The sequence below is a fragment of the Rhamphochromis sp. 'chilingali' genome, assembly GCF_963969265.1.
Source record: "Rhamphochromis sp. 'chilingali' genome assembly, chromosome: 22".
Classification (NCBI taxonomy): domain Eukaryota; kingdom Metazoa; phylum Chordata; class Actinopteri; order Cichliformes; family Cichlidae; genus Rhamphochromis; species Rhamphochromis sp. 'chilingali'.
In genome coordinates this window covers 21103442-21325240 of record NC_137950.1, presented here as the reverse complement: position 1 = coordinate 21325240, position 221799 = coordinate 21103442, and the positions used below count along the sequence as shown (strand labels likewise).

Genomic DNA, 221799 nt, shown 5'->3' with positions numbered 1-221799 from the left:
TGTGTCAGGCCTTAAAGCCCACCAGTGTCTTACTAACTGTGCCAGGAGTGTTAATCTCACGCTCTAGTGACTGAACTGGAACAAATCCACAACCATATAGTGTCAGCACATTAGACTGAGATGTTCAACAATAATTTATGGCTGCCATATCTTAGATAAGAATCTGAGCATTATTATTATTTTTATTTTATTTTATTTTCAGTTTCTGATTTTAATTGATTTTAGTTATTGTTCCCACAGTGGAATTTATTGTTTCAATTGTCTTTTTAAGTGTTTTAAAACACTTTGTTTTTGCTGTCTTTTCATTAGCTTCAGTTTTAGTTTTAGTCTTTTTATTTGTCATAATGAGGGTATTTGTCAGGGTCAAGATTTAAGAACCTTACAAAAGGTATTCCAAACAAACACAGTTGAATCACACTCATCTTGAAATCCTGGGTCTAGGTAAAGAGATGCACCCACACCTCAATGGGCAGGTTGTTGTCAAATGCAACAAGCTGAAAAAGAAATACATTTCCTTTCCAGTTTTATGAGCACAATGTTTTGTTTTAGTGGATTTTAGTATTTCTTTCTTAGTTTTTGCATATTTGTCTGACTTGCATGTTTCAGATCATCAGACAATTTTTAATATTAGACAAAGATAACCCTAGCAAACACAAAATGCAGTTTTAAAAAGATTATTGAATTTATTAAGAGAATAAAGCTCTCCAGACCTACTTGGCCCTATATGTGACAGATTAACTGCCTCCCGGTTTTAAATTATTAATTAACTTTATTGTTAATTATCCAATTTTTGGGGGAAAGTTGAGTTCACTTTCACTAGCCTCACCGAGGCCTGATTGCCGCCAGATCCGTTGACTCAAGAAATTGCTTAAATAGAAACTGTCTGACGAAGTGAAGATCTCAAAAGCAACACATCATGCCACGATCTAAAGGAACAAGAACAGATGAGATACAAAGTCATTTATCAATCTGGAAAGGGTTGCAAAGCCACTTTTAGCTTTGGGACCCCAGTAAACCACTGTAAGAACCATTATCTACAAATGGAGTAAATTTGGAACAGCGGTGAACTTTCCCCGAAGCGGCCAGGCTATTAAAATATCTCAAAGAGCACATCAACGACCCATCCAGGAGAGTTCCAAGTAGAAAACCACTGGTGACCAAAGGGAACACAAAGGCTTGTCTCACATTTGCCAAATAACATCTTGATGATCCCTGGGAATTTTGGGAAAAATATTCTGTGGCCTGACGAGACAAAGGCATAATGTTTTCAGGGAAGTTTTGAGTCCTGCTACATCTAGCATAAAATTAACACAGCATTTCATAAGAAGAACATCATGCCAACAGTCAAACATGGTGGTGGTTGTGTGATGGTCTGGGGTTACTTTACTACTTCAGCACCTGTAGAATTTGTTGTAATTGATGGAAACATAGATTCTGCTCTATATAAGAAAGAGAATGTCCAGCCTGAAGCTCAAGTTCACTTAGTTTATGTGGCAGGACAATGGTCCAAAACACACCAGCAAGTCCACCTCTGAATGTTAAACAAGTGAAAATGAACAAAAAGAGGTTTTGGAGTGGCCTATTTAAACTTCTGACTTAAATCAGGTTGAAATGCTTTGGCATTATCTTAAACAGGTTGTTCATGCTAGACAAAAAAAAAACTTCATTTAAAAGCTGCACCATGTATTTCCTCAGGTCTAATATTAAAATTAGTTTGATGCTCTGAAACAAGGGTGACAAACATGCAAAAAATGAATAAATCAGGAGGAGAGCAAATACGTTTTTACAGCATTGTCACGGTCCTGGGTCGGTTCGACCCAGCATTTTGAGTTTCTTATGTTTTAGTTTATTTTTGCATTATGGATCATTTCTTATTCTCTGGTGATACTGTTTTGATTATAATTATGTTCTGTTCCTTTAGCTATCCGATGATGATGATGATTATTTCTGGTTTAGGTCTTGCTATCTTGCCCTCATTTTTAGTTTAGGTTGCCTGTGCTTAGTCTTCTCTGCCCGTATGTCCCTCTGTCTGTCCAGGGTGTCTTGTCTGGTCCTCTGTGTCTGTTAGTTTCCTGTTTTATTCTGAAGGTCCTTGTCTTATGTGAGTGTTTTCAGGTTACGTTTCCCCTGCCTCGTCAGTTGTGATTTTCCCCAGGTGTGTTCCCCAGGTGTGTAATCGCTTGATTACTGCCTCAGTGTATTTAAACCCAGTGTGTCTTTGTGTCAGTGTCGCGTCGTTAACGTCTGTTCATCCTCTTACCCCGCCCCCCCGTGTGTTCTGTTTGCCGTCCTGCTAGTTTATTTGCATTCCAGTCTAGCGAGTTCTTTGTTCAGTCTGCTTTTCCTCAATAAAGCTGAGGGTTTTGAGTTCACCTATGTCTCCGTGAGTCCTGCTCTTGGGTCCACCTTTTTGCCTGCCTTCACACAGCCGAAACATGACAAGCACTCTGTGTAACTTTTTTTTCCACAACTAATTTTAGTTTCAACTTTTGTTTCAGTTAGCAACCTCGGTGTGCATATATTTCAGAACAGTGTTTGAAATCCCCCTGACTCATGATTTGTGTGTGTTATGCAGTGGGTCTCAAATGGTATGCCCATGCACGCCAGTGTGCCGTGAGGTAAGTTCAGGTGCGCCAACCATACATTATTAAAGCACTAAAGTTATGATGGAATTGGTAATTTACTGTGCCAGGACTTTGTATGCATTCATTTCTTATACAGAGGAAAATTCCTACAAATGACTTTTGCTAAAATCCATTCGCACCATTGTCAGATTGTGGGGAATATTGCAGCCAGACACAGAGAAGCATGCGGTGTTAAGTCCCTGATCTGTTGGGAAAAGTTGGACAATGCTAATACAATTTCAAGTATTCATAGATAGTATAAAAGATGGATTGGGTTCCTGCTCTGAAGAATGAAGTTTGAACCTGCATTCTTTCTAACAGCCATAATGGAGGTCTTCTTAGGTTGCAAAAAGGCTACAAGGTTTTAAAACAAAGGCGATGGGAAAGATTCCTCAGCACCCTTTCTCTATGACCTGGGTAAAGGAGGAAGATCCAGGGGATGTGGCATGCACTGTCCTTGTTTTTTTTTAGTCAGAACCATTTCTCTGATGTCATGTCAGGTTTAAAAAAACACCAATATGTAGATGATCAAAAAGCTCAGCACAAGGCTTTCTAACAGGACTTCTCTAAACATTGTGTGAGCTCACAGGGGCTATGTCCATACATTTCATGCAAGGAAGGTAAAATGGGTCTAATCCAGTGTCAGCAAGGCTGTTCACTGGTCTGAGTAAAAGCACTGAATCACAGAAACCTTAGACGAAAGTGGCAAAACTCACAAAAGTTGCACTTCCAGATGCCAAAACAGGCAACAAAAAGTGCTTTTGCTTTACATTTCCACCAAAAAATGGAAATATTTTTATGTTTGTAAGATAACTGAGGCTTAAAAAAACCCTGAAATATAAAAATGAGTGTAATTTGTAGTTTTAATTCATCACTATGTATAACTGTGTAATGCACAGACATGCACTAGCATCCACTTTTGAAATTCGCAAAAGTTGAGGCTTCCACATACTTGGGGCATGTGGTGTAAACTAGATGTACAGATTGGGATCCCATCCAAGCTCCTCAGCAAACACACATGCAGAGCAAACACTTTTTTCCAGCCCATCCCCGGGAGGGAGGGGATTCCAGCTGTGTTGAGCCCAGCTCAAAGGTGCTCTCTCTGGGCTCCCTGGGCCAGCTGCTGCTGCTGCTCTTCTTCTCTCTCTTCTACTGGATCTATATACAAGCCCAGCTCAAGAACAAAATGACTAAAATGAAAACATCTGAAATTGACTTCCATACACCTATAGGTAATTATTGTCATTCACAATGTGCAAATAGTTCAAACTTCATGTATGTCAAGAACAAATGCATGTCTTTGTGTGAAGTGTTAGTGTTTATTGTAAGCAAATATCCAAAGCCAAAGATGATTTTCTTTGTTCTAATCAGGCATGATGGTGATGTGAATGCTGTTTGTTTTTGAGGTTCATATCTCATATCTATGTTATGACTCTATTTGAAAACCACACTCATATTAACATGGAACAAATAATCCTCAATAGAAATTTATGGTACAGTTCTGGATGGCGGTTGTCCTCGCTCTGCCCCCAAGGAGCCAATCAACAGCTGAACTGGAAAACATATGAGCCAATCATCTAGTTGTGCACTATTAAGGGATTAGAGCCCTTTCAACTGTGCAGTAGCATGCACATCTTCTTGTTATATACTAAACATGAAGTCCAGTGTATTTTTAAAAAAATCTTGGCCTACTGTATCTGCCTGCTGTTAATATGGGTATAGTATAATTTTGATAGAAGCCTCAAAATAAAGGGAGTTAATAAGATGACTGCTGTGTCACTAAATGTCCTCTAGAAGGACTTTGGTTACATATAACTTGACATAGGCATTATTAAATTTCAACTGAGAGTACAAGCCATACTTTGGCCATACTACTACTTTGTCATACCGACACCTTCATCAGGTGCTGGAAGGAGAATGAGTTATAGAACTAGGAAACTGGCAGCTGAAGGTTGGCGCCTCCTGTAAAAAGAACAGCCCTGACCTTACTGGAGGAGCTGATTCAAGATGCACTTTAAAGAAACACTGAATGGAGTCCTTACACTGATGTTCAGCTGTTAAATGCACTCCATCTTTAATCCTGTCTTTGTACGCTAGCTACCATCTTTAGCTGTGTTTGTTTGGAGAAGATTGCACAATCTGACTGCTGTTTGAGATATTTGCTTATGTACACATTTGCTCCACCAAGGCAGACGACTGTTAAGAAGGCAGCTTTATGGTAAATAAATATGACCACACAAAGGCTCAAATTGATTTGAGCAACAGATATCAAAGCAAAACCGCAGAAAGCCCACGATGAGGTAAAGATGGGAGGTCTGAGCGAGCAGTTGTGCACTTGTTTCAGTGGGTGTTCTTATGTGTGACGGGAGTGTTGGCGAGAGAAGAGGAGCGAACCAGACAGGGAGGAGGAGGAGTTACTATGGAAACTATCCCAACATCAGCACCTGGTTTCCCATTGGACTGACCACCAACACCACTCCACCATAACTGCCTCATACTACTCGTTTTTCCTCCTCCTTCTTCTCGCTCTCTCCTCCCATCCTCGTGACCTTTTGGACCAAATGGCATTATCAAATAATAACGTTCCTCCCTGTGTTCCCCTGTGAAATAAAGAAACACCACAGAAGATGTGGTAAGCATTTCTAGTGCAGAGTGTGACATGCATAAACAAATTCATTCACATGCAGTCACTGAATGAAGTATTGATGAAGCAGTTTCTGTTTACAGTGTGTTCCTGACTGCTTTTTTTCTCACTAGAATTAATAAAAATTGTTCCTGATTCTAGAAGATGCTTGAAATTAGAAACACTTTCAGACTTTTTTTTGGATGGATATATGGATATTTTTTCCAGCAAAGATTTCGGATTCAAAGTTTAATGATGGGTACCCTCATATAATTACATGCAATAATTCTAAAAGGCTGGGCAGCAAACTTCACGCGACTTCTGTTTTATTTAATGGATGAACCCGGGATGAAACTCCTTCTCAGCTGATTAAGATAGAAATGAGCAAAATGGAAAGGCACAGAGGAGGCTCAATTCAGCATGCTGCAGAGCAGGTTATCTGTTTCTACAAGAGCCATCAAGACGCGATGTGATGCATCATCAGTCTGTAAGAGGCACAGGGAAATGCATTATACCATGAGCATTTTAAATTGCTGCGACTCTATCAGCCGGCATTAAGCGTGACAGATATGGGCCGCCTCTGATTGCATTAGTCTTTATTGAATGATGAGGTTCTGTACATATCTCCATCCACATCCCTTCTTCCTCTCTTTCCTCCTTCTAACTTCCCCTCTCTCTTCCTCCCTCTGACAGGCTGACAGCAGGCAGTGACCCCTGACTCTTTGCCTACTCAGCAAAGAGAAGGTCACTGTATATGTGTGTGGGTGTGTATACATATTTCCTTTATGTATGTGTGCGTGTGTGCGGCAGCACTTGTGCGCGGGTAATATGTGTCTGGGCTGCCAGCAGAGAAAATATACAGCCAAAAATAAAAACTCATCTGTCAGCATCCAGCGTAAGTGCGTGTGTTTGTGTGCCCATATTTTTGTGCTTGCATTTATGTCAGTTTGCGCCGCTGTGTTTGGAGCTCTGAGCTTCAGATGACGAGGTTTACCTAGCTGATGCCATGAATGGTGACAAACAGCGTGTTGAAATCGCAGGTTTTTAGCGGTGATGCGATATAAAAGTGGGATTATACGCATGCAGGGGAGTTTTCCCCGTCATTTAAAACACTTAATTCCACAGTGGTGTGAGAATATGATTATTATGGTAAGATTTTCTGAGTCAGGCCCACTGCTGTCATGGAGAGAGGGTGATCTTTGTGTATGTGAAAGTGTGTATCTGTGCGTGCGCATAAGTGAGTTAGTGTGTGTATGTGTGAGTGTGTTTGACAGGCAACCACCCTTTTCTAAATGAGATTAAATGGGAGGTTTGTCTCTAATCGTGTTGTAATGAGTTTCTGTGTAGCTCATACATTTACTAATTCCACTTGCCAATAGTGCAAACAGCCACGTGTGTGCATGGGCGTATATGTGTGTGTATGGGTGTGTCTCTGCGTGGGAGGTAGCAGAGGTCACCTCCCTGCAATCTTACTCTCATTTATAACAATAGCGCTGACCTGTCCTCATCAAAGGATTGCAATTTCGAAACACAAATAACATTAGCTCGTGTGCACAAACATGCACACATGGATGCCCCTGGTGGACACGCACACAAACACACACGCACTCACACACATCAAGCACAAGTCCATCTGTGTATGGATCTGTGTGTCATTAGAACTCTCAGCAGGCATTAGCATTGATCATCTGACCAGCAGATGGAGAGTGACCGACAAGTACCAAACAAAGCCTGTCTGATTGTGTGTCTGTGTGTCTGTGTGTGTGCTTGCAGAGAAGTGGGTGAAGAGGTTGAAAGACAGGAGAGAGTGAGTGTCTGTGAGGCTATGTATTGCATGGCCAAAAAAAAAAGGAGAAAAGAAGAAAAATCAAGATCCACTGTAAATTTGGTTTGCATCACCGATTTCACATTTGTAAATGTGGATATGCGCAGAGCTTTTTGTGTGTCTGCAAAAATCAAAATGACCATAACTCTTGACCTCAGAGCAGCGACTGGTTGTCATGCAGCTCAGCACAGCCTGCGGCACTCCATGGCCTACAGTTAGAGGTCAAGGCTCAGAGCAGTTCTGAGCAGTGGACTGGATTTTCAGAGTTAATAATAAAAGAGAAAACCAGTAACGAGGAACACACCGCCACCTTGTACATCTGAACTTTTACCTTTTGCTCTGTGGCCTCTGAAATACCACGCACTGAGAACACTGCAGCACCCAAGTACCTGAACATGCATGCACTTTACATGTAAATTACACCTTCAGCACACACACACACACTCACACACATACACACACACACACCACAATGGGATCTCATACACTGTATAAGCAGTTGCCGAGCTTTTTCATCTTACACACCACCACAACCCAGTCAACTCAAGAACCTCTTCATCAGCAACACCGCTCATGTTCAAATATGTTAATTTGAACCCATTTCAAACTGAATGTGGAATAATTTCAGTTTAGCATCTACAGTTAATGACTGCATCAGCTTAATCACCGTTTAGGCAGCTTTCATAATGTTTAGCAGCCAGTTTTAACTGTTTATCCATTAAGTTTATCTTATTGTTTCTCCAGTCTTACCGTTATTTGTTAGCATTTCTTTCAGATTGTTTAAGCTAATATTTCCATGGACCCCTAGTTATCATGAGATACAGGAATCATTGCACAAAATGACAAATAAACTATACAGACACCCCCAAACTATTTCTCTCATTTAAAAAGACCAGTAGGACTAGGGCACATTTTAAAAATAATAACTGCCTTAGTTTGTGGATTCAGGTTTCTTTCTTTCTTTCTTTCTTTCTTTCTTTCTTTCTTTCTTTCTTTCTTTCTTTCTTTCTTTCTTTCTTTCTTTCTTTCTTTCTTTCTTTCTTTCTTTCTTTCTTTCTTTCTTTCTTTTTTACTGTCACACTTTCTTGAGTTAGGTAGGCTACTGGGACACTTAATGAGGAAGAAGCATCATTAATAGGTCCAGAAAAAGCTGTGTAGCATGGGTAATTCCTGAGGATTTTATAACAGCCAAAGCCAAATGTACCTTGATTTAGGTTATAGTGGCAGGCACGTTTGGCTTTGTACAAAAAAAGTACAAAAATCTAGAGTCTTTCTTCCAAAGAGCCAGATGTTCTTGTAAACCTTTGAGCAATATTGCTTTAGCCTTAGGTCTTTCAAACTTTTTCTTCGGACACTTTTTCTTTAGAGTCCTTGTACTTGACAATTTTCAGAAAAATATTTTATTCTTGTTAGTTTGTTAGTTTGTTGAACTACTTAGCACTCACCTATGAATCAATCAAGCATACGATGGCCCTCAACTCAAAAGAGGACCAGTGTTGTGTCTGCACATAATAGTAACTCAGCAAGTTCAAATTGTTTCTTTAGATACTTCGTAACTGTTGCATAAACATAAAATTTGTTCCCATTTATTTAGTTCTACAATGTCAACGATGCCACAGTTTGACATGTTTTGTGTTTTAAGTGCTCAATAAACTTTACAACGAGAATCCTAAAGAGCCCTTAGTCAAAAAATTTTCATATCTTGTGTCTTTAAAATATTTGAAGAAACTGGACAAATGGAGGAAAAAAGAAAAAGTGGCAGACCTAAAAAACTATCTACAGCAAAGGAACAGTGGCAGAGAATAATATTTGTTAAGAAATGGGGGGCAAAATCCAGCAACAATCTGACAGAGGACCTGAGAGATGGATCTGGTCCTTCAGCTGGTCCAGCTACTGTTCACTGAAGCGTCATCAGAAATTGTCTCAGAGGAAAGGTGGCTGTCAAGAAGCCTTTATTAAGAAAGGGAAACAGGGAGAAAAGGCTAATATATGACAAATTATACAAGAACTGGTCTGCTGGAGTGATGAATCCAAATTTGAAATGTCTGCTTTAAATCATCATCAATATGTACAGGGGAGAAGCAGAATAATTAATGTCTACCGGCATCTGTACAGCACGGTGGAGTGGTCATGGTTTGTGGTTGCATTTAAGCCAGTGCTGTTGGAAGTCTCACCAAAATGATGAAATTATGAACTCATAAAAATACAGTCAGATTTTCATCTATCATGCAATTCTGTATTGAAGGATCTGACTAGACCCAGCTTCATTTTCCAGCAAGACAGTGATCCCCAAATCCCAGCCAATGCAGTAAAAACAGATAGATAGAAAAACACAGAATTGAACATTCTCAGTCATGCACTGGCATCCCCAGAGCCCAGAACTCAGGAGTATTGAAGCAGTGTGAGATCGTCTTGACATAGAATGAAACAAAAGGCAGCCAACATCCAAGGAAGAGCTTTGAATGTCCTCCAAGAATCCTGGAGAACTGGTCCTGAAGTCTATTTAAAGAAATGGCATGAAAACTTGCCTAAGAGAAATTGGGCTGTGCTGAAGAATAAAGGTGGGCTTAGCAGATATTGACTTTTAAGTTAGTTAGAATTGAAGAAACTCTGTTTTTGCCTTATATACTGTATTCACATATGTGTTTTTTGCACATTTCAATAAAATGCTGTGCCTGTTTCCCCCTTTTTCTTGCAAATATAAACGTGAATGGTGGCTCAAGACTTTTGAATAGTACTGTAAGAAGAATTTGCGCACGATTTTAAGAACTGGTTGATGGGATTTGCCCTGATTCAGCCAAAGGAGGGGAATCAGGGTCGAGTATGGATGTTGGTTGACGTGGTCTGACTCACTGTTTGTTGTCTCATCATTCAAGATCATCGTGTGGTGTAGCATTAACATTTCCTGTAATGAAAAACCACCCCAGACCAGAAGCACACAAAATGTAGTTTGTATTGATTACACACATGAAGTGCCCCATTTATGTGCTCTGTATGTGTGTGTGTGTGTGTGTGTGTGTGTGTGTGTGTGTGTGTGTGTGTGTGTGTGTGTGTGTGTGTGTGTGTGTGTGCAAGCATGCAGGTGCAAGTGTGAACACTCAGGCCATGTTAGAGAGGGGCATGAATTAGGAAGTGTGAGCAGAGAGAGGAGGGTTACTATGACAACAGGGGAGAAGTTCCAGGTGACACGGAGATCGTTGAGATGCTAATTGTCCATTTTCAATCCTCCATAAACTTTAACAGCCACTCTGCCTCCACATGTTATTCTAACTCATTCACAGAGTATACCTCTGGGATGTACAGCTATTCCACTCTCCCTCTCTCTTTTCATTTATAATGACACCCCCATCCTCCCTTCACACTCTTTCATCTCCTTCCTGCTTTCTTCTGCCATCACAGGCAGAGAGAGGGAGACTATGTAAATATCACAGAGGATCTGGAGCATATGTGTGCATCTCTCATGAGGCCAACCAACACCTGATCATCAGACTCTCGTTTCATTCGCCTCGTCCTTGCTCTCTTCCCCCCTCTCCTCAATTTCCTCCTGTCCAAATTCATCTCCTTCCAAGTTCCCCACTCCATTTTTTCTCCCTCCTCCCTCTCACCGCTCCTGCTGTTTATCTCCACCACCGCTCCCTCCCCATGCACTGCGTTTAACCACTTTGTTCCCCTTTAAGATAAAGATAATTAAATCAGCAACTAAATGAGAGAGACTGCGCTGCTGGCGTCACCACTTTGATGTTCTATTTCAGCACTATATTATCAACATCAACTCATCAGTCCCAAACTACTGTTGCTCACGCACAGTCACACACATATGCACAATTCTTGCATCCACACAACACATTCCACTAACTCCATCCCACCTCCTCCTCCTTCTATTCTTACTGTACACACAAAGAAGGATTTGACACGCTAAGCGCTACTGTCTTAGGTTTTAATTCTTGTCATCCAACCACAGTGTTCTTTACTGTTGATCTCACCCACTTCTCTTCCTTCTTTCTCTCCAGACTGCTCCATCTCCCTCATTTCTAATCTTATGCTGCTCTCACTTTTCTCTCTCTCCCTCTCTCGCTCCCCTCCGCCTCCTTCCTCCCGATCAGCAGGTTGCTAGGCAACTGTGCTCCATTGATCTAGGGGAGCGCGATGACAAGCTCCCATAACTGCCATGAAAACACACACTCAGGCACACACATAAATGCACACATAGTTATTAGAGATGGCTAGTAGCACCTTTAGCAAGAAGGCGTCCGCTTATCTGATAAGGACAAGGATCGGGATAAAAAAGGAGGAGGGACACGCTGATACAAATGACAGAAGAAGAGGAAGAGGAGGAGGGAATGGCTCTTTATCTTGCTTACCTACTCATACCCTCCCTTTACTGTTCCCATTCTCATTCCACATTTCCTCCTTTTCCTTTTCCCATTTAACCCTTGCCATCCATGGAAAACAATTACCTTCCCTGGCGGCCAGGCCAAATTTCCAATCTGACCCATAACACAGTCATAGGCACCTCATCATCGCGAGGTAGAAACTGGCTCTGTTCCATTTGTGCCTCCACTTATTACTTGCGCTCACACAATGAAATGAAACAAAGGAGAAGATGGTGGTCTGAGGGATAGAGGCATCAAATATTATAAATACCAAAAGGTCTGAGATTGTGGCGTAATGTGGAAGTGAATTTTTATTAACACATACAAATGCCATCATGTAGCTGAATACTTTTGATGTTACCATATCAAATATTTGTCTAAAAAGACTGCTTGAAACTTCTAGTTGGAATATTTTGAGCGTGATCATAATAAGATAAGCAAAAAGGATTTCCTGGCATTTGCATGATTACACTGATTTTTCTGTTATTCATTAAAAACAAACAACAAACAAGGAATATGATCAAACATCTGGATGTGTGTTTTCTTCATGAGCAATGCTATTCCTGTGAAGCAATTTACATTTTTTTATGCTTTCATATTTGTAGAGATTAAACAAACAAGATCTTATATAGTAATTTCTGAGCTGTAGAGGTGGTACAGCCGACTTTCTGGCAAACATACAGACTGTGGAAGAGAATCAACCTCTTAAAGGGTCCAAATCTGGTTGAAAGGAAAAGTGAAAATTACAGCAAGTCTGCTTGAGATTCAAGTATGTACTGCTTTTAATACCTGTGTTTCTCCTTTAATTTTTATATAATTCTATAAATTCCATCCATCCATCCATCCCTCCATCCGTCCGTCCGTCCATTTTCTGCTTTCTGCAAACCTCACCTAGTAGGTGTGCAGGAGGGAGGTATCCCGGTCAGGTGTTCATATGGACTCAGCTGGTTCCTTTTGATGTAGAGGAAGCAGATGAAGCAGCTCTACTCTGAGATCTTCTTGAATGACTGACTTCCTCTCCATTGCTACCTTGTCATTGTGGAGGGGCTTTGTGTCCCAGTAATCCAAGGAACTATGTTAATGTTCTGGTCCTGGTAGGGTCATCCAAGGAAAACTGATCTTTCATGAGGGGCCAGAGTAAGTGTGATTCAAGAGAGCCTTGTAAAGATGACAACTAGTATCCCGGAAACGCCTTGGGGAGGGGTTCATTTGAGTTCCTGATGGCCAGGCCTTTCCATGGAGACTGAGTGGTCAAAGCCCAAGTGAGTTACATAGGTTCGTCCTCCTTAAGGCCCACCAACTGTCCAGGAAGCTGTAGGGACCTGTTGCTTTGGGGAGTGGTCCTTTAAATTTCACATTCTTTTTATTCTTGTGTCTTTTATTTAATTGTGCACAGACAGGGCGAAGTGTTTTGCCAGTAGTACACATTTGCACTTCAGTTTTTATTCAGATTTTGCAAATGATATAATGACAATCAATAGCATTGCATAAGTATTTTTTATGGGAAATAAATCAAAATTTCATTTTGGGCAGCAGTGCCCCCACAAAAACCTTTGGCCACAACTTACTTTCCTTTAATTCTAGTATTATCTGCTGTGTCCTGGGTTTTTCTTGTGATTTTGTCTTCTGCTCTTTGAAAAAGGACTTCATAAATAAATGCTGCTTTTTTACTTAAGATTATATCCCACCTTGAAAGCTGTAAATGTCATCTGAGCCCGAGGTGTGAATCATCATTAGCTTTAAAGCCTTTTCTGCTGGCAAAGTCATTAACCATGACCCACCATACCACACTGAAGGACGGTGGTTAAGCCAAGGAACTGCACACGTCTAACATTTCGATTTATTTGCAAAAGACTGATGACATAGAGAAGATTAGTGAAATTACACTCATTTTTCTTGAAACATAGTGTTCATTAATTGATGAAAGATCAATAAAATACCAAACATTTGATACACAGAATCTTTTAAGAAGAAACTTTTAAATTTACCTGGGTGCAGAATTTGAATCTTCACATGTAAACAGTGGTCTGACTTGTAAGGCATCACAACATGTAACAACAGAGGGCAGGAAAATCACCCAATCTATGCCCTGCTAGGACTAACATCATTGCCAAATTAATGTCATGTACTGTAATGCTGGCACACATATATTTTAAATGGCCTGTGCTTGCTTCTTTCTGGCACCCTTGAAGCATGGCCACAGTACAAAATATATCAAACATAGCATTAGTTCACGAAGACCATTAGGTCAAGCTCAGCCTCCAGTCCTGGCACAACAGGAGCCCACATCAGCTGATGGTTTAGCCTTCCTTGCTCCCAATTTGAAATCTTTCAAAAGCCACACACCTGCAAGCTGCTTTGTAATCCGCCTCTGCCCCAGCTTCTCCTCTCATGTCAAATCTAAGTAAGTATCATATTTACTGTCATTGCAACATGAGACGCCATCACAACATGTAATGACAGCAAATATGAGACAGAACAGAAGCTTGTTCTGACCTGTGCTGAGGACTGCTGTTGTTGCTCTTTCAACCTTAAGCTTTCCTCATAATGCGTGTGAAAGGAATAAGAGGTCCCAGAACAAAGCCAAACTGCCACATATTAAAAAGACAATAATCTTCTTTTGATTATATTGGTGCTGACTGAAATGGAGGAACAAGCAGAACTGTTTTTAATTTGCTTTGCTTGGCTCTTAAGACCCCGGCAAAACCTGTATGTTGCCATGGCTATGCATCAGTGTTGAGTTGAAATGACATTAGATTCCGGTGGATAAGATTGTTAGGGAAAAAATGAACCATGCTCTCCATGGAAAGTGGTTGAAGATGAAAATGAAGTTTCAAGTGGGCATTTCTGTCTGGTCTCAGGCTAATTTTAAGTAGCTAATGGAAAGCATTTATATAGCATACACAGTCACGTTCGCCCATTCGCATTCACATCCCTGTTGTATACTAGAAATTGCTTTTCGTATCATACACTGATTACCATTTCTGCATTTTTCCCAAGGACACTTTGATGGGGGAATAAAGGAGCGATGATCAAATTACTGATTTTCTATTTTGTGGGCCCCGTCTACCTTCTGAGCAAGAGTCAGCACTGCAGCTCAGAAGGCACTGAAGTACAGGTTTCATTTTAATGACAACTATGAATTACAAATATTACATTATAGTAAAGCACTGCTACCAAAGGAAGTTGTCATAATGCATTTTCAGAAGGTCTTGTAACTGTATGATACCTATACAGAGCACACTGTACCGAGCTCTTTCATGCTTTGCACTGATCAGTCAGTCCTACAGAGTGAACACTGAAAGAAACAGTCTTGAATGCAGCTGCTTGGAATGAGGCAGGGAGAAAAGAATGGTTTATTGAGATAGAGACCTTGAGATGCATCAGTAAAAATTCTAAAAGCAGATTCTGAGATGAAAATGACTTCATTGCTATGAAATAAAATAAAGTAAGAAATAAATATGTTTAAAAGACTATCAGTAAAGCGCTTTAGACATTCACCTCAGCAAGGCCACCAAGGTGAAAAATGAAGATGGTGTAAGATGTGAATGGAAATTGTATAGTTTGATGCACATGGCTTGAAAAGAAGTAGTTGTGGATCACTGAAGTCATTAGGATTTATCCTCTGGAGACTTGCAATGTCTGTACAAAACTCCAATCTTTTCGACAGACTATAGGGCAGCGCGGTGATTTATTCCTTAGCAGTTTTGCCTCAGCAATAATTTTCTGGGAATTTTCTAACCGTTTGTTGGCCAACTGAGGCCTTTCTGTATGGTGTTTGAATGTTGTCCCCGTGCCTGCAGATGATCTGGTTTCCTCTCACAGTGTAAAAGCCTGCCTGTTAGCTTAATTGGTGATTCTAAATTGGCAGTAGGTGTGGATCAGTTGTTATCTGTCTCTGTGTGTTAGCCCTGTGATGGACTGATGAACTGTCCAGAGTGTATCCCGCCTTTCACCCAGTGTCAGCTGAGATAGGCTCCAGTTCTGTGTAATTAAAGAGTGAGTTAAACAGGACACAAACCATATGCCTCCAGGTTTATAATCCTGATTTATATCACCGCCACACCTCTTGCCAACTTGGGTATTCCAACCATCCTCTGCTGCTTATCCAGGTCCAGGTCGCAGGGGGAGCAGTCCGTGCAGAGATACCCAGACATCCCTCTCCTGAGCCACCTCAGTTCCTCTGGGAGTACACTGAGACATTCCCAAGCCAGATGAGTAAATAATCCTTCCCGTGTATCCTGGATTTGCCCTGGGTTCTCCTCCCAGTTGGATATGCCCAGTAAAGGGGGAGACGTCCAGGAGGCTGATACCACTTCAGCTTGCACCTTATGAGCGCTTTAAAACAAACTTTAACGAAATCAATTTCCGACTTTCAGTTATTTAACTTTAATAATTATCATTTTATGGTTTGTTAAAGGGAACTAACTATTGGTTTAATTAATTATCAACCAACAAACTGTTTTATCTACATATCATTTCTTTGCTGCGATTCTTTTTTTAATTTAGAGAAGGCAGCATAGACTATCTTGCCAACAGAGAAGTTCAAAAAAAGGCCTGTTATGATTTCGTGCTTTGAAATGGTTGCTTCATTTATGGTCAGCGTAACAACTGTAGATGACAATATTTATAGCAAACGTTCTTTTCTGTGGCCACCAGCCGTCGGTCTGTCAAGCGTCCAGAGCAAAATGTTCCGAGTCCAGCCAGAGTGACAGTCTCTCTTTCATCATATCAAGTTAGTCCTCTTTATCTGCCAAGCTCAAGGAATTCATTGACAGAGAGATTTTTCTGCATCAGCTTCACACTGTCGTGTGCTTCTAAAATAAACACAGTTAACGATCGGAAAGGAATAAAATAGTGAGGGAAAAAAGCCTTTATGAATCCCCAGTCTCTAACACCTCTTCATCTCGCTTCTCCTCCCCCTCTCCAGCTCTTTCTCTGACTTCACTACAGACTCCAGTAGCTTTATGCTGGCTCGTCTCCAGCAATTATCTGGTTGGTTCCACTCTGACGCAATTCAGACTCCACTCATCCTCTGCTTCGTCATCAACTCCTGCTTCCTCAGTAAAAGCGAGACTCCCTCACTGACATAAACTCCCACTCATCACCAGAGTGGGCATCAGCTCTATCTCTGCTCAAATTTTTCTTTGGCATTGACTAAATCTCATCTCCATCTCCTCTGTGGATCCTCAACCAGATTGACAGCACTGTGCTGCGGCTGTGCTCAAATATGGCCATAACTCCACTTTGGCCCTGACTCCATGCCAGCTGTCCACCAGCTTTGGCTTTGACTCATCTCTGCTCTTAAACCTCAAGCACAAGCGTTTCCGCTTTCCAATCAAAAAGTTGACAGTACAGTATTAAGGCTCTCTTCTCCCACCCAAAGTTCTGCCTGAATAATTAACAATGGGATGGGTGAAAATCTTGGATTGTTATTTGTCCAGTCCACCACTTTAATACAGACTCAAATAACAAAATTAACAGTAGGACACCCATGAACTATTTTATAATCAGGAACTTTCATATAATGAATCCTACCACGAAAAGGCCAAAGTTTTACAAATAAGCTAATGTCTGGGGCCTGGATCTCCTCCATGCCTGCTTCATGCCCTGGGGGACGGGGCTATGGCTCTCTACATCCTCTTGCAGACCATTACATGTGGAAACCATTTGAATACAAGCACGCTGATCCACACAGGTGTGCACACGCGTGTTCACTGTTCGTAGACTTAAACTACACCTTTCTTGGCTGCTACTTCAAAGCACATTGTGCGCTGTCTGTCCTGCGTTCTGCACAACAACATTGAATATTTAGTATTTACTGCTGTTTACACTTAGCTAGATTAATGCGATGGTGTTGTGTTTAGTATGTTGCTTTGTTTTTTTTTTTGCTTGTTTTCTATTCTTTCTCCCTCAACAGGTGATCCAGGAGATTTAATTTAATTTAATTTACTTTTTTCCCCTTTCTTACTTTCCCTCTCCCCTTCTGTTTTTCTTTTCCTTCCTCTTTCTTTCTCCCTTTCCTATCCCTCACTCATGTCTGTCCCGTCTGTAACAACTGAAAATAAAATAAAATAAAAAATAAAAACCAAGGTCAAATGGACCAATACGGCAATGCCACGATGATCCATTTGACAGAATAAATCCATTGGGTATCCTTGTTGGTCTTCAGACAACAATTCTGACGGCTAAAGAACCAAATGGGACAGGCAAAGAAAAAACCAAAAAAAACCCAAAAAACAAATAAGCTAAGAAAGAAAATATTTAATGTTGAAGCTACAAGTTGAAAGTAGTACTGTAAAGTCACTCGTTGATTAAAAACTTTGATTTCTGGCCATTAAAACCCTTTTTGTTTTTTATTTGGAGCAAGAAGTGGCCATATTTACCTAGAGGACGGTATGCTAATTTACCATCTGTGAGATGTATCGAATTGTATGGATGCCTTGCACAGGCACGGATACATGCTAATTAATGCTAAATGACAAATATTTTTTTTATAATTTATTATTGTTATTTGTTAGATTAATTAATAGTTCCAAAACCCGAAAGGCATCAAAGACACAAAAACAAATCAAGAGGTTGAGTTCAGTGGTTAAATTAGAGGAGGACAAACCTAAGCATGAAGCTAGTTGCTACAATTAGCATTTACCTTTAATGTCTGTGCGTCAACAAATTTTCGTAACTGTGGAGATGTGTCTGCATCTACAAAAAAGTATACTTAACTTGGACATTATACTCTTTTGTAAGCACAGACACAGCTGGACACGCCACGGCAGAATAGTCATTCCTGTTAGACCTTGATTTTTCTCTATTGTGAAAAATGGACACAACAAGAAATGCTGCAATATTGATAATAACAATAGTAATATTAATAATAACTTTATATCATAAGGTGAAATAAACAAGATTGGATGAGCTTTGAGATGTTAAAATCAAAATTCCATTGTTGATGAAAATGTTACCAAGGTTTTAGCAGATGATTTGATGGAACTATAGAATAACAATAAAGATGTTAATATCAAATATTCCCCTTTCAAGATAGTTAGAATTGTACAAATTCCATTTTACATAATACTCTGTTTCCATTTATGTTTGAACATTTTCTATTTCCCAGAAAATTATAAAGAAAGAAAGGGTGACTCAACACTTTTGCACAGTAATGTACACACAAGGGCACAGAGCTCCTGGAATGGAGGTATTTGTTCTACTCAGAGTTCAGTGTGAATAGTCAACAGCAAGGCTGACCCTTGGGTCAAATTTTATCTGCATTTATCCAGCGCTTTACTACAATAGCACTAATTCTGTGTGAGAGAATGCTTTTCATTTCTGCTTGAGGATCACTCCAAAAACACGAACCTGAGTGTCAGTGGTTTGGAAACAAGGGCCTTGGTGCTTACTCTTATTTTCAGAGTAGGGAAAAAAGAAAACAAAATGTTGAATGGTGTCTCTAACTCCATCACGATGAGGTCACAAAAACATTTTTTAACAGCTTGTAAAGCTATCATATCCCTCTATCTTTTAATATTCTCATTCAATCAAGTGGCTCTTCATCTATTTTAAAATGTTGGCAATGTATAGTGAGTGCTTTTTAAATTTTGGATTACTTTAAAAACGTGCTCTGAATGGTTGCATTTTTTTTTTCAATTTAAATCACGACATCGGAGTAATTCACACCATTTTAGATTCTGTATGTGTTACTTTTTTAGACAAAGCCATATTTTTTGTAGTTTCACCTCTTTGCACCTCCACAGTGGCTCTTAAAACAGTCATTATGTGATCAAAGCGCAGACTTTTAGCTTTAATTCAAGAGGTTTAATAAAAGAAAAAGTTAGGAAATGCTGAGAATTATAACCATTTACATACACAGTCATCTGCTTTTATAGGCTCAAAACTTATTGGACAAAACAATATAATATTAAATATAATGGCAGTTTTTAATACTTGTATAAAAGGCTGATGTCTACAACCCAGGGTCATCAAATGCTCTCTTTCCTCGGCTCCTGCTTATTTGTGGGTCTCTCTGCATTCAGTTTTCTATTTAATAACTGGAAAGCATGCTCTGTTCGGTTGAGATCAGGTGACTGACTTTGCCACTGAAGAACATCCCATTTCTTTACCTTGAGAAACTCTTGGGTCGTTTTCCATTTGGACTATAAAAAGCCATCATGCTTTTTCTATCAGCAGTCACATCGGCAGTAAATACCAGTGGCCACAGGTTCCCCTGGCTGCCATACATCCCCTTGCCATTACATATGAAGATCACTCTTGTATACCTTGTCAATGATACACCAACCTCATTGAGAGTGTTCTCGACTTGGCTGTCAGTGCGCCCCAGGGTGGCTGTGGCTACAATGTAGCTTGCCATCACCAGTGTGTGAATGGGTGGATGTATAAAGCGCTTTGGGGTCCTTAGGGACTAGTAAAGCGCTATACAAATACAGGCCATAGTGTTAATGTAGCCACACCTAAAGCTTTTGTTACCTCCTTGATATGTTTAATTTTCAGTCTAATGATGGATTCCCTCACTTGCCCCTCTCTATTGGCCTCATATTATAATGTACAGTGAAACGCTACGAAAAGCAAATTCAACACTTTGAAACAACTTCAGATCTTATGTCTGCTTCATTTATTAAATAACAAGTGAACAGGCCTCAGCTGGCCATGAAACCACTTGTCAGACAGTTCTCCAATTAACTGTGAGCCTCTGACAAAAGGGGACTGTGAAATCAACTGTATAATAAATAAATAATTTTATCCAGCCCCAAAAAACAAAGGTTTTCCGCACTGTGGCACGGCACAGGTCTCACTCGAACTTAGAGATTAAGCTATAGCTTTGAGTGCAACTCAAGGTACTTTAAGAATATCACTAGACTGACTGGACTGAATCTCCAAAAGTTGATTCTGTTCATCTGGACGTAGCGTTTTATGGGAGAAACGTTTCGTCACTCATCCAAGTGACTCCTTCGGTCTTCAGTCACTTGGATGAGTGACGAAACGTTTCTCCCACAAAACGCTACGTCCAGATGAACAGAATCAACTTTTGGAGATTTACTTTCCTGGATGATTGAGAATGCATCAAGATGACTGGACTGAAGTTTTATTTACATCATCTTTGGCAGAAAACATCTTGGATCTGTTCAGCAACGTCATTTACATGTATCGGATATGCTTCTTTGTAGTGTGAAGGAAATTCCTTGTTAATAAAAAGAGAAACGAATCAGCTCAAAATAGCTTAGTTCATCCATATCTTACTCCTTCACATAATTTGCTTTAGAACACTTTGCTCCCTTTCCCATCATCCTAGCCCAGACATGTAAATAGATTTCCGAGCCAGCTGTTTCTGACTGGAACATCCTGTTTTCCACGAAACCACTGGCCATGCAACATTAACAGATTGTGTAATATCACGTCACCTGCCAAGAGATCTAATGCCTGCCAAGACTTTGCAACATCGGCGCAGAACATTTCTTACAGATGTCCCCTATCAAAAAATATCTTTAGACAATAAACACAATCTAATAAAAAGTCAACACAAGCATGATGAACACTAAGATGTTGTTAAAACAAACAATTTGTGTATGACAGTAGTCCATCATCATATGCAGGGAGTATAAAAACACAAATGGGATGAGTGCAGAGCTGTTTTTTGTTGCTACTTGCTACAAATGTGCACAGTTTAAAATGTAAATGAAGAAAATGTTTAACTGTGCTGCTGTATTATGTGTTACCATCAGTCAAGGAGAAAAAGTAGGCTGTGTATTATAATTTTAAAATGCTCTTAGAATCAGTGTTAACCCTTAACCCAGAAGGGTTTTCAGTGTCATGGTAAATGCTCGGAAGTTATAGCAAAATCCGTAATATTTTTTTTGCACTAAATCAAAAGTAGACTCAATGGCCACTTCTTTAGGTACATCTATTGTGAGATCATTATATTATCTTATGCCATGTTAGCCCTTAATTAAAGATTGTGAAATCATTATGTAGTTTTAGTTTGCATTATTCTCCTGAATTAGAAGAAGGTGATAACTATTACATTTGTTAAATTGATTTGTATTGAATTAGACTGCTGATTTATTGTGAATGAATGATATTGTTTTATGATGAATTATACTGCTGAGGTATAAGAAATACTGTTTTCAGAGAGTCATCACCTTACTTGTCTGATTAGAAAAGAACAGAACATACTGCACAGGAAGCCAAGGTCACAACTTAGGCGCCGTAAGAGAGAAAGAATGTGAATGTTTAGGTTTTTACGACTAGGTGGGGGCCAACAGAGGCTATAAGAGGTTGAGTAACCCGCCACCATTTTTGAGATTTGCTGTGACCCTCTTCATGCATGTCTCCCCATCTGGATGGTTTATGCTCATAAAGTGTTGAATTGTATGGAATAAAAGATTGTTGATTGAGCATTTATACACCGAGTATTGTCCTTCCTTCAGCCCAAAGATTAAAAGAATTGGGAGGATTTAACACTATTCAACCACTTGTTAAGGCAAATATTTAATCAGCCAAACTGCAACATGGCACCAACTGGTAAGATGTTCCAGAATGGAGAAGAACTTTGATTTGAATGACTGAAGGTGACATGGTTGTCAGTGCCAGATGGGCTGGTCTATTTCATAAACTGAAGACTTGCTGGGAATTTCCCCACACAAAAAGGGTAAAATATCCATTGAGGAACCTTTCTCTGGAAGAAAATGTCAGAAGCCAGAGATGAGAGGACAAACTGCTTGGAGCAGATAGTGTCATGGCACTAGGCCCGTGAACATGTGAACAAGTGTTTTGTATTTTTGTCCTGAGGTATTGGGTTTCATGTTTCAGGTTTTCATGTTCCATGGATCTAGTGTTTAGTTTTTCCTAGTTTAGTAATGTTAATTTAATCTTAGTCTCCCTTTGCCTTTTGTTTGCACTCTTCACTTCCCATCGTCTGCTACCACAGACCTGACATACAGAAAGGCAACAGTAACTCAAATAATCTTTATTCACAACCAAAGTATGTAGAAGAGCATCTCTCAACACACACGACACTGATTCTTACAGCAGTCCACTCCTGTCAGTTATGAAGAGCAAACTGAAGCTACAGTTCACATGATTTCACCAAAATTAGACAATACAAGACTGAAGAAAAGTCGCCTGGTCTGGTGAGTCTCGAATTCTGCCGTGATATTTGGACGGTAGGGTCAGAATCTGGTGTAAAAAACATGAAAGTATGGCTCCATCCTGGTTGCGGTATTGTTGCGGACCATGTCCATCCATCCTAGTAATTTTTTTTAACATAATGACACAACCTTTGCTGACACTGATATAGAGGTAAGGTGATATCACCTCTGCTTCTCTCTTTTCATGATCAGCATTTAGGTTTTTTTTTCTCTTAATAGAACTACTCGGAGTTGGAAAGAACTTTACATTAATTTTTTGAGAACATGTGTTAACAGGCGCCTCTATCATCACATGGACCCCAAATACTTGCCTTTTGTTACTGATAAGACAAAGGAGAAAACAGCGCTCATCACCCATAAAACTTTTTCTTTATAGGCCTATAATCGTTTCTATTATTACATCTACAACGTTTGAAGACAGAGGGAGAATATCAGTAATGCCAATGCGAACATGATTCTCTCATTCTGTTGCTTTAATTAATCAGTGCTTGTGCTGGTCCAACACTTTCATAAATTAGGTCTTTGCAGTCTCAGTGCAAAAAGTGAGTCAAAATAGATAATATTGACTCGGTAATAATGACTTCCTTATCTAACAGTCCTTCATATCATCATTATTAGCTGTTATACCCAGAATAGATTCACATTCTCGGGCAAGAACAACAGCTGTGATAGATGTGGCTGCATTCATTTCAGCATGAGCGTGTGAGAGAACTCTGACGAGTCATATGAGCAGTTCAGGATCAAACTGTCTCGAGATCTCGGAGCCCAAAACGGCCCATTCAACTCTGCTCTCTACATATAGTGGACTTTTCATGGCTCAGCAAGCCAATTCTTCACTTTGGCTGCTGAGATGGAGTCAGGGGTTCAAGAGCTTTTTTTGTGTGTGGAAAACCACTGATGCCAGAGTGAGTCAATATGGAGGAGACCTTTTGGATGCGTTTTGTAGACCTCAATCGCTGCAGGAGAGCAACTAAATATTGCAGGTTAGTTAGATGATCCTGCAGGTGGATGGTAGGAAGAAAAGGTTCAACTATCTGAAGAAATCTCTTTTCAAATCTCAACAAGCGAGAAAACGACACTTTAAAAAAAGCAACAGTGGTAGTGCATGTCTGCTCATTATGAGCAATAAAAGAAATAGTCTCTGTAGATAGGAAATTCAGAAGGGATCTTTTCTGGCTGATTGTTTGAGTTGGAAACAGCAATTTAAGTTGAGCTGCTCAATTATTCTGTCTTCTCCAGGATTTGAGGGAAAAATGGGTCTAAAACAGTGAAACAGCTAGCAGACACATTGCTTTTATCATATACCTGTGTATAACATGGATGTTTGCACTAAATACTCGCATGACAAAATTATACTTTAGTGTCCAGAGGTTGTCATCAATATTGTCCTCGTAAGTTCATTTAAATGTCAAGCTATGTGTGCTTGGAATATATCCAAAGGGTTTTATATAAATGTGGAAACTTAAGACTGGGCAAATATTTTTTTTTTTTTTGGACTGGGGGAAAGAAGGGGAGAAAGAAAGAGGGAAAGAGAAACAGCTGAGAAGAGGGACGGGGGAGAAGGGCAAAAAACAAAAACCAACAGAACGGGCAGAAAAAAAAAGACAAAGAAATACATATATCAATCACCTGGATCACCTGCTGAGAAAGAAAAAAGAAAACAAGCAGAAGAGAACAAGAGTAATAGAGTAAACAACATCACAATGATATATGGGAATATGACAGTAAATACTAAATATTAAACATTATTGTGCAGCACATAAGATCAACAGAACACAGTGTGCTTTGAGGTAGGAGCCAAAAAGGGTGTAGTTTGTGGGTGTGATCACCCGTGTGTACACCTGTGAGCATGGACGCGCTTGTTTTTTTTTTTGTTTTGTTTTTTTAAAAGGTTCCTTCATGTAATGATCTGCTAGAGGGTGTGGGGGGGCCACAGCCCCGTCCTCCAGGGCATGAAGCAGGTATGGAGGAGATCAAACCTCCAGACATCCAGAGGCCCCCAGAACACAGCCTGATGGTAATTTGGATTCCGTGTATCGTGCCCACCCCCAAGATCCTATATGTATGTGTAATGAGAGTGTGAGTAATGTGAATGTCTAAGTTGTGGGATAAAATTGAGGCAGAGGCAGCCAGAAGGGGACGGGGGGGGTAGCCTCCTCTGCACCCTGGTGACATACCCCTACTCCAAGGTCCTGCATGTGTGGGTGGTTGCGGTGGAGCGGGAAGGGGGAGGCAGCTGGAGATGGGGAGGGAAGGAAGGGAGGGGCAAGTGACCCCTCCCTGGGGCCAGCTCCCCCGCTGACCCCAGTAGGCACCCCCATACTCCGCGACCCGCCAGGGAAAGGGGGCCCAGGCCCATCCAGACCGGGGCCCAGTGCAGCAGCGCCTCCCGGCCCCACAGAGCCCGGGACAGTCCACCCAACCCCACCACAGAGAAAACTGCACCCACCCCACCATCCAAATATTGTTAAGAGCTAACAGAAAGACTCTTTTTAGATCTGGGAATGATATTTGACTAGCATGAAAGATGTAAATTTTGGCTTTCCTTGAAAGAAGCTTGTAAACACAGTAAGGATATAACTTACTTGATTTGCCTTCTATCTGACAGCCAATGAAGGCAGTAGAACATTTTTGTAGTACAGTTTCTCTTTGCTTTCATTTTATTCCTTTTCTTTGTCAGGGCCCATTCACAGAAACATTGATCTCCTCAGAGAAAATAAGCCTTTTTTTTTTTAAACCAGATTTACCCGCTAGCTAATTTCCATCTGCAGTCAGCAGACAGGTACACAGCTCCATACAGCTACACATGCAGTATAACACGTTTTATCAGCCACTCCTTAAAGCTGTAATTTTCTTAGAGGTTTTATCAATAAGTGAAAAAAAGAGTAGCTTTAGTAGTTCTGTTCATTTTTTCTTACTTACCTTACACTTCACCTTGCTATTAACTAGATTTGTCCCCTCGTGTCTTAAGAAGTGTCTTAATTCCACCTTTGGCATAGATTCAACAAGGTGCTAGGAGAGTGTTGGTGACTGTGAAGGCAATTTGAATCCAGTGAACTCATTGTTATGTTCAAAAAAACTAGTGTGAGATGACTTGATCTTTGTGACATGGCGCATTATCCTTCTGGAAGTAGCCATTGGAAGATGGGTTCAGTGTGGTCACAAAGAGATTAAGATGGTCAGCAGGAGTTTCTACTAAGAGGTCCAAAGTGCAAAGCCCAAAGTTATAACAATTGTTTGAATTACTTTTGCCTTTCTATAAGGTTGAAGTAGTCGTGCCATTCTCGCTTTCATCCAGAGAACAACATATTTTCTCTTTTTCGGACTATTCTTTGTGAACCTTAGAGATGGTTGTGTGGGGAAATCCCAGTAGATCAGACCATCAACTATGCCCCATTCAAAGTCACTCAAATAACCTTTCTTCCCAATTCTAATACTCGGTTTGAACTTCAGGAGGTCGTCTTGATCATGTCTACATACCTAAATGCATGGTGTTACTGTCACGAGAGTCAGGAGCTGAACTAGTGTATCTAATAAAGTGGGTAGTAAAATCACATTACCTCTACATTTAAGAAAATGATAAGAACAAATGACCAATGAAATTCACATGTTGGATTTCTTCAATTTGACACCAAAGAATGATTAAAAATATTTTTTTTTCTAGAAGAAAGACTAGACAGTTGTCAGGCATCTTAAAAACGCTTCTCGGCACTTATTTGGGCAGTAGTTTTGAAGGATTTATTTCATTTCAGAGCACCTATAGAAAAAACAGACAAATGTGAGCGAATGCCACATAAAAACTTTGCCCTGAAGTAAAGTTTAAAGAGCTTTGTATCCCATGGAAGATACAGTCCTACCACAACGTGCTGTTTTGGAATTTGCTCTTAAATTCCAGTTCAGAAATCTTCATCTCTCTCTTACAACATTGTTTATGTAAGTAATTCTCTCTCCCTAGTTAGAAAAAAACTGTTGGTAACTGGATGGTATATTTATTGTAAAAAAAAATAAAAACTCTTGAGTGCAAATTAATAAAGCTGGCCAGAATCTCTCACACAGTATTAAAATCTCTTTGCTAGAACACACAAAATCAAAAGAAGTCCTGAATGCTGAGAGCTCCATTTAACAAAGAACAGCAGTGAAAGAGGCCTCTTAAATAGAAAGAGGCCTTGGCACAAAATACAAAGGACTAAGATGGCAACAGACACATTTTCCTGGATTTTTCGTCTGAACAAGAAAACCCACTCAGAGCTGGAAAGACAGTACGAGTAAATAGACCATGGGGAGCGTAACTCGTCTTAAAGGAGCACTCCTGTAATTTGGTGATGTGCCCCCCTAAAGCTGAGACACTCACAAGTCACAGATTTTTTTAAAAGTAAGTAAAACAGAGCCTCATATACAATATTCTAAATTTCAGTCCCCAATTCACCATGAGAAATGAATACAAATGCCCCAAAATTTCAACTGCCATGCTTTTATGATTTCTAACGCAAGCTTTCTAGTCAACAAGTCCTTCGAATTAAATGTCAAACTACATCATCAGTTCATAACCTACAGCAAAGAAAAGCTCTTTGTTCTGATATTTCCAAGGAAAGGATAACATCAGTAAATTAGGATTCACAGTGTATTGAACCTCTTTTACACGACTACAACATCAAATGTGAGGTCAGGGAAAAACTGGTGGTTATGAGGTTAAAGGAAACCAGTGCTCTCTGTCAGTTGTCAAGCATGATACAGTCTGATCCATCCACATAGATTCAACCTGATGTGGCATTATCTGATTTACCCCTTGGTGTGTTTGCTACATGTTTTTCAGTAGGGTTCATCATGTCAAGGAAACTGACCCAGGCAGGTTGAATTTTTGTGAGCGAGCACAATTTTGAGAGCAAAAAACCGATCAAATAACACAATTCTGATTCAAATGCAGTCTTCCAACGTGAAAGTGGGCTTGCAAAAATGAACAAAATTCAGAGGGAAATGATCGAGCAAAGAACTATCTTGGCCACCTCCCTGTCGAATAAACAGAATACTCTGCAGGAGGAGAACAGGAAGGTTTAGGAGCAGCTCTGCATTTGGAGAGGGAACACAAAGAGAGGAGGAGCATGGGGAGAAGGAGACTGAGAGGAAATGCTTGTCAGAGAAGAAGAAAGCCTAAGAGAATCAAATTGATGTAACGTGTATGGAGAAACTGGGAGAAGAAATAACACAGAGTGAAGCTGTGCATGCATAGCCACCTACATACCAGCACAGAATGATTGTTCTGCAATGATGACATATTTGCTTTGATTATCTTGTTGACATAATGAGTCTTTTGATTAAATCTGGAATAAAGGGTGGATTACTGTAGATTTAATTTATAAGATATGTAATGTTTATGCTCTGTACTAGAATGTGTTAAAGGGGAAAATGGGTTTCAGATTGGTACTGATTAGATAGAGGAACAGAACGTTTACACTAAACGCTATTTCCAGTCATTTCTCATGCGTTATCTTCACATTCGCTACAACATCTTTGTTTACCATCTACCAAACAGGACACAACAAATTCACCTAGAGAGGAAATGCATGTGTTTTCTTTAGTCGAGTAAATAAAACATGTTCTTCATTATGAAAAAAGAATTAGCTTCTTTTCTTAGAACACAAACACGATGCAGAACAAACTGTTTAGACTTGCCTAAATGTCTATGTTGTTTGTCACTGGAATACAAAGGTAACAAACAACGAGAACTAACACAAGTAAATATTTTCTACGGCACGTAGCTTTGCAGGTAATTGAATGTTTATTTATAATTTTTCCAGTGACTTCGGTTGGGCATCTTTACAGCTGTCTATCTCCAGTGCAGCACACGCAGCTCTCCCGTCAGGTCCTGGCATCTAACTCTAATAGGGAAGGCGTGATTATACGATGGAAATCAGCTGTGTTGGTCTTCCGCTGACACCAAACCCCGAACCCACTGCTCCACCCCTCCCCTGCTGCTGTGCCACAAACCACACCTCGCCACACTAATAAAAGTGTCAAAGATAGATACAGCATAGAGATACAGTTTGCAAGTTATTTGTGGCATTGATTCACAGTCGCCTTGTTGATGTCAAATATTAGAGGAGATTAGCTAGACTACTTTGAACTAAGAACTAAGAAGAATCTTAAATATCTTAAATATCTTAAATAGCCACTTGTTTTAACTGAGGAAAGCAGAAGAGCACCTCTGAACCTCGAAGCAAGTGGACTACATCAACAGCAGAAAACCACATGGGTGCTCACCAAAACTGGATAAAAGAACACTGAAAATATGGTAAATGGCCTGTATTTGTATAGCGCTTTACTAGTCCCTAAGGACCCCAAAGCACTTTTTGCAACCAGTCATCCACCCATTCACACACTGGTGATGGCAAGCTACATTGTAGCCACAGCCACCCTGGGGCACACTGACAGAGGCGAGGCTGCTGGACACTGGCGCCACCGGGCCCTCTGACCACCACCAGTAGGAAACGGGTGAAGTGTCTTGCCCAAGGACATAAGACTGTCCAAGCCGGGGCTCGAACCGGCAACCTTCCGATTACAAGGCGAACTCCCAACTCTTGAGCCACAATCGCCCCAAATATATGTTTGCTGTTGTGATGAATCTCCATTTCTCTGCAACATTTGGATAGTAGGGTCTGAACTTTCTGTAAGTAACATGAAAGCATAGATCAATCCGGTGGTGTAACGGTGTGGAGGATATTTTCTTGACAAAATTTGGACCCCTTAGTACCAATCAAGCATTGTTTAAACCCCACAGCCTGCCTAAGTATTGTAGCTAACTATACCCATCTCTTTATAATCACAATGTACCCATCGTCCGATAGCCGCTTCCATCTTGATAACACACCATGTGACAATCCAGTCCAGTCATCTCAAACTGATTTCTTGACCATGTCAGGGATATGAGCTAACAAATCTGCAGCAGCTGTGTGAAGCTATCATGTCATTATGGACTCACTGAGAGATATTTCCAGCACCTTGCTGAATCTGTGCCACAAAGAATTAGAGGCATTTTTGAAGTCAAAGAGGAGTCCATTCAATACTTCCAAGGAGTGCTTAAATCGCAGATGAGTGTAAATACCTCAATTCACATGGTGCATTTACAAAACAACATACTTTAATTATAAAAGTAAAAGATAACATGCGGGGGGCTAAAAAGCAAAAAGAATATGTTTTTGAGTAGATGGCAACAGGTTTTATGACCAACACAGTTACTGTTTCCATTTTTTTTTTCCAGTTTAGAGCTGACTTCTGATCTTCTGTCACTCAGCGATCAGCTCAGCTACCCCAAGTTTGGCTTTGGTTTCTTGAATAAGGGTATCTAAATGGTGGATATTTCCTCAGCTACCACAGCTGGGGATTTCAGCTATTGAGCTGCATCTCCAAACTGGAGTCTCAGATAAAAGATTTGCTGACTAGCTGTTCTCAGAGGCAGGGGAATGAGCATGACATTAGAGACCATATTGCTGCTGTCCACTTAATTTGGTTCTGAATCAGTGCTCTCACGGCATACATGAAAGAAGCGTGCCATGACACACTGTGGGAAATAGAAACTCAGCACCCCCTGGTGTCAGGATGAAAGCCCTGTGTTATCTGTCCCAGCTCATGTTTGAAAAAAGGCCACACAAAAGAAGAAATGAGCTGAAAAGAAATCATGAGAGCCATAGCCTAAAATAAAATAATCTTGTAGGGGTTTAGGGTACATCGGGTAATAGGTGAACCCAACATTCGAGAAAAGACGAGATTTAAAAAAATAAAAATAAAGAAGGAAACAAAAGTTTTGTATGTTATTAAGAGTTAATTGTGACTTTTTTTTGACAAGAAAAGGTCACATTAACACATCCATTAATCGTTAACGTCCACGATTAATATCATACAATAGTAGACTAATCTAATAATATTTCTGTCTTGTTTGTTTTATTTTTTAGTTAAAAAAATAAAGTTTGTTGAAATAAATTGATGTGAACCTAAACTAAATTTATCCCACTGTACTGAACGGTAACAAGGAAGTCATGGACATATTCAAACTACTTATTACAAAATTATAATCTCTTGCTATTTAGACATACATCACGATGACAGCGTTTCTTGCTTATCTGTACCGTTTGGCCTAACTAAAACCAGCACAGAAATAGCTACAAACATCCGGAATTGTGGCTTCACCTTCAAATTAAAAGCAGGTGGCCCGAAAGCATTTGCAAGAAAGTGATACGGCATATGCTGTAAGCACAACACGGTGCGAAAAGAATGGGTATCATTTGATTCAACAACCGAAAAGTCATAATTTAGCTTTCTTGGCCAAAAATGTGCAGATTCTCCAGAATTGTCATTTAAACTGAAAGGTATTTAGTGGAAGTGAAGGAACTTACGTAATCCGTATTACTTGACAGTTTGTCCGCTGAACACGGAACCGGTGCTTCAAGCACGTTTTCCTGTTTTTAGATATCACCTTTACTCATACAGGTGAACACGTCAGCTTTTATAATGCTGTAGCTCTTGTTATAAGTCGTAGGCGTCGCGATTACAGGTGACTATTTCGTCCAGCTCACCCGTCCTTTTCTGTTAGCCTAACCTCTCATCATGTGGGTGTTCGGTTACGGCTCACTGATATGGAAAGTAGATTTTCCTTACGAGGAAAAGAGAATTGGGTACATAAAAGGCTTCAGTCGCCGGTTTTGGCAAGGCAGTACCGACCATCGAGGTGTACCGGGTAAGGTGAGTATACCTTGCTGGCTTTGGGAACTGATTCATAGCGGCCAGAATGAAAAAAGTACTACCTGATGCAATGATACAGTGTGTTTTAGTGCACGGCAGACATTACTGAAGACACTTCACTTCGGCTTATATTATTACAAAGTTAACGCCTTTATGTCCTAACCTTTATTCCTTATAAATGGGCTAGATGTTGCCCTTTAATATTTAAATCCATGTTAGCAATATTCCCCCTAATATGGCGATTTATAGACTCCTGTAATCTTATATCGGATTAAAACCACAACTTTTCTTTGTTTGCCCAGCTTTAGAAAACGTATTCATTTTCTAATGTAATTCTAATTTTATCCACTCTTTTTCTCCTGGTCTGCCAAGCGCTGCCAATCAATACGTGTCCACCTCACAGTCTGGCAACCACTGCATTATAAAGTGTACAGGTGATATTATACAGTGGAGGAAATAATTGTTTGTTTTTCTGCTGAATTTGTAATTTTGATCACACACAACGGAATAAACAGTCTCGAACTGTTTACGGTGAGATGCAGAATATCAACCAGAAATTCAGAAGTAAAAGCTATAAATTCATTTGCATGTCATTGATTGAAAGAAGTATTTCATCGCCAAGCAAAACATGCCTTAGTACTTGGCAACTTGAAACTTCAGTTCCCCCCACAGATTTTCTATAGGGTGATTGATAATCTTTTTATTTCCTTCATTTCCAAATAATGTCACCAAAAGTTGTCACCTTCTCACCAAACCTACTGTTGATTGACTTGCAGTCCATTACAGCTTTGTGGAGGTTTACATTCTTATCCAGCTCTTAGGTCTTGCCTATGGAGGTAGAGAGGTTGGGATGGAAAAACCCGATTTTATGGACAAGCATGCTTTACAAATATAACTTGAAATCAAGCGCATCTGTAATCGATTGATTGTAATCTGTGTACCACATGAACACAGAATTCTGGCTAGATTATAGGAGATCAAATACTTATTTAACTCAGTGACATGCAAATCAATTTATAGTGTTTATGTAATATGCTTTTTTCCTGGACTTTTGGTTGATATTCTGTCTCTCTCCATTAAAATGAAACTACCATAAAAACCAATTAATGAAAATTTAACCAATTTCTCTGTAAGTGAGCAACATTACAAATTCAACAGGGGATCAAATAATTATTTCCCCCACCGTGCCTGTAACCTTTCAGAAAGATCCCATTTCCTGCAATATGTGTGCTAACCAACTTGCAATTTAATGACAAAGCCATTTATTATGTGTGTTTGTGTGTTCTTTGCAGCCTGGCCGGGTTGTGACACTCGTGGAGAATCCTGAGGTGAGTTATACCCCCTTTCTTAACATCAGGGTGCAATAACAATTTCTTTGTAGTGTGCCCATGACGTATTCCTTTATTAATCAGTCAGTATTAAAAAGTCTTTATGATGTCAGAAAGAAATAATTTGTGATTCCAACCACAAATTCAATTAATAGCTTGACAGATGAGCAGAACCATTCATTATCAAAAATTAATGGAAACGAAAGAAACGATAATAGAAAAGAAGAAATTATATTGGTCATATTCTTGATGTTTTTCCATAAATACGGACTACATACTCAAAATAGCCCCCATTTGTTTGTTCTTTCCTTCATTGACTGGTAACTTCATTACATAATAGGTACAAGACGTATGCCTTTATTGTCATCACTTTGATGTTTGCATTGCAGGAAGCAAACAAAATTACATGTTATTTACACAGTAATGAGAGATTATTACTACCTGAAGGTCATAATCCACCTACCTTGTTATGTATTCTTGTTTTATTGGCTATAATTAAGACAAGAGTTGGAGTGTGAAGGCGATCAGTGTACAAAGCTGCACAAATTGGATTCCACTTCAGAGAGAACTTTTTGTGTTCACTTACATACATAGAAAGTGCTATACTTTAATTATAAACAGTTTTGCAGAGTTTCGTGCTTTTACAAGGCAGACAGGAGTGAAAACGGCGCAGGAAAGAAGACTGTCTATAAACCTCTTATAGACAGTACTGTACAAAAGTCTTGAGTGACCCCTCATTTTTTTATGTTGCTAGGAAAATGGGAAAGATACTTCTGGAATAGTTCTCCAGATGTCTAAAGATGTTTCAGAAGTCTTTTTTTTGGATGTTGGCTGCCTTTTGTTCTGTTCTCTGTCAAGGTGATCCCACTCTGCTTTAATAATCTTGAGGTCTAGGCTCTGGGGAGGCCAATCCATGTCTAATAGTGTTCCAGTGGCAGTCTGTTGCCAAATGCTTCCCAGATAGTGTTTTTATGTTGGATCAAAGTCTGACTGTACTTTTCAATGCTTATTATTACATAATTTTGATAAGATACCCAGTACCACTGGCTGAAATGCAGCCCCAAACCACAACTAAGCCGTGTTTCACAGATGCCAACAGATACTCAATGTTGTACCTCTCTCCTGACCATGTCTGTACTTACTAAAGGCAATTTGAACAATCCAGTTTCGGTGCGACAACCAAACAAATAAAATAAAACAACAATCTCTGAAAATGATCAACGACTGGAATGAAAATGAGTGAAAAAGCAGCCAATGTCTAGAAGGAAAAAGTTTGAAAGACTTCAGAAAGCCTGAAGAACTGTTGCTCAAGATGTCTTTAAAAAAGAACTTGAAAGTCTGACTTCTTAAAAGCAAAATGTCTAAAAATGAGGAGTGGCTTGAGGATTTTGCACAGTACTGTAGTATGAGTTGTGATGTAGTAAAGCATGGCAGGAATCCGTTTTTAGAATTGACTGATAAGTGTGATAAGTTTGAAATAAATGCTGAAAACTATCAATTATAGTTTCTTGAAGTCCAAGGTAAAGTCCTTGGATGTTTGCAAACATAAAATACAATAAGAAATACTCACAGCGTAGAAGCAAGAGAGTAATTGATTATAATAATTTTCTGGGTGTGAGTATGGTTAGTGTTTTTGAACATAACATTGGTTATGTCAGTTATTTTTATTTTGACTTTTATTGTGACTTTAGACAAGGTGATTATATATCATCATTTATCAAATGTAAATACTAATACATTTACCGGACACTTTATTAAGGACATGGGCATTGGTAGTGGTTGGAACCCTTTTTGCACTGCCTTAATTCTTCAAGGCATACATTCAAAAGGGCTCTGGAAACATTCCTCCAACATTTTGGTCCACACTGACATATTTTCTCTGTTTTGAACTATTGTCTATAAACCCTAGAGGTCGTTGTGTGAGAAAATCCCAGTAGATCAGCAGTTTCTGAAATACTCAGACCAGTAAGTTTGAAATTCAGTAGGTATTCTTGTCTACCATGTCTACATTCTTAAATGCACTGAGATGCTGCCACCAATTAGATTTGTGTGAAGAAGCAGTTGAACAGGTGTACCTAAGAAAATGTCATCAGGTTATGGACCTCTAAGCCATTTTGCTTTCCTCAGGGGTGTGTTTGGGGTGTTGCCTACAAACTGCCGACTGGCCGGGAGGAAGAAGTGAAGCGCTACCTCGACTACCGAGAAAAAGGTGGTTATCAGGTCGTCACGGTGACCTTTCACCCCCGTCCATCACTCACTTGCTCGCCAAGCCAGACGCTGATCTACATCGGCTCCAAGGACAATCCCAACTACCTCGGCCCCGCACCCCTGGAGGAGATCGCCATTCAGATCATCAACTCTACCGGTCCAAGCGGGAAAAATACAGAGTACCTGTTTCAGCTGGCTGACGCCGTGAGGACTTTTCTGCCTGAGGACTCAGACACACATCTGTTTTCTCTTGAAACTTTAGTAAGAGAGAGGCTAGAAAACGGACAGAAAAATTCAGTAACAGCAGTTGATTTTTAAAAAATGTCTATATTGGGCTGGGTTCGTCACATGATCTCAGGGTTTAAGGTAAACTTGTCCAATAAAGATGTTTGTTACATGTAGGATGGGGCATGTTGACCTCATTAGTTGACTAAATAATGTTATTTTGTTCAGGATTTCAGTGCAAATAAATATCCACTGAAAGCTGCTTCAAAGTAATAACACATAAACTGGTATAGAAAACATAAATTACCAAAAATGTACAGATCGCAAGTTAAGTTTCAATATAAATCCCTACAGAACAGTTTCAATATATATGGTTTAAATATAGGTATTTAATATCTGGCGTTGACTAGCCAAGATGAGAAAGAATTGCTAATGTTATTGCATATTAGTTATTAAACATTTAACACTCAAACCTGAGCTGCTTCATGTCTGGTTTAACGTTTATTAAATATAGAGCTAAAAGTCTTGAGCCAACCCTCATTTCTTTATATTTTGTTAAGAAAATGGGGAAATGGGTACAGCGATTTATTGAAATATGGAAATATACTATGGGATGTAAAAGCAGAGTATAATTCTATAAAGCTTGAAAGTCAATATTCAACATGACTGAACTCTTAGGCAAGCTCGTCATTTCTTTAAGCATTCTTCAGGAATAGTTCTCTGAGCTTGTTGAAGGACATTTAAAGCTCTTCTCTGGATGTTGGCTGCCTTTTGTTTTATTCTGTGTCAAGCTGATCTCACACTGCTAGAGGCCAGTCTAGCAGTGTGAGATCATTAAAATGAAGCTATTACCGCATGATGGATATGAGAATATATCAGATTTTTTTCCTATATCTTAAGACATGACTTTCAGATACTGTTTATCTGCTGTAGATATTTTGTCTTTTCTCCTCAAGTTGTCCAGTTTCCCTCAAACGATAGGACACACTGCACATTCATGACAAGCTATGCCAAGTTTTCAGCTAATAGCGCTTTGGAAATCACCTTGCTGGTGCTCTTTTATTCCTCTAAAAATGGTCAGGTACAAGGACTGGACTTAAAGTGAGTGAAAGAGCAGCCCATGTCCAAAGAACAAGGCTTTTAGAGAACTACTGCTCAAGCTCACTTTAAAGAATTTGAAGAAAATCTGGCTCCTTGGAAGTAAAATGTAAAGAAATTAGGGTTGGCACATGTTTTTTGCACACTCTAGCTCTAAGTTGGTTTCATAATCAGACACAAAAACAATGACAGATGCAGCTGCAAATTAAGTGCTAATTAACCTTTGTTAGCATGGTAAACACTGTAAACATTTCACTTTAGAACTTTAGAAACATCAGCACCGTTAGTACTGTCACCGTGAGCATGTTAATGTTAGTGTTCAGCTCAATGCACTGCTGTGACAAATGACAGCCTTTCATTGTCAGTGTAGGCTTTTCTTTTCTGTCTTGCTATGGTTAGTCTAATATGTTCCTGAAGTATTCTACTGAACCGTTTATTAAAAAATAAAACCTTATTGCAATTAAAATATAATGACGCCCCAGTTATTTTTCCTTGTTTTTTTTTAGTAACTTTAATAAAATAAATCTAAAACTTGACAAATCGGTTGAAACGCTGTAATAAATACAGCTAAAAAAATTGTCCAATCTGGTAATGCAGCTTTTCTAAATACAGCCTATCTCTCTTCCTGCTATGATGAAGTAGTTGTCATGAAAATCACTTTAAGCAAACACACATTGTTTAATCTAACCTTTACTTACTCTGTGTCAAGATTAGTAGTTCTAGCACAGGGGAGCCGGCATCGGCTGCTTCTCATTCTGCCTGCCTCCGTCTCAGCACAGTAAACACATCAAATTCAACACGACTGCATCAGAAAAACATCAACAAGCAGAATAAAAGAGTGACAGCTCGAACTGTGATTCCATCTTTAACACACACACACACACACTCAGTGGGACACAAGTGGCTATTTCTTCTGCTACATCAACCTACCTTTGCTTACTTTACAGTCATAATGTTACAGTCTTTAGCGTACTGTGGACATAAAAAAATGAGTATCATCAGAAGCAATACTGAGGTAGGCTGCAGGTTTCAAACAATGCTCAGTTGGCACTAAGGGGCCCAAAGTGTGCCATGAAAATATCCCTCAAACCATTGCACCACCACCTGAACCCCTGATATAAGGCAGAATAGATCCAAGCTTTCATGTAGTTTACATTAGACCCTACTATCCAAAAAAGCAGAAAAAGACTCATCAGATCAGGCAATATTTCCAAACTTCTGCTGTCCAATTTTGGAGAGCCCATGCAAATTGTGGCCTCAATTTCCTCTTCTTAGATGACAGGAGTGGCACCTGGTGTGGTCTTCTGGTCCTGTAACCTATGGACTTCAAGGTCCGACGTGTTGTGTGTTCAGAGATGCTCTCCTCCTTACTGTGGTTGTACTGAGTTGTTATTTGAGTTACTATGTCTTCCTACCAGCTCAAAGCTGTCTCCTCTGACCTCTAGCATCAACAAAGCATTTTCACTGAGAGATCTGCTGCTCACTGGATATTTTGTTTTTGTACCTGTCTCTGTAAACCCTACAGATGGCTGTGTAGGGATTCCCAGTAGATCAGCAGTTTCTGAAATACTAAGACATACAACTATGTTCAGAGTCACTAAAATAACCATTTTCCCCCCATGCTGGTTCTCAGTTTGAAATTCAGCAGTCCTTCTTGACCATGTCTGCATGCTAAACTCAGTTGCTGCCATGTGACTGGCTGATTAGATATTTATGTTAATAAGCTATTGAACAAGCGAACCTAATGAAGTAGCCAGTGAGTAAATATATCCTGATGGACTGGTGATCTGTCCACTGTTTACCCTCCTTCTCACCCAATTTAAAGCTAGAATAGGCTCTAGTCCCTCACAACCCTGACATAGATGAGGGGTTAAGAAAACAGATGGATAATTATTAATATATAATCTATGAAAATAAGTCAAAACACAAAGTTTAGACACTTAAGTTTTTCGAGCATTCAACTGTAGAATATATTTCAAGTTTTAGCACTAAAAGCTTTTTGACATTGTGCATTCAAAAAAACAAAAAAACAAAAACCCTGCTCTTTTCATGTCTTAATCTAAATCTAAATGACTCCTGTGCGACATACAGGAACTTGTTAAAACTCAGACCTGAGATTTTACTAGGCTGCAGCAGTAAAAGGGGTCTAGCTACGCTGGTGCTAATGTGCACAGGCTCTAGTAACAGGGCGCAGTGGCACAAAACTATCCTCGCAAGAAGAAGCTTTTATGTTTGAGCTCTGCACAGAATGAAGTGTACTGCTATGTGACATGGCTGTACAGAGATAAACAGCTGGTGCTTTATACAGTCAGCCAACCCTGCAAACATGCAACACTCAAAAAGAAGCACCACACTTTACAAATAATGCATTTATTTCACAGGACACGGTAAATTCTCAGTGCAGAACTAATGCAGAACATGACAAAATGTGGCCTATAGAAATATGACACCATTGTTACTGCAGGTCACAGATTTTTATGATCTAATATGATATATACAATTTTTATTTCTTCTTTTTATTTATATAAATGATATAATTAATGTCAATATGAGGTATTATATATCATGAGTGCTTTAAGATAGCTTTATAAGTGTTGGATACAATATAGCTGTAGAAATACAACAACGATAATTTTTAGATTACAATTTCACAAATATTTTCTGAATATATTGCATACATCCATCCATTCGCTTATCCTTTTCAGGGTCGCGGGGGGCGCTGGAGCCTATCCCAGCTGTCATAGGGCAAGAGGCAGGGTACACCCTGGACAGGTCGCCAGTCTGTCGCAGGGCTAACACACAAGGACAGACAACCATTCACACTCACATTCACACCTAGTGGCAATTTGGATTATCCAATTAACCTATCCCCACAAGCTGCATGTCTTTGGACGGTGGGAGGAAGCCGGAGTACCCGGAGAGAACCCACGCAAACACGGGGAGAACATGCAAACTCCACACAGAAAGACCCCGGCCTGATGGTGGAATTGAACTCAGGACCTTCTTGCTGTGCGGCAACAGTGCTAACCACTGTGCCACCGTGCTGCCTATATTGCATACATTTATATATATTTATAATTTCACACATGAACATTATCATGAAGGAATGTCTTCCTTGTATTTAATAACATGCACAAGTTAGAACTCTTTTAAAAGTACATACCGGAACAATGATGATTAGCAATAAAAAGACTTTCTCAATATAAACCAAACCTTTCCCTCTAAAGTGGCCACCTTTGACTAAAAATACCATGCTAGTTAAAAATTTGAAACCATTTTGCCCAGGATTGCTTACTTGCTGGGTTTAGTGAAGGCCAACGGTGGCAAGTGAGGTTCCAGCGGGAGAGCGCCCTGCTAGCATTATCAGATATTATTTTACAGGCTGCACAAGACTGGAGTTCCCAGCCGTTGTGTAATTAATTTCTCTGGTAGTGGTCCTACATGGCTTACGAAGACCTGGGAAGGCAGGAAATTTCTGTCTAGGCGTAATAACAGGGTGACACCAGCAGGTCTGTGAGCACGAGCAGCTGATCGTCAGTGAAGCACTGTCGATGCTCCTGCCAGTTGTCGTGGTGAGTACGCCGAAATTCTGACAAGGTCTTCTTCACCGTCATCTTTGGGTAAGAAAATCAAAATCATCATACATAAACATAATCTAGGTGAATGCAGTGTGCACATTTAGAAACAACACCACAAAACACAAGTGAGTTTATCAGCTTTACTGTATTTACTTTATTGGGTTTTTTCCTGCTGTCTTTCATCGAAAACATGGTGGATGCTCATATTAAACCTGTATGAAGACTGAAATCTCTATGATGCAATATTTTTTTCCAATCTTAGCTCTGTATGATATCCTACAGAGCTCTAGTGGCTGGCGCTTTGGCTGTGAACACATGAGACCTGTTCAAACTGCTGTTTTCATGTGAAGGGCAGCCAATCAGAACAAAAATGGCTTAAAGGAGGGAGGAAGGGACCTAAAAGAGTTTGTTTTACACAGAATATGAACTGAGATGCGGCAACAAGGCCACATATATGGTAAATATTTGGTAAATAAGTAATGATCTGAACTATGAATTATGCAAAGCTACTTTTTTAGCATCCGAGAATAAAAATAAACATACATCTTAAGTATCATTTTTAGAGCATGATTCATCACTGCACATTTGGTCCTCTACACGCTAACAAAGCTCAACATCCCATTCATGAAAAAATACAATTATCTGCCTCATTGCTAAAGCCCTGGTGATACATCAGCTGGCTGATATCGACCAATCACAGATAAACTGGTATCTGCTTTTTGTTGACCAATGAAGGTATCATGAAATTAGGGACACGATCACTTATTAGTCTTTTTAAAAGGACACAGCTCAGTCTTCATAATTAAAAAAAGACCAACGAGGGCAGTCTGATGGTACTTATTATTTTCAGAATTTCTATAAAACAAAAAAATTGACTAAAGTAGAAAAACGACGCAGATCAATCCATCATGAATAATAATCATTAGCTGCAGTCCACTAGTTAGGCGTTTGTATCATATTTAATTTAACAGCATTTTCAGCAGAGTGCTTTTACAGGTTTGGTATGACTAAAATGACTTAAAGGGAGCCAATGTTTCCTCCACTGCTGTGTGCATGTGGGAGAAAGAGAAATACCTGGTGTTCTCATGCCTTCATCTGAGTTCAGTTGAAGTGTTTACATATGCGCAAAAAATGCTGACTAATAGCTCTGAGTTGTTAAGAGGGCTGAAAGGGACCAAGTGTGAAAGCATCCTAGATTTTTATAGAACACAATGCAGAAAAACATGCCTGGGATCATATAGAAATGGTGCCTTCACACAACACATGCAACAGAGCATACATCCAAGTGTATTAACAAACAGTTACTTTATGAGTAGTTAATAATCTTCCCCTTTTCAATGCAAACAAGTATTTTTTATTAAAAAATATGCAGTATATAGCTCTATGTGGTATATGCAGTCTATATAACTGTTAACTGCTCTGTACCAGAGGCCTGAGAGTTTGTCCGCGTTTGTCTTTTTCCATACACTGGTATGTATAATAAAAAGGTAACAGAATAATTTTTAATCTGGCAACCACGGCAGGGAAAATAGGATTGTTATTTCTCAAGTGTGAATGTAAAGATATTTGGCTTCTAGATAAACAAGATGTAATGCATGATTCAAGGCCAAACTTTTATGTAAACTAATATACATGAGCCCAAAGTGATGTGCTGTTTCTCGGTAGTGGAACAATTCCATTATAGTCTGTAGTAAAGTCCTGCAATAAAACGAATGTTGATAGCAACTGTTTTTCTTGCTTCATTTGTTTTGAACAGTGAACGCTCATACCCACCCTTGATTACAGCCACTATCTATTACAATGAAGCCTACACTTAAGTTTAAGTACATGAACTGCAAATTCAAAAGTTCCTCTATCTAGAGACACATAATGTAAAATGCAGATTAGCAGCTGAAAATATTTGCAGCAACGATCTAAACTGTTTACAATAATTAAAAACTAATTTGGAAAAATAATTTATTCATTGCACACTGTTAGAAACTGTTGTTTCTAGTTAGCTAAGAATGAAGTATAAAGTTATTTGGCCAAAGAAGGAAAGTCAGTAATTAATCTGATGATGATGAGATGATAAGAACACCTTCCTGACTTTTTTTTTTTTTTACGTGTATTTTACTTGTATCTGTGATTACCTATGTATATGGATGTGGTTCACAGTAGTTTAGTGATTCTGCAGCAATCGTGCTAATTGGCAGCATGACTGTGAGGATGACACTGTGCGGAAAGTTGGTAGCCAAGTTTGCTAGTATAGACTGATAAGTTAGCACTCCGTTGACTTGCCAAACACTGACATCTCTGACTCCAAATAACCCCAAATGTGGGGCCACGATCCTACTTTGACACGTGAAAATATGAACACCAGGAGCTCATGGATACGGATATCATCATTATGGATATCTCCACCTTTTAAATACAGCCTATGATTTACAGTAACCAACATATGTGTCCTTTACTATAATGGGCAAAATATAATATTTCTACCAGATTCTATTTTTTTCCGACTAACCTTTCCAGTAACAGACATGTTAATCAATATTTTTACAAATACAATATTTTAACTGTATTTTATTGGATTTTCTTTCTCATCTTTTTCACTTTCCTATGGGAGAGGCACTAAACCATCGTCATCATTGGCTCCACACCACTATAATGTATTATTCAAACTCTGCTCTACGGATTACATTGTATGTATTCTTCATGCCTGAAGTAAGACCAAAGACACAATTTTCTCCTCAATTGGACAATGAAATTGTATTCTTTCAGCTCACACTGTTTTGAGCTAGATGTTTATATATGAGTGTGTGTGGTGGGGCTAATGCGTGCGCGCACCTCTATAGGCTGTGGGTCATTGAGATGGCTGCTCAGGTCCATCAATATCTGAGGCATCCAGTCTGGGACATCATAGGGGCTCGACAGGATGCACGCACTGAGGCCGAGCACTCCAGCATGGCGCCGCACTAAATCTACACACACACACACACACACACACACACACACACACACACACACACACACACACACACACACACACACACACACACACAAAGGGAGAGTTGAAATAGCTCTTCGAATCTCAAGGTTCACATTTCCCCTGGGATAAGAAAGGGTAATAGGGCAAGTATTATTGTGATTGCCTCACTGTGCAATTGTGACGTGCACGGAAATGTGTGTGTGTGTACCTGTAGAGGCCAGCTCCCCTCGGGCCTTGGGGAGGGAAGTCTGACTCAGCGTCTGGAGCTGTGTCTGCAGACTGGAGTCCAGAGGGAAGAACTGGCACTGCAGTAAACCACTGAGGGTGGTGCATGCCATGTCCCTCACCTACAATGAGAAGGAGAAAGGCGGGACAGGAAGGAGAGAAAGAGGGAGGAAAAAACAGGTCCTTGAAGATCAGAACTGACAAATAAAGAGTGCTGTGGAGAACACGAGGCATTTTTAGAGGCAAGGAATGCATGTGCAATTTATTAAGGGAGGCGAGCCCAAGGAGATCGGTGAACAGCAAGGGGAGGAGGAGGAGGAGGGATAGATGCTGAGCTGAGCTGATGTAAAATTCAGTTGCAGAACATCACTGCCTTCCTGCATCACTTTGCATAAATTATGAATAAGCTCTGAGTGATGGTTGAGGCACTGTAACAGACAGTGATACGAGGACAAAGCATTAATCAACTCTACACTCACACAGTTAACAAAATATTAAGAGAAGGACCTGTGTTGGTAATTTAGACAATTCAATTGGAGTGCAGGGGTTATTGATTTTCACCTGTGCTGTACATCCAGATCAATAAACGTAGACAGTTTAAAGGGTTTAAAAGCAAGACAAGTGGGACATTGATTGCTCAAAAGCTGACATTACTCAATATTTCAAGAGACTTCTGTTCTCCGAGAACCAGTTGTAAAGCTTTTTTTTATTCGATTCAATAAATAAACATTAGTAAGTAATTTAGAGGATTTAAAGTCAAGACAAATAAACAATTATTTTGGGTTTAGCTTGAATGTTATTTTTAGATCGTCCAAGCTGCCACAGACAAAGAGATTTCAGGCAGCCACAGTACTCAATCAACATCCCTGTAACTACAGTGAGCACTGAGACAGACTGTTATTTTTAAGCAATAACTGTGAATGGAAAAGATGGATTAAGGTTTAGGTTAGAAAAGCAGCCCTTTATTATCTCCTGACAGAGATCCCAGGGGCTGTGTTAAACCAGCGCTTGTGAATACGTTACCTCAAGCTGCTCATCTAGCAGCAGCTGCATCACCAGTTTTCGAATGCGGAGAACCTCAGCGGGCACACTGAGCAGAGTAAACAAATTGTAGAAAACCATGATCTGGAGGTAGGTCAGCACTGAGAAGCGTGCATGCCATGACCTGCTGCCTGCCATCTAAGGAGAGAGGAGAGAAAGAAGGGATGAGATAATGAGAGACAAGTTGGAGTTTGTACTGATGCCCGAAAGGCCCTGAAGGTGATATATTGCTCATAAAAGATATATAAACTCGAGTACACAACATCTATATGTAATACTTTCTCTTTTCATGCAATTAAAATCTTTCAAGAAGCATCTGGATGACTCTGTGAGGCTGTGCCTGCGCAATATAAGTATGCCAACATATTCATAATCGCACATCTATTTCACTAAGTATAAATATACACAGAATGTGTATAAATAAGGGTATACCGTATACACCTACCATATTCTATACCACATTCTACACCACTTTGGTGCATTTGGTTACACTGTCTACATTTTAATGCAAAATAAAAACACAGATTGCAACAGAAGAAAGACATTTTGGAATCTGGTGCTGGCCATACCAGCAAAGACCTAATAAACAAACAAACGGGCTAATATATATCATATTTATGTTGTTTCCTGATGCTTCTCAGCTGGGGTTTACAAGATTTCACAAATATCTACTCGTTATCATCCAAATCAATGGTTATCATAATAAATATGTAAACAGGCATTCTTATCATGACTCTTGACCATCTGTATCCATAAACTAAAATATAACTTAATGAGGAAAAATTTTCATCCATCTGTCCATCCATCTGGGTTCAGGTTACCTGAGACAGCCACACCTCCCTCCCCGTAGCCACCTGATCCAGCTCTTCTGGGGGATACCAATTAATTCCTAGTAACCAGTAAAGTGACATAATGTCCTCAAGGCATCCTTGTTCTGCCTCCTGTCGGTGAGGCATATCCAGAACACTGACTCCTTTCGATGTGGAGGAGTTGTGGCTCTACTCCAAGTACCTTCTAAATGACCAAGGCCATCATCCTATCACTAAGGCTAAGGCTAGCCTCCCCTTTAAGGAAGCTCATTTCAGCTGCTTTTATCAGTGATGGATGTGCAGCCAAACATGAAGCAGCTAAGAAAAAAGGTTTAAAGCCTCATCTCAGGGCTAGTTTACCATGCTGAGCTTTTTGTTTTACAAATCAGATTTGTGAGTTGTCAGCATGTACAAATAAATACTCCAGAGGGGTAGCCAAGATGGTAAGACATGCTTCAGTAAACTATGTAGTGAATGGCATTAATATCGAATAAATTATTTCATTTATTAAAGGTAAATAAACCTTTTTCATGGCACTGTAGGCAGAACAGTACTTTTCTCAGTGTAGTGTATGTGCTTATAAACCTTAATAAATTAAAGCTCAGACCTGATGATGACTGCATGAAAAGTCAGTATTAGGGTTAGGTTACAAAACCTGCTACAATCGATTCTGAAAGTCTGTATCAAATTTCTGCTGCCTACAAATTACCATAAACAGTTGTTGATCTGCAACTTTTCATTGTTTGACACTGTTGATTACTGTATTTTAAAACTTAGACTCTTCCAGTCAGGACTCTCTGGGAGAGCAGTGGCATGGTTCTCAAACTACCTCAGTAACAGGACTCAGTGCATTAAATCTGACGGTCTATGTTCTGACTTTGTTACAGTGCACAACGGAGTGCCACAGTATTAGGTCCCCTTCTATTTATCATTTACGTAAACAATCTTAGTCTACATGTGCCAGATGCAAACTTGCACTTCTATGCTGATGATACAGTTATTTACAGCTGTGGTTCAACTCTTGTCCAAGCCATTGACTCCTTGCAGAAAGCCTTTTCTGCTGTCCAGCATTCATTACTTCAGCTTAAACTTTTTCTCAACGCAGACAAAACAAAGCTCATGTTGTTTTCTAAATCAAGGAGACGAGCCCAAACAATCCCATCAGTAACCACTCTTGAAGGTAATAAAATAGAGTTGGTTCACACCTATAAATATCTGGGAATCTTAATTGATGACTCGCTTACCTTCAAACCACATGTAGAGAATCTTGTGAAAAACCTGAAGTTAAAACTGAGATTTTATTTTCAAAATAAGTTGTGTTTCTCTTTTAATACAAAGAAGCGGCTTGTTGCTGCAACATTTTTGCCTGTGCTGGATTATGGTGATATTCTACAGTGGGGCAAAAAAGTATTTAGTCAGCCACCGATTGTGCAAGTTCCCCCACTTAAAATGATGACAGAGGTCAGTAATTTGCACCAGAGGTACACTTCAACTGTGAGAGACAGAATGTGAAAAAAAAATCCATGAATCCACATGGTAGGATTTGTAAAGAATTTATTCGTAAATCAGGGTGGAAAATAAGTATTTGGTCAATAACAAAAATACAACTCAATACTTTGTAACATAAACTTTGTTGGCAATAACAGAGGTCAAACGTTTACTATAGGTCTTTACCAGGTTTGCACACACAGTAGCTGGTATTTTGGCCCATTCCTCCATGCAGATCATCTCGAGAGCAGTGATGTTTTGGGGCTGTCGCCGAGCAACAGGGACTTTCAACTCCCGCCACAGATTTTCTATGGGGTTGAGGTCTGGAGACTGGCTAGGCCACTCCAGGACTTTCAAATGCTTCTTACAGAGCCACTCCTTTGTTGCCCGGGCGGTGTGTTTTGGATCATTGTCATGTTGGAAGACCCAGCCTCGTTTCATCTTCAAAGTTCTCACTGATGGAAGGAGGTTTTGGCTCAAAATCTCACGATACATGGCCCCATTCATTCTGTCCTTAACACGGATCAGTCGTCCTGTCCCCTTGGCAGAAAAACAGCCCCATAGCATGATGTTTACACCCCCATGCTTCACAGTAGGTATGGTGTTCTTGGGATGCAACTCAGTATTCTTCTTCCTCCAAACACGACGAGTTGAGTTTATACCAAAAAGTTCTACTTTGGTTTCATCTGACCACATGACATTCTCCCAATCCTCTGCTGTATCATCCATGTGCTCTCTGGCAAACTTCAGACGGGCCTGGACATGCACTGGCTTCAGCAGCGGAACACGTCTGGCACTGCGGGATTTGATTCCCTGCCGTTGTAGTGTGTTACTGATGGTGACCTTTGTTACTTTGGTCCCAGCTCTCTGCAGGTCATTCACCAGGTCCCCCCGTGTGGTTCTGGGATCTTTGCTCACCGTTCTCATGATCATTTTGACCCCACGGGATGAGATCTTGCGTGGAGCCCCAGATCGAGGGAGATTATCAGTGGTCTTGTATGTCTTCCATTTTCTGATGATTGCTCCCACAGTTGATTTTTTCACACCAAGCTGCTTGCCTATTGTAGATTCACTCTTCCCAGTCTGGTGCAGGTCTACAATACTTTTCCTGGTGTCCTTCGAAAGCTCTTTGGCCTTGGCCATGGCGGAGTTTGGAGTCTGACTGTTTGAGGCTGTGGACAGGTGTCTTTTATACAGATGATGAGTTCAAACAGGTGCCATTCATACAGGTAACGAGTGGGGGACAGAAAAGCTTCTTACAGAAGACGTTACAGGTCTGTGAGAGCCAGAGATTTTCCTTGTTTGAGGTGACCAAATACTTATTTTCCACCCTGATTTACGAATAAATTCTTTACAAATCCTACCATGTGAATTCATGGATTTTTCTTTCACATTCTGTCTCTCACAGTTGAAGTGTACCTCTGGTGCAAATTACTGACCTCTGTCATCATTTTAAGTGGGGGAACTTGCACAATCGGTGGCTGACTAAATACTTTTTTGCCCCACTGTATATATGAATGCTTCTGCTCAATGTCTTCGAATGGTTGATTCTGTGTATCATGCTTCTCTGAGGTTCATCACTAACTGTAAATTTCAGACTCACCACTGTGAGTTATACTCTCAGGTAGGATGGCCTGCTTTGGTAAGTCGGAGGAACTCTCATTTATACAGTTTTATATTTAAGGCGATACTTGGGTTGCTGCCTTCTTATATATGTTCCCTGCTTGTAATGAAACATGCTGGTCGGTATTCTCTTCGTCTGCATGGTTACTTGTTGCTTTCTGTTCCATTTGCCCGAACTGAACTTGGTAAAAGAGCTTTTGTCCATTTAGCACCCTTGGCCTGGAACAAACTGCAGAAGGAATGGAAAATGACTGAATTCATTTCATTAAGTGCTTTTAAATCTAAACTACGAATCCTTGAGGCCAAGTCCATAACATGTAACTGTTTCAATTAGATTGATTGTCATTTTAACTGACTTTTTTAGTTTTATTTGAATTTTATTGAATTTTATTTTTTATTTTATTCGTATTCTTTCACTTATTGTTGCATGTGTGTTGTTGCTGCCTGTGTTTGAGTAATTTCTGTAACTGTGAGACATCTGCTGCTGCCTATCTTGGCCAGGTCTCCCTCGAAAAAGAGGTTTTCAATCTCAATGGGATCTTCCTGGTTAAATAAAGGTTAATAAATAAATAAAATTGTGCACAGCACCAGATCCACATGATAACCTTTTGGTGTTCGATCAAAAATAAAACAAAGCAATAAAGTAAGGTGAAACTAAAAAAATGTTGCAATGCTTCCTGATCCCTTTGATGTGAAGGTAGTTTTAGAACCGCTATTTCACAACAGGGGTACCACTCACATAAAAACTCACCGCAGAAAATCTGCGAGCTAATTAAAATAGCATAGGTTGTTTTTAGTCTAACACAATACCTTGGGAGATTAGGCTTGGAACATTGACAGCAGGCAGGTGAGGCAGTTGTGAGTGTGTGCTTTTGCGAGTATTTCTGGATTTGTGTGTACATATTACCTCTTCCAGTGCAGCCAAAACCAGAGGGATGTGCTCAGGATACAGCAGGCCCTGAGACATGAGAGAGAGACACGTGCGTGCATCCTGCTTCATCTCATCATAGCTCTCATCAATCTCCACCGGGGCAATCTGCAGGGGGAGAGAGAAAACAGAGAGAGAGAGAGGGAGAGAGGTAGAAAGACAAGGAGCAACGCACCATTTTGAGTAAATGAAGAGAGAAATTGAGTTTAATGGGCAAGTAAGATTGAGTGGGTAATAATGCTGTGCTAGAACCTGTGTGTGTGTGCGTGTTTGTTCTTACCTTGAAGAGTAGAGGCAGGAGCTGTAGCTGCTGTTGAACAGGAGTGGTAAAGGTTCGCCCTGCACTCGTCATCAGCCATTTTAAGACTGCAAATAGCACATATATACACACATAAACACACAAGGAGAGTTTGAATTGCTGGCAAATGATAAAAAAAACCCCACAGAACTGGAGCTGCGTGGCTCTGGTAATAAAACACAATCTATCATTATTTAGTATCTAATGACTTGTATAATTCCACAGCCAGATATTTGTCTGTATAATGGAGATTACAGTAATAACAGAAACCGAAAGAGCAGCAATGCACAAATACTGAGGCAAAAAAATGAGATCTAAATTCAGTCTGTGGCAAGCTACAAAAAAAAAAAAACGAAGCAGGCGTGACTACTGTAATACAATAAAATCTGCAAAAATAGTTACAAAATCTTTAAGTTCAAATAACATTCTATCCTCAATCGCTAGGTAATTTTTATATGTAGAGGTTTGCATATGTGTCTCTCTATCTTTCACTGGAAAAACATTCTGCATAGGTATTAGTTTAAAGTATTTAACATTATAAAACTTTGCCAGTGGTGCCTATCCTCTTTCATCTAATGTAATCTATATAATGGTCTCAAGAATCATTTAATCACAAAAACCTCTCATGTTCAAAAGCATGTATTTTACCTCATTATAACTGAATGTGAATTACTATTTAGGGTTAGACAGTTGAGCTGACTATGACTGTTAACTTTTTTCTATTTAAATGATTAATCTGCTACTTGAAGGTATTACTCCCTTAACATGTGATTTTCAGTAAATTAGAAAATTCATACACAATAATATAAATAATTGACCTTTGACCTCTGTGTTCATGTCGTCTGCCCACCTGCCTGCTCATTTTTATCTTTATGTTGAAATACCACTTTCATTTTTTAATCAGTAATTCTATTAGCGGTTTTAACTATTTTGATTATTAATTCACAACAATTAAACTGCTACTTTTAAGGTTTTCATACTTTCCTTAGATCGTTTCACGTATTTCTATTTCAGCTAGCTATTTACATTTTTATTAGTAACACCTTATATATGTTTTTAATCAATGCTGGTAACAATTGCAACTCTTTATCTGTTTTGTCTGGATAATACATTACTCAGCCATACAATTAACTAATAAATTCAATTGCTCACCTACATCACTTCAAATTTTGAATTTTTATTCTTTTCATTTCAGCAAGCTACTATCTTTGTAATCAAATTGTAGTTCATATTTATGTAGGTTGTGCCAACACAACACAGCTAGACTCAAAAATGGCAAATTCATACTTCTGACTCTTTGCTGCATTGTCTTTCCACTATAAATGTTATGCAGGAACACTCCTTCATCGAAAAGACAATTTGCTTCTGAATGCTTGAAATTTCATTTTGCCTGAATACAATTGGTTAAATTAGACTAGCCTCTATGACGAAAGCAAAATCAATATGAAATGTAGTTTAAATGACTTCCTCATGTGACCTGGACAAATTACATATTATACTAAAGAGACCTATCCAAATATTGAGTTGGACTCCTTTCCATAATTCCTTTTTGACATGCTTGAACACACACGGGCGAAATTTCCTATCGATCTACACCTCACTACCGTTTAAAATAAATTTGAAAGGTGAGATCAATGAAGAATCACAGCTTTTAATTTGGTCCATCTAGTTTTAGTATGACTGTCTATTTCACCAAGAGAACAAGCTTATATAGCAAGAGAGAGAGAGAGAGAGAGAGACATGCAGCCACTGTCTGTCCCTGGCCTTCCTGCCTAAAAGACACACAGTTTACTTCTTTTCATCCACATTCTGACCCGTCTTGAGTAGTTTGACAGCCTGGGTGCGCTCATCTGTCTCCTGGGTGTTCTCCTCGTGTACGTGGTTGTGGATCTCCGGCTCCGCTGTGAGGGGCTTGAGTCGCTCTAGGACCCGTGTGATGAATTCTGCCACATGGGGGGAGGTAGTGGGCCGGGTGTGGGGCAGAGCCACGTCTATCATGAAGATATAGGTCAGGACACTGGAGAGAAAAGAGCACAAAAAGGGTAAGGGAGCAGAAAGGGGAGAGATGAGAGGGAAATACAGTACGGGAGCAGATGAGACAGAGTTAGAGATAAATAACGAGCCTCTAATTTGAACAACCCAAACAGTACACACAAGCTAATGAGATTAACTCATTTAGACACAATTATGTAATGCAGAATAAGTTCTTCACCTGCCAATGCGCTCCCTGACATTTTTATACACCTGGGTGAGTTTGGGCTCCAGGTAGGCTAGCAGCCTGTGCAGCAGTTCAGAAACTCTCCACTGCTGCTGAGCCAGACCTCCCTGAAGCACATACAGCAAACTGACAGAGACAAAGAGAGGGGGCAGATGGAAGAATGGGGGGTCGTTGTGTTATTGCGGGCATGTCTGCTCAGCATATGTCAGCTCAGGTTACTACTGCAGCCTGAAATCAGAAACCTCTTAAATACTGCAAATACTTTGTATGCAGTTATCATGCACACACATACATTACCTGGCATCTCTGAATGAGCTGCCCTCTCCGCTGAGGGGGCTCTCCATCAGCAACTCAAACAGCCAGTGGAGTTTCCTGGGTTCTCTTCCCTCCTGTTGGACAGCATTCAATACGAACAAAAATAATTTTCATTGGCTTTTTATTGTTTTGTTTTTGCATAGTCATAATAAAAAAACTGGATAGCTCAGGTATAGCCTTATGCCCTCATTGTTCCAAACAGCACGTTTTATGCTCCAATAAGAAAAGGCAAGAACAGGTTATGGTAAGCAAAGCCGTTCTGTTTAATTCAAAGGAATGTGTAATGAATAACACAGTCAATAATGCAGCTAAATGGACTGTCATTTATACAAATACCTAATCAGCCAATCCAGTGCATTTAGGCATGTAGACATGATCAAGGTGACCTAGAGATCAATTTGATCAGAATGGGGGAGAAAGCTGATTCAACCATCTCTAGGGTTTACAGAGAATGGTCTGAAAAAGAGAAAATATCCAGTGAGCAGCAGCTTCTGGGAAAAAATGCTTTGTTGATGTCACAGGAGAACGGGCAGACTGCATTTCTTTCTACACTCTGGGCCCCTTAGTACCAGCTAAGCATCGCTTAAATACCGCAGCCTATCTGAGTACAGTCCTCTGCCTGGTGAGTATAAATGCTTAATAAACACAGATTTAGCAGACCTAATATCTAATATCTCAACTTGGTTTTACTTGTTAGGGTAGCATACTCGCATTAACACTAAACATAGTCAATCAGTTGTTTTCACATACAATGCATACAATAGTACAAATGTGAGCCAGCACTGCACTACCATAAAGGAACAATAATAGAATAGCAAGGAAGAGTTTGTGCTTTAAAGGGTGTCGTCAAGGCAAATCTGACAATTTTCACATGCTCTGTAGATTTTTAAAATATCAGCTTCTGAACATCTTATTTAGCAATTAAACAAAAAAATGTTGTTTTTTTTGGTTTAACAGGGCTTGTTATACTTTTTATAACAAGCCCTGAGTTATCTTCACTATAGTGGATTTGTATGCATGTGAGCAACTCACACAAGCAGTAGCGATGCAGGTTCCCCAGTCTGTGTAGGTTTCCACTGTGATGTTGGTTAATGCCGTCTTGATCAAAGGGCACAAAAGCTGCCATAACTTTTCCACCTGAGGCACACGCACACACATACACAATAATGGAAGTTTTTATTAATATTGACTCTTCTTATCAAAAAGTGGTGCAGTGTGTACGTTTCTCACTGTGTGTGTGTGTGTGTGTGTGTGTGTGTGTGTGTGTGTGTGTGTGTGTGTGTGTGTGTGTGTGTGTGTGTCCAGTACCTTGCCGAAGCTCCAGTGTTTACTGCCTCTGATTAACCCTGCAGTAATCTCACACACACAGCGCTGGGAGCTCTCATGGGGGTCACTGGCAAGCTGCTCCAGGTGAGGCCGTAGTAATGGCAGGAATGCGTCACCATAGTTACGAAAGAGCCCCTGCCAATCAAGCATGAACATGTGAGTTTGTGTGTGTGTATTTTTACCAGGAAAAAAGGGAGAAAAAAGGAAAGCAGGGTTTTGTTTGACGCAAGTAAACCGCTGCATGATGGAGAAAAATGAATCACAAAAGTTGATGATAGAAAATGCAGCACTGTGGAGTTCGATTCAGCCTTGGCTAGTGTCATTATGCTGCGTCACTACTTTGTATAAGGTCTGTCAGATCGATTGAGGATGACAACTGTACCTTGAAGAGGAGAAAACGTCGAGGGTTGAAGCTGTCCTTTCCTTTCCGATCCTCCAGAGAGAGAAACTCGATCAGCTGATCAATAAATTCTGGGTCCGAGAAGTATTCAAAGATGATCTTTTCACCCTGTGTGACACACAAACACAGCCAAAATGTAATAATAGGTATAGAGAGGCTTCGCTGAATGATTCTGTGTGTGGCCCTGTATGAGCACGCACCTCACTCATCTCCTCGTATGGCAGGTCATCTTTTGGCTTTTCCGAAGATGCATAGATCATCATTTCTCTGAAAGGAGCAGGAGACAAAGAAGAGGCTGCGATGATTTATAGATAACAACACAAAGGAAAAATCTGGATAGACACATACTGTCTTCAAACAAGCAGCAAGGATAAATGAATGATTATAAAGTCAGTAGTCAGCAAAGCGTCTGAATACCAAGACAGAAGACAGGCACCCAGCGCTATACTTATACATCAATTCTTCTATCTAGGCCAGACAGTAAGTCGTTCCGTCAGCCTTATCTGGGACAGGCCGTGACAGAAGGCGAGTTCAACACCCTGCTAGTTATCCATCCACTCAGAGCCGCGTCATCCGGCACTTAGCCATACACGCATAAACGTGGTCACAACGCCACAAAGCCAAGCATCAAATCAACCACGCAGTTAAGTCAATCAGCTACTTAGCTCCTTGCAAGCAAGCAGTTAATCAGCCTTTCAGTTTCTACATCCAACGCCTCATCTCTCAGTCAGGGTCTTCACCTCGGCCACGAGTAGTATCCCCAGTGTGTCTTCTCCACAAAACACTGAGAGTCCCACTTTTCCTGAGTCAGAGGTAGGTTGTTGCTGTCGTACTGCAGCCAGCGATTTCCCTCCCGATCCCCCACGCACAGCCCATCAGTTTCCTCGATCCCACCTACAAATACAAAGCAATAACAGAAAGCACCCTTTACACTCATACACAAGAGTGCTATTAGTCTTATTTGTGGGGGAATGTGTGTTTGCGGTGGAAAGCTCTTGTGGTTTATAGCAATTTTTAAAGCAAATTTAGATGTTATTGTTTCAAAGTGGTTGATTTCAACTGATTATAACTATTATCTTATTAAAGTTCGAAACTAAAAATCCTGCTTTAGAAATAAACATGAAAGCTGAATAATGTAGTTGGTGGTTGATTGTGTGCATTTGAACATAAACTCACTGATATCTGATGGCTTTACGGCCACTTTCTTACTCAGTCGTTTCAGCTGCTTCAGGATACCAGCCATTGCCGAGATTGCAACCTAACAGGTGGGAAATATTACCCAAAACAAGAGTGAAACAAGTTTATCATCGTAAGTGTTGCCACAAACTGTAGTGACCCTACTTGACCTCTACAGGGAGACAGTTTTAGCCACAGTCACAGGGGATCCTTTAGGGCCAGTAAAAGTGCTGTGGGTATTAAAAAATGCTGACACTACCGGCAGTCGTTTGATAGCGAACTGGAGAACAGCCTGGTCTCAGTGTTGTAGCTAATCTTTGAATTGCTTCTGCTTTTTATGATAGTTTTTGTGTCTTAGCTCCATTAAATTGCACTTTTTGCACAAGTCTCTTTTTGCTTAGCTCACACTCTTTTCTTTTGTCTGCGCTGTTCAGTTATGCTTTGGAGAGGTATGACATTTTGCTCAATCACACACCTGAATACAAACAAATAACTGTAAAAGTGAAACTCTAGCTGTGTTTTCAATAAATTCTACACTTTGCATGAGCCGCTTTTACCGAGAAAAAAATAAATAAATAAAAAGAAATGGTTGTTGAATGTGCAGATGACTAGACTGCAGTGCAAAAATATATATAATCATAAGATCATTCATTACCTCTTTTTGCAGTCATTGTAACATTTTTAAATTTTCTCTTTTTTCATTATTAAAAAGGAAGAAGTATTTTGTCTATATTTTGGGTAAGTAGCAGTAACTGCAAACTGTGTTGCAAGTTGTGATTTCAAAGCACAACAGATTCTAACTGGATTTCAGTGACACTTGCAGGTATGTTTACATGCTGTTTAATGGTCTGCAGCTGAGCAATTAATTATGTATCCTGCAAATTGATGTGAGCACAGCGCTTTTACACAGCAAGTGTTCGGTTATCCAACAAGCTAATGAGCAGGACAAGAGAAGTTAAATAAAAAAGGGGATTTTAGCCAGAGCGCTAATGTGCGTTTTTCAAAACCTGCAGCTCTCACGTTGTGTAGCAACTGCTGTCTGGCTCAGTGTGACCACCTTCTGTGCTCGTGATCCTCTGCTGATCTCACAGCCTTATAAAGATCTAGCATTTTATCCCATTATATGTGTATTTGTCAGTATTGATGAGCAAATTGATTCTTGACTCATGCCCAAAAACACAGTGTCTGGTCTAGGATTAAATCTGATTCCTCTTGTTTTTGTGTAGTTGCTTTTAGTCTTTGTGGCACTAATTTGCAAGCTGCTAAGAGAGGAACAAAGAACAAGAGATATTTTTCACTTATTCAGATTTCAGTGATAATATAATAAAAAAAACAATTCAATTTTAAGTATTGTGCAGTTTATGCTGTGAAAATGGAAATGGAAAACCTTGACCGTGAGTTTGGGTGAACAGCCACATCTATTTCCAAATCATCACACACGGTGTTCCACAGGGTTCTGTTCTGGATCCTGTTTCACTTGTATTCCATTTTCTCTCTTTATGTCAGCTTTTGTGATCATTTACTCACATCACTTATCAATGTTATGCCAGTAATATTCAGCTTTACATCACTTTTAAACCTGTTTTTTTTATTATTATTTATCTTTAAAAAATCTTTGAACTGTTAAAAAAAATCATGAATGTTAGATTATTTACTCCATCTGAATGAAAATAAAAATATAGAGATCATTATTTATGCCCCAGACAGCCTGGTTCCCCGGGTTATTGGAAATCCAGGATTGCTCTCTAGCTACGTTAAAGTACACATAAGCAACCCGGGGGCAAGTTCTGATAAAGAACTGGTTAAGGGTCTGGTTCGTTTTTGTTTTCATCAATTAAGAAATATCAGTAAACCTCCCCGTATTATATCTAAATGTATATCTAACTCATACTTTTGTTTTATCTCGTTTGAACCACTGCGACTCAGTCTTCGTCTCCCTCAGTAAAACCTCCTTGGGTCTACAGCTTGCACAAAAACGATGCTGCAACAGATCCTTCAAGTGCTCTCACAACACACCTCTGCTGACCCCACGGCTCCCCATTAGATTCAGAATTCAATTCAAAATTCAGTTTTCCACCTTTAGGACCTTGCATGGTGAAGTGCCCTCCAACATAACTGAACTTTTGTAGCCATATGTCACCAGCAGGACTCTCAGGTCTTATGATCAGGCCTTGTTATCCTTGTTATCCTCAAATCTAGACTAAAACCTAAAGGAGACAGAGCCTTTGCAATTGTAGCCCCCTTCTTTGGAACACTGACTTCCTTTCTATCATCTATAAACTGAGCAGATGTCAAAAAACACCTTAAGCTTAATTTTTTTAAAAGTAGCAATCAGGTGGCATTTCATTTTATTTTATTTTATATTTGTTTGTATGTGATTTGTGAAAGGCACTATATAAATAAATTTACTTCCAAGCTTACTAAAATCTGCCTAATATGCCTTGCAATGGTAGGAGCTCACTGGTTCTTCAGTCATATGAGCTAAAATTACTATTAATTCAACCATAATGACTCTGATAATGATCTGGGTTTTCATTATAGTTCAGCTTTACTATAAAATGCTCGGATTCCCTGCTATCTGACCCTGGCTTGTCTGGAACATACAGTGTACTGGAAACTTCACATGAACCAAAGCTCATACAGATATACACATACACACAGACCTTGCGTATGCTGATGGAATCATGCACGAGGCTCTGTGTGAAGTAGAGGACAGCGTCAGGGGGAAGTGGGTGATCTTCCCTCAACAAGAGAGATAGCCAGTCTGTGGCCATGTGCTCAAACTTCCAGGGTCTGAATCACAGGCATATATAAAAAAATAAAGAGTTGGTAATAATAGAAATGCAGTTCTATGTCTCAGCTCTATTTTCTACTGCCAAGCATTACAAGCAGCACAAGCAGACAGCGTCACATCCTGGCTTCTTTCCATTGGCTCTACATTTTCAAATTGATTTTAAGATTCTACTAATCACTTTTAAAGCTTGTCTGGGCCTGGCCCCAAGCTCCCTAGCAGAAATGTTGACTCCGTATAAGCCAGTCTGCAGCTTTAGATCCTCAGGTGGTTCCCTTAGGGCTACTCCAAACTCAAAGCTTAAATCTAAAGGTGCTTGTGCTTTTACCAGCAGGTCCCCTCAACTCTGGTCCCCTCAACTCTGGATGACCTACAGTACTATGTAGCTTACTCATGCTGTTTTCACACAGAATCTTTGGACAGTTTTCTGGAGACTTGGTTTGGATATTTTCCAGGTTTCACATGTAGCACACAGAAGGAAATAGTCGGTTTCAAACATGTTTGCACTACTGGAAATACTTCCTTGGTTTAGGCAAGAGAGATGGCTCGATAAAGCTTGCAGGAGGTAGCACACATGACATTCAATGTATTTTTTATGGCGGAATTCAACATCACTTAGACTTTGTACTAGGGACTTGGCAGGTCAAAGACGGATCAATGTCAAATCCGACTGTATTGGATATTTGGCTCTTTGTGCACCTCTGTAGCGTAAACAGAAATGGAAGTTTATGTGTGAAAACAGCTTTAGTGTATTCTAACATCTCAAAACACATAAACAGTTGGAGAGAAAACCTACAAGTCTCTGTCTTCAAGGCAGTCCAAGAGGTCATTGACTAACTTTTCATATTTCCTGTACAAAATAAAAACAGGTGTTGGTTAGTAGTACCACCCCCGGCTACTAAACTACCAAAATTTTATATATTACAAACCTAATAATATATTATAGGAATATTCGGGTTTTGCAGACACATGACCACTAATCACGTAATGTTAACTTGTCTGCCATTTTCAAAATGTGACAATCATGGTGCCAACATCAATCAAGTGATCAACTGCATTAGGGCCCAGTCACACAGACTTAGAGCCTGGAACCACTGGTGTAGAGGGGGAAAGTATTCCCAGACTGGCTATGGCGCTGAGGCACAAACCTTCTGCATTTCCAGTTTGCTTCATATATTTTCAAGTAATTAGCAAGTATTTGCAGAAAAATTTACCCCCCCCCAAAAAAAAAACAAAAAAAAAAACTACAGGTAAATGTGGCAACCCACCAGCAAACCAAACCATTTCTCCCAGCAACCTCCACAAGCCACTGCCAACCTTTTAGGGAATACACATTTTGGCCTAGCAGCCAGTGGTGGCTGTGTCATGTTCAATATGACAAAAATATAGAATCTTCATGGGATATCATGCGAAAAACTTCAAAAAGACTTTCAATGAACAAGAGAAATCTACTTGTTATCCCTACCGTGCAGCAACCACATTTCTAATTCGCTGACGCTGAAGCCCTTCTTTTATCTCCTCTTTGGATGGTGCTTCTAAACAAGGTGTGGGATTTTTCGATTGTGCAATCTGAATGGCTACTTCTACACATCCCTCAGACACCTAGAGGTAGAAGTGGGCAAAGGGGAGCAGCACACAGTTACAAAAAGTATCAGGTGATGGTAGCATTTTGATGGTTAATGATCACTTTGCTCACAGTGAAGTTGACTCCGATAGTGTCATGCTGGCGAAGGATCCTGTCAGTGATGTCATCAAGCAGACGACCGATTGAGGGTTTTTCCAGGCTCATTGTGGGTGATAAGCCGCAGCGGACCAGAGCGGGCCACACCTGCCCAACCCATTCCCAGTCCCTTGCACTGGCCATAGGAATACCACTGTACATACCCAGAAGGCAGTACAGAGCACCCTGTGAAAAAATGCACATGTGTACAAACATTAAAAGAGATACTAGGTGTATCTTTGCAGCTTCAAAAATTTGCAAATGATGGTCATGTTTTTTAAATATTTAGAACATTCTTGTGATATTATGTAATGATACTATAAGTTATGATGATGATAACTGTAAGTGTGCACTTTTGCAATGTGCTTAAGAAGCTAAACATGTTAAATCTAATATTTACGTGTTTACATTGGGCTCCGCAAGTGCTGAGTGATTTTGTGGTTCTTCACAGTTCTGGGTTCAGTAACATTTGGAGCATTGATTGGAAATTTCAAGGCGTCTCTATGTAAATCTTTATTTGGTTAAACAGTTATTCTCTGTATGGGTTATTAACATGTGGAATTATTACTATTAATTTTATTGTGTTTTAAAGGCACTAGAAACCAGCATCACAAACTACCTCAGCCAAAAAATGCTGCTGTGTGTCACCTGCTTCATGTAACATAGTTACCCCATATTTATTGAAACTAAATTAAATTCGTTAATCTTTTAGATAATTGACAAAAAGTTCATTCTTATCATCTGGATGTAGTGGGAGAAACATCTGAGACTGCTGACTGCAGGTTTCCCCAGTAATATAAACAGTGCATCTCCACAATGACTGAAACTAGCACCACTGACAAATAATGGGCCGTGAGGTCCGTTTCTTGATCATTAATATGCAAATTGTCATGACCATTGATCAACAACCACTGATTAATGACCATTGATCAATGACAATTGATGTGGACAAGTGGGTGAAAAATTTGTCTGACAGACAACTCACCCAAGCAGAGAAAAACATCCTTGCAAAACGGTTGAACTTTGCTGTGGCACTGTGACAAATCCCACTGATGGATCTGATCACAGCCACAGAAACAGCAATTCGAAACAACAACATTGCAGACGTGGAAGCAGAGCAACCAGGGGCACTGTTCAATCCTCGAACAGTGTCTTTAAATTGTTTTTGTTTTGTTTTTTTTCCTTATATATGCAATTTTGACAGAATTTCAGGTCAAGCATCTTGCTTAAAACCACATATTCTGTCAAATACTATAAACAATATGATTATGTTGCTAGTACAGTTATTTTTGCCCAATTACACAAATGAATGGGAAACAATAGAATGAAACAGCAACGTAAACCATTTTCACACATGAATATATCAGGATAAGGCTGCATTTGTCCTTTGTCACATTACTAGAATTACTCATACATGTGGTGAAAGTGTGGAAAAAGTGCGCAGGATGACATATGGTAGCTGTGAATCATCCAGCGTATTGTACAACAGTGAAATCTGTCACAGGTTTTGTATGAGGGAGCTTGCAGGATAAAGACCGGCTAATCTGTGATCTGACAGTGTCAAATTTTTATCTTCATACGCACCCCTGTTGGGTAAGTTCAAGAAAAGTTCAGGGCTGCAGTGAATGTGTGAAAATGGTTTAAATCACATTTTTTTGCTTAGAATACCAGGCTTACACAGGCCAGTGCTGTAATACAGAAACTGCAAAGCTTCTCCCGTGTATACAAACCACAGCTGGTGATAATAGTGACTTTTTGTCTAGGAGTTGTTCGCATTGCCATTGCTATTTTCTAAGTACATTGCACAGAGGACCCACTGTTTCATTAAAAAAATGGCTGTATAAGGTTAATAATGACTCCTATACTGAAACATTTTCTTTTTGAGATATAAGAAGATATCAGAAAGAAAGAGGCAACGATGTAGGATGGGTCAAGGCCTACTTGCCAAAAAGGAAGCAGTAAAGCTTCCAAAGCAGTGACCAGTGCAGGACAATGAGGCCACCTACTGAGGACAAAATTTAGCACTACAGATGACGTTTCAGCACCACGGAGAGTGACCAGTATGACAAACAAGTGATGCATTCCTATGTGTTTGCATGCACAGTACCTTAAACTGCTGCTGCGTGACACCAGTGTGTTGTGGCGACAACAGTTGTAGGATTCGGGGAATGAGGTCTCTGTAAGAGAAACTATAGGTTCCCAAGGCAGCCATAAGCACATTCTGTGCCCTGCTGCGTACCTGCAAGGACGAACACACACACATAGTTTTACAGATGCACATGCATGCATTCTCACACTTTTTCGCTTATATCAAAAGTGCCATCATGAATATAGAAGTCAGCAGATCAGTTCTTCATTAACTATTTAATTAACTCTGTCAAGTTACGTGATTTGTTTTGTTTATTTGTGGTTAGCAGGCCTGCACAAGCAGTTACAGACAGACACATTTTGGAGGTGATCCAAAACTGAATTGGGACGATTTGGAAGATTTTGTCATCATTGTTAGATGGGACATTTTAATATTAACAAATATTAAAATATAATATTAAAAAAAATCACACACTAGTCCAGATCCAGAGACTCAGTTCTTGCATGGTGTATAAGGAAGGACGTATGATGTTATTGTTACATGATTTTTTTAATGTGTGTTTTACTTTATTATTTTTTTACCTGGCTATACGTGCTGGTAGAAAGCAGCAGCAGATCACAGAGCAGATCCTGATGAACCACTTTATATTCACTCCCCTCCACAACCATCTTTCTCATCTATTCACACAAAAATACAATCTTCATTTAAATTCTAGATTGCATGTCAATTATGACTTTTTTTGACATCAGACTTTCAGTGGTTAAGTAAAAAAATATGATAATATACTGAAATATCTATTAAAAAAATGTGAAGAAAATAGTGTTCTCAGTCAAATTATTACTGTGTTGTTTTGGTGAATCATGAGTGGAAAGTTATGTTTACACCGGTAATGTGTACCCTTTCAAAAACCCACCAATATTTTTTTCATGACCAGGCAGTGTTTTTATTAAACAAACCTCATGCTGGAGCAAAATCCGGTCAATGAGTAGAGCTCTAATGTGCTGCTTCTTCCCGAGAAGCTGCAAAAGTAAAAAAGCAAAGTATTGAAATCACCTTGTAAATGACTCATTGAAACAAACAACCAGTAAGTTTGTGTACTTTTCCAACTCACCCTGTTTTCCATGGACTTCTTGACGAGAGTGAAGCTTTTCCAGCGTGAGTCAAACTCCTTCTTCTGAGTGCCTCGGAAAAACATGAGGTCACTGATGATCTGCAGTCAGGCAGACAGACAAAGGGTGCTGTGAGACCTTTGCAGGCCTGCTGCAGGATAAACTAACAACATTTCATATAAAGAATAAAAAGAGAAGGATACCTTAATAATGACAAACAGTGACTTTGTATCATCCTCTGAGTGCTCTAAGATGTGATCTGGATTAAGAGAAGTGGATACAGGTAAATTATGCAAAGACATTTCAACTGGATTGTGGTGAAGTTGAAATCTTCACTCACGTAGCAGCAGTCTCATGGTTTGGCAGATGGACTCTCGGTAGTTCTCCCGTGAAGCATCTGGAGGGGGAGGGATAGAAGAAATACAGAAGCCCCGTATGGGCACAGAATACAGGATGAGTGGCCGCATTGCCAACAGAAACTAATGGGAGATTGAGTGTTTGTAAATATGTGTTATGTGGCTGTTTTCATACCGTAGTCAACACCTATATACAGCTTGACCTCCCCAAGATTCACCATGGAAGAAACTCTGACAAGAAGCAAAGTGTAAGGAGCAAAACGTGACAAGATTGCATGATGTTTTTGTTTCATATATACATATATATGTGTGTGTGTGTGTGCGCATGTGTGTGTGTGTGTGTGTGTGTGCGTGTGTAGGGGGTGTGTGTCCATGTGTGTATGCAGGTATAGGGCTCACAGGTCGGATGCGTGTGGTCCATCCAGTGGGGGAAGCAGATTTCCAGCTCCAAGAAGGCAGTGCTGCACAATAGCGAGACTCTGCAACAACTCCTCTCTGGGAATCAGGCAACACATGAGCTCACTGAGCGCGTGTGTTTATATGTTCAAGGAATTTCTGAATTTCTTGGCAGCTGAATTTAACATTCCCCTTCTTTACCCCTAATTAGGCTTAAAAAAATACAGATATTTAAGACTGAAGTCATGTAATTTATGGAAGCAGGCAAAGCTCATTCATCACTAATGACAGGCTACACCTTTATTTGTTATCTTTGTGAGTTTGCCTAATTGCGTCTGAATACTTAAAACTGAGAGAAATGACAGTACACCTGCTCATTGGCTGCTCTCCAGAGACGTGGCCCTTGATTCGTTGCAGCTCAGGGTGCAGGAGGTGGGACAAAAGATGGAAAACAAAGCTTTCCTCCTCCGGTCCAGGCACGTGCCAACACACACCCAACGCTGCCACATCTCCTGGTCTGCCCCAGTCCTGGAAAGTCAGGCAGAACATTTTGTCAGATAGTTGTAGAGGGTGGCTGCCAGTTTTTCCACTGGAAGAACTGTCAGTTAAACCAGCACAACCAGTCAGCCTCAAAACCACAAATTTGTGTCATCAACTGGTATTTAAATGCTTAAACACGTTAAGCATAAGGTCAAAACTCAATGGAAAATAGGAAAAAAATGACGCAAGAGACTGGTCTACTATCATATGAAAGCAGCTGAATCCAACTAGCGAAGCACTGAAATGAAATTAAAAAGAAATTCAAGGAGAATGAATCTTAAAGTACAGAATCGGTGACCGTGAACTGCAAATGAAAAGAGGTTGGTATTAGAAATGAAAAAAGAAAGTAAAGCAGTGAAAAACAACAGAGGAACATAGCTGTAATTACTGCCATCAAGTCATCAAAACAAACACAAGAGCCCAGCACTCCTGCGCCAAAATATCATCAAGATTTTTTTTTTAAAGAAAAAAAGAGTAATCCAGACATATTTTTTTTTCTCTCGGGGAATGAAATAAACAGTGAAGGAGAAGGAGCTCAGCAAATCTCCAGCTGTCATAAGGTATAAAGGACATTTCAGACCTTGCATTAAAATGTAGTAATTTTGTTGCCTTACAGGAATTTTCCGTAACTTTTAAAGAGAAAACTTCAGCACAAAAAGAGGACTTGGACTTATCCAGGTATCGTCATATTTAACCCTGGGTTTTCAGTGTTATGAAGGCGATTCACTTCTCAGCTGGTAACATTACCATAACAACTTCATGCCATCTTCAAGATTAAAAGATTAAGATTAAGATTTAAGATCAACAGGTATGAAGTCACTGCCTACTAACCACTTAATAATCTGGAATATAGCATCACCAATCTGTGATGATGCCTCAGACCTCTGTGTACAGACTGTAAGAGGATCTGCTTTCATAATAGCGTCTAAAGCATTTCCCAGATGAGCATCAGTAATAAATATAGATTCTTAGATGCAACTTTAGTGCTGCATTTTCCTGTTGGCTACAAACAATTTCATTACTCTATAAGCATTAATATATGATCTTAAAACCTGTTGACAATTGACTTGTTGATCGAATGCGCAAATTACAATTAAATCTTTAATATTTAATCTTTACTCTCAGACACTGGAACTGCAGATGAACAAATAAAAACTAAAACTGTCTCACGCACCTCTAAATGTTAATGGAATTACAACTGAGTATTAACAGGGAGCATTGATACCCTGTTAATTTACACACTCAGCATTTTTGCCGATTTTCCTTCCTGGCCTCAAATAGGACAGATTTTATGAGTATAGTGCATGTTTTCCACCCTTGGAAAAACTTTTAAAGACACTTTTTAAAGACACTTATACCACTAAATTGTCAGAAGCAGCTGTGTTGCTTTCAGTCTGTACTATGTGTGTAAGCTCCTTATATTTCCAAATTGTATAGTTATATCTTATTTGTAAAATCAGTCAGATCCAACACTTGTGGCTTATTTGGAAAACCTTGTGTTAACCCTGTATTCACTTTTTAGATTTATAATCACCTTCATGAGATAGCTCAGCCTGATTGCTAGAGGTGAGCAGATTGACCCAAATATCCATAGTATTGATACCAACGCTGGTATTGGTAGTGGATCGATACCAGCGCTATAGGACTGATGCTTTGTTTCTATCCTCAGTTCAGTATGTAACCCACTAAATACTGTTAAATAAATTATAATTTGGGAAACTGCAAAATAGTTTGAGCCTTTTTAATTTTGAATGTCATTTTGTTATTTTATTTATAGCCCATTGCACATTCAAAGAACAGAAGTTGACCCGAACGCTTGAAAAACTGAAATGTGTGATTTGTTGTATGAACTAATTGTGGAAAGGAAAAATCACAGTCATTTAGCAGTCATTGATAATGTGTTCAGAATTTAGAAATGCATTGTTCAGTTCATAAACTGAATAACAAACACAGATACATTGTATATACAGAGCTAAACTGTGTAACTGAGCCACTTTGCCAACTTTTAAACGATTCTTTATTTATTTAGTGTTCCTCATTGTCCTTTTACTTTATCATAGCTTATGCAGCTTCACAATAAAAGATTACCACTGATAAAATAATTTTATAATCTGCCACAAACTACAAAAAGCAAAACCCAACACAGGGCTGAAAATTTAGTACTACTGCTAACTACTGGCTGCTAAGTCAAAATATCTAAATACCACTGTCATATTTATCTGTATTACCTAGAGTCCAGATTAACACTAAATAAATATTTTTACCTAGCAGATTCATCATAATATTCTTTTGGCTGCTCCCTTTAGGGAGTCTCCACAGCAGATCATCATCCTCCGTCTCACCTTATCCCCAGCATCCTCTTGTGTCACACCAACACTCTGCATGTCCTCTCTCACTGCATGCATGAATCTTCCCTGTGGTCTGCCTCTTTTCTTCCTGCCTGACAGCTCCACATTCAACATAATTTGTCCAATATATCCACAATCCTTCCTCTAAATGTAAACCCACTGTCATCAGTGACAGGCTGAATTAAATTAGTGAGTGTTAGCACTTCATAGTGTGTACTCTGCAGCTTTTTTGGGCTCATGGAATCTGAACTTATTCCACTTTTTCACATTTTTGGACACTGTTATTTTATTATTTTTAGTTTTCTAACAGAACATATTCAAGTTACAGTTCATTTATGGATTTAGGGTTGGTGTTACAGAGGAGGCTGCTAGGGACAGGGGGAGATGGATGCACATGATCCACTGTGGCACTGAGCTTTAATTTGAGGAGTTGAGCAAAAAATTGCATAAAATTGCATTGACCTTTACAAAACCACAGCTTCCTATTTCATGAAGAACTGTTTTTTCTTTGTTTATTCCTTTCTAAAAATATATAGATCTATCCGTGAGAGGTATGTGGCTCATCCACTGTGGATTTTTCAATCACAAAATGTTGGTATTGAGGGATTTGTTTTATAAATAAATAGGTAACGTTTCAATACTGCACAAAAAAACAAATATTAGAAGTTATTGTGGAAAGAAAAATTACGTGATCCCCTTGGATTTCTTGCTTTTGTGACTTCCAGCTTTGGGAAACTATGTTTTTAATTTCCTTGAACAACACAGATGTGGTTATTTTTCATGCCAGAGTACGGGCAGTATTGGCCAGAATATGGCCCAGAAGTGTAGCCATTTAATTTAAATGTGAACTAGGCTTTATAAATGCAAAAGGAAATTGCATTGCAATAATTAAACCTGTAAGATAGCATTATAAATTAAAGGACAATACAGAGCAGCTGTAATGGTTCAGCTTGCGGCCTTTTACATTTCCTAGAAGATTTAATCATTTCCTGTGACTCACTAAATACTTTAATGTCTGTGAAAACAGCCAGTTCGCCTGCGCGGGTGTTAGTGAATATGGCATAAGGTGAAACTAAGCAATTAGAGTCAAGGAACTGCATAGGCAGGTAAAATGGCTCACTCTGCTCACATCATACACGCCTCACGTCACATACTTTCCCAATTTAGTGGTCTATTTATGCTGCAAAATTTCCCATCTATTTCTTTGGCTTTTTAGGTTTTTGGCTGATGTTTCAACCCCTCCATCACTCGTATGTCTAACTGTGAGCAGCTGTCTGACTGAAGAGGGAGCAGCATTAGTCAGTATAATCCAGCGGTGTATTTACTTTAAATTTAATGAAGGCTTTCAGATTGTCATGTTAGAATTGGAAAAGTCCAACTAGTGGCAAAGTTTTCCAGCGACAGATTTAATATTATATTATTTCAACAATAACCATACAACATGTGGAACTAGAGGCAAGGAGCTAACTTTAACTTCAGCATCACTTTATAGGATTAAATAATGTTTTCTTTCCTATCTCTTTGTGCCATATTGTGTGTGTGTGTGCGTGCGTGTGTGTGTGTGTTTACCCAAATAGGGAGGTCAGTATCAAAGCTGCCAGAGGTGCTGCGGTACTCAGTGGGATAGATGAGGGAAAACGATCGGAGTGTGTGCTCCAGAAGACTGCAGGCGAGTGTGTACGCCCGTTTGCAGCGCAGACGCACACACACACACAAGATCCGCTCCAGGTCGCCTTGATATTTTAACATCTGTTTGCCATCCACACGGGTTACCTAATGAGAGAACACACACACACAGGAGTACATGAACACACAGGCAATTCACTGGAGAGTTGTGTCTTAAATATTGAGGTTCTCCAGTAAATCGTAGCGTCTGGCGCGCTCCCACTCACGGTAAGCTCTCAGGAGCAATAAAACAAACCTGAAAGAGTATCAATATTTTCTGGTTACCAATAAAGCTCTTTGCAATTTATGACTGTGCAGGGTGTATGATGCAAAAAAAGTCTTTTGGCTGTATTTCTTTTTTTTTTTTTTTGGTTCTCACAATGTCACAACTATAGCCTTTTAAATTTAAAAACAGATAAACACACCAGCCGGTCTCGTACGTTTTCAGTGTTTTCCACTGAGGCATCCCCGATGTGCAAATCACTCAAGCAGTAGTGAGGAAAATTAACTTCTCTTAAAGCAAACAGCCATTTCTAGATTCACAATAAAGCCTTGTATTGTTATAATCAGTCACACGCATTACGTTTTTAGGAGTGTGTGTGTCCTTCTCTCACCTCAGAGAGCAGCTGGAGATTCCACAGCAGCTCCTTATCCAGCTCATCTTCACTCTGCAGCTCCTCATCTACAGACACACACACATAAACAAGCTGGATTATGTACTTCACTGCTCCCCAGACAGATCAAGCTCCTACTGTCGAATTTTGGGATCAAAATTGACTTGTTTGGCCATGTGAGCTGCATAGCTGGCAGCCTATTAGTTTACCTGTATAAAATGCATCTAAAGCTGTTTTAACTAACTTAACTAATGTTAATTAATAATCACTAGTATAGTTTTTTTTTATTAATCTGCTTGACAAAAATATTATTTTTACCACTTTGAGGATCTTATGGTCCAAAATTTAGAACTCAGCTTAAAGTGCTGCTTACTCTAGCATAGTATGTCAAGTCTTGTTAAAGCGTTGGTCTAATTTTGACGTATTTGACACAAAATGTAAAAAACACAAGCCAGTTTTATGCAAAAGTGGGCACGTGAGTGAAAACAAGTAAATAACACACTTTGTTGTCAATGATAGCCAGTCAAAGCCATCTCTTAAATGTTATGTTACACTTTATTACATTTAATTTAAGTTAATGAATATACTTCTTCAGATTATTGGTGCCCCCTTGGAGGTGATGGTGATAGTCAACTGAGCCACCCTGTCATCAGGGTACAACATGTGAGTCATTAAGGCTCCTTTGTGAGGCACTGCCCCACCATGCCATCATGCAAGTTGTTGAGGTGAGACAAATCAGAATTTGAATGAGGGCTTCATCACCTGGACAAGCTGATAGCTGGTCTCAAACTTCTATTCAATAACAGTCGTTCACAGGGAACATGCTTGCCTACTTCTCCTTATAAAATGGAACTTTGGCATCCTCGAAAGAGTCTCCTTTCTCCTTTAATGTGCACACCTGAGTCTTATATTGTTGAAGTGGCTCCTATGTTACGCATCTGCAGAGTGGTTGTTTGGCTTCTCCGATGTATGCACTATTTAACAAATTTATTAGACTACTGCCATCACTAAATCTACAATCTCATGTTGTAACACCCCACAGGCATGGAAAATTATGCAAATTGGTCCTTGTAAAGGAGTGTAAAGCGTTATATGCAAACTGAAATGTCTTCAAGTTGCAGGTTAAGGTAACTATGAACGTGGAGACAGGAGCCAGAAGACCAATAAAACTTTCAAGTAAAACAGCTGTTCCGATGTATATCACAAGGAAACTTTCCCTCCAATCTGCACATGTCACACATACTATTAACATTTTCTCATTTTAAGTTCATGAAATGAAAGCTGTCAACTAGCATTTAAAGAAGCGGGCACTTTTAAAGTCAAACTTCTATCTTCATTTATTTCCCAGAGTCCACTAAAGTGATTTTGCATGATTCGCAGTTCAAATTCCCCCCCTTGTCTATCTTATGCTGGGCCTTGGCGCCACCTCTGAGTTCATCCACTGTCTGAAACCAAGCATTTAGAGCAGTCTGAAGTCTGAGCTTTTGACTCACAGGGATTACTTGTACATACACTGACCTCATTATGTGAAATTTTGGCCAACATATTTTTTCCAGGACTGCCCAAGCTTTTGCATACAACTGGGCTGAACACATACATGAGCCAAGTCTCAAAGTTAATTCACGCAGTTTCTAATTTCTTTCTAATTTCCCTTAAATTTGTCCCACTTAGACACCACCAGTTGCTAAAGAATACTACTGTTAGAGAAAAACACTTGCTTTTTACAATTTCACTTTAAATTCTCTTATGACCTCATACGGTGTCTTATAATACCTCCTAATTGCTTTGAGATCATAAATGAACTAACAGTGTTCTACAAATTAAAGAATGAAGATTTTTATTTACTTTGCAAACTGCAGGTTTCATTTATCACTGAATGAATTCTGAATTAACTAGTTTAACGCTTATTGGAACAGCCTTAATGCAAACAGAGTTACATTACTACACACACACACTGAACTGTTGCACAGTTATACTGACTGTCAGTAATGTGGGAGATGATGCTGCAGCAGTGAGGGACAAACAGTCGGAGAGACTCGGAAGGATGACACTGCAAACAGACACACATGTGCACATCCAGAAAGTACACACATAGATATGCACACATACATTTAGATGCCCAAGCACAAACACAAATACATGCATAAGATCACAAACAGTAAACCATCAAAATGAGGCCATAACATAGTAAATATGCATGTAGCTAAATTGAACATGTTAGTGGAGAAAAACTGCATTTTCCAACATCTTAAGCACATGAAATCTTTGTTTGACATTCTTTAATTATCTTGAATGAAAACCTTCACATATTGTATAAAATGGAAATTGAGAACAAGAGCTAAACATATACGTACCTTTGCTGCAGCTCTGCACATGTCAGCCACCATCCTGCCTGACACGCATGTCTCGAAGATGTTTGAGGTGGCAAAGTTAAACACTTTCTGCAATGCAACCTAACGCAGAGGAAGGATTTAAGAAGATCGAGTGATGTACTTTATTAATGCTATTTTCATTTATTTATTTAGGGACAAATATTAGAAATAAATATCATTTCTCAATTAATAACCATCAAATGAGACACTTTATTTGGTAAAGTAGAGACTAAAACAATATAGAAACTCCATTCATCCCCTTTGACCAAGCACTTGGCAACAGTGAGATAAAAAGACTCCCTTTTAACAGGAAGTGACCTCTGACAGAACCAGGCTCATAGAGCGGCAGCCTTCTGCCAACATTGTTGAGACATCCAATTCTCTGTCTGCACTTACAGTGTAATTAAGGGATGGATCAGGGTCACATGATCAAGCCCTAGCTATTAAGTATAATTATAAAAGTCTGCCTCATCAGTCCAAATAAGGATCTGGTACCATGGGAGAGAGGAGACCTGGAAACTAGGAATCACAAGTAAGCCTGCAGTCTGACAATGAAATGCTCTACTGGGATAACACGGCACTATGAGGTCTTTTAAGTACAGCAGAGCTTGGTCACTCTGTGGGTTTTGTATGTGAGGGGAAGGATATAAACTAAATCCTGGATTTTCAACCTGCTCTCATTCTCAGTGGAGTTGTGGTGGTGTGTCTCAGTTACACACAAGGTGTCCTTGTGGTAACACAAGGTTATGGCATTAGAGAGATGGAGGCTGTTACTCATGTTTTTCAGTGGGTAGGTTTGCTGTAGTGAGGAAGTGTTATCTAAACCTCACCAGTGAGTGAAAGTTAAAAGCAAGTGGAAACAAGTGGAATTAAAGTGACACAAAGGTGCAAACAAGCTGCAGACAATGGTCTCCTGGCTAATAAACCTGTGGCTTATGCCCCACCGCCGTCCCTCTTTTGAGGTCTCTGAGAAAGGACTGTTAACGTCTCTCGGGGGCAATGCATCAAGGCACCGATGCCAAAAGTCACCTTGTGCGTAATGGTGAGACGCAGGTGGCATCTGAAAATGGCATCATTTGACGTCCTGAGATGGGAATGCGTCAGGACTTTACAGGAAATCAGTGAAAAGAAGCTGATATTGAAGAAATAGGATCATCTCTTTCCATTGTCTGTCAGTACTCTCCATGCTGCGTTGTTACATTTTGTATCAGTGGGAGGCTTTTCAAAAAGCTTTTAGAAAAGCCTGATAATAAGGAATTATAATAGTCAAGCCTTGATGTATTAGATACATGGACTAGTTTTCCAGCAGCACTTAGAGACTGTATGCATCAATCTCTGACAACAATGCACAGATAAGAGAAGGCACTCAAAAGCCTATTTTTTTTGCGAACCATGTATGCTAGTTAAAAAATGACTCCAAGCTTTTGCATAGCAGTAGAGGAGGCCAAGGTAATGTCACCCTGAGTAAATCTGGTTTTAGGGCCAAATACAATAAGTTCTGTTTTCTCTGAATTTCGAAGCAGAAAATTACAAGCCAAGCCACTAAATTTTCACTGGCTGAACTGTGTGATGTGGCTTCATTGCTAAATATAGCTGGATATCATTTGCATAGCTATGGAAATATGTGCCATGTTAAGGTCAGCAGTCTAAATTAGGAGGTGATAAAGAATTGTTTGGGTAAGGTCAGAGTACTGCGGGGACTGAATTAATAAACTTAATTAAAGAGAGAGTGAAAGCTTTGAAAGTGTTGGTGCGTATTAATGCACTACCTTGTATATTTCCAGCGAGCACTGTGTTAAGATTGTGCTCACAGTGGAGGAAAGGCCCAACTCCACCAGGCTTTCCAAATGAGTCTGAGTATCCGTCTCCATCTCATCTCGTGTCTGTTCCAGGGTACTGCTGTCTATCAGAGCAAAGCACCTGCACAAAGACACACACAAATACACAAGCACACACTTAAAACACTCCGCAGTAATGAAAATGTCAACAGCGCCATGGAGAAAAAAAACAAACTGGTGCATTTCAAACAGAGAGACGCATTCGCATTCAGACACTGACAACAAAGCTTTACTAAATGACAGACTTGTTAATGTATCTCTACCTGTCCAGGAACTGCAGAACAAAGTCTTCAAACTCAGCCGAAGCGAAACACAGATCCTTTTCAATCTGTGAGGAAGAAAGGAAGAGATGATTAGTATTTGTAGAATACTACAGTGCGTTATTTTATTTCTTTGTATGTGTGCTTGTCTCGGAAGAAAGCTTTTGAAGTGTAACTCTGACACAGAAAGAGGAGGGTTAACTAAGCAGCTGGCTACCAGGAAAATCCACATCTCTATTATTATGCTAATCATAATAATAGTTATTATTCGCTCAATTGAAATGATGTTATTTGTTATATTAATGTTATATTAATACGATGCTACAGTTTTGTAAAATATCCAGCGCTAGTAACTAATTGACGCCTCAGTATTGTATATAGGTGGCAATATTGTGTCTTATAACACAGGCTGACACCCACTGTACAATAGATGTAAAAAGGAAAAGGGACTGTAAATAGTGTAAATAAAGTGAGTGTTTCTTTTTCTTCAGTTATTATGAGTAGCACAAGAAGAGTATACGTCACTTTTATAGTATCAGTGTCACCTTCTGGCATTAAGCAGCTATTAATTATGACTTTATTAATAAACATTTATTTCATAATTGCCGTGCAATGATGGTGAAGCATCCAAACGTATGCTCTGGCTAATACGCAATTTAAACAATGGGCTGACTGCTTAGTGCACTGCAGTAAACCGGTCTAATAATGGTGCAAACTCACAGCTCACCAGTTAATTTGCTCCTTAATGCAGTTATCTAGTTATTAGCCAATCACATGGCTACAACTCAGTATATTTAGGCTTGTAGATATGACCAACATGACCGGCGGAAGTTCAAGCTGAGCATCAGAATGGGGAAGAAAGGTGACATGGCTGTTGGTGCAAGACAGACTGCTCTGAGTATTTTGAGAAATTGCTGCTCTACTGGGATTTTCCCAAGCAAGGGTTTAGAGAAAATGGTCCAAAAAAGATAAAATATCCAGTGATCATCAGTTCTCTGGGTGAAAATACCTTATTGATACCAGAGGTCCGAGGAAAATAGCCACACTATTTTGAGCAGACAGGAAGGGAAAAGTAACTTTAAAGACTGTTCTTACAGCCAAGATATTCAAAAAAGCATCTCTGAATGCATGTCGAACTGGGAAGTAAATGAGTTGCAGCAGCAGAAGACCAGAAGAGTAGGTCCTACTCAGGTCAGCTGTGAACTTTCAAGCGAGGATACAACCAGGAATAGGGTCACTAAAATTGGACTGATGAGTCTCAATTTCCAGTTAGTAGTGAGGTGTACCTAAAGATGAGTTTGGGGAGTATCTCTTGACTTATTCAGTATTTCTAATTTTATGCTAAGTGGTGTAATGGAATGTTTAATATCACGGCATGGACATAATACTCAAACCCATGGTTTAGGTATTTGCAAAATAACAGTAGACTATTTTTGCTTTTGGACAAAATCAAGCTACAATGTTGCAACAGAAAAAAACAACAGAAACATACCGACAAACATATGTCATATGGATCCTCCAAATATTGTAATTCGGTGTAGAAAGGGAAAGTTTTTTCTTCTTCTTTTACTTCTTCTCTTACCAAATAATTGTTGTCTCATTTTGTTAAAATCCCAAAGGTTTAACTTCTAATTGTAGGCGGTTTAAGTGCTGTAGTGGATGCCAATTTATCCCAGAGTTTTAAGAGTAAATGCCAAAAGCACAAGATAGCCCCGAGTTACAAAAACTTTTGGCTCATCAATATGTGATTTTAGACTCTCCATTATGTTTAGTTAATCTTTGTTAATATGTATCATGTGCATACCTCTGTGAGATCATTGCGCTGGGAGGGAGCAGACGAACAATCCACTAAAGGCACCAGAGTGGTGAAGGTGGTGATGAACTGGAACGTTATCTGGACAGAGAGACACAGCAGGTGCAACTTATCAATTTACATCATCTGACATGATCACGCTGCATGTTAAATACCTCACCAGATGTCGCTGCAATAACTTTTTCAAACGCACTAATTTATTCTGGTGTGATGGATTAATATAGTCTGAAGAAAATGAGCACACTAGAAGAGGGAACCAATCCATTTTACAATTCAAGCAGAAACTGAAGACTGAACCGCATTAATTGCAAAGTTCTTCAAACCGAGCTATTCATTCCACTTTCAGGAATTATTAATTGGAAAGACCTGAATATGTAACAAAAAATGGGAATTTAATCAGTGAGAGCTGCATTGTCTACTTGTCTAACAATTCTTCTTTATTCCTCATCAACGCATCAATTACTCACCATACACTTGCTAAAGTCATTGGGGTCCACCCCTGGCAGAGAGCCCATAAGCAGTGGGAGCACGTGCACACGGCCTTCTGGGTAATGGTTGTTAGGGGAAACAAGACTGCGAGCCATCCCAATCATGCAGCTGAGGGTGGCAGTGAGGGTGTGCGGCTCAGTCAGGGTCTCCATTGCTGCATAGGTTCTGTTGTACGTGAGACACAAGGATGATAAATAAGACAAAAACAGTTTGGATAAAAGGGACAGTGCATGCTGATTTTCTAAATAAAAGTGTACATTAATTATTATTAATTTTGATTTTTGTGTAAAGCGACAGTGCATGTTAATGGACATCAGTAGAAAAAATATGAAATATGAGATAGATATATCTCCACCCTTCCATTGAGACCATTAATCAATGGATCAGCTCCGCTGCTGGATTTTTTCCCATTATTTCACACCACACTAGGATATGCCGTATTCATCTACCAGCACTTTGCAAATACATTTTTGGTGCAAAATTATTTCTGTTATTACTTTTTATCATGTTTTGAAGAATCAAACAAAGAAATTTGAAAAAATTTTAAAAAACAAAATATTCCACTGAAAAATGGTTACAATAGGTAAAAGAACTGGACTGAAAAAGGGGTGAAAAAGCAAGTTTGAAAGACCTTCAGAAGGCCTAAAGAATGACTGCTCAACACCACTGTGCACATCAATTTGGAAATCCCAGAAAAAGATACTTCTATCTAAATATTGAATAATGATCCAGATTTAAGATTTTGTACATTGTCAAGGCAAACACTTTGAAACTGTCCATCCAAAGGCATACATCAAGCAAGCAGTACTTGTAACTAATACTGCTTAATTTCCCAAATCAAAACAAATATAACTGCAAACAGTTTCCTATGTAAATAACTGTTTTTCCAACATTATGCTTTCTTTTTATATTCACTAAAACTTAGACAGCACTTCAAAGTAAGGCAAAGAATGATAAAAAGCAGCAAAAAAAATCATTAATATTAATGATGTTACACCAGCATGTTTTTGACAGTACATCAAAAGGCTTGATGGCTGATATCCATATACTTACTTCTCAAGAACAGGTGGTATGACAAGCTCTGGTGTGAGGAGAGCCAGGTTCTGAAGAGCGTACGCTGCATCTGTACTGTCAGTTTTACTGCAAATCACCAGGAGAGGGCAGATGAACAGTCGTGCACATGCAATGCAGCGACAACAACAACGACACACGTAGACACTAATCACAGATGACCTGTCTTTGTCCAGATTAGGCAGAGGCCGAGGAGGCGAAGCGACTGAACTCATTAGCGAGACACAGCAGTTAGATAACTGGCAGGCAATTATTCAGATGGTGTGTTTGTTGGCTGTTTACATAGTTACAACCCAGGGAACATTGATATGATGACTTGAGACACCAAAGCAAACACAATATGACTCATGTATATGTAACACCTTTTGTCTTAAGCCAGTTTTAACCTTGCTGTTTGGAGGTTTTAGGGATCCAAAGGCTGACCTGCCGATCTTCATATTAGCTGGACACTTTTGGTAGCTGTGATACTCGAAACAGCAGCAGTGTTATCATCGAGATAAAAAGGATAGTTGGAAGATGGAACCAAATCTCTTTGTGAACCTGAATTTTGGCTCAAAAAATAAAAGAAAGTCGGGAGAAATTCTCGTCATTAAACTCCGGTGAGCAAGACCATTAATTGGCTCAAACTATGCAACAGACTGCTCACACCAACACCCACAATGACACCTATGGTAACTATTTCTGCACGAGTGGATATCATTTCTATCGGACTTCCCACACAGGGTCGCTTGCATAGTCTTTGTTTTAAATGTCATGTTACAAATTATTTTTACAGAGTGGCTCTACCTAACATCTAATATAATCACTATTTATTCTTTGTGGGGGGGGGGGGGGGGGGGGGGGGGCTTTTCATTAATGCTCATTTGTTTGTTTCCGCTGTTTTGACTTTTTTTGCTCATAATTTCCTGCTGTACTATTTGTTTGGTGCTTTTTTCGTACGCTTGGCTTTAAAAGCCGCTCGTGTTGTTTTGCTGTGTTTCATGTTCATAGCAATTAGCACAGCTTGATTATTTTCTCGCTTGCTTAATGGTGGGGAGTTAATATTTTGTTAGTGTAGTGATCCAGCTGTTAAGAGAAAAATGTCCAGATTTATGGAGAAGTCACTATATAAGCTTATCAAGTCAAGTCAAAATTAGGAACAGCATGTGAGTGTGTGTATGAGTATGCCTGTATTTACATCTGTACTGTAGCCCTATGCATGCACATATGTATGTATCACAAGTGAACTGTGTAGAAAAGCAGTTTAAAGTGGACCCATTACACTTTTCCTTTTTTTTTGTCATTTCTACATCATTACAGATGTTCCTATTTAACATAGTCAAAGTTTCAAAAACTGAGGTAAGCACATGTAGTCCCTGGGAGCCAGTGGCTTGGACTTCATCCTACTCTAAACATCCACTTTGATACAGCTTTTTTCAGTTCTTGTCTCTCTTTGAAGCCCCATCTACTTGCTGTTCTTTTGGTTGTAAGGGGCAGCCAATCAGAAGAAGGCATTTAAGCCAAAACAGCTTGTTTCAGACAGTAGATGAACTGAGGGGCAGAACCAAGCTCCAGTATAAGAAAATAGGGGTCATTTTGAATAGTTGATAAAACAACGCTAGTGATAATAATAGCTCCTATTTAAAGCCTTCATTTGGGCTAACAGCCATCAGAGTGCAGTACCTGAACATAGCCAGAAGGGAGGCTCCAGTGAGGCTGCGGGTGAACTCCTGCAGATCCGCATCTGTTAACTGTTGATGCTCAGGGACCAGTGTGATCCAGCAAGGGGAAGCGTGACGTTCCCGGTGCACACGGCGCACAACGCTCGCTGGAAGACGCTGAAGCAGCCTCATCAGTCGAGACTGCAGACACACATTAGACATAAGAATTATCACCCAGAGCCACATTCACAGTCTGCTGTGAGCAGATCTGAGATTTCCTTCTGTTATTAATCTGCTGTGTAAAGAGAGCCAGCCAAGTCCCGAATGACAGGCGATAAATCAAATGAGGAACCGAAGATGGAGTTTCACATAGTGTGTGCATGTTTGCATGCGAGTGAGAGTAAGAGGCTTACCTGCCAGCGACCGTGATTGGATGGATGGTAGAAGGACGCGATGCTGTTGAAGAGGCAGGTCAGCTCTTTCTGTGCAGGGTTTCCTGGTCCACCCTGCAGGGGTATATAAAAGAGCAAAGTAATCAGTTGCAATGAAATGTAAATGTTTTTTCTTACACATTTCGCCAGAAAAATCTAAAGACTGCGTACCAGAAGTGCTGTCACCCACAACACTATGTATCCAATGTCATAGGAGTTGGTAAGATACCGAGGTGACACCATCTGACTGACCCCAACTGGAAGGTTCAGACTTCGTAGGATCCTGGTGAAGATCTATCCAGACATGCACATATACAAACAATAGTTCCACTGCTCTCACACAGCCCATGAGTTCCCAGTAAACCACATTTACGGGAACACTTGTATACAAACATAATTCTGCTAATGACTCACTGTGGGAATATAAGGGGTCCAGTCCACGTAGCCTATGTTATCATTGGCAAGGCGAGCAAACAGGTTCACTAAGTGCTGTAAGAGAACATTAGGCAAACATTCACTGTGAGGACAAAGGATGTTTCCACAAGTGAAGTGTGTCATCCAAAAAAAATGGGAAAAAAGGAGACGAGATGCTGAAGAAGAGAGGAGGAAATGTGCAAAGCCAGGCCACTGTGGCCCATGAGGCTGAATGGAAACCAAAGTGGAAAATCTTATCTGCGCTGAGTGGAAACTGACAATCCTTTAACATTTCAATCATTGCCATCGGGAAATGTAGAAATCTGTGTCATTTGGAATTACTCTGCACTTTTAGAAAAATGGAAAGCTGCATGATCCATCACACAATAAATTAAAACTTTTTAAAAAATCTGCTGCTTGGTGTGACAGATTTAAGAAGAATTTTGAGAGGTGGAATTTTCATTAATTTTGACTTCACTGTGGCTTAAAGAATTCCACTTTCAAGCCAGTGAACAGTTTTTAAAACTAAGTGTCAAATGATTTCAGAAAGAGCAAAAAGTGCCTGAAGTATTGAACGCACGTGTGTGTGTGTGTGTGTGTGTGTGTGTGTGTGTGTGTGTGTGTGTGTGTGTGTGTGTGTGTGTGTGTGTGTGTGTGTGTGTGTGTGTGTGTGTGTGTGTGTTTGTGTCTTACCCCTTCCCAGCTTGGCTGATTTTGCAATGACATCCAAAGATGCATTAATTCATCAAACCACAACCTGAAAACACACACACATGCAGAAAACAGACCATTACATTCACACCCAATGACACACACACCTGAGGCTTTATCCCCCTCATCAATCTCAAGTTCCCCAAAATATGATCTCATTCCCTCCCCTGTATATTCTGGATGAGAAAGGAAAAAAAAAAACTGAAGTGGAAAAATAGAGTATTAAAGATGATGTATTGTGGAAACTGTGCAGAAAGTACTTATGAATCCAAGAATAAATCCAGACAAATAGTTTGCAAAGGAGTGAATGAACTAAAGAATGCACTGAAGGCTTTGAAGAGGCTTGGTAGCTGGAACATGGCCATGAAGAGTGCAGAGAAAGAGGGGCAAAGATTTTCCAAAAAAAGCAAAATATTAGCAAAACAAAGAGAGCAAGGAAGCACTGCTGATGCAAGAGGAACGCTATTCATTAAAGCTCCCAGGAGCAAAGGTGTAAATGCTTACAGAGCCTGAAAATGTGGCTATGCATTTTGAACATTACAAGAAAAAGCCAAATCCCTTAAATGCTGAGATTTACTAACAAGTTAAACATATTGTACCTCTTTGTGTACCCTTTGTGTCAGCTCTGGCTCTGACAAGCTGTACTTGGAGGATAACACTGTTTCAAACCAGAGCCATTCAAGTTGGCCCACTTACTGGAAGCCCTGGCTGTGTTCCTCCGGGGGCATGATGGTAGGCAGGAACAGCTCCATGTTGCTGATGGCCTTCTGCATAACCACATCAAACACACACAGCAGGGGGCGCCACTCATCCAGCATCTCTTTGGTGGATGATGCAGGGAAATACCTAAGAAAAATCATTAAAAGATACGCAGAAACACACATATAACAAAGATAGACGTGAGCACCAATAGATGCAGACAAGCAAAGATGGCTAAAGGTGCAAATAGACACAATGATCTACAGTACATAGCTCAACTGAAGATCAAAGCAGCACATTATCTGCTGCCCAAATTATATGATCACAGAGGATGAGACTTACAGTCTGCAGCTTTTGATCAAAGCTTTCAAAATGTGGTCCACGGAGCTGCAAATAAGCACAGAGAGGAGGTGTGAGTGTGTGCGTGTGTCTCAGCTATGCTGTGAGATTCACATGTCCTCATCAGGAATAAACAAACCTTCAACATTCAGACCACAACTCAGATTTGTACCAGCTGTGACTGCAAGGCTGGTATTGCTTTCTCTTTATGAGTTTGTGTGTGACTGTGTGTGTCTGGCAACAGATTATGTCACACACACAACAGCATCGCAACCAAGCAATACACGGTAACAAAACATAACAGGTATGTACATAACATCCGAACAAAGCCTCGCTTTGGTGATGGGTGTGGTCATAGTGCGGTCTGATTACAAGTCAGTACTTTTTCAAAGCATTAAAACAGAACCCAAATCTAAATATAAAATATTTAAAACAGTAAAGCAGGAAGACCTTTGATGGTGATTACACAGATTCACACAGCTGTAAGTTTCCAGTGCGGCCACTGGGTGAATTATAAGGAGTGATACTGCTTTTTAATGGAATGCAATATCCACTCCTGAGACACTTAATTCTTTGTGGTAAAGATTTAACAAGGTGCTGGAAACATTCTTCAGAGATTTTGGTCCATATTAACATGATAGAATCACACAGCCGCTGCGGATTTGTCGACTGCACATCCGTGATGTGAATCTCTTGCTCCACATCCCAAAGGTGCTCTATTGGATTGAGTTCAGGGACTGTGGAGGCCATTTGAGTACAATGATCTCACTGTCACGTTCAAGAAGCCAGTTTAAGAGGATTTGAGCTTTGTGGTATGGCATGTTGTCCTGCTGGAAGCAGCCAAGATGGGCTACACTATGGTCACAAAGGGAAGAACATGGTCAGCAACAATACTCAAACAGGCTGTGGTGTCTCATCGATCCCCAGTTGGTACTAAGGGGCCCAAAGTGTGCCAAGAAAACATCCTCCACAGCATTATATCACCATTCTGCCCTCTATATGACACAGGGCAGAATGGATCCATGCATTCATGCTTTTATGCCACCTGAATGTTGCATCAGAAACTGCTACTCGTCAGATTAGGCAACGTTTTCCCAATCTTCTCTTGTCCAATTTTGGTGAGCCTGTGCAAATGTAGCCTCAGTTTTCCTGTTCTGAGCTGAGAGGAGTGGCATTGGGTGTGGTCTTCTGTTGCTATAGCTTCGGCTTGATGCAGTGTGCCTTCTGAGATTCTCTTGTGCATACAGTACTTTCTTTGCGATGAGTAAATTTGAGTTGCTTTTGGAGCCATTCTCCTCTGCCCTCTGGTACCAATAATGCATTTTCAACCAGAGAATTGCCATTCACTGTCTTTTTTCTCTTTTTCAGACCGTTCTCTGGAAACCTCAGAGATGATTTTGTGGGAGAATCCCAGTAGATCAGCAGTTTCTGAAATACTTAGACCAGGCCATCTGGCAACACCAACCATGCCAGTTTCTAAGTCACTTTTATCACCTTTCTTCCCCATTCTGATGCTTGGTTTGAACCTCAGCAGACTGTATTGGTCATATCTACATGCCTAAATAGATCGAGCTGCTGCCATTGGATTACCTGATTAGATAATTGGTGTTAAAGAGCAGTTGAAGATGTGTATCTATCAAAGTGGCCGGTTAGTAACTGGTGCAAATGGAGTGAAAAGCCGTGGCTACAGTCTATGTTCTTTAGGAAAAGTTTCTTCATGTCAACTACACAAGGATGTTACTGGTCCAGCACAATACCTCAGTAAAACAACTGTGATGCTGGTAGGTACTGTAGTTATGATCAGTGTAGTCTATTAATGTAGAATATATACCTGTAAGCCAGAAACCACAAAGAGTCTAATCTGGCCCACTGGATGACTTTGCAGAGTGTAAAAAGAATTGTCACTGTATGGATGTTTATCTTGAGAATAGTTCTCTGGAGTGTTAATGTCAAAGCTGGAGGGTCGAAGTCTGTTGACTTTTATAGGCTTACTACCAAAAAAATAAATAATTACACATTGCTTACAACACTACACTGGTTAAATCAAGTGGTTTAACTTACAGTAGTCTTTGTTTGTAACTACAACAAACTGTTCAGTGTGTACTTGCAGTTCTTTAGAAAGGGAAAAAATATTTTTTAATAGGTGATTATGAAAAGGTTTTAGGAGCCTGGCCAATGTGGGATAATCTTGGGCTGGAAGAAGCCAGTTGCCTAAAATGAGTTTGATACCTTCGGTTCAGAGAGCCCAGCAAGCTGTTTCTCATTGTTTCTACTCCCTCACCCTTTTTCCCAGTCATGGATTAGGCCTAGTCCTAGACTAAAGGAGAAATACAATGAAGATCTCATTTGAAAAAAAGGATTTATTCTAGGATTAGGCATAATCCATGTCTCAGAAACTGAGCCTTTGAGTTTGCCGGTTTGCTGGTTTTGTGTTTACTGTTGTAAGTAGCTTCATATTTAACACACAGACATGAAAGTAGCATCAATCTTCTCATGTCATTTTTGGCAGGAAAGAAAGCAGGTTTCCTACTGTGTACGCATTCTTCTTTAATTCAAAACACATATCTTGATACTGCACTTTACCATATGTCACAACAACTACAATTAAATATAAAGCTTCATACTTAGGGAACCAGATGAGCCCAAGGTGCTCGGTTTTAGAGTAGAAAACCCTCTCGTAGAGATCATAGAGCGGCTGCCACGGCAGCTGGAGGTCATCCCGTGATAGAAGTTCTTTCTTCCTGTTTGAAAAAGAAGTCCGTTATCAGCTGTCTGGCCTATTTATAATGCTTTTACAAGGGTCCTGGTAGGTTATTAGATATTTAAGCCTCTAATAATAATGTCATATTGAAGTGAAAGACCACAGGGCGTCTGAAAGAGTCTGTAATCGTGGAGAAAATGAGTCACTGCCTCACAGGCTGCACTCAGCATGATGACTGCCATCTTATTGGCATGTATGCAAACACAACGCTGTGATTCTTTGTATTCAATAATGCATAAGTGGACTGACAGCAGCAGGCATTAGTAATTTGCAGACGTAGATTCACTTGGTATAAAATAGTCATGATCCAACATTCATAACACTCCACTGTGAAAAAAAAAATTAGACATGTTTAAGATCTAGCAGTGGGCATAATTGGGTTTCTGCAGGCTAACCATGCATTGACTTTACTTTTTGTTGTTTTCTTTTAAACACCTTGTTAAGCTTTTAGATTGCACAGTAATGGTGTGCCCCTTACGAGAACTCTAAGCTTAAAAAGGAGCAGTTTTTTTAATCCTCCTGAGAACTTCCACTTTGCTCTCTTTGTGCTTTTGTATTACTTTGCTCTTTGTAAAATCACAGTTTTTAAGGGATTGAACCTCAGAAATAGGTTGAGAGTCTGTGCAGTTGAGAATATGCATGATTTCCACAACCTCTAAATCCTCCCCACTTATTCATCTAACAACGATGGAACAAACTCTCAGTTGGGAGATGTGAAAAATGAAGGAAAGAAGAGACAATCGGGAAAATGACGGCGAAATCCAAAAGATGAGAAAAAAAAGCAGCCTTTTGAGACCTGATGCTCATCTCTCAGCTTTGAAACCTGGCACTTCATATACGCTTAGCCCAGATCTTTCTCTTTTCATCTAATGGAAAACACTCAGACAAATGACGTCTACATTAAGAGGTTGTTTTGTGATGGATGTGAAAATCCTGAAAACAACTGGTGACAAATGGGAAGTGATTAATGTGACCGTCTTGGAGAAAACCCTACTGTCGCTGGAGAAGTGACAAATTTGATCTGAGAGACAAAAGCATCACTTAAAGAGTAATAAATGTTAAGCCAGCATGCTTTATTGTCCCTTGTACTTACTTTCAGAGTGTCTTTGAGTGCATTTGTGCGTGTAAGGAAATTTAAACTTCCACTCTATGGTTGTAAGATATTAACACAATATACCAACCAAGTATCAATATTTTACGCTACTTTAAACTTCCACTTGACATTTCAGAGGATGATCTGGCATTTATTGGCATCTGGGAAACACATAAGAGCATAGGAGATATTTTGCAGAGATCCTTTGTTTTGTTTCATACCATTTGTTGACAAAGGGCAGATTTAACTTCTATATTTTCAGTTTAAATGTGTGATTTTATACCCAATGGGTGAAAATTTTGAGCTTATTTATTATTATTTATTTTTTTTAAATAAATGATTTGTGATTCGGGTTCAGGCTCAGACACAGATGCAGCATTTTTGAAAATGATTTGGTTTGATTCCCCCCGGGTCTGCAAATGATTTGACTCATCAAATGACTGTGTTACAAATAGCATACAAGTAAGTGCAAAATTTCACTTTAACATGTCACGCCACTTATGGTGCATTGATGTTTACCAATCGTATGGCTTTCTGTTCTCATTTTACTAAAAGGAAGGAAAAGAGAGGATCATGCAGAGGAGTTAAGCTTTCTCCTCAGCGTGATGGTGGCTTTCATCGCCATAAAAATGCTGTACAATACTTATATATGTATTTCTGGTTTATTTATTATTTTATTTATCACTTATTTTACTGTGCAGCATTGCGTCTATTCTTCTTTCCATCTAGGCCCTGAAATTCGTCTTCCCATGCATTGCATCATGGATAATTCAGGCTTTAGGTTTTTCCAAGAAAGTGTTAAATATAAATGAATTAAATAATAAATAACTAATTTTTAAGTTTTGAAAAATGATCTTTTTTCTGAGATGCAATTTGTAATTGCCATCACACATGAGTTCCCTCCTAATACGTGTTCATGAAGGCAAAAGGTCTGTCGACAGTTAAATTTATCATAACTCGTTTAATTTCGAACCAATATCCAGCTCGTTCTGTTTGGTATTTTTTCTGAGAGGATTTTATGATTTACCATGACCCCCTCACCCCAACATCCCTGTTTAAATTCGTGTACATTTGCATTCACACCCACTTGAGAAGCTGAATGAGCAGCCTGGCATAGCTCTGCATCATGTGTGGCTCCAGGTTTGGGAGCGTGACCAACTCATACAGCAGCTTGATGAAGAGGATGTGGTCATCTTTACTGAACCTGCGGCCGTACAGCTTCAGAAACCTAAGGGTGAGAGAGGACACTGAGCGAACAGGTGATCACTTCCTACTTCCTACACTTAACCTATATTCTGAAACAGTGAATAGGCTTACACAGCTACAGTGTACGACTGTCTCAACACTAAACCTAATCTATTGAACTTGAGTTTATGCCAAGTCACACAGTGAATTAAGGTTCGGCCTTTAATTAAAGTTATAAGGCAGAACACTATGCCCTGATGTCCTCTTAAGGCAGACAGGTCAATAACACCAAGTAGCTGCTTCTTTAAATGCTTTTGTGCACTAATATTCCTGGAACTCCAGACTTAAGAATACAGCAAAGGACACTTTTAAAGTTTTTCCACCTATAACCACAGACAGATTGCAGTCTATTTCAAATGTAGCAATCAAATGTACTATCTGATGAACTTTGCTTAACTCTGTCACAATTTTATTTTAAGATGCAGGCAATTGTTAAGCCCACTGTTATGAATCTTTGGCTATGGGTTAAGTTACCTTTGGGTAGTCTTAAATCATACGCCAATCTTGCTTCAGTACTTACGAGAAAAGTTTCCTGGACCAGAAAGCGACCCCGGGCCACAGCTCTCTGAGGAGGACAGCTCTGCACAGGTTCGCTTTGATCTCCGCCAACAGTTCCGTGGCCTCCTGGTCCAACCGGTCAGAGTAAGGCAGCAAGCCATTATACACAATCTCCTTCTGAGGAATAAACTCAGCCATATCCCTGCCCACAGTCATTTCCGCTGTCATACAAGTCACTTTTCTGTTGAAACTGTGTGTAAAATGGTTAAGAAAACCTTTTTGTTGTGCCTCCTGGGAAGTGCGCAGCCGAAGTTAGTGGGCATAATCCGCTGTGTCCAGAAGCCGGGCGGAAGGCAGGCGATCACAGAGGAAAGTATGTCACGCTAATTGAGCCGGGCTAAGCCCTGAGCGCAGAGGGGGCCGGTTTCGCTCAGGCTTGCAGTGCCGGGCGCTTTGTCAACTCTCACTTCACACCTCATGGTTGCCCGGTCGCCTTGGGCACATGGGTGGGGGAGCAGTAGGGTACGTGCGCTGAGCGTGACGCACGGCAGGGGTTTGAGAGAAATGAGGTGCTACCGGTTGATAGAAATTGCGCATTACTCTGAGGTCAAGCTTTGATTTCAGCACCACCGAGTCTAATAACAGAGGCCTTTGATATATGAAGACCTTCATGCACTGTGTAAATGACTCGGATTCATTCAGAAAATCGTCACTCTGGACTACAGATCCCAGAAGCGTGCGCGTTGCAGGCTAATCTGCAGAATATCTGATAAATGGATTAATGCTGTCCTGTTTTACTGACCTGTAGAGCTACTGACCTCGCAGTGAATGTTACTGAGATAAACAAAGGGTTGCACTCTGTCAGATGAATCAGCACCTATCTATCTGCATGCTACACACTTATTTAACTAAGCAGAAATGAGCTTAGATCATATATAAATAAAGGACAGTCTTTTACAAGTCTCATCATATCATTCATGCCTACCTTTTCTGTCTTATGACACCTTTATCCCCAACCTTTTCCATTCTTGCTTCACTGTGCACTCGTCCATGTAAATCCTTTTCCTTTAAGCCCATGTAATTCTCTGACCACTATGCTTAGAGTGGGGCGGCAATTGCAGGTCATTGTCTGGCTTGCCTGGCACTGAAGTTTCTGCTCACAGCAAGGACTTAGACTATAATGCAGAAGCCCTTTCAGTTCTCTGGTCTAGTTACTGTTGGAGAAATGGGGCAATTGCTGCAACACCACCTCGCTTTTGTTAAGCTGCCTGATTGCATAAAGTGCCCTGTTTCTCATCCTGCCTCAATCTTATTAAAGGTCTTCTTGTTGCTTTCAGTACTACCTTCTGGCGATAGCCCCTGTAGCCTTCAATCAGTTTTTTTGAGACCATAGTGGATGCCCTCTTTAAAACTATTTTCTCCCCATAAACACAGTGTAAGACTAACAGAGTCAGGACTTTGAGACAGATCCCAGAACAGAGTGTGCCTTCCGCACAGCATATCACTCCAAGCGTGTCACGCTAGACTCTGCCAAGTAATCTCACCCAACTCTACCTTTTTCTATCCCCTCAGATCTTATTACTTTTGGGCTTTTTCTGACTCCCAGAGCAGTGACAGCACCTGCTGTCACTGTCTCCGTCACTGAACCACTTCCAGGAAGAAACATGGTCTCTGTTCTTATTTGTTCTCCGCTGTGATGTTTCTAGGTATCTGGAAATAGAAAATTTGTTGGGATTTTGTGTGAGTGTGTTTGTATGGGCACAGGCGAATGCATGTGTGCACACACATCTGTGAGATTCATTAGTCCACAAGTGGAGTGTACAGATGGAAAATGTGATTCGGGATGATGATGCCTTTTTGACTCAGCAGGGAGAAGACCAAACAGAGAGAGATCCCAGCCGAAGTAGATGTTTTTGTATTCCATCAGTTTTCTCGTAGCTCACAATCTTCTGCACACAGCACTTCCAAAAGCACACACATGCAAACACACACGCATCGAGCCTCTAATTTTTGCAAAGGATTTATGGTAATGCCAGTTTTCTCGCTGCTAAAATATTGGAAAATTTGTGCAGCCAGTAACAGTGTGTGTTTGTGCCTGTGTGCCTGTTTCGGTGTGTGAGTGTGTGCATTCGTGCATGCAAGTCTCATTTTGGAGAGTGAAGAGTGTAAATGATGTGTCTGGGAAACCTGCATCGAGACGTCAACACACACACAGACACAGTTCCTTCCATCCAGCTGGGTTCCTCGCTGGGAGATATGCAGCCTAGTTCATCGCCAGACACACGGGTAAAATATGGCCCCTGCTCCTGCCACACATACACACACATACACAGACACACACACTCTCAAACAAATAACACTGTTTGAGATTTCTCCCGAACTAACAAAGCTGTCTGCATGTTTCTTACTCAGATTACTCTCTTACCAAACCCATCCCTTTTTTCTTTTCTTTGGATGATTCAGTGACAAATTACTGAGTGAACTGTGCTGGTGATCTTCACTCTGGATACCAAGGTGAGAAGATAATAAAGGAGGGAAGCAATCAAGGAAGAGGAAAAGGAGACATTCCACTACAGCCCCTGCGGAGCTGCAGCAGGGACGAGCCTACTGGCTGTGATTTCTAGTCAGGAAAGGCAGAGGAGCAAGGAGAACGCAGGTATGCATGGTTATTTCTCTCTTTTTGTCCTTCTTTTTCTTTTATTTCCTATGCCTGAGATCTGCTTGGATTCTATATAGGAGGTTACTTTCTATATTTCAAGGTGACTGCATGTGTTATTTATGTGTAAGCAGGAATGGGTTATCTGAGGGGTCTCCTTCAGCTTTTGATATTCCTCTATGCAGCAGGAGTGTGTGCAGGTACCACACATATGCATCAGTACAGTTGCTCCGCCTGTTTCTTTATCATTAAAGCAGAATCATATCTAAATCTTGAAAAGCCCACACATACTCGTGCCTCCTCCACAGGTGTGGATGGCGCAAAGGTCAGCAACTTGTCATCGCAAATCTGTCTTCATCCGTGTGAGGACCTGTTTGGCTTGCTCACTGAGATCCATGGCCTACGTGTTGTGACCAACAACCTGCTCGAAGACTTGGATAGAGTAGTAAGATGCATAAAAGCATGCACATTTATCATGGTATTTGTTAAAATTGTGTTTCTTATTGCCTGATGGTACATTATTTTATAGCAGCATGAGCAAGAATTTAAATATTTTTTAGCAAACAGGTTAAAATGTTGTGTCATTTTTAAGGTAAAAGTAACTTTAAACATGAACATTTTTAAATCTTTTTTTTTAGATTATTTTTAGATTATTTAAACCAGTAATAGTCCATTTTCAATAACTATGTGTTTACCAAGGTTGTAATACACTTTTTATTCTGTGTCATCACAGAAAAGTTGACTGAATTTAAATTCTGAGAGTAATTCTTTTTCCAGTGCAAATGGCACAAATAAAGGATTTTCTGTCAGGAAGTACTGTGGTCTGTGGCAAATGCCTCTGGGGGAAAAAAAAAAAAAAAACCAAGAGGAAATCTCCCCACAGATATGGCCCACAGTAGTTTGGCTGGTCTCATTCAATATAAATACACAATAATACTTTCTTATTTGAAAAATGTATTTAGCTAATTTTAGTATTTTCAGTCCAAAGAAAATGAAGAGATACGGATATCTTTGGATGAACTCAGTAACAGACATGGCAGTGGTACCAGCAGTGGCAAAGGGAAAGGCCATGGGAGAGGCAATGGGAACGGCAACAGCAGCAGCAGCAGCAGCCACGGCCATGGCCACAGCAACGGCAATGGCAGGGGCAATGACAATGGGAACGGCAACGGCAGCAGCAGCAGCAGCCACGGCCGTGGCCACAGCAACGGCAGTGGCAGAGGATATGGCAACAGCAACGGGAACGGCAACAGCAGCAGCAACAGCCACGGCCGTGACCGCAGCAATGGCAGTGGCAACAGCAGCGGCAGTGGCAATGGTAATGGCAACGGCAGTGGCATCAGCAGCAGCATCAGAAGCAGCCGCAGAGGTGGTGATGGTGACAGCAGTGACAATGATCTTGACAGAGACAGTGAGGCATGGTGCGTGCAGGATGGACGAGTGTACGAGCAGGGGGAGGACTGGGAGGTTGACAGCTGCACCTCCTGTACTTGCCAGGTTTGTGCTGAACAAATCTATTAACTACAATAACACACTGGCAGAATTTCCTGGGGAAATACCATGCAAGCATTTAACTGAATTAAGGATATATAAGAGATAGAGAGCAGATATTAATATCATCATCTACACCAGCAAAGTAAAATGGAAAATTATAAGTGACAACCTTTAGCATTAAATTAATCTTCAAGGTAGCTTACCAATGTTTTTATACACAAGGACTTTGGTTGACGACTTGACTGCTGCAACTTATTATTGCTTCGCTTCACTCTAATACTTAATAAAAAGCAAATATGCAGCATTTTAATAATGTCCAACTGTTCCTTTAAACGATGTTTACCAATTGGGGAAGTTTCACTTGTATGCAATGTGGTTTCATTTATTACCAGAAGTTCTATATTTTATGCATGCTTCATCCTCATCCCTACGTCTGTTTCTTTTTATAAGAACCATTATTTTTATTGAGGATGGGATGAAGGACTAGCCTGACTTGTTATGACTCATGAAAACATACCATTCCTTGCAAGAACTGGCATTCAGCAAAACATCTGGATTCAATAATGTGATATTGTTAGAAAATCTAAATGTATCAACACTGGACTGTCTTGCCAGGATGGAAAGGTGGTTTGTCAACAGGTGTCATGTGCTCCTGTGTCCTGCATCAATCCGTCTTTTGTCGATGGAAGTTGCTGTCCTGTCTGTCTTAGTGAGTATCATTTTTCTGCAGCTGGGATTTTGTCTTTACATGGATGCCAAGATTAATAAATATAATAAAAACACAACAACAACAACAACAACACGTCTGTTGTCTGTATGTAATAAAGATGATGAAGACGGCTGGTCCCCATGGTCTGAGTGGACCCACTGCTCCGCCACCTGTGGACGTGGAGGGCAGCAAAGGGGTCGATCCTGCAATGGCATCATGCCGTCCTGCTCTGGCCCGTCAGTCCAAACCCGCAGCTGCATGATGATGAAGTGTGACCGCAAGGGTAAGGCATCACTCTGCACATCGGATCTGTCACCTGTTTCAGCTTAATGCTCTTTTAGTGACTGACTGACTGAGCCAAGTCCTATTCAAAACAGTGAACTGGCAATTCCCAGACGGCGAAAATATGAAACCTCAGACAAATGGAGATCGTAGAGATTCTAATCGTAATTGGAAACATGTTTTGTTCTCTGTACGCTGCTGAGCTGTAGCGGTGGTCTGACTTTCTTTTGTCTTTATTTGTCTAGTGCGTGCTGATGGGAACTGGGGCCTTTGGTCTCCTTGGTCTGCGTGCACAACCACATGTGGAGAAGGAAACATTACACGGGTCCGTCTGTGCAACAATCCTCCACCACAGAAGGGGGGCAAGGGGTGCACAGGTAGCGCCATGGAGACACAACCTTGCAACAACACGCTCTGCCCGAGTAAGTAGGAGCGCACAGCTGCACATTTGAAAGCACTCATACGCATTAAAAGTGGCTCAAAGGTAAATGATGCATTTCGGTGTAGTTGCTGGAGGCTGGACGGCCTGGACTGAATGGTCAGTCTGTTCAGAGACATGTAACGGGGGCCTCATGAGTCGCCAGCGAGAGTGTGTGAACCCCGCCCCTCAGAACGGCGGGAAGCCTTGTGCTGGAGATGCTGTGGACTATGAAGGATGTAACAAACAACCATGTCCTTTAGGTAAACCTTAACCTTGTGCAGCTGTACCAACTAATGTTATTCTACATGCAGGCTAAGCCTCACATACATAGAGAACCTTAATCCCATTTTATTGGAGAGAACATGTTTTCAAACAATTGAGGATTAAGAAATAATATCCTTCACTGTTTGCTCTGCTTTATTCAATTACAGAGGCTTAGGATAGAAAAGAGAAATGATTCGAATATGAATTCCTTCAGAATCATTATGGTGCAATTGACCCACACTTGAACAATTTGCTTTGTGACTAAGTGTAAAAGACTTTTATGTGTAAATTTTTATGCATTTCAGATATGTGCTTGCTTTCTAATCCTTGTTTTCCTGGGGTTAAATGCACAACGCATCGCGATGGATCATGGGAATGTGGACGCTGCCCGTTGGGTTTCAGTGGTAACGGCACTCATTGTGAAGATGAGAATGAGGTAATGAGATTAGACACAGGATCACACTACACAATATGAGCGCAACAATGGCCTAACTTCGCTGATGCATGGCGTAGGAAAGGTCCTCCTCAAAATTCCTTAGCATAATGCTGCATTTCATTGATTTTCAGGGAGTTATCTTTATTTCCTTGCAGTGAATTGTGGCCCAACTTGACAAGGTCAGCAGGGCCGTTTCCAGTGATGATAATGCCTGCCTGTCAGTTGGTTGCATATGTTAAAGTGTCTCTATAACTATGGAATGAATTATTGGGAATTTTTTAGACCTTATGGCTCCCAGATGATGCATCCGAATAACATTCGTGACCCAGATTTTTCCTCTAATACCACATTTATGGTTTTGATTTAAGGGACAAGACAGCTAGATGAACTACCAAGAATTTTGGTACAGATATTCATATTCCTCCAGAGATTAAGAACTTTCATCAGTCATTAACTTTTTGCCTGATGGAATCGTTTTGTCAAAACTTTAATTTTTCCGATACTTATCTGAAGCGCTAATGACATTTCCAGAAGTCAGTGGACTCATTTTTAACTTCTCTGACTTAGTAACCATTGAAATATTCTGTAGTCTGATCCTGACAAAGAGATTTTCTTTCAACACGCGTAACACCTTTGTACAGTTCATGTTTGATATGCTGAACATGGATAATCTCTCAACCTCCATCTCTTCAGTGTGAAGTGGAGGGAGTGTGTGTTACACTGTGCATAAACACAGACCCTGGATTCTACTGCCTGCCCTGTCCGCCGCGCCATAAAGGCACTCAACCGTATGGCCTCGGTCTGGATGAAGCCCTGAAAACCAGGCAGGCAGGTGTTTTTCTCTTTGCTTTGACCTGCAGTCATTAACCGTAGAGACTTTTGGATTCTCAAAGAGCTGCTCTGTTTGTAGGTGTGTGAACCGTATAACCCTTGCAAAGACAACACACACACTTGCCACAAGTATGCTGAGTGTATATACCTTGACCTGGCGTCTGAGGTCTTGTACAAGTGTGTGTGTGCGGTGGGGTTTGCTGGCGATGGCTCCCTGTGTGGTGAGGACTCTGATCTGGATGGCTGGCCCAATAATAGATTACCCTGCAAGCAGAATGCCACCTATCACTGTGAAAAGGTAAGATATCTACTTCAGCGTGAGCTAAAATCATTCAGACTTGTTGAGAGATACCCGAGCTGCATTCTGGTTGGATACCATTAATCTTTGTTGTGACTGGCTGCAGGATAATTGCCCCATGCTGCCAAACTCTGGACAGGAAGACCTGGATGCGGACGGACAGGGCGATGCCTGTGACCCTGATGATGACAATGATGGCATCACAGATGAAAGGGTGAGACAAAACCACTTTAAAGTCGCCATGATTGAAAACAGGCGTGTCTTGCCGTATGCAAACATCCATGTGAATGTGTGTTTTTTTGACACAGGACAATTGCCCGCTGATGTACAACCCTCGGCAGTTTGATTCTGACAGGGACGGGGTTGGGGACAGCTGCGACAACTGTCCATTTGAAAGCAACCCTATGCAGACAGACACTGATAACAATGGAGAGGGAGACGCCTGCAGCATCGACATAGATGGAGACGGTAAGAACAACTCATTGTACCAGGCCTTGAATGTGCAGCTAGTCTGCTTGGAATCAGGATCAACTGGTGGTAATAAAGTGACAGTGCTGGCAATATAATAACTCAAAAAAAGTAGATATGAACTTGAAAATATAGATGAAATTGAATTTACCGAAACATAGCCTTGATGTATATTATTTGTCTGGTTATGTTCACAAAAAATTTTTTTTTAAAAAAATCAGTCTAAAGGCTGTGTATGTGTGTGTGTTTCTGTCTATTCTTTCAGAGGTTCTGAATGACCGGGACAACTGTCCTCTAGTCTACAACACCGACCAGAGGGACACAGACCTGGATGGTGTCGGAGACCAGTGTGACAACTGTCCACTTCTACATAACCCAGACCAGGTTCTTGAAAAAATCAAGTTTTCAAACATTTTTTTCTTCTGACTTACCCCCAAAACCCTGTCAGATGAATCTACTAATCTGTATATGAACATACCTTTTATATTTAAATAAGTGCATTTGAGCTCATTTTAAAGTTAGATTCGGACTGCCTCCAGTTTATTTTAAACTCTTTGTGATTATATGTTGCTTACAATTCATTAGTTACAGTAAGAAAACTCCGTCACCCATTAATCAACTACTTTTAGTCACTATTATATTTAAAAACTCTTCATTAAATGCTGCTGCCACAGGTTAGCTAATGTTTAGAAAGCTATTTTGTTTATTGATGCTTTGAGCTAGCAGTTCCAACTGTGAGACATGTTTTAGTTAATTATTTCCAACTTTTGATTTTAGAGAAATATTTACTTATTATGTTTAATTAATAATTTTAACTGATAATTCATACAATTAGCTAACGCTTGTAACTGGTCGCCATATTTTTAGCTTATCATTTCCAGCTTTTGGTTGGATGGATGATGATGATTTGGGCTTGTTTTGCCCAAATCATAGGGTCTGGTCACTTTATTGAGTCAACCATGAACAAATATGCATAACATAACAAAGTATTCTATCAAATGTAAGCCTATCTCTCCAACAGTTAAAGCCTGGCTGGAACTGGGCCATGCAACAGTATAATGATCCCAAGCACAGCAGTAAATCTACAACAGAAAAAGAAAGTATCTAGGTAGTGCTATAGTCCCAAAACTCAACTTGATTGAAATGCTGAGGTAGGACCTTAAGAGAAACCGTAAGATTTAATTTCATTTAATTGTGACCTCTTTTTTATTTATTTATATATTTTAGCTAATTTCTCATCTAATCCGAGCCCCCAGGCTAATACAGAAGTATTCCCTGCACTAAATAAATAATGCTGTTTGTAGTGACCCAAAACATATTATACACTACATCCACATGTGTTGGCAGCTTGACTCTGACAGTGACCTGGTGGGAGACATGTGCGACGACAATGAGGACATCGATGAGGACGGCCACCAAAACACTCTAGACAACTGCCCCTATATTGCCAACAGCAATCAGGCTGACCACGACAAAGATGGAAAGGGAGATGCTTGTGACCATGACGACGACAATGACGGTATCCCTGATGACCGTGACAACTGCAGACTGGTACCCAACAGGGACCAGGTAGACTCTGATGGTCAGTGTTGTTACAGCTGAGCTATCCTATCCTAGTCTACCCAAGGAGGCAAAATAGAAAGTAAACAGGGATGTTTCAAATCAATAAAAAAAAGTGAGCAATTTGATTTCATTTAAAAATAAAATAAGACCTGATTCCCATTCTAGCCAGTCATAGGTGTGTCAGGCTTTACATAGCTAATATCAAAATACAGACATGAACAAATAGTTTGCTGTCACACAGGGAAAATAACTTGTACAATTTATGATTAATGGATTTTGCAGTCATGAAATAAAAGTTTGTGACTATCAGTCCAGTTTCCATTGCTTTAGGTCATATTGATCTTGGACATCAACATAAACACTTAATGGCTCTCTGTAGTGTAATTAATAATACTTAAAAGGTTGATCTATCCACCATCATACATGGTTTTCTTAGTACATTTTCATGTTATCTTGTCCAGTTCTTTTCCCCCATCTTGGCAAAAAATAATAAGGAAAAGTCAAGTTACACTTGTTCTCTTTTTTCTTTATTCTTTCAGGTGATGGCAGTGGAGACGCATGCTTTGATGACTTTGACAATGACAGTATTCCAGATGCGTTGGATCCCTGTCCCCTGAACCAGGATATTGGGTCTACAGATTTCCGGAAGTTTCAGGTTGTTTTGTTGGACCCTAAAGGCACCACGCAGTCTGACCCCCTCTGGGTCATCCGCAGCCAGGGTACAGAGCTGCTGCAGATTGCCAACTCTGACCCCGGGATCGCTTTAGGTGAGATTAACCATAAAAAACACTAAACATATAAGACATATAATGAAAGTGATTAGTCAACATGAATAATATTCCTGTGTCTGAACAGGATACGACAAGTTCAGCGCCGTGGACTTCAGTGTCACATTTTATGTAAATACTAACCGAGATGACGACTACGCAGGGATTGTGTTTGCCTATCAGTCCAGTCAACGCTTCTACGTTGTCATGTGGAAACAGGTGTGAGCTGAACGCTGACTCTTAATTCTCACAAGCAATAAACTTAAAATACATAATAGAGAACATGTAACCATTTCTCTCCACCACATTGATTTTTTTTCTGTAAGCGCAGGTGTCTCAGGCCTACTGGGAGAAAAAGCCAACCAAAGCTTTCGGCACTGCTGGAGTCTCAATCAAACTGGTCAACTCAAACACAGGACCAGGGGAGTATCTGCGCAATGCTCTGTGGCACACAGGAAACACTAGACACCAGGTTAGAATGAGTAAACTCATAAATCTGCCACCTTTTTATTGTGCTTTCAGTATCATAAAAAATACAAAGAAAATCTTATCTTAAAAGATAACACTTTCTGAATATTAAATTGTTTGGCGCAGTAAACATTAGATACTCTGGTAAATATGATTGTCCTCCGTGGCGCCTGAATATGTTTCAGGTCAGAACTTTGTGGCACGACCCCAATAAAATTGCCTGGAAGGACTACACACCCTACCGCATGCACCTTATCCACCGACCCAAGACTGGGTTTATCAGGTACAAACCATAATGTAAAGTGTCACCACAACTGTGGTTTGATTTATTATGGATTATTGATTCTTGAAAGAAGCAGTGACCCCAGAATATGCAGCATATATTCATTTCTGACAGAAGATATTGCTCTGTGAAGTAGTTATACTTCTGGGTTTTTCCATGAAAGATCAGTGAATCCTCCCACCTGACCCACTCAGAATCAACTTAAAATATGATTAAATACAGCTAGAAGATTAGCCTCGTATCAAAATGTAGGAAAAAGAGACTTTTCATATGTTATCCCGTAACTTGTTTTGACCAGCAACCTATCCCACATGATGATTTAAGTATTAAAAGTTTATCCCAAATGCACTTTTTGAAGTTTTCTCTGACACATGTTTCTCTTTCTCTACATCATCAACATTTAATTGGGCCAATGTTGCTTTGAAACTATGATATATCCCATGAGATTGATGCTCAAAGTTGGTTACAGAGAAAATCATGCTGACAAAAAATGAGATTTGGGCTTTAGCTTGTGACACATGGAGTGGGTGTAAAATGAATTTTGCTGTTGTTTTTAACAGAGCTTAGATGTCAGGCCTGAAAATTTCTTGTGGCTAGCCCCTGTAGTCAGGAAGTCATGAGGGTTTAGATATGCTAGAGCAAAATAATATGATTAAAAAGTGCGTCCTTATCTCCGACAGTCATGTGAAAAAGAACGTTTTTCACAGGACTCTTTGCATTCCTTCTTTAGCAACAATAACTTGATGTTATCATTTTCTGTTTGACGTGATCAGTCTCTCACGTCCTTGTGGAGGATTATGGCCCGATCTTCTTTACAGTGGTGAATCGGCTCATTGAGGTCTCCGAGCATTTGTTTATGCACAGCTCTCTTAAGGTCTCGCCACAGCATATCAATCAGGTTGACGTCTGGACTTTTATTGGGCCATTGCATCACCTTGATTCTTTTCTTTTTCAGCCATTCTCCTATAGATTTGCTAGCCAAGCTGTAGGTGTCATATAGATGGTGTCAAGTTTGACTCTAGAATACTTTGGTATACAGGGAAGCTCATGGCTAACTCAGTGGCTGTGCGGTGCCCAGGTCTTGTGGCCGCAAAACATATACAAATCATCACACCTCCACTACTGTGCTTGACAGCTAGGTTGAGGTAAAGTCTTTTGCATTACTTAAGTCCTATGGAAGCATTAAGGGTGTACTTAGTTTGTCACAGGACTCATGGCAAAGTTTTCAAGTTTTATCATGACTGCATGACTTTTGATTGCCTGTAATGGGTTTTTTCATAGTATTAAGGCAAATTTTTTACATGCTTTCATTAGATACACTTACACAATAACCTAAGTTTAAAAAAAACCCCAGATATACTGAGATGAAACATTTGTCGCTCGGCTGGTTTTTTGTATTTGGAACCTGGATTTAATTTATATTTTTGGGGTTGAGCTGTCATAAACAGCTGTCACAGCTGGATTATGATCTTGGAATCCACCAAACTTTTAGAATTAGATTGGCAGGTTTCCTCAGGAGAACTCGAGCTCTTTTCTAGTGGAAACAACTGAACATTTACAGCTGAACATTCAGGTATTATTGGCTTGGCTTTTATAGGACCATACCAGTATTTTTTAACCCAATTACTACCCACGGAATACATTATTGCCTATTATTTCCAAAGAAACTTCTTAATTTTAAGTCAAAATCCAACTTGCAGGCAGGAATTTTAGACATTTGTGATAGCGCTGAACATGCCTGTGTATATTTGCATGTATGGCAAACTATTAAAATTAATGTTATTATAGGTAAAAAATAGAAAAATCTGGGCATGTTCTTTGAAATAAAATTTTTGTGGCCCAGTTCAGTTCATGTAGGTTTTAGTGCAACAACAATCTGCAGAATGACTTCTTCAATCTGTGGAAATCACATTTGTGTCAGCCTGAAATGTTCTTACACTCGAGGACATCATCAATCTCTAAGAGTTATTTTATGATAACAGTGTAATTCACTTTCCAAGTCCAACCCACTTCTCCTCAACCTGCCACATCTACTTCTGTTTAGTTGTATTTCTCACTAATAGCCTGGATAAAAAAACAACAACAACAACAAAATAAAAACAACCCCAGGCTACGAGTTCTCTGTGCTCTGTGCTGTTTATGTGCAGATGGGGAAAACAACAGCATTGCCATAGTGAGATTTCCAATCTGGAAAAAACAGAAGTCAGAGAAAAAAGCTGTTATGTGACAGATTTGAAAAAATACTCTTTTTTGATACATGCTGTGGCAGTGCTGCATTCCTGTTACTGAATGACTGTACTGGAGAATGAATGTACAACTGTACACTAAGTGAATGTGAGGCTGAAAAGAAGCTCCTGCTCTTTGACTGTGAAGGACGGACATGTATTGATATTTTGGATACTTGCTCCAAAGCTCCATTGTAACTGCTATGAATATATCTCCAACTGACATCACGTCCTCTGTGATGTCCGTGAAAAAAAAGTTAAGTATGCAACGTCAAGAAAAACGTAAAGTGTGAATTTATAGTAACTTTGCGAAAGACAAGCAGAAAAAGAAGAAGAATAGAAAAGATACCTCAAAAATGTCCTTGATGATACTATTTGAAATTGAAATGCCTTTAGTTACTTTCTGCAGGTTATCTTGCATTTTACTTATGATTTTAACTTAAATTTAATGTGAACATGGTAGTGTTGTACTACGGCTGATTTGCACTGGGTTGGCTATACTGTGCTTCCTTTGCAGGGTGGTGGTGTACGAGGGCAGGGACATTTTGTCCGACTCGGGGGCCGTGTATGACCACACCCTGGCTGGAGGCAGACTGGGACTGTTTGTGTTCTCTCAGGAACATGTTATCTTCTCAGACCTCAGATATGAGTGTAGAGGTAAGACATCCTGCTAACACTTTATATTAAGTGAAACAAAAATGTGCCTTTTTAGTAAAGTGCAAGTGAGGAATGGATCAGCAATGGCCTGATAGTAAACGCTCATTGATAGTTCCCTAATAAATCCAGCTCTTGGCATTCCATGTGAAAAATATTATTTACTAAAGAATCAACTGGGAGATCCTGTGTTAGTGAATCATTAGGTACCGGTGAGTTCATAATTATCCTTGCCTTAACAACTTGCCACTGTCCTCATAACTCAATACAGTAATTACTTACACTGATTACTTGTTGCTCTTTTTATGTGGCATCAAGGACCAAAGCATACTTCAGTGGTTTCTCATTATTTCAGGTTTACCTTACCATTAATTACCCCCTGCCTCCTGTGATTATGCACAGATTATTAACATGTTATTATATGACTGGCATGGTGAAGGCAAATTTTAGTGTAAGAAACGTAAATAAGTTGTTCCTCTAGTAGTTTCTACATTACATTTTTATGGTGTTTGCCTTTATTATGTTACAAAGAATTAAGTTATTCATATAAGTGCGTTTGAATGTTGAATACTGAGATACTTTTTGAGGACCCTGCTCTTTTTAAAATTTATTAAGTAATTATGGACTACAGGCAATGGAGGAGTCATACTGAAAAAATCTGTAACTACTAAGTAACTACTTTGTATGAGGTTTTGCAGCAGTACGTATACAGATAACTGCACTAACTGGTCAGTTCATTAGGTACAATTTGCTTGTACTGGTTTGGACCATCTTTTCTCTTCAGAATTGCCCTAATTCTTCATGCCACAGATTCAACAATGCGCTGGAAACATTCCTAAGAGATTTTGACATGAACATGAGACGCAGTTGCTGCAGTTTTATTCACTGTACATCTACAACGTGAATCTCCCGTTCCATCACTTCACAAACATGGTCTATTGGATAGAGACCCTGTGTCTGTGGAGGTCATTTAAGTACAGTGAACTCGTGTTCGGGAAACACTGTGGTCATAAAGGAATGGACATGGTCAGCAACAATACTCAGGTCAGATGTGATGATTAAATGATACTCAGTTGGTACTAAGAGGCCCGAAGTTTGCCAAGAAAATATCGCCTACGCCATCACACCAACAACAACGTGAACTGTAATTGTAAGGCATGATGGATTCATGTTCTCATGTTGTTCACACCAAATTCTTATTATACCATCCAAGTGTCAGAGCAGAAATTGGGACACATTTCATCTTACGTTGTTTAATTGCGGTGAGCCCATGCAAACTGTAGCCTCAGTTACCACAGGAGGGACACCAAGTGTGGTCTTCTGCTGCCGTAGCCCATCTGCTTCAAGGTTCAATGTGTTGCTCCTCTAGATACCTCGGTTTTAACGAGTGGTTATTTGATTTACTGTTGCCTTTTTATCAGCTCAGAGCAGTCTGCCATTCTCCTGTGACATCTGGCATCGACAAGCCATTTTTCTCCAAGAGAACTGCTGCTAACTGGATATTTTCTCCTTTTTTGGACCATTCTCTGTAAACCCTACAGATGGTTGTGTGGAAAATCCCAGTAGATCAGTCGTTTCTGAAATACTCAGACTAGCCCATCTGGCACTAACAGCCATGCCACATTCAAATGCGCTTAAATCACCTTTCTTCTCCATTCTGATGCTCGGTTTGAACTTCAGCGTGTCCTCGTGACCATATCTACATGCCTGAATGCATTCAGTTGCTGCCATGAAATTGGCTGATTAGCTATTTGCATTAGCAAGCAATTGACCAGGTGTGTCTAACAAAGCAGTGAGTGTATGAAGTAATTATTACTTAATAACTTATTAATATAATACATCCTAGCTTGTTCTTTATTTACTATAAAGTCCTAGACCAGGAGTTATTAGGTAGGTACTGATGAATTTTTCATTAGCTATAAGGTCATTCCTGAAGCATTCCTCACTCATTCTTTAGTAACTAAGCAAGCTTTTGAGTCAGTTAATTTTGCCCTCTGCTGCTGTGGGTGATGTATAAAACTTGTAAGGTGTATTGTACACCTTAAAGGTGGTGTATTGTACCACCTTTAAGGTAAAACCTAGAGTAGTTTCCTATCTGACGATCAGGCACCTCTTAAAGATCACAAGATTAGTATAGGAGAGAAAAGGGGGGCGGAGTCCAGCAGCACAAATCTGTGGCCATTTTTTTTTACACTTTTCGAAATAATTGTACCTTTTGTGCTTTAAACACTTTATTAAATTAATTTATCTACTTTTTTTTATAGTGGAACCATCTGAAATGTATTGTCATATCAGCAACTGTACAACTGTCAAAAAGTGCAATGTTTTCTGTGTTGAACTTACCTTACCTACTATCACTGCTTCAGATCATGTCTCCACACAGCAGTTCCTAAAAGTGGCTATTTTTCTTTTTGATTCTTAGATAACTGAATTATTGTCTCGGGATAATTTGGGAATTCCACAAATATCCACCAGAGAGAGAGAGAGGATACACCAGACTCAGGCGTTAATCCAGCCAAGACTATCAATTAATGACCATCCTCTATCTGTCAGCTTTGTATGCAGCAGTATTGATTTCAGGCTGTCTCATTCACTGTATATTACTGCTCTGACAGCATCTCTAATGACTGTAACTTCTTGTTGCTTTTCATTTTGTGCTTCCCTAATGGCTGTAAATAATTATTTATTGCTAGATGCCAGACATGAGAGGGAAAGATGCAAAGATAAATTGATGATGGAGTAAGTGGAGCACATGTCTGGCGGTTACTTATCAATAAAATGTTTTTTTTTAATCAACTGTTCCTTTTTTCTTTTCTGATGACGCCAGTAGCTCACAGTATGCACACACACACACTCGCACACACACGACTGTAGAAACATGGTCTCTAGCGTCTTCTAGTGGTAAAGGTGTTAATTACAAACAACGAGGATTTTCAACGCTCTGATAAAACTGTCCACGGGGATATGGAGGAGTAAAAGTGTAAGAAAATGGAAGCACACAAAGTTTAGATAACACATAAGTTTATTCAAAAACAGTGTTTGAATTTTTTTTTTTTAGAATAATAAAGAAGAAAATGGGCTTGGAAAGTATAGGGTGTATCCTAACCCCTATAAAAGATGGTCTTTTGGTTTAAAATGATGTTCTGCTGTTTTAATAATGCAAAATGTATGTTTGGTCGCAGTAAATCTGGGTCACCGAAGAAAGCTGACCTTGCTCATGATTTATTAATTAATTTCCATTGACTCAAAACAGAAAACCCGTTCGACCGGCTTGAGAGGGAAGTGCAGTTAAAGACGCACTCCACCTGGTAAGGTGAATAAGTGACGTCACCACTGCCCTACCACTGAGGAATGAAGAATGAGGAAGACGAGTCCATCCACCGAGTACAGCATAGAAGTCTCTACCAAAAGATTCCAGGATTTCTATTTATTTAAATTAAACTGAGTACTTTTTTTTTTTTTTTTTTTAATAAACAAACTTTAAGCAAGTGGGATGGTACGCGGGTGCACAAGAGGCGCGTGCCGTCGGTTTATAGACAGACACCAGTCAGCGTTGAATTTCGGCCTGCTGGTTGTCGCTTACATCCTTTACCTCATCGTCGGCGCCGGGATCTTCTCCGCCATCGAGCTGCCGTACGAAGACGCGCTCCGGCAGAAGCTCAAAGCGGATCTACGGGACTTCCTGAGGAACAACTCCTGTGTGTCTGACGCTCGCCTAGAGGAGCTCCTGGCCCGCGCTCTCGAGGCCAGTAACTATGGAGTGTCCATCCTGGGTAACGACACCCAGCGTAGCTGGGACTTTGTGTCCTCCCTGTTCTTCACCAGCACCGTGCTGACCACAACAGGTGAGTCCAACGGATACAGGTGTTCAGACTTTAAAAGCCTTTGCTTCGAGAGTCGAAAATGTGAGTGGCCCATTTAGCTGAATAAATGTAAATTTGTGGCACGCTATATAAACAGGTTTCCTCGCTATAACTAATAAGTCTATGGTTAAAGATCCCCTGTAGCCACTTTTAACACATTGGAAAATAATGTGGTTTGAATAATAAATGTTTAGGATGTTCATTTTTTTCTTTCCAAAGGAGAAAAAATATAGTAGTTAAGGGAATGAATTATTAACTACATTGGACTTTAAATAACCTTCAAGTTCAGACAAGTATGTAGAATTACAATAGACTAGCTTTAAATTTCAGTTTATCCAGTTTATCGCATGTCACTCAGCAGTCCTTACCTTTAAATATAACCTGTCTCCTTCCTCTCCTGTCCTGTGTTTCTTACATCATTCTCCATCTCTCAGTGAAGTTATCTCAAACTCTTTTCTCTCCCTGGGAAATACAGCAGCCGTACCTTTTGCTAGCAGACACTGTGTGACAAACTGCACACAAGCAGTTTGTGTTTTTACTGATCTTTGTTGAACTTACAGAAACATTGCATTTGAAATGACCTGCCACTTACAAAGGATACTTCCTTTCTGTTCGCTCTAGTGATGGATACACAAATAGGAATATCTTTTCTGTTTTACCGTTCCCTCCATTTATCCTCAAATCGATTTGATGTTTTAAGGCACGCAGTGAAGTGAAACAAAAACTTCCCTCAAACGTGTTAAGCCTAAAGTAACAAACCTGTTTTAAAACTGCAACGAGAAGAAAGTACTCGTAAAAGTAAAAATGAATAATCAAATAAAGCACAGATGCTGGAAATGTTTACTAAAGACAGTAATGAATTTGTTACTTTGTTACTGATATACTTTTCTGTTACCTCAGTTTAATGTGAGCAAAGAGAAATGACATAAAAATAGCTCCCTTGGTCATTTGGACATGTACGGTAAGTGAACTAACAGTAAGCAAGCCGTGTTAAATGATGGAGAAATTCAATATATCATGTAATAATGTTTTGTGTATTTAAGTCAAGATTAACCAAGATGAGAAAAATCCCTCTGCCTAATTTTATTGATCAAGGTCTAGCTTAAATGTCCTTTTATAAATAGTGTGTGTTTCAAGGTGTCTCTATTACATGTATTGTTATTGTATTGTATGAATTTTGGTCCAGATTCTATAAATAATCCATGAAAGCAGTATTTGTCCTGCCTTTCAGGGCCTTTGTATAAGTAATACACTCAGGAAAGTAGTATTTTTATCAGACATATCAGTAAATGCGTCTCTAGAAGAATAAATCCTTATCTCAACTCATTTGTTTTTTTAAGATAAATAAAAAAAACGATAAGTTTTTGTGCAAACCTTCAGCATTTGTCGCCAACACTTCTTGAGGGTGAGACTTTTATGTTTATATGAATGCATGAATTTATTTATTTTTCAGTTTTCTGGAGGTCTAGGAGGACCTTTGAGATATAAGTTTATAATGGCTATATTAGCATTTTAACAGAGTAGTTGTTGCATCACATACGACATGGCACAAGTGGTAGCTTATATTAACCAAAAGGAAACTAATAGGCAGCATGAAATCATGCAAAGTTTACAGAGGATATCCTAAAAAATGTTAAAAATAAATAAATTATTTCTTTATTTCTATAGCCTGCTTCATTTTAAGACTTGACGAGTCTTGTTTGACGCTAACTACAGTTAGTTTTCACAAATCCCGGGTGAATCCTGGAGGAGAATTCCTCCTTTTATTACTGTAACTCTGTAATTTACATAGTGCTGCATGTTTTGTTGTGTCTTCAGGTTATGGCCACACTGTTCCTCTCTCTGATGGGGGGAAGGCTTTCTGTATCTTCTACTCCCTCCTTGGCATCCCTGTTACCCTCTTCTTCCTCTCTGCTGCGGTTCAATGGATCATGTCCGTGGTCACACGTCGTCCACTGTCCTACTTCCATCGACGATGGGCTATGTCTAAGGCACACCTGGGAGTCATCCATGCTGCCTTCCTTGCCTTCATCACAACCCTTATCTTTGTAATTATCCCTGCATGGATCTTTGTCGCTCTCGAGGAAGACTGGAACTTCCTAGAGGCTCTGTATTTCTGCTTCATCTCTCTGACAACTATTGGCCTTGGAGATTATGTACCAGGAGAAACTCCCAGTAAAGACGTAAATCCACACCCACACCTCTACCGGCTGGCCATTACAGGTGAGTAGAATTTAAAAAGGCAGTCACATTTTTTTAATCTAATATATCATGAAATAGATCATTTATGTTGTAAAAAGAAACAATTAAATATCAAAATCTGGAATATTTTTTGGGCTTTCTCTTGCCTATAAGATAGTTTTTAGTGAAAACAGAGACGACGCACAGTAAAGGCCTTCGTGTCTCCTGCTCAACCTCTGAGCTAAACCGACACCTAGAAATTCCTGACTTTTAATAAAATATCTATATAAATACACCCTTTGTTCCAAAGACACAATGTGTAAAATGCCATCTATCATGCTACAAGGTTATTGGATCATTAGAAAATAAAAAGAAGCAATTCAAATATAATTATGTTTTCACATAATTACAGATGAGATATATAGTGTGTTTTGAGTCTATCCCAGGGTCTTCTCCCAATGGGACCTGCCCAGAAAATCTCCAAACACCTAGTAGGCATTGTAAGAAAATGCCTGAACCATCTCATCCGGGTCTTTTTAGCATGGGGTAGCAGTGCTTTCACTCCCAATTCCCACCAGCCATTACTCTCTGTTTGGACATTGTAGAGAACCTGAACAACTTATACACAGGTGTGCACTACTTTCTTCATACAACAGTGCAAAGTGGCTTTAACAGGAGTACAAAGGGGGGTGGAGTGCGCAACTAAGCAAGTAAACAAGAACATCACAGTTTCTGTTTCTAGAGTTAGGAAGCTCCCTAAATGATAACTGTAAGAGCCAGATGCTTTAGTTAGTAATACGTAGTGTTTTAATAAACCTTTAGCTTTTTGGCAATTTTCTTTAAAGAACAGCCTTCATTTCTTATAACAAAAATACTCTGATGAGTTTTAAAAGAGAATGACTTAATCAAATCCATAAAGGTGAATGCTTCATATTTTCTTCATCATGTGCATTGGATTTTAAAGATTTTCATGAGGTTTAATGCTAATGTCAGCATGCTAACATAATCACACTGACAATACTAACATGCCAGTGTTCACCAGGTGTGATATTTACTTTGCTTGCCAGTGTGGGATAGTATGTTTGCATCCCTCCATAACTTATATGGAGGGATGGGCAGTTGTATTTTTGGGCATCTGGCAAATGTAGATCCAGCATCAGCTCGTTAGTTCTGTTATCAACTCTGAAGGCAATAAGTGCATAATGACTTTGCTGTGGGTGTTCATTTTGGGGATGTGTTTTAAAGCTTGTAGGCTGAAAATGATTGCCTGCTGCGTCCAAGAATGAACAAAGGGAACTGTTTGCGTTGAGGGCCTGACAGATAATTACTGAGGCGAAACATGCTATTAATCTCGTTAAGCCAAGGGGTTCTTCAGAGTCAGGTTATAATTTTCCGTCGGCTCCATGTTGCAGCGGCTCCTTTCACCGTGACACCTTTTTTTTTCAGTTTTGTTTGTTGGTATAAAAAATTCTAGGTGTTCCTGTAACAGTAGTAATGTTACAAATTCATCAAACAAAGCAGTCCCTGTTATTTTATCTGCACCTTTTATTTACTGACCAATAAAATTGCTCTTCCAGTCTACTTGCTGCTGGGCTTGGTGTGTGTCCTGGTTGTGCTGGAGACATGTTGGGAGCTTCCCCAAATGAAACGCCTTAGACATCGATTTTATGAAGAAAACCTTCGGGAACTGGACTCAGAGACCACCAACATCATCGACCGTGATCAATTGAGCGACCAGCTGGCCGATACTGCAGATCATGTGATAGATCACCCAGCAACCATCTCTTCTGTGTCAGAACAGGCTGCATCCATACGACAGAACGGGAAGTCAGCGCCTTACATCCTGGCATCAGGAAGTGCTCTTAACGGAAAACCGAGATGACAGATTGTGTTGGCTTCCAGGGTATTTTAGTACAAACTGTTCTTAAGGGGCTGTGTAATATTCTCCATGCATGGCTGCACAGGACGTACCGGCTTTGACCTCTTTCTATGTCTAGAGTTTATAAGGAGTCTGAACAAATTTATATATATATCACCATCTAAGCAAAGTTATTTAAAAAAGCGATTGCTCTTTTCCATTGCCAAGAATGAAGTGTTTATCAGCATGGCATTGTTTCCACCCTTACTGTGCAATTCCCTGCCGATAGAGATCTTGGCACAGAGGAAGGGCTGGGCCCCCCAAACAGAGGGAAACCCCCACAAGTTTCCATTTCCTGCCAAGTTTTGATGTTGAAATTCCAAAGCAGCTAAGTCTGCTCCAGAGGATTTAACATCCACTCTTGGCACGTTTCATAATCTATGGTGGTATTTGCATAGGAAATTTGCCTTCTTGAAAACAGTAAAGCAGTACCAGAAGAATCAGGCGTGTCGTCAGTGAGCCCTGTGTACATTATATACAGGAATTACAAGAAGATCAGGTGATAGCAAAGAATACAAATGTTTTTGTTCATGGTTCCTTACAAGTTATGATTAGCCTTCAGTTCTTGGTGGAATGTAGAAAATCAAGTGGTAAAAACCCTACAATGTGTCGCTTCTTGACACTAGAGGGCAGCACTTTCATATTACAGTTGGATTTCCATGAAGCTTTTACTTGAAATTGCTATCTCATGCTGTTTAGGGATGTATTTCTTTAAAAGTGTAACCAAGGTGCAAAAATATGTCATTTTTAACACTGTGGGAGATGAAGGAATATGCCGAAAGACGTTTTAGTAGCAATAAAACAAATATACAATTAATGCTGGATGTTTTATGCCTGCAGTTATTTCTGTTTTTACTCACAAAGCAGCTTTAAAACAGACTCAAATCTTGACAATCAGAAATAATTGTTTTTTGGAGGGTTTTTGTTAAGGGATTCAATGAAAAGCAGAACTTTGAAATTGTTGGTTTGTTGTTGTTTTTAATCAAAAATCATTTGTTTTTTGGGATAAAATGTAAATGCATCATGAAACATTAAAGAGAATGAGTGATTATGTTTTTAACAAGTGTAAAAGTGCCAATCTGATTTTTTTTTATAAACTTTAGTTATTTTATTTATACAGTAGTATCTTCACATTCACATGTTCATTATTTAAGACACTTACATGCAGACTGACGTGGGTACAAGCACACTTTCAGGTGTCACACATTCAAACTCAGACATGCACACACACACACACACACACACACACACACACACACACACACACACACACACACACACATACACTCTTATACAGGAAATGTCCTTCAAGCAGGGATGCACAACTTACTCCTTTGTGGGAGACACTGTTATCCTTCAATCCGTATGACCTTTAACCTCCCCACTACCTAGTAAAACAGTCAACACAAACACAAACATTTGCAAATGTCCTCTATCTCATTTGCCACTCACACATACTCACAGTGCAGTGCAAAAGTCTTAAGCCACCCTTCATGTCTTTATTTCTTGCTTGGAAAATGGGGGATGGGGTAGTGATTTAATAAAACATACAAATATACATGGAAACACAATAAAACACAAGCAAAAAAACGGTTTTTACAAATGCAACAAATCAGAAGGTTGAACTACTTTTATTCTTTAACCCAGCCTTTTCTCTCTTGGGCAAGATTTCTTGTAATTTTTGAGTAGAAAGTAGTTGTCAAAACTTCTTGAAGGACATTCAAAGCTCTTCTTTGGCTGTTGGCTGCCTTTTGTCCTGTTCTCTTACAAGATGATCTCACACTGCTTCAGTAATGTTGAAATCTGGGCTCTGGGGAGGTGAATCCATGACTGATAGTGTTCCATTGTGTATTTTTCCATCCAGGTATGCTTTTACTGTAAGCAGTATGTTTTGGATCATTATCACGCTAAAAGTTTGTTCCAGACGATGTTGCATGGTGGATAAAATTCTGACAGAATCAGAGCCAGATGCATTTCTCCAATTATCTGTCAAGTCTTTGCTGGATTCTTTCCTATTGCTTAAGGAAATCACTTAAAGATACCTTTCATCTCCTGTAGATAGTTTTTCAGGCCTGCCAGTTCTTCCTTGTCCAGTTTCCTCAATTTATTTAAGGACACATTGCACATGATGCTGAGATATTAAGTTTAAAAAATAATAGCTCTTTGTTGGTGAAAAATACATTTTGTGTCTGTTAAACTGTGTTATCGTTGGCATTTTTCACGAATTCAATGAAAGAAATGTGAACACATGATACATTTTTGCAACAGCTGTTAATAACAGAGTGCTTAAAGATACTATTTAAAATGAGTTCATTGCTAAGTTGTCTGTTTTGTGCTGACAGAACACTAGTTCATCCCTTGAGCTAGGTGTCTTCTTTTATACTTGAATGACTCATAGGTCAGCGTTAAGTGGCTTAAGAAAAAAAAATCCTCTTAAATGGCGAGGTACAAAGACTGAACTGAAAATAAGCGAAAAAGCAGCCAATGTCTAAAGAAGAATTGTGAAAGACCTTCAGGAAGTCTAGAGAACTATTGCTCAAGAGAGGTTAAAAATAATAGTTTGTGTAGGTTCTCAGTCATCAAGGTTATGGTTGTCTATGGAACTTGGAAAGACAAGAGCCTGGACTCCTTTAAGTTTCTTGAAGACGGTTCACCTCTCGCTGCTTAGACTACAAGTACATGTGGCTCCTTGAAAGGAAAATATAAATAGATGAGGAGTGACTCGAGATTTTTGCACATAACTGTACATGCATACATACGCTTCAGAGTGTTTATACAATTTGTGTTTTCTTGGAGCAACGGGGCCAGAATATGCGGAGGGCGAGAAGTAAGAGGAGGCCAATGAGTAGTATTGTCATGATGGTTACTATGGAGACGTAGCCAGCGTGGGGGAGAGGGGGTGAGTCAGGAGCCTCAGCTGGGATCATGTTGGTGAGATTCAACATGTAACCCAGAGTCCAGCCTGCATCACTGCCTTTTATCTGGAAACAAAGAAGAAGGGAAGCGATCGCCATAAACATAAACTGTTGACAAATTCAAATAAAAAGCGTTTAAATTCAGTTGTCTTAAAAAGCCTTGCTACTACTAGAAGATCTTCAGTATGCCAAAGCACTGATTAATGTGCCAGTCCAAACTCTCCTTTAAGTGTTCAACCCACACAAGTAGGGATCAAGAGTTCAGGTTTTTCCTTTAATTTGTCACCAGTCAGTATAGTGAGGTTAACCTGATGTAGCGGCTTATAGTGAAATGCCTTCCTTAGGGTATTATGGGTAATTTCACTCGCACAGCATATGCTTGCTAATTGTAAAAAAAGAAATTCAAAAAGTAAACATTGAAATTCTTACACGAGATGTTAATTAGAACTGTGACTGCACAGTCTGAAACAGCTGCTGGTCTACCCTTCGCTAACTGGGTCCCCCATCTAGCTACAGTATCATCCAGTACCTGTAATAGGCCCCACATTGAGGGGTTCAAAGAACACCAGCAGTTCCAATCAGCATTATTGTGAATCAACGTTTGATGTTAATCCTTTGTTTTTCAAGTACTCAGCCGTGTTATTTATTCATTTTTTAAATAAATGATTATGATATTTGATTACACAGAATCCAATTCGTGTGCATGTCTGTGTATAATTATAGCAGAGTAATAATTGTCAGAGTTTACAACAAGGAAGCAGACTGGCTGCTTTCTTGTTTTTTTGTTTTTTGCCACCTAGTCTTTCTGGAGTAATACGAAGTAACACCCAAACTAATCCTGTTGTATTGCATGTAGGTTGAACTGGTTTGAGTTTTTCTTGTTATGGTGTGATTTATGTCCCTTTTATCACTGCATTTTAAGTCACTAGAACAGAGCAATGAATTCCTTATCTGCTCACTGCTTTTTTCTAATCAAGGCTTCTTGGAAAGAGTTAAACATTCTTGTGTGTAATATAATTTAACTTTTAAAGGGGCAATTGTGGTTTAAGAGTTGGGAGTTAGTCTTGTAATCGGAAGGTTGCTGGTTCGAGCCCTGGCTCGGACAGTCTCGGTCGTTGTGTCCTTGGGCAAGACATTTCACCCGTTGCCTACTGGTGGTGGTCAGAGGGCCCGGTGGCGCCAGTGTCCGGCAGCCTTGCCTCTGTCAGTGCGCCCCACCCATTCACATACACACTGGTGTGTGTGAATGGGTGGATGACTGAATGTGTAAAGCGCCTTAGGGACTAGTAAAGCACTATACAAATACAGGCCATTTACCATTTTACTCAGAGGATGTAACCACTGATAATGTTAAAATCTTACCAACTTGGCTGTGAGAGAAGGAGGGTGAGTGGCTTACATCTAGATCTACACCCATTAGCAACATACCTGACTAAATAAATCATGATTTCATTTATTTATGGAAAAAAAGCCATCTAAACCTATCCTTGCAAACCCCCCAAAAAAGTAATTGCCCCTTAAACCTGCTGTAAGAACTGGTTTTGCTGCCCTTTGCAGCAAAAACTGTAATCAAGCATTTCCTAACTGTGACAAATATGCAAAAAAACAAAAACAAGAAGTTGTTGTTTACTGCCTGCTTTTTCACAGCACTGCGCGGTAGAAGAAGTAGGTGTGAATTAATGCAAAGTTTAGTCCTCTAGATTGTATACTATATTACAGCATCTTTTAACATGGCGTGAAATCCTGATCCCTGATCCTGATCATTGTTTGTATGGCTTTCTTGATGACAGCATGTGTGTGTGTGCAGCTGGCTGAGGAGGTGGTTGCTGAATATTCCTCTGAAGTGTAAAATCTTTGCCGTGTTTCATATGAAAAAGGAATTGCAATCTATTTTCTGGCTGCTTGATTAGGTTACGTGCAATATTCTGCGTAGTCTATTTCCCTTGTGTGTTCTGTGAGGAGATAAAAGCGAGAGTCTCGTTTTAATCTGAAACCTAAACTGAAGGCTGACTTTGCACTTTACCTCAGATGAGAAGAGCTTTGCTGCTGTATAATTCACGGGCTGTTGCTACCTACTTTTTGAATCACTTTTAAGGTGGTGGTAGAGAGTGGTTCTGTTGTTTTGAGGGGTTTTATGTCCTCTGTGCTTTGCTTTTTACTTTCTTGTTTGAACAGCAGAGCTTTTTGTTTCTGCAAACTGCAAGCATATTAGATATAGCTGGAATAGATTAGTGTTGTCTGATAAGGGTGCTATGAAATTCTTAAATAACTCAGAGCTTAGTTAGCTCTTTGCATAAAACTTGTGCCCGGTATTTATACCAATGCTTGTTAAAGCTGGCCTCCTAAAGGACAGCTGAATGCCCAAACTGGCAGAGAGGATTACAGTTAGTCCAAGTTAAATGTAATCCTAAATTTTTAAACCACCTTTTACACAGTTGAGGTTTTTCCACACCTGTCACTTTCCAACAGAGACTTAAATGTGTCCAGAAAGATGGATGTTACAGTAGGTATTTGTTTATATATGCACTCACACACACAAGTACAAGGTCAGGTCAGTATGACCTATCAGGTGTGGATGTCTCTCTTTAAGAGACAGGAAAAAGCTGGACAGTGATCTACTGACCTTCTTGATGAATTTTATGTTTGAGTAAGTCACTGCAGTGAAATCATATCCTTCTGTCAACAGGGTGAGGATGTAGGTGCCCGAGAAGCAGTATTCAGCCAGATACTTTACGTTTACTGTAGGATGCTGAATCTTTATCTGTGCAGGAAGTTCAAACGCAAGGATGCAATCAGTGTACATTACAGGCAGGCTGAAGGACATAGATAAGACACAGAAGGGGGTGACTATGACAGAACATTTTTTATGTATATAACCAATGTATACATTTTCTCTGACCTTATCCCAAGAGGTAGCACAGTACTGGCTTAGCTTTTCCTTCACAGTTTCAAGGGGCATGGATGTATCCGTCAAATTGAGGAAGTTCATCACAAAGTAGTAAGCAGAGAACGCCTAAAATGAAAGATGAAAAGAGAAAGCGATGAGACAGGAGGAAATCAGGATATCTCTAGAAAGTGAAGTAATCAATTTATAAATACTACGGAAATTTATCGGACATTTATTGAAATCATTATATCATAATCATAACAATTGCCACTTAAACCACTAAAACGTTTTCCCCCTAAATATTTTAGAATAAGGTATCGGCTAAGTACCCCCTTCATTACAACTGCAAGGGGATGATTTTTTTTTTAAATAAATTAAAATTTTGTTGTTTTGATTGTTGGGGGTGTGGCTTATTACTGAGAGGTGGATCCTAACACCGGTGGCAGTAGCCAATAGCTGTGTGCCAGGTTTCAACATGGCAGGTTTACCACATGTACTGCACTGTCTGGGCATCTTAACCATGTTGCTGGGGTCTGTTGCAGTTATACTATAAGAAATATGGCTAGCTGTGTGATTAAGGTAGCAACAACCGTCAAATTAGTCTTTGCTAATTAAAAGAAATAGTCTGTGGTAGATACAATATTCAGTAGTATTGCAATGATTTAGTTAATTTTTTCGGGGGGGTTTTAGAAGGGAAACATGCACGTTTTCTATTCTATCACTACAACCTAAGTATACTGTCTCTTCAGACTGATTATTGTATCAGTTAATGTTACAAAGGTTTATTTTCTTATTCAGATCAGGAAGATGAGGAAACACAAGCGCTTTTTGCTGAGGCGTTCCACAATTAATGTCAGTCATGTTAAAAACAGAAGTAACTCAATAACTCAATAACTCAATAATAAGTAACTTCGAGGATTGCAGAATTGATTATACTGTATGTTCTGTAACCCCTGTGCACGCCCAAACAGCACGAGTGCTCTGTGCTTCCCACAGATAGATTCTGACTCAATAATTCCAGTTGATCCTCTACTTTGTGATACAGAGAGTGCACACTTCTCACAGAATCGGAATCAGATGGGGTTGCTCAAGGGGTGGGGTAGAAAACAGCATAAAGAGGGAACTTCGAATCAGCATCTGTTGGGTGTATTCAGGTCATAATTTTTCTGATTAATTTTCATTCAGGCTTTATAACATTACTGAAATATTTCCATTTGTTTTCTTACTGGTCTTCTGTTTTGTTTTCTATAAAATTTGCACACACAGTGAATAAAAGCAAATTAGGAAGCCATGTACAGTTATAGATAGTCCACATGATATAACTGCATTATTTTTGTATGAAATTTCTTCCATATTGGATGCAAAATGAGTGCCCAAAATGTGTGCACTTGTGTGCATACATGTGGCTGTTCACGAACAAGTCTCATGCTATGGATGAACTCCAACCCCATGATCATAGCCTGCATCTGCTGATAGTAGTCTGTTTTGTTGTGCAGCCTTGTAATCTGCGAGTTGTGGTTAGAGTGGTTAGAGCTCACAGGGGATCTTCAGAGCAGACATGAGCAGTATAAAAGATGGACATAACTTCTCGGACCGAAAAATTAAGCAAATGAAAAAGTGCCCTAAAGCTCTATTCTGTCTGAAGGCAATAGACTTTAGGCACCGTAGGATTCTTTCTGTCTTGACTTAAATAAATACTCTCTTGATGAGTTTATGTCCTCAGTCGCTCCTTTTGGGTCAATAAAAGTGAGGATAGTCGGGCAGTAAATTAAACTTGAATGGGGTCATTCTCACAGATGTGGCAAAAAATGAATGAATAAATGCATGAATGCTAAATGCTAAAATGAGTCACCAGATATACTTGGATGACTGTTTATAAACCAGGTTAAATCTACACATGGAGAAACACTCACTTACCCCGAATGGCCCCTGCAAAAGAGGCTGGAAGACCCCATTGAAAGAGCATCGGCTGTATTTGCAGGAAGTAAAGTTAAATACACTTTTGACAACTTCTTGGCATTCTTGGAAGTTTCCTTTCCCAATGTGATCAAATTTTTCTGGAACTTCCTGAGGTTTCCTGCCTGACACACAGGGGCTGTCATAAAGGACGGAGTAGTTCTTTGTCTCATTGTAGCCTGAGTGGAAACAAGGATCCAATACTGTTGTTGCACCTGACTAGGAGAGAGAGTGAGATAGTGAGGTGCAACAGATGGAGAACAATGAAGCCTAAGTACTTTTGCACATTTAGGAACATTATGGCTCTCTCAGATAAGATCCCATATTTGATTAGTTTGAACAGTTCATTCACAAAACACAGGAACCAAGGTCAGAAGTTTACCTGAGTGTGATTTGCCACCACCATTTTTAACGCTTGGTCTTTTCCGTAGCACAGGAAGCTGTGAGTATACAGGTTATAATCATTTCCATAGAGTCGGAAGTTGACAGAGTTGATGGGTGACTCTGAGCCGTCAAAATCATCGGATATAAAGCTAATTTGAGTAGACGCCCCGCCAAGGTCAAGAGCGCCTGTTGTTTTCAAGCCCTGCAGAAGAGGTAAAATAACACTCGGTCAGTGCAGAACCAGGAGTACTGGCACACACAAAGTACGTCTCAGTGTGGACAAATGTGCACGGACCTGTATGTTGATGTGCACAAACTGACCTGTTTGAGACGATCATCCAAGTAGTTGACTGTGACCCACCCGAAGGCACCCTCTTCCTGCCCACTGAGGATTCTTGCTCCCTGATAGGAGAAGGGGGAGTTCCGCAAGGCGTTCTCCACAGCCTGAAATACGTTCTTTGATGCTGAGCTATTCACAATACTGTAGGCACACATGGCACAAATGTATGTGTGAGTCACGTCCACAAGTCAGATCAATACAGCAGCCCATAAATAATATATACATTGTATTGTGCATAATGGCTTTGACAGTAACCTATTCACTGTCCTGGCAGTTCTTGTGGAGATAAATGTGCAAATACGAACGGTTACAAAAAAATAGCAATATTTGCACTGCCAATGCAAACACAGTTTCAGCTTTTAGACAGGAGATAAGCTAAACAGTGTCAGCATGAAAAGCTGTTCACTGTGGGTGTTTTTAAAAAACATTCTTTTCTAGGTTTTATCATGAAAATGTCTAAGCTTGTGCAACATACTCCAGCAGCCTCATTCCTGCTGTGGCTCCCAGATAGAGTGGGGTCTCGTGAGCTCTTTCTTTGGGGACAGTCTCCTCAGCCTCCCCCATGCACTCTTTCAGAGACTCTCCTGCTTTCCATGGTTCAGACGCATAGCTGGAAATACCTTTACCTGTTAAAACAAAAAGTCAGGAGGGTTACTGGGCAGAAATTTAGTAACAATAAAGCACAGTGACAGCCTTGTCTTTACAGCGACCCTTCTTAAAAATTCACTCATCTGTAAAATTTCAGGAACTGTTCTGTATTTCAGAAGGGACGGGCCAGGTAAAGATGTTATTGAGGTTAAATGAACTTATAGAATAAATTGCCTAATACTAGGCAAAGATGCAGCCAGGAGTGCCTTACTAGTTTCAGTTCAAAATATAACACAGTTATGGGTATTTACATGTATATCATGTATGTAATTAATAGCGTTATTGGTAATAAATGACTTTTTTGTAAATGACAACAGTTTAATTAAATTATATATACCATGCTTAAATTTTTAATTATTCTGTGTTTATTTGGTACGATACAGTATCTATATTTGACTTAAAGTCGGGAAGCTGTAGGGAAACACCCAGTTTGGCTGTCTCTAAATGCACTTTTAAGGCTTACCAATAAACATACAATAGCTCCTTTGTTTAGTCCACATAAAAACAAAAATGCCATTCTGCAGTTTTGCAGGTGCCAGACATGCCTTTTTTGCCTGTGCATTGAATTCCTACAGTCTTGTCATCACCATGAGATTGTGTTGGTAATAAGCTATTGTTTTTCATTTGTCTGTCATTGCTTTTACAAAATAACCACGTCTAGATTCTCTGGAACCAAAACAAAAACACAGATAAAGATTTTTCAGAAAACAGAGAGTACAGTTACTAATCGGATGTGAAGGGATTTGGAATACATGTGTAATTGTTTTTATTCTGTTAAAATGATTAATTGGCTTACTGAATACATAGCTACCACAATATTATCAACATACAACAAAACATTAAGCCAAAAACACATCTAGCTCTGTGTATAGTAATATATTCTTTTGCTCTAGCATAACTTGCTATTTTAAGCTTTCACAAAACAGGCATAGCATTAGTTCAGACAGGCACCAAAGTTAAGTTCAACTGATCTTCATGCCAACCCACTTCAACTAATACCCTCCTACACAGCTACAGTGGCTTGCAAAAGTATTCGGCCCCCTTGAACTTTCCCACATTTTGTCACATTACAGCAACAACCATGAATCAATTTTATTGGAATTCCACGTGAAAGACCAATACAAAGTGGTGTAAACGTGAGAAGTGGAACGAAAATCATACATGATTCCAAACATTTTTTACAAATAAATAACTGCAAAGTGGGGTGTGCTTAATTATTCAGCCCCCTTTGGTCTGAGTGCAGTCAGTTGCCCATAAACATTGCCTGATGAGCGCTAATGACTAAATAGAGTGCACCTGTGTGTAATCTAATGTCAGTACAAATACAGCAGCTCTGTGATGGCCTCAGAGGTTGTCTAAGAGAATATTGGGAGCAACAACACCATGAAGTCCAAAAGAACACACCAGACAGGTCAGGGATAAAGTTATTGAGAAATTTAAAGCAGGCTTAGGCTACAAAAAGATTTCCCAAGCCTTGAACATCCCACGGGGCACTGTTCAAGCAATCATTCAGAAATGGAAGGAGTATGGGATAACTGTAAACCTACCAAGACAAGGCCGTCCACCTAAAGGCTCAACAAGGGGAGCGCTGATCGGAAATGCAGCCAAGAGGCCCATGGTGACTCTGGACGAGCTGCAGAGATCTACAGCTCAGGTGGGGGAATCTGTCCATAGGACAACTATTAGTCGTGCACTGCACAAAGTTGGCCTTTACGGAAGAGTGGCCAGAAGAAAGCCATTGTTAACAGAAAATCACAAGAAGTCCTGTTTGCAGTTTGCCACAAGCCATGTGGGGGACACAGCAAACATGTGGAAGAAGGTGGTCTGGTCAGATGAGACCAAAATGGAACTTTTTGGCCAAAATGCAAAACGGTATGTGTGGCAGGAAACTAACACTGCACGTCACTCTGAACACACCATCCCCACTGTCAAATATGGTGGTGGCAGCATCATGCTCTGGGGGTGCTTCTCTTCAGCAGGGACAGGGAAGCTGGTCAGAGTTGATGGGAAGACGGATGGAGCCAAATACAGGGCAATCTTTGAAGAAAACCTCTTGGAGTCTGCAAAAGACTTGAGACTGGGGCGGAGGTTCACCTTCCAGCAGGACAACGACCCTAAACATAAAGCCAGGGCAACAATGGAATGATTTAAAACAAAACATATCCATGTGTTAGAATGGCCCAGTGAAAGTCCAGATCTAAATCCAATCGAGAATCTGTGGCAAGATCTGAAAACTGCTGTTCACAAACGCTGTCCATCTAATCTGACTGAGCTGGAGCTGTTTTGCAAAGAAGAATGGTCAAGGATTTCAGTCTCTAGATGTGCAAAGCTGGTAGAGACAAACCCTAAAAGACTGGCAGCTGTAATTGCAGCAAAAGGTGGTTTTACAAAGTATTGACTCAGGGGGCTGAATAATTACGCACACCCCACTTTGCAGTTATTTATTTGTGACAAAATGTGGGAAAGTTCAAGGGGGCCGAATACTTTTGCAAGCCACTGTATGTGACAAATCATAAATCATAAACGGTGTGCCATTCAGGTTGCTTAATCTGCCTACAATTGGTGTGTATCTCCAAGCCACTTTGCAACCCACCTACACTCCAGCTTCTCATTTTCAGGCAGTGTCTGAATTGATTAGTGTGTTATCTGTTGTCATTTTTTTTTCTATAGTGGTCCTGGGAAGTTGAACAAAATCCATTTAAGATAAGATAAGATAGAACTTTATTAATCCCTCGGGTGGGTTCCTCTGGGAAATTCAATTATATAGACTTAACACAACATTTGAAACAATGGCTGACTCGGTAAGGTGTTCCCCAGTGCCATTTGTCATTTAATATGAAATTTAATGTGGAGGCTTTTTAACGAACCATCAGATGTGTACCCAATAATGCTAATGAATAATTAGTAAGTGGCTATGCTAATCCACCAAGTCTCTAGATGTAAATTTTGATCAGTCTTTGGCTTCAGATGCCCTGCAGTTCGCTTTAAAAGAGCATAAGATTTCAAACTGAATGAAGAGAAAATGAATCACCTTGGACTTAAGGAAAATAGTATAATACAATTATACTTAATTGTAGCTTTTTAGAAGGAATCATTGTTAAACAGGAATGTATCATTTATGACCAAATTTAAACACGCACATACACAAACACTAATAGCTATATCAGTAAATATGCAGATTCATATGCAATTTCCTACATATTAATGCATATATGTAAGTTTGCACTGTCATATGAGAGTATTTGTGCAACATATACTGTACCTTTGACTTTGCAGGAGTGTGTCTGTTCAACTCTGCCAGTGTTGTTATCCTTCTCTGCTGGCCACTGATAAATATAAAGAGCTGTGTGGGAAGATCCAGCATCCAGCACAATCCCATACTGGAGGAGGAGCAGAAAAATAACAAATTCTAGTTAATTAGTTACATGCAAACATTTAACATCAGGGTAGTGATTGTATAAACTACATGTTGCCAAAACTGTGGCACCAATCCATGTGAATTAGGAGTACAGTACTTTATAAAAACTAGACCATGCTTTCAGCTGTGAGACTCAAACCTGGATCTGCAACTGTAACTAAAGAGATGATTTAATGTTATTGTTGATATCCGCTGGCCATATTCGGTGGTGGATTTGTAAAGCCGGTTGTACAAGCTGAGGTCATATACTGACAAGATGCCTTATTTGGTTTGTGGACTTTGGCTTGAGATTCCTGTGTAACACATTTGACTCCCACACAGGGAACAGGTCACAACATTTGAGTACTTTACCTTGTACTTTTGGGGGACAGGTTTGTTCTGCAAAACCGCCACCGTCACCAGGGCAACAATCGCTATGACACCAATCACAATGATGATGATGGTCACAGGCGTAGGCCAGGGGTTCTTCTCTTTCATCTCTGAGAGCGTGGGTGGAGAGACAGACAGAGACAGGAAGGAGAGGAGAGGCGAGAGGGTAAAAAGGGGAAGATGGAGACACACTTTTAAATAGGTATGTGTTTAGCCACTCTTGGTTCCAGATGTGGCATATGTCACAGAATGTGTGTGCTTGGATGTTGGAGAGAAACTGTGTTGGAAAGAGCGTTTAATTGTTTTGTTGTGTTTTGTAACCAAGGGCTTTCTGATTTGGGGTTTGTAAATTGTTGCCAGACTGTTCATTGATTTTAGGGGGAGTTGTTATTTCAGCCACAGCACATTAGAGAGGGTATCTCACTGGTGTATTTAACATGGGCTGAAAGATCAGATATCCACTATGAAAAGCACTTAAAGAGAACTATTATTGTGGAAATACTTGAACTGTTTATACAACACAGAAGGACAATTGGATATAATCAAAAAGACAACTCTACCAAAGAAAGGCTGACCTATTAATTCAATAGCTATACTCCCACAAGAGTATATGAAAACAGTGATTAAAGATTTCAACATGTGCTAGTTATTATTTTGATATCAAATATTACTTTTTGGGTTCTCATTCCTCTTGAAGTACTCTGAAGTATAGAGCTATCACAATTGCTCTAATGGGATAAAGTCAAGATGCTATAGCAGATAATATGCACTTTTAAGTGCACAGTTTCAAAAACAGACAAAAAAAAGGGTATAAAAGGCTGTCTGTAGTCACAAAGCTACTGTGATTGAAAATCGATGAATAAGATACCAGTATGAAAGCAAGCCCACATATACAAGCACACGCATGGTTGTTTGATTATTGCCAGGGCAAACGAACTGACAGATACTGTCGAGGCGCGCACGACAGCTGGCAAAGCAGAAACTGACCTACCGGCAGAGTACAGGACAAAACAGTTTTTCTGCCTACTTCACTAACAGTACCTGCAGCACCGATAGTTAAGCTCACCTCAGTCTACTGTGAGAAAACGCACTGAAAGACTGAAAGTTAAAGCACATTAAACCCAGAGGCGCACAGCGAGCGAGAGCACTTACCTCTGTTGTGTACTTCAGACGGGGAAGGGATAGAGACAGATAGTGAAAGGGAGAAAAAAGAGAGGGGGAGGGTATGTGAGAGAGGGAGAGAGGGTGGAAGTTGAAGAAAAAGAAAATATGGGCTGGACGGGGAGAGGAGAGAAGTGACAGAGGGAGGTAGCCGGGTGATAAGATGAGGAGAGGTTTTTCCGTCGTGGCCGGACACGGATTAGAACAGAGCTGTATGTGTGTGCGTGTGTGTGTGTTTGCGTTGTAGCAGCTTTAAAGCACTCAGTTTCCTCCCCAAGCTGGGACAGCAGAGCTGGTCGCTATGGAGATGCAACTAAAGCGTGTTTGTGCGTATGTCGGCGCGTTCCCGTGTGTGCATGTGAATCCCTTAAAAGGGACTCTCTCTCTGGGAGCTAATGAGAGTCACTCTGCCCAGCACTACTCTTTCTACCCTCTGTTCATTCTGTGGGATGTGTATGAGGGAGGAGGGAAGTGGGGACTCCCTTGTTCGACTGTTTCTTATTATTGGGGACTGTGATGTCATCTCAGTGACGGATCGGAATTCCCTTCTTTTCTGTAAGGCTGTGTGTGTGTGTGTGTGTGTGTGTGTGTGTGTGTGTGTGTGTGTGTGTGTGTGTGTGTGTGTGTCTACGTGTGGGGTGTGTGTAGAAGAATGGAGGTTGTTGAAAAGTTTGTGTGTGTGTGTGTGTGTGTGTGTGTGTGTGTGTGTGTGTGTGTGTGTGTGTGTGTGTGTGTGTGTGTGTGCCCCTGAACATGACCTGCCTGCAGATTTGTTGATCCATTCACAGATGGTTTCTGTCATTTGTTTTCCTCTCTTGCAACACACATGCACATACATAATCAAACATACACTAGAGAATGATTGCCAACCTTCCTAACTTCAGAGAGCTGTATAATTCAAGCCTTCCCACAATAATACATTACGTACACACTCCTGTAATAAATATCCTGCAATTGGTTCAACATCACTTCCAAGAAATGGCGTTTAAAAGCATTGCCTGTACACCCATTGAAGCAGACTATCCATTTCTAACATTTGACACAGGTGATTTTAAGAAATCCAACTTTTAGAGTTACTTAAATACTGTAACAGAGTATAAAAATACATTTGTCCTGTGGGTCTCCCAAATATGCTGGCTCCCTAAATCATCGCTTGATTGTCAAAACTTGAAGCATCCTTGCTCTGGAATAATGGTAACAATAAAACAAATTAAACGCCCACTAAATTAAAATAAGCAACTTAGATGCTTGAAAAATAAATGTCCAAATGGAGATATTTCAAAGCTTGCAAGTTCCTTGTATTTTCACTCTCAGCTCTGTACATAGTACAACCCAGCACATGACAGTAGCTGTAGACTTGTAAAAGTACATTATGTTAAAACAGTGATAACACATTACCACAACAGACTGACGAAAGGTCAGCTGGGATAGGCTCTAGGAGCCTGAATTTGGAGAAGTGGAAGTGTACAGATGAATGCATAAGTATTGTTTTAAAGCCTATTTCCTATAGCTTTTAATACAGCTTGATGGATATTTCCTCTCTAACAAAGGCTACATGGTAGGAGTCGGAAGAGCAAGAACTTTTTTAAGCCTGTACTTTTAAAAAAGTTCCACATAATTACACTATTTTAATATCCATCCATCCATCCATCCATCGTCATCCGCTTTGTCCGGGGTCGGGTCGCGGGGGCAGCAGCCTAAGCAAAGAGGCCCAGACCTCCCTCTCCCCAGCCACCTCCTCCAGCTTGTCCGGGGGAATACCAAGGCGTTCCCAGGCCAGCCGAGAGATATAATCTCTCCAGCGTGTCCTGGGTCTGCCCCGGGGCCTCCTCCCGGTGGGACATGCCTGGAACACCTCACCCAGGAGGCGCCCAGGGGGCATCCTTGTCAGATGCCCGAACCACCTCAGCTGGCTCCTTTCGATGTGGATTTTAATATATACATCTCAATTTAGTTTTGAACTCTTGCTTTTAAGGAAGTTTGTGAGTTTGTGATTAACAAAGGGTAGATCTGAATCAGAAACTGAGGACACTGCTAGCTCATATGTTAGGGACTTGTCTATCAAAAGTCATCCCATAAAGCAAACCAAGCTTTATTGTCTGTTTGACACTAACGGGGGACCATGATTTACAAAATGTATAACATCCTGTAGTAAAGAAGAGTTATGGCTAGTGGTCGTAACCATAAACTAATAAGGAAAATGTTTACTGAGCCAATGAATCAAGTGAGAACTAGGGAATCAGACATTCCTTTGTATCCCGAGGAGTCTTCCTTGATCAGTGTGAGGATAATCCAGAAAAAAAACTTCAGAATATTCAGCATTCATTTTGAATTAGATGTAGGTGACTATTTTTAATATGAAACAATAAAATGTTTATTATCTGTTGCTACAAGGTCCCACCAACAACAGTGTTATAGTCAGTGTTGGGGAATAACGGCATATATACCTATTTAAAATACAAAATATGAGTAACTTTATTTCATTACAATTACCATTTAAATGATGTGATGAAGTTATAATTAGAATATAGTTATTTTGTTGAAATAAATGGATTACAAGGCAGTCATTTCCTGTTTCATATGTTAGGCTATCCCCTCCCTAATTTTGGTAATTAAATGCATTGCCAGAAACCCAAACAAAACACGCAATAAGAGGCTCTAATGTAAGCATTGGTGGCGTCAGTTACACAATGGACCCATTAGGATGCTCCTCTACAGTAAATATATTGTCTATTCAGGGAGATTTGGGCTTAACAGCCAATTGGTGGAGAAAAACAAGAATTTGCAGGATGTGATTGCTACATTCATGTAGTTGTAAAAAGCATGACAATATATTAAGTAATCCAAAGTATTCAGAATATGTTACTAACATTGAGTAACTTAACAGAATACATTACAAACTACATTTTGGGACATGTATTCTGTAATCTGTAGTAAAAGTAACTTTCCCAACACTGGTTATAGTGAAATAATAGCGACACAGCAATGTATACAGCGGTTCATAGCATTTTATGGGCAGCAAACCACGTCTGGCCATTTGGTTTAAATAAACTACTTACATTTGAATCCTAAACATTATACAGTTTTGCCCATTTTGGTCACCAGACACTCTTTAATAAATTACCTATCAGAGAACAGCTTACTGTTTTTGTTTTTCGTGTGTGTGTGTTTTTTGTAGGACTGCTAAAATAGCCCCAGAATTTTTTTTCTTTTATTTACTTACGTGTGTGCAAGCATATGCACATGAAATTCAAGATGTTGACTGATGCAGAGCTGCAACAGACATCTGAACCTTTGGCAGCAAAGCTGCAAAAGCAACAACGATCTTTTTTTTTTATTTTTATTTTTTTTTTTTACCAAGCTTTACACAGGGATCGAGTAGTCAAGACCAGCTTTGGATTTCCCACAAAATCGCAAAAAACAGTGAGCCATGATCTTTTCAGGATTTTTATGAACAAGTGCTTGGTGGACTCTGCCGTGCTAATGTGCCTTGAGGGGTAAAAATAAAAAAGAATTTGACAACGTGCCACCATCAAGCGACCCTCAACAAGATGGATTGAAGACACTCCAAAGAATCTGGAGCTTTGGTTGAAAAACAAAGCAAACATTTCGACTTTTTCTTCTTGGCACTGGACAACAGCTGTGACATTTGTGAGTCAAGTTATTCAATCATTCCCAGTTATTGCACATGGGAAAATGAAAGAATTTGAGATTACAAAAGAATTGATAACAGTACGCTCAATGAAAGGGAACACACCAAGAAGTGATTTGCTCACAGAGGTAAATGCATGACTGACCCTCGAACTGAAATGGGTCAAAATGACAAGTGTTGCAACTGATGACCAAATCTGACATAGAAAAATTACGGACTTTTGAAGTAGGTGCGAGATAAAGTGCCTGAAATTAACCCAGAACTGAAATTGGAATTTTTGCATTTTATTTATGGGAAAATATCTAGTAACACAGCATAAGTCAGACGTAAGTACAAAAATAGCCTAGGTAGAGTTCTCCTTTAAAATTGTAAGTAAATGTATAGCATAACTGCTTAATGTCTTAGTTTAAAAATAAATAAAGTAACATATCTTTGTTCCTCTTTAGAGAACCTGCACTATATTCTCTCGTAATAAAACTGAAATTGAAAAAATATTTTCTACCTGGGATGTTGCCACCAGATGCTTTCCATTCACCATTGTGCTTCCTCTCATTTGGAGTTAGTGGGAACTCCAGCAGTTTTCAGTGGAATCATCAACTGCTAGTATCTCCACCTTTGTAGCCTTGATGGCGCGTGTTTTGCCTTAAATCATGAAACAAATTTATTTCCACCTTTATCGGGGGTAGTTCATTTTGGTTTTCATTTTTCTGCGTATTTAAAGCAGTGTGCTTTGCCACGGGTTCCCAAAATTGCTCCATGACACGGTTCTCACTGTTGGACATGTTGGGCCTTGTCTTGTTTGTGTATGCTAGAAAGGATATGACACTTTTATATCATACGAAAGTTTTGACCTGTATTATTGTAGATGATATGGCAGAACCCTTCTTAAAATTTTCACACTGAAGAAGGAAAAAAAGACAGCATCGATACTGAAGTTTCCACATTAGTTAAGCTCATCAAAAGCTTATATAATGCCACTAACTCAGCATTCCTGTCTGAACTACATCATTTGAGGCTATTCACTTGCTTCAGAAGAATTATGGACTTAATCAAACTTTTTCTTGAGGGCATGCAGCTGCAGAGGTGCAAGAATGAAGCCACATGTTGATGTAGTAAACATTTTTAGAATTGGATCTTGTTCATCTCTAGTAAATATAGGGTCTCATCCTCCTTGCAGTGATGGGAAAAATTGGTGGTTGCCTGGGTATTTCTCTGAATTGTCTGGCATTTTGTAACCAGTAAGAGCTGACTGACTTCCCGACTGAGTGTGTAATGTCTTTTACCTCTGGGTAACCACTTTCGATCACAAGGCGATCGCACAGGTCAACTTGTAGCAAACCTCTGTCCAAGTAACAGTGGTCCAATTCAGACATACTGTTGACAGATTATTGAATGTATGCAAATAATAAGCAGACAGACTGACCCAGTTCCCATTTTCACAGCAACCACTTGAAAGGCAAATGGATCATAATTTCATTCCAAATGTCACAATAACTGTGCTTTTGCTGCAGTCTCCAACAACTGCTTTAACTATTCTGACTGTGACATAAATAAAAGAACAAAACTTGGCATCAGTGACTCACTCCGTTAATTACAAGAGACTCCTACTTATTATCGTACAATATCGAAGTCTAGAAGTGACGTGTAACCAAAGAGTTATAAAGGTGGCAGACAGAACTGAACCTTACCCTGTCTTAAAGTTACTGTCAAGTCTGAGTGTGCAGCAGCTTGGAGCAATTTGTCTCAAAGTCCTCCTTTCATTTGCTTTGAGATTAAAGTGGGGGAAGACTGCGACTTTATATGTAACCACGTAAGAATGATATAGCTGTCGGCTAAAAGGATACCGAAACATGCTGAGACAGAAAATGGGGGTTTACCTGAGCAGAAAATTTGGCAAATGACATCAGAGGAATTCTCTTGCAACATAATGGCACTGTGCCTTCTCGAATCATTAGAAATATAAGCATAGTCTAATCCTTAGTCTAAAACCAAATATTATTTCCAGACATTCCTGTGAACAAACAAAACTCCCCTCATTACACACAACTGTCTGCCAGATACACACACACACACACACAGTCTCCTGTTCCCAAGCATACAGATTTGGCAAGCATTTCCCACACGCCGCCAGTGTTTTCATTTCCGATCCCTTGTAAGCACAATTGTATTGCTGAGGTGGATTGTTCGAACCTCGAAGTCATGACAGAGTGGTGGGAAAAAGATGCCACAAGGGGCCACTGGAAAAGCATAGCATCTGCTATCATTTAGTTGATATGCAGAATTTATTTATTTTTTGTTAACATTAAAGCCTTTTTTTTTTTTTTATCATGCCCTGAATTTGCTTGAACTTTCACCTTTCAGGATGCAGGCAGTTGAAAGAACAGGGTTTAAAATAACATTTACAGGAACCCCTGCTGCCTAAAGTATGCATGAGTGCTGTTCACATAGACAACATGTGGAGCTTTTATCTATAGAAACAATGTTCAGTAACTGAGGCACATAGAATAACATTAACAACACAAATCCATCCGTACACTCATCTTTCTGTCTCATAGTGATCACTCCCTGCACTTTATGTAGTCCTAAATGTACTTGTGTAAGGCTTTAAGAATTTAAACATCATACAAAAAACAGATACAGATTTGACTTAAATTCACAAAAAAAGCAAAAAAACCCCACTGAAATACCTCTTTACTGTCAGTATGTTAAAGAGCACTGAGGTTTGTTTGTTTTCTGAATGGCGTGACACAAAAAAAGTCTCCACCCCTGCTGATGGGAAAATTTGGACTCATGAAACACCTGTCATAAAGATATGGAGAGGAAGAGAAAGAACGATAGAGGCACATGATTGAGGTTGTTTTGCATCAGCAGATGCTGAGAGGGCTGTTGCTTTACATTTAGTGATGAGTCAATGGGTGACACAGCTAGAGATTTGCTCATGTGGTTTTATAATGACGGGAAGACGAGACAACAACCTGCCTTCGAGGCAGGTCTTAAAATTGTTGTGCTGCTCTGGTGGTTTGGCTTTAATTACTCATAAACATATGTGGACACACGCAGACTGTCTGAACGTACATCTGTGTGTGTTGCATAAAGACAGACTCAGCAGAACATGCCTTAGAGCATAGTAATCTAAGTGTTTGTATCCTCTATTTAACAAAAAATAAATAAATAGATCTGTGGTGGGAAAGTCGTCCAGTTTAAAATGTCTGAAAATTTGAATTAGCATGATTGGTCAGTTTAAAAAGAACAGCCATAAAAGGAAGTCATCAAATGAGGAAGGTGTATATAAACACTAACTGTCAGATGGAATAATTCAAACTAAAGATTACTACAGGTTCATGATACTAGATATCTGCAGTGGAACAGCTGGAATGTTTTGTTTTCAGGTGTTGTGGAGGAAGCATTTAAAACCATTTAAACCAGTTCAGTACCAGTAAATTGTACCGAGCTGCTTGTAAGTGCAACCTGATCCTTGCAACCTGATGAAAACAATGTTTTTTAATATTAAACTTTTAGAATAATGGATTATGTTAATGTTGTACAGGAGCAAACAGAACTTGTATAGATTCTCAGTCGTCTAGGTTGGGGTAATGGAAAAAATTATGTTTTTGAAGATATTTCCGCTGTCATTTAAGAGGCTTCTTCACTTCTAAAAAACACAGTTTGGGTGGAGGTTGTCCTCTTTTTGCAGGTGGTAATGAGGTTGACACATTATTGATTGCTAATGAGAAAAGGCATTAGTCATTACAGTCAGTGGAGGTTAAGGTTGAAACCACTGTGGGAATTTGCCCAGGCCTGTTATTTGGCCCAGTGAGATCTTGTCAACTACAAATTCATGTATTTGCACTCCCTGTTTGGTCATACACCACTACTGTATTTAATCAGTGGTAATTATTAAATCCAGGTTCTTTTTCCCATAGTTTGTTTTTGTCCTCGCTCTGTCTTCTTCTCTCTCCCCTCACTCCCAACCAGCTACAACAGATGGCTGCCTTCCCTGAGATTTCTTTCTTCCTTCCCACTGTCACCATGGGGTTCTCTCTGTTATTGCATGATCTTTACAAAATAAAGCACCTTGAGGCAACTATTGTGAATTTGCACTATATAAATAAAATAAAATTGATTTCAATGGAGTGCCTCTCCTCCTCACGGACAGGCACATGGCGAAGAGTTTCTCACGCGCATCACAAGCAGCTACGCCAGGGGTGTCGAACTCCAGGCCTCGAGGGCCGGTGTCCTGCAGGTTTTAGATATCACCATGGGTCAACACACCCGAATGAAATGATTAGTTCATTGCCAGGCTTCTGGAGAACTTCAAGACATGTTGAGGAGGTAATTTAGCCATTTAAATCAGCTGTGTTGGATCAAGGACACATCTAAAACCTGCAGGATACCGGCCCTCGAGGCCTGGAGTTCGACACCTGTGAGCTACGCCTTGCCAAACAACATCCTTGACTTATTCTATGAATTTTTGTTTCTACATGTTGTGTCCTCATTTGTTGTTTATGTTAAGAGGGAGGCAACATCGCCTACTTGGCATATCTATAAATATATTTTAGACTTGTGAATTGTGAAACAGCTGCTTCCTGTAAAGGGGAACCTCTGGCAACATCATATGATGAGAAATGTGAGGAACCATCCCTGCTTGCCATGGGGAAGTGATCTGTCCTTAGTGCTTAGTCCAGTCTGACCTTGCAGGACAGACTGGTGCTGACCTCGAGCTCAACTGGACCAACATGAACTTAAGCAGTAAAAATAACTATTGCTGTTTCAGTCCAAAACAACCCAATGAGTAACCAGTAACACAATGGTGTTTTCATGATTGCTCTGTTGCTTTGTCTTTACACTTTAAGATAAGCTACGTGTCACCAAACATGCACATATGTGACATTTGTACACATTTGTGGTAATGACTACACATTCCTGATGCACAAGCAGCCCGACACTAACCCTGGTACGCTGTAAGGACTTTGAAGAGACAAGTCGTCCAAATTAGGAATAAACTAATTTTCTTCCTTACATCTAGTAATATTAAGCTTTTCAGATTGTTTTTATTTTTAACTGCATATAAAAGTGACTCATTTGTAGTATTCAGAAACACTGACAGTGCATGAACCAATTTCCTGAGAATCTGAGGAAGGTGGAAGGCATTTGACACCAACACTGACTTAACTGGATTTTTCAAACATTTTAAAATTCAATTATTGCAATAGTAACTTTTTTTTTTTTTTAAAGAGGACTAGGCTATCCCAAATACTAAAAATGAAAAACTCACCACCACAAATGTAGTTGTACTTCTTTAAATTTGCAGTGCTCACATCATTGAAAATGATCTCTAAATGACTAAAGAATAAGGAGAATAGAAACCGGAAGATAAGCTGAAAAATGTTCTCTAATTCAGAGAAAGCTTAAACTAAACTCATTGATTACTTTTGACTCAGCTGTACCCTTACCCTCCTTCACAGTGATAGAATAATCAGGCAGATATCAGTACAAATACCCATAATAGTTTAACAGTCAAACTGATTAGATATGATTAGCTGGATTCAGTTAATATGATAAAAAATAGGGCTAATAAAAAAGGACTTTGTCTGATAAACTGTGATTAACCTTTCTTAATCATGGGAGTAACTCTGTGTACGTGTGCCACTGTGTTTGTCATCAGCTACACATGGCCCATCAGTATCCCACTGACTCACATATGTTGAACGCACATGAGACATCTGGTTATGCCGTCTGTACGCACGGTCTAACACATGCTGTGGAAAAGTGATCGACCTGCCTCCATGCACTGCTACACAGCTGCTACATTTAGTAAGACAAGTCACACAGTTGGAAGACAACATGCACTCACTTGACGTTTAACGTCTATTGAAAAGACTGCTGCAACATCCTACTGCTGGATACACTGGCAAGGATTTCCTACTTTTGTGCGTGCATTTGTGTGTGTGTACCAGTCAAAGCAGTACACCTACCTCTTTGTGCAGACATGGGTTCTTTCTCAGCAGCCACACAATGCTCTTTCTATTCTTTGCCCCTCTCTTTCCTCTCTGTCTCCCCCTTCCTCTCACTCTTTCTCTCTAACCCTCTGTCTTCCACACACTGTTTCCCCCTCTCTCTCTCGCTCACTCGCTCTCTCTCTGTGGTAGCACAGCTCTCAGCTCTCAGCTCAGTCTGTTTTCAGCACCTCCTTTCACATACACTCGCTTTATTAGGAGAAGCAGAGCTTCTCTCCTCCCTCTTAACCCACTCCCCTCCTTCACAGGCGCCTTCAGCTTGCCTTCTGTTTGTCCCCTTTCTTTTACTGTCTTCCTCTCCATCGATGTTATTGTCTTTGTCATTTTCCCTCAGTGTGTGTGTGTGTGTGTGTGTGTGGTTACTTATATTCTGCCTCTCTTTTTTAATCTCTTCCACTTCTCTAGCGCTCTTGCTCTCTTACCCTTGTGCCTTTTTAAAATCATTTTCCTTCTCCCTCTAATTCTTTGTCATTGTCTCTGTCTTGTAGAAGTGGGTCAAACATGAAAGCAATGTTAGATCTTGAGTTGGAACCAGAGCTGGAACCAAACCTGGAGGGATGTTCGAGAGAAGTGCGGAAAAGCAGGAAAAAAGTCAATTTCCTGCTTTAATCGTTGATACCAGCAACCCCCTCCCTTTTCTTTCCTTTTTCTTTTTTAAAGATGCAATCTTAACTTGGGACTTGGGGAAAAAAAAGCAAACCAAAAAAAAAAAAAGCATCTTAATACTTCTACTGAAATCTCAGATACAGACCCTTTTAAAGATAAAGCGGCTTGGTCATCCAGCACAGGATGATGATTAAACTCCCAGGGTCTTGACATGGACACCACTGCCTGCAAGCTGTGTTTGCTTTTTCCACACTTTTAACAAGGTTACAAAACAAACACTTGGGTGATTTTGTGTCCCAGCTATTTGCACACCAGGGTACACTTTAAGTGCAGCAGTTCAACACCACAGTGCTGCTGCTTGTGTGAGAAAAAACCTGCTCCCATCAACAGAAAACGGAAAATGTATGAGTGTAATATGCATGCATACTAATGTATGCTTTGTGCAATCAGTACAAGTGGCAATGAGGAAATGGTTTGTTTTCTTTATGGTGGAACTGCAGACATATTATTTTGCTTCGAGCTCTTCCAGTATTTTGTGCAGTGATCAAAGAAAAACATGCATTATTACAGCAATAGTAATTCTCACTTAATTGTATCCTAAATGACAAGCTGAACATTTCCTTCAAGATGGCGGTATGGTCCTATTGTTCAGCTTGAATTTGTGAACGCTCCATCAGTCTGTCACTAAATATGAAAATCATCATTAACAGTAAGTATCTATCTATCCAGTGATGTGCGCAGTGAGAGAGAGCAGGGGGTAACTGTTTGTACTTATGCTCCAAGTGCCTCAGCCCAAGACTAATGTCTATAAACAGATTCTGGATAAGAAAAAAAAAAAACACGAAATCTTTAAGCAAAGGACAAGATTTTTGGTACTTTATGGTTTCCATTTGTAGTTTTTGTAGTTCCATTTGCCAGTTAAATTTGAACATGCTCTGATTGCATTCATGTAATCATTCAAGTTTATAGCAAAACAAGGACCGTGTTTGCCAGAATGCTATTTCAAATCTTTCAGCTAATATAGACCAGCAGATGAAACTGAGGCATTTACCATGTACCAGGACTGGGGATTTAGGAAGGTAACTTACGACTTCATCCTGCATTTTTTACAGCTGGTGGTTCAAAACTCACCAGGGTACCTTGCTATAGTAACTTATCTAAGCTCCTCCAGGGCATGTTGTGTTGGAGAATATGTGCACAAATGAATATGCTACTGAGCAGTTCTCCAAAAAAGAGAACCCCATGGTCTTCATGCATGGGTAACAGGACTGAACTTTTACCTATAAGAAATCCAGATTTTAAGAAGGACATAATTAAGTTAATTCCTAGCTTCTTTCATGTTGACTGCAAGCAATGGGATGCAACTGGGCAAATACATTTATATGCTGACCCTCTAAGAAAATAAGCTGTCTTAGCTAGCTTAGTTTTTAAGATCTGCAGCAAAAGGATCAGACCATCTTGTTTCTTAATGTTAGAGCTGTGATAGTGATTGATAGGTATATTAACTTGCACAGGCTGCATTTTTATTGGCTTTCCCTCCTGGTTTCAAGGCATTTATGTATATAAGGCTTTTACAGTCTTACTGCCTGGCACGATAAGCATTTTCCTATCACACACTGCTCCTTTGGCTGCAGTACTACTGTGACTTTGAGGATGTATTTAGGTTAGGGAAGAAACGATATTCTATGTGTGTTGAATTTGTGTCACAGGACCCAGATTCACTGACTGACTGATTGTGTACCCCACTTGTTTGTCCTCTGCTCAGTCCAGCTACATGTCTGTTTAGTGCAATTGTGTTGGACTGCTGATCTTCTTGGCGAGAATTCAAAAATTCTATAAGTTATTACAGTTCAAATACTACAATATTCCACATTTCATTAATGGCTGTATGTCAAATTATGGTTGAATTTCAACACCAGCCACCAGCTAGTTATCTTAACATAATGAAAAGTTATATTGAAAACATCGGCAAAACCACACCAGGTTTAAATTTGAGTAGCATAGCTTTGGCAGAGCTGCACTGTGTCCAGTCTTTATTTTGTTTAGATTCCTCCCAAAATGTTTTCTCTGACCACTTGCAGCTGTGCTCTGTAATGATTTGATTCCAACATGTACGTCAAGCTTGTGCAGAGTACACACATTGACTTGTATCAGAATGACCAGACCTTCATGTTCACCTTCTAATTTCAGGAGTCTCATGGTTTGAGAATGTGTAGCTTCCCTGCTTAAAGTGAAACCAGCTGGAAGTGAATGATCACTGCTGTTTGAAGTATTCCATTCAACGTGGGAGCAATAAATATATATTTTTTTATCTCATATTCCATAATCTTCAACAGCATGAAAACTAAAAGAAAAGGGAATACGTTTCCTGAGATACTGTCAACTTGTTGACCCGTACACGCAAAGTAGTAAGGTCTTTCACAATACATTGTTTACCAATTTTACAAATTGCTTGAAAGTTTAGAACAATAATTCAGAGACAGACCACAGGATGAGATGGGAAATAGGAGCTTAAAATATTTGTTAGTCCACACATTAGTTTAGCAGTCACCGAAACATGACAATCAATAAATAGACTCCCACTTTTGTAATTTTTCCGTCAATGAAGCAGCACAGTAATAAAACAGAATATATTGCATTCATTAAGAGTTGACATGTAATGAGGGTCCCAATCTAAGAGCAGCTCCTATAATTAGTTTGGTCTAAAAAGCTAAAGTGAAGTCTGGTCTGTTCTGTCTGTTATGCCCCAAAAAAATTCAGTTTCTGATTTTCTCTACTGGCTGAGTGAGGCCAAAAGATAGTTTACTCAAAACTGTGGAAGTGGAGTCATGCTAAGTCAGGAGTCAGGAGATCAGGTAGACGGGGGCCAGACGTTAGAGCCTGAAGGTTAAAGGTCACAAGGAGGAAATGCCAGCTATTAAATAGCCCGAGCAGGGGCAAGTTAATGACACCCAATGTCTGTTGTGGACAAAATTTATTGAATAACCTAGGTCTGAAGTTGTGGGATTTGTTATCTCATTTGGTTTCATTCTGTTTAAGTTCTCACTTTATTCTTTTCCCCCCTTATCAGAGAACTCTAGGTCATTTGTTACTTTAATGAACTGCCTAATCTTGAATCTGTCTAAACCTACTGAACTGGCTCCAACTAGGAAACCAGTAAGGATCTGTGATTTGCTAAAGAATGTTTCTCTCTCTCTCCGTGTGTGTGTTTCAGTTCTTTCTACTCTGGATGGCAGGTGCCTGCTTAGGCTCCTCAAAAGCTGCAGTGTCTTCCTCTGACCTTTTACTTTCTGCTCTGATGTCTGACCTTCCTCCACCTCATCCCTTGCTAGCAGTAAGACTGACCCCCGTTCCACACTGAGTAAAATTCTTTCTACCTCATCCTGCCATCTGCTTTATGGAGTATAGACACTGGTTGAAAATGTGAGGTAGGAAGTGCTGCTGTCCGGGAAACAAAGGACACCGAGTAGAAGTTTTGTTTTGGAAGTTTTTGGTAACATTACTGTGCATTTTTGAAACTGTACTAAATCAAAGTCAAGACTCTCAGATTGAAGAAACAATTTGAGTTTAATTGAATGACTTTATAAATATAGCATCCTGGTTGTAATTACCTGGTTTTAAACAAGTCCTTATTTTAAAACTACCAGCAAAAACAGTTAAAATTACAATTTTGGCTTCAGTATTTTACTGTGGGGGAAGTTGAACCAAGCTGTCCTTGTCTGCAGTTAATGTTCTACACACAATAGGAGTCTGTAATGTTTTAGTTCATGAATCATTTTGTTGGGGATTTTGGAGGTTAATGGGGCACATTAACCATTTTTGTTTACAAAAAAGTTTTTTTTTAAAAAAATGGTTAAAGTGCCCCACTTCAATAAAACCATCAAAGATGACTCCTAGCACTTCTAGTGATGTCAGCTTTAAGTCAAGATATATCGTCTGTCCTGTTTGATACAACAAAACTGCAGTCAATATTATAATACAACAGGAAATGAGCTATTCTCTTTGTGGCTGGTTTGCATTTTTTATTACAGTGGCAGTCTAAATTCACTGATATAAAACAGTTGTGGTTTCTTAGCATCAGATTCAACATACTTGATCATACTTATTTTAAAAGGACATCTGTAGCAGTTAAAGGTCTTAACTTGGTTATTCTAAGTCATTTTACTTCAGTGAGGCAAGAGCTGGAATGAATTTCCCATAAAACATCGTGCCCTCCCTTTGACACATCTTAATATCAAGGTCCTCTGATTTCAGAGTGTCACACCTATTCCTCATTATGTGTTAAATTGAACCCAGATATAAGCACTCTCTGGGAATGCCAGTAAGTCCACTCCTTTATGTCCTCTGACACTGGGTGTAGAAAGTAATTTAATATAGTGTTACATCCCCACATGAAAGCTAGGCGAAGAGGGTGGGGGACAGTAACAGTTTGATCCGGGTTGAAATGAAAAGAACGCCAGGAAGAGGTATTTAACACAAAATATATTTTTATTATAATCAATTAACTCAATATTCATATAAACAGTAACGACAAAAAGAGACAGCAACGCTGCTTTAATGATAAATCAGACAGGCCAACCCAAAGAGATGGTGACCACTTCAACAAAGAAAAATATAAGGCTTCAACAGAAAAAGACAGCAACGCCGCTATTAGCAATAACTAGGCAGGCCAAACAAAATAATGGAGGCCACAGACACTTAGGGAAAACCACTGCTCAGTTAAGAGCTACTCACAAAGAGCCACACATGGTGGGACTGGTCACACGCAGCAGGCCTTTTCCACACCTAGACCAGTATCACACACTGACCAGCACAGAGGAAAACCACCAGAAACCTCTCCCCACTGCTCCTACCACTCCACACTGTAGGCAGGCCACTCACACACCTGGCACTCAACACAGCAACACCAGAGAACACCACCCTCCCACATCCAGCCCATCCCCAGCTTATATAACCTCAGAGAGGTGATTGCTGACTGGGCCCAGGTGGTAAATGAGGCTGATGAGCAGCAGCTGTGCCCTGGGGAGAGAAAAGAGCAAGAGAGAGACAGAGGGGTGGAGCAAGAGAAGAGGCGGAGAAAAACACCACGCCCACACAAGGGCAGTATCAGGAGGCCCAGCTACACTGAGAAAAATAAAGGTGCCAACTGGAACCAAAAGTGGTTCTTTAGAGTGATGCCATAGAGCACAGGTGTCAAACTCTGGCCCGCAGCCTAATTATATTTGGCCCGCGAAGCCATACCAAATTATTATTAGAGCTGGCCTACTGGTATTATACAGCTAATATATATATTGTTTAGTATTAAGCTTTGCTTGTTCCATATTCAGTTTTTCAGCAAAACTTGTTTGAGTCCATAAGAAAAGATTCATTCTTATATCTGGAGGAAGATTTTTTTTTTTTTAATAAATATTAACGTTAGCCCGCGACTTTGTTCCAGTTTTGAATTTTGGCCCACTGTGTATTTGAGTTTGACACCCCTGCCATAGAGGAACCTTTTTTGGTGCCACAAAGAACCTTTCAAACAATGGTTCTTCAAAGAACCATTTCTTTCAGTGGTTCATTGAAGAACCATTAAAGGTGCCCCAAAGAACCAACAAGAAATGGTTCTTTGGGGCACCTTTAATGGTTTTTCAAAGGACCTTTTTAAAAATGGTTCTTTAAAGAACCTTTTTTGAGTGGTTCTTTAAAAAACCATTTTAAATCTTTCAAAATAAAATGCATCATAAATTGAATTTGAGCAGGGTAAAATAAATACGAGCACAGCATAGACATATATTAATGGTTTGTCATTTTGTAGTTACCAAAAGACAAAAAGGCATTTTAACCCCCAGCACAACATCACTACTAATACATGTCACATATTAGTGTTTTAAACAGTAATAATTAAATATATTTGCTATACTATAAATAAATATAAATACTATAGCTACAGATAACACAACAAATAATACATCCATCCATCCATCCATCCATCCATTCGCTTCCGCTTATCCTTTTCAGGGTCGCGGGGGGCGCTGGAGCCTATCCCAGCTGTCATAGGGCGAAAGGCGGGGTACACCCTGGACAGGTCGCCAGTCTGTCGCAGGGCTAACACATAGGGACAGACAACCATTCACACTCACATTCACACCTAGTGACAATTTGGATTAATCAATTAACCTATCCCCACAAGCTGCATGTCTTTGGACGGTGGGAGGAAGCCGGAGTACCCGGAGAGAACCCACGCAAACACGGGGAGAACATGCAAACTCCACACAGAAAGATGTTGGAATTGAACTCAGGACCTTCTTGCTGTGCGGCAACAGTGCTAACCACCGTGCCACCGTGCTGCCCCAAATAATACATGTATTGTTTAATTAATAAAACATCAGAAAGTGATAAAACACATTAGAAATAGCAATAGCTTCATAACAGACCAATAAATCAACACATTTTCATCAGCAGATGTTTGCATGTTCAGTAAAAACATTTCAACAAGTTTATGATTAAAATGATCAATGAACTTCAGCCTTACGCTATGTAATGGACGTTTCATGTTGTACTCATTGTCCTTTGTTAGTCCAGTTTAGGACAATGTCTCTGATGTATGTATCATATCAAATATATGTCATATCAAAACAAGCCCACACCTGCAGTTGTTTCAGTTTTTCACTGGTGTTTCCTGTCAGCTGGTCAACCTCACATCCATATCAGCCAACCAAACGACAAGTTCCTCCCTTTGTGCTTCAAACCCCTCCCACTCTGAGACAAGGAGCTGAAAGAGAGAGAAAAGAGTCAATTATAAAGAAGAGAGAAAAGTGAAACCCTCAGAAGGTCTGACTCGCATACCTGCAGTTGACCTGTGATGGACTCCAGTTTGGCGTTCACGTCATCCCTCGTCGATGCCAACAGCCGAGTCTGCAGGGTGCCCTGAAAGAGCTGAGTTAATGTTCGACTCCTCCTGGTCAGGCTCTCCAGCTGGATGAGCAGAGGTCTCCCCTCTCGCCGCCGCCTCTGAACACAGAAACACAAATTGCATCTGAAGCAGGAGGAGCAGATTTTTTTTGCTATTCTTTTCTAAATCCAGGCTTGATCACGTGGAGGTATTTGGAAAACTTTTTTGGCCAGTGGACGACTGTTGTCTTGCAGAAAGTCAAATCAAACATATGCGATACACAATCAATTCACAAGAACACATTATAAAAAATAAATCCAGTTCTTGCCTGATTTCAAGTGAAATCTGCATCAAATCAGGGTGACAGAAGTAAAACAAGTGCACAAAGCCTCACTTTGTACAAGCCTGCTATTACAGTTCTCCTCTATGCAGACGACTTTCCTGTTTTCAAGACACAACTTGGATCTGCTGTACGAATCTTATGGATACACACTAAATGAAACAATAGTGTGCATGACTCCAGATTCTGATCCCTCATCCTAATATGGTCCCAACATAGCAACAGCAATAAAGCAAATGTTGAGGCTTCAAAATACAAAGTCCATAAACCAATGGCTGACATGGGTTTTATCATAAGGGTGATAAATATACAGATTTCAGTCTGTCTTAGAGATTTGATGTTCATTTACCTGCAGATGCACTATACGTGCCTGCTCCATGGTTTTTCACAACATTTTGCACATCACTATTTAATACAGGAAGTAGGTGAACTAAAACAAGTCATCTTTCTTTGTGAGAGGACCATATTAATGAAACAAACCTCAATGACATCATAGGGATCCCTAAAGATGCTCCTGCTGCTTCTCTTCCTCCTCATCCTAAGCTTCCTTCTCCTTGTCCTCGCCTTCCATCCAATTGTAATTCAACCTAATTGTGTTTCTCCTCTTCCTCATTTTGTTGGAGCTGTGAACACAATGTGAATCTGGATTAATTTGTGCAAACAAGAAAAATCTACAGCTTTTTGGTCAGAGGTGCTCTTGTGATTTAAGCCGGGTAGAGTAGATTTATGTGTTGATGCTACCTGCTTCAGCTCTGGCTGCTGAGTGATATTTATACCCTGGCTGGATTACAAACTTTAACCATGTGCTGAACTTTGGCCCAGCGTTGATACCTCTTGTTAGTATAACGACCTCTTCTTAGCTTGTATGTATGATGTATGATGGTGGATAAATGAAATATACAAAAAATTAACTATATTACAAAAGAACATCTATCTTGGAAACATCAAATGACTGGAGCATAACTTGTCAACTAGTCCGAAACTAAGTTATGCAGGAACAGTCAAAGACACACCTTCTCATGTCACATTTCTATTCATTTCTATATAATTCGATTAGACAATAAAGAGTTATCTAATCTAATTATTCATTCAAAACTCTTATGCATAGCTGTATTTTATACAGCTCATACAGAATTCAAAGTACAGGTTCATGTGAGTATTTAGTGTACGGCTCAGATCTACAGAATTTCAGAGTTTCTAGAGCAGACACAGAGCTCACGCCACAACAGGCTTCAGGCGCCATTTTAGTAACTTTAACAATATATTAAATTTTAATTTCGGTCTAGCTGACATTAAGTTATGTACGCAGCACGCAATTGAACCACATATTTTAGAAGCCAAAGGTTCAAATTAGCTGGGAGCACCTTCACTTAATTATAACAGTGGTTTTGTTAGGAAAACAGTTTCTGTATACCAGATACTAAATTGCGCTGACCTCAACGGCTAACTTATCTAGCTAATCGCTACTGTTAGCACAACATTAACAGCAAGCTACAATGACGAGTAACAAAAACAAAACAGTAATAAGGTTTTAATGAAAATGTTTTACCTTTTCTAACAGTCCCAGAATCACCAGCTTCAAAGTCCAGCAGGTACTGAAGACTGTTATCCGTTTCGCTGTCACCGTCCGTGAGTTTTTTTCCCCCAAAAGGTCAAGGCCCGCCGCTCGCACACTCTGTCTGCGCATGCGCCTCCCAACGACTGACCCCCTCCGTCCGCTCCCGGGAGGTTATAGTATGACGTGTCTGACGTCACTCTCCCTGTCATTTATTTGGCTCGAAACACATATTAACAAATTGCTCAGTGATGAACAACTACTCAGATCATTTACCTAAGCTGTGCTTTGTCAAAACGAAGTGTGTGTTCATTACACTGACATTCTGTTCTGCAATTGTTATTTACTTGTATTTTATAATTTGACTTTACATACTGCTGGGTGGTTTGTAAAGTTTACAATAACTAGTATTATCATTATGCTATATTTTCAAAAATATATAATAATCTCAAAAATAATGCCTTGGAGTAGAAAATAGTAATGCTTTATTAAAATTTAAAACTAAAGTACAGTATTTGAATGTGTGTATTGTGTCTACTGTTTGTTAACTCACCATATTTATAATGTGTTTGTGGGGTTAGGGGTGTGTGTGTGTGTGTGGGGGGGGGTTAGGGTCTTTAGGCTTTGGCCCCCACCCCTGCCACCAGTATATTTTTAAGCAAATATTTCTAACTTTTATTTGAATATTCAGTTTCCTACCATCTTCTCTTAAAGGGTAATTGCCAGGTAATCCGCCCTACCCCTTCCCACACACATGCACGCAAAGAAAACACACAGTATAATTCACAGCCTCGTTATAGTGAGTAAATATTTATGCCATTTACACCATCAAACTTAGATTGCTAAGGATGAAGAACCTTTTGTTCTTTAAAGAACCATTTGTAATAGCTGAAGAACCATCCACAAAATAAAAAGGTTCTTTGACGTATGATGGTTCTTTAAAGAACCATGAAGACATCTGAAGAACCATTTAAGAACCATAATTTTTCTGAGTGTAGGGTCGTAACACATAGTTTACTTTAGTTACGTTTTTCAAACAATTTTAAAGTTTTAACACAAATGATGAAGATGTGATTGATCACAGGGTTTTACAGAAATTTAGAATAAACATTTTAGAGATTGTAGCTGTTTTTTTATACATGATCTTCCATTTTCAGAGACTCAAAAGTAATTTGACAAATTACTCGCCTCACCTGATTGACAACTCCCCTCATTATTTAGTGATAAATAAAGTGTTAAAGTTTGAATGTATGGTAGCTGTTCACTGGAACTGTCAATATGTCCAAAGACACGCAAGTTTTGATGAAAGTGAAGAAAGTGATAGCAATCTGGTGACAGCAACAGAAATCTGGTTCCTTATGTTACATTGAAAAGAAGGAATGCACTTTGTAGCTCAGAAGCACCAGAAGGCTTAGAGGAGCTAAAGTAGGTGATCACAGAATTCTGTCCACAAATTCATTCAAGTCCAGGAAAATTACTTGGGACAGTGCTTCAAAGTTCAAATAGATTGTGACCCAAAGTAACCCAAGAGTTTCTCAAAGCAAAGGAATTGTATATTCTTCAATGGCCAAGTCAGTCACCTGATCTCAGTGCAACAGAGCATAGTTTTCAGTTACTCAAGACAAAGCTGAAGGTAGAGAGACCCACAAACTAGTAGAAAGTGAAGGTGGCTGTAGTGAAAGTCTGGCAGAGATTTTCGTGGCAGCAAACCAGTGATGTCAACTGGTTCTTGACCTCAGGCAGTCACTGACAGCAAACGATTTTTATCCAAGTATTAAAAACAATCCTTGTATTTAAAGTCATGCTAGTTTGTAGGGGGTATCTCAGAGATGGAAAAATAACATTCAATATAAGACTGATGGGATGTAAATACGATGGACAATGAAGGAAGTGGAAAGCATTCCGAAGTGGCACCAAGAAAACAACACAACAAGAAATGTGCATGGAATAGATGGAAAAGAAATGTAAACTCCAGCCTGTTTGTATGTTTGTTGGTTTGTAATTTTCTTTACTGTTTTTTTTCTTTTAATGTTAACTAAAAGTAATTTTAAGAAATTTAAAGTTGGAAATAAAAAAATCATGCTAGTTTATCCACTTACTTTGAGGCTTTGTATAAAAATAGCTGACGAAGCTAATGTAATTATATTTATTACAGTTTTTCTCAGTCACTTTGGTGCGTTTCTCAGATCAGAATTGAAATTCTCATAACTATTAGTTCAACCTCCACAACACTCAGTCATTTGTGCACATCATAGTAGCAATTTCTCCTCTCTGAACAAACTGCAAATGATTTTGGACATGAATCAGTTGTTTCCATACATTTCCCTGCTGCTTTCTGACATTTCCATTTGCTTATGTCATGTCAGTCAAAAGTAATCATACCTATGGATGCTGAATAGTCGTTCCCAAAAAAACTAATAGTCATACATCCATTGCTTGAGTCATCACACACAAAATTGTTGAACTAGTTATCACATGCCAAATATTGGCCATCTGTCAAGCAAATCCTATACCTTTCTGTATCATTTTCCCTGGAAATGTCTCCGAAATTGAACAATTGATCTCGGGTGAATTACAGCTGTCACTCATGAGGAGGCGTGTGAAAGTTTAGTTGTAACCAATGACAAACAACTTGTTCACTGTCAATTATGGATGAATCCTGTGAATCCCCAATTGGCAAGCATATATAAACTGCGCAGGAGCTAGTGTGTACCATTTCTACACTTCTGTGACACAAAATGGAAGGTCAGCGCCGTGGAAGAGGGGTGAGGATGCGGGGAGGAAGGGGAAGGGGAAGAGGCAGAAGAGGCAGATATAGGCGGATTCCTAATGAAATAAGGGCTACAATTGTGGACCATGTTGTCAATCACGGCCTCACCATGGAGGAGGCTGGTCGAAGGGTGCAACCCAATATTGGAAGAACTACTGTCAGTTCAATCATTCAAACATTCCGTAGGGAAAACAGGTATGCAAACAGTAATACACTGTACTGTACTGTGCCATCTCAGACACATCACATGTTACTGTACTGTATTTGCAATTTCACAAAAAGTTCACTCTGCACCACATAGGATTGTAAGACAACCTCGCGGAGGCGGAAGAGGGCCCCTTTTTACCCCACAGCAAGAAGAAGCCATTTGTGCAATGGTCATTGCAAACAATGCAATAAAGCTGAGAGAAATACAAAGCGCTGTCATAGAGAATTACACGGTATTTGGCAATATTGAATCTGTTTCAATTTCAACAATTGACAGAGTACTCAAGAAAAATGAAATCCACATGAGCAAATGGCCCTGCTAGCAGCCATGGATGCAGCATGTGACGACATCACAGCAGGGTCCTGCAGAGGATGGATTCACCACTCCAGGAGACACTTTCCTCGCTGCATTGCGAGGGATAACATCTGTTGTGATGTAGATGAAAATATGTGGCCAGACAGACAGGAACGTCTGGATGTGCCAGAATGATTTACTGTACTGTTACATGTGCTGTTTATTGTTCACATTAGTGCACAGCTCTACCAAATGGGTGATTTTATGTTTACATGTATTCTACAGTGCACAAGTGACTGTAGCATATTTTTCTTTTGCACAATTCTGTAGGATTACAAACACTTCTACACAATGGAAATGTGAAACGTACGTATTCAGTGTCTCAGTTACTCCCAAGACTCCCATAACATCTACAGTGACTTTACTGCACATTTCAGATGGCTGTACAGGTAGGCCATAGTGCTGTCGTCAGCATTTTCAGGTGTCACCAATTGTTTTTGCAATGGGAAACACTGAAATTATAAACTGTCATAGTGGAAACATGACAATGCCATTTGACTATCTTGTTCATAAAGATGGTGTCAAGACTTTTCATTTTGATGGCACTGACAGTTTCATTGACATGGATACTTGCTTTTGAGGTATGGATAATCAATTCTGTGCATGTGACGTGCTTTTGCAGGCTATCCACTAGGTTTTGCAGTTTGCACTAATTGTTTTGGGAAATGCACTAACTGCTGTGCAAATGTTAATGGTGTTCTGAGAAACGCACCAAAGCGACTGAGGAAAACTGTAAACTCAGTTAAAGCTGAGAATCGTTACTTCAGTAACATCTGATGAATTGTTAAGACTGTGCTGAATCTTTTGAGGGGGAAAAGCAAGCCCAAGCTTTCACCAAAATTTTGATGGTGCCCCTTTTCCTATTGTTTACATATGTTTTGAGACCAAAGCCATGGGCACACTATTGCCTGTTACCTATGTAGGCAGATTCTCATGTGGTTTATTCCTCTGCGATATTTCAGATGACACACTTTTAAGAATGCTTCAAAACACAACTCTAGTGCTCGGTGACAAGTTTCTTCTTTATGATGAATTTTTTAGTAGAACTCCAACATACTGTCCCTTTCTGTTGGTGTATTCACTAGCACACAGATAGATAGATAGATAGATAGATAGATAGATAGATAGATAGATAGATAGATAGATAGATAGATAGATAGATAGATAGATAGAGAGAGCCTCAAATGGCTTTTACTAACCTTTCCAACTCTGTTTCTATTTCTAAACATTTTGGTTCCAAATTGGGCAGCTGGTTCATCAGTGCATCCCCTGGAATTCCTAAAAAAGAAACTTGAAAGCATATTAGCCTGATATGGCAGAGGAAGGAGTAGGATAACACAAGTAACGCACTTTAGAGGGCATCGTGTCACATTAGCATTCCAGTAAGAGCTATCTGATTGAATTACAGTCAGACTGTTTTGTTTTTTTCTGCAGGAAGACCCTGTGCTGTGAAGGAGAAAAAAAAGAGGAAGAGGGTGTGTGAGAACAAATCTAACAGCAATGCATTATCAAGCCAGTGAGGATCCCGTAGGATAGACAGATGCTCTCCTGTCAGACAGACAGACAACAGGATCTCCGGTTCTTTCCTCAGATATTAATGGTACACATCAGAGTAACTTTGTGCTGAACATTGGGTGGGGGGGGTGTCAAGATGTCTGTCCAAATAACTCTGGGTTAAATTCCCAGATGATTAAACATTCAACTATTTTGCTGGCAATAACAGAAATGAGTAAAGAAAATCAACAGAATATTTATGAAAGATAATTCATAATTTTATTGGAGGGGTTATATTGGTTGGGTCTGATTATTGGGGGGGTCGTAACCCCCTAACCCCACTGGAAATTATGCCCCTGATGGTACAGTTTCCGTGGTTTACCCTGTGCCTGTCTGTTTTCATCAGACACGGCCACACTGACGCTACAGAAAATTGCGTTCTAATACAGTTGCTCCAAGATCTTAAACAATGCTACTGTAGCATGCGAAATTAAACCAGTCTCCTTTTTTTACTTTAGCTAAAAGGGATTTCATTCTTAACAGTGTTAGAAGTATAGCTTTATGAATGAGAAAGTCGATGGCTAAAATTTGTTAATCATACTTGCCCTGTCTTTTTGTTTAACACTACGTTTGTTGAAATTTGTGGTTTTAAGTAGAATATCTTCCCACTATGTACCATATTAGTATCAGTTACTTTTCATTTAGTGGCAAAATTTTGATTTATTACTTAATCATCACTAATTAAAGGGTGAATACAGTGATTACAATTTTTGTGACCGTCATTGTTAGCAGCTTTTAGCCTGTGGTTGACTGAATTTTTCTGTTGTACATTATTTTCTTATTGTTTGAGAAATCTGAATTTAAAAAAGAAATTGCCTATTTATCTCAGTTAACTATCTGTTTCAAGTACAGCTCCAGGTCACAGTCCATGACAAACCAGACAGCTTTGAAAATGTGAAGGTACACTTGTATTCATATGTGCCCAAAATAGCTTCAATGCCATCTGATGTGCCATCAGATTTCTTTGAATTGTACTCAGAGACCAAGGCATTCCTACAACCTGTTTGTGGTTTGTGGTGGCGTATACTTTGCCTCCAACAAATGGCCTTGCTGCCTGCTGGTTCCAATCCGGTGCTCTTTTGATGTAGCCAAATTTCACTCAGAAGGAATGTTTTTGTTTTCGAGTGCCTCTTTAGCTTTCTTGGCACCGTGTTAGCATTGGTCAACAGCTGGTACACTAGAGCTGGAGGCTGTTAACAGACCAGCTGAAGCCATAATATGAGTATTTTTTTCTACAATATTTATTGTTGTCATTGTTGTTGGTTTATTAAAATAATCAAATCCCTGTTGTTATTAAATGTGCTTTATAAATAAATAAATGAAATGAAATTACAGCATTTACATTTATGTTAGACTACTTTTAACTAAGTGTTTTAGCCTACTGGTTCATGACATGTGTATTAATTTAACTCTATTGGAAGTGAAAACTTCCTTTTATATTTATTTAATGAAGGTAACGGTGGTCCCCGTGGTAATCGGAGCACTAGGTGCGGTGACTCCCAAGCTAGGCGAGTGGCTCCAGCAGATCCCGGGAATAACATCGGAGATCTCTGTCCAGAAGAGCGCAGTCCTGGGAACAGCTAAGATACTGCGCAGGACCCTCAAGCTCCCAGGCCTCTGGTAGAGGACCCGAGCTTGAAGGATAAACCGCCTGCAGGGGTGTGCTGGGTGTGCTGGGTGTTGTATATATGTATATGTATATGTATATATGTATATATGTATATATATATATATATATATATATATATATATATATATATATATATATATATATATATGTATTATGTGTATGAGTCTGTGGTCTGGGAGAGTCAATAATGTTGGGCAATGAATTATATAGTTATATAGTTATTATATAGTTACTTCTTGAAAAAGATAACTTAGTTTTGCAAACAACAAAGTTTTTTGCTGTTCACCTAAAAATGCAGCCAAGGAATTTTTTTTAAAATAAACATTTCAAACTATTTACAGAACAATCAGGTGTTCTGCATCAAATCTGATGCCACACAAATTATTTGGGTCACTCCAAGAAATAATTTCTGTCCACTATGAGATAAAGGAGAACAACAGCCTGATACCTGCAGGCCCGAGATGTATCACTCCTGGCAGAGAGTGCTTTCAAGCACTTTCCTTATAAAACTCAGTTTTTACCGTTGCTTCCCACAGTAAACATAAACAATGATAATATTCAGGGGGAAAAAAAACATTGCATATATTTTTATCATAACTCTGGTTTTACGTGGCCTCAACACAATTTAAAAACTGCTATAAAGTCCACACTTTTTCTGTCAATTGTTCCGTCTGTCCTGCTCACATCTCCAATGGTTGTACACGTTGTCATTAACGTGGCTTCACTCCACATCAGCCACACCGCTTTGTTAGCTAAAACACTGGTGTCGGCACATAAGGACGCTGTCATAGCCTGTCAACAACGTTGATTAGCTGCGTATATACTGTAGACACTCACTGTCACCTCTCTCCTGACCTCCTTTGACAGTGATTTTAACCACAATTTTGAGTCCTTGATTTATCACTTCCTAGGACCTGTTCCCACTGATTATCAATTTCCAGTACTTATGTATTTTGGCATAGCATACCAGCCTTTTCTTCCTGTTTTCCTTGCTTAAGAATGGTTTCTTGACTGCTGCTTGAGTTTGAGTTTTAAATACTGTTAAATTCAGTTGTTTTCCACCTTTCCTTCTGTACTTCCTTTGTGGAAAGCATTAAATACCCATAATTTACCATAATTTCTATGAAATGCTGAAATCTCATTGTTGGTTCAAAGAGTTGCTTTGTTCAGGAGATGTTTTCAAAGGAACTTGAGCTTGTTTTGGACAAAGTGACAGAACTAGTGACAAGACTTTTTTTTTGACACGTACTCAGTATAATCAGAAGTTATTTTCCAAAGCTACATATGAAAGCATTTCAGCAGAGAGGTCACATCTCATGTCATCCTGCTTGTAAATGGCTCATGTTCCATATTATACTAGAAAGAAAATGGAAGGCACTGTGAATGACAAAATAGAATTAGCTTGGGGTCAACCAAAGTAATGGAGTCAGTTAGGGGGTTAATACATAATTCATGTGACTTCTTCACTCATCCTGACCTTTTTTGGGCAGCAACTCTTCCCGCTGAGGATTGTTACCATGGCACTGGTTGCCCGAGGAAGTTGTCAACAAAGAGGCTTTTTGTCTCTTGTGTTTTTTTCTGAAGGATAGGAAATGTAATTGTTTGACAAAAATAGCCTAACTTTACTCCTCCCTGAATGACTGGTGACAGCAACCTTTTGCTATGTAAGCACACATACAGAGTTTAACAAATTTAAGCAACCACCACCTTGTCCAATATTTATGCCACAGCTGCTGTAAATTAACAGTATTGGAAATTTAAAAAAATATTTTATGTTTCTGTTATACCTCTAGATCCATCTTGCATCTGGATACAATGTGTAACATATTAGATCAGGTGTGTCATCTTGATTATGAGATCTATGACTTGAATATTAGACTTCCCAGAGCTTTTCCTTTAAAAAAAAAAAATTTAAAGAAGCTTCTAACTAGCAAATGCACATTATCTATGTTTTATCAATAATACGGCAGATGGGACCAAAATCTCTATTTGAAATGAGCACATCTTTACCAGTGTTACAGAATTATACTCCAGAGGAATATGTGTAGCAATTGGGTGTAGTGATCATAAATGGTGATCAAAAACTGAAGTACCCAGAACGGGATCAAATAAAAGATGTTTTAGAGATTCAATTAAACATAAATTTGTAGACAGCATTCAGAGAGTTTCCTGGTTAGATGTTTTATTAGAAATGGAAAATGTTAGTGAAATTATTTTTGCTGTTTTTGGTGAAATATCATACACCATGAATGCCAGAAAGTCGGAAATATTAGCCATATATATGGCTAATATTTCTACATATTCAGATGATGCAACAGTATACATGTGAAGTCTATTTGAAATTATTGGACCATGCATGGCCCTCAGACTAAGTTGGAGTGCATTTATCAAGAGAAGAGGTGCTTTATTACAATTTTCTTTTCACATAAAGCGGAAATCTGTGTGTAACAGCTTACATGTATGATGTAGTAGAACACAAAACATTATTTACTGTTAGATCCCAAGCCAGCTGTGTGTCAATAAAGATACTGTTATTGTGCCACATTTGTAAATATGCATATTGCTCTGGGTTTTCTGCCGTGTGTGAAACTGTAATGAAGTTATGCACTAGGGCTGCTGAAAACCTTGCCATGAGTTATTTTCTAAAGAAATGACAGGCACATCGTTTCTTGGCTTTGTAAGTGATGGAGGAGCTGCTGTGATTGGCCAGTAGAGAGGAGCTGCTGCAGTTGTGGGTGAAAAGATAAACCGTCATTCACTGCATCATTAAGAGAACATGCTTCTGTGATGTTGTAAAACATGTTAGAGACCAGAGATATTTTCACAATGACTCGCAAATTCCAAAAGTCTGCTGTTGATCTCAGGAAGTGGGTGTCTCCTATAGAGATTTACAACTGTGTGAGGAAGAAGAAGGAAATGACGCACTGAAGGAAAGCAGAAAAAAGTCTCCTATCAAAGCAGACCATTTCTACAGAGTGTAATAGTAATATTAATCACATTATCAGTATTATTTCAGGACTTGACTGCAAACACTGAATGAGGACTGAGTAAAGAACAATAGGACAGAGTCAGAGTGTTGGCACTGTGCTCACAGCTTTGAGACATCCAGCCAGTTGTGCACTCCTTCTGATAACATCTCCCCCGCTTAGTCCAAATAGAAAAAGAAAAATGATGAAAAATATTATTGCTTTAATACCCACAATTATTTTGTACAGAAATGCACATAACAGCATAGAGGGATATGATTATTCTAGCCCCAAACTAGTAACCCGGGAAACCCAAAAAATTTAATTTGGTGTAAGAAAAGGAAAAATAGTTTTTCAAATGTATGTATTTGCTATGACTTTCGTAACTGCAGGTAGAAATTGTTAACATGAATTGATATCGCAATAAATGTATAATTTTCACAATGCTCACCCTGATATGGGGAATAATTTGTGTTGTAAGGAGCTGTTTTGTTTGTTTTACATATGTTTTTGGTATGGTGTTGTATGCCTATGTGTAGCTTGTTGTAGTTTCTTTTTTGATGATGTGCAGTTACAGTTAATGGGGATCAATGGCCCCTTTAATTAAAAACTCTTTACATATAGATTGAGGCGTACTGCCCCCTGTTGGCTTAAACTAAATATACAAGTTAAAAAAATCTGACTTTTTTCATTGTTTATAGAATGGAAGTGTAGGAAGAGTAAGGAGGGACAAACAAAACCTCTTTGTTACTGTGTATGTTTTGAATTAGTTTGAGGTTTTCGCTTTCTTTTCTTAAACAGTCTTTTGTATAGACATTGACATTACAGTTTTTCTCTGATGTTTGCATATTAGTGGCTAGTGTTCGTCTGTGGTATGTCTCCACTGTTGCTTAAAAAGAGAAGGTAAACTGCACACTTAGAAATTTTTATTGTCTTACGATTCACATAAAATGGCGTTAACGTCATGGCCTTCCTGTATGTTGCCTTCCTGTCATCTTGAACTAATCAATCCATGCTTCTCTGAATTAAACAAGGAATTGTCTCTGACAACTCAGATCAGCAGTTTCTGAAATACTCAGACTGGCCTGTCTGGCACCATCACATTCAGAGTCACTTAAATCACCCCTCGTCTATATTCTGATTCTCAGTTCACACTGAGTGCCTCCCACGTGGTTGGCCGAGTTAGATATTTACATTAAGGAGCAGTTGAAAAGGAGTACCTAATGAAGTGGCCAGTGTTTATATGTTTTTCCTGCTTTAAGTAAAAATGTATGCTGGGAAATGCCTATTGTTGTGCAGACATCCAGGGCTCTAGGAACCAGTCCAAAGTGCTCTATACAACATGCCTCAATCATACGTTCACATTCATACAAGAGTCAAACATTCACACACATTCCTTCAGAGAGCAACTTGGGGTCAGTACCTTTCCACAGGATATTTGGCATGTGTACTGTAACAGCCAGGGATCAAACCACCAATCTGAGTAGTAGATGATCTGCTCTATCTCCTGAGCTTGAGCTAGGTAGATTAATAGTTTTTGGGTTGTGTGGAGGTTTTTTGTTTTGTTTTTTTAGAAGTAAGATACAACATATAATTATGTGTAAAAACCATGGCAAATAGTTGATATGAAAGTTATAGTACTAATTTACAGTTAAAGTGCAACTCTGTTATGTGGAGTGAATGCAGCATTTTCTCCACACAAATATCGCATTAAGAACACCCCGCTGTCACTGATTCAAAAGCAAAACAAACAAACCAAACTGGCAGCTTAAGCTGTCTCCTGTGTATCTCACCTAAATTTGAAATGAAACATAAAAGCTGTTGCATATTGAAGACATTTTTTTGAGACACCCGCAGCATTTTCAGAAGATTTTAATATTGCAATTTGCATTTCAAAGACACTGAGAGTCAAAAAAGGGATAGGCAAAGGCAGAGCTGTAGGTTAAACAGCCTCTCCTCGAGTTTCTCAAAAAGGGTGCATGGACAGAAAAGGAGCCATGGGAAAAATAGACTTGGGTTGTTTCTTGTGCTTAACCTCACATCTCCCACAGACATATACATTTAGCGCACGAAAATATGACCAATCACTTGACAGGTTCTTGCTGTTCAGCGAATTTCACAATGTTAGCACTTTGTCATGTCAGCCTATATTTACATACAGCATCAACAAAATTGCTAATGGAGTACCAGATGGATTTACCTCAGAAAAATGCACAGAAAAGCTCAAACATTCAGATACTTTCAAAAGACTCAAACTCCACTGGACAGTTTTTATTTAAAACATTCTGCTTCCTCATTTTTACCACTGTGCCAAAACAAACCAATGGAATCTAAAAGATGTCAAAGAAGTAGACGTAGATATAATGGGCTGTTTTTGTTTCTCTGGCATTAGACAGGCACTGAAGCACCACATTGGTATATTGTGGTTTTTGCCATTACAGGACTGAGGATTAATGATGAACTTCTATTACTTCCCTGTATAGTGACTGTGCATCGTAAAATTATACTGCAATTACTACATTTGGAGACCACACTTCCTGTCTTTAAAAAGTACATATGGCACTAATTTGTGTAAAACTCTAGTCTAAAATACAAATAAAGCAGTAAACATGCTCTTCAGTATTACAGGTTCTTGGTAAAAGGCTTAGTTGTGTGCTTGTTAATGTGCAGCCACTTTAGCAAAATGCTTTTTGCTGTCTACAGACAAAAGGCAGACTCTAGTTATGTTACATCCATGTTCACTGCAGTTACACGACCTTTTGAGGTACAAAACGTTAAAGTTTAAGAATCTTTTGCGATTCTGCTACGTCTGTTGAACTTCTGCCTCAGTCCATATTTTAAAAAAACAAACTAAAACCTATGTATCGTCACCTCAGCCTTTGGTGCGTAACTTTATGCCCTCTGCATTATGGTTGATGTGATTCATTCATTCATTTTCAGACACCGTTTCCATTGGAAAAAGCATCACAATCGTGATGGCCATGTAGCTCGAGGAGAATGAAAAACAGTTTCAGTATCACCTCTAATCTCAGAAGTCATCAAAATGAAAGAATGTATGTGTACAATTAACTACAACATAAAACAAATATTAACATTCCTGCCATCTTCTCCAAATAAAAGAAAGGAATGTCATTGTCAATACATAAATACATTTACAATAACTACAGCTTTTAAAAATATTATGTGGTCAATCCAAAATAACACAAACATTTAAAGTACAATATTATACAACAAAACTAAAATCGGACTCTGAAACAACACTTCATGATGAAGAAATGATCATACATGTTGTGAAATATACATTATTAATCTAGCTTTTTCATTTACAATTCTCATCAACTGACATACCATATATTACAGCGAGAAAGGAGCTGGAGTTAATGGTAGGACAAGTGCATAGCAAAATAGAAGATTATTTTAACCAAGTTAAGGAAACGCATAAAACTGACAAACTGGCTTTAGAAAACAACATTTAAAAACCGTGTTTAAGGCAAATCTCATCATTTAAAATTGGCATAGTCTGAGAAAATGTCAACAAAGTCTTGTACCACCCTGTAGCAGAAGTCATATTGTTCCTGTGGGACGGAAAGAAAACAAAAAAGATGGTTAAAGATGGACACATAATTGCCTACAAAATCAGCGACACTCGAGCTAAAGCGAGACATTTTTCTAGTGCTTTTAAATACTTGGGAACCACTCACCACTGTTTGGACCATGTGAGGCCTCTGCATGCGTAAACTCTTCACAGTTTGAAACACGTCCAGCAGGCCTTCTGCCTTGACTCGCTCCAAGATATTGCTCAGTGCAATGAACGTACCTGTTCGCCCTGCACCAGCACTGCAGGACACACAAAGCACGAACAGTGTTTGCAATGCAAAAATCCTTCTATATTTTATATTGTCAGATAAAAAAAGAAGACAACAAATGTGACAAGGTAAGTGTATATAATATTTATATGAATAGAGTTCTATATGTTGTACCTGCAGTGTACAACAATGGGGTGGTTCCCAGACTGCTGCTGCTGTTTCTGCACTGCGGCGATAATGTCGATCATGCCTTTCCCCTCGGCCGGGATTCCGATCTCTGGCCAGCCGTGGAAGTGGAAGTGCCTGATCATCCTTGTCTGCTTCTCCTTTGAGAGGAAACCCACAGGCGGTTGAGAGATCATAATATCGTTCAAATATGATTTATTAGCAGCATATGAAAGCGTAATGGCAAGTGTGACGTCAGTACAGGTGAAACGTGCAGCAGACGAGTGGTGGACATATGGGTGAGGCCCAGGGAGGCAGGAATGTACTACAAAGCCTCTGGGAGGTGAGGCGGGTCGAATTAAATAAAATATATGAGATGGGAGGCTCCCGCTTGATAACCCTAAACACTTCCTATCCTTATTTTTCCCTCTGGCAGCCCAGAGAGCTCGATATACTCACTTAGAGATTTGTTGCTGTTAGCCAATTGTATTAGAGCCTGTCTAGCTTTACAAAGATAAAAATACTTTCAACTTTCTAAAAAAAATCCTACTCATCTTTTAACTAACACTCTACTAAGCAACTAATCTGTCATTTCACTTGTTGATATCTTTATACCATTTTCACTCACATCTGTAGTTTAAATGATTTGAAAATCATTGCAATACAGCAATTTAAAAAATATATAGTACACCTTTATTCAGTTGTAAGGTTTTATGTATCAGGACATAATAGAAAAAAAAACCTTGTCCGTAAGAGGTTTGAAAATCGGGTAAATACAAGCATACATGACAAAACATCAGCAGGGATCTTAGGTAAGCAGCTGCTGCTGGGAAGGGCTATAAGTTCATTTACAAACACTAAACTACAGTGAGAGAGATTGCTGCTGTTATTGGTTTTAGCATTTAAAACACTCGATAAATGAAACGAGACAATACATAGTTTGTCCACCAGAGGGTACACACATATTCTCTGTAATTCATAACGTTGTGTCAATAAAACGGTAGTATTTTTAAACTGCATCACTATATCGTCTTAGTAAGGACCAATGAATGAAACAAATCTGTTTGTTTCACGTCTGTAAAAGGTAAAAAATTATCTTCAGATATATTGACTTTCTTAAAAAAAAGAAGAAGAAAAAAGAAAGAAAATCACCAAATCATTATCGGTATCTCTCTGTCAAACTTTAGATCACAACATTCAACACAGCCACCAATCTTCCCACCAGTGGATCTCCCAGCAAATTCATAACATGAGGACATCTGCCCAAAAGCTAAAGCTGGAGCCACATTAGCTCATGCACAGCAGATATTCTAAAAGTGATTGGCTTAAAAAAAAAATCATACAGAAAGTGTATGATTGATGACTAAGAACCATTCTGAAAATGATTCTTAGTTATTTTACCGACTGTTTCTACAGTTTGGCTTAGTTTTCTTTAAATGACGTGGTGTAAATAACGTGGTAGTGTTCATCTGAGGTCCTATTTGCCTAATTTTAAGACGTGCTAATGGCAAGATGCTTTTAATTATTTATTTTTTAATTTTATATCCTTATCCTTATTTATTTGATACCCCTGAGCCACAGTCGCCCCGTGGCTCAGGGGGTTGGGAAGCGCATCTGTAACCGGAAGGTCGCAAGTTCGATCCCCGGGCTCTTTGTCCTGGTCGTTGTGTCCTTGGGCAAGACACTTTACCCTACCGCCTACTGGTGTTGGCCAAAGGGCCGATGGCGCGATATGGCAGCCTCGCCTCTGTCAGTCTACCCCAGGGCAGCTGTGGCTACAACCGTAGCTTGCCTCCACCAGTGTGTGAGAGTGAATGAATAGTGGCATTGTAAAGTGCTTTGGGTGCCTTGAAAAGCGTTGTATAAATCCAATCCATTATTATTGGGTAAGAATTCAGAAGTTGTAATGGAGTTATTTTATGTTGTGTTGTGACACTTGTTCAATTTTCATATTCTAAAAACCAATTATTTTATATAAAGGAATTGCATGAAGGATCAATAAAAGCCTTTATTTCACGATAACTGATAAAGATGCAGAGCAGGCGTGTTACATTTGCCTGTATTGATAGGACAGGTTTAATTTGCTTACCGGAACAAAGGTGAGTACCAAGTCTCGTAGGCTAAAGGTTTCACACAGGGTGTCTCCCTTTAGCTCTACTGTGTAGTCTCCATAGGAGACTGAGTCCTCTGTCGGCCAGTACTGGCAACATTTGTCCTGCAAAACAGATGAACATTTGTTTACTCACAGCGATGAATAAAAGAAACTGTAGTTTAACAAGTTAAATACTTCATAAATATGAACTTAAATAAATGTACAGTTTCGTGACAAAGGCAGGAAATCAGAACTGGGACGTTTTATGTTGTGTGTATTTATTGTGTTTATTAAAGCCATCAATCATAGCTGGCTTGCAGCGATTAGTTACTGCAGCTTACCTGCTCCCTCTCCTGGAGCTCAGTGAGCATGACTATGGAGTGACATTTCCACTCCCACACCATTCTCCAAAAATCCTCCACTGTGTGCTGCAGAGGGCCCTGTGTGGCAATGTAGTAGTCCTTGTGTCTGTAGCCCTGAGTCAAATCAAAATATAAAGGACTTTATCAGTATAATATAAAGCTTCATCGGTACAATTATTTGTGTTAACACAAATACCTTAAAACCTCAGAAAGACCAAATTAGGAAATACAATATGCTCACATCTATAAAAGACGCATTGACATAGTCTGTGTACTCTTGACCTCTTCTCATGGAAAGAATTACTCTGTTGAAGTCATCTGAAATGGAAACAGTACATCATGAACACGCAGATTAAACTCAAAAACATGTTTACATTAGTAGTATGGTATTGTAAGTATTGCAAGGGACAGAATTAGAAAAACATTCTAAAGGCAGCTGCAGGCAATGTAATCTGCAGCTCAAAATTTGACATAAGTTGGTTATTTATATGGATTTCATCTTACTTACAGGGAATAATTTGCAGAACTCTGTTCTTCTTCATGTTGGCTGGGAGGTTTCCTGTTCTCATGTTCTCTTTCATTATGCGCATGTTAGTCAGTTTCTAAACAAGGAAAATCTAAATGTTACAACTTTATAAAATATTCACCGTCCTTTGGTTTATGAATCAAAACAGGGGAAATAAACTAAGCTGCAGTATTGATGATAAATCATAATGACCATTCTGTAGCACAATTGAATTCTCATGCAGCAATAGAGGAATGTATGCAAGTCAGGTTTATATGTGCAGTGGTGTGCTGATTTTTGTTTTTTTTTCTTTCACATATTTCAGATACGTTTAGACAAAGATAACCAAAGGAAATAAAAAGGCAGTTTTACATCATGATTTCATTTATTAAGAGTAAACCAGCTATCTATGTGTACGTGTCTTGTCTAAACCTAATAACGGACTTTGACCATTTGTGATCATTTGCAATGAGTTGGTCTTCTTTGCTGATTTTGAAGAAGAGTGGTTTCAGATCATCAAAATTTGCTTGATCTGTTTGATATGAAACATGTGACAAATATGCAAAAAAAAAAAAAAAGAAAGAACTGGGGAAGAAGCTAAGTACCTTTTGACTGCACTATATGTTCTTAGAAGTGATATGACTGAAGGGGATTGAAAAAGCTAGAATTTCTTTTGCATTGATTATTAGTGTATATTTTTAGTGCCTGCGTGGGCAGGTTCATAGTTTCCAGAACCTTCACATGCTTCATAACATTTATGAAAAGTGTTTCAATAACTGACAAATAAAAAGCTTAATAAGTTAAAATGACTAATAAAGAAACAACTGCATTTTTGTTAGGTTTTCTTTAGAGATTTCTAAGTTTAGTCTGTAATATTGTGTGAGCGTTTGTTAGATGGGATCCTTTATGGGTCTGAATGTAAAAAGAGGTTCTACCTTAAACTCTTCCTCCAGGCCAATCCGATCACCATCATTAAAGGTGTTGTGCAGTTTCTGCAGATGACCTTCCAGAGAAGAAACATCCAGTTCTGTGTCTCCATAGAGGTAGTATTCAAGCAAGGCCTGATAGATGAATGAGTACTGCATCTGGAGTGAAAATACACACAGATGAATAACACACACTATGCATGGGCCTAGTTGCAGATGATTTACTGTAAAGGATAATTCACATGTCCCACACACATGCCAGGTGTTAGCGTTACGTCATGTGGCTAACATAATCCTTCCCCAACTCACATCTGTCTGGATGAGTTGCGAGCGCTGCTCTCGTATCTTGGAGACAAACCCAAATACGTCAATTTTCTGCTCTGCGTGCATCATTTCAATCATGGCATCTATTACAATGAAGGTTCCCGTCCTCCCAACACCAGCACTGGAGATGGAAAACAAATGACACACTGAGCTGAGTGAACCATAATCCTCAGCTGACACTAGCACGTTAACAGACATCAGGAGGGAACAAAGCAACATCTGTGCTTGTAAACACATGTATTGCAATAGTCACTCCAAATGTTTCCATCTTTAGCAGAGAGATTGCTTGCCCACACACATACAAAGGGGATTTTTAAGCATAATACACTGATCTCCACAGAAACAAATTGGATAATTAAAACCATTAGGAGTAAACAGTAAAATACTGAACATTAGGCTACATTAGCTCAGCTCTCGCATACCTGCAGTGGACCACAATGGGCCCAGCGAAGTCTGGATTTACTGACTTGACCTTTTTGAGAAATTTGAGCATTCCAATTGGGGAGAAAGGAACTCCAAAGTCAGGCCAGCTGGTGAAATGGAGCTGGGTGACCAGGCGGGGAGTCTTAGCGGCGTCACTGGCCTGCTAAATAGACACAAGAGGGGGGAAAAGCCATTATCTCTTGTTGGTTGAGCATTCTGTTGAAGATCATTATCAACTCTGTCTTACTCCCAAACCAGCTAGGGAAGCAAAAACAAACCCAATAATTGTTCCTCTAAGACGAATTTGGGTCAAAGTGGTCCGACTGTTTGACTTCATATTTAATGTATCATCTAGTAAGAGTATTAGAGTTTGGGGGGATTTATATATTATAATGGTGCACTGAAATCCTTGCAGCAGTCTAGAGTAATTTTAGTTTTTCATATACTTGCAGCTTTATCATTTTCTGTTGGGGATCTTTGGATCTGTTACAGTGGCTCCAAAATAAGTAGAATGTCTGGATAGAGTTCTACTAAGTTATGGGAAGCGTCATAAGGCTTTAGTGTATTACTATGTTATTTCAGCATATGGGTAACAGAACCATGTTACCCCTAAGAATACTTGGGAAAACTACATTAACATGACATTAAATGGTTAAAAGTAGTTATTAAGTATATCAAAGCAATATCACAAAAAGTAAGTACAAATCTTTTCCAGTTTCATTTGCTACTCCAATCTGTTAGCGATGTAAGTCTCAAAAGGGGAATTTCATTTATGTTCTGTGGTTGCATGACAAAGTGCAAGGTTTTTGTGAAAGTGTTAAGAAAACTGTACGTGAGATTTCAGTTCCCAGTACCACTTAGCTCAAGATTGGTTGTTTTATGGGATTGGTAAATCTGGATGGGTGGTGATAAATACAATATATTGCTGTGATAATGGATGGATTCTGGTTTATTATGAGTGGTGGAACTTTGTTTAATTCTAGCCAAGTGTTGCTGACAAGTGCTACTATTGAGTGTTATGTATTGAGTTTAAAGACTAGACAGGAAGCTGTTAACGCTAACCAGCGTCATGGTGGCAATTGATTTTATCCATAGTTCTGGATATATTTGCTATCAGAAAAAAATAACCACAATTTATAATGTATGCATACTATGTGCAATAATAACAGAGTCAATGGTCAAAACTTACATATTGCACACAGAACTTGCGTATGGTGTAATCCACCAGGACTGTGAAGTCATCGACCGCTACCCTCACATTTCCGTAAGTCCAACAACCCTGGTCTGGCCAGTACTGGTAACATTTGTCCTGCAGAGAGATGATATCCATTAATATTAGTATTCATTTTTACTGATCTACATAGCAAAACTGATTCTCTGGCTTTTGCCATCTTAAATATATAGCTGTGTCTTTGTAAGTGGTGCAGTGATGGAAATTAACACGATTAGCATGTTTTTGATGGCAGGAGAAAACCAAATCTCCCAGAGAAACCTGGTTCAAACCCAGGACCCTCTTTCTATAACCACGGAGACGCTGTGCTGTAATGAATAAATGATCAAAGCAACTGTCTGTGACACATCTAAAAAAGTTTCCTTTATTAAGACAAACGGGTAACTTGCATGACTTCCGTCTGTAAGCAAGCAGTTAGTATATGAGAGCGGTGAAACCACTCCATATCTATTTTTACTTGATTATGATACTACCTTGGACGACTTTATCTCACACGTTATATGACAGCTGATTTGAACACATTAACACCCTTTTTAATACTTCCCTATTTTTATCGATCCTTTGTTAATAAAGTCGCCTTTGCTCACAGTAAAAACACTTCAAGTACTGTGCTGTGAAAAAGTATTTACCCGCTTCCTGATTTTAGTGTTTTGCATATTTACCCTACTTCAGATCAAAAAAATCTTTAATGTTAGACAACAATAATCCAAGTAAATACAAAATGCAGTTGTTAAAATAATGATTAAAACCTCATTCCATTTATTAAGGAAAAAAGCTATAAAAACGTACCTCACCACGTGTGAAAAAGTAATTGAATCAAGAAATACCTTAAATAGAACCTGTTTAATAAAATGTGGTACGCTGAGAGCATCATGCTACGATCTAAAGAAGCATATATCAGTCTGGAAAAGGTTACAAAGCCATTTCTAAGGCTTTGTGACTCCAGTGAACCATTATTCACAAGTGGAGAAAACTTGTAACAGTCATGAACCTTCCCAGAAGTGGGTGGCCTACCAAAAGTACTCCGAGTGCACATCGCAGACTCATCGAAGATGTCATAAAAATATCCCGAGCAACATTTAAAGAACTGCAGGCCTCACTTGCTTCAGTTAAGGTCAGTGTTCAAGATGAGGGAAGATATAAGAAAGACACTATCCAGTGCAAACGTTTTGTAAAGTTTGTGTACAGTTACATATTGTATAAAAACATTGCAGCATTTTCTAAGTAGATCAACAGTCAACCATTTCTCACATAGAGCCAGGTAGGTTTGGATAGCTTTTTTTTTCCTTAATAAATTCAAAACTACATTTTGTATTTAATCCGGTTATTTTTGTTTAATATGGAAATTTTTTGATACAAAACATGTAAGTGCAACAATAAGAAAGTAAAAAAGAAATCAGGAAATCAGGAACAGGGAAAATACTTTTTCCCTTAACATGTAGCAGAGAAACAGGCATCAGACAAGATAACATCATCTGACACCACCTTTGACCACAACCAATGAAATCTATATTTAAATGTGCTTAAGGGAAACTTTACTTTTCACTTCCCTTGTCCAAAATGCTGTTAGAGACGAGAGTTGGTGGAAGAAGCAAACACTGTAGTTATAGCTGTAGAGACCACATGACAACTGAAGCACTCCCGTTATGAACAACGTTTAAAATCACTTACTTCTTTTCTTTCTTTCAGATTTGTCAACATAACAACGGTTGATACTTTCTGCTCCCAAATCATCCGCCAGAAATCTGCTACGGTGTCTTCTTTTGGACCTAACAGATCCCCCCCCCAAAAAAAAATTTAATTAAACCACAATTTAAAACTAAAAATATATATAGAGATAATTATGTCATGTTTCTAAATGCCCTATAGCTTACCTTGTGCGCCTATGAATTTGTTCTTTTCCGTGAAACCCTATTTTTTTAAAAATCAAAAATAAATATAGGATTAATAATCTTCACTGTTTTTCACCTGAAATGGTAAAGATCAGACAAGTATTTAAATGCTCAAGAGTTCAAGCTCAAATTCACTATTTTGGCACAAAAAAGGACTCACATCAATATAAGAGGCATTCACATAGTCTGAACAGGGATTTCCCTCCAGCTCTGTTAACACCACTCTAGAATGATCATCTGCAATGAAAAGTACCACAAATTTAGCAAAAATGTAACTTTTAAATCAGTTTACAATGTGTATCATTACTACATTATTAAAAATGATTATAAAATATATATATTGAGAAATATACTTTTGCTTTCTTGGAGATGGCTGGATGAGAAGATTAAAGCATGTCTGTGCAGTCTGAAGCCACAATCAGCAGACTGCCTGACTAATTTGGCATTAAGCCTTTAAACAAGCAGTAACTTTTTTAAGGCTCTTCTGGTTTACTGTCATTTGTTTACACTATTTGTATATATTTACAGCAGACCCGTATTCCCTTAAACCCGGAGAAAGCTGAAAATGCTGCACTCAGTGTATGTTCAAGTGATTCCCAATGTCATCATTTTGGTATTTGGTCTCCATTTAAGAAGGCCTGAAACAGTTTTCTCTCAGTGGAGTCTGTTGAAGTACAGTGACCTGAGTGTTTTTGATGGAATTGGATGTTTTGGCTCTGCAGAGACAACGCAGCTGCTTGTTGATAGCACAGAGACGTACTGTGATTACTGATCTGCAGAGCTAACACAGCAAGGACTATATGAAACGCTATGACATAAGAACCGTAGAATGTAACCACCTTTGTTCTTACAAATTTGTTTACCACTTCCCCTTGAAATTAAGCAATTATTTATATTTTATACTATTCATCTGTGGCTCTTGGGCAAACCTAGTCTCATTATAAATTCTATAAAACCTGTATTTCACAAATCTGGCTTCCAACAATCACTAATCTGTCTTTAACGTGGTCATAGCTCTGACTGTGTCAGCACAGCAGCCCCTCCAACCTGCTGTTCAAACTTTCAGTTTGCAAGGTGCAGCCAATCATAATACAGCTGGGTGGGGGGTGGAGCTACACCAAGGCCAAGATGAGGATGAGGATTATTCTGAAGAGTCCAAAAATAGAAACATGGCTCCGTAAAAGTATAGGAAGTATATATTTCAAGTCTTTGTGATAGGGTGACTAGAAGGTTTGTATTAAAATAAGTGGTAGCTCTTGTCTTGAAAGCAAATGAACATGTTTCCATGGAATTCAAACCATTTATTTAAGGTGAAGAACAGTTTAAAAAAACCTAAACCGTGATGCATTGTGAAAATACAGCAGAAACCGCAAGTAAAAAAGATTTGTGATGAAACCACTTCATTGCAACTGCACACACAAACTCTTCTGAAGAATCTACTGTAGCAAGGGAAACAAGAGTGTTTGAGGCATGTGACACATGGGACAGGAAGCTTGTAGGTGTGACTCAGAAAACTGAACAGAAAGTATACTCACAGGGAAGGATGTTGGGGTATCTGTTCTTCTCCTTATTTTCTTCCTTGTTTGCTTCTTCGTATGTCCCTTGGGGATTACCCCCTGGCAAGGACTGCAAAATAAAATGATAGTTTTGAATATACGCGCACATAATGAAAAATGATTCGTCAGCAGCTCACGGCCAGTGCATTGTGTTCTGCTCTATGCAAGGCTTTGTTCAGCCTTAGTGTAGGCACTTCCTCTGCTGCCTGCCATAAACAGTTCTCCATTAAAAGCTGAGAACTTCAGCTTCCTCTGTCTGTACTGATAAACCATCTAAATGAAATCATACTTCAATGTGTTAACATAAAGCATGAATCATACTCTTTATTTTGACACAAATTCTAAATCATAGACACATATAGACGAAGGGGTATTTTTTCCATCTGTGTGGGTGTATGTATCAGACCAGTATCAGATCAGTTATGTGTCATGGGAGGTGCAATAAATAAAGCTCCCGTAGTTTTCCCTGAACAAAAATACACATGTAAGTCATGGTTTTGAACTCTTGCTCACATATGAACATGGAGAACATTACAGTTATGGGAAAACCCTTTCAGTCCAGTTTTGGATAGTTTGTGATAGTTTTGTTGCCACAACACAGATATGACGAAGTTTGACCATTGTAAATCATTTCACACAGTGTTACTGAGTAACACTGCGTGAAGGTTTAAAATGTAAGTAACTAAATTTCACTGGTAAATCATGCATAGAATTAGAGGTGGGGAGGCACGTGCAGTGTGTTTAAAAAAGGAAAAAAGTGAACCAATATTTCAACAGACCTACAAATGCACATGAATGCACCATAATAGCCCTGCCTCACATGCCTGATGTAAGCATCACTCTGATTGTTTAAACCACACAAAACTGCTTTGTGACTACCGTTAACTACCGCTAATCTAACTTCCAGGAAAAAAATAAAATAAATAGAAGTGGGGCGGCTTACATTGTACTCCTCCCTGAACAGCTTGCCATCATCAGCTGAGCGGAGCCTGTATTCCTCCTCTAGGTGGTCAACTGGGATGGGCAAGTATGTCTTGGAGGCAGAAGAGGATCTGGGCAGAAGAACCACCGTCTGTTGCTCTGTGGGGAGAAGAGACAGTGGGTTTATCACCCAACCTAAGCTGATTTCTTTGTTTGGTTTTAATATTTTGCCATTAAATTATTTGTTGTGTTCAAATAAAATTTACATTAGCATCATTCAGCTTAGTATTTAAAAGTTGTCTGCTATTAATAAATCAAATTGGTGTCACTGTGATATTTAGCTATGTTAAATGAGTAGTTGAATGTAATTCAATGCAAAACATTTGATTTGGTTTATTTAGAAAAGTGGTTCCCAACCTTTTTGTCATGTGGCAAGGGAATCATATCTCAATTACTGATTTCACTTTAGGGGGTTACTTTGCACAACCTATATAATATTATGCAATATACTAGTTTCATATGTTTTTTTCTACAGTTCACCGTATGATTACCACTCTAATTTTATCAGTAATTTTAGGCAAATCATTGGTTTAACTAATAGCTAATACTTTATTTTATCAGATCTCATTGGCTAACTATTTTGACTGTCTATTAGCTACTTTTAGACACATGCTGTAGTTACTTAAACACTTTAAATAGCTAAAGCACTTATTTGCTAGTGTTACTTCCATAATTTCAATGGTATACTAGCTCCTTTTAGCTGACATCTTGAATGTGTATCTGTTAGCTGCCTTTAGCTGACTATGTTGACAGCTTAATTATTAGCCATGCATTTCAGCTCTCGCTAACGTTATTTTCAGCTGTAATTTCAACAATTTGTCTACTTCTTTGTGGTATTATGACCATTTATCCACTCCTTTTAGCTGTTTACACTATTCTAGCCTATTAAATAGCATTACATATTCTGAAGACTGTCTGACGCTATTTAGTAAAAGACTAGACTAGTTCAGTCTACAATAGCGCACCTTGGGACTGAAGCATATCTGGTTGGGAATCACTGAATTAGTTTACTGAACTGCTTTACAATGAATCAAAAAACAAAATCATGACCAAACTGCTTTTCACCCATATGTGATGCTGGTGCGTGTTTGCTAAACAGGAAACAGAGTGCAAGTACTGGATGATCACCACACATCAGACATTAAAACCCAAAAAACCCAAAAGGAACCCCAGGGAGAACCCATTTACACCATCCCACAGGTTTGCCAGCGCACTGGCAAGGCATTCTGTTAGCGTCACAATTTGCAAAATACAGACTGGAAAAGTACTGAGAGAGGGTTAGTAAAAGGTTCCTGATACTGCCACCCTGTATACTTGACCTGGTGGTATAATGGTGTATAACGACTCAGTACTGTGTCCAAGCTCTAAAACATAACACACACATCACATCACTTGTAACACAGACATGTACAGAGGACAACACAGCACTGTGATCAAGCATTGCATTTCATTCATTGTGATAATGTAATCCTCATAGATGTACTGTGTACAAATAAAAAACTTGTATGTATATACACTCGGAGGCCACTTTGTTAGGTACACCTGTTGAACTGCTTATTAACAAATATCTAATCAGCCAATCCCATGGCTGCAACTCAGTGCATTTAGGCATGTAGAAATCCTTAAGACAATCTTCTGAAATTCAGGAAGAGCATCAGAAAGGTGATTTCTGAGATTTTGAACGTGTCATGGTTACTAGTGCCAGATGGGCTGGTCTTTTCCCTCACAACCATCTCTAGGGTTTACAGATAATGGTCCAAAATAGGAGAAATTATCCATTGAGCAGCAGTTCTCTGGAGTAAAATGTCTCATTTATTTAAGAGGTCAGTGGAGAATGGCTTGATTATTTCAAGCTTATAGAAAGGCAACAGTAACTGAACCACTTGTTACAACCAAAGTACACAGAAGATCACGTCTGAACGTACAAAATGTCGAACCTTGAAGCAGCTAGACTATAGCAGCAAAAGATCATATACAGTGTCACTCCTGCCAGCTAAGAACAGGAAACTGTTACTACAATTCACACAGTCTTACCAAATTTGGACAATGGAGGATGATGAGTCTGGACTTCAATGATATTTGGATGGTAGGGTCAAGATGGCATAAACAGCATGAACAACAAACACAAACAACAAGCATGGATCCATACTGCCTTATATCAACAATTCAGGTTGGTAAAGCTGTGTGGGATATTTTCTTGGTGCAGTTTGGGCTCCTTAGTACCAATTACCACTGTTTAAAAGCCACAGTCTGCCTGAATATTATTGCTGACCATGTTTATGCCTTTATGACCACACTGTACCCATCTTCCAATGGCTGCTTCCAGTAGGATAACATGCAATGTCACAAAGCCCAAATCATCTATAACTGGTTTCTTGAACATAACAATGAATTCACGGTACTTAAATGGCCTCCACAGTCACCTGATCCCAATTCTGTTGCAAACGTTTGGCATGTAAGAAACAGGAGATTCACATCAGCCAAAAAGTCAACAACAACTGTATGATGCCATCAGCAAGGTGCCAAAATCAAAATGCTTCTGGCACCTTGCTGAATCTAATCAATGAAGAATTAAAGCATTCTAAAAGCAACAGGAAGTCCAGCCAAAGACTAGCAAAGTATACCTAATAAAGTGACCAGTGAGTGTATAATGAATGTAGACAACAATAAGCGATAAAATTTAAAAAAAAAAAAAAAAAAAGCAATACAGTGTATATTTTATAGTTTCATTATACAGACATATTACTTTAATTAATCAATCTTTCAAATCGTGTAGAATTTAGAATTAAAAAGCAATTAAGTACTACACTTCCCTATCGAGTGAAAGTTTCAGTTTCATATAAAATACTTTTGTAATATGACACCGTTTCATGTTTAAAATTATTGTGATCGGCAGCAAGATGTCAACAAGATATAACAACAAATTTGGGGTGTGTTGTGTATTTTGTTTCCCCTTAGCTCAGTGATATACTATTTCCCATTTGGATAAATACAACATGCTCTCTACATTCCTCTGTAGCGTTAGACAAAAATATACTTCCAAAAGAAGATTGAAACATGTTCAGTGAGTTCAGCAAGTTTCCTGTAAGAGCTGATAGGTCCTGTCATGTGGTACTTTACATGAAACTATTATGATGTCGCTACAAGTTGTCAAAAACTGCTCAGAGAGAAGAACTACCCTTTGTACCAATAATGTTCCAAACTAATCTTACATACGCTGTCAAAAAGCTATACAAAGTGGTAAAGATAATAGAGCGTTTTGTTTTTCACATCAACCACAGGAAGTTTAAAACAACCACAAGGCAATGGTGGGACAACCTGCATATACAGTTACAAATATAAAACCTCTTTGCAGCTCCCTATCGATGCATATCTTAATCTCTAGCCTGTTTTTCACTTTAAGTTTCTGTTTCTATGCACCACGTTTTAACTCTACAACCTACAATGTGTCTCACAGTGTTACCTTGTTCCTCCAGGATGCCATTTGGTATCTTCTTGTCAACTGTTGTGACTACAGCTTTCCTCTGGTTTTTTAACCTGCAAGGAAAAGAACAGAGACGTTACCGCGATGTAAAACACAAGAAAAGATGATGACATGGTAAAATCATCTACGCTGTTTTCGTTTAACCAAAGTTCTTCATTGTAGTTAAATTATAACATCTGCCAAAAGATAACCTTGGAAAAAAAGCTATCCAACCTACCATCTGAAACTTGAGAAGCTATTTTTTCTCATTAGCTGATGTCAAGGAGAGACAGAGTTGTAGTCTGAATGCGGTACAGAATTTGTTATTCACTCTGTTAAGTTGCCTACTTCTACTGTCACAGTCTTTTCTGTTCGAAGCATGAGAGGGAGTCAGCCTACAGCACTTCCTGACGGGGCTCCGCCTTAATGACTAAAGGAGGAAGTGTTTGTCACCGGAGCTCTGCCCCTGAGCCTGGCTAATAGCCAGTGAGTGAAGAGCAGGGAGAGGGATAAGGTGAAGTAACTGAATCCCAGCAGGGTGGGAGTTTTTACCTGAGGAAGTACCAGGCTAGCAGTGCGATGATGAGCACCAGCAGGGACACAACCAGCACAGTGGAGATGATGTATTGGTTACCTGTGGTTTCTGTTTAAAGGAGAAGGAAAGTCACAGCCAGGGGTCATGTAACACCACCAACAAAGAAACAGGAAGAGGGGGCAAGACTGATAATATATGTGCCTGTGTGCGCAAATGCTCTGCAGCATTCATGTGTGCATCACATGAACTCATCACATAAATACTTGATGAAGCAAAGCACCTCCAGTAAACTCTTGTGGCCACAGAGCTGATTTAATAACTGGCCTTAGCAGTATTTTGTCTATAGAGATAAGCATCAGCATATTTCATCCTCCTGGAGTGTCGATCAGAAAACAACAGACTCTTAGAGTGGCGACTCAACCAAGAGTCACAGCCACACAGCCGACCATTATCTGTGTTTATAAAGATGTACAATAAGCCTTAAATTACTGTCCAGGGTTCCTGAAGTTCACTGTGATCTGGTAATAACAAGGCTGTGTAAGAAAAAAAGGCTATTATCAAGCTGATGCCTGCATTGCAGAAGATGCATTATAATTATATCTTATGGAAAAGCACCGAGTGCAGTGTGTGGGGATGGGATCTGGTCGCTGTCACAGATTGTTGAGTGCTGTGCAGTCTCACAGATTAAGGTAGAAGTGACCTTGTTTGTGCTCTTACCGTCATTACTGTTGTTGTTCACTGTTGTGGAATTGTTTGCTGTTGTTGTCGTGACAAACAAAAGTAGAACCATTGTGACTGCAGAAAAACAAAATGAAGACGGATATTAAATTTAGTGCCAGACATGCCTGCAAACTCAAGATTCATGTGGATGTGGGAGTTGGATAATATCACTATTCAGAGGAAACAAAAGCCATGGTTGGTTGATATGAGGCTCATTTCTTTATTCATGACCGTTGCTTTCAGGAATGTGCTCATCGGTGCAAAGTTCGCTGGGACACAATGGAACAACACACTCATATCCTGGTCATTCATCAGTGCTGTCATAAAAACCCCAGTGTAATGCCAAACATGTCCACATGGTGGCACAATAGACCAGTTTTTTTTTTTTATTGTTCTTTGTTTTGTTTTTTTTAAATCTGGTAAAAAAAAATAACATAGTTCCTTAATAAATCCAGCAATAAAGCATCCAAAGGTAATACACAGGCCAAGGAAAAACACATCCTTTAAAGCTTTCATTTAAAGTAATTTCATATGAAAGGGGTTTCACATGATGGTTAAGGTTATGGCAGCACAATTATTACAACCATTTCGACTCATCAATGTATTTTCAGATTAGGAAAGAAGTTAGTAGTCTTAACAACTGTTTTCCTTCGGCAGTTTCCAATGCAATTCAATTCCAGGAATAGGGCTTTAAAGTTAAAGAAACCTCCCACAGTCACACCCCATGTGTGCCAGCAAAAGCACTAGATGTCATATGACGTTGAGCTATAAATGAATGTCCTATCCAAGTTGAGAGTACGATCACGAGGCATGAAATCAAGCGACGCACACCAAGAGGTTTCACAAAAAACATTAGATACTCTTCCTTTTGTCACCTTCACTGCTCGCAAACGCAAATGTTTGTTCAAATTCACAAATATACAAGACTTGCACACACACACAGATTTTCAGATTGTCCTTGTACAGTGACATCCAAGAGTCGCAACTGAATTATCTTTTTGCCATTCGTAGATGGAACCAGATAATTTAATTGATTCTAATGTTTGAGCAGTCAGACTGGATTCACATCGGACTGATTTAAGCACCTCTTTTTAAAAAAAGGAAAGAAAAAGAAAAAAAAACTACTGGTGGGATTTAAAAACCAATAAGCCTTGAGATGTTTGCACCTTTAAAAAGTTTTTTTTTTTCACCAAAGCATTCCAAAAGTTGGAATTTCAGCAAAGGGCACCAACACAGAGCTTCTATCACACCATAATGAAGTGTGCGCTTTCTCTCCCCAAGGCTGCAGGTGTGCCTGGGAGAGAGAGCGTATGTGTGTGTGAGGTGGAGCTTTGCAGCTGCAGTGAAAAGAAAACCCAGGCCAAGTGCATAGTCAATGAAGACACTGTGTTGAAGCCTCCACGCTGTGCCGCAGTGTCCTGTAATGGGTCCAGGCAGGACACCAAAGGAATGCTGAGGCAGCAGAGCAGAGACACTGACCACAGTGGGGAGAGAAGGCGCAGAAGGTCCAGGTCAATAATATTTCCTGGAGCAATTAATAAACCCTGACATGTCAAGCCCCTGCTCTGTGGGGAAGACTGATGAGAGAATTCTAATGAGAAAAGAGGAAGAGGAGGAGCCCCTCCCCACCCCCGTTTCTCCAGCTCTGTCTTTGCTCTTATCCCCCTCTTTAAGGTCTTCTCTGCAAATGTCACAGGCTCGGATGAGGGGGGAGGTTATTGAGTTGAGTTTGTACAGTGTGTGAATCCTTGGGGTAGGCTTGGTGTATCTGTGATGTGGAAATAGATTTGCAGCACCATTTGGGACTTTCCTCTACACAGGCTGCACTGAATTTTATGTATCCTGCTTCTGTCTGTTTGTGTATACGATGGCTCAGCAGGGACACCCAGCGGAGTGCTCACAGCCAGGCCTATGGCTGTGTCTTGTGGTTAAGTGTTGCTGCTTCTTCTAAGCTTCTCCCAGTTCATGGCTCCCGTATCATCTCCAGAGATGTCACCCTGTCGTGTTTTTGCCTCCAACCCCCTGTGTGACTCAACTACTCCTTTGGGACTACATGCTGTTCAGCTTCTGCTTTCCAGCTTTTCCCGTCTTGTCGGTGCAGTGGTCTCCTGTCTGACCTCATTAGCATCTTTGAGGAGATCACCAACTTCCTTTCCTCTCTTTTTGTGAGGACATTTCTCACACTATTATACTATTAATAACACTACCGACTATTACTCTGGATAGCTAACTCAGCAAAAAACAGCTGTCCTTTAGTTAGGGTCAGATCCTAGTCAAACAGTTATAATCACATTTTGTGTGCTCTCATCTGTGTATTGTCCTTTGTGCATTTACCACTCAGCAGCTAGCCACCAACCGTTAGCCATAAAGAAAATAGGTCATGGGAGATGGAAGCTTCGGGGAGGGGGGGCATCTTTATTTTATTATAGGAGACATGTCCAACTAGCTTTGGGGAAGGGGATTGTCTTGGCCAGCTAGACAGCTACTCATTTCAGTGGCATGCATGACCCAGGTTACCGAAGCATAGAGTTACCTCTGTGGCATATTTGCTTATCCTGGGCTACAGAATGGAAGGCATCAGCTATAGAAAAGGAACAACTTGTGTAGATGGGATGTGATAAAAGTAGAGGATGAGATTTCTAATATAAATCAATGCAATATTAGTTAAGCACCATCTGTGTATGTGCTGGAATACTGGAAAAAGAAATGCTTACTATATATTATGTATATATATATCTATGTATAATAATATTATAAAAATAAATCACAGTATTCCATTTATCCTATCCTATCTAGTATATTCCATTTATCCTATCTGCGCTGCTTTACCACACACATCTTTTTAAAAAAATGAATGCTACATATAGTGGACTGGGCTAGTGGACACTGACAGGAAAGATAATGTCATTGCTCATATTCTTTGACAGAGTGCAAAGGCTGATTTCTGGCTCTAACTCATGTATCTTTCTGTGGTTTTGTGCAACTACAGGAAATTGTTTAATATGAGGCACACTATATGAGAGTAAGTTAAAGAGAACATGGAACATGTAATTTACAGAGAAGTTACAGCAGGAAAAATCAGTATCACATCAAATTTTTAAGCTCGCACTACTTTCTTGATTTTTCTAATAATTTGTTTTTTTTGTTGCTGTTTTTTTTTTTTAAATCTATTAAGAAGTTTACGGTCACTGTCAAAACCGAACCTTATTTCCTTAGCATGCCTACATATTAGTGGGCACAATCCTTGTTTCAGGAATTAAGTGCATTTAAGGCCAATCTGAGACAGCAAAGTCCTTTAGGGAAAAATGTCTTTTTTGCGTTTTCTCTACCACAACTGAGCAGGGAAACGCTAAACAAGATTTTGTGTTAACAGAACTATAAATTTACCAACTTGATTTTAGGCAAACTTAAATACAAAAGACCCAAATTTGACATTTCTCGTAAAAATCCTGTTAGGAAGGAATTACTTCACAGCTGAGTTGGTTCAGGCATCTGCTTTGAAGGCTTTCTAGCAACATTTCTTTAGAGATTTTTCAGGAAACTCTTTAGAGGGATTACATATCTAATTTGGTCTTAGAATGCCTTGGGATCTCAGGAGGAAATGACAACCATTGCTATGACACAATATGTCTGAATAACCTCGCCTACAGCACTTTGGTCAACCTGTGTAGTTAAATGTGCTTATAAATAGATTTACTTGACCTGACTGTTTCCTGTATATGTTCGTTGCCATATAAGAAATCATTTTATCATAATACCATAAAACTGATTCACCTAAAAGTCACCACTATGGAAACTGTTAGCAGAGACCTTTGGCACGTGGTGTGCACTGTGTGAGTCACAACTGATTTGACTGATTATACCCTGCTTCCTCTGAAAACCAGCGTACTTCATAACATACGCACACATGCCCAGATATCAGTAAGACAAATCACACAAATATAAAGATCTTCATTCTAACTCTAAAAATGAAAAGGAGGCCCCCTGGTTACATGAGTGGTAAAAAATATTGTTGTGAGGCAACAAGATCAATGACTCCTGGCTATGAGCTAACAAGGCGTGGGAACGTGATAGCTGGATTGTGTTCACATCTTAATAATGCGTGGCTACAAGATACAGATTCTGTTGTTTACAGACCACAGCTGGAGAGCTCTGTAGAGATAATATCGCGTGAAGCAAAAACATCTTGTGGCGACACAGCAATATTTTCCCTATTCATGTCACCAGGGAGGCTTTGTAAAAAGGCGATGTGGGAATTCTGAGTCATGGTGAATCTATTCCCAAATCAGTAGTCTGATAAATGTTTTTCCCTGACACAGTTGTGTTTTGGAGGATGAGCTATTGCTCTCTGTGGAATTGTGTTTTCCTTGTGGTGTGCTCCATGTTCTGCCATTCTTTCAGTCTAGGTTAAAAAAAAACACCACAGAAGTGACATAATGATACCCCTGGTCTTCCATTGTCTCACTAATTAGCCCTAGGATCTTAACTGTCAGAAAGACAAGCTTGTTACAATTAGAAGATAAGACAGAGAAATTGGCTGTCCTTGCATTTGACAGAAACGGTGTTCTCGGGACTGTCAGTTCTACTGAACGTGGCTTCTCTGGGCACAGAGTCTCTCTGTCCATTCAGATACATCAGCTTGGGAATTCAGAGAATGGGTTGTGGGTGTAGGGGTGATGTGACAGGCTGAAGAGGCGGGAGGTACACTGTGTCCTTCGAGCAAAATAATGCCAGACTGTTTACCCTTTAGGCCACAAGTTTTTTTTATAGCCAAAATCTGCAGGGCAGATTATTAAAAAGGGGAAAAAAGTTATCTCAGGCCTTCTTTTCATTGCTTCCTGCACAGTCCTGCTAAACTTAAACATTATCAACTTATTTATAACTCAGAAATGCCCTATTTAAGACTACATTTTGGGAGAAAATTAAACAATCAATACCAATCTCATGTCTGTCAGTTAATTTAACCTTCTATCACAAAGGTTAGCTTAGCTAAAGACAACGGGAGAGACACTGTGCACACCACAGTCGTGCAGGTGCTAGTGTCGAGCCAGCCTGTACTTCAAGAGATTTGATAACCAAACACCACACAGTAGATCAAACTTTGTATCCAGCAATTTTACCAGATTTTTGACACAAAATACATGAAACGTCTTCAAGCTTGAATACAGTTATTAGACATAGTGCAGCTCGGACTAAATGTAAGTAAGCATGTAGATAAAAAATTTAAAAATCTACATCCACCAGTTGAGTCCAACTAACACAATTTTCAACATCCATGTGGACATTTGACAGCCCGATGGTGTTTTCTTCTGACCAAGTGCACTTGTACACTGAGATTTTATTTTACAATGCAAAGTAAGAAAGCCCTTCAGGTATTGTTACAGGAATGTCGCCTTGTCCCTGGTGTCCACAGCTGCTTTTGTACGTGTCTGCATCAGTGTACAATACCCACTTAAAGCCAACACTCTGCTATCTGTGACTTCACACTTAAAAGAAATCTTCTCAAACTTCCTACTAGAATATTAACCTGTGTCACAAAATATCAAAATATTTATACTGAATGTACTCATTTACACAATAAATACGACCATAAATATAAGTAGGTGATACTTTCTTATAATAAATTCTGGAATTTAGAAATCAGTAGAGCTCTGTGCTGGATGATAATAAAATAAGTAAATTATATGCATATCTGCAGAATAATGCGCTTTGGGTTTTTGCTCTGTGCATGTGTTATTGTGGTAAAAAAACATCACTAATACAGACGCGGTTAGCAGGGGGCAGTGCCAACACACTTAAATTGTGGTTGTTACAAGAATAAAAGTGATCAGGTGACTTTGTGCATTTTCTTTTTTCGGCTGCTCTTTTGCGGTAGTACCACAACAGAACTCAACAAACACTATTCATCCAGAAAGCTGCAAGACCTGTCCTGTGTGACATGCTGTGGTTAGTTCTGTGTCTGTGTAAAGTTTTTACCGTAATATTTTGCCATCGGGGCAGAAAGGTGCAGAAAAAAGGAATAGGTGTGAAAATAAACGGTGATATTGCAAGTTGTATGATTATGTTTCGCGGTGTTTGTGGACTGAAACCTAGAATAGTTCAGCTGCTCTATCAATTTTAATCATTTCCTAAAATGTTTATTCTGTAGTGACAACCCAGCTTTTGGCGAAATGCAATAAAATGTTATGGTGTTTGGGTACCTAACTTATAGAACGTCATAAAGCCCCTAAATGTGTAGAATGCAAGTGTTAAATTAACCAGTTTTGACCAGAAAACACGGTCAACAAGTTGACACTTTCTATTTGAGTAAGTCGGCCTGTGACACGTCTCGCTGTCTCTGTGGTCTCAGTCACTGGGGAGCTGCAGTGTATAAACCTGAGCTGGGTTAGCTATTTAAAGGACAGTGCACTACATTCACAGCATTGACAGAGGAAATGGTGCTGGAGTGTCCATCTGTGCACACAGATGTGCAGAGGTTTCTCGCGCAATGTAACCTAGTTACACAAGGTTTTCAATGTTTTTTTTAAAACTTCTGCTTCTCTTTGATTTCAAGACAACATACAAGGTTTTAAACTCTGACTGCTTCACGATTTACTCCATGCAAATGTTTAAAATGAAACTGCAGGAGCCCGGTCTTCTCCATTTTTGACCCATTAGAATCCGGTATAAGATTTCAGTTATTATACCACCAGTTTGTTCCAATATGTATAAAGGTGTTGTTCAAATTGTGTTTCCATGGCAACCTGATCAGCAATGCTGCCACCAGCGTGGCACCTGTTGGATGTTGCACATGTACGCTTCATTTTTTTTTTAAAGAAAAGAAAATCCTGCACAGAGGCACTAAATGAAAAACTGAAAAGCTGATGTCAATCCAGCCTTTTGTTTCATAAAGAAAAGTGCCTTTTAGTAAAAAGTGTAAGAGAGAGTTTTAACATTTAACATGCCCAGACACAATTCATGACCCCTGGTTATGGGCACTTTTATTTCTGTTTCATATTTATTTAACGTTAAAGTCTAGACACTGATTTACATATTTGCCTGCAAGTCTTACTAAAATACACAAAATCTCTGTCAGTTTTCTCAAGACTCCAACATGATCAGGAGTTAAGCAACCAAATCTGGCACAAAGGTACATCTTAGGCACTTGAAGGTTCTTATCCATAGCAGATATTATAACATCATGTTGCCTAGCAACCACCTACTACTGTGTCATGTTATAAAAACACTGCATTGTCATTTATCATATCGCATTTTCATTTCATGGCAATAAAATCTCATTTACACCCACAAAACTTGAATATTATGATATCTGATATATTAGTATGCCGCCACATTGCCTGGCAACCACATAACAGTGGTTGAAAATTGCTAAAATGATGTTTATGTGGTAGAAGAGGGCAGGATCATTCAGTAGTAAATGAAAATATTCTGATTCTAACTAGAATCACCTTTCATGTGTGCTAAAATGCAAATTAATAGCATTTTAATGAGGTCAGGTATCAGTCAGTAGAGGTCTAATGAAGGCTAATGAAAATTAGAAAACTGGGGGAAAAAGTTTCATTTACTGGGTGTAAATTTAAGTTCTGTTCTATACGGAACTTATGATAAACCATACGTTTATCTGATTCCTTGATCAGCTACAGATTCTAAGTCAATTAAAAGTTGAACATGTGTCAAAACTGAAGTATAACAGCATGAAAAAGGGAAAATGGTAAAGCCATTCACCACACTACTGGTCCTTAAAGTATGACAGTCTAAAGTTGCAAGTGTTGCAGCACATCTAAAATCCAGAAAATCCACAAGGGACCCACCCAATCTTACATCTTCACTCCATCCGAGATAGAGTTCCTTGCAAGATTACCAGCTTTAATTTACTTTTTATATAAATGAATAAATTACCTTGAATATGTAACTATACATACTTGATCAATTTCAAACTGAATTTCTATTGTTACTGTGGCCCACAAGGGGGCCCCGAGTCACACTTTTGGAATCACTGGTCTAAATTACACCAACTAGGTTCAGTGCAACCAGAGACAAGTAAAGATAAAGCCATTTATATTAATGTTATTAGTTTAGGAGTAACAAGCAGTGCAGAGTAACAAAATGCACTTCAAAGAGTCTCTAGTCAATCAAGGACATGGAATGATTTCTGGTTTATATTAGCACAGTGTGCTAAAGGTATCAAGATAAGATAAGTCCAGCTTGGTTGCTCACTGTCACTGTATATAAAAGATGAGTGTAGCCATCATGACATTGCCCAAGTCCTCTTTTAAGCTTCAGCTGACTGGCGTCATCTTGTATTTGTGAACACATGTCACAAGAAACAGGTGACTCAAACTGAAAAAGCAAGGCATACTGCAGGCTCATACAGGAACAACTGTCAATCACATGGTAGGCTCACCCTTAAACATAACCTTCTTTACTGTAAATGTGACCATAATTTACAAAATCAACACAATTTTGTATTAAATGTTAATCCTAACTATGAATTGTGACCATAAATACATCAAGGAGGTGTTTCCTGAGGTAATTTTATCAGACTTCAGTCCAATGTGCCTTCTCTTTGCAACCCCTGGCTGACCATTAGAAAGAATGCACGTTTGAGACACTGGCTATAATTACAAACCATTCAGCACTGAATGCATTAAGCGTCCATCAAGTTTAAGAGATTATAAGATGCAGTTCAGTACTTTGACACACTCTGCGGTATCTCACACTATCTATAGCACCATTTTACAGTAACAACTCTAGCTCTGCAGCACTGCTCTCTTTGCAGAGTGGGTTTCTCCCCTCTTGTGTTCCTAGCATTGTCATTAATCAGTTTGTGCCTCCTTTCCCAAGGCGCTCAGATGCCGTGGTAGCGGTAATGACCTTGGGGACCCGCTGGCTCCACTCCGCAGTGTCAGCCTTCTACCTCTATGTGAACAAATGTATCATCTCCTACAGAGATCCAAGCTGTGTGAAAAAGCTTGCACTTGTTTATCCTGTTACGTATAAATGCATAAGGCATTGTGTACTTAGCAAAATAGCAAAGAGAAAACCCTGTTACCCATTGCCAGGGGAAGAGAGTTATAGCTGGTTGCCAGGTTGAGGCCAAAATATCCTGCTGACTGAGACGTGGCCGTTTCTATGCCTGACCCTAAAGCAATGCCATTAGAGTGCCCTACCTAAAAATAAGAGCTTTTATCTGCTACATATTAGTTAAAAATAACACAGAGTGAGATCAGAAGCGATTATTGATAATCCTCTTAAAAACATTCTGGTCATAACATATCAGAGTAGCTCAAATTTAGCATAGGACTTGATGTCTCCAGTGTTTATAGCATTTAGAAGCTGCCGTCACACTCTGGTGAGGCCTTGAAACCAAGAGCATAATTGGTAGTAAATATTTACTCCAGTCTGGTGTCTGCAGCATACGCCACATCTGAGCGTACACTTTTTGAGTCTCATTTAGTCTGCGTGTTCACACAGCCGTACATGTCACACACATGCACACAGTCACAGTTAATATTTTCCAAAGAGCCAGTGGGTTTTTAATCATTTCAGATCCACAGATTTGCACGCCTGCACAGATACTCTCCATGCATAAGTTTCTACACCAAATCTGTTAACAATTGGCAGGCAAGGCGACACTGCCTGCCATGGAATACAAACACATGGAGCTACAATAAGGATACATGGGAAACACATGTGCCGGTGCCCGTTTGCGAACCACCGCGTCAGAAATAATTTTGCTAGTGGTCGATCATCAACAACATGTGTGTCTATGCGTTTGTCTGAGCAGGTGAAAAAGGCGCCCTGTGAGACTCTCATCATGTCCTCCCAGCCCCTTATATCTTCCAACCTGACAGAGTTGAACACCGCAGCATCCATCTTTCTCCCATCCTGACACCTCTGGGATGTACCTCCTCCCCTCTTTCAATTATTCGGAGGCAGGGCAATTATGGCCTCGAATCAGAGCCACCTATAGTCTGAGTAATGCATGGCAGCTGGGCTGCAAGTGACAAAACGGGCTTGTGACACTTCTCATTGCACAGCAACTTGGTGATTATCCCCTCTCTGCTATGAACAGGCAAAAGACATGCAGAAGGAAAGAGAGACAAGAAGATAGGTAGCAGCTAGTCAGTAATATGACATATAGCAATCTTTTTGTTAACCTGTAGGGCCATTAAAAGCACAAAGTGTAACATATAGTGGTCAAATAAGGACCTAAATTACTGTATATGAGGCAACCATTTGTTGGGTTCTTTGTATTTGAGTGTATGCTCGGCCTACATTACTTGAAAATACATGACTTCCAAGATAATTATGGTATTTATCAATCTGCATCCATCATGAGAGTCAAGAGGTGATTAAGCGGGGAGAAAGCAGCTCCAGACTCCATTCAGAGGCTCTACATGACGACATATTTAGAGCTCATGCTATATTATGTTTGCTTTTAATAGAAATTGTCTTATACTGAGATACTGTTTAGCAGTGGAAAGCTATTGCTGTCATACAAAGCTTCTGCACGTCCACACAATAATAATTCAGTTAGATTCTCTTTTATGGGTCTAGCTGTTCTGATGCATTTAATAGAAAGAAATCAATTGAGAAACTTCAGCCTTTCTGAGTCTAAGCCTCAGCAGTTGCCTTTATTCAGCAAACATCTCAGCAAAAGCTATAAAGAAAATGATGACTACCGGTCACATTATGGAAAGTTAACCTCCTTAACTGACTGTAAATTTGTTTTGGGAGGTTTTATGGTCAATAAAAGTGATTAGACAGGTGAAGCTGTAGTTACATGTGGAAAAACAACAGCTGAGTCAGATGCCATCTGGGAATCAGGTTTTAAAGAGTAATTCGGCCAAACAGACTCCTTCCCCTGACAATGTATGCCTCATCCCTATGTCATGTTATCCAAGCGTAGAAATAACAGGCAATTGAAAAATCCTGTGGGAAAGAGCAAACCCACTTCATTCAGATGAACTCAAATAAAGTGCAGTGTTAGTGCCTGTAATGATGAGTCCACAAAGCTTTTCTTCTGGTATGGGAGTTATTTAACATCCGCACGGACACAAAGACTTGGATTAAAAACAGACCTAGCTCTCAGAGGAAGAATGCCCTCCAGAGAAGGGGGTGTTCTTGCACAGAACCCCATTTTTTCAGACACAGACAGAAAGATAACCACACTCCTTTGGGATCTTCACAGGGCAGACAAGATCTATCCCCCAAAATATCCTTTCATTACCACAAGAAGGACGGGGAGGAGGGAGTGAGGGCAGCAGTGGAGAAACAAGTGATAAGCACTGCTGCGGGAGAACAAAAAGCCACTTGATTCTGAGCGAGGAAAAGAGAGGAGGGACCAGAAGGGATAAGTGAAAGGCTCACGCTGAGAGGATGAGGAGCCTGCCTCTGCTGCTCTGCAGAGATTGAGCAGATGTGTCTGCTCGGTGCAGACGCAGACCTTAAAATCCTTCTCTTTAGAACAATCCTTTCAATAAGAGACACCATGACTGTCTTTCGGTTTCTATCATGTCTCTTGACTGTCTGCAGGAAGAGCTAAATTTTACTCTTGCACAGTTCCAGTTGCCATAGCAAAATTGCTCCTCAATGAGAGATGTTATTCATCTTCAGGAATAACAGTCACTTGAACCTGGTGACAAACATATAGAAAAACAAAACACACCAGTCTTTTGTGGCATAATCCTGAATTTAGAAAGTCAGAATGTGCACTGACTGCTTTCTTCTTCTTAAAAAGAAGAAGGCAACACTCTTCCTTTTAAGAGAAAGTAAAAGAGGAAGCGTACTAATTATGTTACCCAAACTTGAACCTAACAAATTTTCACAATCCTCTTTCACGGGATCACTGCCTCTGCTGAGCATATTATGAGCACCACTTTGTTGATTAAGATTGTGTAACCTTTTTGTTTGGCCTGAATCCTATAGAAATATGAGTCATTCACTGAGGCCTTGGGCACCATAGTGAGCCTCATTGTCCTTGCTCCTAAGCAGGCTTGTTGCACAAGTGAGCAAACACACATACACACACACACGAGCCTAAGTCGAAAGCCTCTTGGAGAGTTCGCTCCCGTTTGGAAAAAGGAAGTGCAACATCCAGTCTCCGTATTGCTGACAAAAGCTTGTTGAGACCAGGCCAGTATGGTAGCTATCCTGTTGCTAATAACTCTTGACAGAGGTATGACAGTGCATCAGAAACCATAGAGGTGGCCATGACATACTGGGTATCACTAAATCTTGGCAACAGACAAACACTTTTGATCAGCAGGTCACAAACGTAACAAATAGGTGAGATCTCGGCTTTGCTAATGCCTACACCCATGAAATGGGTCGGACAGCTGTGGAGCATTACTGATAGAAGTTTACACACTGTTTGGGAATAATTTCCATATCTGCCTTTTTTCAACTTTGAACAAAAACAATGCTCTGAACCAGGTGAAAACAAAAGTCTATGCACAATTATTCTATGACCATGGCCTGTTTTTCAATCGTGAAAAGACATTTGAAAGCTGAAAAGCTATAAGAGACTGTAGCAATGTGTAGCTAGGGGGGAAAAATGCTTTGATACAAGTTGAAAGGGCATTACAACCTTCCAAGAAGAAAAAAAACGTCCTTGCCGTTATGGAAGCAGTTCAAAAGTTCCTATAAAATGCAATTTTCCTCCTTCAAATCAACTCTGGAAGGTTCAGATTCCCAGCACCTGACACGTACAATCTGGGTCATACTACTAATAAAAGCTACTGTTTTCGCACATAATTCGTTGTGTATGTAGGGCTACATGTGTGTGCATGTCGGTGCTTATGTGTGTGTTTCTGCAGTGTAAGCACATGCTGTCCTCCATCTGCTGTTTGATAGAGACTGTTTCCTTTCCTGTGCAGCCAGCCAACCAGCCGGCCTTCCTGTACTGCTCTGCTCCAGAGAGGAAACGGGAGCAAGAGAGACACACACTCTTTGCAAACTCGCTGGATAAGATACGTGCACATGCATTTGCAGCTGGAAGCACAATGATGATTTAACCACGCATTGTACCACAAAAACGCATGTAGATAGTCTCTCGATTCTCTCTCTCTCTCTCCTTCCTCCCATCTCAGGCTTGTCTTCCTTTCTGCCCTTGACTGTATTGTTCTCCTTTTCCTTATTTGAATCACCATTACTCACTACGATATTTCAACTGCACAAAAACAAAGCAGAGTGCCAAATAAAAGAAAAGTCAAAAGCATGGATTTTGTGGCGCTTTTGCAGCTGTAAAATCTGCAGTAAGTTACAGGATCTCCTCTCACTTAAACAACTGAAAATAAAGAGCTCTGCTACTGCAAAGAGGTACAAACAGTTAACTTTACCTGACATATTTTACCTCACCAGATAACAGGATATTGATCCTTTTTCTTTTTTTTTTTTACTTATCACCAAAAGTTTCTTGTAACTGCTTCACTCATACTGAGCAAAGATTTAAAGCGGTGACCTTTGATTTAAGTGTCTAAAAGGTTTGTTTTTACACTTTCGTGGTGGTTCCCCCCATGGTTTACCTTTGTGTGCATTGTGTCTTTGTTTTACAGTAAATAAGTTCTATATTAATTTAATTTGTGGTTATGAGTGCATGACTATTTGTCTGCACTGCTGTGTACATGTTGTACACACATGAACTAGATGGGCAAGTAATGAAACACATGTGTGGTTAACCAGCCGGTTACCAGTCAGTCTGATTCGAATCCCTGGCCTATCGATTGGTTCACGTGCACCAGGTTTGCTAAAAACTTTTAGCATCTTTATATCTTATATTTTTATACTCGTGACCATTAACATGTGCTGTCTCTATTACATATGGTTTAGCTCACTGGGTTGAGCAGGTGACTCATATATAAAGGTAATGCAGAAGGCCCCGTTGTGGTCATAACACATAAGTGGTAAAAGCAAATAAAGCCCTAAAAATATATTTTAAAAAATGCTACTGGTTAGCTATCTAATATGAAGAACATTAGATGTTGCTCTTCCATATGTGGTTAGCTGCTGGAATACTAATCTTGGATGTGTTTGCAAGCTTCTGTAGTTAGCCAGTGCACCTACAAACATAAATCTATTCTACTATAATAAAACTTGAACATTGTAAAAAAAAAAAAAGAAAAAAAAAGAAAAAGCTTAGCTTTTTGACTTCGTAAAAGAGTTTTCCCACTCGTCCTCTGTGGTTTTTTTGCCTCGTTAAAGGCTCTGTTGTTTGGTCTGTTTTCTTTACCCTGTTTTATGCATCTCACCACCCCTCAGCTTTCAAGCTTTGTGCACAATACAATATCAACTGTGAGCCGCAGGACTTAATTGTCATCTGTATCAAAGGTGGACAAGACCCATTCCTTTTTGTCTGGATTCACTTCCATGCCTGTCTTCATTAGTTCTCCTCTCATGCCTTAAGCAGTGAGTCTTCAGTGTTAGCACTGCCGACTTTAATGTCACAACATGATTCTGCAAGCAAAAAATATGAGGTTCATAATACTTTTTAAAGGGCAAGACAATCAAATCTAACCAGAACAAGGTGCTAATCAGGTTTCTCTTATTATTATTACAAAAAAGTGACTTTGATTCGTTCCAGACTCCTGGTTGCATGCAGGGCTTTTCTTGCTAAGAGATTCTTTTTTCCCCAAAGACATGCTTGTTAGGTTAATTGGTGATTCTAAATTGGCTGTAGGTGTGATTGGCTCTCTGCATCTCTCTCTGTGAGCTCTGTGATACACTGGTCATCTGTCGAGGCTATACCCTGCCTCTCACCACATAACAGCTGGAACAGGCTCCAGCCCCTCCTGACGTTCACTCATTGCTTTTAACTTTAGGTGAAACGATTGCACTTATGTGCTTAGTCTACTCCCTAAAGTCCATTTTCAGGCAGAAAAAAAAAAACCTGGCAAATTCATACTGAAAATACAAACGAAAGCATTTTATACTCTTTATATTCATACCCTTTTAATTTGCACTAAGCTGACCAGGCTTTAACAGCAATGCACCATGGTGCCACTTCCTGTTTGCACTGTTTACTAGCTGACGCAGACAAAAGCTGGAGCCATGAATATCCAGATTGAGGAAGTCACGGAATGGCCAAGATGCAATGCAGTAAAAGGTCTATTAATATACAAAGAAAATGAAAAGCCCTGTACCAAGCAAAAGATGTGAAACACTAATCTCAACAGTGAAAAGATTTTTTTTAAACATAAGTCAGCAGCTGCTATACAGTACAAATGGTCAGATTGCAAAGGTCACAATGTGCTGAATTACCTGGATGAGTTTTAATTCAGTGTAAGCCTTTCCTCGTATCCATAATAGCAGGTCACATGGTTCTGATCGATTCGAGTGGTCACATTGTTGTAGTTATCTCCAGGGAGTAGTTAGACAGAAGAAGGCATGTTGGAGTGACGTGAATCCCTGGATCACTTGTGGGTCTCAGCTTTTCACTTCCAGGAGTTTATCAAGCAGGAGTCAGCCAAAATGTTTGAGGAGCAGCACTGTAAGCCTTAAAGGGATTCTCGCCACCTTTATTTTAGGAGAGAGGGAGAAGGACACAGAATACATTAAACAACTGACAACAAAGAGAAACATGAGGACGAGAAGCTAGAGGATGAGGAAGGGGTGATGTAGTTCCAGTCTTAAGCAGAAATGGTATGTGGCAAGCAGGAGAGCACAAATTTCAGAGGATAGCCTCCTCAAAGTAATGAGTATATGGTACTGTATATAGACAGTAACACCTTGCCTTTCATCCATAATGATGCTATTTAGCTTTGATGTAAATTGAGAAGAAAGCATGAACACTGTCTTCATAAAAAAAAAAAAAAGAAGAATGGTGGAGATGGCACAAAGTCCAAGACAGTGGTAATGGATGGCTATGCACTGAATCCACACACACTGGGAAAAACTTTCATTAGTTTATTTTTGGGAAGTCCCATTTTGCAAGCCATCTATAATACAAATTACTCTTTCAAAACACTTGGTATCCCAGCTCACCTTATTTGCAAATTTTAAAAAAAAGGCTCCACATCTTTTCTATATGTGCCAGAAATGGAGCATAGGTTTACATAAATCCACCTCCTGTATGTCTGCCAACACATTTTTAACAATTTCAGTCTGAATGTGTGAGAAAACCCTCCGTTACCCATGGGAGACCTGAAAGGAGGGTATAAAGAAGGAGGGGAGGATGGGTGAGGAAATGGGGACAAGGAACATAATTTATCTAACTGAGAATCTGGGGGAAGCTTTTTTTTATGTGGAAACCTTATAAATAAAGTTTCACCTTCAGCTGAAGGATTCTTGGATAAAACTTTAATTCTTAAAAATCACATTTCTAAAAAAGAGAAAAACACAAAAACACAGAAGAAAAGAAAAGATTTCAGCAGTTTTCACTTGATAGCGATGGGGAGCATGCATGCCGAGTGGTTGCTATGGTGACTGTCACGTCTAGCCGTGCGAAAGGAAGGTGCGGATGGAGGGGTTTCTCTCCCTCTCTCTGGCTGTTACAATAAACTAATAGAAACATCTCCTAAAGCCCTATCCTTGTTCTGCCCTTTCCCACTGGAAAACAGGCAGTCAACATTTGCTGTAATAAATGAATTGCCACACTTCAGGATTCCCATGATAATCAAATAACAGCACAAGCCAAAACATCCAGATTCAGGAAGGACAAAGTGGAACAGAAACCAAATTCCGCCCCCAAAAAGGAAATATCATATTGTTAAGTTTGCACAATATAGTTTTAGATTATAACAAAGTTCCTGGGAAGTACCATGAGAGACTGCTTTAAATCTCATATCGTCTCAAAGTGCATAAATAAATAATATAAGGTCTGACAGTGTGGAGCCAGATCAAGAAAACTGTTGAATAATAGAAGAACCTTCCTGTAATGCAATCAGATGCAGTGCATCACTGAGAGCAAAGGACTGCAAACCGTGAAAGCTGCTAAAAGCAGAATACAAACGTGTACAACTTTGTACGTGTAAAACTGAATTACTGTGAAAAGCAGTAATACATCAAAAATTTTGTGTCAGATACAATATTTAACTCAATCTCTTACGGGGCACATGAAAAAGGCAAAGTATGCATAGTTGTGACAGGTGGGGGGAAATACGATGAAGTGAGTCAGTCAATCGTGCGTGCACATTTTATTATTGTTATTTAAAAAAAATGTCTTGTTCTCCACTACAGCTGCAAAATAAATATCATTTAAACTAAAGCAAGACCAATATAACCAATTGTATTTAGCAAGCCAGGTTGTCCGTGATGACTGCTTACAGCTCTCACTTCGTCAAACAGCGCATGCGATAAAACAGCCCATAAATAATCAGTCGTACTTGTCAGATAAAATATGCTAGGGTACGAAATCATTTGCACACCTAGAGGGGTATAAAATACATTCTGAGCTCAATATGCATTATAAGTAAACACAGCCAAAAGGTCATGTGTTCCACAAAGATACGCAAACAACAGCTCGGCTACTGGGATTAAAAGCAAATAGAGTTAAAACTATAGTCAAACAGGAATATATATAGAAAAGAAACTTAATAAAAAAAATCATCTTCCACTCTGATGTTCATCTCAGCGAGGAACAGATTGTGCAAGTGCAACATATGTGCTTTTCCTGCAGGTGTAAGATTTACAGCTCTGCACCAAATCTCGCATACAGCTGTCATTTTCCCTGCCAAAGCCTGTTAAGTTCAACCCAAATAGAACCAAGGTGACAAACAGCAGGTCAAACACAGATGGACACCAATATGTATGTAGCAGACATCTTTGACTCATCTACCTCTCCAGGGTTGTGGTCAATCAGATTAGAGCATCACACTGAGATTTCCGAATACACTAACACAAATCCAATTATAGAGATAAGCTCTGCGGGCAGCTACTCCCATCACACACACACACACACACACACACACATACACATAGAATGAGAGAGGAGAGAGATGTCACTTCACCCTAGCTGCTATCGGGCCCCAGCATCAGTCCAGCACAAAAGTCCTCTCTGACCTGCCACTATGTGTCACTTCCAAAACACAAAGCCTCTATGAACAGTTCACAACTTTCCCAAAGACTGATACAGACTGATTCATTTCCAAGCAATAAGGAAAATATGACCTTTGTGTCACGGTTCTGGGTCAGTTTGACCCAGTATTTTGAGTTGTTATGTTTTGGTTCATTTTTGAATGATGGATTGTTCTTTATGTTTCTCTGATGCTTTGTTGGGTTTTATGATGAATCTGTGTTTCAGTTATTTTGGTGTGTTTTTGCATTATGGATTGTTTTCTTATTCTCTTGTAGTGCTTGTGGTGATGATGATGATGATGATGATGATGATGATGATGATGATGATGATGATGATTTTCATGTTTCTGTTTATCCATGTTTAAGGATTTGTTGTTTCATGTATAGTTTGAGTTGCATGTGTTATATTCTGTCTGCCTCTCTGTCTGCGTCTTTGTTTAGTGGTTTCTTGTTTCCTGTTTTATTGTGAAGGTCTGTGTCTCATTTGAGTGTGTTCAGTTCTACTGCTCCCCTGTCTCGTTAGTCCAATTTCTCCCAGCTGTGTCTCCCTCCTGTTGCCCATTCCCTGATTACCACCCTGTGTATATTAGCCCTGTTTTTTCCTGTGCTCAGTGTTGTGTCATGCCATCAGACTTGCCTGTGTGTTTCAGTTTCTAGTGATTCAGTGTCAGTTCATGTTTTGTCACCAGCAATAAAGCTGACGTTTTTGAGTTTCAATTTAGTGTCTGAGTCCTGCATTTGGATCCACCTCTCCATCCGCCTGCACACAGAGCCCTGACGCTTTGAGTATTTTCTAAGTGCTACATAATGGAAATTATTAAAAGACGGTGGTAAACTTTAGAAGTTAAGGCCTATAGGAGATGAGAGCAGTTTAGCAGCTGTTTTACAAAGTGTTATAGAAATGTAAAAGTGAGAAGAGTGGCAAGGTGCACTGTGATTTATGGTGTTTAGAGTCAAACTTGAAAGGGACTAAAATCAGCCTTTATGAGAACTGCAGCAGCAGAAACGATAATGAATGGCACTTCAGAAATAAAAGCATGTGTGCCAGCTCTCTGATCTGTTATGAATGGAGCCGTGTCCCTGATTAGCCGTCACCACACTGTTGCCTTAATAATCCAGAGCAAGAGGTCAGGCAGGAATGAAGAGTGTGATTTTGTTATCCGATACTCCCTCGCCTATCTGTGTCACTTCCAAACACACCGGTGGATCTTGGCATCCAGGTTTGATGAGCACCAGTAAGTGGCCCTCAGCCAAAGTAAGCAGGATATGAATGTGATAAGATCATATAGCAGCTCTTCCAAACTTGGCATTTGGAGTTATAATCAAGTATCTCAAAATTTCCTAAAGGGGCCAGTCAGGACTAGATCCTTTACAGACAGACTGTGGATGACCACATTGATACTGATATTTATTTAGTGGACAGCTAAATGAGAACTCTGATTTAATACGCACCTGTGGCTCTCTCAGATCGATAATCAATACCGTGATAGGGCACTAAATTACCCAGAGCTCAGAACAATTGAGCATCTGTGGGGTGAGATGGAAACAATGAACTTAAAGCTGAACTTAATATAGCAGAAAATAGGTTATTTGCAAGATGAGGATTCGCTGAAGCAAGGCCACCTTTAGCAGAAACTAACACTAACCCTGTGTGTTTGGTCTGCCCAGATTTTCCACTTCATGAATGATTATCCCTTCATTTAAACCTTTTATTTGGGTCCCACATTAGAAAGAAAGGGACATAAGTGAATGTAAATATGAAATGCCAAAATGCACACAGAAACCAAAATCAGACAGAACTGAAAGAAAATACAGCATACTTTGTTGAGATATGGGTCACGACCGCTAATTCATTTTTCCTTTGATTTCTGTGGAGATCTTTGGTGTCCTTTCAGATATTAATTTAAGATATTTCTAATCAAATTAGTTTCACAATGACATACGTTGTTTGTTTTTAGAGAAATTTCTGAGCATCTATTGGATGCTTTGCCCTAACAAAGAAAACACAATCAATGGATGAAACCTAATAACTGTATCTGGCTTTTTACATAGGGTAGATCAAAGTTTCCCCTTCTCTATTTGGTGACTGTGGAGTAATGTTAACTAAAAAATATGAAAAAAACTAAAATTCGATGAGGAAAAAAACTTTTATTCAACTAGAATAAAAATACAAATTTAATGTGAAAAAAAAAAGAGAACTGAAAGGATTTTGTGATAGGAGGAAACAAGGAGTCAGGTCAAATTTGTTATCACAGCTCGCCAGATGAGGTGCTGATGGGCACGTTCATTGAGACTTAACTGAAACTAAACAAAATGTAAAACAAAAAGTCAAAATGAAACTAGAACTGTAATACAAATCAATAATAATTCTGTGGTGCCTCAGTTTTCCTGTTCTAAGCTGAGAGAATAGGCAATATATATATATATATATATATATATATATATATATATATATATATATATATATATATATATATATATATATATATTATATATATATATATATATAGCAGCTGGATAGCGTAGTGGTTAAACTACACGCCTTTGGAACAGAGGATCGCAAGTTCGATTCCTGCCTGGGGCGTCTGTATCCAGTAAGGGTCCTAAGGCTAGACCCCCTATGCTAAGCAGACATGAGCGAGACAGATAAATATGAAGGCATGCCGGCTCGGACGTCGCCCGGATCAACAAGGTCCGCGTCAGGTGTTGAGGAACCAGGGCACCCTGACGAAAAGTGGGCTACTGGAACAAGAAGGCATCGGTGGGCAAGGGACGAAAACAGGGCGTTGTTGGAATGCTACTACGCAAGTAACCCCGGCGGAAGGGGCTACATGAATAGGATGAGGGACCTATGGATTCTTCGATACCCAACATCCACAATGACAGCGAAACAACTAGTAGCTCAGTGTTCCAACATTCGAAAGAAGGGACTGCTCTCACAGCTAGAGATTGACGAGGTACAACACAAATGCTACGGCAAGGAGGAGTCAGGACGCCAGGTCAGGGGGGAGATATCATCACCCCCACCCGAGATTGGGTACATAGCCCCAAGTGCGATAGGAGAAGGATCATTGAGTGCGAGAGGAACTGACCTGAAAAATAGGATCATGGCCAAGCTTGAAACCTGGATCCCCCGTAGCCGGTTACCAAGATTACGTGAAGTACCCTCAGAAGGTCTGCTAGATGATGTTAATGCAGCACTACGGGCAATACCTACAACCACGATTACCGACACTAACAAGCTGATCTACAATACGGCAGCAGTGATCAGTGAGATGCTTGGCTACAAGTTGAACAGCCACAAGGGGCAGTACCCTCCATGGAGAAGGAGGCTAGAGGGCAAGATCAAAGTAGCACGGAGGGAGGTTAGCCAACTAACAGAGTTGCAGAAAGGTGCGACAAATAAGGTGCCTAAGAAATACAGCAAGCTGTCCATACCTGAGGCCTTGGAAACTGCCAAGCAAAGACTCACAGCCTTGGCCAGCCGCTTGAGGAGGTACACCAGAGAGATAGAAGGCAGGAGAATAAACCAGCTGTTCTCCACAGAACCAGCAAAGGTGTACTCTCAGTGGCAAGGGAACAATAAGAGAACAGCACCACCAAGGCTGGAGACGGAGCAATACTGGAAGAGCATATGGGAGAAGGATGCAACCCATAACGGCAATGCTCAGTGGCTAGTGGATCTGAGGGCAGACCACAGCGACCTCCCTGAACAGGGTCCAGTAACCATCACAGTGGCAGATATCCAAGAAAGGGTCTCCAGTATGAAGAGTTGGACAGCACCAGGGCCCGACATGGTTCACGCCTACTGGCTGAAGAAGCTGACTGCACTCCACGAGCGTCTGGCAGCACAAATGAACCAGCTGCTAGTTAACGAGAGACACCCGGAATGGCTAACCGAAGGTCGGACGGTCCTGATCCCCAAGGACCCCAAGAAGGGAGCGGTCCCCTCCAACTACCGACCAATAACCTGCCTCAGTACTACATGGAAGCTCCTGTCAGGCATCATATCGGCTAAGATGAACAGGCACATGGGTCAATACATGAGCGGGACACAGAAAGGAATTGGCAAGAATACCAGAGGTGCAAAACACCAGCTACTGGTAGACAGAACAATCAGCCGAGACTGCAAGACCAGACTGACCAACCTGTGCACTGCCTGGATTGATTACAAGAAGGCCTATGACTCAATGCCCCACAGCTGGATACTGGAATGCCTAGAATTGTACAAGATCAATGGGACCCTAAGAGCCTTCATCAGGAACTCAATGGGGATGTGGCGTACAACACTAGAGGCCAACTCCAAGCCCATAGCACAAGTTACCATCAAGTGCGGGATCTACCAAGGAGATGCTCTGTCCCCACTGCTGTTCTGCATAGGCCTGAACCCCCTCAGTGAGATCATTAACAAGACTGGCTACGGATACCGACTACGGAACGGAGCAGTTGTCAGCCACCTCCTGTACATGGATGACATCAAGCTGTATGCCAAGAGTGAACGAGACATCGATTCACTGATCCACACTACCAGGCTATACAGCAATGACATTGGAATGTCGTTCGGACTGGAGAAGTGTAGTCGGATGGTAACAAAGAGAGGGAAGGTAGTCAGAACTGAGGGGATTGAACTACCAGAAGGCAACATTGCAGACATAGAGGACAGTTACAAGTACCTGGGGATCCCGCAGGCAAATGGGAACCATGAAGAGGCCGCTAGAAAGGCTGCAACCACCAAGTACCTGCAGAGGGTCAGGCAAGTCCTGAGGAGTCAGCTGAATGGTAAGAACAAGATCCGGGCCATCAACACATACGCCCTGCCCGTGATCAGGTACCCTGCTGGGGTAATAGGCTGGCCAAAGGAGGAGATAGAAGCCACTGACATAAAGACAAGAAAGCTCCTGACCATGCATGGAGGGTTTCACCCCAAGTCCAGCACCCTGAGGCTGTACGCTAAGCGGAAGGAAGGGGGCCGGGGACTGGTGAGTGTCAGCACCACAGTCCAGGATGAGACAAGGAACATCCAAGAATACATTGGGAAGATGGCCCCAACTGACCGAGTGCTCAGTGAATACCTCAGGCAGCAGAAACCCAAGAAAGAGGAGGGAGACGAGGAACCATCATGGAAGGACAGGCCCCTGCACGGTATGTACCACCGGCAGATAGAGGAGGTGGCTGATATCCAGAAATCCTACCAGTGGCTGGACAAAGCTGGACTGAAAGACAGCACAGAGGCACTAATCATGGCAGCACAAGAACAAGCTCTGAGTACAAGATCCATAGAGGCTGGGGTCTATCACACCAGGCAAGACCCCAGGTGCAGGCTGTGTAAAGATGCCCCAGAGACAATCCAGCACATAACAGCAGGGTGCAAGATGCTAGCAGGCAAGGCATACATGGAACGCCATAACCAAGTGGCCGGCATAGTGTACAGGAACATCTGTGCCGAGTATAACCTAGAAGTCCCGAGGTCAAAATGGGAGATGCCCCCAAGGGTGGTGGAGAATGACCGAGCTAAGATCCTGTGGGACTTCCAGATACAGACGGACAAAATGGTGGTGGCTAACCAACCGGACATAGTGGTGGTAGACAAACAGAAGAAGACGGCCGTAGTGATCGATGTAGCGGTTCCGAATGACAGCAATATCAGGAAGAAGGAACACGAGAAGCTGGAGAAATACCAAGGGCTCAGAGAAGAGCTCGAGAGGATGTGGAGGGTGAAGGTAACGGTGGTCCCCGTGGTAATCGGAGCACTAGGTGCGGTGACTCCCAAGCTAGGCGAGTGGCTCCAGCAGATCCCGGGAATAACATCGGAGATCTCTGTCCAGAAGAGCGCAGTCCTGGGAACAGCTAAGATACTGCGCAGGACCCTCAAGCTCCCAGGCCTCTGGTAGAGGACCCGAGCTTGAAGGATAAACCGCCCGCAGGGGCGTGCTGGGTGTTTTTTTTTTTATATATATATATATATATATATATATATTTATATTGTGTGTGTGTGTGTGTGTGTGTATGTCTTCTTGACCATGTCTACATGCCTAAAAGCATTGAGTTGCTGTCACATGATTGGCTAATAAGAGATTTGCATTATCCTTAACAAGCCATTTAATATGTGTACCTAATAAAGTGGCCGGTGACTGTGTGTACACACATATGCACATATACACACAGACACGTCTGTGAGTAAAATTTACATTTTAAATGAGCAAACTGTTTATATGACTCTTTTTAATTGTATTTCATTCGCCTAAGCACCTTAAATTATGGATTGAATTGTGCATTTAGCCCGTCTGTAACAGCAAAAAAAAAAGAAAAGAAAAAAAGGATCAGTCTGGACAGCCCGTCAACCAAATTTTCAGCCACACAACCCAGACACAACGTGACAGACATAACAGCTGCCCAAAAAACCTTTACAAATCCTCAGTTCATTATAAGTACAGCATGTAAAAACAGTTATTATTTAGCCTTCTATCCAATAATCCGACACACATCGCCACAGTGGCAGTGTCTGTCTTCCCTTCCTCCTCTCACATCCTTCCCAAAGTTGCCCTCCCAGGAGCCTGGGAGCACCTCAGACAGAACTGGGTTAAGATTATACAAGATCCCAGCTGAGAATTCCCTGCAAAATATAAACTCCGTGAACCCCAAGTGGTAAATATTCATGAGAAACAGAGAAACAGTGGTATTCCAGCACGAGAGGGAGCAAACACATCACCACACACAGGCATCTACAAACCATCTTCTAGTACAGACAAAGCCTAAAACAACCGTGAACAGTAGACTGACATTATAGGGCATGTAAGAAACATATACACCTACACAAGGGAGGAAAAAAACTCTTGAGGATTTCTCATGCTGTGTGTGTGTGTGTGTGTGTGTGTGTGTGTGTGTGTGTGTGTGTGTATATATATATATATATATATATATATATATATATATATATATATATATATATATATATATATATATATATATATATAACGGTATATATATCTGGCTACAGCACAAAAGCCACAAGTCATGTCTATCTGCGCAACCTTGTCTGGGAACTGAGATGTTTCACATGCTAGAGAGGAAAAAAACCACCAACGCCTACACGTTTTTCGCAAGAAAACTGCCAAAAATAGGGAGTGGGAAGGAATTTTTAAAATGTCTAGCTGTGATTTAATATATAACAATAACTGTTCATTTATCCACTTTACACTGTTGCTACTGAAAAAGGGGGAAAAAAAACATAGTTCAGGCTGTCTATCAGATGCCAACATAAAGATATGGATCAAATCAAATCAAAGTATCCAGTAAAGAAAGTCTCAAAAGAATAACTAGTCACTATTTTTAATTAAATTTAAAAAAAAAACAAAAAATCTTATGTAATCATCTGTGGTTACTGCGGGGGGGAAAACCATATGAGTGTGTACGTGAGCCTTGTAAAAGTCTTTTAAATGATTAGTAAGAGGCACAAGTGCTATATTTATATCTAATCTGCTGCATGTCTAGAATACCTTTCACAAAACTAGTGAAAGGTACATTCTTGATGTGGTGTGCACGTACATAATCCTATCCAAAACCTCAACACCACTGTCCAGCTTGTGGGGTAAATCTAACTCTTTTGACCACTGGTCAGGAGTACTCCCCAAGCATCACATCACTGTCATTGTATGCAGCCGACTCAGAAAACCTGCAGTCCACAAGCAGGAAGAGAAACAACAGATCATATCCTGTGTGTGAACTGTGGTTTACAGCAAAAAGTGGGTGGGGGTGTGTAAAATTAGCTGGACTGTGAGAACTAAAAAGAGTGAGGTTGAAAGAAGAGACAGAATGGCCAATCAGATGAAGGAACATAAAAGAACATGGGGAGGAAAAGCGCTAGAGCCATTATTGGTTCAGCTTTGAGTGACTGTTGAGTGTAAAAACACTGACTAAACTAACACATCTCTGCCTCAGCATTGGCTCAGCTGTACAGCATATGAAGCCACGTTATAAAACCGAATAGCTCAATAAAACTGTGTACTTTTGAGCTATGACAGTAATATTTATTTGTGGGTGTGCCACACAGTCATAGGCCAAGAATTAGTTGTCTAAGATTACTCATGTTGTAATAAAATCGAGTTAAAAAATACCAGACGAGTGACAAAAAAAAGGCTAAATTGTTCCAATACACACAAGCAAAATCCTAGGGGTTTAAAATTTACAGACGTTTCATCATAATGATCCACTTACCTCAGAAGGAAAAAATAGCTTGACTTTTAGCTGCTACATACTGCACAATGTTCACCGTGTATACAGGCTGCATACAAAGGCTGTATATAACAGCTTGTACATTTTTTGTAGCATCTAGTTTAGCGTTACAGCCAAAGTCATCATGGTTTTAGAAGTAATGAACATATTGTAAGCTTTCTTAGCAATGAGCATATATAGACTGTGTGCAAACATTTTTTCTGGCTTTTCTACAAACATGGACGTCATTTGGGTTTGCTATGCTTTTGGAGACAGACTCAACTGGCCATTCAAGTTAGTACACTTAGTGTTACCAAGTGGGTGCAAATATTCAGTTTATTACTGCAATCTGGGTGAAAAAAAGCTGTCTGCTGCAGTTAAACCAATGCCACAAGAACGCTTAAACTTTTTAAAGTAAAGTTTTATATAATGTGATCGATTGTTTATATAAAAGGTTCTGCTCATAGGCACTTAAATGATTTCCTGCTTGGATACCGATTGATCTAATTGGCCTCTTCTGGATGTGGCCCATCTTTCCTCTGTCTAAGCTAAAAAGATGAAAGAACAGCTGTGGAAAGCATGGTGTAATAACCTGCAAACTTAAAAGCACTCAAGTCAACTGTGGGATCACCATGCAACAGCTGGACACCCCTATATGGTCCTAACCAAAGTGTGTTTTCAGACAGGAAGTAGGAGATGATGGAAAGAACATCCTGGAAATCTAAGTCAACAGGATATGGATGATTTGCAGGATAACGTTCAATGCACTCAGGAGCAATGAGTAGCCTGAAAAAAAGTTCTGAAACCTCTTTGAATCTTTTTCTTCAAAAGCATCAAATCAGCTGATCTGGTTTCGAGCAAAGCACAAGTAAATATTGCAATCTAGTCATCAGACGGAGATAACCTTGCATCCCCCACCCTACTCTCCTTCCAGGAAGGAGTGATGTAAATGTTCTGTAGTGTGATCACTTGACATGCAACATGAAACGTGTAGGAGGAGATCTGCCCCAGCCTCGAGGGCTAGCAGATCAAATATGCAGGATGCATGGACCACAATGTCAATAATCCTGAAAATAAAAATAATGATAGTGTTGCATCCTGATATCCCAAACAGACCTGAGAGATTTCGGCCTAGTTCTTCAGGGTATAGCATTTACTGGTTGCCACAACTTAATTAATATCAGAAATAGGATTTCTTCTTGGATTGCAAATCATACAGATGCTCAGATTACAGAAGCAAAGCCACGGCATGTTACTTTATGCTGTTTTTTTTATCTGTGTTGCAGTGACCTACAGGGAAACAAAGAGGTGGGAGAGGGGCTGCTGTACCCTCTTTAACAGGTAACAGGAAATTGGCCATTCAGCATATCAGCTACATTAGCTGCTCCAGTCAGCCTGCAGACTGATGGATGGCAAGTCACACTCGAGCTGCGACACCATTGATTTCCTCCTCATAAAACCCAAGACTGCTGATTCAAGATAATGCTACATTTTTAAAGGCTTTGCTGTGATATTGCTGTGATAAATTCAGAAGATTAAACTGATAAACAAGCTCAGACACACTAACCAATGAGATTTATTTCCAGTATAGTGATTTATTTGTCTGGTGCTGTTCATTATTTATTTACAGTCTATCATCAAATGTGTACTTTCATTTCTAGTGTGCTTTCCGCTGACTTCTAAAGAGATTATTCACAAGGCTGGAACATTCCTGCTATGAAACACTGGTGTTGTTGTCAGTAAACTGGAATGTTTCCTAGTAATAAACATATCGAGAGCCTTCATATTGTGTACTCCCAGTGAAGTACAGTCCCACTTAATGACATTTTTCACAGTACTTATCATGTCACAAAGTATTATGCTTCCACCGAGCTTCCACCGATTAAAAACGTCTTAATATTATCAGAAATATAACACAATACTTTGATTTTTACAGCACAATAAATGAGTGAACTCAGTGGTATTGGTCGTCTCCTTACTGCAGTGGTCTTGGTTTGATTCCAGGCCTGGTCAGTGCTGCATGCCGCCCTCACCCTCTAAACCATTTCCAGAAACAAAAAAGGCAGTATGTGGTGAGTGCAGACACTCTTTATACAAGCACCACAGAAGCTTGAGGTTCACTTCCTGACAGCAAGAACATGAGCTCATTTGTTTGCTGTGTTTCATGTAGAATACAGTGCAGTTCAGTGTGCGTTTCATTTTCTAGTGCATGGACAGTTTTTGTGGTTGCAGGTTTTGAGTCGAGTAAAAATGCCATTTATTTGATTAAGGGAGACTTGTTGTTGTTGGATGCTCGTAATAAAAACAGCCAAAGTTTAAAATAATGTAGACGTGATCGTCGTGAGCTAACTCAGTCTTCATACTGCTTTGAACGCTCTGTTCAGGCATTCTTTTTGTTCATTGCGCTCTTTAACATTACTGCGTGTGGATAGCTTAATTTGGTCAATGGTTCCCTTAAAGGGTAAACGGGTTATTTTGAATCATGAAAATATGCTTTAGTGGAGTTTAACAAAAAAAATAGGTTAAATATGACCTTTTATTCTCAATTTTAAGTGTGGAAAGCCGTTTTTATGAATACCAACGTGAAAACATATTGTGGCTAGGCACAGTGTTATTACTAAGTTGTACCCAGTCATCAGTCTTGGCTTTATTAAATAGGATGTTATAGGTTGCGGGCTTGTCAGACAGTCATGCTATCTGTCACAGGGATTACTGGTGTGAATCGTTGCGAAGAGCTGTAAACAAAAGGCCCCACGTGCACAGCTCTGAGAACAGAAGATAAGAAAGTGTAGGAGGGATTCTGGTTGGAGGGGGGGTTACTGATCACTGTGCCAAGCTAGGAGCTGTGTGATGGATTTCGCACACATCTTCTCATCTATCTCTGAATCCCTTTGTGATGAACAAAAAGCAAAAGAGCCCCCTTCTGAGTGCATTCTGATGAAGAGGAGCACTATTTTACCATTCATGTCATTTGCCCTCAATGCACATTGTGCATGGGTAAGCAAACACACCCCGTGGTGCTACGGGGTACAATTAATGTTTTTCAGGCACATGGGTCTCATGCTGGAATATTTTCAGGAATGGAAGAAAACCAAGGACATGAAGCATTTCTCAAAGCTGCTAAAATTCAAAGTGAATCTATGGATATATCTGGCAAATCCAGCAACAACATAGAGGTGCATTGTCTGTCGGTATCGGCAAGTGCAGCATCTTGGCGGTACAAAAATCTGAACAGAGTAACGCTTGCCAAATGACATAAGCTGAAAGCAAGCCCCCTCCATTTTTAGAATTAGTGACATTACACAAGCAAATAACAACAGAGATGCCATGTCAGCCTCTCTGGAGGGTCAAAAATGCACGGATTAGACTGTCATTAATACTGAATCTGGATTATAACAATCCTGAGGCAGCTCAACTGCCACAGATTACTTCTATCCCAGCAAGGGCAATGACAGACAATGGCACTTTTTGTTCTCCTAGAACTGACAGTACCGCACAGTAACAAAGAGAGACTCATTTCTAATAGGGTCAGGAGTGATTAGACAAGCGGCAGAACTGGCAGCTCATAGAGAGACCCAAGATCTCCCAAAATCCACTAGTATCAGACAAGATTTGTCAGATCGATTGATGACCTAACTACAATTAGCCTATTAATGCAGCTTGCCGTTGTAAAACAAGTTAAATTATCAGCCTACCCTTTGAAGATGTTTTATTACAACATGACGCTGTAGTGGAAACAGATTTAGTATTAACACAACACATCTTTGCAGGACCACTTAGCTTTGATACAAATGGCACCCGTCTGTCTAGACATCATCACATATCTTGTGATGACAGCCCACCCATTTTGGCTATTGTGATTGCAGTCATGCTTTTGATGCATTATTTATTAGCCTCCCACAAAAAAGTCTAAGAATTTTACCCTCAGTTCTAATAAACTGAACCACAAATTTAAACGCTGAAGCTGATTACAGTGTCGTAACGCAGTTGTTTACTTTTCTACATCTTTAAAGCTCAGAAATATAAATGACACAAAGGTCGCCTTTACAAAGTATTGTGTTGTTCTGGCATAAACAGCACCCATTTTCCTTTCTTATGGCTTCAAAGAGACATGTAAGAAGAGGGAACTGGGAACAGGATAATCTCTAGCATTAAAACAAACTCTTGTTCTAATATCTGGGACTTCATTAGCATTCTTTCACTCAAACTAAAAGGCGTTGTTTCAGTGGAAGACACAAGATAGAAGGAAACAAAGTGGAGATACAAAGGGTATCAGAGGGAGTTGGTACAAAAAAAGGCATGAAAATCTAAAGCCTGAGGAGGTAAAGAGGGGGAAGTGAGACAATCTCAGAAACAGACAGAGAGAGACAAAAAGAAGGAAAGAAAGAGGGAATACAGATCAGTCAGTGTGACCTGTCCTTGCCCCACAAAAACAAATGACATCAGGGTGGCTGCCAATCAGCTGATGTGACTCAGAGAGGCTGTCAGAATTCACTCCAGCTTTATTTTCCTGTTCCTGACACTTCCCTGTAACTTTTATAAAAAGGAGACAAATGGGTAACTGTAATCACACTGCACATTATTGTAAACTGAACTCAGCTAACAGTGTTTTAATTACTGAATTTTTAAAAATCTGCCTTCTGATAGAATCTAATTGTTTCATTACAATAAAAACCCACAGCCTTTTTATTCTTTGTGCAAAAATATAGCTTATGTAAACCAATCCGGCAACCGTTTCACTCCAATTCATGCGCAGACACATTAACAGCGAGAAAAAAATGCAATTACTCTGGTTAATGTGGCTTGCTTTAATTAGACGCATCTTTGGTGACAATGCAAAAACCATCACAAATGGCAGCGCACCAGGAATTCTCAATGACTGCCATTTAGAAGCCGACAATCTCACCGTCCTCTTATTGAGTGGAATCACTGTTTAGCTTTAGAGCAAACCAGAGATGAGAGGCCGGCTTTTGTTTACTCTTGTAAGGAATCAAGGACACAGCATTTCTAACGTTTTGTGCAAATCATCACAGAAGCTTGAAAAGTGACAATTATTCAGGCAAGGCTTAGCAAAACGATCCATTTTTGTTGCATTCTGAACTTTTAGCAATTTAATCGTAAATATCAGATCTGTATATTTGTGTTATTATTTTGTAGCTCGACTATGAGTTTATCTGAAAGTTCAAAATTTGATTGTGTATAAATGAGATGTGAACAAAACCCTTTGTTTAAATTGGAAAGGGAAATCCTCTCAGTGCTACACACTGGGGAATGCAGATATAGAAAAAAATCATTTCTTGTGAGAACCCAGAGGTTGAAAGTAAAACATGCCCCTGCTAATCAAGTTCTCCTCTGCTCCAGAACAACAATTTGAACACGTTTTAATAGTCGGTTTCTATAGAAACAGATCAATGCTGATTTCAATGATAAAATGCAGTTGAAGCCCTTAAGAGAAAGTTTTACTATTGCAACATCTTTCACTAGAAATAAAATACAAATTAATCAATTCTGTAATCCACTGCGCCTGAATTAACATTTCAATGAATACAGTAGGGGGCATCATTTCCTTGAATGAAAAAGGTTTTTTTTGTTTTTTTTAAAAGCAAACGCCTGAATCAGCAACTTTAACCGTCTTCTAATGATATGCAGTGTGTTTGAGAGTGAGATAGATGATGTGCTACAGATATCTCATCTATACTTGACAAACTGGGTGTGCAAAAGTGAAAGAAAGTCTAGTGATAAGGGCCCACAGTAGAATATATTTACTGCATATTAGTAAATCCAGACAGCAAAACTGTGTGTAATTATGACATATTTAGTCTCCTTAAACAATGTAATTTGGAAGTGTGAGTGACAATTAAACTCTCTAAACTTTAGAGAGACCAGCATATGCCATTTTCAAATACGGACTGCAGCCCTGAACTATTCTAGATGTCACCCAACAGAGGTGCTGAGGTGTGAAGATGTGAGAAAGCAAATGTCACGTGAGGTTTGATTGGACATCAAACGGTCTTCAATCTGCAAGCTCCCCAGCACCAAAGAGTGCGTGTAAGCCAACTGAACACAATAATTAATTATCAGTTGAATTACCAGTGAGAAAGCAATGTTGTGTGCGCAGTTTCCTGCACATCGTCTTGCCAGAACTATCACCTAAACCAAAACTGAAAGTTCATGTGTGAAAAAGAGGTTGTTCGATTTCTTATTTTGATTTCTCAGCAATCAAACTACTGTAATGTCAAATTTAGAACAGGGAAAGTTGCAACTCTTCACATTTAAAAGCAAATATTTGTGCTTTTTGTGCAATAAAGACGTCAAAATTGGTTCCTTATAAAAATGCTTATGGGGCATATGTAGATTTGCCAAGTGCTAACTAACTGTATACATAATTCTCCCAAAAAAAACCCACAGAAATGAATTCAGGATCAAAATGTAAAAAGGCTGGCATCCCCATGACGTCTCTGGGGGAGGGAACCCGGAAACAGAAACCCCCCGTTGACATCACCCCAGCAGGATTTAAAGGAAACCTAATTGGACATATGCAAATGAAAGATGTGTTAAAAATTCCTCTTTATCATTGGGGGATGCATTTTGGCACCAGTTACCATAGCTCCATAAATTTCATCTTCCCCAGCTTGGGCTTGTTGTATGATGTCAAATGTGCATCCACTCCCTATTTTCTTTCTCTCTGCGTCTTCATTTCCCTTCACAGCGTACACCCAACCCCCTTCCATATTTTGACAAGAATCAATTACAGACACAGGAATGCAGGATGAAATGTGTGGCCTGGAGCATGTAGGATTTTATATCAGACCCCACACCGGTATGGTAGTAACGACAAGGGTGGGGAAACTATAAAAACAACCCTCTGCTTCACCTTGATTACCACGCTAACGTTTCCAGTAGCTTGATATTTCTGGTAGCCAGAAGTATCAAGCTACTGGACGTGCACTAATGAAAAACAACCAAGCAGATATGTAGGAGTTTTGGCTTTTTTACAGGATTAAAGTGCACAAGCGCCGAAGGACCAAACACCTGCTGGTGCAGCTACACATGAGAAACAGTGTGCCACTCAAGCTGAACATGATGAAAATGGACTCCAACTAGTCTGCACTAATGAGTTTTTGCAATGAAGCTGAAGGCATCTCTATGGCTAACTAAGCAGCTAACTAGTCCCCTGCTGTGGCCCAGCTGCTGGATGCGATAGTACAGCGATGAACTGGCAGAAGTACAGAGCTCTTTTTATTTATTTCCTCTTGTAATTTAGCCAAGTTGGACAGACATCACTGATGGCTCAGAGCGCATGTGTCAGATTTGGTTCAAAATGCTGCTCAGCACACAACAGACTCAACATTTACCTCGTATCAGATTCGGCCCAGCAAATAAACACCGCAGCAATGCAAAAAAGGTTAGCATTTCTTTGATGGCATGCTGTGCTTCAAAGAAAACCAGCAGTCCTAGCCTCTCTTGTCTTCCTCCTCATCTTACAGTAGGCAGTCATAAAAGACTGCAAATGAGGGGGTTTCTCAGTATGTTCAGAGAGCAAGGCATTTTCCCTCTCAAGGGAAGACAGATCTGATGATCAAATCCTTTCCTGTCTCCTTGTTGAGCCCCTCTCTCTGCAACGGAGCGCATTTCCCTCTCTAATGCCAGCCATGTGTCACCCACTACTGCCAAACTGTTTTGATAAAAAGCCTAACTGCTGAATGTAGGAAACAAGGAAACAAATATTAGATAAAATCCATATGTTCAATATCTAAAACAATAGAGTGGTATAACAATGATGAAAAGCAAACAAACACCCTTTTCCACTTCTTTTAATGCATTTAAGCCACAAACATCCCCAGGGAAAATAATATAAACTGTGAAGCATAAATGAGGTCGTGTTTTCAAGTAGGACGAATGACATTTGCAGCCGAATAACAAATTTGTTATTTTGCAAAAATAGGCCATATAGCGTAGCAGCATTAAAAATACATACCCCTATGGTGTATATTTGTCTTTTGCTTAGTCTCCAGATGCAGAGAGAATGAACGTGGGGAGGAAGAAGTTTCGAACAATCCTCAGTTCACCAGCGGTAAAATAGACGTTTGTGTGAAGAGCCACCCACTGACTAGGCTTGGCCCACAAAGAGACTCACTGTGAAACTCGGCCCTGAGACACATCATTATTATGATCACCCTGATCTCCAACCTCATTTTACTCCTTGCCATGATTCTCCATGAGAGAAACCACTCTGCTTTTTGATGACTGACTGTGATCCCTGCTCCCTGTTAACTGCCACACAACTATCTAGCTCTATGAGACATTATGAAACAGGCAGGCCACGAAAGCAAGCCGCCAAATACAGGAGGAAGCAGTCTGCTAGCACGCATTGCTCACTTATTATCACCATATGTTGCAATCACTGTATCTCCAGGGCTTGTAGTGCATCAGTGAGTGAGGTTGTTATCAGCTCTAGAGCAAATGAAAAGCATTTCCTTTACATCCAAGTTGTTGGCTCTGGAATACGATATGCATTTTTTGAAAATGATGAAATGTCATTAGAGGGGGATGCCTTAGTTTTACTTTCCATACAACAGATTTTTTCAGAATAAAAGCATGCTTTTCCTAGCCAACAGAATGTATTTAAACTAATGACATATGAAAAAAAATACACCAACATAGTGTTGTTTTGTTTTTTATTCTCACAAAAAAACATCTTTTTGAGAAAAGGTGCAGACAGAGCTGAAATAACTATCTAATCTACCAATCAAGACACTGAATCAGCAACCATTTTAGCGATCAGTTAACAAACTGAATCATATTTTAAGCAAAAAGGTCAAACATTTGCTCTTTCTAGCTTCTCCTCTTTGAGGCTTTGCTGATCCTCTTTCCATTTTTCTGTTTTATATCAATAAACATCGGAGGCATGATCTAAAAGACAAAGTCACATTGTAATTTGTATTTTGTGTACCAACATTCTGAAGCCCTGAGTTTAGCTATTTGACTGTTGCCCACCACATTTGGATGCAAACATTTGACTGACTGTAGCACTTGGTAGCTGAATTGTTAGCAAGATGCATTCTTTACTTCGTATAATATTAAATCTTTATTCTGGTGTGTGGCTACCTTAATAGGTTGCTACCACTTGGCCAGGCAATGTAATTCTGAAACACATCACATTGCCTGGCCAACTGGTAGCAACTTGTAAAGGTAGCCACATACCCTGAATCATATTCTTCTTTCTATTTTATTGTAACTTTTAATTGTAAGTTACAAAATAAACATCATGTTGTATGAAAAAGACTTTTTATTGAGCATATAAATGTATAAAGAAGGTGTTTACTGAAGTTATCATTTGTGAGATATAGCTACTTTTTGTAAAGTTTATAATGTAACCCAATGTTTATTTTAGGTACCCAGCATTTAAAAATAACAGATATTTAGCTTAAACACAACAGTTAACCTGCTGATTGAAAATAATGAGTAGAAGTCAAAATAACCAGTTATAGTTTTATAATATCACGAATAAACATTTTTAAATTAGATTCTTAACTTTTACAGCGATGCGATTTGTGGTTCTGTGGCTTGTCTCCACTTTTGTATCTCACTTGGCATCGAAGCTGACAGTAATTATGAAAAACAAATGTCCTTTCATTGTAAGCAAATGGTGTAGATGTGGCTTTGTCTGTGACTGAGCACAAAAAAGCTTTGGCAGCGTTTGGGGGAGTGTTATTGTTGACAGTGTGCTTTCCCAGTGGGAAAACATACTGCATGACCAAATGTTGCAATGATCAGACACAGACAGTACGGCACAGTTTTGCTCATTAGCATAAAAATCTTTCTGGATACAAATCAAGAGAATAGACATGGAATTATGAGCTGCAAGTCATTCAAAACACTCTAAAGTCTAAATGTTTCAGCAGTTATAGATTAGATTTCCATAGCTGAAGGTCAGTGGGACAAAGTCATGTCATGGCACGTATTTTCTTACATAGATGAATCAATGCAAACTACCCCCTAGAGCACGATGCCTTCTATACTCTCACATCTAAATTATTATTGATGCCTTTGCAAACTGGTGATTTATTTTCTAATGGAAAACATCTCATGTGATAACACCTCAAACAGCTATAAGCACATTTTTGAGGAGCAGACCAGTGATTATATTACCCTGTAGAATTGTTACAGAAAGGCTGGAGTGAAAATATAGCACATGCTTCATGCTTATCAGCACAGACTACATGTTGGCTAACCCCTGACTGTTGTTTCACTGCAGCATCGAACTGCTGAAACTCATTTCAACACAATCATCATAGTCAAAAAAAGAAGAAGCCTCGACACTATCCAGCCTCCCAAAGTCAAAAGTTAAAAGGTGCTTTTAATGAACGAGATCCAGCCTTGTTCTACACTCCACATCTTTTCAGCTCGACACAAAAACTGACAACCCAGATATTGAATTAATGCTCGTCTCTGTCACTGGAGGCCTTCGTGATGATCAGCACATTTGCAATTTTTACAAGTCTCAGCATACCAATGTTAAAAAGAAACCCAGGAAAGGCTGTGACTCTGAAGGAATAAAATAACAGCGTGACTCTGATTTTTTTTCTTCACATAGTCAGCTAATAAAAAATTACTTGTGTGTTAAAATAGTTGTTCTGTAGTTGTTGTGAAGCGATCAAAGAAAATAAGCCATCCTTTTAAATTACCCCATTGTATTTGGGTGAAATTGTTTGCTGGTGTTATTCCAGTGCCGTCAAACTGCATCATATTTCTGAAAACACACAATGAAAATATTGAAGGACTGACATAATGATCACAAACAACTCCCTGTGCAGCAGCCTTGAAAGAATGAATAGGAAATGAGCTTCTTTAGTAAGCATCCATTATTCATTAAGCACTGTATTCCTCCATGTCGACACCCTCTGTAGTGACACAGCCAAACCATTATTTCCTTATTCTCACCATCACTCACTCTTTCTCTCGCACCAGTTACACCCAGCTTTCATGTTATCGCCATACGATCAGCACCCAAATGCTTTACACTAGATAAACTCTACAACACGCAACAACTAGTAAACTAACTGCACTTGATGTTAGCTGAAAGAGTAGCACCCGGCAATAATGTTTTAGTAAAGACAAGAGCCACTGCAACTGAGCAGTTTATGGCGATGCAAAAGAAAGGCTATTGCATATGCTGACATATTGCAGAGAATAAACCTACCTGACATTATACAGGACTGATAACATAAGTCACAAGATCGTGTGAGCCCTTTGTAAATTGTGCTGCAGAAGAGATGAGATAAGTTAATCATGCTTTCTATATGCGCTATCATCACATGCGACGCAGCCACTTTTAGACTCAATTAAAAGCCACTTAAAATGCATCTAAGCAAAAATATGGAAGTTCAGTACAGGTTGAAATTTAAAAAGAAGGTAATTCCAGATACTATTTAGAAACATCACTAATCTCCACACACAGACAGGGGGAAGGTTCAGTTTTGCGTTATTCTTTTTCTTTTTTTTTAACTCTGGAGACATTGCACATTATCATAAACATCGAGCTATAATGGAATGTGTAGGTGTAACATCTGTGGACCCAAGATGACTGCATCTTGAATCACGCTAAGAATAAACAAACGAGCCTGGAAAGATATCCTCAAAAGCCGAGTCTTTTTTCTTCTTAGCTGCCAATGTGAACCCAGCCTCTACGCTGCCCTTTGTTTTCCATCAAAAATCTAATATTTGTTTTTCCAAGTCATCCATTCGGATAAAGTAAAATGGACTGAACATGTTTTAAGCCAAGAGCGGTATATGTTTGCTTTCCCTTCAGCTAAGTCACGCCACAGTGTGCAGGGAGTTAATCTCTTCTGGGCTCCACCCTACCTGCACTGAGCAGGTCACCGATTTAGGAAGCCATTTTTCAGCTAAAAATGCTTAATTTTTATGTTAGAATCATATCTTAAGAAACTGGCCAGCTGAGCCTTGTGATTATTAAAAAATACATTTTGTCCATCTGCTGCACTTCCTGCAAAACACAAGCCAGCACCAGCATAAAGACACTTTAAAGATTATAGAAATATGTGTATACCATTGTCCAAAAACCCTGTCATCTAAAAGCGTTGTGGTCTACTTTGTAAAGCTCTTATGTATCAACTTCCATAAACACAACTAAAAAACTATGCGTTGTCTGGGGTAGGTAACACCCGCATTACTACTTGTGGAGTGACATAATTCTGTATGTCCCTGGGCTATATTCTCTTATTCAAACCAGGTGGGCCGAACCTAGTGGTCTGTATCCTAAAATGAATAGTAAGGATCATGAGATGGTTACATAATAATTGTTTTTGCACAAACTCAGTTTTAGTTTCTCCTGAGGCTCCATCTTTGAGGTAAAAAGCTTCCTTACTGATGCTTACAATCCAGGGTCATGCTCAGGATGTAACCTGTGATACACCATCACAAGTAGACATTATTTCATACTAACTGCTAAGTTGTGTTTCCTGTCCTTGAATTTTTCCACTGCTGTTTCTAAGAGCACAAAGCCATCACAAACCCCTATTAAATTAGCAGGCTAAACAGTTTTGCTTGAAAATGACTCACATGATTAATCAGTTATCATTATCATCATGCCAGTGAATAATCATTGTAGGTACACATAATTGAGGTGCATAAATGAGACAGGAAGCAGCTCTTTTAGTGATTTTGTTTTTTTCAAGGGGAGGGCCTAAATAATATAATTTTAAAGTCTCTTCTTTTGTGTCTCATGTGTTCAGCTCCACTGTTTTTTCACAGGGCCAACTTACAATCCTCCTTTGAACAGAGGTGAGTGAGCTCCGAAGCATCTGAAAAGAGGCAACTTTGATCTCTATCCAGCTGTTTCAATGCTTCAACTATCCAGCTGACTCTTTAACACAGCTGACAGTAAACAAAAGCAAATTTCCCCAACTTCAATTTGGCCTTACAGGGACGCTAAAATACTTAGATTCTTATCTATCCCACTGAAGCATCTGATCAGCCACAAAATCCATTCTTGAGCATGGCAACAACATCCAAGACTGAGTCATAAAGATATCTTCAGCCACAAAAACAACAAGGAGTCATGCAGCAAGAAGAGACACAAGCGACTTAGAGCAACTTAACACTATATGAGCAAAAGTATTGGGTTAATCTTTGAATTCAAGTGTTTTCTGTCTAATTGCCGCATGTGTATAAAATCAAGACCCTGAGCATGCAGTCTGCCTATGCAAACAATTGTGAAAGAATGTGTCATTTTAAAGAATTCAAAGAATTTGAGTGTGGTACTGTAACAGGATGCCGTCGATGCAACAAGTCAGCCATAAAGTGCCAGACCATATAATGTTACAGAGCGGGTTTGCTGAGTGCTGAGGCACATTGTACGTAAAACGCTCCAACACTCTGCTAACTCAATAACTGAGCTCCAAACCTCGTCTGGTATTAACATCAGGAGAACAACTGTGTGCTGGGAGCTTCATGGCATGGGTTTACATGGTATATATGGACTTTGTTAATTCTGCACTGGGGGCATTTCAGTGATTACAGCAGCACAAGGGTCAGGAAGAAAAAAATCAATTAGAGATATATTAAAAATATAAAAATAGAATAATTAAGCAGACTAGTGTACCATACTATGTACAAATGGTTACTATATAAGACAAAATACACTAAAATATCTTCTTTTTACTTGCACATAAGGTGCAGTGGAAGTAGTAATGGATACAAATGTATTTTTTAGCTTCTATTTATCCTATGTGGGTGTTGCACAGTCTGACTGCTGTCGGGATGAAGGACCAACGAAAGCACTCTGTCCTACAAAGTGGCTATAGCAGTCTACAAGTGAAGGAGCTGCTCAGGGCCTCGTCTCATGCAGTCTCATGCAAGGCATGAAGGGTGTTGTCTGTAATGGACATCAGCTTAGCTAACATCCTCCTCTCACCCACATCCTCTATATAGTCTAGAAGGAATAGCCAGGACAGAACTTGCCCTATTTACAAGGCTATTTTCCTGTCCTTCTCTATGCTATCAGCTCCCCAACAGACAACAAGATTGCAGAAGCCGTCATTGTGTCGTAACAGGTCCTCAATAATGTCCAGAGAACCCAAAAGACCTCAGGCTGCCCAGCAGATGGAGACGACATGTGGCCATGCCATGACGGACTAGGTCCTGGAGATATGATACATAATGTGTAGTGTACTGGGCATTGCTGTGTGATACCCAGTACTTTTGCTCATATAGTGTATGATTACAGAGAAAAGACAACAATAGCAAAACAAGATTTCTTTAGTAGAAATCCATTGCCAGGGAAAGTAGTACACACAAAAATTGAAAAACAAAAACAAAAAGCAGACCAATCAGGAAGTGGACGTGGCTGTCTGCATCACTGTTTACAAAAAGTCTGCGTTTCAGTCAGACAAAAACAATCTTTAACTTTTCAGACTAAACGTAGGCCAGCAGCATTTCTGACAAGTCGCTCTTTTTTAAGGATGCCTAAAACACAGTAGTGGTGTGTATACTGGGCCAAAATGTACTGAAAGTTACACACTTTAAAAACAAAAGTATGTTAGCAAGGCTGTACCCTGAACTACATGCCAAATTAGGCTATTACAAAAAAAAGGAGCGGCAACCTTGAATGTTAACATGATTAAATGTTTTTCACTTATTTTAAAAAAAAGATGTTGAGTCTCTTCGTTTCCTTGCAGCTGTGCTGGTCTGGGGTGTAACAGATCAGGTGGTGAGGACTGTTGTGATTCAGAAAGATACAAGTGCAGGTACCAGTTTGTTCAGCTTGCAGTTTGTCTGCCCTTGTAGCAGCCACGTGTTTAATCCATGTAACAAGGCCTCCTTCCATGGAAAACCCTTTGTGTGTCATTTAAGTCCCAGCTCACTGAGGTTACAGGCCTGGCTGTATCCTACCAAAGCCCTACAGCAGGAAGCAAAACACCACTAACATGCCGTTTCTGCTTTTTTAGTTTGACTGTTATGTCAGTGCTTTCAGTTACAGTTTGCTTTAACTGTCGATTGAGCTCACATCTAAAAACAGAAGATCTATACAGTTAATCCTCCCCATTACTTTTCATTTATGTATTTGGATGTAAAATGGAATAGCAGGGTTAAAAGCAAGGGTTAATTTTCCATCTTCTCTCACTGCATGACTAAAGATATGTTTTCTCATTATTTAGTGTTTTCAGGATGAAGCCAACATCTAGAAGGAAGACTGCAGGGTTTGAATTCTGCAACATTCGCCGCAAGCACAAACAAGCCTACGATTGCAACATGCTGCAGCTTAATGGGATTCAATAAACTTCCACCAAGGAAAGCAGAAAAAATAGCAGGTTGGATACAAATACTATCTGCATCAAAAGGAAGATCTTACTGTGACAATTCCCATGCCTAATTCATTAGCCCTTTTTCAAGGCTATGATCATTTCCGCTGGCAAATATCTGATGAGTTCTGGGTCAGACCAGACTCATCCCTAAATGTTTCAACTTTATACCAATTAGTTCCTTCTCCGCCTATTTGAAAAGAGCGTGAAAAAACATGTGCTTGAAAAAAAAAACCTTCAAGCAGAGTGCAGTTAATGTATTTGCAGTCTAGGAGAGAGCACAACATGATGTGTCAAAGTTAAGCATTTCCAGAACTTAAGAGAGAAGTGGCAGATAGTTGAATTGGCAATTTAAGGTTTATATCCAGCAAGCTGTTAGAAACTACAGGTATGGACATCACACTCCTACTCACCTCACTTTGGATTTCATTAATCATCACATCTGTTCATTTCACGCAGCACACCCACACTAAAAGGCACTTACATTCACCACATTCCAACATACCATGTTTTCAGTTCTATCTATAGCAGAGCAGAACTAGAAAAGAACATCTTGGCGGTGATAAAAACACCAATTAAATGTAAGCTGGCAATAACTGCTGCAGCTAGTAACTGTTGAGTAGTTACGAGACCAAGGCGCTATTACAAACAACATATACGCGCTCTCACACTTATTTCTCGAGATATAACAAAGAAGGAGGTACAGAACATACCACGGACAGGGCCTTTTGATTATGCCAGAGATTAACTTACATCCGGTATCCTTCAGCAGAGCAAGTACAAATTACCCTCAACGAATAGCGTTTCGCTCGAGTCAAATATGAATAGCAAGAAGATGAAAGCCAAATCAATCTGCCAGCAGCACTCAGCAGTCAAATGTTATTTCTTCCCGCGGCCTTACACAGACTCATTTGTCTTGGCGAGCACAAACTATTTGTTTATTTCATTGCATCCTCATTAGCTTCTGCCAGAGCAGTGTCAGAATCTTCCTTGGGTCTATGCTGTATAATTTAAATGAAATTCAGACACAGACTGTCTACATAAGAGACAAAAGAGAAGATAAATGAGCATTAAGGAGAACATGTTGCATGACAGCTGCATTAATATTGAACCAGCAGAATGATGCAAGGTGTGTTACAAAATAAAAAGAAAATGAAGCAATACAGACACATTACAGTTTATTTTTCAAATTTAACAGAGACCCTTTATGCGTTTTCCTATTTCTGTCATACATATAGAAGATATTCATATTAAAAAGCTGTCGGTATGTGCAGTTAATCACGAAGAATAAAAAACCTCGGCCTCAGACTGCTCTAGACAATCTGTTTCTGTCATCCCAGTCACAAAGCTCCTGCTGGGAGCAGAAGTCCTGGCCACTAACAGATCAAACCTTCTGTTTGCAACGGGCGACCAATCAGGAAAAAAAGCTGGCTTAAAAGGAAGAAGATGAAAGTTAAAAATGGCTTGTTTCAGACAGCGTATGACCTAAGGGTTTGCACCAAGGCCTTATATAAAGTGAATACAGAATACAGTGCAAGAATCGAGCATAATACCTTCCCTCTAAGAATTTTTCTCTGGTTTCTAGAGAACATGTAATTGATTTGTCTTTCATAGTCTAGTAGCAAGAAAATCTTGGTAGGTCCTCAAAGAACTAACCTTTGCTTGACAGAGTATTCAGGTTTGTCTGGCAAGATCCTTAAGCTCCTTTATGTTGTAATGAACCAGATATTACAGACATTTGTTATTTTCGATACTAATCCAAGTTCATTCTGGAGGCGGCTCTACTCAGGCTGTAGAACCTGGCTGTGTCAGGATGACTAACAGACTTAATACAAGTAACAGCACCTCTATAAACTTGGCTAATGTTATGGCCCAAAATAGTGTGTAGTGACAGTACAGTGGCAGCTTGGTCCACTGTAGGCCAAGCAAGAAATGAAAAATGTGACATGAAAAGCATGTAGAATTAATTTCAGTGCAAGACTACAAATCTGTTTCTGCGTGGTGTTTAAACTGAAGTCCATCCATCAGTACAGGATGTCAAAGTGACCGCTCCTGTTGAAGGTCAGCAGAGCACAAACTCAATTGTTTCTCGGTTCATTTAATTTTTAATTTATGGTGCCCATCGGTGATATAAGTTCGATGGTAGATAGGGGGCAGGGTTTAATAAGAATATTTTCTTCTTCCTGCTCCTTTTCACACATGGTTGTTGTGTTTTGTTGATAGAAGATGTGGTTGTTTTGTTTGATTTGTAGTACCAAGTGTGAAATAAATAAAAATGAAATGAAATGAAATGAAATTTCCATGGTCTGATAAGAATCAAATGCCAAATACAGCACAGCATCTTCCCCCTTGCATTGAACTGGCAAACTGCCACAAGCAATCTGCTCCGGGGATGCTTATTTTTTGCTGGCCCTGACCTCTAACCTCCCAGGGGAGAGTTCTTCCCTTTGGGGATTAATGTCATTTCTGGTGATCATTACATTAAAACCAATGTTCAAACGCTTCGGAGCCAACAGAGCATTCAGCAACCAAATAACATTAAACTTGAGTCAAATTTTAACCTGACTCAAAAACCTGGGTCCTCCTATGACTGCAAGTCTAAGGAGACCATTCATGATATCTGAAGTAGTAATGCAGCCGTGGTCACCGACATGTTGAAACTGGCACAACTGCAGCCCACGTAAGAGTCAGCTAGCAAGTATGAAGACAAGAATGATCATTTTTATTGTTATGGTTTCTAAATAAAAACATGACGGTTAAACAAGGTAGAAGGGGGCGACTAAACCCCAAGACAGGGGATCAGGATAAAACTCCAAACGCTTGATCCATTAACCCATATTCACTGACGCACCGGGTTGACAGAAGTCGCTGCAGGTTGTCAAAAGGAGAGCTCAGAGCATTTAAGCACACGATAAACATGGTGACTTCTACGAGGAATTCACTCACTGCAACGGTAAAGCTGAATGCGCACCTGAAATGGACGCTAAATGTGAAAATTCCACGCGCTGCTGTGCGTAACGGACAGGTAACACGGCGTTTGACGTGACTGGGAAAATGACTGAAAATTTGGATGTTTCCCTCACCTCCTCGATATACAAGTGTCCGGGTGCAAAAAAGACGATGCAATGCCATAAAGGAATCTCATCACTCACCTTAGATGGCTTTAATATTCAGTCCTGAGCGCAGATTGTCTTGGAAAAGCCGAGGCGACGCTTCAGTGTTGCCGCCTGTCACCGGGAGGGAGGAGTTTGTGTTTACTCCAATATAACAGAGCTGTCAGCAACCGCACGGATCCTCTCTGTTTTTGGCGAAGAGAGGGAGCCGCAGTCTGGCCACAAACTTTATTACAACGTGTGTGTAGGACTTCTGCATTACAGATTCACTTTTTTTGTTTGTTTGTTACAAAGTCGTGTGGTTCCTTCTGAAGGTGTGCTTTATCTTAATAGGATTACATTTTACAGTTAATACTATAGATGAAACGAGGGGGATTTGTGATTTAAATAAAGGGAATGAATTATGTATAATTTTTTGAACTGCAACAATGGGTGATAGACCGACACAAGAGTCTTTTGTTAATATGAGCAAATACACGTTCAAAGAATTGAATGCGTCATGGTTTAGGGGAATGGAAAAAAATGATTCTCTCGATCATTGTAGCTGCTTATCTGTCCTTATCAGGAGGCATGTATCCCTGCCCTGAGGTTTATAGCTCCAGTCATACTGGAAAAGCAGAACACTCTTCCTGTCTATTCTCAGAAAGCAGCAAATAGCAAAAAAACTGTGAAATGTGATCCACAGTGAAACACGCTAATCTGATTTCTCTGTAATTTTGACATTTTATATAGTGTAAATGTGATTTATAATCTGTGACACTCCCCTGATAGCTTTAGTGCTTTATTGATGACGTATGCGTGTTATTAAGTGACAGCCCTCTTCCAGTAATTTTCTTTCTCATGCAAGATAAATAATTCATCTGCAATAAGTTTTATTGCCCTGCAATATCAAGGAAAGGACTTTGAAACCAAAGGCTGCAAACGTTTTTTTTAATAAGTCCAGCAGAAGGTGTGTGAAGTTCCTGAATTACAGGATCAAGAATCCTTGAAAGATTTGACATATTTCTTTTACATGTTTTGAAGTTGTTGGGTTTTGTTTGGCTCAGATCTTCAGATTCATCATCTGCACTTTACAATAATTTACTTCAAAAACAAATAAACTGTATATTTCTTCTTTTCTTTTCTTCTTTTCTTTTTTTTTTTACATGACAATGGCATGGCACCAGGATTATTGTTGGTGAAACAGGTGTCTCTACTATGACAACCAGCTCCATGTTTCCCTTCAAACCAAAGGTCGCAGCCATAAACATGACATTTTATGACCAGCTATCTATATTCCCCTCCAACAAGGAAGGTAAATGAGAATTACTTAGAGAATCTTTAGAGGCTCAGAGGACCTTGATCTCATTCTGTGGCTTCACCAGAGCTTTAGAGAAGAAACTCTGGGATTCGTGTTTAACTAGTGTAACTGGAATACAGTGATAATGCCTTCCACAAAGAAGACTCTGCATTTCATATCAAGTGCTTTGGCTACATCTATATCTGTTGGGCTTATTGGATATGGCATGTCAACAAAGTGGGTTATAACAACCATGGAGTGCGCACGAAAGGCTACTGGTTTGTACAATGGATCTGCTGAGATCACCTTGGCCCTTTTTGATGGAATATTAGAGAGATCCTCCTGCCCCCTGTTTGGAGCTACAGATACATTCCAAGGTAATTTTCAAAAGTTCAACCAACTAGAAACAGACTCAAACAACAAAGTTCTCTCATATATCTCCACAATGGTAACTGTTTTTATTTTAGTTTAATAAATTTCAGTCGCTGACACATCCTACCTTCAAGCAATGGGGAAAATTAAATTTAATTTGATTAATTTTGACCACCAGCTTCTGGTCTTACTCTAGAATCTGTGTCGCTCTTAGTGTGCATAATGAAAAGAACACACTGTCAACAGTTTTTCCTTCTGACACAAGCTGTTATGATTAGAAGTCCCAGACAGATATCTCAAAATAAAGACAAATGCTATCAAAACTTCCATCGTGAAGGAGAATGAAACTGCTCGGGCAGTTTTACCAGCCTCTTGTACTCAATAAACATGGAAGTTCAGTACAGCATTAAATGTAGGACCATAATAACATGTGTTTCTGTGTTTAGTGATTCCTACATTGGCAGGAAGAGAAGTTGCTTCAGTAGTCCTACACGGTCTGGTTTTGTGCCTTCTTGCCCTCTGTCTGCTGTTTTCGGCATGCAGCATCCTCATCTCTCTCTACAATAGTGTCAGCAATCCTTATGAAACCTACATGGGGCCTGTTGGAGTCTACATCTGCAGCTCTCTCAGTGGTAAGTGACTGATATGTTATAGCAGTAAGCATGTTGCAGTTGCACAAGCGGAAGTGCTGGGGCATTTCCATGAAAAAATAAGGTGTGATTTTTGTTCTATTCTTTTGTTTGTGATATTTCTAATGCTACTTATTCTCCTGCAGCATGCTTGTCTGTGATAGTCCTCATCCTGTTTGTGGTGAACATCAGTGCGACCAATATGGCAGAAACCTTTGTAGAAAAGTATACTGAGGGTGTTCCAGTAGCCCTGAAGGGAAAGGCTTCAGTGATGCAGGTAGGATATTACCTGGTCATCCCTTACACAGTGCTCTCTCTCATTGCCATCGCCTTGATCTACACATATGAACATGCAGCCTACACACGCAAAAAAGAGCAGCAGAAGCCTACAGAGGATGCACCCATGGACTTAACAATGTATTAGTGCAACAGAGACCATGGAGTTTTCAATACCACTGATATATTAAAGACTTTCTCAAGAAACCTACTGTAATGAAAGATAACCAACTGTGGTTATACACAGTAAGGTCTGGATACACGGTAAAGCCTTGTTCATTGTATGATAGATTTATAATATTTAGTCTTACTATATCAGGAATAGTCTGGTTGGATCAAGTACCTTACACTTAAATGTCATGTTTTGAGCAACAATTATGTAATTTCAGCATTTTGATCAAATTTGATATCAAGGTATGACAGTGCAAAGTGTTTGCTGATACAGTAAAAATATTACCATGTAAATTTCTTTTCATTCATATGTTTTTGAAATTCCATTCTTAAAAAATAACTATTTATTCTGTTTGTTTTTTTTTTTAATTTTGTGTAATCTTTTTGGATTAAATGTATCAATTTAGTTTGTTTTTTCTTTTAAAAAAAACCATCATTGTAATATAATCATCACAAAACATGCTTTACAGATCGTCAGGCAGACAAAACCTCAATGCTTTTACTGTGTTCTGTGTCCATTAACATCAGCTTGCAAAATAAAACATTAGAAAACATGAATAAAGTGATGAGATTGGATTGATTTTACTTGAAAAAATGAATTTTTGCAATCTAATGTTATGCATTTACTGCGGTACTGCATTACAGATTCACTACGAACAAGCAAAATGATTACATTTATTGGAAAAATCTAAAGAGCGAGTCAAAAAAAATGGATGAACCCACTGAGGGGGGTTTTACTGATGTCTGCTGCCCTCTATCTCTGAAATTATGTAATTGCAAAGAGATGCCAACAAGTCAACAGTTTCAACCGGGAATAAAAGAAAAGGGATTTGTTTTCAGTTAAAGTCTCTCATTTGCTATTATGTATTGCTGGCACAATCATTTGAAGGCTCGAATTTATCTTTAGAAGGGAGAATTAAGGCACACCCAGTCTACCCAACATGGATTAGACCACTGGTACCCACCTTTTCATTGGTTCTGGTCCACAGACCTGCCAATAAACTTGATAACTGAAAAGCAGCATGTGTTCTGTGATACTTATTTCTTCAGTCAGTTTCTATATTACCTTTGGTTCTCCCTGTTTCAATCAACTGCATTTATCTAACTACTGTTTCCACTTGGAGTCAGTGTGAATATATATTTACACCGCACATAATTATTTATTCTACTTTCCAGTAAATGTGCTTTGCCAGCAGGTAACTACACAGCTACTTACCTTCTGAATTACTACAGAAGCCATATGGATTACCTTTCTTACCTTCATCAATTCATGGCTCACCAGTGAAGCGGTGCTTAAGTTGAGCCCTTTAATATGAGGTGCCGTAAGGGACATTATTACTGAAACGCTCTCACACACACTACTGAAATGCTCTCACACACACTACTGAAACGCTCTCACACACACTACTGAAATTTTAGCTCTCACACACACAACTGAAACGCTCTCACACACACTACTGAAATTTTAGCTCTCACACACACTACTGAAACGCTCTCACACACACTACTGAAACGCTCTCACACACACTACTGAAATTTTAGCTCTCACACACACTACTGAAACGCTCTCACACACACTACTGAAACGCTCTCACACACACAACTGAAACGCTCTCACACACACTACTGAAATTTTAGCTCTCACACACACTACTGAAACGCTCTCACACACACTACTGAAACGCTCTCACACACACTACTGAAATTTTAGCTCTCACACACACTACTGAAACGCTCTCACACACACAACTGAAACGCTCTCACACACACAACTGAAACGCTCTCACACACACTACTGAAATTTTAGCTCTCACACACACTACTGAAACGCTCTCACACACTACTGAAATTTTAGCTCTCACACACACTACTGAAACGCTCTCACACACTACTGAAATTTTAGCTCTCACACACACTACTGAAACGCTCTCACACACACAACTGAAACGCTCTCACACACACTACTGAAATTTTAGCTCTCACACACACTACTGAAACGCTCTCACACACACTACTGAAAAACCAAGTCATTTCAGTTGAACAGGAAGGCATTTCAGTTGAACAGGAAGGCATTTCAGTTAAACAGGAAGGTGTTTCAGTTAAACAGGAAGGCATTTCAGTTGAACAGGAAGGCATTTCAGTTGAACAGGAAGGTGTTTCAGTTAAACAGGAAGGCATTTCAGTTGAACAGGAAGGCATTTCAGTTAAACAGGAAGGCATTTCAGTTAAACAGGAAGGCATTTCAGTTGAACAGGAAGGCATTTCAGTTAAACAGGAAGGCATTTCAGTTGAACAGGAAGGCATTTCAGTTAAACAGGAAGTTAATTCTTGACAAGGAAACTGAAGGAAAAAGTGTTAGATTTCAAACAAACCACTACACAGATGTCTACTCAGCAACCTGTTAGTTAGGGGTGGGTTTTTATAATCGATTTATTGATTAAAATCGATTCTGGCTTGGATAACGTGAAATCGATTCATTAAAATCCTGAATCGATTTTTTAATATAAATTTATTTTACCCGAAATGCCAGAATCTCTGGTGAAACCTCACAAAATTTCAACAACCACCAAACAGCTAAGACAGTAAATGAGAGCAGGTACACGGCTTCTGCACAAAGACGTAAACACACAGCGCGGACCCGCGGATCAGAATCAGTGAGATGTCGCCTTTCTCACCCGACAGCACGGACACGGTCGGGGCTGAAAGCCGACAGCTCGCTGACTCTGATCTGTCGGCAGGTCCGCGCTTTGTTTTCACGCCGTTTTTGCGCCGATTCTAAAGCTGTTAGTTTGATCTCTCTCCAAACAATATTGACTGAACCAGCAGCAAAAGAAGATCCAAACTGCGCTTCACATAAACATCGTCATGAATTCCCTCACTGTTTTGCTTCCACCACGATAAAATCGCACGTCATGCACAGCCCTCTCTCTCTCTTTCTCTCTCTCTGTATTTCAAGAACAGTTTCCCGTCTAAAAATCTGTTTTCTGTATTATTCGCTTGCTTGTTATGCACAAGTCTACTGTTGTTTACAGCGCAGTCGGCCGCTGTTTTTTTTTTTTTTTCATTTTACATACTTCCGAAAAGAAAACCTAATTTCTGCCGTTCAATACTGAATAAATTTAAACTTTTTAAAATTATGCAAAATGCAAAACGTTAGCCGTGTCTCTAATAAAACCGCTGTAACGTCAGAGGTAACGTTCATATGTTGATTAATGGTTTTCTTTCGTTTTTGATGTACTGCAGAATATTTTTTATAAAATCCCAGGCCAGGAAAACCACCTTCATGTTTTTATGTGTTTTATCTTCAGCTACTTTGACACAAAGGCATCTGCTGTGATGCTCACACCTTTGATAAAGTCTTGCGTGTGTCAGCTTCCTTTTTTTAAATACAAAAATATGTAAATGTACTGATCAGAATTATAATATTTCTGACTGTCAAAATTCCCCATAATCAAATCGAATTGAATTGAATTGAATCGTGGAACAAATCGATTCTGGACCTTAGTGAGACAGCTGCATTACTTAACAATATATTAGCCTCAGCATAAGTCAAAATTTAGAATAGCGGGAGACGTGCATTATCCTGGTTATTTTTTTTTTGGCATATGTGCTTTTTGTCTTTTTTTAGCAAAGAAAAATATCTTAAAATCATCAATAAAACCAGGGAGAGAAGGCTTAGCGTTCCTCCATTTAGCACAATGGATATGATATTTACTCAAAAGTATGATGATGTTAATAATGTCTGAGACATCCAATGCTAGATGATCCATATAAAAAAATTATGATGTAATTCAAACAGTGGCACATCATTAATATTTAGGGAAATCCAATTTTTTAAGTTGCACCAAATACATTGTGTGATAGGGCATAGGAAAAAAAAAAGATGTTCTAGGGTTTCATTTTCATCAGTACAAAAAGAACACTGATCCACCTCAAAGCCAAATCTCTTTTTTTAGAAATTCTGCCACAGTATTAGTTTTGTTTAAAGTGTGTTTCTTTAACTTTAGGTAGAATAGGCTATTTCATAAATTTTTAGTATGCTTTATCCAGTGTATATGAAATAACTAAATTAGAACCATGCCATGTAACCATTCTGTTGTAACTATGAAATATTTTGTCTTTGAAGAAACTACTAACAAATTTCTTATTGCATTTTTATCAAACAGCTGACATTGCCCTAGCAATAAATTTGGGAGCACTGATGAGAAATTATTGTATATCATAAAAATTTTAATCAAATGAAGCAGAGGCAGTGGGACCAGTTCACAAAATTTGTTATATTCTCTTTGAGAACAGTTTAGACAATATTTTTCTGAAAAGTCTGTGTAACTTAGAATGACACCGTTATCATCCAATCTGTTATGAATATAATATTTTTGTTCAAACCAGTCACTCTTGAAAATTGATTTTTGATTAAGTGTTATTACCCTATTATTCCATAAGGTTGAATTATGGGGAGAAGTTGTGGGTAAATCTCATTTTCCCAAAAATGCAACGTCTGTTTTATAAAGTTTGATATCTTTATGGGGATTTTATTTGCCGCAAAATCACATTTCGAATAAATTCTAATCCTGTATACTATTTTATTAAACAAGAATCATGGGATGTGGAGCTAAGTAGAGTCTGGCTGTGACAGACAAGATTTTAACCATTTAATTCTAAGGGTGCCAACCATAAATTCCAATTCTGGAGTTTTGATACCACCTTTATTGTATCCCTTCACAAGCTGAGATCTTTCTATGTAATGGGTTTTATTCCTCCACAAAAATTCGAACACATTTCTATTTATGGTTTTCATGGTATTTATCGTTTTTTTATTTTTATATTGTTTACGTGGCGCAAAAAAGGTTGGGGACTGCTGTACTAGCAGGTTGCTGAGTAGAAATCCTTGTAGTGTTTTGAAATATACCACTTTTTCCATCAGTTTCCTTGTCAGGAAACAACTTCCTGTTCAGCAGAAATGCCTCTGGTTTCAGTGGTGTGTGTGAGAGCGTTTCAGTTGTGTGTGTGAGAGCGTTTCAGTTGTGTGTGTGAGAGCTAAAATTTCAGTAGTGTGTGTGAGAGCGTTTCAGTTGTGTGTGTGAGAGCGTTTCAGTAGTGTGTGTGAGAGCTAAAATTTCAGTAGTGTGTGTGAGAGCGTTTCAGTAGTGTGT

General features: G+C 39.6%; 8 protein-coding genes across 15 annotated transcripts; 4 read left to right on the top strand and 4 right to left on the bottom strand.

The window, feature by feature from the left end:
• The first annotated feature begins 31005 nt into the window (after positions 1-31005).
• chac2 (ChaC, cation transport regulator homolog 2 (E. coli)) lies at positions 31006-36709 on the top strand. Its single transcript, XM_080871990.1, has 3 exons — positions 31006-31337; positions 32630-32665; positions 34793-36709. The coding sequence occupies exons 1-3, from the start codon at positions 31203-31205 to the stop codon at positions 35189-35191; spliced, it is 570 nt and encodes a 189-aa protein (XP_080728116.1). The 5' UTR covers positions 31006-31202; the 3' UTR covers positions 35192-36709.
• A 563-nt stretch (positions 36710-37272) lies between these two features.
• On the bottom strand, positions 37273-86857 carry LOC308391399 (proteasome activator complex subunit 4B-like). Its single transcript, XM_080874026.1, has 47 exons — positions 85914-86857; positions 85236-85376; positions 82919-83035; positions 80298-80342; positions 79953-80102; positions 79239-79302; positions 78546-78620; positions 78303-78425; positions 78114-78206; positions 77723-77901; positions 76043-76129; positions 74968-75154; positions 74492-74581; positions 72691-72755; positions 72359-72509; positions 70572-70670; positions 70198-70267; positions 68218-68285; positions 67508-67711; positions 63421-63578; positions 63054-63149; positions 62830-62885; positions 62639-62695; positions 62502-62557; positions 62301-62399; positions 62146-62208; positions 61771-61866; positions 61208-61339; positions 59077-59286; positions 58846-58982; positions 58177-58230; positions 57253-57382; positions 54590-54671; positions 54154-54307; positions 53614-53680; positions 53396-53521; positions 52996-53148; positions 52720-52824; positions 51670-51761; positions 51367-51498; positions 50969-51171; positions 49137-49222; positions 48836-48964; positions 43991-44146; positions 42951-43089; positions 42601-42734; positions 37273-39810 (listed from the first exon to the last, which is right to left on the bottom strand). The coding sequence occupies exons 1-47, from the start codon at positions 86117-86119 to the stop codon at positions 39676-39678; spliced, it is 5451 nt and encodes a 1816-aa protein (XP_080730152.1). The 5' UTR covers positions 86120-86857; the 3' UTR covers positions 37273-39675.
• Positions 86858-88683: 1826 nt separating this feature from the next.
• On the top strand, positions 88684-102226 carry LOC308390750 (thrombospondin-2-like; the record flags this gene model as incomplete). The annotated part of the gene is made up of 20 exons (XM_080873026.1): positions 88684-88747; positions 88856-88992; positions 89529-90044; positions 90657-90750; positions 90869-91033; positions 91278-91454; positions 91540-91713; positions 92023-92153; positions 92847-92981; positions 93064-93282; positions 93389-93496; positions 93591-93750; positions 94016-94134; positions 95098-95332; positions 95853-96080; positions 96169-96299; positions 96412-96552; positions 96734-96831; positions 99574-99713; positions 102133-102226. The coding sequence occupies 20 exons, from the start codon at positions 88684-88686 to the stop codon at positions 102138-102140; spliced, it is 3180 nt and encodes a 1059-aa protein (XP_080729152.1). The 3' UTR covers positions 102141-102226.
• An 836-nt stretch (positions 102227-103062) lies between these two features.
• LOC308391229 (potassium channel subfamily K member 1-like) lies at positions 103063-108890 on the top strand. The gene is made up of 3 exons (XM_080873763.1): positions 103063-103555; positions 105392-105796; positions 107332-108890. Exons 1-3 carry the CDS (start codon positions 103204-103206, stop codon positions 107634-107636), a joined length of 1062 nt encoding a protein of 353 aa, XP_080729889.1. The 5' UTR covers positions 103063-103203; the 3' UTR covers positions 107637-108890.
• A 76-nt stretch (positions 108891-108966) lies between these two features.
• entpd1 (ectonucleoside triphosphate diphosphohydrolase 1) lies at positions 108967-131558 on the bottom strand. Of its 2 annotated transcripts, none has more exons than XM_080873762.1 (10): positions 121742-122279; positions 120572-120699; positions 120065-120182; positions 116630-116780; positions 116136-116295; positions 115813-116016; positions 115392-115649; positions 113487-113600; positions 113211-113348; positions 108967-110653 (listed from the first exon to the last, which is right to left on the bottom strand). In XM_080873762.1, the coding sequence occupies exons 2-10, from the start codon at positions 120695-120697 to the stop codon at positions 110444-110446; spliced, it is 1479 nt and encodes a 492-aa protein (XP_080729888.1). In that variant the 5' UTR covers positions 120698-120699; positions 121742-122279; the 3' UTR covers positions 108967-110443. The 2 variants fall into 2 exon arrangements, with proteins under 2 accessions (XP_080729888.1, XP_080729887.1); XM_080873761.1 differs by lacking the exon at positions 121742-122279 and adding an exon at positions 131378-131558 and having other exon boundaries at positions 108972-110653.
• Positions 131559-136508: 4950 nt separating this feature from the next.
• Positions 136509-140905, bottom strand: LOC308391377 (uncharacterized protein). Of its 2 annotated transcripts, XM_080874002.1 has the most exons (5): positions 140789-140905; positions 139720-139862; positions 138854-139018; positions 138655-138779; positions 136509-137044 (listed from the first exon to the last, which is right to left on the bottom strand). In XM_080874002.1, exons 2-4 carry the CDS (start codon positions 139774-139776, stop codon positions 138690-138692), a joined length of 312 nt encoding a protein of 103 aa, XP_080730128.1. In that variant the 5' UTR covers positions 139777-139862; positions 140789-140905; the 3' UTR covers positions 136509-137044; positions 138655-138689. The 2 variants fall into 2 exon arrangements, with proteins under 2 accessions (XP_080730128.1, XP_080730127.1); XM_080874001.1 differs by lacking the exon at positions 136509-137044 and having other exon boundaries at positions 138333-138779.
• Positions 140906-152532: 11627 nt separating this feature from the next.
• ptprea (protein tyrosine phosphatase receptor type Ea) lies at positions 152533-214071 on the bottom strand. 6 transcript variants are annotated; one of them, XM_080873755.1, is made up of 23 exons: positions 213959-214016; positions 197463-197519; positions 184519-184773; positions 169255-169332; positions 168555-168645; positions 168003-168076; positions 165859-165903; positions 164502-164638; positions 163538-163628; positions 162163-162239; positions 161985-162021; positions 161782-161879; positions 160069-160188; positions 158879-159042; positions 158442-158577; positions 158142-158291; positions 157210-157303; positions 156943-157019; positions 156681-156815; positions 156337-156462; positions 154257-154408; positions 153978-154113; positions 152533-153851 (listed from the first exon to the last, which is right to left on the bottom strand). In XM_080873755.1, exons 4-23 carry the CDS (start codon positions 169325-169327, stop codon positions 153777-153779), a joined length of 2088 nt encoding a protein of 695 aa, XP_080729881.1. In that variant the 5' UTR covers positions 169328-169332; positions 184519-184773; positions 197463-197519; positions 213959-214016; the 3' UTR covers positions 152533-153776. The 6 variants fall into 6 exon arrangements, with proteins under 6 accessions (XP_080729881.1, XP_080729880.1, XP_080729882.1 ...); XM_080873754.1 differs by lacking the exon at positions 197463-197519 and having other exon boundaries at positions 213959-214071; XM_080873756.1 differs by lacking the exons at positions 197463-197519; positions 213959-214016 and adding an exon at positions 203462-203565.
• Positions 214072-215273: 1202 nt separating this feature from the next.
• Positions 215274-216922, top strand: clrn3 (clarin 3). The gene is made up of 3 exons (XM_080873999.1): positions 215274-215575; positions 216017-216202; positions 216346-216922. The coding sequence occupies exons 1-3, from the start codon at positions 215344-215346 to the stop codon at positions 216621-216623; spliced, it is 696 nt and encodes a 231-aa protein (XP_080730125.1). The 5' UTR covers positions 215274-215343; the 3' UTR covers positions 216624-216922.
• The last annotated feature ends 4877 nt before the right edge of the window (positions 216923-221799 follow it).

Excerpts from the sequence above, each read along its gene's own strand:
- chac2 (XM_080871990.1), top strand. The coding sequence starts at position 31,203 with ATGTGGGTGTTCGGTTACGGCTCACTGATATGGAAAGTAGATTTTCCT. Across the intron at positions 31,338-32,629 it reads ATCGAGGTGTACCGGGTAAG|CCTGGCCGGGTTGTGACACT; the intron begins GTGAGTATACCT and ends TGTTCTTTGCAG. Across the intron at positions 32,666-34,792 it reads CACTCGTGGAGAATCCTGAG|GGGTGTGTTTGGGGTGTTGC; the intron begins GTGAGTTATACC and ends TGCTTTCCTCAG.
- LOC308391399 (XM_080874026.1), bottom strand. The coding sequence starts at position 86,119 with ATGACAGCGGAAATGACTGTGGGCAGGGATATGGCTGAGTTTATTCCT. Across the intron at positions 78,621-79,238 it reads ATCAGCCAAGCTGGGAAGGG|CACTTAGTGAACCTGTTTGC; the intron begins GTAAGACACAAA and ends GTTCTCTTACAG. Across the intron at positions 63,579-67,507 it reads ATACTGACCTCCCTATTTGG|GACTGGGGCAGACCAGGAGA; the intron begins GTAAACACACAC and ends CTGACTTTCCAG.
- LOC308391229 (XM_080873763.1), top strand. The coding sequence starts at position 103,204 with ATGGTACGCGGGTGCACAAGAGGCGCGTGCCGTCGGTTTATAGACAGA. Across the intron at positions 103,556-105,391 it reads CACCGTGCTGACCACAACAG|GTTATGGCCACACTGTTCCT; the intron begins GTGAGTCCAACG and ends TTGTGTCTTCAG. Across the intron at positions 105,797-107,331 it reads CTACCGGCTGGCCATTACAG|TCTACTTGCTGCTGGGCTTG; the intron begins GTGAGTAGAATT and ends TTGCTCTTCCAG.
- entpd1 (XM_080873761.1), bottom strand. Across the intron at positions 115,650-115,812 it reads TGGTGGCAAATCACACTCAG|TCAGGTGCAACAACAGTATT; the intron begins GTAAACTTCTGA and ends TCTCTCTCCTAG. Across the intron at positions 113,601-115,391 it reads TTTTGCAGGGGCCATTCGGG|GCGTTCTCTGCTTACTACTT; the intron begins GTAAGTGAGTGT and ends CTTTCATTTTAG.
- LOC308391377 (XM_080874002.1), bottom strand. The coding sequence starts at position 139,776 with ATGAGGAGGAAGAGAAGCAGCAGGAGCATCTTTAGGGATCCCTATGAT. Across the intron at positions 139,019-139,719 it reads ATCCCTATGATGTCATTGAG|AGGCGGCGGCGAGAGGGGAG; the intron begins GTTTGTTTCATT and ends TTCTGTGTTCAG. Across the intron at positions 138,780-138,853 it reads CCATCACAGGTCAACTGCAG|CTCCTTGTCTCAGAGTGGGA; the intron begins GTATGCGAGTCA and ends TCTCTCTTTCAG.
- ptprea (XM_080873754.1), bottom strand. The coding sequence starts at position 169,327 with ATGGTTCTACTTTTGTTTGTCACGACAACAACAGCAAACAATTCCACA. Across the intron at positions 164,639-165,858 it reads ATACACCATTATACCACCAG|AGCAACAGACGGTGGTTCTT; the intron begins GTCAAGTATACA and ends TTCTCCCCACAG. Across the intron at positions 157,020-157,209 it reads AGTTCTGCAAATTATTCCCT|ATGACTTCAACAGAGTAATT; the intron begins GTAAGTAAGATG and ends TTTCCATTTCAG.
- clrn3 (XM_080873999.1), top strand. The coding sequence starts at position 215,344 with ATGCCTTCCACAAAGAAGACTCTGCATTTCATATCAAGTGCTTTGGCT. Across the intron at positions 215,576-216,016 it reads AGCTACAGATACATTCCAAG|TGATTCCTACATTGGCAGGA; the intron begins GTAATTTTCAAA and ends TTCTGTGTTTAG. Across the intron at positions 216,203-216,345 it reads CATCTGCAGCTCTCTCAGTG|CATGCTTGTCTGTGATAGTC; the intron begins GTAAGTGACTGA and ends ATTCTCCTGCAG.